This window comes from Chroicocephalus ridibundus, chromosome 2 (genome assembly GCF_963924245.1).
Source record: "Chroicocephalus ridibundus chromosome 2, bChrRid1.1, whole genome shotgun sequence".
Taxonomy (NCBI): Eukaryota; Metazoa; Chordata; class Aves; order Charadriiformes; family Laridae; genus Chroicocephalus; species Chroicocephalus ridibundus.
Window position 1 is genome coordinate 130,671,804 of NC_086285.1, and position 288,358 is coordinate 130,960,161.

At 41.7% G+C, this 288,358-nt stretch overlaps 2 protein-coding genes and 2 long non-coding RNA genes across 6 annotated transcripts in view; 3 read left to right on the top strand and 1 right to left on the bottom strand.

Annotated features, from left to right (window-relative positions):
• The first annotated feature begins 37,706 nt into the window (after positions 1–37,706).
• BHLHE22 (basic helix-loop-helix family member e22) lies at positions 37,707–38,881 on the top strand. Its single transcript, XM_063326957.1, has one exon. It carries the CDS (start codon positions 37,837–37,839, stop codon positions 38,743–38,745), a length of 909 nt encoding a protein of 302 aa, XP_063183027.1. The 5' UTR covers positions 37,707–37,836; the 3' UTR covers positions 38,746–38,881.
• A 7,952-nt stretch (positions 38,882–46,833) lies between these two features.
• Positions 46,834–176,755, bottom strand: LOC134512022 (cytochrome P450 7B1). 2 transcript variants are annotated; one of them, XM_063326959.1, is made up of 7 exons: positions 176,558–176,755; positions 68,853–68,989; positions 61,921–62,517; positions 61,269–61,475; positions 54,974–55,152; positions 50,727–51,019; positions 46,834–49,405 (listed from the first exon to the last, which is right to left on the bottom strand). In XM_063326959.1, the coding sequence occupies exons 1-6, from the start codon at positions 176,650–176,652 to the stop codon at positions 50,732–50,734; spliced, it is 1,503 nt and encodes a 500-aa protein (XP_063183029.1). In that variant the 5' UTR covers positions 176,653–176,755; the 3' UTR covers positions 46,834–49,405; positions 50,727–50,731. The 2 variants fall into 2 exon arrangements, with proteins under 2 accessions (XP_063183029.1, XP_063183028.1); XM_063326958.1 differs by having other exon boundaries at positions 46,834–51,019.
• Positions 176,756–191,817: 15,062 nt separating this feature from the next.
• LOC134510776 (uncharacterized) lies at positions 191,818–195,224 on the top strand. Its single transcript, XR_010069723.1, has 3 exons — positions 191,818–192,089; positions 193,091–193,175; positions 193,423–195,224. It is a non-coding gene; the product is annotated as an uncharacterized LOC134510776 (long non-coding RNA).
• An 82,714-nt stretch (positions 195,225–277,938) lies between these two features.
• Positions 277,939–288,358, top strand: part of LOC134510777 (uncharacterized) — a 15,620-nt gene continuing 5,200 nt past the window's right edge. Inside the window, exons 1-3 of one of the 2 annotated variants that reach the window (XR_010069725.1) lie at positions 277,939–278,096; positions 281,517–281,659; positions 283,245–283,688. This is a non-coding gene — a long non-coding RNA (uncharacterized LOC134510777). The remainder of the gene's footprint in view (positions 278,097–281,516; positions 281,660–283,244; positions 283,689–288,358) is intronic. The other variant, XR_010069724.1, reaches the window with a different exon arrangement.

Here is a 288,358-nt window from a genome sequence, read left to right on the forward strand (position 1 = left end):
AGACTTCATGCAAAGTGGAGGCGAAAGGATCCACAGCACAAAGCTGTGGATGAAAGATGTGACTTCTCAGGAAGGTCTTCTGAGGGCAAACCTGCAAGAGCAGCACTTCCCTGGGGCTCTGCAGCCGCCCACCCACTCGGCGAGCCTGTCCACCAGGCCCAGGAAGCCAGGACACCAGGCACCCCGAGCCCCAGCTGGAGGAGCACCACCATGCACCATCGTGAACCACCGAGGGATAGGGCAAGCCTGAAGAAAACAAAACAGGACCTAGGAACATGTGTCTCGGTGGCAATGTGCAAGGTCTGACAGGTCTGTAAATTAATCAGCATAATCATCATCTGGGTGAGGTCTTAACGTTAATAGGTATTTCATTGCTTATTAGAGGAGGTAAGAAATGGAGGGGAGCATTGCAGCAGGAGTGACAGCTCATTCAAGCTCCAGGAGTGACTTGCATTTGGGAACTACCATTAGTTTTTGCCTCAATTAAGAGCAAGCCAAGTCCCCAGAGTGGTCTGGTTGCTCTGAGACACTAAATCAAGACTATGTGGGTTTTTTTAAAGGGCCAACCAGCTTCATCACGGGTCAGCACAGAAACTGCTGGGTGAAATTCTGGGCTGGCCAGAGAAACTGATCCTGAAAATCCTCTGGTGCTCCTGGATGTCTCCTTTCTGACCTTGGCCTCTGGAGTTACGCTTCAGTTCTCTCCCAGTATAGAAAGAGCAGGACTTCCATCCAGCAGCTTCCAGAGGCAAGGGCTTGTCTTTTCCTTCAACTGAAGAGATGGGTCTGAACGTCACCACCAGTCACTGAATTTGAATATGGAGTGGAGACAGCTCTGAAGGGAAACAGGGGTGGGAAAAGTGTGGCTCTGTAACCTCTCAACCCCCTCCCCACTGGAGCCACAGAAGAGGACAGTGCCTTTCCCTTTGCTCCCAGAGCCCCCGGACAGGAAAAACGCCTCTCAGAAACTCTGATCTGTGCTTTCCAGGTGGTCTGCTTCATGCTGGGTGGCTTAAATTCTTTGCTATAAACAGTAAAGGAGAAGGATTTCAAACAGCGACTCAGGTATTGAGTTTATATTTCTCTTCTGCCATCAACCTGCCAAGGACCTTTGCTATTTGTAATTTTGGCTGGAGTTTCAAGTAAGATTGAGACTACAGGCAACTCTTTTCCAGAGTCCATTCCCTCCCCATGCCACCTTCTCACCAAGCCTTTAGAGAATAAATGCAGAGATTTTCAATAGAGAATGGAAAGAAAGAGGCTACAACTTTATGTGAGCATCAGGAACACCTTGAAATTTCTGCATAGCTTTAAAATGGCAGGAAAAAGGAATGCAACAAGATAATTTAGAAAATCAGCTAGCTATCCTGCAAACACCTCACAAGGCTGCCCAGTTTACATGCGCTGGAAGAGGTAATCTACAGCATATGCCAGAATTTCCTAATCTCGATCTGGCTCTACAATATTAGTCCTATTTATAGACTGCAAAATGAGAATAGACCAGAGTGATTGTTTAGTCTGATATTCTGTGTAAGAGAGACTTTAAAATTCCTCTGCATTAATTCTTGATCCAAATCCAAGATTCAATTTAGCTAGTCCATTAGTTTTCAACCTTTTACAATTTGCATACCCTTAAACTTTCCAATAGGTTTGAAGATGCTGTATGGGGATTTCAGGCTCACAGACAATCAACGTGCACTCCTTAGTTACCTTTCTTAGATCCCTTCAGAGTGATCCCTGGACCCCCAGGTGTTCACAAACATAAAAAAGCACATATACCTTTCAAAAAGCATAGAGCCTTAATTTATATAAATTAAATTACATTTTTCAATTGAGGAAGAAGGAGCCCCCCATGATGCTGAGTAATAAACTGCCCTCATGGATAAAGGCTCACCATTTCTCACCCGAATTTCTCTGGTTTCAGTTTCCAGACACTGTATGCGGCGTCTGTTTGCCAGCCAGGATGAAAATCCCTCCATTACCGTGCTCCTCTCTTGATGTGGGCTCTCAGAGAGTGATCGCATTGCCCTTTTGCCTTCCCTTTGATAAGTTAAATGGATTAAGCTTCCCCCAGCCGCACTGCAGGGTATATTTCCCCACCCATTAATCATTCCCCATTATAATGTAAACAATTCCAAAAGGTATTAAATACATTCTTTGTATTTCTCTGTTCATACTTATGTTCCTGCCTGGTTTAAAAGACAATTTTATCTAACTAAGTTATAGATCATTAAGCTGAAAAAAAGTTTGCCCGTTACTGCTGTTTTACCATCTTGCCCCATCTTGTCTCATTAGCAGGAACTGATTGAGCATGAAGGTGTTCTCTGGCTGTCAGTAGATAAAGTAGGTGCTCTTGGCTTTCATCTGTTCTGAATTCTCCTTGTCTCATTATCTTCACAAGGTCAGATTCTTTGACACCGGGACTGCTTGCTTAGCACTCCATTCTGGTAATTACTTGCCTGGCAACCTTAACCATAAGTAGATTGCATGTATATGGCAGCAATGAAAGTATCAGCATACAGGCCAACAGCCATATATCCATATAACGCAAATACCATTAGAAATGTGTTCATTCTACTGATGTAATTGTTATGCTTCCGTATTATCGTACTGCTGCAAGCGCCACGTACACATTAAAATGCACGGTTTATATTACAGCACTGAAAGTGAAGTTGCAATTCAGCTCTCTTTAAGGGCCAGTCCTGTAGCCTTTTTTCCACAAAATTCATGAGTGGCTTATTCAGAAAAGGCAAAACCGCACTTCTTTGAATCTTCTTTTACCCCACGTTTCAAAGACATACTCAATCCCTGAGATTGTAAAGTTGGTAGAAGAGTTTGGGAAATTCTGTAGGGTGACATCCATTGCTGGTGCAAAGACTATCCTCAAATCGGTGCACAGTCTTCTGCAAAATAAATGCTTCCTCTTCGATCTCTTTATTGTGAGAAAGCAAAAAAATGCAGCCTATGATGGATGCCTCATACAGCTCTCCTTTTTTCCCTTTTTACGTTCCAAATTACTTCCTGTACAACAAATCTTGTCTACACGATTCATCAAAACCAGTCAAATTGTATTTGATTCACTCACTTCGGCAAAGTTGTAACAATAATATATATGTTGTTTATGTTCCAAGAAAATCCATGAAAAGGATAAAAATGTGAATGCCTCACATTCTGGCAGAATACCTAAACAAAAATACCTTCATACCACTGCAGTTCAAACTCATTTATACCAGATTTAAACCTACTTCTTCTGCTAATGCAGTTCATCCTCTGATCACCTCATTCTTCTTAATGTGTCAGCGATATTCAGATTTACGACAAAGCTTTCAAATCACTTATTCAATGCGATTTCAAAGGTGGTGGAGTATCTAAATAAAAATCTGGGGGTAGGTATCATGTTGCACTTACTTTGTGCAATTTATTGATGGTGGTCACATCATCCACATTTCACAGATGGAAAAACTGATGCTCTGAGAAATTAGATGAGTTGGCAGTAATCGTACAGCAAGTTAGAAATAAAAAGACCTCCTGTCTCCTAGTTTCATAATCTAATCAGTCTAGTTTGCTTTATTTTGACCCCTCTAAAAGCCGCAGCCCCACACTCAGGTACAAACCCACAGACACACCTTTTTATGAGGAAGCCCTTGCTTTGCTTCTTATATGCAGTTCACAGCCCTGCCTCCAGGCTCAGAGCTTTTCCTACCACTCTCTTCCCTGCTCACCACCGGCAGTCACAGAAAATCCATCCTCAGCTCATAACTGTCTCCAATAATGGGGATCTTTCCCCAGACAGAAGTCGTGCCCTCTTTCCACTCATACAAAAGCCCGTTTAAAGGCAGCTGAGGACACACTCACAAATTAACCCACAGAAATCCAGGTTTCCTCCCTTGTGGCCCTTTAGCTGCACCAACACTGCCTAAATGAGGCTCTGCTTTATTTATGAGTATAGAGTTACCTATAGGAGCTGAGTCTCTTGGTTCTCAATACACAGGCTGTAGCTTTTTGTCATACCTCTACATTTCTGTCTGGAAATCTCTCCCAATTCACTTTAGCACAAAGAGGATCAGGATCAGCCTTAGCCCCTGAAGCCCCAGCCACATTTTGGCAGAACAACCTTCTTACGAGCTGCAAGGTGGCATTCACTGGAACACGGTCTATCTAGGGGCAACATGTGTCCTGGCATCCCCACTATCCCTTTAATGCCTTTTACTGGATGCACTAGTGCCACAGAGCACGGGGTGTATAGCTGTGACACAGAGCACTGCCTCCTGCCTTGGACTGAAAATACGTAAGTGCCCATTACATATTCACAGGGACACTAGCATATTTAAGGAAAATTTTTGCCTTCTGCCTTTTTGTGCAGCTTTTAATATCCAAATAGGGAGGTTTGAATTTCATCAGAGGAGAATTTACTACTATCATCATCATCACTTAATACTAAAAAGATTGTTATACAGGAATGTCTGGCAAACAAGCGAATTGTGGCAGGGGAAAACTGTCTGTCTTTCATTTCACCAGGAAAAATGTATTCCCTGGAGGCATTTAAAAGACAGGTAGGCACAGTGCTTAGCGATATGGTTTAGTGATGGTTTTTGTCAGTGTTAGGTTGATGGTTGGATTAGGTGATCTGAAAGGTCCCTTCCAACCTAAGCAATTCTATGATTGTATGATAGGTTTCACTGAGCGCAGTAGCCTCAATCCACTGGTTGGTTGAAGATGGCCAAAGAGCCAGAGCATTAGCACCGAGTCACTGGCATTTGCTCAGCCTCTCACAGTATATAGTTTACAGAAGCTGATAAACAAGCAATGAAAAGAAAGCCATGTATACGTCTATATTTATCTTAGCTCCAAAGGTGACCATGGTACAGCTGACAGGGTGCAACACGTTCACAGTCTCTTGGCAGATGATCCACCTTCCATTCTGCTCTTTCCCGTGGATCCTGGGAACCTGGCTTCCTTTTGTACTCCACCTCCTTTGGAGACTAACTAGTTTCAAGCCTTCCTCTTCCCTACATCCTTCAACTCAGAAGGATTTCTTAGTCCTTAACTCAGTCAGGAAGGAGTTTCAGTCTTGCTCACAGCAGATTATCAGCCACCCTCTCCTGCCTTGGAAAGCTGGTGCCCCAGGCATGTGTCATAGGGGTGTTTTTTGCCACTGGGCAAACTAAGTCAGCTAGTAACTGCTTGTCTGTGCCTTAGGCAGTCTGTTATCACAGGTTTCCCATCAGTCTAGACATCAATCAAGTCTCAGTGTGAAGTTTTTTTGTTATTCTGAACTTTATCATATTATGTACCTTGCTGACATATGACAGCCGCAAGAGGGACCAATGCATCTAGCACTTTACTGAGGTGATGTGGGGTGGTGACCCTTGAGGAGACCCAAATGCTGAGAGAAGGCACCAGGATGTAACCAGAACATATTAAAAAAGCAATGAGTGGCTTATATTACGAAGAGGAATTTGTCAGGGACAAAAAAAGAGAAATTCGGGGTGATAGCCAAAGAAGGATGCTTTAATAGCTGGTTTGGCTGAAGAGCAGCCATGGAAAAAAGCAAGGGAATATTTACAGTCAACGAAGTCAGAAAATGAAAAAAATAATATGTCAGAATCTTAGATGCTAAAACCAAGAAGAAACCATGAGCTTTCAGACTGTTTGGACTTAAAAACTATGATCTTAATTTTGAGCATAGGAAGCAATATCCCAGGAAATGGACCCCAAGCCTGCAGCTGCTGTGAGGATGACTATGGTAGACCAATTCAAGCAGGATGTTTTGCCAGGTTTCCAGGACCTCTTTCCCAAACTTAAGGGTATAGGATAGGGCCTTTAGATTGTGCTCTACAGCCTTCCAGCCTGCACCCACTGCCTTCCTTAAAACACAGGCAAGATAATGAAAATACTTAGCCAGATGAAAAAATTTCAGAGTCTCCATGATCAGTTAAAAGTATGTTTAAATGGGAATTCTGTCTTCTGAATCACTGAGGTTTCACATTTCTTTCATTACAGAATGTAAAATAGAATAATGGAATCATGGAATCATAGAATGGTTTGGGTCAGAAGGGACCTTTAAAGATCATCTAATCCAACCCCTCTGCACTCTCCTGTCAAGGTCTCTCTGGATCACAACCCTTCCCTCAGGCACATCAACTTCACCACTGAGCTCGGTGTCATCAGCAGACTTGCTGAGGGTGCACTCGATCCCACTGCCTACGTCATTAATAAAGTTATTGAACATTACGCCTGGACCGTTCAATATGGACCCCTGAAGGACACCACCTGTAATTGATCTCCATATGGACATTGAGCCATTGACTGTAACTCTTTGGATGAGGCCTTCCAGCCAATTCTTTATCCATCAAATGGTCCATCCACCAAACCGATTTATCTCAAATTCAGTGACAAGTGTGTTGTATGGGACCTTGTCAAAGGCCTTACAGAAGTCAAAATGTTCATATTTAATTTGGAGCTGTGCAATATTCCCTGCTGATAGCTAACAAGGTAACAAAATCTGCTACTTTCTGCCTCTCAGTTCTTTTAGCCCAGACCCTGCTTCAGTGCTTTTCCTGAATTACAGTCTCCACAGCAGTACTGCTCTCTGCTCACTTTGAGAAGTTCATAGTGTGTCTCCAAAAACATACACTTTACAGATTGAGAAATTACAAACAAATCCAAAGAACAAGTACAGTCTGACAACAACATGTACACGGCTTTCCCCTCATGTCTTAACCCATTTTTAGGAAAGACAACAGCCAAGCCCATGCTCTAGTCCAGCTCCTATTTCCAAGGAGACCAAAAAAAAGAAGCTAGCTCTCATGTAGATGCTCGGCCATCGGCAAGTAATGGAATGTCAACAACTGAGGTCTTTGACCACAAGAAAAAAAATGTGGTTTTCACCTGTAGGGGTTTTGAATTAGTTCATACTAAAATTATTGTCACAGCCAATGGAGTTACAGATTTGCAGAGGAAGAAATATGTGATTACGCCTCATGGTGGGGACTTTTACACCTCCTAAACTCATTTTGTTTCCCATTCCCCTTTGGGAAGTTGGGATCATTCATATTTGTAGTGCAGTGCTGAGCTTCAGTGGCTCATTGGCCATTCAAGGAGAGGAAGTCTGAGTGCTGATGAACCTCAGTGCTGTAGTCCTAAATACTGTTACAAGATTTTCTATGAGAAAAATCTCTTATGATCAAATTGAGGGCTTTTTCCCTGATCCGATATGAAAAGTGTAAATGTTGACACTGTGAGGGAAAATTGTAAAAATAATTATATTCAGAAAAAATATACGTATTTCAGTTAGATATTTTCCTTTGAGATAAAGGAGTAGTGCTCTTTCATCAGCTGAACTCTTGTCTATTTCTAGGAAAGTCAATCATCCCAACAAGTTCTTCAGCGTCCAAGTAATACCCAGCCCCAAACCACAGAGCATTAAGAACCAATGTACTTGCAGGCCTTCTTCACCACTGCATCACAGGAAGACTGGACCTGTGAAGACCATGATTTGCTTTCAGTCCAGCGACAGAAAGATCAGAATCCCTGAAGCCCTGGCTTATGTGAAAATTGTGTCCCAGAATCCTGCTGCAGAGACAAAATGTTAGCCCTCGCTAGAGGTGTAGAACCCAGGATCTCTCAGTCCTATGCTTGCTCCCTCGCCAGCTGTAGAAAGGTTAGGTGATTGGGCTGCCCTAATGCTGCAAACCCTGCAAGCCCTGGGCTTGTCAACTCCATGGTAATCTGAGCAGTAAGGCTGCCACAAAAACTCAGTTCCTGGGAAACCCAGACTTCCACGCAGTCTGAGCAAAAACCACCGACATCACCAAAAACAAATTGTTTCCGTGAAATTCTTCATGGAGGTGGGATTTGGAAATCTGCAGCCAGGTCTGCCCTGGATCTGCTACAGTCAGTGGGGTTTGTGCAACACAATATCACGTTAAGCTCAGTGCAAGTTTGTCTCAATAAAAACGAAGTCTATACAAAGAGAGAGATTGTATTAACCTTACTTAGAGTGCTTAAAACTTAGCTCCTGCAAAGAGCATCCACACTAGCCTTGTGCAGCCCCAAAGTCCCACCTAGGATGCTTTGTCAGACATAAGTGATGCATGAGTCCTCTGGTGGCACTCTGCACAAGGGTCAGTTCATCCCACATAACGTTAATAAAGTGTGGCCCTGTATCCCTAAGTTTAACCTAGAACGGCAGATCCAGCTATCTCAGCAGATTCCTTAGATGCTGCCTCTGCAGCATGTTAAGAGTTTCCCACCAGTATTAAAACCATTGACCCAGCCCGGGTTGTTTTATTTCCTCATTTACTCAGGGAGAAAGACTGATATTTTTTTTATTTTTTGTGAAGGACAATGTATGACAAGTCTTACTGGATCTTCTTCAATGTAAACAGGCAATAATTCTTAAGGTCAAACAAGTACAGATTCTCAAGAATGAATAATTAAGAGGGATATACAAAATGTCAGAACTCAAGTTTCTAGGATTTGCTAAAACACAGACAAATTGGAATCTGACAAAAACAAATTGTGTTTAATAACCCTTAAAGACGTGATCCCTGAAGCATCCTGCAGTACTCAAGTCTCCCCTTGTCCAACTTCTTTCATCTTCATTTACACCAGACAAAGACTAGTGAAAATAATGTTTGAACTTTAAGTGATAAAATCAGTTATAAAATCACTTACTTTATCACACATTAAATGTTTTTCTCCCCACTCCTGCTTTTTTTAACCTTCCTGACTATTTTAGTGACTGCAGTTTCCAGCTGCATAGAACCGCTCCCTGGCGAAGTAGCCCAGTGCCATGGGGGCGGTGCCTCGCAGGCACAAAAAGAAACACGTCTTCTGCCCTCTGCTCTCCAAGGTGATGCCAAACCTTGTGACTGTAGATGACACAACGCTGAGCACCAGCTACCAAGCCAGAGAACTGAGATAATATATGGGCTCTGGCTAATTCCATCAGGTGGATTATAGTTGACTCGGAGCAAGGGCACAGTGGGGTCACATATAGATAGAACTTATGGGGGAAACCAATATATAACTCTTGGTTTATGCCTCTGATGTCCATCTTCAAACCTGTGGTGTCAGACTGACATTGGCATCAGTCCAACTTTATCATCAGTCCATAAAAACTGAACTACTGAATTATGCCAATGCCAAATTAGTCTCCCTGAAAGTGCAGGATCAGGCCATCTATGAATAACGAAGTAAAGGGAGAACATTAAATTGTTGCTATCTATTCCACACTAGCCTTCTAGAGACTTCTTGGTCAGATTTATAGATCAACCCTTCAACTTAGAGCTCTAAAACCAGAAGATCCCATGGAATTACACAGTTGCAGGCAGTGGGCAGTCAATCTGGTTATGTCCAAAGTGAAACCGAGAAATAATGAGGCAGGACTGTTCAGAAGAGGAACTACACATGTGAAGTCAACACACCACAAGGATGTCAAGTGCTGCAAAAATTTTTTTGAGTTTTCATTTACTCCTCAATGTGTGCAATTTACCCTGGAATTGCATATAGGCCCTTCTGTTGTACACGTTACATTCAAGGAAAAGACATTTTCTCATGAACATCACTTAGCATATGCATGGGAAATATTTGCAGTACACATCAGTATTAACAAAAAGAATGAATAATTACCTCAACACAGAATCATTTGGGATATAGAAATATGCAGAACATTCAGAATATCTGAATTCTAAGATACTTCTCAGCACATGACATTGTTAGTTGATGAGCTGGTCAAATTTAGAATTTACTCTGTATTTTTATTGAAGTGGCTTAAGTGACAGAAAGGATTCAAGCAGCAACCTGGATACCAAAATCTCCTCTTGCTGTGAACAGACACAGTTGGTCAGCCAAACAGCCAGCGAGCCAGTCGATCACATATACAACCCATTTATATATATAGACAGGAGCAGCCTTAGACCTTGAACTGCAAAATTGGAGGCCCCCAGGCAGAAAGCTCAGTGAAATTGTTGGAGACTGAACAAGGCATGGAGCAGTAGCTGCAGGTACTCGCTGCCCAGTGGCCCACTTCCAGAACACCAAAAATTTCCCCAGCCAATATAATTGCCACCAAAAATGTCCCCAGCACAATGTATTTCGGTTCAAATATTAAACAAAAGTTGAGGAAAAGCATAAAGAAGATACGAGAGGTGACATTGGTGGGCAGAGTGTTAACATCTGAGAAGAATATGTTTAAGAGACACAGTACTTCTCCATCAGGCTCCATCAGGCAGCACCTATACTAACAAACGAAGCAAGTCTCAGGCCAAAGGCTCAAACCCGTGATCACTCACTGTGTCAGCACATTCCCTGGCCCAGTTTTGGTCTGCGCAGCAGCAGCCTGAGCTGCCCAGGTATGCCACACGCCAGGGCACATGCCCAGGCGGTGGGTTGGATATAGCCACCCCTTGTTGCAAGGGGGACAAGTGTTTAGGCATGTGGAAGTGAATGTATCAAGCTGCTTGGCCTCACTGCCAGAAGCCTGTCCTGGACTCTTTTTTAGTAGCGGCAAAAGCACGGCTTAGTTAAGCTTTTGCCAAAAGATGTGGGGTTTTTTTCCACATCCTTCTGTTTGCCTTTGCATGTCAAACTGGCATGAACTTCCATGCTCTGCAGCAGCCGTATGTGCAGTGACAAGTCAGCTGTACCCCTCAGAGACCTCTCCATACCTAGTCGTGAGCCCCAGCAGGATCTTCATCCTCAAGTTGCAGCAGACAGTTCTAGCAGCTTCTCATTAGCTCCTCTCAGACAGGTGAGACTTTAGACCCATATTTCTTGTTTAGCAGTTTCACATTTTTGAAACAAGAAATTCTCCTCCCTCTTACTGTTCAAGTGCTAGTTTCATACCTTCTACACTTCTCATAGAAAACAAGTAATACAGTATTTCCTCTTTTTCCGGTCATTCAAAATTATGTAGAAACTTTTGCTCCAAACTGAAAAATATTCATATTTGATAAAAATTAATAATTCTTTTACTTTGCGTCCTAGATTACATGGTTTTATTTTTTTACCTAACTCAGGTAATCTTTGTCTGTGTTATGCACTTGATTCATTATCTTGACATCCAGATAAAGGAAAGAAACATACAGGAATAACATAACAGTAAACTTTTTCCATGATTATTCTAGTCAATGCTCTTTGATGCAGTTACACTGGTCAGAGATCTTGCAAAGCTGTTAAATTTCAGATATGGATAAAACTTTTTTTCCAGGTGTCCATTCAACATAAAGAAACAATCTAAGTTTAACTTCACCGAGTGACAAAAAGTCTAAAGAAAAAAAAATAATCTCCTCACAGAATTTTGTATTTTTAATTATCTGTAAGTCTGAATATTGTTACTTCTATAAACACCCAATCCTGGTTAAATTCCTAGTCCCAACAACATCCCATTAGAAGGAATTCTACCATCTGTTACTTTTTATTATTATCGAACATTTCACCTCTCAGATCTGCAGAATAGACCCTAATTTCTAGATCCATCTTTACCTTTCTAAACTGGTTGTCACCACATTCATCATGGAAGCTGCCAATATCAAGGTTGGGAGCAAGCACATTATCACTCCAAAAGCAGTCGTGTTTTATGTGCGTTCTCCCAAGCTATATGAAGGTTTAAAGAATGCTTAGAGACACGGAATATGGGATGAGTCTGGGATTTGAGCCTCGCTCAACCTGAGCCACAGGCTAACAATCTGTTTAGGGATTAGCCAATTTCCAGTTTAGCGACTGGGCTAGTCCTAATCACCACCAGCCATGCCCAGGGGACATTAGCATTTCCAAGGCAGAGGCAGCCCTGGCCTCCTGGGAGGAAGCTCAGCACTCCTCCCTGGTAGCGCTAAGGATTAGGAAGCTCTAGGGGAAGAGCAAGAGAGAAGATTTGAATCTGAATGGGACCCTGTGGAAGCCCCAAGGACAGGTCAGCATCTGAAACCAGGGTTACTTTCCCACGTCAGGGTTCTTCCCTCTGTGCTACCTGGAGGCAGAGGTACGCACCGAACCACACGGGTTTAGGAAAGCATCCACAGTTTTAATGCTGAATAAAGAGGTGGAGAAAGATCTTTTGTATTTGACCCTGCAGACTAAACATGACTTGTGTTGTTTCTTCTCACGTCTGACTTTATAATGGTCTGCTATATATTTTTATTTCAGTTTTTGCAAGCCTTTTAACTCCACCTGATTTTCAGCATAGCTAGCAAAGCACCAAGGCCTAGCAATCCTACAAGAGTAGCAAACCTTTAAACCAAGCTAAAATCCTCTCTAAATACAGTTTATTTAGTTTAACCGATTATTATAACAGGAAACACCTCTGCTTAGTTATTTAAAGCCCTTGGAGAGCTTGAAATGCTGGATTCTTTATGGAAGAATTGTCTTCTGATGACTAGCAGCAGCCTGGAAAGCTTCCAGACAGTAGCAAGAATTAGTGAGGGGGAAACATGTTATAAGAATGGGCCGCAGATGTGAACGCTCACTCCCTCACTTTGGTGTGCTGATCAATTAAAGGTAGTTAGCAGTTTCCTGACTGGTGTTGCCTTGAACATCTGCAGACCACAAATGCAGCTGCTTCCTATCTTCTCCTTCCCTTAGAACAACCGAGCTGCTGCCGCCGCCTCGTACAAAAATCCGTCATCACAATGGGTGTAGCATTAACCACCTTCATCTGAACAGAGTTTTTTAAGAGTCGGTAACCTGCGTGTTGAAAAGGTGTTTGCCAAAAGCAGCTTTTTAATGGAATGTTTTGACAGTTGCATTTTATATCAAAGTCAGTCATTCACCGTTGATATACTAAACCAGAAGGAACAGCATCACCTGTAAAGGTGCAAGCAGACAAATGACCCAGGAGCGTTGTGCTTTTGGGAGGCCGATGAACTGTTTTTCGAGGCAGTATTGGAACTAAATCATCAGTAAGTAGAAAAGCATCTGAGTCACACAGACAGTTTTCACAGTTGCTGGAAGGCATTATATTACTGCCGCCTGTCTTTGTAGTAATGTCACTCCTATGTGTAAAGCGGGTAGTGAGAGATCTGTTCCCTGGCTCAAAGCGCGTACAGTGCAATACCATATGCTCCCATCAGAAGGAACCGTGGGTGCTCACAACCAATCAAGATCAATCTCTCAATTAGGCAGATCACAGGGTTCAAACGCAAAGGAGAAGTGGTAACTCCCAGTGATGCACTTATTCTCTTAGCCGTCTTGTTTCTGTGTTGGATTATTGCTGAAAGGCTTTTGGGGGGGGGGGGAAGTGTTTCAAGGAGGAGGTGTCACAATATGTCATTTATAAACAGTGAATTATATTGCATCATACACATTTATAATACATCCACGTGGACAGGTGCAGATACATGCGGGCTGCTTGGTCGGTGCTCTCAGATGGCTGGATACAAGCCAGCTCTAGTCTAGAAGCTGTTTAGACACAAACCGGTAATATACACAGCCTGTCACCAGGCCTTATTGACTTGAGCACAGTGCAACGCTAACACAGTTATATAGACCAGAAATGGCTCGTGTCTGTCCAGCTCAGAGGATATGGGAAGACAAACCTCACAGCTACATCTGCCCTCAGGAGGGTGCACCCATAGATTCCCCTGAACTTCCCCGACTCGTTAAGGAAGATGCCAACATCTGAGACACAGCCAGTGAGAGGGGGCATTTTCAACTCAGGCAGAATTTTAAAGAAAGTCTTTGCTGTGGGAATAAGTATCTATATGAGCCTTATCTCACTCTGAGGTTTGTGGGCATAAATACCTATATAGGTCTTATCTCCCTTTGAGGTTCGTGGGCATAAATATCTATATGGTCCTTAGCTCCCTTTGAGGTTTGCCTTGAATTTTTACAATGTCCATAGATATGCTGATAGAAAAAAAATATCAGTGTTGCATGTCTTTCAAGCATATGGCTCTCCTTAGAGCCAGCAAGGCTTTTGTATGAAAAATGAATATGAAATCAGGGCAAGATTTTAGTATACCAAAGTAAATTCCCCTCGAAGACTACATGAAACAAATAAAAAGAGGAAAGAAAAGGTGGGAAATCTGTAAGGTGATCAAGCTACCAGTGAGCTTAACTCAGGTCCACAGGCTACCGCAAAGAAAAGATACAAAACAAACGAACAAACAAACGAAAATCCTCCTTAGAGATCGCACTAGTCAGCTGGCCAGAAAAAAATGCCAAAGCAACAGTGTACTGGTGCCATCTGGCTACTTCTCCTCCCTCCGATGGCTCCCTGCCATATTCCTGACCAGGATATTGGAAGAACCAGATACAGGCCACATCCAAAAAAATCCTCACAGGTTTTATACTGGGCCCAGTGGATGCTGGAACAGGTTGCTGGGAGTCAATGTTATATAAATGTCATGCAGTGTGAACATGCCTGAAAAGGCTAATAGCTGAATACCAAATCTTACTATCTTAAAGGCACACTGGGGCTTTACAGAAGTAAAAGCAGCCTCACGTTCAAGAAAATTCAGGTTAAGAGGATGCAGCATATAGAATCACACCGGGTTTTCCTCTGTGGCTACTTTTCATTCCAAACTTCCCTTTCAAATCTGAAATGAGACTCTTGCCTTGAAGAAGACAAGATTTGGGGTCACTCTGCCAGAAACTAGTCTTTACCTAAGTTGAAGAAAGCCAGGTTGTGATTATCAGACAGTTGTATTTATTTTGCTTGATATAAATGTAATCTAGGGATTGAAAGCAAAACACTACATATTCAGAAGATAATTCACAGTTTTAGATATCAACTGAAAATCAAAATATGCACCATTTGCAGTCAGCAACATTCGTGAACCACATGTATGGGGTATGTACAGCTGGTGTAGAATTTAATTTGAATGCTATTTATGTGCTATGCATGCTGCATATAAAGCAGACTGTCAACTGTTCACTTCCAAAAAAGGAAATAAAAGATACAAAAATTAAACCTACAAACCGTAGGAACCTCATGTTTTCAAAATACAAACAATAGTCAGAATAAGGTTTGTACCTGCTTTCAATTTCGTAGGCTTTTGTCAGTTTAAGAGAACCTTTCACTCATTTGGTGTATTTCTCTAAAACACAGTGCAGTTTGTAATTGTTTATGTGTGGTTATAAAATTCACATCTCTCTGAGGCACAGGAATGACCCCCGCTTAGTGAATATATATTCTTTGGGTTTTTTTCAGCTTCTAATCTTTTAATACAAATAATTTATAACTGAAATAATTTTTGTGCTTTTAGAAAGTGTGAGATTGCTAGATTTTTGAGAGAGAAATGTTGTTTATTCATACAACATATACAGTACAGGCCTTTGCAGCGCAAGTATCCTGACACTGCCCTGATAAATAAGCAAAACACAGGACCTCTGGTTGGAGACCTGCAAACTCTACTTCATTTTTATTTGGTCTCAATTAACACCACAGAAAACTGCACCACACTATTTTACAAGCTAGCTCAGGATGACCTAGGAAGAATTCATGCAATTCACTTTGACTTTCAAAACAAGATAAAAATAAAACCCGAACCTTTCCTTCCTCCAGTCTCTTTCCCTTTTACATTCTCTACAAGTATGGATGAAATTTAGCCCTATGCAGAGCCAATACCAGAGTCATCACTACTGAAAGCAGTGATATGGGCAGTAACAAAAATATGTGGAAAGGTCTCTGTTTAATCTAAAAGATATTGGATTATCTCCTTTAGAGACCTATACAGAGCCTGATAATAATACAGAGTTATGCAATAATAAATTTTACTAGTGTCAGATGTGCTACATCTTTGCCAGTAGATAAAATAAATCATGGCCATATGACGACCCTAAGAGCAAACAGAATAGTAAAGTTTGCATCTTTGCGCCCAAACTCTTCTCCATCCAAACAGAGGTGGCCCCTCTGCGCTGCCTGTTGAGAGTCCTTGCCACTTGCCAAGTGATGCTAGATATTCTCTGCCAGAAATCGTGTGTCCCACGTAGTGACCTCAAGGTGAGAAGGATCTCTGAAGCAATCTGTTCCCTCCGTTGTCTCGTGATATTCAAGAAAGTGAGCATCCTTTCCACCACCACTGACAGCAGATATCTAATAAAGTAACAAAGGTATGGGACTAATTGAAGCTGGAATAACAAGGAGCTCAGCTGCACTTTAGTTGTCAAACAGCCCTGTCCTACTCTGAAGATAATTCTAAAACAATCCATTGTATGTCTAAAACAGCCTAGCTGGCAAAATGGGCCTTTTTTGTCCATTGTTTGCAAAAATCATTTTATGATCTGGAAAGGAAAAAAGTCTTAAGTTGATTTCAAGGAAATTGTACTTTGGCATAACCACAAATAAAAGATGCATTTGTACCCCAGAAACTGAAGTTACCTCCTTAAGCAATTATTGAATCTTGTCCTTTCTTTCCCCTCTAAGAAATGTACTTGAATTTGGTAGATCTCCATAGGAATCCACACTTATTGGGGAAGACAAATAGCAGAGTAAAAACTAGTCTTCAGGAGAGCAGACTTCAGCTTACTCAGGTATCTTTTAGGTAGGATCCTATGGGGGACAGCTCTGAAGGGTAAAGGAGCTCAGGAAAGCTGTCAGGTCTTTAAGGACAGCATCCTCTGAGCACAAGAATGGTCCATCTTAATATTCAGGGGAAAAAAAATATATCAGGATACGGGCTTGGCTAAACAGTCAACACACAGCAAAGCTCCAATGCAAAAAGGTAGTATGTGAGAGGTGGAATCTGGGACAGGCTACAAAGGAGAAATGTACAAATATTGCCTGGGCATGTAGGGATGGCGTTAGGAAAGCCAAAGTTCACCTAAAATTGACCTTTGCCAGGGAAGTCAAGGGCAAGAAGAAGAGCTCCTGCCACTGTGTTAGTAGTAGTAAAAGGCTGAACAAGGAAAAAGTGAGTCCATTTCTGAATGGGGCAGGTGATCTAGTGACAGCGGACACATAGAAGACTGAGGTATTCAGTGCCTTTTCTGTTTCAGCCCTCCCCAACAAACAAAGTCTTCCAAGCCCCTTTGGTTAAAAAGTTTGACAACTACCAGCAGTGGTTGAGTATCCAGTCTGGGATTATTTAAAACTACTTGACCCATACAAGCTCATGGGACTGACCAAGCTGCATCCAAGGTGCTGAGAGACCTGGATGATGTCCTTGCAAGCTGACTCTCTATCTTTTTTTTCTAAAGTTGTGGAGACTGGAAGAGATACATGACTTCTGGAGAAACACAAGTGTTGCGCCCATCTTCAGAAAAGGCTGAAATGGCCATCCGGGAAACTACAGATTAGTCACCTCACTTCCATCCCTAGGAAAATCGTGGAGCGAGTCATCTTGGAAGACATTTCTGGGCATGTGAAGAAGATGATGATGATTTGGAACAGTCAGCATGAATTTGTTAAAGTCCTTATGCCCAACAGACCTGATCGTCTTTTATGATTAAATGACTGGTGTGGTGATCAATGTGAGAGCAGTGGATGTCATTTACCTCTATATTAGCAAGGCTTTTGGAACTTCCTCCTGCAATATTCCTATATCCAAGTTAGGATGTTTTGGTCTGGACAGCAGACAAGTAGATGCGTGAAAAGCAGGTTAATGGTTGGACTGGTTAATAGGCTGAACTCCACCTGGAGGCCAGTTACAAGTTAAATACTGCAGGATCTGTACCAAGACCTGTCCTGTTTAACAACTTTATCAACGGCCTGGAGGAGGCAATATAATGCACTCTCATCTTGTTTGCGGATGATACTAAACTGATGCCTGTCTGCATGCCTGGGAGCAAGGCCAGCATCCAAAGGGACCTAGACAGGTTGGAGGAATAGGCCAACAAGAACTTCATGAAATTTAATAAGGACAAATGCCAAGTCCTGCACCTGGGAAGGAAGAACTCATTGCAGTGATACAGGCTGGGAATGCACTGGCTATAGAGCAGCTTTGCTGGAAAGGACACTAGGGTTTTGGTAGACAGCAAGCTGAACATGAGCCTGCGGTGTGCCCTGGCAGACAAAAAGGCCAACAGGATCCAGGACTGTATCAACAGCAGCAAGGCTAATACAGCAAGAGGAGTGATTATCCCCCTTTTCTCAGTACTCCTTAGATGGCATGTAGAGTACTGTCTCTGGTTTTGCCCCTCTTGGTACAAGGAAGATATTAATCAAATGAAACAAATTCAGGAGAAGGCCAGAAACATGATCAACAGCTGGAGCAACTGTCCTGTGAAGAGAAGCCAAGGGACATGTGATTGTTCAGCCTGGAGAAGCGGGCATTTCACAGCAGCCTTCCAGTACCTACAAGGAGCTTCTCAAGATGAGGGATCCAGGCCTTTATGTGTGTGCGACTTCAGAGCTTGAGCGGCAGTTTGGACCACAAATCTGAATGATTCTGTGATTCTATTTTACTATCAATATTGATTTAGGATCTAGCCATTATTATTTCATTTTAACATATGTATGTGTAGGGTGAAATTATTCCTGCAGGGTGGACGGGAAACTTGACAATCCTTTGAATTAGTATCTTATAATTTCTGTCCACATACCCCTGCAGAATACAACGGGTTTCCTTCTCACTTCTCCTTGATTAGAAGTATTTCCCAGCTTCTCCAGCCCTTTTTCTCAACAGCCTTCAGGCTAGGCTTCCGAAGTTCATATGCAGGTGTGTTTTTTCTGTACTGTCATTGCTCATCGGCTGATGTCTCACCAGATTGCACTGAGCAAATGGGGGATTGATTGTCCCAGCAGCCAAAGGGACCACTCTCAATCTTTTAAAGGGACGGAGAGGCATCACTGAACAAACACAAAGCATGTGTTTCTCTCTGTTGTGCGTTGTTCCTGACCTTCCTCACTCATAAAGTTTAAATCCTTGGAATTATAAACAAAGAAGTATAGTAGGAATGGTAAGGATATGTTATTATTCACACAGTACACAGGATTAGGGAGACCACATCTGGATAGCTGCACCCAGCACTGAGATCTATGTTTGGAAAAGAATGCTGATTAAGATACAGATTGAAAAAGGTTCAGAATCCATGGTCTGAAAAACCTGCTTTACAATGAGAAAGTAACACAGCTCAATTTGGTTTCTCTAAGAAGAAGATACTAGAGTTCCAAGAGCCAGGAAAAGATTTCTATTAGTAAGAAATCTGTTCTGTTGAGTAGACAAAGGCATAACAAAGAGGAGGAGATAGAATGCTATGTGCAGTTACAGGTCTATGACCTCTGGGATTACAGAGACATTGTGGGATGTTCACGTGGGCAGAGTGCTGCAAAGGAATGATACAGGCTCTTCAGATGGGACAGGCTAGGAAGACAGGGAGGGGGAGTTGCCTTTTATGTGAAAGACCAACTGGAGTGCATGGAGCTCAGCCTTGGGACAGGTCAGAGCCAGCTGTGAGTTTATGGGTCAAGATTAGCAAGCAGACCACCCTGATAGCCTTCTACAATGAGATGACTGGCTTGGTGGATGAGGGGAGAGCAGTTGATGTCATTTACCTTGACTTTAGTAAGGCTTTTGATACTGTCTCCCATAACATCATCATAGACAAACTGACAAAGTACAAGTTAGATAAGTGGATAGTGAGATGGATTGAAAACTGAGTGAACAACTGAGCCCAGAGAGTTGTGATCAGCAGCACAAAGTTCATTTGAAGTCAAATAATTAGTGGTACACCACAAGGTTCAACACCGGTGTCAATACTGTTTAGCCTCTTCATTAATGACCTGGGCATTGGGACAGAGTACACCTCAGCAAGTTCAAAACTGATACAAAACTGGGAGGACTGTCTGATACATCAGAGTGCTACCATTTAGAGAGACTTGGACAGGCTGGAGAACTGGGCAGAGAGGAACTTCTTGAAGTTCAACAAGGGGAACTGCCAAGTCTTGCACCTAGGGAGGAATAACTCCATTCACCAGTTGGTTTCTGAGGGGCAACCAACAGGAAAGCAGCTCTACAGAGAAAGACCTTGGTGTCCAGGTGGACAACAAGCTGACTGTGAGCCATTAGTGCAGCAAAAGAAGTGAATGGTATCCTGGGCTGCATTAGGAAGAAGGTTATCAGTGGTTTGAGGGAGATGATCTTTTGCCACTCCTAAGCAGTGGTGAGGCACAAGCGTGGTAATGTGTCCAGTTCTGGGTTCCCCAATATAAGAGAGAGATGGACTTACTGAAGTGCGTCCAGTGCAGGACCACAAAGATGATTAACGGACTAGAGCATCTCATGTGTGAGGAGAGGCTGAAAGAGCTAGGACTGCTCAGCCCGGACAAGAGAAGGCTCAAGGGGGATCTTATCAACGTGTATGAATATCTGATGGAAAGAAGTGAAGAAGAGGGAGCCAGACTCTTCTGGGCAGGGCAAGAGACAATGGGCATAAACTAAAACCAGGAAATTCCATCTGAACATGAAACCTCACTTTTTTATTGTGAGGCTGGTCAGACATTGGAATAGCTTGCCCAGAGAGGTTGTGGAGTCTCCATCTGTGGAGCTATTCAAAAGGCAACTGGAAATGGTCCTGGGTAACCTGCTATAACAGACCCTGCTTGAGCAGGGCATTTGTACCCAATGACCTCTAGAGGTCCCTTCCAACCTCAACCATTCTGTGGTTCTGTGAAGTTCCAATAGCTGGCAACAGACACTATATATATGCATTTAGAATTTGTGTAAAATGTTAATGGTGAGGGTAATTACACTTTGATGAAATTTTTCAGTCACTCTGATAGCTTCTCTTCAGCTGAAGCCTCTGAATCAAGTGAAAAAGTCTGTTTGAAAAAGCTACTCCAGCTCATGCAGGAATTGGACGTTATTTCTAACAAGCACAGAAAAAAAATTCTGCAGTCTGTCAGGCAAAAGTTAGATCAAAATGTACAACTTTAGTTATCAATGTCAAGATGCTTCTCTTTCCTCCTTGCACTGAACCTGCTCCAGGGTCCTCATAGACAGACCTAGAGTAAATTATTTTAATGGTGTTTTCCTGATTTTAAAATCTGTGAGTAGCTGAACACCAGTTCTCTGGTCTGTAATGCATATTTAAATATACGTTTTAGCATATTTGAAGTGCATATGCAAATTCTTGTAGATATAGCAGGTGCATTTAAATGAATGTGAATTCCCTTTCAAAATCTAGATGAGGGCTATGTAGTAAGAAATTTTGTATACAAGAAATTCAGAAGAGTTGACAAAGAAACTCACTCTTTTCTGTAATCTGTGAAATACTGGAAAAGTTCAAGACAACTAAAGTAGGGTAATAGCATGCCCACATCTTAAACAAAATTACTGAGTTGATTATAAATCTGTCAGCTTAACAAAGAAAGCAAGCTGTTTTTATTAATGGAAAAAATGGCCAATGAGCTGAACACCGTTCCAAATGCAATTCCAGGGCTACCAAAATCTTTGGCTACATGAACAGGGAATATCAAGAAGGAGAAAAGAGCCTGGTGTTCAGGATCAGCAATTCGAGAGGCCACTAAGCCACTGACCCCCTGAATGAGTGCAGTTGGAGCACTGTGTCCAGTTCTGCTGCCCACCCCTCAGGAAGGCAGCTAACAATATGAGCAGTGTTCAGAAATAAACCAGAAAGAGTCACTAAGGGGTGCTCTATCATGATAAACTTAAGGAACCAACTTCAGCAAGAGTGAAGTTGACGGCCCAGTTACGTCTGTAAAAGTGGTCTTCAGCCTAGCCAAGGAAGGTCTAACAAAGCAATGCCAAAGCTGAAACTAGCCACATTCAAATCAGGAGAAAGCTGCGTGTTTTAAATAGTGAGAACAGTATCATTGGAACAATTTCCCTAAGGTCATGGTGCATTAACATAGGAAACTGAAACATTAAGATTTTCTTTTCTATACACATGGTCTACTTTAAACAAATTAGTTCAGTGCAGTCTTCTGCATTGCACAGGAGGTCCGATTAGATTCTGGCAGTGGTTCCTTTGGGCCTTTTAATTGTAATCTGTACTTTATGACTTTCATGCCCTCCTCTAGACTGTCACATGCATGTAAATGCTGCTCATACAAATGCATATGCCTGCAACAGCTACAGGAGGATGAATTGCACACTCCCTCCATGGCACTGTAACCCACATGTTTTGTGCTGCAGCATTTGACTTTGGCCCAACGAAAGAGAGAACAGCTGTTGTTTAGATTCATTAAGAGCCACGGAGCCCATCCGCGGTCTGCTCCACGCATTGCCTGTGCAAGAGCCGATCGGTACGGTGCTACAGGAGCACAACCCAACAGTTGTTTCCAAAAGGCATGTGCCAGCACCTTCTCACAACACGCTTGCCCACACCTTCCTTTACCGGGCACACACCATCACCATCTTCATCACTTTCCTAGGGTTAACACCACAAAGACCTTCAAATACTTGTGAATGAACTATTAACTTAATTAACAGAATCAATGCTGAATTAGAGTCACATACTTGTCATTTGGACCTCTGGTCTACCCTGACACAACCTTTTCCTGAATGTGCCATATTTTGGGACTCAGTCAACTCTACCTGCTGGCTGTTGCCTGAAAATGTCTTGTGCAAAACAATTGATTTAATGCCTCTTGTCTGCTCTCCTCTTGGCAGAGCATGTGTCCATCTGGAGTTACAACCTCCTATGACCACCAGGCTACCTCTCATGACACAACCGATATCCTCACAGATATGCAGACTGTTTTTATCAAGTGGTGGCAGCTCCTAGGGCCTTCTGGTCCTGCCTTATCTCCCTCTCTTATTTTTGCAAGAATTCAGTCTCTCTGGGTTTATAACAGATATTTCGTGTTCTCTCAAGCAAAATCTAAGGTCGCGTTATCCCTGTTTCTCTGGCACCATTCTGTAATAGCAATACTAAACATAGCCAGAACTTGACTCTGTAACCCTTTTTTTTCAATAGGTAAGTTGTTATTTCAGTGATGGTTTACGACAAATAGACTGAAGAAAATGGAAACTAAAGGGTGCTCACCTAAGCCTGCACTTTACTGCAAACTGCTAAACCCGTGTCCATGTAGCTGAGACTGTGTGACTCTAAACTGTGCCTGCTGTTTCAGACAGACCAGAAAAATTACCTGAAATACCAAAATCTCCTGTTTAGTAGCAGCAAGGCTGTCTCAGGGATGTGCGAACAGGGATGACAGTGAGGTTTCTCAAACACTTCAGTGAATAATCTGTGTCAAGTTTGATCTAAAAGGATAAATCTTCCCTGCACCAGCTGTGTCATCTATGGGGATAGTTAGTCTTTACGTTCTTTTGCTTTAATTGATCTGTATGCTTTGTATAAATTATAATCCTTAACAGTGTTTGAACATTCACGATTTCTTTGCAGCCATTATAACATCCCTTTCACATTTCTCTGGGATTTTCCAGTTCTCAGATTGTTTCTTTTCTTTTTTTTTTTGATAAACCTTTTCTGTAACTGCTTAAGAACTACAATACAGGCTGAAATAAAATCCTGTGAAATTGTGAAATAAATATTGTGAATATTGTGAAACAAAATCCCGCCCGTTCTGGTCCCTTACTTCTACTGACAATAATTTTTGGAAATAATTTGTTCTGTCTAGCCTATGCTAATACCCTTCTTTTTTTCTTCCAGAGTTTCATTCCAGCAGCAGTTCTGGCAGCTGTTGTCCACCTTTCATTTGAAATTGGATGGATTTCTGTTTTCCTCACAACATAGCATAAACATGACCTAGCACTAGATTTTGTTACACTGCATTTCTATTAACTAGCAAACCTCAGTCAGGTTTGTATTCAATCTGCATCGTCACTGGTTTGGAGCTGAAAGAAAAATTTCTATGATCCTGAGGTAGAAACTGCCAGACCCTCCTTAGTAATGGCAGTAAGTGATGTATGGTCAGTCTCTGAGCATAAATGTCTTTACCATTGACTGGTAAGGTACAAAAATTTAAATCCAAGGGCTGAAAGAAATTATATTGAGTCTCTGTCCCTAAAATTTGCTGACCCTCTGTATTGTCTGGTTTGGCCAGTTCAGTAGGACAAACTTTCGTTCACCACTTGACACCCTGGGGAAATTGTGCAACCTTCACTTGTCAGCTGAAATGGTCCCAGTGACAAAGGTTCCAGCTTTTAGGCTATATCTGCACTCCTAAGTAAAGAGGGTGGGGAGCAGTCCCTAGTCCCCAAGGCAAAGTGTCACAGACTGGTGGATACCCACATCACTAAGACCAGACCCCTCTTCAGCAGACTGGTTTCACCTAGAGCCCAGAGCATTTGGCCTGTGCCTCCTCAAGGCCCCAAGATGTCACTATTAGTTTGTGTTTCTTTTGTCGGAGAGATGTGGTATAGGCAGCCCACACAGCATGTGCACCATCAGACCAAGAAAAAACAGAGCATGCTGACAGATTTGGCATCTGGAAACACAAAGCCTTCCAGGATGGTCTAAGATGACTGTGTAGCATGAAGGGAGACAAACCTGGTGCAGTCCATATTGGGCATGAACTAGCATGAACTTTGAGACTCTTAGAATCATAGAATGGTTTGGGTCAGAAGGAACCATTAAAGATTATTTAGTCCAACCCCTCTGCCATGGAAAGGGACATCATTCACTACACCAGGTTGTTCAAAGGCCCATTGAACCTTGACCTTGAGCACTTTCAATGACGGGGCACCGAAAACTTCTCTGAGCAACCTGTTCCAGCGTCTCATCACCCGCATAAGAATTTCTTCCTTATGTCCAACCTAAATCTACCCTCTTTCAGTTTAAAACTGTTAGCCCTTGTATCCTGCCAGTAAAAGCCTTGGTAAAAGGTTTCTCTCCATCTTTCTTATAAGCCCTCATTAAGTATTGAAAGGCTACAATAAGGTCTCCCCGGAGCCCTCTTTTCTCCAGGCTGAACAATCCCAACTCTCTCAGCCTTTTTTCACAGGAGAGCTGCCCCATCCCTTTGATCATTTTTGTGGCCTTCCTCTGGACCTGCTCTAACAGGTCCATGTCTTTTCTGTGCTGAAGACTCCAGAGCTGGATGCAGTACTCCAGGTGGGGTCTCATGAGAGTGGAGCAGAGGAACAGAATCACCTCCCTTGACCTGCTGGCCACGCTTCTTTTAGAACCACAGAATCACAGAATGTGTTGTGTTGGAAGGGACCTTTAAAGGCCATCTAGTCCAACCCCCCTGCAGTAAGCAGGGACATCGTTAACTAGATCAGATTGCTCAGAGCCTCTTCAAGCCTGGCCTTGAATGTCTCCATTCATGGAGGGATGGGACCTCCACCACCTCTCTGGTGTTCCAGTGTCTCACCACCCTCATTGTATAGGACTTCTTCCTCATGTCTAATCTAAACCTACCCTGCTCTAGTTTAAAACCATTGCCCCTCGTCCTATCACTACATGCCCTTGCAAACAGCCCCTCCCCAGCTTTCTTGTAGGCCCCCTTCAGGTACTGGTAAGCCACTAGAAGGTCTCCCCAGAGCCTTCTCTTCATGCTGAACAATGCCAACTCTTTCAGCCTGTCTTCCTGATCATCCTCATGGCCTTCCTCTGGACCCACTCCAACAGGTCCATGTCCTTCTTGTGCTGAGGGCTCCAGAGCCAGACACAGCACTCCAGGTGGGGTCTCACAAGAGCAAAGTAGAGGGGGAAAATCACCTCTCTGGATCTGCTGGCCACGGTTCTTCTGATGCAAGCCAGGATGTAACTGGCCTTCTGGGCTTCTGGGCTTCTTTTGAAGCAGCCCAGGATATGGTTGGCTTTCTGCAAGCACACATTGCCAGCTCATGTCCAGTTTTCCATCCACCAGTTCTCTCAAGTCCTTTTCCGCAGGGCTGCTCTCAATCATTTCATCCCCCAGCCTCTACTAATACCTAGGGTTGCCCTGACCCAGGTGCAGGACCTTGCACTTGGCCTTGTTGAACTTCCTGAGGTTCACATGGGCCCACTCCTCAAGCCTGTATCTTGCCAAACTCTATTTTAGAAGTGGCAAACTGAAATGGCGGAAAGCAGAGGTAGGGTCTGAAATGGTGGAAAGCAGAGGTAGGGTGTGTGCTATCAACTAAATGGTGTGTACAGCCCATGCTCAGGCTTACTCTCTGCCTTTTATTTTCTTTTTCCTAGAAGCATCTACCTGCTGAATCTCTGGTGAATATATCCCTTACTTATACCTCTTACTGTATTAACAACTTTCCCTTACAAAAGAAAAAAAAAAGGCACCTATTTAACTTTACAGTAACGTTAGGTCTTTTATGTGAAAGCTCTTCAGGTCCTGTGATCTATCATTTTCCAAATATCTTCAAGCGTGATGCAGTAGGTGCCCCCCAGGCTGACTGCAGCCACTAGGATGTTCCCATCTGGCCTGCCATCTTTTCTGTAGCAGACGGGGACCAGATGTTCAAGGAATTAAATTCACTGGGACAGCTGAACTCCTCCTCATGCCTTCAGAGCCCGTCACAGAGAGAAGCACGCTGCTACTGTGCCCATCAAAGCTGGGGTGAGGACAGGAGGGCTGATAGCATCGTTTCTGTCCATGCTCTGGTTTGTTTGTTAGTATACAGTCTGAGGTCTTAAACATTTCCCTTGCTTTCTGATTGAGCTTCTGGACACACAAGGAAGTTATCATGAGGCAGAGCACAAAGCACAATAACTCCTTGAGTGCCCACTTGCCCCTGGTTGAAGATCCTCATCCCACAATCCATAGGGAGCAATTTACCCAAACTCATGCTTAGCACAGGACGAGGGTCTGTAGCCACAGAATGCGAACTCTTTCCCTTCTTATTTTGCTACCTTTGCAGTCTATTTTTCTCCTCCTAAGGAGCTGCCCATTACCCCATAGGATTTTTACAGCTGCTATTGCTGCTGCCTTTCTCCTCGTCAAAATATCTTTGAGCACAATCCCCATCCCTCTTCTGCCCTGTTTGTGGTGTGGTCTGACTTAACCCCAAAGGAAGGGTCCTAGTCAGGCTCCCCTCTCCATTAACTAAAAACGAGTAACACATTTAAGTGCTTCAAAAGCAAGCACTGTCATTTATAAGGCTTGCTGCTGTCTGCCTTCCTTTCTCCTGCCACCCACTGAATGCAAACGCAGACTTTAACCTTCTGCAGCTGCCTTGGGAAGAGTTACAGCTCTGCTGGGGGTTTTAACCAGTCTTCTGTCTGACTGAAGGTCCTGGGCACGCCATAGCTGCTGTGTCCTGTGTTGTAACCATGTTGCGGGGGGGGGCGGCAGAGCTCTGCTCCTCTTGGGGCTTAGGTCCAACTGCTCCACGGACTGCACCAGGAACCACTGTGCAGGGGAGCCACGGGCTCCCACGGGCTTGTGCCAGAGCTTTTAAATACACGTTCCTTTTGAGAAAAGGCATGGATTTTGAATGGAGTGCTTTGTGTGCAGGCAGCAGGGTAAGGCAAAACAGGTAAAAGGGCCCAGAAATATTCAGAAACAAAGGATGAGGTGGGTTCTGGGTGTGTCTAATAGCCAGTTCTAAACATGCCCTAATTGGGTGAATCTCATGATGAGTAAATTCAGAAAATGCAGGGCATAGTTTCTTAGACTCCTGGCACATGTGCCCTACCCACAGTGCAGCCATTCCTCCTTGCTGAAGACCCTTGGATGAGGAGTTTGAGCGGGAGCACCAGAGGGAAAGATCCTCCCTTGGTCCATCCTAGAACAAATTTGATAACGGACAGGTCGCAAATGCAATAAAGTACACTTTTTCTGAGAGAAATGCTGCCAGAGCATTAACTGAATGGCATTGAGACCAGCAAAGCATATTAGAAAGGCTCAGGGAATGTACTATTTTAAGAGTGAAAAATAAAGTGGGTGGATCCTGATGTGGTTCCCCCAGGGCGATTTGCGCATCCCACAGTCTTACCCTGGGATTGCACCAGTACCACCAAGATCAGCCACTGGCACCAGCTGAACAAGCACCATTTCTGCCAGTTTCCTGGTGGGAGTGATTGATTAGAGCTGGTTGAGCTTGCTCTGTCCAGAGCAGGTGTGGAGCAAATTTGCCCTGACTCAGTCAATTAACTTTATCAGAGAATCAGAATCAACAGCGTGAATACGATAACAATGTGTTGCAGGCTCCATGCTCCTCACCATGCCTGGTCTCACACTGCCGGTATAGTCCTGAAGTTATTGCATAAAAAGGTTCCCAAATCTTGTAATGTGTGATCACTTGGGTCCAGACTCATCCCATGTATGAGCAGAAGGTTAGTGGGCACACTGAAGCACACTCCTCTGCACCATGGGCTTCATCTGATACGCAGGAATAACTATCACTGCTGAATGTTTTGCATTTGTCTTTGTTTTGTCTTTGGGTGGAGTTGTTTTGCTCTGGTTTTTTTACTTCAGGTGAACAATACAGAGAACTTACCCTAAGAAGTGGGGGAATTCCAAAGGTAATCATATAGTAAGGTACAAGGAAGGGAGGCCAAGTTTAGAAAAGCAAAACTTGGACCAAGAGGCTAGATGCCCAGATGCCCAAAGGTCAAATCTCATGTGTACCATGGGACACAGAACATGTGTCTCCAGGGTGACTTGGGTTTGTCAGAGCCAACGTCAGTGTTGGAGCCTCCATCTCACATCCTTCTGCCATTACACTGAGAAATTCCTGAATAATTTCCTACAGCCACAGTTAAGACAGGGAGGCAGGGAAAAATCCCATGCCCTGTTTGGGAAGTCTAAAAAATGCGTCTCAGGGAGCCTTTGGCACTTCAAGCAAGCATCCCTTCAAGTCCGATGGCTGGTCAGGACTAACATAAAGTTGACCTCAGTCGACTCACCTCTTAGAAAAACAGCATGTCATTCCTCACTAAACTCTTAATTCGGGATTATTGACAAGAAGTAGGAAAACAACCAGTACTTTAAACAGGGCTTCTTTCCTGTATTAATCTAGTCTGATGCTATACATAGGTGCGTATAGGGCCAGGGATGTGAAAAGGCTGTCTATGCCCTTTCTCTGACAGTGCCTCAGCTCACAAGTGCCCAGATGCAATCTTACGTGTTTCGTAGCTCAGACGCACCTAGCCTTGCCCCAAGCCACGCCATTTGTTTTCATGCCCATTTAAACTCAAATAAATCAAACCATTGTCCAGGTGAATGGCCAGTGCAAGAAATGGGACAGTAGTGAAGTAAATCAGTTTGAAATATGTTCAGATCTCTATGCAAACTTGCCTCTTCAAAGATGACTGTCACCTTGGTGGATTCAGCCTGCAGGTGCACGGAGCCTCTTGCCTCCAGCAGTCCTCTCCTGGAATAATCAAATAACTCTGCAAAGGAAACATCCGTAAGTCTCTGTGACAGCCTAAGACAGGACTAAGGATGCTAAAAGCTTTTGTCAGCCCTCACGCATTCTCTGGTCACTCGGTCTTACCCTCAGAAAAGAAGTTGTGTGTAAGCTTTGTGGTACCTGGACTACTCTTGGTACCTGGACTACTCTTGGTATCTGACGCTGTGTTGCAAAAATATTCTGAAAGCCAAATTCCCTCACAAAAATGAACTGTAGGGTTTTTTCCTGTGGGTAGCATTTGGCCTCTGTCCTTACCCTATGGTGGTTGTGGCTGAGGTCTGGCGGTTGGTGTGCTGACCCTGGATTTGAACGAAGGACTAACTGAGCTACCAGCACAATGCAGAGCAACACCAAGGCTGCTGTAGGAACCCCCAGGTGTTAGAGCTCAGCAGCCGGACCTCTCAGGAGCACAGCAGGGTCCCTGCCTTGCCTGCTCATGCCTCCCTGCTTTTCCTTCCCTTGCTGATGTGGCTGCAGTGAGATGGAGTCCTTTAGTTTGCACCAGCAGGCCTCTGCCCACGCAGAATCAATGGCAGGACCATTGCTGGCAGCATCATCCTCTCTGGATAGAAGAGCAGGTTCAAATCCCATTGCAATGGTTTGGCTCAAAAAATATCGTGAGTGAGTGTCACAGCGCTAATCAGAGCCAGGCACTGTTACAAGGAGCTTTCCTCTTGGTCGTGATCTCTGCTGTTATGGAAGGATCCTGTCACTTTTAAAATGAAGCGAGGCCATATGGTATATGAAGCAAGAAAGCGAGAAAGCAAGGGAAAGAAAGAGAAGGAGGTAAAAAAGGAAAAGAGAGAGGAAGGAAGGAAGGAAGGAAGGAAGGAAGGAAGGAAGGAAGGAAGGAAGGAAGGAAGGAAGGAAGGAAGGAAGGAAGGAAGGAAGGAAGGAAGGAAGGAAGGAAGGAAGGAAGGAAGGAAGGAAGGAAGGAAGGAGAGGGGATGAAGAAAAGAGAGAGAGAAAGAGAGAAAGAAAGAGAGAGAAAGAAAGAGAGAAAAAGAAATAGAAAGAAAGAGAGAGAGAAAGAGAGAAAGAAAGAGAGAAAGAGAGAAAGAAAGAAAGAAAAAGAAAGAAAGAAAGAAAGAAAGAAAGAAAGAAAGAAAGAAAGAAAGAAAGAAAGAAAGAAAGAAAGAAAGAAAGAAAGAAAGAAAGAGTCGCATACTAATGAGCTGTGTTGCTTCCCCTTTTTTGTTACACGCCATTTCCCCAGACCCAGCCTGTAGCCAAAATCACTGTATTGTAGTACAGTGAAGGCAAATAGAAATAATACCCGGGAGAAAAAAAGTGATCTAAGAAAGGGAAAAGTTCTCCTACCGTGTATTATGTGCAATTCCAGGCACTGTAACAGTGAAACACGAGCTGATATCTCTGTTTCTGTGAACACGCTATGTTTTAGAGGATGGTACTCCCAGAGCTTCTAAACTTTGTGACATAAACAGCAAACCTAATTCTGAAAAAAGCACCTACCACACCAGATTACCATAACCAGGAGCGCACACCTTTAAATCAAAAGTCAGTTGAGTTGGAAAAGGTTTAAGTTTTTTCAATAAATTACTTTTTATAATGACTATAAAAGTTATATAGTACACAGAGACTTGCTAGAGGTAGATACTTTACTGTACCTGAATTGCTGGGAATACTTCCTAAGACATAAAGCTGACAATCAGACATCTGAGTGTGTTTGAAAAACATCGTCTACCAAAAGATTAAAGTATGAACTTAGCAAAGTAATCCAGGAAGGAAATTCTTTGTTCTTTCTTGTTACTTATCATGGCAACTGAAGGGATGTAATGGGAAATGAGCTAATACTTTAATTCAAAAATAGTTGAAATATAGACAGAATCTGAGAAGAAAAATTATTTTTCACTGTTAAATATATGGATTTTGACTCTTACTGAACTGTATTTCAACACATTTTTATATTTTATGCCTATGATAAGTTATTAAACATATAAAATTGCCTTATTTATAGAGTATAACAGCATTGCTAGCGATAGTGCCTCCATTTTTCAATGTAGCAACTAACTTAGATGTGCATAGATTCTAGATGATCTTTTAATTACAAGGGGAAGAAGGGAATTGCTAGGAATAAAAGGTTTGTTATTCTACAAAGGAAGGGGGAAAAGGAGTGATTATTCTAAATTAGCAAAATTATTGGATTGCATTTTTTAAGAAAAATAAAGTACAATTAGGAAAAACATCCTCGCAGTTAGAATTGTTGAGAGAAGGTCATAAGGAAGGTTGAGGGGGAGAAAACTAAGGATGTGAAACTGAGCATATCTCTGTGATGCGCAGCGTGGGGAGGAAAGGGAATTAACTAATAAACTTATCCAAACTAATGACAATTATTTTAAAGTGTTCCGGAGAATTAGTGAGCTCTAAGAGGTCTGAAAAGGAAGGGGAGCATGTTACTGGTCTTTAAAAATGGCAGGGGAAGAGGAAGAGAAAGAGTGAACCTGTCATCTACCATCTGGTAAGCCTAACTTCAGTCTGCAGTAATATAGTGGAAAAAATATTAAAAAGTAAAATTCCTAAGCACTTAGGGGAGAACAGATCCACAACCAATAAACAGCATGGATTTATAAAGAAGGGAAGAAAGGCACACGCAAGCATTTTTTTCTTCCTATAATTGCAAAGTGGTGACTGAAGGGAATACAGTAGGTGTAATATATGTGCCTACTAACATATAGATTTGGATGTATGGGCTTCAGTAAATTAAATAGGATCTAGCAGTGTGACCAAAAAAAAAAAAATCCAATGTAATTTTTGGGCCTCTAACACAGAGGCGTCGTGTCATGTACCTGGGAAGTGATAGATGTCTCTCTCAGTATACAATACTGATGAGATAGCACCTCGACTACTGCTTTCAGATTTAAGTACTTTCAGTACCAATAAAGGTGAACTGGAGGGAGTTCAAAAAGCATGGAAGGAAAAGGAAAGGCCTATAGAAACTGTTTGGCGATGAAATATTAACTGAAAATAAACATCTACGGCCTGGCCAAACAAGGGCGAGAAGAGTATGATCAGCGCCACATTCCTTCCAGTGCAAAGTTTCCAATATAAACAAAATAGGGTCAAGCGTGAGAATGAGAGCTGGGCAGGGACTAAATACTAAATGTACATGGCCAGAGCCAAAAGATCTCAAACTTCCCCAAAATAAAACAGAGCACACTGAATAGTAATAGGACCTTCCAGTCTTTCTCCGCAAACCTCGGTGCAATGCCTCAATGGGTTTATCATTGCATATACACTCAGTGTTGTCCCTGAAACCGGGATACCATGAGGCTCTTTCAGCCATAATCTATTTCAAGTACATATATTCCCTGGTGTGTGTCTAGGAAAATCAATATATAACACCTCCTGGGAGCCTCTTGACTCCTGCCCCAAGCACAGCCCTCAGCCCACGGGCTTCATCTTCAAAAGCGGACCAGAGGAACAATTATTTCTTTGCCCATGACAAAACACACTGCAGGGTTATTTTATATTTCCATGTAATTTTTTTTATATATATATTCCCATGAAATTTTTTTTACTTTTTTTTTTTTTTTTACATTCCCGTGTCATTTTTTACGTCTCCAGCCCCACGTCGGTCCTTCCTTCCACAGCCGGCATCAACCCTATCGCCTCCGAGGCGGGCCGTGCATTTCTACCGCTGCCCAGGAGATGGTGCTGTGGATTTTGGATCGGGAGAGCAGACACCGGGACCGGGACCGGTGATGGGGCCAGGTGGCCGGTAGGTCCCCTCCGGGCTCTGCCGGGAAGCGCGGTTGCCGCGCTTCCCGGCAGAGCCCGGAGGGGACCTACCGGCCACCCGGCGGGTCTCAGCGGGGACCTTCAGGTGCCTTTGATCCCTCTGCAAGCCCTCCAGATTTTCCTTTCCATTCTCCAGCGGTCCCCTTCCGAGGTGCAGGGCCATCCTTCACCCCAAGGTCCCTCATCTCTGCTGCGCTGTCGGGTCAAGTGCATCAATGCAGTTTTTCTCTTCTTGCAAAGGACCAGGGATTGGGGTGGGGGGAGAATGCTTTTCTTCGTTTCGTAGCCCCTCGCCACACAGATTTCCCCCGAGTCCAGCTGCACACACGCAGCCGCCACGTCCCGGGAACTGAGATCATCGCCCCCTTCTCATCCCCTACACGCGGCCCCGGTGGGCTGCCGGACCCCTCTTTGCTGCTGGAAACACTTCCCAAGTTGGCAATTCATCGTCCTTCTGGGGCTGCTTTAGGAGAGACACCTCTGAGGAGGTTTGCACTTGGAGCGAATGCAATGTGCGTGTGTGTGATTTTCTTTCTTATTACTTTCTTTTCTTCACCCTAAACTTAAAAGTTTGCCTGAGAGCGACGAAAACACAGGAGCAGCTGCGGCAGAACGAAAGCGCTCTCCGACACCTGCCTTAGCGCTGGAAAAGCCGGGCAGACCCTTGCAGCTGGGGCTGCCCCCCCGCTGCATCCCCGCTCTGCTCCCTCCCGGGCCCGGCGTGCTGGAGGCAGGAGGGTCTCGGGGCTGAGCCGCTGGAAGAAGGACCGGGAAGTTGCGTGTGATGCCAAGCCCTCAGCTCGCAGCGGGGACCGTCCTGCCGCAGCGGGCACGCCGTGCCTCTGCCCAGAGCGGGCAGGGAGAGGCTGCCTTCATCTGCCTAAAGTCTGCCTCGCTAGCATTCAGCTCCTGGGCGCCTTTAGGGAGAATTTGGAAAGCATCCTTCCTCCTGGATGGCTTTTCAGCAAAGGAGAAGCCTAGCCCTGAGGAGAGGGAGAGGGTTTCTAACTTCTCTCCCAGGTGGGGAGCAGAACAAAATGACTATCGAGTAGATCTTGCAAAAGACGCCATGGAAAATCAGCAGTCTCTGTTCTGTCCGTTCTCGTCTGTGTTCTGGGACTCTCCCAGACTCCTTGCACCCCCAGCCCCAGCCTCCCGCCCCTCCCGAGACGGCCGGAGCCCGGCCGCTCACGGTGGAGGTTGGGTGATGCTCCGGGGCGGCCGGCGCAGTCCCGTCTGCAGCTCGGCTCCAGGCTGATCGTTTCCCGAAATAATGACCCAAGCGGAGTGGAGCCGGTGGCAGAGGGCTGCCGTACAATTAAACCAGGTAACGAGACGCTGGGCAGATGTGTTTTCATTGCGCTGTAAGATAAACGCAGTGTTAAATGCCTGACAACTTCCCAGAAGCAATCAGCAAAAGTTTACGAGTGCATAAACCTCAAAGACCATTCCTCGGTATTTTTATAAGCCCCGCATTTAAAGCTTCTATAAATTCTTCTGCCTGCTTCCAAACTAAAGTTCCCGTAGACTATTAAACAGCCACTTCTTCGGGAGGGGGCGGGGGGAGAGACAGATCGCGCCGGGGGAAGCGAGAGGGGCTCTCTTTTTGTGTCCTCCACTTTCCCCTCCCTACCACCTCCCGCCAAGCTAGAGTTTGGAAGAAAGTTGGCATCGCTAAAGCACGGCAAGTCACACATGGACGCATCGGCAGGATATCTGGGATACCTCCATGTCTTAAGAACAGGAGGCAGACCTGAAAGAAAGGGAAAGGAAAGGATGAGGAGAAATAAAAGAAAAAGCGAGGTGGATAAATGGACGGGTAGAAGCAGGGACAAGCAGACGAACAGATCCACAGGCAGATCAGCAGCAGGCAGGCTGGGGGGTGGTCAGGGATGAGCAGAAAAGAGAGAAATTTCAGAAGCAGAGCGCGAATCTGAGCGAACGCAGTCGAGGACAAGAGGAGGCGAACGGGACCTCCTGGAGGTCGCCGCGGCGCCCCCGACCCCCGCCCCGACGGCGCGGCCCGGCAGCACCGGCCGCCTCTCGGGACAAGCGCGGCCGCCGCAGCCTCGGGGCAACCGGCCCCGCCGCCGGCGGAACGGGAACCTACGCGGTCAAAAGTTGCAGGCAAAAAGAAGGAGGGGTAGCACTAGTGAACCCACGGATCAGCGGGAGAGATCCAGCCGGAGACGTCCGTCTTCGAAGGCATAAGCTGTGAGGGATGAAACGTTCCCCCTAACCACCAAATTATAACGACAGTATCCGTCATCCTTAAGTGACCACATGAGTTTTACAAGTTGGATATTAAACAGATTAAATAAAATTTAAAAAAAAAAAAAAAGAAAGAAAGAAAGAAAGAAAGAAAGAAAGAAAGAAAGAAAGAAAGAAAGAAAGAAAGAAAGAAAGAAAGAAAGAAAGAAAGAAAGAAAGAAAGAAAGAAAGAAAAAACCCAAGCCCCTATTGCGATTATAAAGCCCTTTGTTTATGATCCCAGGGACAATGAAGTTGCTAATTGGAAAACAATAAACGTAAAATGCCTTTGGATTAATAATGATAGAGGTTAACGGTGGCATCCCTTGGAAAGGGGGAGGGGAGCGAGGCTCTCGGCGACTGTGCGCTTGGACGGCGACCAGGGACAAGCGCAGCAGCCAAACGGGGCTGGGGGGGGCGGGGGTGAGACACCCCCCCCCCCCCCTCTTCGGAGGGCTCGGCTTGTATGTTCGCCTCTGATCCGGAGACACGAGGTGAGGAAGGTCTGTATTGTAGTCATGTCCTCGCTAGATGAAATCTCAGTCAATTACTTTGAAATCTGCAGCTTGGCTTCTTTTCATTCTTTCCAGGTGAAAATTCAAACGTTTTCTGTTGTCGCCTGGTCCTTTCTTTCCCGAAACAAGGCACCCAACTGTTCTGATATTACCATTCAAAAACAGGTTCTGTGGCAAACCTCATTTGTGAATCTATTACAGAGATTAATAGATTATTTCTCCTTTTTCAACTAATTCTCAGTGGGGAAATTTAACCATATGGTAAGGAGAGAATTAGAATTTCATCACATTAGAGCAAAATGTAATGAAAAGAGTCCAACACCTGGGGCCAACTCTGAAAGACACAATTAAAAGGTTTTTAATGAAACCGGAGAAACCAAAAAATTTCATAGCCTTCAGTAATTCTGCCACATAAGAATGATTTACTGGAAGTGTTGGGAAATATTGTTTTTACTGATGTCATAAGAATGAAAACCTGCCACTAAATACTCTGAGCGCTTACAGTGAAGCGGGAGCGAGCTGCTCGCCTCCAGCGCTAGAGGAGCAGCGGGACAAAATTCAGACCAGCCCTCGGGTTGCCACTTCAGCTTCTGGGGGAGCGCAGAAGAGCGTGTGCCCGGCTCAGAGGAGAAGCCCCGGGAGGAGAGCAGGGGGTCGACGCGCCCGGGGGAACCGGGGCCGCACTCGCCCTGACACGGGCGGCGGCGGCAGCATCCCGGGCTTTGGGAGCGGAGCGGGGTGCTCCCAGCAGGGAGGCAGGGAGGGAGCTGCAAAGGGTTGGTCAATCACAACTAAAAAAAAAAAAAAAAAAAAAAGGAAAAGAAAAAGTTTGGTGGGTTTTGCCCTTTCTCACCCCGCCCTCCCTTCTCCCCAGATCTGTTCATTTTCAAGGTAACTGATGGGGCTTTATATTTTTTATAGGGACACGGGGGATAATCACTCGAAAGCGGCAATCTGCTGCTTGAAAACGGCTGAGGGGAGGAGGAGGGGGAACCTCCCCGTAGTTTGGTCTCCATTTGCTGGGGGGGGGGGGGGAGGGAGAGGGGGCTGGGGACCATTCGCCTCCCAGGGAAGCAAGGTGGACTTTACTTTGGCGGTGGGCAGGAGTGGGCACGGTGGTACGGGTTGGTCCAGGATTTTTAATTCTTTTTTTTTTTTTTTTTTCCCAGGCGATGCTTTTCGCGAAGGCGGGTGGGGGTGGGAGGGGGCTATAAGTTAATGTAAATGCAGGGGGTGGGTGGGCTGGGGGGAGAGGGTGTCACTCCTGACTCCATGGCTAAGTTAGCAGAAGTCTGCTGGCAGCACTCGGAAGGGGAAGTGTTGAAGCGGGCTTTTCTGCAGTGCAGGGCTGTAATTTGCTGAAGGAGGCAAAGAACATCCTTCGATCTAAGTAGGGCTTTTAGTGTGCTCATTGATGAGTGAAAGTCGCCACACATGTCAAGCTAAAGGCAGTTGTTGGGTTACTAACAGGACACAACGTCTTGCAAACATATGCGTTAAGCTGTGTATACAGATGGCAGGGAGAATAATGGAGCAGGCGCCTCTTATAAAGCTCTAGCTGCTGCCTGTCTTCAGACCTGGGAAATGAAACTATTCAGACTCAGGGCCAGATAGCGCCTGGGATTGTTTGTTACCGTTTTAATCCTATTAATTAAAACGTTAACCTGATTGGGTAGAAAGCTCTGTCCCAACAGGCGAGTCTTCTTCATAATAACCTACTCTCAGAGATAATGATGTAAAAGACTCCCCCGTCTGCGGCGGCTGCTGGTTGATGGGTCCGGAAATCTCTTGAAGGTGAATCCAAGCAAGATAAACGGTGGAAGCGGCTCCGCTGGCAGCGCACAATGCCCCAGCGCGGCGCCTGCTGAGGGCGAGCCGGAGCCGGAGCCGCAGCCGGAGCCACAGCGCGAACCACCGCCACAACCGGAGCCGGAGCCGCAGCCCGAGCCGCCGCCGGAGCCCCAGCCGGAGCCGGAGCAAGGGCAGCCGCGGCGCCGGGGACGGAGCAGCCCCGGCGGGAGCCGGGAGGCGATTTCTAGCAGCGGGACGCCGGGGAGCCGCCCGCCGCGGCGCGGAGCCTTGGAGGAGCGGGCCGGGAGCTGAGGGGGGCGGAGGAGGCGGAGGCGGAGGCGAGCGGGGCGCCGATGGAGCGGGCGCTGGGGCTGCCCGCAGAAGAGGACCTCTTCCACAAGAGCCTCGCCGCCTCGGCCAAGCGCATGGAGTCCGCCTTCCGCTCGCCCCCGGGGCTCGACCTCTCGCACCCCCGCGACCGCCAGCCCTCGCCGCTCGCCTGCTACGAGGCGGCGGAGCCCGAGGCGCTGCTGCAGCCCGGCGTCGGCGGCGACCCGCTGGCCCTGCCGCCGGGCTCCGTCTGCGTCAAGTACGGCGAGAGCGCCAGCCGCAGCTCGGTGGCCGAGAGCAGCGGCGGCGAGCAGAGCCCCGACGACGACAGCGACGGCCGCTGCGAGCTGGTGCTGCGCGGCGCCGGGGGGGACCCGCGCGTCGCCTCGCCGGCGGCGGGCGGCGGCGGCGGCGGCGGCGGGGGGGGCGGGGGGCTGAAGGCGGCCGAGGGCGGCTGCTCCAACAGCCACGGGCACGGCGGCAGCAAGAAGTCGAAGGAGCAGAAGGCGCTGCGCCTCAACATCAACGCGCGGGAGCGGCGGCGGATGCACGACCTGAACGACGCGCTGGACGAGCTGCGGGCCGTCATCCCCTACGCGCACAGCCCCTCGGTGCGGAAGCTCTCCAAGATCGCCACGCTCCTCCTGGCCAAGAACTACATCCTGATGCAGGCGCAGGCCCTGGAGGAGATGCGGCGCCTGGTGGCTTATCTCAACCAGGGCCAGGCCATCTCGGCCGCCTCCCTGCCCAGCTCCGCCGCGGCGGCGGCGGCGGCGGCGGCCGCCCTGCACCCCGCCCTCGGCGCCTACGAGCAGGCGGCCGGCTACCCCTTCAGCGCCGGGCTGCCCCCCGCCACCTCCTGCCCCGAGAAATGTGCCATTTTCAACAGCGTCTCCTCCAGCCTCTGCAAACAGTGCACGGAGAAGCCTTAAGCGCCGCCGTTGCCGCCCCCCGCCGCCGCCGCGGCCCCGGGGAGCGGCGACAGCCGGCGGCCCCGGCCCGGCTCCGGCTCCGGGCCGGGGGTCGCGGGGGCGGCGGAGGGACTGACCGCTGCCCGGCCTCCGCCTCCCTCCGCCCGGCCTCGCCTCCCGCTTCTCCTCGGGTTTTGCTGGGACGGGACGGCGGCGGGAGCCAGCCCTGCCTGCGGCGCCGGGGAGGGGGCGCGGGGCCGGGGGTGCCGCGGGGAGGAAGCCTCGGCCCGGGGGGGGGGTGGGTGGTCGGGGTGCTGGGGGGGGTGACTCTTGCCGGGCGACCGCTGCGCGTCCGGACAAAGGAGAGGTGGAGAAATAGCAGGCCGGGCTGGGAGCCGGGGCTAGCAACGGGGAGGGGGACGGAGAGCGGCCCCCACCCCGGCCCCGGTCCCGGCGAGGGGAAGGGGCCGCAGCGACCCAGGCGAGGAGGTGGACGGGACAAATCAGAGCGGGCACTTGAACATAGAATTTTTTTTTTTTAATTATTATTAGCAGTATTATTATTATTATTCTGAGCCAGGAAACAAACAAACTTGAAATGTAAACTTATTATTTAAGCGACTCGCAGAAACAAAGAGACTGGACCATTGCTATGGAAGACTTTGTATTTTTTATCGTCTCTAAACTTTGATCCTGTGAAAATGCGCAAAGTTTGGTGAGAGTGATTTTAAAAAAAAAAATCGAGAGAGTTAAGAAAAAAAAAAAGAGACAAAAAATAACCGATCAAAACCCCTATTCCGTGTGGCTGAAAGTATCGCATTTTTAAAAAAAATATTTATGTGCACCTTGTTTCTTTCCACTTTGCAATGATGTATAAACAAGACATGCTATTTATTTGTTATTCTTTAAATGACCCTTCCACGCCAACAATATTTATCATGTGTTAAGGTCACGGGTCTTACGTGCAGTTACTTTAAATGCTTCTAAAATTCTGTTTATGGATTAACTTAAACTGTGTGCCAAGTGTTTAAAACGTTTATTTGCCAACAACGTATAACCAGAAATGTTGATGTATCCAAGCTGCTTAGGTTTATGAAAGGTCATCTGGATTTTAAGTTGCATCATCCCTGTATTTAAATTGAGCTTTAATAAATTGCTTCAGTCCAAAAATTACAGGAAAGGTGTATTCTTAATTGCTCAACCAACTGATTTTTGAAAGGGTATCCTTTGCATTATAACAGGTAATAGCTATTTACTTTTACAAGGCATCAGAGCAATAGCTGCTACAAGAACACTTGCCAAGCCAATGTTTTCCCAGGCGCTGTGTTTTCAAAGGTATAATTTAAATCGCTTTTAATGTGTATGTAAATTATTCTGACTGTGGACGATTATTTAAGTTGAAATACTTTAAAATACTTTAGGCTGATTTACAGAATGCGTGAAACTCTTCTCTTTTCTTTTTTTTTTTTTTTTCTGGTGGGGGTGGGTGGGAGGGTGGGGTTTTTTTTGGAAGAAAAATGAGAGATGAAAAGCAAGAAGTAGCTATTTACCCAAAGTGAGCCTTCAGTTTGAGTTTGCATGGCTGGGTGGCTGTCTCTCTGCCATTTGTAAATCAAGAATTTTTTTTTTTATTTTCAAAAACGAGTCCTGCTATTTTCCACTACTTGCAGATAATACAAATTCGGACTGTCAGGTTGGATGGCAAAATAGGAGCCATGATGGATCTGTTGGCAGGTCACGGATGTGTAAAGAGTGATATATATTAAATAGGTCAGTCAGATTATGACAGCAATGTACGATCGTTTGTATGTGTATCTATGTCGGAAAGAATCTTTATTAAAATATTTTGAACAAACGCTTGTATTATGCTGTGCTTTGTTAAGCATATATCTCCAGATTTAAGGAGGTGGATGGAGGGGGGCGGGTAGTTTCTTTTCCATTGCTTTGCCCTGAATGCTCCCCGGCACCACCACCGCCCCCCGGCACCCCCCTCCCGGCTTAGGGTGTCCAAGGGAGGGGGGCGCGAAGTTCTTCCCCGCGGTGCGTTTCCCCCGCGGCCGTGACGGGCGGACCCCGGGGGTGCGGGGCAGCCGTGGGGCAGCGCCGGACCCTGCCCGCCCCTCCCGCGGCTCCACGCACGCCCCTCGCCCCGCCACCCGTGGCGTTGCCCGGGCCCCGGGGTGAGCAGCAGGACTTCCCCCCTTGCCTCCTCCCTACCCTTCAAGTTTTGGGAGCCGCTTCTCCCCGTTGGACCCTCCGCCCTGCCCCAAACCCGAGGGCAGGGGGAGCAGGCAGCTCCCCACATCTGCCCGCCCTGCGCTGGGCCCGGGCTGGGGGTCCCCGGGTCTCCCTCGGGCGGCCCGGCCCCGGCGCCGGGTGTCCGCGGAGCCGCCTCTCCCAACGGCAGCAGCACAGGCGGGGGAAGGGGATAAATATTTTCTGCTCCACTTCCCATCAAAAAAGATTAATCAGAACCTGTAACTTTTCAGGAAACATAACTGTAAAGTGCCACGGAGCTGTGGGAAGGCTGCCCAGAGAGGGTGGGCAGATCAGCCCCCAGGCGCAAGGAGAAGCGTCTCTCAGCATTTACTAGACAAAGGCTGGGTGCGTCTAATTATGATTATTAAAACAATTTCCATGACGATGTCTAATATTATGTTAATTTGAAAACAACTGTGTATGAAAACTGTCGACTATAATACCTAAATTCATTTAATGAAACACATCGTTAAGGCAATTAAACCTCCTGGATGTGATTAAGGAACATAATTACGACACTGTTCTGCGCCATAATTGGGTGTCTTTAATCAAGGGGTAAAGTGATCAGCAACACAGCCATTAGTTTGTATTGTTCTGTCTCTGCTGTCCATCATTCTGATTAGGAATTAACCACCGCCACCAGCTTGGCGTGGTGCGTGTCTGTGTGAGTGTGTGTGTGTGTGAGTGTGTGTGTGTGTGAGTGTGTGTGTGTGTGTGTGAGAGAGAGAGAGAGAGAGTGTGTGTGTTCGTGCATATAACATCGCAGGACACATTTGCTGCAAGATTTACCGCTTAATATCTCTGGCTACCGAACGGGCTTGCCGGAGAGGTTCCCCCTGGAAGGCGCGGGCGCTGCTCAGCTCTGCCCGGGCGTGGGACAGGGGAAGCGAGAAAGGTCCCAGCAAACTCCTGGAGCGGCCGGGACCTGCGCTGGGGCGGGGGGGGGGGGGGTGAAGGCAAAGGGCCGTGGGAGGCCCACGCTCTGCCCCCCGTGGGAAGGGGCCGGGGCTGCTCGCCGCCGGCTCGGAGGAGCGAAGGCGGCCGCTGCCGTCTACGGTACATTGGGCTGTTTCTCCCTTCACCTCTTTCTCCTCCACCCTCGGAGCGACGGGAAAGCGGAATGAAATCCACTTTTCGTTCCTGGCTACCGCTGCCGCCCAACTTTGGGCTCGCTTGCTGCCTCCTTGCTTGCTTTGGGGGGGGGGTCTCTGGCGGGTGGCGGTGCTGTCACTCCCGGCCCCTCACCCCTGTCCCTCTGCACCGGGCAGCCTCGCTGGGAAGTGGCACGAAGCCGCCGGGCCGGTCCCTGGGCAGCTCTTGGCAATGCGAGCGCCGAGTGTGTCGGGGGAGGCGGGGGGAGGAGAGAGGCTCCCCCGCCCCTCTTAACGCTTGATAGATCACTTAGACAGAAATGAACATGTCCCCCTTTCCAAAAGAGCTTCTTCCCCGTTTCCAACAGCTCCAGAGAACCGGGATCTCCCCCCAGCCTCCTCCGGAGGCTTCCCCTGCCCCCGCCGCCCAGCCCGGCCCCCGGCCCCTTACCCCGGCCCTGAGCCTGGAATTGTCCCAGCATGAGTGACATTGGCTTTCCTAATGTAATGACTTATGAAAGATATAATCATGTGTTAAATTGAATCCTCCGCTTAACTGTTAATGGTGTGCTCTGGGCACATTTACGTATTAGATGCTATGGTAACTAATTACCACTAGAAGAAGGGATAATACACTTTCCAGACTTTGACAAATAATTATGAGTGTTCACATCCCTGCTAGCAGCAGTTGCAGCGGATCTGCTGGAATGAGTAAGTGAATAAATGAATGGGTAAGTGAACTTGTGTGCATGGAGGGGACTAGATAATGAATAGTGGTCAAGTGAGTTTTCTTATTAAAACCTTTAATGAAAATGTGATTTAGGGTGGAAGGGGAAAAAAAAAGTGCGACGCTGCCTCTAAACGTAATTAAATCGCCTAATGTAAACATCAGAAACATAAATAAGTTTGCTTTTAATTAAAACGCAGCAGTCAAAGTAAATTATCCACGTGCACGGAAACTTTACAGCAATTAACACTTCTCTTTTTTTTTTTTTTTTTTTTTGGTGGTGGCGGCGGCGGCGGAGGGGAGTTGTTGAGGGGGTAAAATAAATGAGCCAGGACTCCGCCAGTCTCTCCAGCATCATTTGTAACTTTGATCGCACCCGCTGCCACCAGGCCGGAGGGATCCCGAGGCTTTAATCAGGTGGCGGAACGGCTCTTTGCCGGAGCGGGACAAAACTTCTGGGAAGTGGCGCTGGGTTCGGCGCCGGTCCCGGTTCCCCCGCCGCTGTCTCCGCGGGGTCTTCGCCCTTCCCGGGGCTCCCGGAGCCCATGGGAGGTTTTAATGCTGGTTCCCTATGAAGCATTGCGCTTGGCGGAGGAAGGCGCCGCAGGGGTTAAGCCGCTCCTGCCCGCCGCCCCGCTGCCATCCCGTCCCGGGCAGGAGAGAAGGCGGGAGCCGCTCCCCGGAGCGCGAACCGTCGTGGCGGCCCCCGGCTCCCAGCCTGGCCCGGGGGCTCCGAGCAGCCGGCCACGCTGCAGAAGGGACATCTGCTAAATGAGCAAAAAAGCTGCGGCCAGCCCCGTTTCCCCGTGGTCACTCGCTCATCAGCTCGGTGTCACCCAGCCTCCCCCTCCCCCGAAGCGCTCCGGAGGGGGATTTGCTTCGGTTCGGCTGGTTTTCCAGCCTCGGGAAGGGTTAAATCCTTCCCCAAGCCCCTAGTTGCCCTTGTCCTCTCAACCTGATTCAGAGACGGTGTAATAAAATACGAAGCAAATTTATGGTCTGTTTCAAGCACTTTACGGCTGTATTTTTAAATTCATATATGCACATATAAGAACTATGATCTGTGAATAATTTGAAATGCTATAGGAAAATGATGCATTTTAGATCAAACATAACCGTTTTCTTACATAATTGTCTCGGATTAAAATAAAAAGAAAGATACATTTCGAACAGAGACAAAGCTGAAAATCTAATGACAGCCATAAACTGCTAGACAGCCATAAATTAACGTCTTCATCAAACGCTGAAGGGATCAGTGCTTATCTAAATCAACAGTTATTTCTTCCGAGAAGTTGCAGAACAGATTGCCCCTCTAATACTATTTTTAAACCCTTATAATTGAAGATTAGGGGCAAACAATCGCCTTTCCGGAGTAAACCTCCACTCCACCAGCCGAAGCCCTCCAAACTCACCCAGCACCCAGACCGGTTCCCTAGGAACCTCCTCGGGGCTCCTGTCCCCTTCTCCCGCTCCAGCATCCCTGAAAGCGCAAAGACGCTTTTAGGAAGGGGCGGCAGGAGTCTCTCCTCACTCCCACCTCCTTCCACATCCTTTTTTTGTAGGGGGTCGGGGGGGAGTGGGGAGCGCGGCGAGCTCAAGCCGGCGACGGTAGCCCGGCGGGCGGGCGGGTTCCCCCCGCACCGAAGCGGCATCCCGGAGCGGAGCCATCCCGGAGCGGCGGCATCCCTCCCCCCACCCCGCTCCGTGTTTCCATCCCTCCATCAATCCCCAGCTCAACTAATGCCCATCCACTTTTCAGGTTCACAGCTTTAGCGACGCGGCACTTCCCTCGGCGGTAGCCACCTGCGATGCCGATTTTGCGAGAGGCTGCTTGTAAAGATTTCATTTTTAGAAGGCAACGGAAAAATCCGTCGAGAAGATAGCCGATTCACTGGCTGACAAGATGGAAATCAGACAGGGAAAGACACGCTGCCTGTGGGAGGTTAGCAACTCAACTATTTGGAAGGAAGAGGTAGAGGGAAAGATGAGCTGATAGGGAAGAAGTCACTGTCAAAAGTCATCACGGGGTATTTACTGACTTTTACCCTCGCTGTAGCCAGAACCTAGACTTGTATTTAACTTTGCTGTACTCATAGCTGCTGTTTGGGGGGGGGGGGGGGGGCGGAATACAAACCAACACATCAGAGTCAAAATCGGTTTAACAAAATCTTGCAAGATGCAATCCTCCAAGGCTCTTAGCAGGAACAGCTGAAGCTTGGGCTTCTTTTGATTATTTATTTCGGTGCAAATACTTCTGAAGACAAGCACATTTCTGCTATTACAAATGATGTATTCACACCACCTCACTACCTGAGGTCCCAGGCAAGCCTGACACATAGCAAAGGCTGCGTAGTACTGCTTTATATGAGGATAAAGATCCCACTGCAGTTTAATTCTTGGGTTTCAAATGAAAATGGAACACTTTCTATATTTTTGTATATGCTTCTTTATATGCAGCAACCTTTTCTTCATACTTATTGCTATTTATAAACATAGACAATAACTTCAGGCTCACAATACTTTCACAAGTGTAGATTAAAATGGTGGTTTTGTAATGAGATCATTTTTCTAGTATGTTGTGATTATCGGGACATGACTAGCCAGGGTACACAGGCTGGTTTAGGTAATGGGCAGGAAAATACTTCACTTTCCATGGTCTGACTGTTAAAATAGCTCTATCCATATGAATTAAGCATATGTCATGCATAAATTGATGTTTCAAATAATTTTAAAATACAGCGCAATATAAGTAACATCAAGAAAGCATCTAGCGTCAGAACAAATATTAAATAAAACACAGTGTTGGAGGTCTTATTAATTCCCCCACAAAGCTATCTTTCAGATCATCATGGAAAACTCACTCAGAAATGTGCCCTTCAAGAAATCTCAAGCAATGCCACTTTTTGTTTATAAACTTCAGTAACTTCTAATATAACCTGGAGTTAAAAAAATTGCAGAGTTACAAACACATTTATCAAACCCAGAAAAATGCTGCAGGTCTTTTTTCTCTAGGACGTATCTTCAGCAACTCTCACAGACGTACCTGACAAGCATTTCTGCGTGAAGGAATGAAGAAACACCGATGTTTTTAGGGTACAACCTTCATATTAAATACCTACTTGTGGAACTCCGTAGCTACAGTGATACTTAGGAAAGCCAAGGTGTGCTTTGCTGGTGCAGTGCTGCATATTGCAACCATTGCCATTCATTTCCCCTTTTAAAATGAATGATCCGAGAGGACAGAATATTTTACACTAGGTAGTACGTCTTGTACTACACAAAGGTTTGCAAAAGGAAAAGCCTAGGAGCTGTATTTGGGAATCACCAGTGGATTGCAGATCTTTATACTAATTTTGAATAATGTCCTAAGAATGTCAGAGCACGACTTTTTTTTTTTTTCTTCTCATTTGATAAGAACTGGCTGAAGTTTGATGTGGGGTAAAACAGATTTGATCATTTCCTAAATTCAAAGGAGTTGCTCCATGCCCAAGGCTTTTTTTTTTTTCCTTCCTTACAGACATACCTGTCAAGATCAAGTAAGATAAAAACGCAGTATGCTGAATTAATAATTTAAAAATGAAAGCAATAGCTGTGACTCTGTGAGAAAAGTGTAAATGTAAGCTGCAAAAAAAAATACCATGGACAGTCATTCAATATTAAAATAGATATATTCATTTTTATTTTGTCCTTGAAATACAAAATTCACTTAAGATGTTAGATTACTAAAATAATGAAGTTTCAATTTTCTTGCTCAGAAATTCATAAAATACCTTATTTGATCTAAGAGCCTTAATGATGGATATTAACTATTAAAGTAGAACCTAACCGTTGCTCATCTATATACAAAATGTCAGTTTGCACAATTAAGAGCAATTCAAAATCTTTTGAATGTCAGAAAGTTCAATAATGACGAAATAAAAGATCATTTATAATTCTACAAGAGAAATTCACAGACGAGTAATTATTCATAAAAGTAGCAATGCCAAAACTAGTGACATGCAACTGGCTCAAAAGCATAAACTGAAGAATAACTCTTACATGGTTTTGTATTAGCGCATTAGGACATATTGGCAGAGATGTGAAAGTCTTAATTTGCAAACAGGTACACATAGACTAGCATGGTCTTTTAAGTAATGTGACAGTTTAAAAGTTTACAGTAGCTTATAGCAGTACTGAATGCCAGCATGAAAATGGAGAGCATACGATCTGTAAATTAAAATAAGAATAGTAATAAAAAAAATATCACATTTTAGCATTCACATTAGTTGATGATGAATTCACTTTTCTTCTTGGGTGCTATAAAGGGCCATACTGACTTAGCAAACCTATTTTATGTAAGAAAAAAAGATTATAATTTTTTTTTTAATAGCAGAAGATATTATCGATATAGCCACAGGCAGTGACAACTTACAGTTGGAGGCTGGTCCTGACCAGCCGAGTCGCGTCTCATACTGGTGACTGCGTGCCCCATTTCGCTAGAGGAACAGCAGACAAATCGAAGGGGCACCCGTGTGCTCCTCCTGTCTGACCCTACCCCTGCTGGGTGAGTGGACTGGAGGAGCATTGCTGGGCTTGCAGGCCAGACCCCCCCCCCCCCCCGCTGAAGTGGAGAGGAGAGACAAGGAAGCACAAGGTGCGACTGCCTCCCACCGCTCACCTCTGCAGCACCACCGGCACCTGAACGCTTGCAAACAGCGCTGCCGTTTCTGCTTAGGTGGTTTTGCCATCTTAAGGCCCCAGTGACAGACGCTAAGAGCGGGTCGCTCCTGGGTTCTGCGACAGAGGAGGTCATCAAAAACCGTATTGCTCCCTACGTCATGAAACATGCTCTCCTCGGTGCAGCATGCTGCGGCCAGCTTGGCTCCAGCTAGGACCTCCAGGGATGGTTCACGTTCATCCCGTTGTGCTGCTATGGTTTATTGACCAGGAATACTGGCACCGTGGGCCTTTCACTCCCTGCTCCTTGGAGAACCAGTCCCTCCTGGTCAGACCAGCTGCTGACTCTCAATAAGTCACCTCCTTAGCTACTGAGTAGATGGACCAGAAGGGCTTAACGTTTCCTCTGTCCTGCTCTAGCACTTGTGACTTTACAGGGGTGTGAGGCTTACCTCCCCTGCAGCTGGGGTAGGCTAAGGTAGTGATGCATTGCTTACCAGCAAAACTAATCTACCCGGAGCATGGGTTTCCAGGGACACAGTTCCAGGACAGGCTGGGCAGGCCCTGATTTACGTTTGATTATTTTGGTCCCTGAGCAAAAAGAGCAACTAACTTTAATCCCAGCAAAGTGTATCCCCCTTGAAATGTTCAAGACCAGGCTGGATGGGGCTTTGAGCAACTTGGTCTAGTGGGAGGTGTCCCTGCCCATGGCGGGGGGGTGTGGAACCCGATGATCTTTAAGGTCCCTTCCAACTCTAACCATTCTATGATTTTAAAACACTGGCCTCTTGCATGGTGCAAAGAGTGCTCTCCAACCCCGATGCAAGGCCTCCAAGTGCCATCATGGACATTTCCTGCAACTCCTGGGAAAGATTCTGGCCCTTTTTTTCTTTTTTAAATGGAAGCATGCCCTACAGATTTAATCTGCTATTTTGTAGACAATCTAGCTCTTCTTTTAATTTCAAAATAGATACTATACAAACTGATCAGCAATTAATCTGAAATTACTAATGATTTGCATGTACTTTTGGCACAGACCTATGATGTCCTACCAAATTATGCAGCAGCCTGTGATATTCTAATTCAAAATCCTAAAAATAGAATACAATTACAAAAAAAAGTCTCATGTTTAAAACAAATACCTACTGTTATTTTCGCAGTAGCTTCAGGTTTGTTTCAAAGTTGGATGCCAAAGAAAGATTTATCATAACTGTGGCATGAGACATTTTACTGCTTACATTTAAGCAATAATGGAATACAGTCAACAGTATAATGATATCAATGTTTCCTCTCTCAATAAACCAGGCTCTAATGTCCAAACTGGATTGTGAGCTATGGCTGAGTACAGAATAGCTCCTACAGAGTAACTACAGCAGTAAGTGACTTGAGTACAAGAACCTCTCCATAGAAACAAATTTTATTCTGTGGCACAAAGCAATAATCAGCTTTTGCTGTTGATTAAATGTTGAAGCAAAGTTAAAGCATTTAATCAACTGCAAAGCCCATTTAATGTAAGCGTACTCCAACACTGTAGACATTACTGATATTATATATGAAGAGAAAATGTTTATCCAATATATCTCACAAAACCACAATTTTCTCCTCGGAGGATTTGGAATGTGGCTGTGCCAATTTCTGAAAGCCTTTCTGCTGATGTTGATGCTTATTTAGGGTATGTGCTTTACACGAATAACTAAACAGGCTTCTACACAAAGAACAATAAATAATTCTAATCCTTAGTATGTACGTAAGAGTTTCCATCAAGTGCTTTAGGGATGAGCAAAATTTCTGATTTTAAAAGACTTACGCTGGCACATCCCAAAGAGAGATGTTTTTTGGGAACACAAGGCAAGGCACACAGTCATGGCTACTCTCCCATCACAATTATCATCTTGGCAAACTGAGACTGGACAGCCACGAGAATCCTCATCAGTCTCTGAAGCGATGTCTGGGAAGAGAGACAAGGTCTAAAAATCTCAGATCTCGCACACTAGGAAATTAATTTTTGAAAGAAGAGCTGGTCACCAGTGAAGCAGGTTGGGCAGTCAGTGTACAGACAACTTCCGTGGTTGCCCAGGGTTTTTGCTTGCTCAAATTTTGGCCCAAGGGAAGAGCCTATTTTCCAATTTGTAGATGGACAAGTCTTTTCCAAACAGAGGTGACACTACTCTGCCTATGCATAACTTGGGCACAGTAAAAGGCTATTAAAAAGTAGTTTTAGATACCACGCTTGCCCTTGAAGGCATGCCTTCTTCTTTTGCCTTTTTGGAGAAAGGAACAAACACAATACATGGTCAAAATAAACACACAACTGTGTTACTATGAAAACAGTAAGACAAACAGAAGGTAACTTTTGAGATGATAGAATCATTTCAAACAGGCTCATATATTTTCTCCCTGAAGAATATACTGTTCTGGCTCAAAAGCCAAAATAGATAATTTAGGCTTGATCCAGAGCCTATTAAAATCAACAGAACCTCCCTTCTGACCTTAAATGACTGCAGGGAAAAATCACAGATTTTAATTTCTTTGCATTGCACCAAAAAAAAAAAAAAAAAAAAAAAGAAGAAAAGCGAAGCATTCACCCTTGGTACATAAAACTGAAGTCAGAAATGTGTTGCCAGTAAGACATTCTTGCAAATCACCCCCCACCACCCCGCACAGCTTCCATCACACCTCCCAACTAAGGGCTGAGATACTCAAGACCATGAAGGGAACAGGGTAAATAAAAACTTAGAATAATAATCACTAAAAATTCTCTCACACACACACCCCTCCTCCCCAGAATTAAGTTCCCCCTTTCTTCCTATTATGCTTCTATGAGCAGACGCAGAGATGCCTCCAGGTGGCGGGTGTATGGGACCTCTGGATCTACCCAGGGGGAACCCCTGTCAGAGGGGGCTGCTGAGCCTGTTTCCCATATAAATGGCCTGGATCCAGCTTGATGTCATCCTCCCTGTAAATCCTACTCAACTCATAGCCAAGTGTATATGGGGACTTGTAGGGACCTCTTGTAGGGACATTGGGCTATTTACTTGGCCAAACTCTTGTCATCTCACCTCATTAGTCACAAATCAGGCAGGACAAATTGAGGTTGCCTGTCCCCACGACTGATATCTACCTCCAGCCCAAGGGCTTTTCTCCTTAGAAACAAATAGGAAGGAGGTAAAAGCAGAGAGGGAAAAGCAAATGTTTCCAAAAATACAAAGCTGAGTGATGAAACAGAGCAAACATGGAGATTAGTAGAAGGCATATAGGCAGCCGCTCACTTTCTTCAGGACCTTAGCTTGTAGCGGAAGGCAATATCAACGTCTGGCAGGAGGATACCAAGGCCCATACGACTGTTATCAAGTCTGACAGCTTTGTTTTCCGCTAGTTCTACATCAAAATGAGCCAATAGTAAGAAAAGAAACATCTTCATCTCATTCATTGCGAGGAACCTCCCCGGACACATGCTGATCCCAGAGCCAAAGGGCATTAGGAAATACTTTAGTTTTCTTCCTGCCTTGTAGAACGTGGTTTTCTTCTTGCCATTCTCTATGTATCGATCGAACTTATACTCCTGAAAATAAGAGAGAGAGGGAGCGTGATATCTAACAAGGCAGTTACACGAGTTGCTTTGTTTGCACAACGGTAACGCTTCTGAAACCCAGAAAATAAGATAAAGAGGAAGACAAGGAGCTGACAGCTTCTCCTTTTTAGTTGGTTCCCTCAAGTTTCATTAACTCACATTATCTTCCCTGCAAAGAACACTCCTTAAATCCACTTACTTAGCTTAGCCCTTTTACATCAAGCTCCTTCAACTTCCACGTCTCATCCACTGAGTGTCTGGCCTATATTGATTGTAATTAGATTTTGACCGCTTTGTAGCAGGGACAATGAACCTTAGTGGAAGGACAATTTTCTTGTAAAGCATCATACGCGCTCAGTGTGGTACATACATCATGAATAAGGATAATCTGCCAAATTCTGCAAATGCCTATGAATAAATTAATGCATTGCACTGATCTTGTTCTTGCAAGCTAGAGCAAAATCCATCCTTCTTTTGCACCCAGTGGTGCAGATTATTCGAAAACCAGACCTGATGCTTTGTAGTCAATTTTCCCTTCAGTTGGAGATGGTTGCTGCTTAATTTGCCACATCTGACCTTCAAACGGTTTGCTCCGGAAGCTGTGCGCAAAGCAGGACAACCGCCAGGGACTGACCATTATAAAGAGGGTGCTTCCAAGTTGCGCTTGTAACCTGCATTCCATAAATTGGAAATCTTTCTATTTTTCCAGTAGCAGGATCCCTGTTTAGACATAATTCGTGTTTTTGAATGAAGGAGATCTGGCATCCTCACTCAGTCAACGGCAAATTAACCACTTACAAAATCCTCCTGCATGCTTTGAATAAAAATGACAGACACTTCTTGCTTATGGTCACTCATTAGCATTTGTCCTGCTTTGCATACATCTGCTATAGCAGCAGCCATTTGGAGCTGGCTGGGAACAAGTCAGTCAGACAGAAACCAACCTCAACTGATTAAAAAAAACCCACACCACAATGAAAAATACACTGATACCGATCTACCCATTAGACTAAAGGCTCACGAAAACCACGCACTGCAGGTCTTGCTGTGGAGGAAAAACAGTAGCAGGGGAGGTGGTCTATGAGAAAGGGAATGGGTACAGGGTGCTCTGGAGGGGATGTAACTTTGGGTGCGGAAGAACGGGAGCTTGTTTCTCTAAATAGCAGAGGCCTGGATTTTCCACCAAGATAAAGGTGATTACATATGTGTTTCCACTGACAAGTCATTCTTTTCAGTCTCTTTGAACACACCAGCTGAAAGGAAGCATGCCATTTTTTTTTTCCTGGTAAGTTACTGCTTCATTTGAAGAAGCACAGTACGAAAGCCCAGAATACCGCTTTGTCCTTAAAAAAAATTCAGTTCCTGAAATGTAAATCCTGCTGGTCTAAAAAAGCACTGCTATATATGAGCTGCAACAGCCCAAAAAACCAACCCAACCCAACCCAGAGCTCTTCACTTTGTTGGAATCTTTCCACAAGGTGCACTCCTGGCGTCTGGAGCAATTAAGAACCGTGGTATTGAACACACAGACACACTGGGACAAACCTTATGCTGTCTTTGTCATCTTAAGAGCCTTCGGAGAGTTGTAATTGCTTTTAACAAAAAAAAAAAAAAATTGGTGTCTAAGGAATTGGGAAAGCACAAAACAAGTGTGAGACAGGAATGGAGCCAATGACAATGACATCAAACTCAGGCTTGTGCTGCTGAAGCCCCTCGGGTTGGATAGTGTTTCCTCAAAAGCCAGTTTGCTGGCTAAAGACTGATTTTTGATAACAAAGGAACTTTCAGGCATGCACAAGGCCTCTTTGAAAGAGATAGGATGGTTGACGGCAAGGAAAAGGTGAAGACACCGAGCAAGAACAGGTGTAGAAGTTCTGTGTGGATGGCCTGCTAAGAGTATTAGGAAAATTGAGCGATCCCCTGTGATCGATATAAGTCTCTCTCTGTCACATCTCACATTTAGCTTTGTTTGGGAAGCCACCATGTAGGGTTTCCTGCAGGCTTTCCTGGTATTTCACTCTATGGCATTTGCAGGGTTCATTTACTGAGCTCTGTAACTAGCTGAGTTAGGATTTAGGGGTTCACTTATCCACTTTATAGAAAACCGACTCATCTATTTAGGTTTTGATGAGTGGAGAAAGAGGTCAACATTATATGCTTATATACAATATGGTGCCAAAGCAGAAGATAGCTTGAACTTAAATTTATGTATCCAGGAGAAAAGCATTGCTACAAAATTATCTCGTCAAGCTGCCTGTTTTCCCAGGAAAGTTTTCCCTAAATACATGACAAGCTCAAGACTGCACCTTTCAAAAAATTCATTCTCCATCTCTATCTGATCCTCAGTAGTTATTGTTGAAAGCACACTGCATATTTTAAGAACCAAACAGAACAGTGATTTCCCCACTTTTCGAGAGGGCCCATGTGCTGAAATCAATGTACTGCAATGTGTGGATTGCTCATTCACTATCAAAAAGATAAAATATATGAACTAAAGCTGTACTGTGAAAGCTGAGCAGAGCTGATACTAAGCAGATATATTCAAGCAATGGAAATATGGTAATATATTCCGGCAATTATTGGATAAGGGAGGGGATCAGTTTCCACACTGATGCTTTTGGTCTAGAACTTAAACAAACAGATGGACTTTTGACAAATCAATAATGTTCTCCAAAATAAAGTGTTAAGAATAAAAAGAGAAAAAGCTTATTTGTTAGTTGTTACTTTTCAAGGATAGCAATATTAATCAACTATTTGCCAATATATGGATGATTTTTTAAACCCCTAATTTTCTCAGCGGGCTTTGTCTTCAGTTTTGGGTGGGGACAGCCAGCAGAGCCCTCCTGGATGTTATTTTCACGGCTCCAGTGTTCATCCCGGTGACTATACGTTACTCCTGCTAACTCCGACACGCTCCACACCTCCTCTCACTGAGGCTGGTGGAGTTCCTGCACAGCGAGATGCTGTCCCGCACCAACAAGGCACTTGAATCTCATCTTTCCTCTGTGACCTCATATCCTTAAATTCCCTAAAGGCAGAACCTCAAAGAGCAATGCCTCTAACATGGGTTTTCTAGAAACATGTAAAAAAGTCCAGATCCCTTCTTTATCTCTAATGCCAAGGATGGAAATCAGCGTGGCTAAGAGACAGCCATTTGTTTAGGAAAACTGGGATGAAGAATGGACCAGGTATGAGCTCTTTAACAGCCTCAGCGTGCACCCTCGCTCTTCCTCCGTGGCACCCTGGGCTAGGGAACAACACAGCCCAGACGAGGACTATTCAATTTGCATGCAGGTGGTGAACTTCTGAAGCTGTATTAAGGCTGAGGCAGGGTGGATTAATTTCAAGTCTTTGATATTCATTAACTCGAGCGTCAGAGAAAAATACAAGGAGATGACACAATTACCCTCCGAGCTTCGCTGCAGAGCAACAGCTTTACAGTCTCAAGTTCACAACACTCTACTAATTGATCAAGAAGGGGTGAATCCCTACGAAGGGAGGTGAAAAAGCATAAGGCTCAAGTAAGACACTGCTATTATAGGGCTTCAGAGAGTCAATGATGCTTTGGGGGCACTTAGCTAAATGGCCCACATTATTTGCTATTTAAACCACCTTCTATTATTCAGCCCTCCTTGGGTATCAAATGATCCACTGCCAAACAAAACCCACATTTAGCCTAAAGTTTATGGTAGTCAATGTGCAATTGCCAATTCCTTTGAAAGCAGTCGCAGTCAGTCTCATCACCATATTTCTCGCTTCAGGCCATGAATCCTTTGACCTATAGGGCCCTAGAAAATACATCTGAAAGTCGGAAGATTTGTTCCACAAGAAGGAACAGCAGTAAAAAAAAAAACCAAAAAAACCCACAACAAAACTCAGATGACAAAAGGCTTGTCGGCTGCAATGTGCCTGGAGTAGGAAGAGTAGCACCAGCTGAATGTTTACCTTAGGATCTTCATAGACCTCGGGGTCCATGTGCAAAATCTGCGGGTAAAGGGCTATCCAGTCTCCTTTCCTCAAACCAACTTCTTGATTCCCTTCAAGCTTGAGAACAAAATCCTCCTGGCTGATGCGAATGTTCATGGAGGACGAGCACATTCGTAAACTCTCGTTTAAGGCACTCTCTGCGATTAAACAAAAGCGGAGAGGGGGGGAAGCGTCAGAAATATGGAAGATGATTGGAAGTTATACAGGGCTACAGCTGCTGAATCTCGACAGGTTTAGTAGGGCAGGCTAAAGGGAAAAAAAGAAAAAAAGAGAAAAAAACCAACCCACAAACCAAACATAAAGCAGAGACCAGGAGGAAGCAATAAACAGCCCCGCAGGGTCGGGGCGGGGAACCACGGCACTGAACCTCCCGATGTGATTCCCACTGGTGGTGCTGAGAAATCCTGTCGGCTGTAGGCAGCATCGGTTTTGGGGTGGAAAGTCATTATTCAGGCATCACGTTGAAAAACAGGAACACTTTACGCATTTACACGTATTTCAGAGGTTACAAGCAAATACCAGTGAAGCATCCACGGAGCTATTTAGCTTGCCTTTTGAAAGCTGTTGGATGTAATGGCAGGACTATATGTTAGAAAAAATCATTTCGCTTGTTAATTCCATAGTCATTCCGAGGATTTTTAAATTTATTTATTTTGTTTTCAATGCGCTGGACTGCCAAATAATAGTGCCTGTTATGGTCAGAGTGAATGAAAGCAATTCATTATTTGCCTGGTAATTTTAAGAGAGAAAGACACTTTTAATTGGCCAAGAGAAAACAAAATACAGTCCTTTCAGGCTTAGGGAAAGCAAGATTTCTGTCTCCACCATCGCATCCTGGAAGGCTCCAGAAGCTGAATGTCCTTGCTTTCCCAGTGGCCTTCACCTTTTGCTCCTAGCACGACAGATTTTATGGCTAATTTCCGGCAATTTATCCTGGCAGTTTGAGGAGGAATTCCTTTGGGAATAATATGCATAATTTGCATAAATCATTCTGATAGCATGTATATCAGCATGTAGCTCCTGTCTAGGGCTGCATCTCTCACTTTGTAATCAAAACTGACTATTTTTCCACCAGCGTATATGGGCGCTGTTGTATGTGACTTGATTCCTTCTAATCATCAGTGTGAAAAATAGCCTAAAATAGGGTTTCATTTGCACATAATAATCCATTTGTGTCTGCATTTATGTTCTCTGATATCAAATAAGCCCTCTCTAAGTGTTCACCAAGGCCCTGTAACTGCTGCACCCACAAGGTTAGTTTATCAGAGGCAGTAGCTACCCAGTGTAGATGCCTCCGAAAAAAAATAATAACAAACGTTCTTTCACTAAAAATTAAATCTGGTGCAGCATGCATAGCAAATAAAGTGGCCCTGGATGCTTTCTTGCAGGAGGTTTTTCCTTAAGCATGCATTTGTCTAAAGAAATGAGGCTGCGGTCAGCTTTGTGTGGCCAGCGCTGTGATTCAATGTGACGTACAGTGAGTCTGTGCATATTCTTTTGGACTGCCTTCGTTACTATAATCAGGCAGAGTCAAATCGGCTTGTTGGTGACGAAGCCAGAAAAGAACCCTGGTTCCAGAAGATGGCCTCTACTGCGGATAGCCACAAGGCACCTGACACGATAGATTTCAACTGGCAGCGCTCTGGCAACAAAACTTTACGTGGTACAAAGGAAGGGTCCTGCCTCCGCTCCCAGACTGCCTTCAACCTGCGGAAAATGAGGCTGGTAACTCCACACCGGTTCACCATTTGGAAACGGTGGCGACATACGCGGTGACACCAGGAATCAACCGAGGAAGGGGGAAGGAGGGGGGAAGAAAAAAAAAAAAGAAAAATAATTATTAAAGCGGCGCCGCGAAATAGCAGGTTTATGTTTAACCGCCCAAGCGCTGCACTCACATCCTATCGGCGGACATCCTCCCAGAAAGCGCGGCAGTCCCTGCCCGCTGCCGGATCCCAAATGACAATTGGGCAGCATATCTTATGCAGAAGTTAATCACAATAATGGAGCACAAAGTGTGGCTTAGCGGTCAGATCGTAAATGACAAATCTGTTTTACCTTCCAGTACCAGTTATGTGTGGAAGGCGAGCTTGGCTCTCGCTCTGAGCGATCATGCCGATAATCATTAGATGACAAAAGTAATGAGTCACATTATGATCAACAAAGGAGAATGGAGCTTATACGGCTTTGCAGGCTCGCGTTAAAAAAAAATAAAAAAAATAGACAGTCAGCTTTCCACAAATACCGGAGCTATACATTGAGAGGAATGACAACTGCACAATAAAACTGCAGCCTCTACTTGCAGTTGTCATAGTTCAGCAGACACCAGCCATCGCCGCTGACAGACCAGCTGGGTAGCTTGGGAGGCCTTCCATTCTGCACCGTGAGGTACAGTAAATTATCCAGCACGGTAGAGCAACATCTGTTTCTGTGCTTGTGCCGAACAAACAAGGCAATTTAAAGCATACCAAGGGATAACCAAGCAGCAAATGAACATGACCCTCGTTTTTTTTTTTTTTTTCCCCCCCTTCTTACACACATGAGAAGCTAAACTTCACTGTGCGAGCGCTACATAAAGAAGGCAGGCTGTTGTTTGATAAGGTGTTGTCAGAGAGATTTTACATATTTTCTAGAGAGAGAGAGAGAGGGGGGAAAAAGAGAGATATCTCTCATAGTATTGTTATTCTTAGAATCCTCCCACTTTTCTCTTCGTTTCTCTTATACTAAAGCTAGCACTCAGCTTCCAATTCATTCTAGATTTTTTTTTTAAAAAACTGTTTCAATATACTTATAAATATTCAGTCTTTAAACCCTAATTTGCTATACTTAGTTCACATGCCTTCAAGCATTTGTCTTCCAATTTCCACTGAATAAATGCGTACTAATGAGAAATAGAGCAAGCTGCTGAGGCAAAGCTGGGTGACTTGAGCCTGGCCTGCCACCAGCTTGTGATAGGCAGGCAAATTGAGTTAAAATGAAAAGTCTTGTCAGCTGAAATACAACATGGTAGCCAAACAGCAAGCTGTCAATCATCCAGCCAAAACAAGGGACTGCAGGTAATAAAAGGTCATTGCGAATCATAAGTGCATTTGGCTTTCGTAGGCAAGTTAATTTTAATTAAACATGATCTCGATCTGTAAATGTTTTATAAAACTTATTGTGCATAATGGATTGTTAATTTTACACTAACACAGAGCAGGTAATAGGGTACTATAATTATTAGAGTCTATTGTAGGAAAATAGCTACCGAGTATGCAAATATTTGGGGGGGGCATTTACCCACAGGCATCACGGTGTGCCAACACAAACGATGAGCTGAAACAAGTACATTTGCATCTTACTAAGAACTAAATGGTACTGCCCAGCCCATTCCAGGAAGATATATTCGTTTCTCTCAATCCAACCAGTAATTTTCATGTTTAGCGTTTCTATTACGACTATGCGCTCCGCAGTAGCTGCTTTTGGGTTCCTACCCTTTTCTGTGTACGAAACATTTTTTCAAGCCGTGCTGTTTTTGCAGGAAATATCTGGGATTCAGCAATGACCTGGGGCAAGAATACTTCACCATATAAGTGAATGGACTAATATTAAACAAACGAACTGACTAAACATGCCTAGCATCAAACGTGCACTGAGTATATCTCTGCTTTACCCTTTGCATTTCCATTTTAACCATAAAAACCGACAGACCATTCTCATGTGTCGTTTACCATATTAGAGCTCCGTTGTGAGCCATAACGACTAATAACGTATGTTACTCTGCGCACACAAATACGCGCATTTGGGTTTCGGGAAAAGTCTTACGTAGACAAAACCGAGTGTGCTGCCCCAGAAATGCCATCGGAAAAAAAAAAATAATCAGGGCCAAAACTTGATAGTTTTGCTGTGGGTTGAAAGCCTTTTTTTTTTTTTCATTATTATAAAAAAAAATCACATACCTGTGCTTATAATTTAGAAACAAATCAGGCCACGTTGTTCCCTAGACCCAAAGAATCTGACCATAATAAAAACATTGCTTCCGGAGAAAGGCTTCCTAGCAATACTTGCTTGCTCTCCATAGCATGAGGAATCCAAAAAAAGGCTCTTGTTACTGTAGGCCAAAAAGAGGACGGAGAATCGGAGCGCTTAAAACAGGAGAACGAGATGACAAGGTGATGAACGTACAAGAATCCCACCTGGTCTGCCTTACTCGAGAGCAGGGACACAAATCCCGGTTTTCGGTGCTCTGGGTTGGCCCAGGGCGGGAGAGGGAAGAGGGAAAGCTCAGCCTCAGAGGCTGGGGTCAGCGAGCTGCAAGGGCAAAGGCAGTGCTGGCCCACAACCTCCCTGCGACACGGGGATTTTTGGTCTGCAAGCAATGCACATCAGGACCTTTGTCCCTCCTACACATTTATTAACAAAACATCCCTTTCCACTGAAGCATGAATTTTAATTCTCTTATGGTACAGATTTTTTTTCTATATTACTACTTTATGGGACAGTATCCAGCCCTTTATGACTTAAGTGCCAGAAGAATGGAAATCTAGCTTCTGTTCATATCACATTACGTTTAACGCGATTATAAAATTTAACAAAAGTGTTACAAGAATACTACAAAGTAGGATGTGGCACTTTCCCCTCAACACATAAATCAAATGTTACCAAAGTACTTCAGGATTTCAAGGAGCAGCAGAGGAATGACACAGTTAATGTTTTAAACTGTTCATACCATTTTGCACCAGATGGTTTTAGTGAAGTAAATGCTTTTATTTTCCTTCTTCCTACACTTCTGGGATGCTTTTGGTTTTCTCTCTTTTTTTTTTTCCTTGCCATTCCCATTGCTGCCTCCAAATAAAAAATAAATTCTCTGTTGATGTTCTTGATGCTCGGTAACTTTCCTTTTCTATTGTTTTTTGGTGGATGCTAACTCTGATATGAAGCGATTTTACTTGTGGTCCTTAAAAGTACATTAAACACTTAGAATGTCATGTTATTCTTCAGAAGTGTCCCCATCATCAGATATCTCCCCTATTTCAAAAGCATCCTCCATTGGTTAAGAGATAAACCTGCACCAAACCAGCTGTGACTCCAGATGAAACCAACTTACTAGACTCACGCTATACGAGATTAACACTAATGATCTAACAAAAAGTAACCAGATCAAACTTGATTTTATATTTGTACTATGAGAAACAATTCAAGTTTGAACCCAGATTCTTAAGACATGCCACATTGGATGGCCCCGGAGAAGGGCAGCTACTACCGAGATCCAAACCAGGCTCAGAGACCGCACTGCTCCACCACCCTGGCTTGACACAGCTTCTTTTAAGAGCGGAACATCAGTTCAGGCCATGAGCTACCAAAACATACAGCCATGAGCTCAGTTTCAACAGGGGACCGTTTTCAATATTTCAAAAGAGAAGAATATGGAACCTTTATGCTTTTGTTCACCTCTTGTCTACCCTGCTAACGCTGCCTATGGAGACTTCCAGATGCTTACAGTTTAGGCTCCTACCTGCTACACCCTCTCTCCTCCCTTGGACTAATTTTAGCATTTATCTTGCCAGTGCCTGTGCACTAGCAAACCAAGTGACACCATCAGCTGATACTCTGAAGGCCTATCCAGCTCCTGGATCAAACAACTTCTAATGGCCGCTGACAAGGATCTCCCTCTGAAACACTGATCTAGAATTGGAAGATTTGTATCTCACGTCAAGCTCCCTTATTTTGAATCAAGATACTTTGTTCAATATGGGAAACGCCATCTCCACTCTGTAAAGCTTTACCTTCTTATATTTTGTTCCGAGGCTCAACGAAGCTCGCTTTAGAACGCTTTTTGTTTTGTTACGGAGAGAGAAAGAAAGAAACTGCTTGTGAAAAAATTACATTTGCAGTTTAAATACATTATCCCACTTTAATTTCAGAAAAGGGTCTTTCTTGGCAGTACCATACAGAAGTATTTGAAATGCATTAACACTTCGGCAGATGCTCAGAATCAAACAACTTAATAGGCATCAACTTTTTTTCAAATAATTGCAAAGCTTCGATTTAGCCTTTTGCATACCTTGCATAGTTAATTACCTAGGCTTTAATGTTTACATGCAATGAGAGTATCTACAGCTATAAACTACATAATTTATAATTGATGTAAATGGGTGTTATTATGTCAATTAGGCAGCTGTGTCCTCCACCTTCTCAGTAAACAGAAATGAGTGATAAAGCGAGTTTGCCGGCAGAGCCCCTCTTTTCTTCCTAACAGATAAAAATAAATTACCCAGGTAGACCAGGTTGTCCAATTGTTCTCTGGTGAGGTGGATGTTATACGTGGGCCCTCTCTCTTGACCTGTTGACTGCAGCAAATGGTCAATCTCGTCACGCACCGCTGCAAGAGCTTCTGGGTGCCGCAGAAGATAATACATGGCCCAGAATGTAGCTGGAATCGTGTTTCCCACAGAGGCCCACAGGAAGGCAAAATGATGTGCTGGGAGAAAATAAGTGAAAAGGAAGATTAATAGCGTTTATTACACTGATTAGATTTGCAGTGTGCTAATTAAAAGATGTTAGGACACAGACCCAGCCAAGGATCAGTGAATGCTAATGAGGACCAATAGGCTTCTGAAGTCTAATTTTCTGCTTAATGAGAATAGTTTGAAATGTAATGTCGGGGGGGGTGGGGGGAATAAGGGGAGGAAATGCAGCTCAGTTATAATCTTTCTCATTATCACCATTAAGTATCTTGTTTTACCACCTCAGCACAAAAAAAAAAATCAATTATCATAGAGGGTTGTTTCAGAGTAAAACATTTTATCATTAGCCAATTAGAAAGAACATAAAAAAATTTCAAGGTCGCCATTTTGCCTTTTTATTTCAAAGGTCTATAGTAAATTATTTTATTTTAGACAAGCAATCATTCATAAGTTTCCTACCTGCTTTGTCATAATCTCCAAGCAGCTCATATTTCTCAAATATATCTTGTCTGGCTTGGACCACTTTTGACCCTCCCAGCCATTTTGTCATGTTCTGAAGTAAAAAATGATGTATAAGCTCCTTCCGAACCTTCTTGGTAGCTCCTAGCAACTCAATCGGTATGTTTGCAGCTAAATAGGGAAAGCTGGCATCAAACTTGATAAATTTGTCTCTGATTTCACTAATAACTTTGTGGCCATCTGCAGCAGGAACTCTTCCATATAGTGTTACAAAACTGGCTTCAAACATTACAGAGCAGCAGAATTTGTACATTTTTTCTGTTTCCCAATCTGTTGCTTGTGAGCATTTCCATTCAAATATATCCTGGAGATTTTTCATCATGTGGTCAGAAATGATATCCAAAGGCTTGCCTTGTAGATACTGGTAGATTCTGTGCAGGTTTTCCTTGAGATCGGGGAATTTTCCTTTCGACAAGGCTGGGTAGTCAAAAGTTTTGGAAGCCATTTTATCAGCAAATTCATGAAATTCAAGTTGCTTGCTGTTTCGGATGACATAGACATATTGAAATGGGTCCATGATAAAGGTAATATATCTACCTGAATGGAAGAAAAGAAAAAAATAGACACACGTGCACTTTTATAATCTGGTGACACTTCAGAAGTAAATAAGAAAATAAGCCTGGCAATGTCTGGAAGAAAAGCATGCAGAAAATCCCCAAAGCGAAGATCTGTGAAGAAATCTGCAAAGCTAAAAAAAATTTAAAAAAAGAAAAAAAAAAGAAAAAAGGAAGATGCAACAAGTTTTATTGAGATTCTCTTTGTCAGGATGCAGATTTCACCTGCGTACACTTTTATGGCTCTTCTAAAACCAGTGTGAAGCCATTTCCATATAGACTGAGCTACTGGTTTTGCCAACTGTAGGGCACGGCCTGCAATTGTGGCACTCTGGAATAAATCATTTACTACTCTGGTATAATTCATGAAAATACAATACGGAGTTGTAGCAGCATTTGAAAGTTGTAGATTTTTTTTACCATCGGAAAGGGAGAAACACACACATTTCCCCTGTATGGAGGAAAGTGAATGTGTGGGGCTGGGGTGGAAAACATGCCACCCAGGCAGCTTTTCTTCGAGCAGATGACACAGAGACTCAAAATCTGCTGGTTATGGCTTTAACCGCGCACTGCAAACCCCCAACTTTCAAAGTCTCTCTCACATCTGTTTTTTGCCTTAAGTTTTTCTAACTTTTTTTAAGAAGGTGCTTGGTATCCATAAAGTGACTACCTTGGGATTTGATTTTGAAGCCATAGCTTACAACGGAGCAGCCTGCCACGTTTAATGTGGGCCCCATTTTGGGGTACACACTCTCCCAGCGCTATCACGCATCGTGCCAGGGTGCGCCTACAACTTCCTACCCTTCCTGAGGTACCCAGTGAGGTGACACAGTCGTACCTTCAGCTGCTTCTACAGAGCAACAGGATGGCATCAAGCCTGACGCTTTTTCAAGTTGCCCATGCTAGAAAAATCCTGCAATTTCTCCCTAAACCTTAAGTCAACTACTAAAGAAGAACGTTTTGGTGAACTATCATGAATCAAAATGCTAACGCTCCCAAAGCTCAATTAAATCTTAACTCTTCATAGATGATTCCTATGTTAAGTCTTAATTTAAGAGTTCTTGATCCTTAACTTGGAGAGGTGCATTAGGGAAAAAGGGTATCCGTTAAAATATCCTAGCTACAGACTCAGGAAAATAGCAAAGCTTCCAGCACTTACAGTCTAATTCTGTCTCACTAAAGGGACAAATCTCCTTTGATTTTAATGGGAACACTACATGCTTAACTGAGGACCAAATTTGGCTCTGTGACAGATGTCCTGAGATAAAGTAGTCACTACCACTAAAAATGTCAAGAAGTATCCATGGTTACCATACAGTGATATTTGAATTATCATAGTTATTCCGTATTCTGACTTGTATATACACACAGAGCTCTATGGTAAATCTGGGTGCGCTCTGGACTTTCTCTGCAATTACTATATGCCATAATTTCCCTCCCAATTACATCCACCGCAATTCTCGTGAACCAGTAAGGAAACATAAGCGATAAATCAAGACAGAATTTGACCCCCTTTTTTTGTCAACAGTGTGTGAAGGTTTTTAAGGTATTCATAGAGTTTGCTTTACTGTAACGTAACAAACCACAGACGTAAATTAATTTTTAAAGAATAAAAATATCGAGAAGCCAGCCCGAAAAGGAGATCTTCAATTCCCAGTCCTTTTTTCTGATCATTTCTTCCTGCCCAGACCACAGAGGCTGGCAGGAATTTTTAGTCTCGACCTCTGCAGGATCTTTGTTAGGAGTCCTAGAATTGCTCTCTCTTGCCAGCTTTCACCCACTGTCATGCTCTTTATTGAGGCTACCATCTTTGCGATCAAAGCTTGGAAAGATTGCCCATTGGAGCAATTTTTAATAAATAGATTTGGAGTGTTATTAACCCTAAAGATGAAAGCTGGCTTCCTAACTTTGCGTTTACAGGGTAAACAATTTAAGTTAAGATTTTTAATTAATATTAATTTAAACCATCTGTCCACCATCTGCTTATTTCTGATGCAAAATATGAGTTTCTTTGTGATCTTTAATCAGACACTTAGCAAACGCACATCAGTTCTTATCATTTTTAAGTAAGAAAATGATTTTCAGCAAATGAGTTTTCAGACAAATGAACTATTTTAGCAATAATTTTAAGTCAAAACTCACTCAACGCTAGTACATACTTTGAAAAAAAAATCTCTGAGAAACAGAATATTACAGATCCTGATTTTTATTATTCTCATCAGGTTCCTGGTAGCAAAAAGTAAGTATGTACCAAAATATAATTCATTTTGTAGAATCAAGTCAGGCTTCAGACCGCATCACTGCAAGTCGACAATATATATAAACACATATACCAAAATACTTTTGTTACTGCATTTAGTAAAGGTCTACATAGTTAGAAAAGTGGAACCCCTCTATAACAAAGGCAGCTTGTTTCCGTACCTCCCCGAGAATCTAATTTTAGATCTCTTAATTAGAAATAGACTAAAATCTAGGGCTAATTAACGGCGGTTAGAAAGTTGTTGTTGTGCGAGAGGGTATGGGAGCCTTTAGCAATTACAGTCATACTCGCACACAGATGCACACCGGTTACCCCAGTCTCTTCCATACAGGAACAGATTGCTAATTACAAAACCGTGCCCCAACACCTCCTCTACCCTGAGCAGCAAACATCCGAACTGGAACAAACTTTCTCACCTCAAGCTACGATTTTATATTTTGTGAGTGTCAATATGGTCCTTAATTTTGCTTTTTAAATCCTGCCGTTGTCCCTGGTGAGGTCTCTTCCCACTTATTGTCCCTGGTGGTGTCAGAGACCAACAAATGCAAATCTTTCCTAAAGTTTTCAGTTATTATTTGGTATTTTAAAATGCAGCTTCCTCCCTCCCCTCCCATGCCCTTTCATTGCAGCTAATGCCAAAAACCACCTCTCAAAAGTAGCTTTATCTGAAACCGAACCAAAATCTTGATGCTCGTGAGTTTCCATCAGAGTACTGGTAAAGGTAAATGCCACATCAGCCAAAAGTGGAGGCATATCACACGCTCCACAAATCAGGAAGCCTTAAATATTGAAGGTATTTCTGTAGAAACCACTGGGGACCAAGCCTTTCCTTGTTAGATTGTAAAAAAATCCTTCCACGCAAAACACTAAGTAGGCATGTCCATACAGAAATGTCACACTGCAAATCTCAACAGTTTAAGTTACTGAGCTTTTTATTTAGTACCATAGAAACAAGTCAAAATAAGAGATGTATGCTTGTTTCTGTAAAAAGCTCTACGAATATTTTTTAAATATGGCTACAGAGAATTCATACTTCCCCATCCAATCCTTCAGTCTGCATTACACCCGTGCTGCAAATAGCCTGGTTATCTCCCTTTAGTTTACACAGTCTCCTAGAAATAGAAGATTGATGTGGAAAATATGAAAATTGTCAACTTTGGTAAATCTGAGCACAGAAACCAGTATTTGTATGATAGTTAAGAAATTACTCTAATAATGCATTCTGTAGCTTTTTAATGCTAATGATGAAAGACAAGCATTTCAGATGGCATCTAATGATGGATGTTATTTCGGTAATGCTTGCAGCAGACTTCAGCTGGGTAAGGAGTTAATGTAAATTACCTTTTGCCTAAGAGAGAAAAATGTGATATGTTACTGTAGGTGTATCGTGGTTTAAAAGAAAAAAATGACTTAGCAGCAGCATTCTAAAAGGCAAGTATCTTCAGTAAAAAACCCTAAGATTATTTTATTAAAAGTTGAGTTAGTCTCAGAGTGTTGTAAGGTTTGGTATCATTCCTAATAACTTGTCAAGAAAAAGAGACGAAGTTTAATCCCGAGAAACAATGACAAAACTGTTTCAAGCTCTTGAAGTCCTTACCTAGCCGTCTGCCTATGCTGCTGACCCTTTACATGCAGCGAGGTTGGCTTGGGAAGTACGATCATCTCAACATAACAGACTCTCTCTCTCTTTCCCCTCCTTATTCTTTTCTTTTCTCTTCTCTTTTTTTTTCCCCTGAAGACTATCGCATTTACGTAATCGTCCTCTTATTAGGGAGATTCTGCTGAACTGCTGACAATGATGTACAGTGGTGCTTCGCTGGCATGACGTTTGGGGAAAACGATTCTGCTGCACCACCACACAAAACCAATTAGAGAACTATTTTCTGCGACAGGTCAGGAATTTACATTGTTTCTCATAGAAAGATGTGCTTTTTAATTTCTTTATTAAGATGACATCCATGTCCCTTGCGACTTTTAGGGATGACAATCATTTGCTCATCACATGGGGGAAGTACAATCAGCGAAATCGCATTACCGGTACGGGGCAATGCCAGAAACTCCAAGCATCGTTCCGCATTTTCCAAATGAACTAGTTTGCGAACCAATAATTAGAACAATATATATTGATAGAATTTTTTGACAGGACCTTTAGACACCCACCAGGGGGGTAAAGTAATGATAGTCCATATACAGCAGGCTACGCTATGTTTGCCGAACATATACACATCATCTTTGTCAAATCAGTAAGACATATAGAAATCCCGTACGTCTTCAGATCAGGACATGATCGGCAGTACTAACTAGCTTCAGCTTCTTCCTTGACTTGTGGATGACAAACTGCTTCTCTCTAGTGAAGTCCTGACGGTCAGTATTTTCATACCGCAAAGAGAGAACTTAAAGCGGTAGCTCTGATATGACAAATTCACAAAATCAAAGATTTCCCTGCGTAAGGCTGAAATGATACCCAGAACTCCCTCCGTTTACCTCAGTCTCTATTAAGGAAAGCTTCCTCAAAATACCTGAACACAGGGAGATAAGTTGAAACAGAATTTTGTTTACCATGCAAATAGAAATTCGTGAAACTAAATTACACTCGTGGATTGCTTAAACACACAAATCTCTAAACATAGTCTCGCCTAAAAAAATAAAGAGGTGAAAGAGAAATAAATATTTGATTAAACACATTAAGGATTCCGAAGTATGACTGTATCTGGTTTTATGAATGTAGTAAGGTAGCCTCTAAATTATAATTATTAATCTGTATTCGTTAGAAGCCACAACTGTATATAAAATGTGAATGTCAATTAACAATTAAAAAAGACTGTATTTCAATAAAAGTTGGTCTTGTAATGTGTCAAACTCACTTGCAAGATGGAAAAAAAATCTGAGCATACCAATTTCCAAAGAAAAAACCCTGAGTGAATAAAAAAATCACACATTTAATAGCAGTAAAAATGCTCTTCCAAAGGAAAAAAAAGAACAGATTTGGTAAGAGGAAGAAAAATTGTATTAATTAAACATACGGCTTGCAATTTAATTAATTGACTTTTGAAGAAAAAAAATATTTTTATTGCAAATATTGCTTATATGGAAATATAAAGCTACTCCTACTGCCATGAAATTACAAAGCAAACTTTATGCTTTACACTTTACATTTTTATTTGAAACTCCCTAAAAATATAGGAACAGCTAAAAACGAGATAGGCTTAACTCTGAAGTTGATTATTTGATCAAGGATATCAGCATGTAAAGGGGCAAAAGATCCATTACATCCACCTACACTAATAAGGGTTTGCCCTTTTCTGAACAGAGGAAAATACTGAATTTTAAATTGATTTTAGTAAAAAGTACATCTGTGTGTATATACATATATGTAAATTTATATATTTAAGTCTCATTCAAGAATCCAGTTTCATTCTATGTTTTTCTTCTACAGCAAAGTGTCTCACTCAAATGTTTGTATTTGAGCTAGTGTAGTAATACAGCTATAAATACAGAAAGCAGCAAGATTATATCATACTTTATTATATTGTTATTTTCAGCATGCATGATCAGCGTAAGAGGCTGGCAACGGGAAGTTTCTGTGTTCCAGTCCTGATTGTATCACCGAGTCAATGTGTCATTCATTCCCTTGTGTTCCTGTCAACCAGTTGTAAAATGTGTGAGAACATATTCTGCACTTTTTTCTTAAGTGTTTTCTAAATTTAATCTGATATTTTTCTGTGCCGTGTCAAGATGATCTTAGTTCTCCCTTCTTTAGGGAAAAAAACACAATACACAATTAAATGTGCTGGCAAAAATCTACGTTCATACATTACATGCCTACAAATTCTGTCAATACACATATATACCTATAGCTGTATATAAATCCCCATGCTCATAATTATATCCTATGGACACTTATTATGCATACAATTCATGTGAATTTAAGTGATTTTTATTGGCCTATACTACACAAATATGTTTTTGGTTAAGGAAGATTCTAAACTAAACATTTGTATTAGTATTTAACTTCACTGATGGAAAAAAATCAAGAGAAATACTAAAATATTTCTCACCGGCAATATGTACAGTGAAAATATCTCCAAGTTTCTTTTGTTGATCCAGTAAGAATTTGAAAGCATCTTTTCTAAAAATCAAAGCCTTCCCAAGGTAAGGAATCCAGCCATTTATTAGCGGGGGCTCTCCAGTCTTCCTGTTAAAAACAAACAAACAAACAAACAAACAAACAAACAGGAATTCACTTTGGCATGAGAGCAACTCATCTTTACATCTATTTCTATATTACACTCAGACCCGCCGTCTACGTATATAATTCTTGCAATGTATAATATGTTGTACAGAAAGTTCTTCAGATATGATGGCAGGTTAAATCTAATCACCCCTCTGAGCACAGAAGGCTCCGTGTGGTGATTAGGAAAAATAAGTGGGAGAAATTGAGATGCATTTAACTACAGGTCGTCCAGTTATTACCATCAAGTTACGGACACAGAAAAATGACATTCGGTAGAAAATCTCCCAGCGAAGGGTCCTCTCATTTTCAGTATTTGGCGTGTCAGAGGAAGATGTATCGGAAGGCAATTATGACAGATTTAGGTAAATAGGACGCCGACATACCACACAAAACAACTAGCTTTACAGATAACGTTTTAAGAATTTCAGTTTACCAGCACACAGATGAGCTACCATTCTAACTAAACATCTTTAAAATATAGAATAATAACAGAGGCCAAACATTTACCATAATAAATCTTAGTCTCCGTATATTAATAGTCTTCTAAGCTAGGAACGTGTATGAACAGTTTAAGATGAAATTCTAGATACTGATGTTTGCGTTCCAGTCTAAAAAAGCAGCCACGGTGTGTTAGTTATGCTTATGGAATAGTATAAAATACCTTTTAAGAATCTAATAAGTTACATTTTTCTTTACAAGGGAAAAAAGGTTCCCACACTGTCCTATTCCTGACTGCAAGCAAATGTCTTTCCTTCGTGCTGGTCTTTAGTTGCTTGAATCTGATTTACAACAAAGAAACATAAAGCGTGCTTGCTCTGGAAAGGATTAAAACAAATATTCACGAACAACTCTGCTGCTACATCCCATCTGTGAAGGTGACTTATACTACATGCAGAACAACTCATTCTGATTAAACACAAGATATTTACTAGCTTGGATCTAATCAAAGATCAAGGGATCACAAGCTTTACTACTATCATACACAGCATGGATTTTTATGTAGCTGGATTAACCCTATCATAGTCACATTCTCCCTTGAACTGCTGTAACAGAAATGAAAAAAAAAAGGTCAACATGATATGCTGCATTTAAAATTTTTATTTTTGTAATTACAACTTTCTGAGCAGGAAATTACGAGGGATTTGATCTCGTACATTAAAAAGTTGCTATAAATTTAATTTACAGATAAACAGATGTGGCCAAACCGAGTTGCATATCTCAATCTCTTCCTGTTTCACTGACTACTAAGTCTGAATGTTAGTTTCCAGGAACATCCTTTTGTCCTCTGGGAAACTCGTAAACCTCCTGGTCCAAACCTGACAATCTCACAGCTGACACTTTTGCCCTGGCTTTTTGGTTTCCTTGGGTTTTGTGGCTTTGGGGTTTTTTTTGTTTGTTTTGTGGTGTGGGTTTGTTTTTTTTTTATTGTGGAGAAGGTAGAGTACCTCTTTTTTCAATACCTCCCATAAACCACTGCAATATCCATCCTCTAGCAGTCAAACACCACCACTATTTACCCAAGTCGTCCAGAAAACTTTGTAACGGTTAATTCTGTGTTAAGTGAATACAAGAAAAGAACTAATCTGAGATTACACGAGAGGGATCACCAGCCCTGGATGCATAACAGCCCACTCGATACCCTCAATTATCCTCTCCAAGCCCATAAAGAATCTGAATGATTTACCCAGTTTTTTCCCCCTCAGACTATTAAGTCCCGAGAGCGGCCTCCTTTCACTTCCCGGGCTGGACACAGCATCCCGTAAGTAGCATCCTGACAAATATTTAGATAGGCTTTTTTGTCATCTTCTAATTGAATGCATCTAATTTCACCCTCCACGTTCTGTCATTCGGTCAGAAGCTGTATTCTTCACAAGCTCTCTGCCGGGTAAAAAGGAGGCAGCTCAGAAATCCAGGGGAAAATTAACTTAATGCTCCAAGTCTGCAGGATCACATCAGGGAGACATTTTGCCATCGCAAAGACGTGAGGGTCATCGTTCGCTTCAGACATGTTTAGCTCAGCAGCAATAAGCTTAACACTGTTAAACACCGTGTCAAGGCTACGCGGCTTCCAGAGGAAAATATAACACCAGTTCAACTTACGACCCACAGCAGACTGATAACAGAAATGTGTCTTCATTTCTAGCTTTCCTTCCCTTTGGAAGATGGAGGTCATCTTCATGACTTATAGATGTCTGCCAACACACAGCAAAGAAAAGAGCGCCGCGTATATTTTAGTGCCTCCCAAAATACAACGCTTGGCTGCACAAACTTTTAAGCAGCGCGGTGCAGCTGACCCCGGCTTCCTTCAGGACTCTCACCCGCATCCCTGCTACCTCCAGACATTCCCACCGCCTTCAGATGCTACACTGAACCATTAAAAAAGCCCACAGAAACTTTTACTGGTTAATTAATTTGTTGACAAACTTTAATTCCGGACTCACAATTCACAGCTGTTGTAAAATTTGATAAATAGGCAAAATATTACGAACGTTGAAGTTAAGTCTTTCTCATGTTACAATATATAATTTTGTATCAAATATAAAATATAGTTAGGAAATATAAAAAAGCAATATGAAGTGTTCTGATGGCAATTTAAATCTGCAACTTTTTTAATTGAAGCATTCAGAACATCTTACCAGATTACCTTTTATTCAGTCCTAGTTTAACAGCTTAAATGCTAATTCTAGTTCTGATTCTGATTCTGATTCTGATTCTAATTCTAATTCTAATTCTAATTCTAATTCTAATCCTAATCCTAATTCTAAATTCTAATTCTAATTCATAGAATCATAAAATTCATTTAACACACCTTGTAACATTCCCAGGCCTTTTCGCTCCATGTTCCTACGTTTTTTACAGATTGGGCTGGTTTTGCTTATATACAGGAATATCTTTACTTATCTAAGAAGCCTCTCTGAAGTCAGTAAGACTCAATGGACAAATTTCTCACATATGTGAGTGAATTTTACAAATAAAGCATCAGCAACATGTCCAATGCAATCTATAAGTAGACGGATAAGTTACAAAGCGGAGGGAAAGCAACAGAGTTGTATCATCCATCATTGTTAAACAGATAATTTCAAATGGTACTATGCAAAAATCAGATGGCTACAAATACAGCCCGTAAATAGAATGAACAGATTTTGATAACTGTAATTTTTCTTTGCTTTCACAGAGAAAAGATACTGCCTTGTTAGCAAGTAATGAAGTTGAAATGTCTACTCGATCAAAGAAGGAAAGTTTTGAAGTTAGTTTACAGTTTCGTCAAGAGAGATTTTTTCAGCTCACCCAAAGCACAGAAGTCATTGGCTCAGGTGTGATTATTTAGCTACTGAGGTAAGGCGGTATTAAAAAATGTGGATGTCGTACCTGTGTCTCAGTTATGCTAAGCAGCAGTGATGCAACAAAGCAGGAGTAAAATTGTCCGCAACACAAATTATGTGAAAAGTAGATTAAAAAATGTATTTTTAAAATTCAACATCTCTAAACATTATGTTTTCAATTAGTGAAAGGGAATTATTTGGGAAACCCAAATAAGGTAATTTGTTAAGCTCTATGAACGTTAACATAATATGTTTTTAATGGTAAAAAAATAGCCTAAAGATTCACAGGCAAACAGACTTTGTCAATGTTATCTCTCATAGAAATATCGTTGCTTTATAAAAGCACACAAGACTATTCTTTTGCTGGTTACACCACTTCGGCTCCTCTGCAGTGTAGGGAATAGGATGAGTGTAAATAAGAGGAGAATCCTTCTCATTTCACTGGTTATTTGTATTCCAAAGGAGCAGATGCCTTCCAAATTATGCAAAAATCCACAGCGCATCTCATACTATAGCAGATGAACAGGTTAATTTTTCTCTTTGCACATAATAAATCATAAGTGCTTTAACACCCATAGTCGCATTTCATGAACATAAACCTTCTGTTTAATAATGTCTGTTTACAACTAGAATCAGACATACAGTAATCTCTTGCCTGGGATAAACATTAATCCAGATCTGTCTAGAAAAATTATACAATTCATTACCATAAGTAATCTCTATTGTGCCCTGTGCTTAACCTTCATCTTTTTTTTTTCCCTGTCCTATAATCTTGCAAATCCACTGGTGGTGTATGATTGGCATCTGGTGTTAACGCAGCCTTCGCTGCACACAGCACAGCTGAAACAGCCCGACACGAACACGTCACTCTGCAGGGTACCGCAGGTTCAGCTGACCACCTCTCAACAACTTTCACCACAGGGCGAAAAAAAAAACAAAACCCAAGCCAGGGAGAAAAAGGTCTAACAATACCCTTTGCCACAGAGGAGCCATTTTCACTTTCCAAACCATAGTTACCATCCACAAAAATTAAAGGTATCGGTCTGATTTTCCCATAGCATCTCTAGTCAAACCACAACATCCCATGTCCAGGCTGGAAGACACCGTGCCAGGGGACTTTAAGGAATGGAACTGGATGGGTACAGAAGTAGAACAAAAGCTATTATGAACATGTCAAAGCAGTCTGAGATTATTCACAGGCTCGATCACAATATTTAAGCAACAAGACATGACAGACAGTGTCTTTCCAGGGGCTTATGAACACTCTAACTGTGAGGAAAAGAATGAGGCCAAAGGCTTCAACCCCAAGAGAGGTAATCCCCAGAAATGTGGTGTCTGCAGTGTCTTCTTGTATTATGAGAGAGAGAACACAGGAAACTTAGGACAGGAGAAAGCCAGTAAGTCCACTTTCCTCTTTTTTTAATTTAGCAGTTCCAGTTCTTCCCCAGACCTGCTCATAGCATTAGGTGTTTTGTATCTGTGAGGACAGAAAAAAATATTCTCATCCAAATATTTGTCCACAAAGCAATTTTTTGATACTTATAAAATTATGCATGCCTTAAATAATTGGTCTAGATTACCTGCCTCAGTGACCTCCTGGAATTCTGAATTTTCCAGGTTGAATACATGCGGTATGAAAAAGTATTCCCTGCAGAACAAGGTTAGCAATATACGGTCTTCTACTTTTGAATTCTCAGCTCAAACACTTCCTACAGAGGTAAGGACCACACGCTGCTCCGATCTGATCACTATTTGGAGGCTTATGTGGAGTAAATGGATGCATCAGGCCAAGTCTTGACAAAGAGATGCAGACATGGATTGACTCAGTGAAGAAGAAACAAGAGCCCTGGGATGGAAAAAACTTCATGCTGACGCCGCCCATACTTTCATCTGGGTAAAGTGATTTCATGCTGCAGTATGGATAACCTTTTTTTTTTTTAATTAAGATAAAGATCACTCATAAAAGAAAAGGAGAAAGACTCAGGAAAAATTAGCAAATACACTTTTGAGCACACCAAGGAGAGAAGGGTATATCTGCTCTCCCAAAAAGAGCAGTAGAGCAAAGACAGACTCTAGTGGTGATGTGAGACAAACTAGGAGATATGCTGATGAAAACAAACCAATTAACCAGTGAATATAGTGATTTTTTTTTTTCCACAGAAAAATGCAAACCTTTTCTTGAAAGTTTTTCATGTCAAGAACTTCTGGGATTTTAATCAAAATACTTTTTTTTTCCTGTAAAATCATACAAGGTTTTTGTTGCTAAGATCTCTAATGTGTTGTAATCTGATCATCACAGGAGCCTCTTCATTTTTCCCCTCTTCTAGTAATTTCATTTGGGTCATCCCCAAATATAAAAAAAATACCACTACTCAACAATTCATTCAGTACTTCTGAAATCCTGCCCTCTACGAAATCTTATTCCTGTGCTATTTTTTAGGTGCCGTTACCTCAACACACTGTAGTTTCACATTGTACGTATCACCTCTTCACACTTCAAAGTTGTGTGTTGAAGGAGACATTCATAAATTCAACAACTGTTTGTATTGACTGGTTGGGACATGGCCTAAAAAGGCTGGGGTAAATACCATCACAGGAAAATTGTCTGAACAGTTTAAAAATGGCAATCCACCAAAAACGCACTTTCAGCTCAGACTTTGTCAGAGGCTGAAAATTCCCAGAATGGTCCTACACAAAATGTAAAGTTTCCTAACAGCTGGGATAGGAGTCATGGTGAAGACAAGACCTGGCCAATACGACAATAATTCAGCAACTTTCACTGCTTATGGCCCCATCCTTGAAATCCTACTTTGTTTCTGCTCTGAGTGAGGTCAATAAGAGCAGCCACGACAACTCAACATTTTCCACGATCAAGCCCAAGGTTATCTTATTAACTCTTACATTTGAGATCACTTGCCCAGACCACGGTCTGCCTTGATTCAGCTTTAATCAAAGAAAAAAGGGCTAGGAAGGGATGATAGAGGTTACTTATGCTATGCCTCCTATCCCAGATGGGGTGCTGTGCACCAGTATCTTGCCTCATATTTGTCTATGCTGTTCTTGAAGTTACTCAGTAACGGAGTCTCTACAGTCTCCCCAAGCAATCTGTCCTTATTATCAGGGAGTTTCTCCTCACATTTAACCTTTATTTTCATGTTGTACCTCATTCTGCCTCTGAAGGATAAGAGAATAAATGATTCCCTTCACTTCAGCAGGAGCCCTTAATGTATTTAAAGGTAGTTATTATGTTCTCCCTTAGTCTTCTTTAGATTAAACAACCTCAATTTATTCCAGTATTTCCTCATGACTATTCTCCAGACCTCTACATACTTATGTCACTCCCTTCTTGATTTTCTAACGTTAGCCCATGCCTTTCTGTACGGCAGTGTCCTGCACTGAGCTCAGCAGAGCAATTACCTCTTCCATCTTGAGGGCGACGCACCCAGCTTTGCCTCCTAGCACAACCCTGGCTTTCTCTGCAAAATCACCACCGTCTTGATAAAATCCCAGGCTGGGAACCATTACAGCCCTCAGCCTTACAGTCAGAACCATTACAGTCCTGTCCAGATGCTGTTGATTAGTCCTCTGTGTGTTCCAGTTCGCCATGAGGAACGCTAATCCCTCCTTTGCCGGCTTGCAGCCGCTCCTCTTTTGGTATTATCCACAAACATAAACACTTTTTTTCCTGTATTCGTCTGAGAAGGATGGGATCAGAATATGAAGTCCACCAGTATTTCCTTTTACCACTATCACAAACGTATTTATGCTGCACACTGACTTTACCTAAGAGAACCCAACAGCTCTCCCCTAACATCCATCTCTTTCATAAGCCATTTCTGCACTTTAATATACTGCCTCGCTGCAACACATGTTAAAACTGTACACAGTAAGTAGCTCATAGTAGGAAATCATATTAACCGTCTGGCCTAGAAATGACAAGTGAAGTGTGGATAGGAATGTCAGCACTCCCCACAGAAATATATTCAAACAGGCAGAAATCATTCCTTACGTAATAAAGAACAAACAAATAAATTCAGGAAATCTCAGAAACAGTGGTGGGACATTATCACATTTTAAAAACCCTGGTAACAAGGAAAGCGAGGAGAATGTCAGATGGAAAGATATTGCCACTTCTGTGTGCAGCAACTGTATTTTCTTTGAGTATGTAGCACACGATTTCAGAAGTAAAAAAACCAAAATTGTAAAAATCAAGTATTATTTCCTATAAAACTGTATGAATGCTAAATAATGCAGGATGTTCATTAGAAGAAAAAAGGTAATGAAAATAGAGCCTTCATTTCATGTAACTGAGCTGTCCAGAAGTTTGGTATCTTGGTTAAGCCGGACATCTTTTAAATTCTCTATAACCACTAGAGAGAAAAGCAATGAATGGAAGTATTGGTCTTTATTAACAATACAGATAGGTTAGAATTGATCATTCAGTTAGCAAAGAGAGGATGGCTCCCTTACATTTCCCTAATTCTGTCATATCTCTTCCCACGTTTGTTTTTTTACATCAGTTTTCCTGGACCACTCAACCACAAAGTTTTTTCTCCCCCGCATGATCCCTCTGTGTCCTTTCACCCTGGCCGCCCATCCCTCCCGGGGTGGCTCCACGGACCTGCCACCACCGCTCAGCTCCTTGGCTCACCCACTGTTAACTTCCTTCTCAACCCAAGCTCCTGCTGAGATCTGGGGAGCCTCTGCCCCCGTCTCCTGCAATACATTCTTAGTCCAGATATTGTCCACCTGCTTCCACTTCCAGTTCATCCTCAGTCAAATCCCTTCTTGAATCCTGACCACCAGTGTCACCACGGCAGAGCACATACATCCTGCATTGGCACAGAGAATTGCGTACGGCTGTTGGTGAGTCTTGTCCAGTTTCCCCGCCATCCTCCCCTGCCTGCCCATACCCATCTGTTGTCTCCTGCCTTAGACAGAGATAGGAACAGCCTTTCTACAGTTTACGTCTACACTGTTCGTTGCAAAATTATCTTAATTCGTGAGATCGACCAGTAGTGACAAAATCACTCCCTCTCTCCATTTCCCCTTCCAGGGAATATTAGCCGTTTTCAAGAAGCAAGCACAATTCAGAATGCATGTGTGTGTGTACGTGTGTTTATGCACATGTGTTTATGAACACAGGTTATGTGTCTATAAGCATACCTATTTTATATATATGCACACACATACGCATATGTGCAAACAGCGAGCAATTTCACCATAGGAAAAACTGAGTGGTGTTGCAATTGTTTTTGTAATGGTAACACAAACATTCAGTTTTATTGCAATATTTAGTTTTATTGCAGCAAAATTCTGATGTTATAGCCGTGGTGGTATAGTGAGTATCAGTCCCACCCTCTTGACCTGAGTGCATTATAAACCGTTATAGGCCAACAATAGAGAGCTGAAGAAAACTGTTCTCTCCCTCGCTCTGTCTACCACGCACAGGATTTTCAAATACCAGCAGCCCACTCCTGATTTATCGAAGTAATTAACAAGAGAAATGGGTCCACTTACTCTGTCTTAAAATTTGCATGCACATAGCTTTATGTGAATAAAAAATTTTGCATTTAATCTGTAAAAAAGATTGCAACACAGCTATGAAGTCTTGAATTAACGATTTCATGACTCCCACAGTTATGGCCATGCATTCCCCAAGTGGAAGCCCAGCAGCATGTGGCGACCTGAAAGCAATTTCCCTCCTCTCCCCCATGAGCTTCAGATGTCAGACATTTCATGAATCGCATTAACAGAATTCACAGTCAAGACATATATGTTTTGCTCAAAAATGTACTGAAAAATTCCAAAGTATAGTCTGAACAGTTGAATAAATACAAAAATATCCCAGGTACCTTACTTAGTACACTTATTTGTAAATAATACACTGGGAGAAGGTAACTAATCCTGTCACTAACGCATATATCACAGGAAAACAGCAACTGAATACTATACTCAGGTGACTGTTTCAAAAGCCTTAATGCTTCTAAGATGAACCTGGTATTAGTAAGTCTTCTTCCCTTTTAAAGAATTATACATTCTGGCTTCCCAGATCCTTGTTTTCTCTCTTTTCTTCCCAGTGCAACAAGTCTGTTGCACATGTTAAGAGAAACAGTCTTGTAACCTCTCCACTACACGCTCATTCTCTCCCGCTTCACCTCCTTCTGCCACCAGCCGAGATTAACATCTCAGTTTCTCCATCAGAACTGATTTTACTTCTCTCAGCAGAGACTATAGGTGATTTATTTCAGCAGAAAGCACGTTGCGATCTGGACTCATCCTCTTTTGCTCCTCATTAGTTGCAACAAGTCGTTGCAAGGTGTGTTTCTACGCTCTTTCCTCAAATCCCTCTTCTTCTTCCAAAACTTCCCCATTCCGTTTCCCATGTCCCTTGCGCCCTTTCCCTCCTTCTCCTCTTCCCCTGAGCTCTGCTCCGGCTCTGCCCCATCAGCAATAGCACACGTGGGGCTTTTTCAAGACGGACTTTCTCGTAGTTGGGATAAATCCTGTCCCCGCCTTAACAAGCAGCCACAATTAGGGAGCAACAAACCGGATTGATTACTTGCAAATTTATTTTCCTGGGGGTGGTAGTGATACTTTTCACATTACTGTGCATATGAGTGACATCCTTCTATAATTCATACTACATGCTATGTAACACCAACCCCATGGAGTACCTAGTCTGAAGTGAGCAGATATGCAGTCCTTTCCTGACTACATTTACATTCCTGGGTAGGACAAGCCTGAAAGCAGATCTCTCATTATGAAGGAAATTCTGAAGTATCTTGAAACATTTTTATTTTTAAAGATTTTAAAAAAAACAAACTTCAATATATTTCCCACAAAACAGCTGCTCCTCAATTTTATTTAGCAAATATCAGAATGAAGGCAGTCGCAGCCTTCTCAGCATACAGTGCCCACAGCTTTTCTGAGGATGCCAAAAGGACTGATGAGAAGGATGGTTGTGCCCTCTCCTCCTTGGGTGGATTTGCGGAGCCGCCATGCAGACACCCTGTGAGACGGGCGGTGGTGGGTCGTGCGTCTGTCCCGCTTTGAGGTAAAACAAAACCAATCTTTTTTTCCCAGTAATTTTACTTTTCAGCTAAGCCTCTTGTAACCAACTAAACTCTCTGAAATTAATGGCACATTTTTCCGACAGCATCCGCTTCCAGAGTGATAGGACCTGATTGTTTATAATTTATACCAAGGAATGGTATGCAGAGGGGCTCTGGCTTATACTTATTGCTATAACAACCAAGGCCAGCTAACTTCGTTATTTGCCCTGTTGGAGGGTTGGAAATGGAAAAGCGTAGAGGGGTCCCACCTGCAGGGAGGAGCGGACAGGACAGGTGACCCAAAACTGACCAACAGGGTATTCCACCCCATCTGCCCCACGCTCAGTATAAAAGCTGAGGGATCAAAGAGTCAGCCCTCTTTCTTCAATGGCTGGTGTCTGTTCATCTGCCTTTGACCCCCACCCGTGCATTCCTAAATGTGGATCCGGAATCCAGTTCCAATCCGTTGCTGAGTGCAGTCTGGGACTTGCCCTGTGCCTGACAGTGACATGATCGTCATCCTGGGAGCTCCATACAGTTTTGTATATATTGTGTATATTTCATTATTTTCTTTTTATTCTTTTATTAATATTTTCATTAAAGTAGTTTAGTTTCTTTTTAAACTCCTAAGTCTCTTTTCTCTCTCACCCTCCTCTCCCTGAAGGGAGATGCTCTCCCTTCTCTTAAGGGCAGAGAAGTAAAAGAAAGCATCTGTTGTTCGCTTTAGTGGTCAGCCCAGCCCAAACCGCGACAGAATCTCACAGACAATCTCTGCCCAACCTCCCCCCGGGGTGTCCTCATCTGCTTTTCCCTCTCCTGAGCCTAAAACTCTTCTGCGCCCGTAACAGATTTAACATGTATTAATGTAAGAGCTTCAGTGTATTGCCTGAAAACAATGTTATGATGCTTGGAAAATATATTCCTTTAATTGATCTGCAGCTGCCCTTCTTAAATATTTATGTAAACTCTATTGTGCCCAAGGGCATAAGGGTTCAACCTAAAAGAAGCTCCTGGTCTTGTACCTGTTTGAGTTCTCTGGAATGTACAGTACCCTTGTTAGTTTTACGCAACCTATCTAATTCCAGTTGTAGGTAAATAAAGAATACATGTTCATTCCACAGTCACAGAATGCTAAAATACTATTAATTGGAGATCATAAGATGGAACAGTAACTGAGACGTTGTAGGTTTGAACATGTTTTAAATCCCTCTGCTGTGAAAGATGGAGTAGAAAATATAAACACAATTCTCATTTCTTTAATTAAATTGAGTAAATGTCAACTTGGGGACTGTAATCAGAGACATTACAACTGCAAATGAATTCTTGTTTCATTGTTTTTTCCTAAATTGTTTCCTGCGTAAAATAATATTTGGGTTATAAAAGGATCACCTTTCTGAAGAGTCCAAGACTTGTCTGTTCTAGATTTACTTAAATATATTATCCTTTTTTTTTTTCTTTTTTTCCCAAAACAGATACCATCCAATTGCATAATTTCCTACTTCGCTTCAAGGGTACAGGATAGATTTAAACTCCCCGGTGCAAGTAACAGTAATTTCCATTTTCTGTCAGGCAAAAGGCTTGAATTTGAAAATTAGAAATTTCATTTAAGAAATGTTCAATATTTTCCATCCAGCTATTCCAACTGAGTACTACTATACCTGTTTTGAAGCCCCACATAATGAAATGCTGAATCCCAAACAGCAGATGAAGCACTGTCATTTATTTGTTTGAGATATTTTGTGATCTGATGATTTCTCCTCACATATTTTAGTCAGGCACCTTATGTATCATTGTTGCTTTATGTTTTCTATACATGGCACACAAAATTCATGGCAGTGTCAAAGCTTCGTGAAAACTTAAAAGCTTAAAACATTTCTGTTGGGGAGATAATGAGCTTTATAGGTTCTAATGAAAAGAAAGTGGATGCAGACAGAGAGAGACAAAGATACAGGACACCTCATCCACGTTACTCTGCAGAAACAGATGCAAACTTGGGACTACAGCCAGGTGGCTCACCCATTCATCAGTTCCCTTGCTAAAATGCCACTCGTCTGGTACAGAAGCCATAGGTGTGGCTGTCTTAAAGTACACTCAAGCGTGCTCTCTCATGTGGCTGGCTACTTGGCCCAACAGCTAACCCATTTGCACCTCGAATTTTGCCATAGGACTGATGCTGAATAGACAGAACAGCCCAGATTTCTTCCTAGAAGAGCCTTAATATTGCTTGCCAGAAGACCGCTGGATCTGTAGGAGGTCTGAACATCCTCTAGCTCAGGTTGCCAGTAAAGTTGATAGGAGATGCTGGGTCTTGTGAATGTCCTGGACATCAGACGCTGCTGGGATGAGCCACCTCAGATAGATAGTGTGCAATCTTATTTCCATCTGTATGCCTGAATTCCAAAACACGTACTTCCCATTGTCCCAGTATTTGAATATTTGGAATTCAGTCAGATTCTGCAGTTTTTATTTGTTCCAATTGAAAGTCTTACAAGTACAATGGACTCTCATTATACCAAAAGGTGGACATCAACAGCATCGTAAACTGATGGAGAAATGTGCAAAATCTGGAGTCACTGAAATCAATATTGGCCTGACTGTTCAGACTAATTGTGAAAAGATTTCATGTTGTGTGCTGTACTGAGAAGTCAGGTATGGGGTGCGTCCTGAATTTCATATTAAAATCTCCATGCTGTCCCGTTGTTCATAAACAATTGGTGACATTACAGGGATGACACGGAGTGCATCAAAGGCATGGCCAAGGCTGCATTGGCCATACTGAGTTTTGTTTTGAGGGTAGGCAGGATCCTGAGTAACAGGGTTTCCTAACTATACCTCTACCTTGGTTATAAACTTGAGTCTTTACAGAAGGAATTTAAGTTCTCCAGCACCAATAATTTTTCCATTTATATGCTGTATTATGTACCTTTGACTTTATTATTTTTCAATTAGAAAAAAATCGTAAGAAAATGAAAATTAGAAATGAAAGGTTATCAGTAAAAAATTTTAACATTTCAATTCCAAGCATTTGTACCATTCTGATCCAACGTAGCCTTCTGTTAATGATACATCTGTCATTTTATTGACACCCCTAAAGAGCTTTATTCTCTTTTCTAATTAAGAGACAAAGCTGATTATGTCAATCTATGAACTGACATCTGAGTGCTTTTGTTATAATGTAAGAAGCAACGAATATGACTATTGTTATGCTAAAACAAAAAACTTGGGAATTTTAGCTGGGAAACCCAAGATAGCAAAATATATAATGGTTAAATGAAAACAGATTCTTGCTATTCATGCAAAATGCACATGTGATTGTATTATATAATTAAATGAAGATACTGTGCGAAAAATTAATTCCCAGTAATAGAAAACATAAAGCAACAATGATACATAATGTGCCTGACTAAAATATGTGAGAAGAAATCATCAGATCATAAAATATCTCAAACAAATAAATGACAGACTAAGCCATCAATCCTCATGGAAAAATTAAGCTATTAAATAATCCAAAATGCTTGCATGTCAGGACATGATTTCAGCTCCATCCTGCTGTTAAATCAAAGATACCTGCTCAGTGAGCTCTCCCATGTAAGGGAATGCATCTGGAAGTATTCTCTAGTAATTGGCAGTGCAGAGAATATCCAGTTTTCATCACTTCCACCAAGCTACCATAAACTTTCCTCTGGTCTGAGAACCAGAACTAGCTGCAATGACTGCTCAGCCTGGTGAACTGATAAGTATTTCTAAGACAATACTGTGGATGGGATGAAATGCTCGCCACTGCAGGAAGGTCTTTGCGTTTGTATGGACACAGGTAAGACTCTGGTACAATCTCCCACACGCCAGCATTAATGGCTGCAATCTATCCTACCCAAAAAGGCCAGGGAGAAGACTGCAGCAGGCAAATCCGACAGAATCAGATGATTTTCAGTATCACAGAATCACAGAATCACAGAATGGTAGGGGTTGGAAGGGACCTCTGGAGATCATCTAGTCCGACCCCCCTGCCAGAGCAGGGTCACCTACAGCAGGTTACACAGGAACGCATCCAGGCGGGGTTTGAATGTCTCCAGAGTTGGAGACTCCACCACCTCTCTGGGCAGCCTGTTCCAGTGCTCTGCCACCCTCCAAGTAAAGAAGTTCCTCCTCATGTTTAGGTGGAACTTCCTATGTTCAAGTTTGTGCCCGTTTCCTCTTGTCCTGTCACTGGGCACCACTGAAAAGAGCCTGGCCCCATCCTCCTGACACCCACCCTTTGAGTATTTATAAGCATTCATAAGATCCCCGCTCAGTCTTCTTTTTTCCAGACTGAAGAGACCTAGGTCCCTCAGCCTTTCTTCATAAGAGAGATATTCTAGTCCCCTAATCATCTTTGTAGCCCTTTGCTGTACCTGCTCCAGCAGTTCCCTGTCCTTCTTGAACCGGGGAGCCCAGAACTGGACACAGTACTCCAGGTGCGGCCTCACCAGGGCAGAGTAGAGGGGGAGGATGACCTCCCTTGACCGGCTTGCCACACTCTTCTTGATGAACCCCAGGATGCCATTGGCATTCTTGGCCACAAGGGCACATTGCTGGCTCATGGTCATCCTGTTGTCCACCAGGACTCCCAGGTCTTTTTCCACTGAGCTGCTTTCCAGCAGGTCAGCCCCTAACCTGTATTGATGCATTTTGAGATGTTAACAGTTTTCAGACTCAAAGATAACATGAAACAGTTTCCTTCTTAGTTGTGATTAAAGACAACAGACAGAAGTTATATGTCTCTTCTGGCAGCACTAGATCTTCAGGACCACTGCCGGTGCTGATGGTCCTGGCAGAAAAGCATTGAATCCTTTCCAAGGAACTCCACTGATCCCATGTAAGAGGTTCCAGATGATGGTACTGTGTGTCCTCAGGACAGAGCTTAAAGTATTGCAGACTGACACAGCTCTCCTGGCATCAACTGAGCTCTGTTCACAAACAGAGAAGGACTAGTGGGAGATGTGATGGTCGGAGGCCGTCTTGGGTTTAGTGATCATGAAATGGTCAAGTTTTCAATTCGTAGCGATGTAAGGAGGGGGGGTAGCAAAACCTCCACCTTGGATTTCCGGAGGGCGGACTTTGGCTTGTTCAGGACACTGGTTGAGAGGGTCCCTTGGGAGATAGTCCTGAAGGGCAAAGGGGTCCAGGAAGGCCGGACGCTCATCAAGAAGGAAATCTTAAAGGCCTAGGAGCAGGCTGTCCCCAAGTGTCGCAAGTCTAAAGGGCGGGGAAAATGGCCAGCCTGGATAAACAAGGAAGTTTTGATGGGACTTAGGAATAAAAGGAGGGTTTACCACCTTTGGAAGAAGGGACAGGCAACTCAGGAGGAGTACAGAGATCTCGTTAGGTTATACAGAGAGAAAATTAGGAAAGCAAAAGCCCAGCTGGAGCTCAACTTGGCCACTAACATTACAGACAACAAAAAAAGCTTTTATAAATACATCAACAAAAAGAGAGCCAGGGAGAATCTCCATCCCTTACTGGATATGGGGGGGAAAGTTGCAACCAGGTACGAGGAGAAGGCTGAGATACTTAATGCCTTCTTTGGCTCCGTCTTCAATAGTCAGAGCAGCTATCCCCAGGGTGTTCAGCCTCCTGAGCTGGAAGATAAGGATGGAGAGCGGAACAACCCACCCATAATCCAGGAGGAAATAGTGAATGATCTGCTTCTGCACCTAGACGCACATAAGTCTATGGGGCCGGATGGGATTCACCCAAGAGTACTCAGGGAGCTGGCAGGAGGGCTCACCAAGCCTCTCTCCATCATAGGGGAGGTGCCAGATGACTGGAGGGTGGCTAATGTGACGCCCATCTACAAGAAGGGTTGGAAGGAGGATCCGGGGAACTAGAGGCCTGTCAGCCTGACTTCAATACCAGGAAAGATCATGGAGAGGATCATCTTGAGTGAGCTCTCACAGCAAGTGCAGGGCAGCCAAGGGATCAGGGCCAGCCAGCATGGGTTTAGGAAAGGGAGGTGCTGCTTAACCACCCTGATCTCTGTCTATGACCACGTGACCCGCCTTCTGGATGCAGGGAAGGCTGTGGACATTGTATATCTGGACTTTGGTAAGACCTTTGACACCGTCCCCCACAGCATTCTCCTGGAGAAGCTGGCGAATCATGGCATAGACAAGTGTACTCTTCACTGGGTTAAAAACTGGCTGGATGGCCGTGCCCAGAGAGTTGTGATTAATGGGGTGAAATCTTCTTGGTGGCCGGTCACCAGTGGTGTCCCTCAAGGCTAAGTTTTGGGGCCAGTTTTGTTTAATATCTTTATCAATGATCTGGATGAGAGGACTGAGTGCACCCTCAGTAAGTCTGCAGAAGACACCAGACTAGGTGGGGGTGTTGATCTGCTTGAGGGTAGGAAGGCTCTACAGAGGGACCTGGACAGGCTGGATCGATGGGCCAAGGCCAATTGTATGAGGTTTAATGAGGCCAAGTGCCAGGTCCTGCATTTCGGTCACAACAACCCCAAGCAACGCTACAGGCTTGGGGCAGAGTGGCTGGAAAGCTGCCCAGCAGAAAAGGACCTGGGGGTGCTGGTGGACGGCCAGCTTAACATGAGCCAGCAGTGTGCCCAGGTGGCCAAGGCGGCCAACAGCATTCTGGCTTGTACCAGGAATAGCGTGGCCAGCAGGAGTAGGGAAGTGATGTTGCCTCTGTACTCGGCACTGGTGAGGCCTCACCTCGAGTACTGTGTTCAGTTCTGGGCCCCTCTGTACAAGAGGGACATTGAAGTGCTGGAGCGTGTCCAGAGGAGAGCTACCAGGCTGGTGAGGGGTCTGGAGACCAAGTCGTATGAGGAGAGGCTGAGGGAGCTGGGCATGTTTAGCTTGGAGAAGACGTGGCTGAGGGGAGACCTCATTGCCCTCAACAACTACCTGAAAGGAGGTTGGGGAGAGGTGGGGGTTGGCCTCTTCTTCCAGGTGAATAATGACAGGACCAGAGGAAATGGTCTGAAGTTGTGGCAGGGGAGGTTTAGATTAGATATTAGGAAGAATTACTTTACTGAAAGAGTGGTCAGGCACTGGAACAGCCTGGCCAGGGAGGTGGTTGAGTCACCATCCCTAGAGGTATTTAAGAAACATCTAGATGTGGCACTTCAGGGCATGCTCTAGTGACAGAGATTGTAGGGGTTTTTTCTGTGTGTGTATGGTTGGACTCGATGATCTCAAAGGTCCTTTCCAACCATGAAGATTCTATGATTCTATGAAATGAATTACACCCTGAAGATCTAGTCCTCAGGTGCGGACTGTGTCAACCAGCGTTGACATACATCCAACCAACACATATATCTTTCTTTTTGCCTTTGAAAACTTCTGTTCTAAATTATCAGAAACAGCCAAGACACTGTAAGCTACAGTATCAATGGCATTAAATTTAATTAAGGATTATAGCATCTGTGCTCACTCATATACACACCACACACGATTACAAACTACCATTCTTCTACTATTTGCTGGTCAAGAGATTGTACCCTTTTACCTCAGATAACTAGAGACAGTGAGTGGCTGAGTGGCTGTGACCTTCTATCTCTGCCTTCATGGAGGGTTAGTCAGCGGGGAAGGTACCTCCTTACACTTTTCTTAAAATACATCTGGAAGTATAAGCTATATCCTTAGCACTGGACGTGCAGGTTATGCATATGTCTCTGGATGACTGTGGGGATATGCAAGACAGGAAATGTCTACTACTTGTAAGATCAATGGTCTTGCTCAGTACTTCAAAAAATCACTCTACCGCTGTTGCACCCCCATGGAATACCTAGTTGACTGAAAATGAAATTTGTTAACTGCTTTCAAGGAATTATTAAAAGGGATAATCGTTTTCCTCTACTACAGGATCTCCTCTAACAGCCCGCTCGATTACTTGCCATTACTAATCAGTTCAATAGCATTCTAATTCTGATGGCTACCTGATGGGCTCTTCACTACTTAATAGGAGAAAGGGAAGGTTTTGGAATGTGTGCCCTTTGGCTTGGAAAGCATGATGATCCTCTTCTAAGCCACAAACATTTTGCTCACACTGAAGTAGCAAGATTGCGACATTTGCAGAAGAGTTTGGAAACACATCACACACTTAACTGCAGCTTCTGTCACATATAGGGTCACCTTAGAGGTGACTGACAATAGCATCAAACCATCCAAATCCAAAATGTAAATATCTGGAGTTAGGATTACTGAACAAAAAATTATTGCTGATATTTGTTATTTATATTCTTTAGAAATTTCCTCTTAAAAAAAAAAAAGGAAGGAAAAAATCGAATCACTGTCTCACGTTTTTCTCCCAATCTGGAGAGAAGGGAGATTTTCCCTTTATAAGGGCGGGAAAATAAAAACCAAATTAAAATCACTAGCTAGACTAGTGGTATAAATGCCCATGGCAGCATCAATTTCAGTTTTTCTATTGCTAGGACAAATAATACTGGCTAAGGAATAGTATCCAATTAGCATCGGTACACTAACAAAACCGACTGCGGTGATCACAGAATACGAACGCCCGCCAACGTGTAGGACCTACACACCAGTCACCATCACGATGAGATTCCCAGGGAAAGGGGACTCTGTGTCATGCGAAGAACTCTCTAAAAACACCTTTGAAAATCAGATTATTAAAAACAAACCCTACCACTGCTCCTGGCCGTGGCAGAGCCACAGAATCTCTCTTGCCCACACTGGGATCAGTTCCCACCAGAGTCAGCTGCTGGACCTCTGCCAGCCACAGCAGAAGCCAGGGTCTTCCAGCAGAACAGACATCACGACCATTTCTATGCTTTCTCTTCTCTTCTTCTCCCCCGATTCCCTCTCGTCCCCCTCCCCACAGCTCCTCTGGCCGGGCTAGAGGACATGGCCAAAGGAAGAGAAGTACAGCCAAGACTTTGCTATGCCCCAGCAACCCCTCTCTGCTGTTACAGGGTCACTGGCAGCCAGAATGATTTAGAGCATTCTTCAGGCTATTTTAACTTACAGTGAGGGACTTGACTGACTCATTGCTGCTCCAGGACTGTGGGAACATAAAGCTACCTTAAAGCCATTCTCAGACATCCCTGCTTCTGAGCTGTGCTATTTTATCCTTGCCTGTGACTGGAAAAAAAAAAAACAACCTGAGAGCATGGGTTGTTTACAAGTCTTGCAGCCGCAGCAATGGGGTGGTTTCCTTTGCCTTTCTTCTGCCTTCATTTTTTGACTTTACACATAGCTCTGGTAGCGTTCATAGCTCCCACGTTCCATCAGAAATGGTGATTCGTGGAAGTCTCCCCTCTATTGACCGGGCTTCAAAAGCTGAGGCTCCCGTCGGCTGCGAGGCTGGAGACGGCACGCTGCGCCGGAACTCGCTGTCTGCAAACGGGACAAGCAACGTTCTCCGGGTTCACATGCGTGCCGTGCCCACCAGGAATAATTTTGTAATTTAGCATCTTCGTTTTTAAAACATCAAATGCTAGTGACAGGCTAAACGGAAGAGAGATCAACTGCTTCGTTTCATTGCTTATCAGCTTTGCTTATATTTTTTACTCCGGAAGGACTTCGGTTTAAATTTCTGCATCAATAATCTATTTTGTTAGTGCACAGAAAACATCAAACTACATTTATTCTATTTATTTCTGCTGCATTCATGCACTTAATGTATACCTTCTATTTTCTCTTCCTTTTTAGATTTGCCATTTTAATTTAATGCTCTTGATTGCATATTTTTCACACTTAACCTCTTTGTCCTTTTCTTCTGTAATACCTTTATTAAATTCAATCTTTTTATAAAAAAGTACTTCCATTTTTTAATATTATTGCTGCTTCTCTATCACTATCTAGATTTTACATTTCATTAAGCAGACAGTTTTAATTTTACTTTCCTCTGACTGTTCCTTTCATTAGACTGTTTCTTGTCTTGACCCTTTCATTTTATTTTTCTCTTCTGTAATTTGCTTATACCCTGCCTAACCGACGTGTGTCTCTTTTCCAGTGTGCTTTTATTCCCTGTTACTCTCCCTGTGACTTCTCTTTGTTGCTGAGTGCTGACAGAGTTCCTCCCCATCCCCTGTGAGTGACAGTGACAGCATTTGAGTGGTAGCTGGCAGATCCAGGGACAAGAAGTATCTGTCTGAAAAGATTTTATTTGGTTTTATTTTTATTTTGACTGTAAAATCAGACCTCTCGAATCCTAGAGCACCAGGGGGCATTGTTTCATTTAGAAAATAAAAATTGTCATGATAGCTATTAACTTCCCAACAAGTCCACTGCAATACCAATCAGAGCCAAAGGAAAAAAAAAAATCAAAATGGAGCTATTATGTCAAATGCAGCAACGAAAAGTCGGTTACGGGTCAAACGTTTTAATGCTTAAAGATGGGTATTATTCTGGAGACCTGCTCCACGGTGAATCAGAAGTGTTGTACCCCTGACCTCCATCCCTGTACACCTCAATGTTCAACTACAGCATCGGGGGGGAGGCAAGAGATCAGAAGTTACAATGACAGCTCCTGAGCAGAAACCTGAATTTAATCAACAGTGGAAAATACTGACTGAAGTATCTAGAAGGAACAGACAGTGACAGCCAAGGGAAATTACACATAAACATAAAAAACCAGCCTGAACTGCCATTAAAATGAATGGAAATGTAAAGCAGCAGGAGAAAGTGGAATATCCCCCAGGATCGGGCCCAGTGGTTACATTTTAGTGAAATAATTAATAGGCTGCATTTCATAACCAAGTGCAGGGTAATAACAAACATAAGTGCAGCTTCACAGCCGGCTAAACTCACAATAGCAACAGGCAACTCTATTACCACTAGTGAAACAATCCTGTTTGCCAGAGAAAAAGAGAAAAACAAGGCAGCAAAACCGTCTACAATTATGAGGGAAATCATCTATGTAACAACTTAACTAATGCCCAGAAGCCGAATGACTCACAGCATTAAGAAAATTAGAAAGGGTGCTCAGTAGTATTCTATAATTCAGGACACGTTCATTAGAATATCATGGTCTTAACATGCCAGCAACAAATTTAAGCACTGTGCAATACATGGCTCCGAACCTTGCACAACACAAGCAAATGCTTAATTCAAACGGCACTGCAGAATTTAGCATGCAGCTATTTACAGATTATGGATCTAAATGTCCAAAGGTGGATTTTTGTTGTTGGTGGTGGTGGTTTTGGTTTTTTGTTTGGTTCGGGTTTATTTTCATGTGATTTGATGTTTGGGTAGCTTGAAGAGTTCTTGCTCTAAGTGTGTTTATAAGGAAAAAGAAACAAAATGTACCTACCTCTATACGGCCTACTATAGGTGATGACCAAGTGATGGGCAGCACTGTGTGAACCATGCACTCTGCTCACCATGACGAGTCTGGCTACGGCTCTGCGAGCTCAAGCCATCATGACTTAAGCCCAGGGCAAGGCCACATACAGACCATAAAAAGAAAGTAAGAGCAAGCTTGATGTCACTCACCCAATGCATAAGTCTCAGATGGTTTCCAAATAAGGGTAAAAAATTACTCTTTTTTTGTTTGTTTGTTTGGGCCCCAATTTAACAAGAAGAATCACAGGTTCTGGTCTAGTGGCAGGTGTCCCTGCCCATGGCAGGGGGGTTGGAACAAAATGATCTTTAAGGTCCCTTCCAACCCAAACCATTCTATGATTCTATGATTCTCTTGACAAATACCTGCTGAAACCCACAGTAGCTCCTGGAAGTCCAGATTTCCCCTAGACAGAGGCAGAGCTCAGAAGATACTGTGTGTGCCACAACAAGAAGTCAGTTGGAAGGCAGCAGAAATCAGATATCAAGTTCAAAACTCATACCGCAAATTTCTTAGGTAGTAACTATTTCACAGATCTCCACCCCTTCATGTTGTCTTCAGGTTCTGAGCCTCTGCTTCTCTGCATCCCAACAACAGGGTACCGCCGGGCACATCATACTCTTCCTCTGAATGGCACATTGATTCTCCATAGGAAAGAGAATCACACAGCAGACACTTCATGGTTTGCTCTAAAGACTACTCAAGATTAGAGAAATATATGTCTGTGTATACATACATACAAATAAATCAACAACCATCATGTCAAACATGAAAACTTCCTTTTACCCCTCCGTATTTCATGCAAACTTTTTCCTACTACTGGAAAAAAGATATACTAAGTTTCTTCATATTTACTGAAAAAGCTCATATTGACCTCTCTCCTTTATAAAGAATAAATAACAAAGCATCCATTCACATTATAAATAATAACATACACAATATTACTACACACCTCTACAGAGCTAATTCAATTCCTGCCATTTTCCTTACTATCAGTGCTGTATTTTACCTACTTGTGCGTTATCATTTCACTGTTACAACTGATACGACTTTAAATGCTCATTTTCTTGTTACATTATAAGCAACCTGTTGAAGTCTAATTGAATACCAGATAAGTAATTTAATCTTGAGCTTCTACTGCCATCTGTAATATTAGCAAAATACTGTAGGTAAATTATAACCACACACCCAATTGGTTAAGAGCTTACAGTTCTTCAAGAAAATGTTCAGCACAACAGCTTGCGGTAACTCTGTGTATTATTTTCTGTACCTATTATCAACAATATCTTTTGTTTATTTTCCTGGAAACTGGCATTTAAAAAATTAAGTGTTTATGTTTATTGTTTCCTTCATTAAGGTTTGTTTTGGAAATAATGTGGCTAAGTTTGAAACACAATGCTTAAAATTAACAAAAATCCCCGTTCAATGAATGCCTACTTGTGGAGTTAATGTATTTAAAACACAGGTTAAAGCTGGAAAGGAGGTAGACACAACCTCATTAACCCATCGTCTAGATACAAATCCACCTGTGAAATCTGGGAGCATTGTTACAACGGAAAGCCTACGAATACATTTAAGGCAAGTCTTAAAATCTCTAGCTGAAGCATTCCTTTAGGATATATAGAGACAGACCTAAGAATATCTACTGATGAATACAGCTTCGCAACTGCAAAAACTGCTCTGAAATCTCAACCTAAGCCACTCCGTAGGGCTGCAGCTATGTTACAGCTGTCATTTCCTAGACTGCAATGACAAAGAGAATATTATTGTTCATTTAAATTTAATGTGTGGCTAATACTGTCCCTAGGCACCAACTTTCTACCAAGGAAGTTAGGTTATTGTAATATCCACATAATTAATTGCATTATCAATTTTCTTACTTTTTAAACATTTGCTTTTGGTTAGAGAAGATTGTTGCATTGCTTCTAAAAATGTCTTTACAATTAATTATCTTTCATTGCAGCAAGCAACTAGGAAATGGATATTAATCACATAAGGCTTTCTCAAATTGATGGGATTATCTTGTTTTTAATTACAGGTGGCATAAACGGTTATGAGCCTCGTTATTTGTGCAAGAAATGTGGCAAAATACTTATAGCCTCTGTAATATGCCATTTTGTACAGCATTCAGTCCACTTACTTGTTTACATAAAATATTCCAGTCTGCCTTGGAAAGGCTCTTCAGCCTTCAGTATCATCTATGGGAAGTTTCATCACAGAAAACAAACATCAGCGATGAGTTCAACTCTGCCTTGCGGCCAGTGAGTCAGGGATGTCTTCCCACGGGCTTTAAACCAGTTGTGCTCCCAGACAACACACAGCAATGCCAGCGTCTCCTTTTAAAGACATCACTGACACGTTAAAGGGCCACGTTCTTAATTAGAAGCCCTTCTTGACTCAAAAATGGAGCCGACAGTCCCACTAAAACGCCAGTTTTCTAACCACCAGCATGTGGTGGGTGCTGCATTGGTAGGATGCTGGTCCTCCCTGCTCAGCTCAACGTTGCAGCTGAGCAGAGGCACGCTGGGTGGTGGCACTGGCTCCATCCACGATGTGGCCACAACACCCGGTGGCTGGCTAGTGGGTCCCATCTCTACTGTGTGAGAGCCCAACAGACACCTTCCAAAACAGCCACCTGGGCAGAGCTGCCTGAGCTAAGTTCCTGGAGAGGGAAGAAGGAAAGGGAAGGAGAACAGAAAACAGGATCAAGAACGAAACAATGCAGAACATCAAGCTGAAAAAGAAAGGAACAGATCTGGGAGTCACCCAAAGATCTAGGAAGGCAGAAAACAAGAGAAATAAAAATGCCAAACTCCAAGGAACAAGAAGGCAGCATCTTTATCAACTAGGTCCAGATCTCACAGGTTTTAAAGGGCTGTCCTTTAACTAGAGCCTCGCAGGGTGTCTGTGGAAACTGTACTGTAGAAACTAAAATTTTGAAATGTTACCCAAACGATTAGTGAAATACATGGATGGAAAGTCTAAAATTACAAAAATACTGCTCATAGGCCAGAAAACCCCTGAGTAACAGTTTCACAGAAACTGCAAGAGGCAAAAGGCATTCTCCTGCCATGCGCTCCCTGGCACACACCCGCTTCTGGCCCTGGAGTTGACATGAAATCCAGCTAGGGAAGCTGTTAGTCTCATCTTGACCAATCCTACTTTTAAACATAAAATGATAAGCATAAAATGTTAATAAATTAGGTTTCTGACTTGGGGAGGGGAGGAAGGAAGCCAGGAACAGACACAAGAGAATACAGTGTCTTCATTCAGATATACCCCTAGACCAAAAGCTTGCTCGTTCTGCATTAACACATCGTAAAAATCTACTTGCAAAAGAAAAAATACTAGATAAAAACACACAAGCCGATATATGCTTTTTTGCAGCTAGTGAAGCAAAGGTCTCATCTCACAGCTGTAGAGCTGAAAACGGTACTGCTTCATGGGCGTGCTCACTGCACTGCTCACAATGTTATTTTTCATATAAAATCATTCCTATCTAGCTTTTTATTTCATCAGTTGAAGTTTTGACTGATGTTTTAACCGTATTTGAGGTGTACGCAAAGAATAAGATTTACCTGATTCTTTTCTTTCTTTCAGGTCTTTGGATTCCTGGAAAGTTTCTGTGGAAATATTTACTTGTTCACCTTAAAATTAAGCAACTTGTGGGTTATATAGAGAAAGACTATTAGTTCTAGCTACTCTTCAGTGCAATTAGCACTGACATGCAGCATGCTGCTCAAACCTGTACCACCTGTGACAAAAAAATCTCCACAACACACCTCAGAGTGTACAACAGGTTTTTTGATGTCCAAACCTGCTTTGTTTTTCTCGGAAAGCGCCTATGTCTTTCTGATGCTAGGACTAGTAATAGGACGAAACCTTCTGATTCTTGCAGGTGACACCAACTGCAGCTGTTCCACAAAAACATTAAGGGGCAAAATTCCCACCCAAACGTCTGCTTTCTTACGTTGTCTCCTTCAGCTGAGATATTTCCTGAGTCAAATACTGTCTGTAAATGAATGGAGAGGACTATGACTTGTCACTAATTCAGCCCTTCAACAATGAGATTTTATTAGAGTAGACAAAGAGAATAGATAAAAGATTGCTACAAAGGAAAGGAGAGCTAAAGGAGGAAAGACAAGAAGACGGGGAGTAAGCAATGTACAGTTAAAAGCAGTAAGGCACGGGAAAAGGAGTACGGATCATACTTCCAAGAGGACTTGAAAGATTATGCAGAAAGAGAAACTGCAAAGAAACATCACGACACCAAGTAAAAGACAGAACAGAGAAGATGTGGAAACGTGCAATCAACCCATTTCACAATATTGTTCTAATAAAAAGCAAGATTCTGGGAAGAACTACCTTGAAGTAATCTATCCTAAACAGTTTGTACACTATTAAATGTGCTAGCTGGAATTTAAATTCAAAGCCTACATCTCTTTCGCAGTTACTATGGAAGCGCCTACCCTCTGTATATTTCAGATCTACAGTCTTCGACTTGGCCTTTTTTGCATATTAGATTATAACAAAATGTTGCCACTTCTTCCTGAAAATATCTCTGAAGATTGACCTTTGTCCTCTTCCATACAACTAGAAATCCCATCAAGTGTCCATGTCATTTTGCTCCTCAAAGCTACCGGACATGGTTCAGGAAGGATTAAGTTCTACCTTCTTCATTCTGAGAACCTCAGAGGTGGGGTGTTTTGGTGGGGAAGGATGTCGCATCTGCCCTTTGGCTTTCTTTTCCTCCCTGTGTTGGGTACAAACTTATTTTCTCTACTACTAAGACTCTTCATGGCTTAGCTCTATTCAGAGTTTTCAGCTAAAGCTCCAATCTGCCAACAGTGCCACCCCTCGCTGCTCTGGTGTCCATTTCTTGTTACAGCTGCTGGGAAGAGACTGCTCCACGCACCCAACGCCCAGGATGATGGCACGTGAGAGAGCAGTGGGGATGTGGAGCCCTCACTTGGGCCGTTTCATATATGCATTATCATATCATTTTATAAAGCTAGACAGAGCCCAACTGAGATGTGTCTGCTCCTGGTTTTCACACATGGTTATTTTCTCACACTCGGTTGCTGATGGTCAAAAGTTTTAGCTGTCTATTGGCTGCCTACGTGAAATGGGCTCATGGCTCATTTCTATCTAACGGATATATATCAATAAAACCACCATTACAGAACTGAGGTGACTGTTCATGGCAGATGTACAGGACTAAGGCCTTTATGTGTATATTAGATTAAGTTCTCATGCAGAGTCCTCTCTCTGCTGAAGATGAAGAAGCCTGAATGACTGACATCACGCTGTACCAATTCCATGGAGTAACAAAAGATTCTAAGGCTGCCTGCAGCATTTGCCACAAACTCTGAAAGTGCACAAACAATAATTAATTCCACATATACATAATTTTCTGCATTGATATTACAGATTGTGTCTGTCCCTGGGTTATACATCTTCAAACAAAATGTCTTTGCTGAGGATAGGACCGTAAGACTCCTAAGACAACATGTCACCTGAGATCTTTTCCATCATGGTACAAACTAGACTTCAGTAATGTTCATAAATATGATCATTCTAATACTGTCAAAGACTACCAAATGTGTTTTTTTAAAGCAAAAGGCCAGGGTAAAGAGAACTTATTTATTCTTGTCTAGAATAAAGCAAGAAATTACACATTGTTTTGAAATGGTAGATCTAAAAGTTAACCGAAAATTATTAAAAGGAAACAGGGAAGCAATGATATTTCCATTTTTTCCCATGATTATTTATAAGAGAAATATCTAAACCCATATATAAACCTTTATGAAATAGGTAACTCTTTGTAGGAGTACATAGGACAGACATACTAGAGAGAGTTAGATAACATGTTACTCAAAATAGACCAGAGCTAAATATGCCGGCTCTGCTCACTTTCCAAACTTTTTTTTTTTTAAATGCTGACCAAGCTCAGCTGGGCAAGACCTGCTTAGTGTAGTAATTTTTACATTCCCACTGAACATATCAGCTCTGACAATATTTTTTTTTTTAATCTCAACAGCAGAGAGTACTACATAATTCCCTCTAACTCAGCCAAGGAAAAAAAATAAACTTGAGAAACTAAAAGTGCAGATACAATATTATATGAAATTGCACCAAATTTTACAATGGTCTGATGTTCCTGATATTTTTATCTTAACACATCAAGGGTGATAGAAGCTTCTTTTTGCTGTCAAAGTGATCAAAGAGAGGTTGAGAAAGAATCTATAAACAGATGCTGCCCAGTGACAAACCTTAAAGAACAAGACTGTGGGGCCAGATGTTTGAGTGACCTTCGGACTACAGAACATGTTGGCATGGTGTTGATTTAGATAGCTGTTGGCAGGGGCTTTCGATCCAGCAGCTGAAAAAAAAACCTAAATTATGGAAATATTTTTTTCTCATCTTTCCCCTAACTACAAAAACTGAAACTACTGGTCAGTGGGGCTGATGGCTGTCAAAGAAGTTGAATTCACCACACAACCCTGCCAGTAGGTATCACATCAAAAAGGAGTTAGCTGAATGAACAAGAACATCTTCAGGCTGTGCCATTTTGCATCCCCCTCAACTTTCAACAGCTGTTTCTTGAGTGAATACAGATGCAAAATAATTATATGAAATGTTTTACATTTTCAATATACTACATAATGTAAATATGGAATCTATGAGTGCTTATGGGTGATATAGCATAAACCACCCTCAGGAAAGGATTTGGGAAGTGGAATAGGGAACAGTATGACTAGTCAATCATGGTGACTTTCCCAAATTATGTTCTTTATGCACCCTATTTGTAGAATTAAAATGGCATTACAAAAAACTCCAAACAAAGCAGGGATAAGTGATCACATACATATTGTTTATGTCAAATACTAGAAGACCCTGGAAATTATTATTATATGAAACACGAGATGTGTTGCACTTTTCCAGACCTCAGTCTCAGCAAGTGCTTTCATTTTTTAATCAGCTCGGAGAAATTAGTTGTACATTAGGAAATACAAAAAGAAAACAGAAAGTTCTCAGTCCAAAATTCCAGCAGATACTTGAGTCTGAGCCACTGCATGCTACTAGAACAAATGGAGAAAGCAGAAAAAGTCTTGCTTTGTAACATTAAATGTGATTGAAGACCGTACAGTTCTTCTTACGCTTTTAGACGTTTTGTCACTTTACCTGGAGAAATATACACTGCTTATTCTGAATTGCTGCTGATGTCCAGCACTTGTCAAAACCGCTATCTGTCAAGCACTTCACAAAGTGTTGCAAAATGACAGATCAGGATGTCTGAATAGATGGAGCCCCAGGAAAAACAGAACAGATAGAAAATTCATGACTCTAAACTACATCAAAGCGACTTCTGTCAACATCATGTCAAAAGAAGGAAAAAAAGAACTGTTCATTTTAGAGGGTTTTTTTCATTATATAAACACTTTTTTCACGTATGAGCTAAGTGTAAGGAAAAATTAACTTGGTGTACAGTATGATCATTCGAATGTGCCAAAAATACTCTTTAAATAATCCAGGAATAAGGAAAGTTCTAACAGTAGATACTGTCTGGCAGTTAAAACCAATGACATCCAAAAGAAATGCATGAAGAATCTATCAGCTTAAAATAGGACAAACCATCTGGCTCCAAAGAAATAAAAGTACTCTGCTGTGCGTGTTTGTTGGGTTCGCAGAATCCTACAACTGGATTAATTTTGTATTTCCTCTCCAATCAGTTTTGATCATCTCTACTTAGTCTGTCGATTGCACAACCCTAATGCAACGTTATATTTCAGGCAGCAGATTTAGTAATATCGAGGCATTACTTTAATTTAAAAAAAGAAAAAAGAAGCACCACCAGCATCACTGGACCTTCTATTACAGATAAATCTTTTATATAGTTCCTCAAAGCAGACAGACAATAAGTGGGTTACGACACATGACTATATACATTCGAATTATACATAATCAAATTTCAAGAAAGAATAACATACTTGGAATGCTACAGCTAGTGCAGATCTAGAAACGCTTTCTGTCTCACATACCTTTTGCCATAGGCAGTTGCCATCAGTACTAAATTCAAAGTAGTTTTATCAACACTGTATAGATCTCTAGAAATAAATAGTCAAAATGCCCACGTACAATGATTTAGGTGGCTTTTAGAGCATTGGGAAATACGAAGCACACACACAAACAAACTTGGAGAAGGGAAAGCGGCTCTTCATGCATAGTCAAGTAAGCATTAGCAAAATACGGCATTTACATCAAGTTTGGAACTCTAGATTTTCCGCATTTACTGTCTCTGGTGTCATCTTTGCTTGCTGGTATGTGGTTCGTGGAACTGAATAGAATGGGTTGGGTTGGAAGGGAGCTTTCAAAGACCATCTGGTCCAACCCCCCACCCCAGGCAGGGACATCCATCAGTGGACTCTTCCACCCACTTTTTCAAAGGGCCACTAAAGCTGCTGCCGCTGCCGCCGCTGCCGGCTCTGGCAGTAGCGACCGCTGATCCAGAAACCAGCACTTGCTCAATGTCGCAAACACGCTCTAATTTTCCTCAGAGAAGTGCCCATTAACCGTTGGCCAGCAAAGTTTTGCTAGCTTCAGAACATTTGCAAGATATAAATGAGCATGAAAAGGAATAGGTTTGGAGATGTGCTTTAGGATGTCCTGTTGAATGTGTAAACACAGCTGGGAATTGCCGTCTATTAATACTGGAGTACGGTGGAAGGCACGTCTGCTTCTTATTGTACGCAGAACTCAATATATCTTGCTTCCTACTTACAAAAAGATGTTTATTACCTGTAACTGTACAGAGGTGTGTGCTTCACAGCAGCAGTGATTGGTAATAAGCCTCCTTTTCTCATTTACATTGATAGCAAGCATTAGTGAAGATATATGCATTTCATTTCATGGTTCAGAAAGAACAAAGTATATGTATATGTGATAGCAGTGGGTGGTTAATGAAATGGTCTGACAAACATAAGCTAATACATAATCATACCAGAATGTGGACTGGAACACCTGTTCCTGCTTCACAGGCTTACAATTCTTAAAGAAAAGTTACTATTCGCAAGAACTGAAATCACTACTATTTAGACATCAATATGCTCCGAGGAAATTTTAGTCATTTTTTGCAAACACTAAAGGGGGGGGATTTTAATGATACCAAATCTCTTTTGCTTGTGTCCTAAGAGTAATGAAAACTTCACACATGCATGAAGCTCCAGTAATTATTTTAAACTGCCTTCTGTTGTCCCCCTGAGGAACACGGTGGTATTTGTTTGATGCAGTTTAATTAGTGTCAGGGTAATTAATGCTATGCTATCTACATGAGATCAAAACCCTTTCTTTGTAACACTCTGGTAACTAAGAACTTAGAAAAGGAAGTGGTTTGAAAATGTGGAAGCTTGGCAGGCTAGATTCAGAAACGAACCGAATCGCTCAAATCTGCATTTACGCACCCGAAATATTAAACACATCCAGCCAAGTCAGCACCTTCAAGTGTGAGATTGGGATCGTAATGCATTAGAACGGCGCCGTAAGACAGGAGACCCACTGCCTCCCATGTAAGTGAAATGCTTTTTCTATGGATGTAATCAAATTAAGTGAAACATTCATGGACACCATGCACCTTGTAAGGAGTTTAAATCCTTTAATAATGAAATTATATACTTTTGCACAACCGGATCACCATAGTTATTTATAAGCAGCATGTGGTGCTACCATGTGCTGATATATTTTTCTAAATAAAAGCATCATTTGAGTTTAATGAATGAATGTGATTCTGCTTTAATGCCTGAATAAAATTTGCATTTAATTGAATGTTCAGTCTCCACTTCAAAATACTGCTCTCTACTAAGAGGAACCAAGGAGATACCGGAGTGCAGAACTTGGGAACACACACAGAAATTCCAGACACACACACTGCACACACTACATAAATCCTTTGTAACTGTTTCTTTGGTAATAAGGAACTGCGGTATAAATCTCACAACACACAAACTCGGGCTGATTACAGGCTTAAGGAAATAGCTACAGTTATCTTGACTGGATAAATTATTATATCCTAGAGGTTATTCTGTTTTTTCTAACAAAGCTTCCGCAGCAAACAGAAAAGGAAGAAAGAAAGAAAGAAGGAAAGAAGGAAAGAAGGAAAGAAGGAAAGAAGGAAAGAAGGAAAGAAAGAGAGAGAAAAAGAGAAAAATAGGGGAAAAAGAGAAAAAGAGAAAGAGAGAAAGAAAGAAAGAGAGAAAGAGAGAAAGAGAAAAAGAAAAAGCTTGTGATTTTTTCCTTTGTAACCAAAGAAATTACGGGCTTGCTATAATGCCTTTGACACTATTACTTTGAAGAACAGAAAAATTTGAATTTTAGAGCCACACACATAGCCTGGAAAACATATTTTATGCAATAATACAGAGTTTCTGTGAGGCTTCTTGCAGAGAAGGAAACCCTGATTTGAAGGCAAACAAAGTGGCTTAGTCTATCGTGTGCATGTCCTGAGGCTGCAAACAATAAGAGCCCTGTTCAGAAATGGCAAATATTCTGCCAAAAAGCACAAGCAGTAGCCCTACAGCAGTCCGCAGATTGCGCTGGTATCCATTGCCATTAAATTCATGTTTATCTTTATCACAAGAGATTTCACTGGCTTACGCTGGTGGCACTGCAGGGTCTGAGGGTCTCTGCAAAACGCTGCTTTTGAGGTCACCCATGACCGAACACCCCGCGCATCAGCTGACCAGCAAAATATGCTCCTTCCTCTCTCCAGTTCTGCTTCCTGCAACTCGGTTGTTTATCAATGGAAGTGATAAATACAAACGACTTTGATAAGGCGGGCGACGTAGTAAAGCAACCTGCCGAAAGCCTGCCGTAAGAACCGCCCGCAAAGTTCAACAACTGTGAAAGAACTATTAAAAAGGACACACAAACAAGTGACCTTGACTGACAAGCGCACTTCATCCCAGCAATAAACAGCAGCGGGGCTGATAAGTGTTCATTGGCGCAGAGAGTAATTACCTATCTGTCAGCGTTGCTGGTGTGTGCGAAATAGTATAAATGAAACATACATAATGTACAGCAATAATATCGGGCATGCAGAACCTAATGCATTATCATCATTCTCAGGGCTCAGGTTTATGTGGCTGCCACCACTGAGTAAATGCCTTCTAGCCATGATAATTTCATTCTAATCTCTGTTCCATATTATAATTTTCATAGCTAAAAGATACTGAGGAGCAATACGTTTCAATCAAGGGCTAAATAGAACACAACCTGTAACTGGGTATTTTATACACCTATATATATTTTTTTCTTTCAAAAAAAAATTTAGTCAATTTATGAATAGACTGAAATAAGCTGTAAATTTATGGATGACAAACTCTGTCTGTAGCAATGTCACAATGTCTGGAGACAGGCTTTACATATCTTGTACAAGGGATGCCAGCTTTGTCTATCATATCTCACAAAAGAATTCAACCCTCTGGAAGAATAAAGGTTTCTCTGCCCCCTCCTAGCACGTTGCCAAACAAGGTTAACTTTTAAATGAACAAAAGAAGGGTCCTACTGTGTTAGAAATAATTTAAAAAAGCTTTTAGACAATGTATGTTGTTATTTTAAATGCTGTTTAAAATTCCATTTTATTACATAACCTTCACAGCTAGACCACCACTGCGGTGAACAAATCTGCCTGCTTCCTCATTAATATATATTTTAAAATACAGTTTTTGTATATTCTGAATTTATGTTGGAACTCCTTACAAAGAGGAAGGACAGTGATTTAAAGGCGTGCTCAGCCTCCCCTTCCCATCACGCCAGGAGAAGGGAAAGAGAATAGTGCTCGCTGCTTTATCAAAACCCATTTGACCAGATTTTACTATGGGATGGAAAGGCACAGCAAAGCCTGGGCTAGAGCCCGCCTGGTACCTGCAGCGCACCCGACAAACTGTTGTGCTGCCGGCCTCCCTCCAGCAAGCCGAGGGGATGCACAGCCCTGATGCATTTGTGCTCAAGGAGCCTCAAAATGGGGCTTTGGCCGAGCGGGCATCCACCACCTGACAGCACCCCGGGGGGAAAAATGGAAACGCTTTGGGACAAGGGTGACTTCCCAGACTGAGCGGAGTGCTGGGAGAAATGGTGCCCCTGGGAACGCTTTGGGGCGAGGGTGACTCCCTGGAGGAAAGGGGAGAGCTGGGAGCCCCTTTGTGCTGGCCGGAGGGGAGGGAGGGAGGGAGGCGGGTGGCCAGACCAAGCCAAGGGCAGCCTCTTCTGCCCCCTGGCCCCACCACGGCCCCCGTCCCAGCCGGCTCCCACCCCACCTCCAGAAGGATTTCCACACACCTACGCTCGCCTCGGCCAGGACTCATTACACCAACACCCTTCCTCATTAGATAAGCGACGCACGTCTGGGGAGATATGTGAAAGCTCAGTGATTACGATGAGCAGGGGTGGGAGGTTTATGCAAACCTTCATTTCAATTTCCATCAGCAGCCCGTCTCATCATTTGCTTTTTTGACCTTCCATCTGGGAGAAACTCAACTGTCTTCCAAGGCTCACCTGACCCAGCCCTGGTTTGCCCAAATCTCCCCGGCGGTATCTGTAGCGGCAGGCAGAGCCTCCCCCGGCCACCTTGGGAAAGCAGACCGTGTTCGCCGACAGATTTCAGGAGCAACCCCTCTGACAAGCCCAGATGAAGCTTCAAGTGGTACAGAAACCTGAAAGGCGGCATGTTTTGCCTGGCTGGGAGTTTCACTAGAGAAATTTCACATGGCTCTAAATATAACTCAACAGCAATATTTATTTTATTTAAATGTCTCAGAACATTGCATTTGACAGAAGACAACAGACTGGAAAATTGCTTATACAAAATGCAAGAGGTAGTTGCAGTATTTTCTGGCACGTGGCGTTGCTCTTCCCTTCACTGACACCCGTATGGCTGCAGCCGCCTCTCGCCCCCGTCCCGGCACCCTCCCGCTCTCTGCTTTCTGACACAAGTCCTTAAGTGATTGCATTTCAAATAACTACCCAGGACCCAGGGGATCAGCAGCATTTTGGCTGCTGAAAGTTGTATTTTTACCATATGCCAACGGCTGAAAGTCAGGAGGGTGAAACTTTCTACTGAAGTCAGAGTTGGGTCCAAGGATGGACGTATCAAAAATATATCACGAACTTGGCCCATAAACGTCATGCTGGTGATCTGCCTTATAAATTTAACAAAATGTTTCCAGTATAGAAATATCGTGAGGTTAAAAACAGAACAAAAATGCTCAAGGCAGGCTTCTGTATCTACCTCACAGGATTAAAAGTGTGGGCCAAAACCTATAAAGCCGCTACTCCCACATTTACAGCCAGGATGAGTTTTAGAGGAATAAGAGTTCAGAAACAAAGGGCTTTTTCTGCCTGTTTTCAACAAAATGAAACAACCTCTCGGAGAGGGGGAGAGAATAATAACGGGAGACTTATTTCTCTGAGAAATGAAGTGAAAATGAAAATGTTTTTTAGCCCAGCTCAGCGTGCTGGAGTGAGAAAACAAGACAAACCTGGAGCTATTCCGTCCCACTTGCATCAGTTTGCTAAGCCCAACCGGCATCCTAACTGGAATACAAAACCCTGCTTTGCGATGCTCGCTGACATCCAGACGGTATACAAAATTTAGTGGCTTGCTCCCGAGTACCGCTTGCAGGTGCAATAAAAAGGAAATACAGCGTGCTTAAAGGCAGCAAGAGGCAGGGGCCCCAGGAGCCACCACCCCAGCAGAACCCTCCTCTTTGTTGCCTGTGCATCAGCCTCATGAAAAGCCAAATCATTCAGAAAGGAAAAACTACCGGGACTCAATACACCCCATCCCAGGCTGCTGGGGACTGTCCCCCCAGCTGTCCTCCACTCCTCCTTCGTTTCTTTTTCGATGCCGCTAGATAGGGCACTGTTCAAACGTGACATGCATTCCCCTGTAATAGCCAGTGCTTAAAGGATAAAAGGCTTATTACGCTTTCAGCTAAAGTTGTTAATCCCCTAAGAAGCTGAAACAGTATGTGCTACAGTCTCGGAGGCCCGAGGTTGGAGGAACGATCATCACCTATGTAGGGAGTTGCTGCTACAATGGCAAGCAGCACGGTTCCTTTTGGCTTTCCGAGAATACAAAGGAAACAAACAAACTCAAGGAATGCCAGTTTCAGATCTCAAATTAAAGGTATATTGCTTCATCAAGCATAAAGTTAGAAAGTACCAGAATTACAGAATCATAGAATGGTTCGGGTTAGAAAGGACCTTAAAGATCACCTAGTTCCAATCCCCTGCCATGGGCAGGGACACCTCCCACTAGACCAGGCTGCTCAAAGCCCCATCCAGCCTGGCCTTGAACACTTCCAGGGATGGGGCAGCCACACCTTCCCTGGGCAACCTGTTCCAGTGCCTCACCACCCTCACAGTAAAGAATTTCTTCCTGATATCTAATCTAAATCTCCCTTCTTTCAGTTTAAAACCATTACCCCTCATTCTATCGCTCCACTCCCTGATAAGGAGTCCCTCCCCATCTCTCCTGTAGGCTCCCTTTAGGTACTGGATTAAAGCCACCCCACATTACTGTATCCCATTCACTTCCTTTTTATACATTACGATCCAATCATCAGCTGCATCAGGCTTGTGTATGCTCTCTTCCGCGGCCTCAGTGTATCATAAGGATACTTTTCAGGGAGCAAATTAAGACTAGACAGTAAACGAGGCTGTTTTCAGCAAGGCTCCTGCCTCTAAATGGCTCTCAGGGTCGGAGATTTTCCAGCAAGAGAGAGGGAAATGAAATCATGTCGGGGAACTGGCGAGAAGCATTGCTGTGGTCAAGGGAAATGAACAGCACACCAAAACCAGTCCTGTGCCCTACGGTCTCCCAGATTTCCTGTCTCACGCGTGACAAGGCCTTTAAATCAACATTTCGACAGATGTCTTTAGCATATATTTCATTCATTGGATGGAAAATTAGTGCTACCTGGAGCCTGAACTTAAGCAGGCTTGAAGCACTTAGAGCTGGCATAGGTATAATGGGGTTTGGAGCCGTAGGATGTCTGGCAGTAAAACACCATGGCTTGGAGAAGAGGCAGAGGGCTAGGAGTTAGTTAGGAGGTATTACACTATCATCTTTGCTCCATCAGGGTTCACCACATAGAAATGAGTTGCCTGAAACTATCTCCGCTTCCCCATTTGTAAAACAGGACTAATAACAATTTTGTATCTCCCAAAGGAATAGTAAGGATTAATTAAGTTCACATTTAATGGTCTCCAAAATACTGTACTGAAAAGTATGCCCCCCCCTCCCCCAGCTAGCTTTGGGTTGGTTTCAGTTGCTAATGTGGTGAGGCATGTTTCTTAAGCCACCCTCACCCCCTCTATCACAAACCGATCCATTACCTGAAGAATAAGAAATCAGGTGGCAACCATGTGGCAATAAAAAGCTCATTATTGCTTACTGCATTGTGTCTTGAATTGAAGAGAGCCAGGAGAGCCTTGGGAGGTTCAAAATGTCCTTGCTAGCCCTGCCAAGCCTTGCACGTCCTCAACGTGCGTGATGTGAGAGGGGAGGCACCATGTGTGAGCTCATGGTGCATTTTAGAGATGACAATTTGAAAGCCCAGATAGGTAAAGCTGTAAAGGTACTCTGCCTTGTATCCTTCTTGGAAAGGGATGTCAGGAGTTAGGTTATTTTGTTTCTGTACATTTAAGATAGAAATTCAAACTGGTTGGTGTTTTTTTTCTGGTAAAAATAAATATTCTTAACTGCGTCATCCTCCCCCCACTCCAACATGTGAAAAAACAAGAAAATGCAATGGAGAAGTCTGCTATCCATGGACGTTCCTCTGCCCAAATTCAGGCTCTCACAAGTACACGGCCCAAGCAGAAAAAATGGACTCTTTGTTAAAGTAATGCAGTACATTAGTAGCTTGCCCCAAGCTTAATGATGCCAGAAGGATTCTACTGTTCTATTTAATTATTAATAAATTCTCCAACTGTTTGTATTGCAGAAACGAATAAAAGCCCAATTAAAATTTGGAATCTCTTGTAGTAGGTGCCTTCATACCTGCCTCTAATGTCCTTTTGTGTGACTGTCAAAAACTGAATTTCCCCCAGTATAAATTTTCCTGTTGGAAACCACTGGCATCCTCCTTCCTAAACAGCCTTGTCAGAGAGTGGACTAAGGCAAATTACATTGAAGCCAAGAATATGCCTATTCTGGCTATACACTTATTTAAAGTCAAGGACATTTTAAAGAGCAGCTCCGAGCTACTGTAGAGATGCCAGCCTATGATATTTTGTGAAGTGTGTCTATGAGGTAAATAAAAATAATGATAAAAAACCAACACGTAAATAATCTTAATTCAGAGACATTACCCATTGCACAATAACCCTGAAAACTGCTGTATACCCGAGCTGTTACTTTGAAAATAAAATAAAATACACTACAATTAAAATGCTCTAATACGTATTTATCCATCCCCAGAGATTAATTACTTCAGAAATTACAAATTGGTACTTTTTTACTGGGTGCTTCGTACTGACACATGAATAGTCCCTTCTCCTGAAGCTAACTGAATTACTCCAATAGGAAGAGTGAAACATTTGGGCTTTTATTAACAAATATCTATGCCTCTCTAATTGTCTAAAATGTCCTTTTCTTGTCCATAAAAGCTTTCTTATGCAGCTTCCAGAACTGTAAGAATTCCTGACTGACTAGTGAGATGTTATTTTTCTTCTAGGATGGAACGATTAATAAAATATTGCCTCAGCAATGAGAGATGATAATACATTTCTAAAATGAAATAAATACATAAAATAATATTTATTTCACGCAGTTAGAGATACCTACTGAAAGTTGTATCTCATCTTGTCTAGGATATAGGTGTTCTGTCACCTATACCATGTACCAGATCGTAATCGCAACAATGAAAAATACCAGAGCTTTTCTCCCAATTTTTATGTAACATTATTCAGATCTCTCTAAGTTTCTGATAGAAGAAGACCGTATGCCACAACCAAACATATACGCAAAATCTCTGAGTTATGGAGCGTGAGAGAAACATAAACATGGAGCTGTTTCACTTTTATGAATTTATGACTTGGTATCATTTGAATGTATGTTTTATGGTCGGATTTTTGAAAAAGGCCTCACGTGATCTCTCATTTCACATCCACAGCTTAACAGTGTTAAATTCAAATCTGCACCCATAGCATGTGGGGAGGTAGGGTTATCTTATCAATATAGCTGGCTGTGCTTCCCGAGCATATGTTGTACTGAGCATCCAAATGACATTAGCTAAATCCAAGTCTAGCTATGATGTAAAAAGGGAAGATTAAGGGTTTAAGGTTTTTAAAAACAGACAATTCCCTTCCTTAGTATTTTTATTATAAATAAAGACTATGTGTACACACATACATACATGAGCTCTTCTTATATAAATAAGAGAATAAAGAGTTTCCATATTCCTGTAAGAATGCCTGTACTAAACCAGTTGCTTTAACTTCAATAGCTGTGTTTTGAAATATTTTAATTCAATTAAGACAAAGCTATTCTTATAAAAAAATCTAATTAATGTTGAAAATATATCAGTTTTGTAAATTTACAAAGCAATAATGCCACACTCTGAAATGGAATATAAGTCTTTCCAACCAAAGAGAGGCACAAACAAGAAATCATGGCCATGCCCTAGTAAGGATATAGTTTAAATCACTCAGTTTTTATCAGCCTGCAGCTTGGCATGAGTTTGAACCCAGTGGCTGGAGGTGAAAGATCTCTGTACTAATTTACTGCACCACTGAAATGCCTCCTAATACCTTCTGTGACTCCAAATTAGTTTAAATCTGTCTTTGTAATTTTTTTTTCACTTGCATCCTAACATACTCAACAACAACTTTTACAAACATTGAAGATTTCTGTTCTTTCTCTCCTTCTCTGTAAGCAAAATGAACCTGAACGGATGTCAGCACCAGCTGTGTTCCCGGGATAACAACAGATTTCATCCTCTGTACCTGAACCTAGTGTGGCACAGCAGTTCACATCCACAGTCACGCAGGTTACCTGGAGCACCTTGCCTTCAAGTCTTTATATATAGTTTACATTTACTCCCTGTTTTCAAAACCTTTGAGAGGCTTGCACAGCATTCATAGAAGACAGCCTCCTCTCCTTTAAATGTCAACCAATCCTGACAGCTCTGCCCCTCAGGAACTCTGAATCCTGAAGGATGAATCTTGTGCTCTCAGAACAGGGCTCTGCCAGTACCCGGCTTCCTACAAAACAAGCCCAGCATACAACCTGCGAGCATTCACACTACGGGGAAAAAATAAAAAGTGGAGTATACTCCTTTAGGGAGTACTACCAGGGTAATTATTCCTCAAGATGCAAACCATCTTATGTTTTTTCTTTGCTTTAAAAGAGTACATAGATATGTCTATAAATATATATGCTTATATAATATATATGTATCAATATACGTGTTTATATTTATATGGAGTTTTAACACCATAGCCTTGGTCAACTGTATGGAAATGTGGAGGAGTACTTTGATTTGTGTTTCTTCCTGAGCTCTATGACGATTTCTGATGACAACCTACCTTGTGCTCAGTTCCCAGAAGTCATTTTACCACTTGAAAAAGTTCCTAACTTTGTAATTAGAAGCAGCAGAAGAAACATCCTGCAGCGTGTCATGGATGGGACACGCATTTCATCTGGTACACCTTTTTCCCTAAATCTCTATCTGTGATCTGGTTTGATATCACATTTTATTTCGTTGTTCTGTGGGAAGACAACTGAATTCAGTTGGGGATATCATGGCCATGCTAAAGTCAAAAGAAACGCCTTCAAAAAGCATGCAACCTCTTGGCTTCCAGGCCATCTTGAGGACAAGTGGCCCTGGAAACAGCATACGAGATGTTATTGCAGCAAGACAAGAGTCACCTGAGATGACAGTATTCTGGCTCTTCAGTTTAATCCAGCACAGCCACTCCACTGAGCAAGCAAACCCTCACTGGGCTGGAGAAGGGCAATTTCAGTCCAGAGGGTTGTTGCCAAAGAGCTGGACCTGGAGAGAAGCTGGGACTCCTAGACACTGCTTGGGACTAACCCCCCTCTGCAAGAAGGAAAGAGATTTCTTATTCACTGTTAGTGGGTGAATTTCTTATTCACCCAGTTAGTTAGCAGAAATGAAAAGAGTAGCACTTGTGAGTTAAGGCAGGATGGGCTGGGTCAGCAGTGATGCTCTGCTGATTTACAGATGATGTAAATCATCTGTAATTACTGACGTCAAAGGAGCTCTGCTAACTTCCAGCAACAGAGGCCCTGTCCTATTTATCTAAAAGCTTTCTGCATCTGAATTTCATGCGTGCTTATTTCAATTGCACAGCCACGTGAGCGTGTAAATGGCTCTAAGGCAATCTCTTCACATATATATTGTGCATGCCTTACGCAAAACGCACACAGCAGCACAGAGGTGACAGACACATTAAAACTCCTCCTCTTATTAAGTCTCCCCAAAAAGTATTAGGGTCATTAGTGATTTCAAAAAGCATAGCACATTCATCAGATTTAGGAAATATAAATGCTTTGCAGATAATATGCAGCTTCTCTTTTTTCTTACCGTGCCTTAAAAATCCTCCCCCTCCCCAGATTTTCATCACTTGCAGCACAAAATTATGATGACGTAGTGAAGACCATCATCGTCATCCTGATTTAGGTAAAAAACACGTTTATCATATCCAACAGCACATTGCTGAGGTCCTTCTGATAAAGAAAGAAATTAGGCCTCCGCATAGGGAGTACAGTGCTTGTCTAATCTTTTTTCCTCTGTTGCTGTGTCAAGAGGCAGATCTTTCCAACATACAGATCCTCATTGGACTCAAAGCTATTGCAGGAAGCTTTAAAATGAGATATATGGGCCATTCTGCTCAGCTCCTCTGAAGTCTTTAGGGCCTTGTGTGCCTGCCAGATTACAATTTGCCCCTGGCAAAGAGGCCACTATTTTTTGAGTCAAAACTAAAATCTGTGTATAAGAAACTAAGAACTCATTTTCTAGGTAACTATTCTGGTGATGCCTATCTTGTCAAACAAAGTCTGGTGGATCAATTAAAAGTAAAATTAGGAAAAAAACCCCAACCGTCAATTAATGAATTTGGGATTTCTCTTTGCTATCCGTATGAGATTGTTTAAAGAGAAGTCAACTTTAAATTCAGTCAATTAAGAACATGATTTAAAAGCAGCTTCAGGGGCCAGACCTGCCCCCAAGCCAATTTACCAATTTTGTGGCTTTGCAATCAGATTTGTGTATTTTTGTTAAAAAAATCCCAACCTTCCTTCTGTATCAAAGGCACAAACAAACAAATGGCAAATCTGACTAACGCTCCACTGGCTTCAACAGGCTTTGGATTCATTCTCACCATTTCCTTCAGGGAAACAGCATAACAGTTTACACACAAAGCACTATAAAACATAAGCAAATGGAGAAAAAATATTTTCCTTTTTTCCAAGGCAGTAAACTGCCTTGGAATAATAACAGAAATGCAGCTTAAATTGCTGGTGTCCTTTATTTTTGTGTTCAGTAGTTCTGAATGTTTATGGAAGGTTTTAGCTGGGGATCCTCTTCCTTTATAATCTCAGAATGAATTGGTTTGACTTCTGACATTTACAGGAATTTAAAAGTTACTTCTTGCAAGTAAAACTATAAAAAAGACAAGCCATAAACAATGCTATTAGAGGTAATCACTAGAACAAACTAGTTGTACTTTATTATTTTTGGAACTATGTCTGCAACCTAAATCATAGATCAAAAACCCATTGCAGTAGGCCCTGCACAAAGCCAAAGCAAATGAAGAAGGCATTTTCTTCCTCAAAGATCTTACTTTAGACAATAGGCAACAGCTGTTTAAAGACAGAAGGAAATGGCATAGGAAAAACATTCCGCTAACATCAACTAGCAGTAATCTTGGCACATAAGCAGATAGACCATTTTTTGTGTCCTCACAAGGAAATGGAAGCTCTGGAAGTCATTTCTCAAGGGCAATATCCTCACTGTCCTCAAGGATGAACTGCTATTCTGGGTTGATAAGGAACGGTGTGTAGATACTTGGATACTAGGAAAGATTAGTTGAATCAGTGAGAAGAGAGACCATGAGACGGGTCTCTCATGGTGCAAGAGAGACCATGAGACTGGCAAGAATGAGACTAAGCACGTTACATTTGATGGATTCATCCCTGGTGGTCATATGCTGAGGTGCAATAATTGAGACATAACAGATCAGGTGTTATTAAAGATGTTATGCAAACCAATCTGTAAGATTTGGCATAGTCTGGGTAGGAAGATGTGAGTAGATAACACTGACGTCTGCATCACATACCTGATTCACTGGAAGACTGGTGGCAGGGGCTACAGCAACGGAGAAAAGGGCAACAAGAACAGTGGGGTTGGAAGGAAGGTTGGAAGAATGTAAATCTGTTTCTTATAACAAGGGCAGAAATGAGAAAACGAGACATGCCAATTAAAATCAAGCATGTGCATATTTATGCCTTTAAATAAACCAGTTAAATTCTATTACTGGTGTTAGGAGCTACATTTGCCTACATAACCTAGGTGATTAACTGCTGCAAGTTTTTGGAAAAGATCAACTCCTTACTATCAAAAAGAGACTGGTTGTTCATCATAAGACCAATAATAAATGTTGAAGCACTAAGTACTTCTTCCATGGCATGTAACCTTGCAGTGAACTTAGAAAACCAAGCCCAACCCTTCCTCATCAAGGATAGCAACTATCGGTCAGAAACTGATCAATACTCTCCAGAAGCCAGTGTAATCTGGGAAATAATGAAAGTGCTATTTGAAATGTTCATTTACACACAGGCTGGACCTGCAAAGGTGAGTGATTTGAGGTCAGGAATTAGCCATTAGTTTCCTTAAGAGCTGAGGACAAATTCTTATAAACGTAGATATAAAACAAAGAAAAGTTTCTTTCATCCTCTCAGAGAGCTGCTCAAGCTGTAAGTGAACACCAACTAACACCTGAGTTGTTCCATTCTCCAGCCAAAGGAGATGTCCAAGTTAAAAAAATTAAAAAAGGTGAAACAGATACTACATCGCTGAAGGGTCAAAAATCTGTAGCCAGACAGGCTGAGCATATGCATGTCTTGACTTCATTAATTTCATGGAAAAACTGTACAAGCCAGTCCATCCTGAGAAGTGAGCCTCAGGGTTACAAATTAACCCCTTCACTGGCTGTTCCGCTACTCACCATTCCTTCCTTGTCTTGAGTAAGTTGACTTAGCTTTACAGGTTATGAGCACCTGCCGGATACCTTGCTTGTTTCTTGCTCTTAGTAGATTTAATTTTTTTTCCCAAACTTTTTTCAACAAACATTAAACAGCTTTGTACACATTCTACATAAAACCAACAAATTTTTGCAAGACACTTCCTCCTGTACATAATGCCACATCCATGTTTTGTGTCTGAGGGATCAGACAAGGGACAGTTTCTCTTCCAAGACAATGGCATTTATCTTAACTGAGACTAGCGTAACTGGGCCCAGTTTCTGAACCACCCCTATGATGCCCTTTCTTTCCCAGCTATAAAACCATGTCAGAGAATAGAAGAGACAATATACATCCAAGTGGATGCAACGACTGTACTCTGACTTATTTTAGGGCAGAATATATCAGATAAAGGGAAATTGATTATGATTACAGTAGAAGAAACAACCTACATATTTATACTAACAGCGTCCATTTTAATTCTGCTTTCAGTTCCTCCCAATTATCACTTTCCTTCAGAAATATCCTGATCTTGAGTTCTGTATGAACATATTTTTTGAGGAAAGCTTGAGCATCAACAGCTCAACAGCTCAGCCATTCATGAGAAGCGAAGTAAAGTCTTGCCATAATGAAAAAAAGTCATTGCATCCTTGCTTTAAATAGCTCCCTAGTCAAGATGGCCACAGTTGGAGAGCCAGCATTTGGCAAGAAAATTTCTCTCAGTGGGAAGATATTTTGACTTCTTTGAAGGGAAACTTGCTTTGATCTGGTACCTTCTTTTCAGTACATACTGAAAGTTCACGATACAAGGTCTGCTGGAAAGAAATCTTGTCACTGCCTTGTTTGGTTTTGTACCAAGTCCCAGTAACTAAGGAGCTATTGGGTACATGAGCCGACTTGAAAAATGTGGGGAAGTCTGTGTTGTGAAATGGCAGGAAGACCAAAGCTTGGAGAAAGAGATCCTACAGCTCTCAGAAGCTCTTCAGAAGTACTCCTGTCGCCTTCCATGATCTGAAGGAAGTTCAATTACATGGAGTGCTTGCATTTTAAGTATTATCTTACCTACTACCAAATTGATTTATTTCAACATCTCAGGAAATATCTGCCCAATAATGAGCAAAGACCTACCAGTCCCTCCTCCTCTATTTTTACATGTGTATTTTTGCTGCTATTGAAACAAACAAAAAAATATAATAATTGTGTAATCAATTTCAGTTGAATCAGATCTTCTACACTAAATTTTGGAAACTAACTCCCTTTTAAAACCGAAGTTGTAGCACCTTAGATGCAGAGGCTCCAAGAGAAAATCTGAAACATATCTGCTTACAATAGTGTCACTATCATATTTTGAACACCTTGGAGATTGTGAAGCTTCAGACTTCTCTCTGCTTTTGGGCTTTGACCTTCTGCATAATGGTTATGTCCCTACTTAGACTTACTTACCCCACTTACACTTCTACTTAAATCTCCACTGCCCAGATCTCTACCAATGCACCTGCAAATCTGCTGTAAGAAGAAAACCACTGCAGAGCAAGCAAAACGGTGCTGCACGGTGTCGGGGCATGAGTCACAGAACTGGACGGGTGTCAAGAGACAAGACAAAACTGCCTGCCTCATGTCGATCACTTTACCTGTCAGTCTCTGAAATGAGCCACTGCTTAGATGAAATCAAGGCTTAAAAGACTTTAACACCCTTGTTTATTTCTGGAAGACAAACACAGTGTAACTCCTTCTGAGATTGCTTTATTATTCCTCATGAAAGCACTTTTACTTTCCAGACAGAAAACTTAAGAGACAGGTTGTGCTGCCTATAAATCACGATTTCATAGAGGAACTAAGCTCTTCCTTTAAGGGAAGCGTTTCCCCTAAAAAGAAAAACATGGGAGAGGTGGGAATTGCCCTGAACTTTGAGGAATAACTCCATTTCATCACTGGACCACCGGATGTGTTTGCCTATTCTAATCTCATACCCTTTTTCTATCTTTATTCTCCGTATAGCACATCCTGCCTTCTCCTCCTCTGGACATGTTAGACTGCTAAATAATTGCTTTGACACAAAAATTCATCAAACTATTCTCTCTGGGAAAATATTTTTCTATTTTCCCCCAGTACATTAATAGAACTAGCGATAAATTACACCTTAACAAGCATTCCAAATAAAAGATGTACTTGCAAATCTTTTAATAGCATAAAAACATTTGGATCCAATGGGGTATAAATCAGCAAGATTTTTCTGATCTGGATCTCGGTACAGAAACCAAGCTGCCGTGCCCAGGAGCACTTTCCTTACAATTAACTTAATGCTGGAATGGTGCTGCCACACTCAACCAGCATGACGAATGTACAGTAATGATATTTAAATCTTATAATGGATTAGTATTTGTTTCTGCAATAGCTTGCAATGAAATCCAGACCACAGTAGAAATGGTTATTTTTTAAAAACACAGATTACAGCTGGGTGGGAAGGGACAGAGCAGAATGTACTGCTTCCCTTTCAGCAGTATACTAAAACCAGTAGCAGGCAGGCACTTGGACCTAAGCTCCATCTTAACAGGCTATCCATCAAGCCAATATCAACAGTTTGAATGGAATACACAAATGTGGAGTTCAGGACGTAAACACACATTGATCTCATAAACAGGCACTACACAAATTCAAACATGATCATACAAATCAGAAATTACTGCCATAAAAGGCAATTTAAAATATACACCGTAGACTTTCAGTTACATAGTTAACGAGATGCTCAGAAACGAAGCTGATAAATGCAGCCAAAGCGCAAGACCCACAACCACTGGATGAAATTCAGATTTTGCTGACAGCAAAAGCAAGCGCCCATCCAGTTAGGAATGTAACCTACACCTTTACATTGAAGAACTCAAAAATGTACTTTTGCTGCCCAAGTCAATGATAATAAACTGTGGGTCTTTGCACGGAGGAGCTGATGCACTAAGTGCATTGGGCGCACCTATTACTTGTCCTCTGTGGAGATAAACCGAGGGACAGGAGGAGACTGGGGTGGGTGAGGAGGACCTGGAGCAGCTCCAGCATTACTCAGTAGGGTTCCCCGTTTCTCTTGCATATGCACGCACGAACAGGGACAATAACCAGCTTCCTCTGGTGGGAAAACAAGGCCCATCGAGAACATTTACATCACAGGTTCAGACAAAGCCTGCAGACACAGTCTGCCACGGGAAAGGTTTACTGGCCATACCCCAGCCTGTCATTGTAAGTGACTGTATAGATACTGCATAGCGATAAATTCACTAAAAGACAATCAGAGGCGCTGTTAGGATGCGTAATTTCAGAGACACATTATCACGGCTGTAAAATGCTTTCTGAGCATAAAGCTCAGAATTGGTCTGCGCCTTAAGGCACTTCTGCTCTGCTTGAGCCCTACCTACCTAAGACACCAAAATGTACTTTGTGACAGCCCAGATCAGTTAATATCTCTGTGCTGGTCACTCCCTGATTTTAAGGCTGGTGGCACCACATTTTCAGTTCTTTTTAATGAAGAGTCAGGACTGTGATGAACTGAGAAACTGTTGACATTAGCTTTTATAAATATTATGTTTTCCAGTCCGGGTTTGCTCCGATGCCTGCTTATCTGTGTGACTGTACTCAGCATCAAAGGAACTAAAAAAGCAAATATGTAAAGGAAAGGTTAAAAAAGTAACGACAACTACAAGTATAAAACTTCTGAGGAGGATGGACAGAATCCCGACATCTTCAAAGGCTTGGGAAGTGAAAGGGATTTTTCTAGGCATGCTGGAAAAATCAGAGGGTATGTTAGTGAAATAGTCAACAGTTTGGAAAAACTGAAAGCCAGAAAGCAGGAATATGCTGTGGGCTGAACAGGCTTCTCCTTCCAACTCAAATATGAGGATTAAACTGGACCCATCTGAATTACACCAGAGAGATCACATTTAGGTAAAGAAACTTATGTATTTATATATACATCATTTTTTTGCCATTGTGAACCTGTGGTCCAGTGTGCTTGGTAGTTTGGGAAATGTCTTTTGTTCTGAAACAATAGTTTTGAGTAACTTCAATCAGCTGCTTCCAAAGGAAATGTCTGGAGAGTCCCACTGCACTGGGTTTGCCGATACTGTCAGGAGTCTGTAAGAAGAGAAAAGTAATATAGGTCCTAATTTCAGAAACGGCACTGCAGCTAGCAATTGTCCCTAATAATTAATATCTACAGCATGCCCTCACAGATGAGGAGGCTAAAATATTAACACAGACTTGAAAAAAAAAAAGGCATTCTATTTTACATTTGTAGATTAAAGTACAATATACATCATTAATACTGGAAGCTACCTTGATGGGCAGTTTAGAAGTCTCTGAAGAATATAACCTGTTAAGACTACACAACAGACTAACCTATTAAAAGACTGCCATTTGCTAAAATAATTCCTTAAGTGTACACTAACTCCAGACTGCACCAAAAGAAAGTTACACACTTAAAAGAATGGAGTTTTCCATGACTCCTGCCTAACAAAATTTTGATTGAAATCAAAGTGGCAGCACTGAGAACACAGGGTTGACATAACAAATGCCATAGCCAATTTGAACAATTATGAGCCCAAATCTGCCATGATTTACATATACATGTGATTCCAGCTGGTGAGCTCAAATTATGTATGCACAACCAACAGAGAGTACTTTTTTATATAACTCCAAATTTCACCACAAAAAATACAATGGAAATTCAAGTCAATAGCATTTAAGCAAGACAAAAGATGCTTTAAGGAATATGCTGAAAATCACCTTGTTCCATGTATTTGCCCTAAACGCTGCAGGAGTTTGATAATGATGAGTGGTTTTGCATATAAACTTGCACTGTAAATACAAAAACAATGCAGAAGGATGCACTAAGAATGTCAAATGCAGCAACAAGTCAACATTTTTTTGTATCTCAGCTGTTGTATTGCTGTTTGTGCTGCTCTCCTCTGTGGATACGCAGCTCAAACTGATGACAGCGATGTTTCCCAAACGGCAGCACAACTTGTGCAAGACACTCTGGTGTCCAAAATAGAACAAAATCATTCTTGAATATCACTGATTCAGCCTGGAATCTGAAACAATCAAAGATGAAGATGATCGCACTGTGCTTCTCCTTCCAAGTGGGAGACGGAGGAAGTTATGTTCAGCCTGGAGAAGAGATGGCTCCAGGGAGACCTTATAGCAGCCTTCCAGTACCTAAAGGGGGCCTACAGGAAAGATGGGGAGGGACTCTTCATCAGGGAGTGGAGCGACAGAACGAGGGGTAATGGTTTTAAACTGAAAGAGGGGAGATTTAGATTAGATATTAGGAAGAAATTCTTTACTGTGAGGGTGGTGAGACACTGAAACAGGTTGCCCAGGGAAGCTGTGGCTGCCCCATCCCTGGAAGTGTTCAAGGCCAGGCTGGATGGGGCTCTGAGCAGCCTGGTCTAGTGGGAGGTGTCCCTCCCCATGGCAGGGGGGTTGGAACTAGACGATCTTTAAGGTCGCTTCCAACCCAAACCATTCTATGATTCTATGTTTACACACTTGCTTGGGCCATCTTTGCCCATATGAAGTCTGACAGTCCAACAACAGAAGCAAGGCCGCTTCTGGTGAGTCTGCCTGTATCACCATAGCTGTCTACAGCCACAGAGATACCAACTACACCTGTAATGGCCACCACGACCACCACATGATCAGTGGATAATTTTAGCAGCTCGGCACATAAAATGAGATGACACCGCCCTCCAAATGCCAGGAGTTTTCAAAGTGTAATCCCCAAATCTTGGAGAACCAATGAGTTGGATCTCAGATGTCTGCAAGGGCTAACTGAGAAAAGCAAGTCTCTTGCAACCAGGAGAGGTCTGCATCTCCACAGGAAAAAGAAAAGAAGTGACCACACTGAAAATATCTAACCTGCTCCATTTCACAGGCCCTGTGGGGTGAAGGCGCTAAGATAAAGTGGTATCTTGGAATTTACATGACAATAAGGTAGGGAAGTTTGTTGCTTTGCTTCACACATTGTTTCTTTCACACATTCCTCTTTCTGGGAAGAGTTGATAATGCTGTCTGTGGTTCATCTACAAGTGCCTTCCACTAACTTAACTGAGATCACAACCCTTTCAAAATGAAATTTCTAAGCTCATGAAAAAGACAGATCTAAACAATATTCATATAATTTGTGGTTTAACACTTGGATATTACTTTAAGACTCTACAAGTAATTATATTTTTCCTTAATTATTCCATTTTTCCTATATATGCTTCTTCAATACTATTACAATACTGTTTTGTAAAAAGACCTGTTCCTAATTAAAAAACCTTGTGAAAGAGTTTTCTTTTACTAATAAGAACGTATGGTTAGAAGCTATCTTTTCATTAATATTGTAAATGCCAACTTCAGTATTTCACCTAAAATGGATCACTTCATTTCTATGTTTCCTTAAGAAAAAGTATAAATCAGCCACAAGAGCATAACACACGCCTATCTGCAAAACCAAAGGATCTGATCCTTTCTCAGATGAGTGTGCAAGTCTAGCAAGATAAACCAGGTGCAACACAGTATCCTTCCATTTATGTTACATCCTTCTTTTAGTACTTTTATTGAACGCTGAGTGTTTTAGCAGCGAATATTTGCAATACAACCAGTCTGCATTTGCTGATCAGCTTTTTCTCAAGAAATGGACAAAACAAGTCATGGCCAAAAAATGACCATCCATCTCGTAGGGAAAAGCTGGAGCAGAAGATAGCATGTAAAATAAAATGCGACCCTGACTTGCTATGCTACAGCACACCACTTGCTCTTTTGCTAGGATACCTAGAAACATATATTGAGAACAAATGGTGCATTTGACCTTACTGACAGTAGCACCGGAGGGAATCCTGTGTTGTTTCAGAGCTGGTAAACCTGTGTATATCATCACTGGAGAGCAATTTGTCCTTATTTTTCTTAAAAACAGCCACCCCAAACCTCACCCAAACCCCTACAACATTAAAAAAAACCAAGCAACTCTATTTTTTTCATAGCACTGGTATTTTAAAACACTATGTGTTAGTACATATACGTTGACACTTTCTGGAAAGGAAATAAGGACTTGCTTGACACCGTGAGGGTAAATTAAGTTTATGCATGTGTAAATACAAACCACAAAATACTATGTTTATGGTGTGATATGATAAATGAAATCAACCTTTCATGATTCATGATGAATAAATTTACTGAACTACATTTTTTTACCTTATGGGCACACGCATTAACCCATGAAAAGAAAATGATTCCTCGGCACTATACTTCTTTGAAGAGAAAACTCAAAAGGACCTGCTCCATAACCAAATAATGTCTAAAGAGGTGCACACTGGGGCAAGGGTGGGAAGGTTAAACAGCAACGAGGGGCAGATAGAGACAAGACTGAAAGATTTTCACCCCTTCGAGTCAACAAGGGAGTGTTCCAGCTGACATATGCAGCCTCTGCTTGCCCTTTGTCATGTCTGTGTTTCACCTCAAAAACTGTCAGTGACTTGTCAGAATCAATCAGAAAAGCTAATGCAATTCTGCAATGATGTACAAGTTTGGACAGCATGACATCGAATTTCTGGTAGTGTGTGTCAAGTACCATATGAAAACAGATGTCCTCATTACTCCACTGCTTTGGTACAAAACAGTACATCCTACCTTTTTGACCTGTATCTGGCAATTGGGGGATTATAATAAAGGACAGCAAGTGATACAGCCTCTAGCCTGTGCTTTTACCAGATAAATAGAATTCTAACACTCCTTATCTTCCAGCAAAAGAAGTTTGTTCTATCAAGTACGGTTTTCCTACTGGGTTCTGCTTTATGTTCCAAAGACTTAGAAGTCGGTGTGCCGGTGCTCCGCGGACCTGAGGCAACCCACCATCTTGCTTCATGCAACAGGGGTTTCCAGAGCTCGAGTCAGTAACGGCTACAGCTTGACCAGAAAAAAGCAAAGCCCGTTACTGAGCAGTTGTGCAGCTCCTGGATGGAGCCCGAGCTCTGAGCACGCCGAGGGTCCTGCGGTGCAGCCTCAGCAGGGGGTTACATACATCCCAGTCCTTTCCTACAGCCAAAGTGCTTGCTCCTAACGCATTCCATAGTCCTCAGGTGCCACAGCTGCAGGTGATGCATGGAAAAGGACCCACGGCTGCAAATTTATCCAGAATATAGCCAGTATTTTAATGGAACATTTTGTTTCTTTATCTTAAATGATGAAGAGCACTCTTCCAACAACCTTCCCTTTCATTAAAACAGGACATACAAAACCAAACTAGTTTTCTCTAGCTTCAGTTCTCCTCTTTGATACTGTCATCAAAGCTCTACTGATGCTATGTAAGAGAAGAGAGAATGCTTTTTAAGAAGGTATTAAGTCACGCTGCCAGAAGACTCTAATTGCCCAGGACTCTTTTGCCCAACGTGTAACTGCTGAAACTGGTGAAATCCCCAGATGAACCAGTCTATCCAAGGCAAAGCTCAGATAACCAGCCTTCAGGGTATTCTTGCCAGAACAACAGGAAGATTCTGTAATTCCATTAGTAGAGGAATTAAGGGAACCCTATAACCCGAGGTGTATTAGCAACTAAAAGAAGCTTTATACAAAACCGATTTAAATGTAAAAAGAATAAATTCCTACCACATGTAATTAGAGGGAGAAGTCTAATTTTATCTTATGAGGAAAATGCAAGCATGCCTCCCTGTGCCAGGTAATACGCAGGAACAGGCTCATAATTAGATGCCTCAGGAAGGAGCACCGCTCTTCCTGCTCAGAAAGAGCTCTGGAATCTGAACCTTCCCAGAGAATTCCCTGCGTGCTAACAGGGAACGGCAAAGTGAATCTCTGAATTACTTTGTTTGCTGGTTGTGCCTCTCTCTCACTGTGCACTTTGGGGTGTACAGCCTGCTGCTATGTAGGATGTCTGTACAGCCACAAGCCCTCTCTGGGAAAGAGCTGGCAGTGAAGCTTTGGAGCAAGGATGGGCATGGGTGAGGGAACGAATCTCATCTGCAAGAGCTTACATTACGTATTCCCCAGCAAGGAGATTTGTTTGCACAAAGCCACTCAGCATAACATAATACAATAATATCCAGAGTTCTGTATCACTATTCCTGTTCAAATCTCTAAGCAGGTTACAAAAGAGACGCAGGAACCAGTAAGAATATCTGGTTCATGGAAATCTATGATCTCTGCTTTAATAACAGGTCTTGCTATCACCAGTTCCTAGAACACAGTATTCTTCTACAGCAATGGACAGATAAATGTAGTAAGAATGGAATCTCCATCAGTTAGAGTAAGATGGAATCAAGCCTTTGGATCCTTTCGGGTAGCGGCTTACCAGCTTTACCAGCTGTCCACATGCCAACAGAGTCATACACACCAAACTTTATTCCATTACCATCCCTAACACACTTTGAGTTAAAGCATGGTTTGCCAAGAGTATGGTAACATCAGCATGTTTAGGACATGAAAGACAGGAGATCTTTATGGCTATGAAGTTGGCATATTGCACTGTGGGAGTAGCTACTGTATTGCATATACTATAAAGGCCTTCCATACCTCATTCAAATTCACTCCTTAAACACGTACTGGTGCACAGTTTAGAAGCACCACAGCTACAGTCCAGGATTCTTTGGTATACACTAAATGCATCCATTTGACCTTCCACACCTTGTACATTATTTCCTCTTTCTGGGCCACCTCTTCTCAGAAGGCAAACTTGTTTTAGAAGATGTACAAAACGCAGGTCTTTGAATGAAAAAGAAAGTGTCTTCATCCCCATCAAATGCACAAACGAAGAATGATGAACAGTATTCAGTGCAGTGCCAGTTAATAAAGCAACTGTATCAAATATTAAGGCTCGCAACAACAAGATTTGCCCACCTTCCCCATGTACTGTATATGAAATGATGTTGCTTCGATTACCACTGCAGATTAAAAGCTCATCACAGGAGAGGAGTTTTTTCGGCAGCCAATCTAAGAATGACTCCTACTCCACATGCAAGCTGCACCTTACCCTCTTCTCTTTCCTGAAACACATGATGACAACATGGAGTATTAGAAGAACCCTATCAACATGCCTACTGGAACGAAATACTGCACAGAACACAAAAACATGCCCTGAGGAAGAGAATGATAGGGTCGTTTAGGTTGTGAGGGACCTTTTGAGGTCATACAGTCCAACCCACCTGCTCAAGCAGGGTCATTTACAGCAGGTTGTCCAGGACCGCGTGTCGATAGATGGGAGACTCCATAACCTGTCTGAGCTACCTGTTCCAGTGTTTGACCACTCTCACAGTAAAAAATGTTTTCTTGTGTTCAGATGTAAAGAATATGAGAGAACAAACCACTAGTGACAAATATTAGCCATGCCACTTCACCTGCCACTGAAAGAAGTTCTGATATTGAGACACTGAGGAAGAGTAAGAACCTGAGAAGAACAGAAGGGCCAGATCTTAAGTGATCTTCATGCAAACAGACAACAGACATTCCCACAGAAACCCCTCCTGTTTCCCTGCAACCTTACCCTCTCCCTCCTGCCATCTACCTCGAGGGTACCCACACCTACACTCCCTGCATTTTCCCAGCAGGCGGGGGTTCTTCATCCCCTCTCTCTTCCCCTTTCATCCCAAGAATTGGGAAACTCCTGGATATATAATGCATCCCTCAGGCCAAATATCTTCCACTGTATCTGCACGACACCTCCAAAGTAAGGCAGGCACTAGCTGCCACACTCTAAGTATTGCTGCTCAGAGAAAACTGGTTATAACACAAATATTTAACAGATTTTCTCCTTAAATTCAAAGTGAATGGCATTTCTTCAGTAAATATGCAGAATATTTTAATTGAATTTGTATTTGCTCTTCTGTTCACTGAGATCTCTTTGGACCAAGCGACAGACAAATCAGCCTGGCTCTAGGACTGCTCTGTCTGCAAAATAAATCTCATTTCTCATTGAAAAAACTCAAAACCCTAGGTTAATATTCTGATTTCTTACTATACTGAATATGAATCTTTTTATGGTCCTTTTGCACTTGTGACTCTCAGCGCTATCACAAAAATATTTTACTAATTTCCTCAAACATTAGCACAGGCTTGCAGTTGTTAAAATTGTTCTTTCTGACATTTGCTTTGTAAAAACATGATCAAGGACAGCACAATTTAACTTCTGCAAACATCAAATTTTTATGATAAATCAACAGGGCAGCATATACACGTGTTATGAAGTTAATGGTCTGTCAAGATATTAACAATGTTGATTCCTGAAGAGAAGTCTAGAATTTAAAAGACAAAACTGGGTTTATCGGATAGGACAGATTGCTGCTTGTCTGACTGACTTAGTCTGTGTGACAGAGCTACGAGCTGCCTTTGGGTTCACAAGTCCTTCAAAACCGAAGATTCATGGTAATAGAAAGCTTTTCAGCATAAAGCACCCAACAATCAGAGTTAAAGTTTTATTTATTGGCTCTGACCATCTACTTCTGTTATCAACCATAAGGGCCCATACACTTCATCAACTCCCAACAATAGCCGCAAGCTTGGACAATCTGTCTTGTGTCTTCATTGGGTAAAACTTCAATGGAGCAGCATCGATTAAAGAACAGCCCACGCATAAAATGGAAACTCATTAAAATAAACTTTTTCAAAGAGGGAAGAAACTTCAGTTCCAATTGAATTGAACTGTTTTTATTTCGGAGATGAAAGCTCCATTACCCAGCTATACATTCATGTGCTCTTGGCTTAAGTGCTTTTTATTTGACTTAAACTTTTGGTTTCTTCCCATGTCTTTTTGGAGGCTTGAGAAACATAATAGGAATTCAGAGCTTATTGAGCTTGATTGGAACACAGTATCTGTGAACCTCATCATAATACCTCCTGGACCTTTATGTTTATCGTCTGACTGTGGCCTCTTTTGTGTGTTTTCCTGGCCTTTCCTACAAGAACAATTGTCTCTTTTCACACGTATTTGCGGCGACGTTTTTAATGCTTTAAACATTTTTAAATGAGCGGCCACAAAACAATGAAGAAATAAAAATAACACAGGTGTAGTCGTTTACATTATAGACGGAAGACTGCATAAGCTGCTGATGTCAAGATAGCTTTTCTAAAGTGTTTATATGAAAACTGACTTGCAGCTTACTGCCTGAAAACCTCACCTTGAACTTATTATGAGGGCAATAATAATATGAAAAAATACAGATGGTAACCTGTGCTATCTGGAAACTTCAGTTTAAACACAGCAAGCTTAATACATGGTAGATTACTCATTTATAGCAAAACTAAGTAATAATATCCCAAATGCTTTGATTTTAGATGACTGAACACTAAATGAAATGAACTATACTCTCAGTTACTTACATATACTGAATGTCAAGAGAAATTTGTTTAACGCTGTGAAGCTGTACAGAAATATTCACTGACTGTGCTGCCAAACACCCTGCACTGCAGAAAATGAGCCCACAAATGCTTTACAAAATTTCATCACATTATGTGCTTTTGTCTTCATATATACTTTTACAAAACATAAAGTAATCCAAGTCTATTAAAAATACATGCAAATATTTCTTAAAGCTTTCTCCTTATATAATAGCACACAACCTGCATAAAAATTAACATACAGAAGACAAAGGTATGTTTGTGCTTCAAATTCACCACCAATACTTTTTTTGCCTAAATTCTGGGGTGAAAAAAATCAAATCACCTTTGATTTCAGCGAGACACAGAATATTTTTTTTCACCTACATTCTGGTTTGGGGTTAAAAGAAATCAAATCACCTTTGATTTCAGCTAGACACAGATGCACACAACAGAACTCGGTTCCTCAAGTTTACATATGGCCACACAAAGGCTGAGAAAACACAAAGGCCTATTAACAATCATCTCCCTAGAACGCAAAAAATGTACTTCATGAAGCACGTTATTTAAAAACAAACAATGTGTGGGAATCAGACAGATTTAAGACCTGCATTATTCTAAAATTTTGCATAAAGACTCAGTGTTGATTATAAATTAGTTTTTCTTATCAATGTGTTCATTCTCACACATTTAATTCCTGAGGCTGATAGACATTAGTCTAACACTTAGAGAAGACAAGGAGAGTCTGAATGCTCAAGAGAAAGCCATGCAAATCTGGGAGTCTGGGACTCCCAAATCTGATCATGATCTTACAATTTCTATATTGCATTTGCCCTTAGGATACTGAATGACGGTACAGTTCACAGTTCTAGTGAGGCAAGTTTTCATCTTGGTACTACAGACAACATCGGCGAAGAATATACCTAGGCTGCCCCCCAAGTTTCTATGCTGACCACTGTGCTGCCACAGCTTCCCTGCCCTTCATTCCTCTCATTCTAGCTAGATTAAAAACGGCACAGTTATGGCAGCCCGCTCTTCATTTGCTGTGGAGAGGTGACGAACACTTAAGATATGCTTAAGCACACCAGAAAGTCCATTTTTTTCCTCCTCTGCCTCAGTTTCACCAGCTGTAAATCCAGCCTGCGCCATGGGGATACTGCACTAACCCCTTAGTGCTTGTACATAATGTAGTCAAAGCACTATATAAAGATCAGTTTTCAAAAACATTTCTTTTAAGGGATTTGATAGCTTTTTTCCACTCTAAGAGCATTCTTAAACCCTGAAAATGTCTCAGTGTTAGCAAAACTTATTTCCTGTATTCCTTATTTAAAATCACAACCTAAAACATCATTTGAGCTAACAACCTCACATTGCTCAGGGCACCAGAATCTGCAGACAGGGTTTTTCTGCACAGAAAGTCACCCTAGAGTAAAGAGGGAGTTTGGGTACACAACAAATGTGGGATCAAGTACAGTGATACGTTAGATTGCTCTGCTACTTAACATTTTTTCATGCAAAATTCAAAAGGCAATTTAGAACAAAAAAGTTGCACACCAACTATAGAAACTCGCAATTGGCATCCAAATCAATGATAAAATAGGTAAATTAAATATATGTGGAAAACACAGAATTATTACAAGCCTGATTAATATTTTCACGGTATTTCTTGATGGACTTCACAGTTCAAACACACTTACGTCCAAAGTTGAAGATAGAAACCAAAGCAAAAGTCTATAAAACTGAGCTACGCTTCTACATTGCTGTTCCTAGCGTTTATGTTCAGCATAACTCACAGGGATTGCTACTCCCCATCAGACATTCTCAAGCCAACCGGAGAGCCTTTAAGAATAAAGCAGAATGAGAATAAAGCAGGATGCAGAATTCTTGCTTACACTGTCTTCACAGGCCATTTCAGTATTTTACAGGTGGTTGCAATCTGCTTTTATTTTACCAAGATAATATTAGATACGGTCATATTCAGGTTCAAATGTCCCTTTTATAGCCCCAAATGGAATGCTGAAGTTTAAAAAAATAAAATATGAATACATCAAATTATTATAGTTTAACTTGAGACTGTTCTTTTTTTCCCGTTCTCACAAAATACAAACTCGCACTACACATGCACACAAAAAATTTAGGAAAACTTTGCTTATACTTCTATTGTAACTGCTGGCACAGAGCTCTATCCCAATTAGACCTTAAAGAAATGTACTGTCCTATTATCTTAGTGTGTTTTTGGAAATGGCAATCAAAGAAATATTCTAACATGAACAAGTGTTTCTAAGTGCTAATTATTCATGGTATCACTTGCTGATTGGTGCCTGCGGCCATGAAAATTTATTTCTAGCTGTATTTACAGTAAAACCAAAAGTGCTTAGTGGCAAGTAGCTTAATCAAATTTAAGAACAGCAGACAGATAACATAGGAGATTTTTTTTTTTTTTGTTGCTTTAATCCTCTCATTTGGTTTTGAAACATAAGGCCCTGTTCACTTCATTTAAGTTTCACAATGACTGGAAGCCTGATCAATCTGTCTTGTGTCTTCTTAGGGTGAAACTGCAATTGAGTGGAAGCAACAGATGAACAAAGCCCACATTCAAATCTGTAGCTCATTAAAATAACGTTAAAATAGGGTAAAATCGCAATTGTAAGTGAATTGTAGTTGGCTTCTTTCAGCTACATACATTTGATTAATAAACCATACATTCATTAGCCATGAACCGCTGGTCTTTAAAGTAAATTTAAATGAATGACCCTGCTTTTTTGATCTTCAGACAGTTTTGAAAACATTTATGAAATAAAGCTTAAAAAATAGGTCAAGGGCTGCTTCCTACAAGCCAAAGAGCTAATGGGATACGATCCATCAAATCCCATAATCAATTCACATTCTGATACAGAAACTTAGAAAGCTTCAAGTTTACAAGAGACATATTGTAAAACAGCTTTTACAGAGGGGAAAAAAAAAAAAAAGAAGTATTGTTAATTTGCTTTAAACTCACAAGCAGTCCAACATTTCCAAGACCATATTTTAAAAAAATACTGTAAGAAGGCAACCTTAATTAAGGTGACGGCAACTCAAACAACAATGAGAGAGCAGAGGGCTGGAAGAAACACCTCCAAGTCATGAAATTGAGTAGCCTGCAGGTATTCATCCCAGATCATCCTGCTCAGAAACCTAAACAAGGATGTTTCCACCTTGAAATACGAGTAGAAGTTAATCTAGCACAGGAATTTTTACATGGACTTTCCCTCAAAATCATCGCTGGTATTAACCAGGGATGCTGAGGTCGGAGGTTGCTGCTGGTAGGCAGGAGGTTGGAGCCTCTCTGCCACCAGCAGCAGAGCCTCAGGCCCTGCGATGACCCCTCACGGAGAGACGCAGGGTAGTACAGGTGCCAGTGCTTTGTATTTGGACAATTCACACACCCCCACCACCCCTTTCATCTTCGATTCTTAATCTTGAAAAACACTCAGCACTGTTGTAATTAAGTGGGCAACTGCAACAGGCTTGGAAATAGAGTGGAGCAAAGTCCATTCAGGCTGAAGCTGACCCTCTATGAGCAGAGCCACACGTCTGCAAATTATTCCTTCTTGGGCAGCCCTTCTGCAGATCCAAGTGAGCGCAAGCACACAGTCCCTACTAGCTGGGCAGAACTTTGGGGCAGGGACCTCTGCACCGCTGGGACGCTCTCGAGGTGGAATGGGACAGTTAGGCTTCTCTCTTTTTGGCCACCTTGCTTTATTTCCCAGAGGAGCTCTGCTTTCTGCTTTACAGAGAGAAGATAACTAAATGAAGAACAGAGTTTTGTCCCATGAACAGAAACCATTGTTGGAAGACAAAAGGAATTACCAGGAGTTACTCCTACAGAATATTCGTTTATTTTAGGGACACTTCAGTATTCCTGGGAATTAATCATTGGTTTCCCCCCCTTCCTTCGCACTGAAATAATCCCAACTGTCTGTCATTGTTCTTTTATAAATTCACCACGAAGACACAGACTGGTGGCCATGGTGACAGTTGGAATAAACCATTGCTAATCCCATTCCTTTCAGAAAATCACCAGGCCATGTTTTTAAAGAAAATGAGCAAGAAAATAATTCCTAACCCAAATTCAACACTCAACCCAACACCTGAGTCAGCCAGCCACCTGAGGGGTATCACTGCCCACTCCTTGCAGGCTGTTGATTATACTTCTTTTACATTTTAGGGGCTCTCTTTGAAGCTGTAACATGAAATAATTTAAGTCAAGATAAATTTCTGTTAAATAAGGATCCTAATCATCCTGCATATCCTATACAGCTGAGGGAAAGTATCATTCCTAGGGCCAATTCAGGTGCTTAAGTGCTGAATTCCTCTGTAGAGGTATCTGTTTTACCACTCTTCAAGGGACAACTACAGTCTTCACTTAAACAGCTCAAGTGCATAAACTTAGGATGGGTGAACGTATTTTACACTTAATTTACCAGAATTTCACACTTTACTTAAACATGGGTATGCACCATGATGGCTTTACGTTGGTAGAGAGTGGCATGCCAACAGTTTCCAGCCTGCATCCCATGAGAAGACAGCAAGTACCCTGCTTTTGGCTGCATGCATGGGATTTGGCTGCAGATTAAATCTAGGCACCTGAATGTAGGTATCTAAAAATGTTCTATCTATATTCCACCCCTGCCCCCAACAGCTACCAGGACAGTCAGTGGAGCTTGAACTGATTTATTTCACCTGAAGTAAACAAGCAGGGCTCAATTCAGCTGCCTCAAGACAGGGGTCGGTCTAATACTGTGAGATGCTCCATAGTATGTACTCCACATTCACACAGAGCTGGCCAGTCTGACACTGCCACCGAGGGAGAATTACATCCTTCTGGACCCACAGCTGGAGGCCACACAGGACAGACATCTCTGTTTAGGAGAATGAATGGTGTCCTTTATGTCTTCATTACAGCATCAGTATAAATTATTTCCACAAAACCATTAGCAGCATCTCAGGAGAGGTGACCAGGGAGAGGAAAAAAAAAAAACATACTGAAACTACTCTGAATGCCCATTTGCACTTCCTAGAGGCTCAAAGGGTTCAACGCACCGAGGTACAAATACTACCACGCTCAAATAAGGGGGTCTGTGCATGCAGCCCAGCAAGCCCCAAGTAGGGTCATGCTGAAAACTGGACATCACATACAGCCTATCTGGAGCAGAAGAGCACTCCCACTTCCTCACATGGCGGCACTGAATTTGTCTTTTAATAAAATATACACTTTGACTCGCTTTCTGACAGCATCTAAACAATGTCAACACCTATTTTAGCAAAAGTTACTGCCACTGCGGCAACCGCTTTTAACTCTCCCTTAATATATGCCACAATAAGGTAAATTATCCAGTCTAATCAAAAAGTGTATCTCAGTTCAGCTGGTCACAGAGAGTCTTAAGTTAAACTCTTTTAACCTCTTTCCTATAGTGGCAATATAAATAAACCAGATTAAGCCTTAGTGAAATTTCTCATAGAATTAAGAAAAAGCCTTTTCAAAAGAAGCTGAAAAAAACTGTTGTGTTTTTTTTAAATTATGCCAAATACTTATTTTACTATAAACACCATCCATTGGTTACCACTGTACTTGAACAATCACTGTGCTATGTTACTACACAGCATTTTCCATCAATATTTTATATAATATTTCTTATGAGTTCAGTGCGGGAGAGAAACTGTCCTTAAAACAGAAAGAAGTGGAGGTAAATAACCATCAGTTAAAAACAAAAGGATGGCAGCAGAAGGTTTTTCACTTACAATGTTTAAGATTCTAGAACTAAATTGATATTTATAACCTTTCATATTTATTTCATGCATAAACTCTGTTAATTTAGCCTCATTACTCTCATTAAACTTTGATTCACTCATTGCTGGAATGACAGAGTTAATGTGTCGTTTAAGAAGAAAGCTTTTACTTCAAGTTGAAGGCTGAGTACACATTCCTCATTTGATACTGATTACTACTATGCATGCATATCGAGGACTGGAAGTGGGGTACTTGTCTGCAGTGAGTATTGAATATCAAATTTGTTCAATAAATCTATCCACAAAAGTTTCTATGTCTTTAGAAATGCCACATCACTCTCTTTCCCAAATACAAAATTCACATAGGAACTGAAAGTGACAGGACAAGAGGTAACGGGCACAAACTTGAACGTAGGAAGTTCCATCTCAACATGAGGAGGAACTTCTTTACTTTGAGGGTGGCAGAGCACTGGCACAGGCTGCCCAGGGAGGTGGTGGAGTCTCTGTCTCTGGAGACATTCAAAACCCGCCTGGACGCGTTCCTGTGTAACCTGCTGTAGGTGACCCTGCTCTGGCAGGGGGGTTGGACCAGATGATCTCCAGAGGTCCCTTCCAACCCCTACCATTCTGTGATTCTGTGAAAGGTCAGTGATTCCTCCTAATAAAACATGAGAAAGCTACCTGAGAGCCACCCTCACTTGAGGAAAACACAAATAACTTCCATTTTTGCTGGCGACCAGCTCTGTTTTAAGGGTTGACCCTACTCAGATACACGAGAGCTATGGCAGTGCAGCCACACAGCAGCTGCTTTCACCAGTTTGGAATTAAACCGTGGACAGCTGGAGATATAAAATAAAGGTTGCAATATCAAATCAAACTTAAAGCAAATATTAGTAGGGGGAAGGCATTTTCTGAGATGACTGGGATACGTGACTTGGTAAGTATCTAAAGCAGAATTGGATGAGCATGCTGAGACAAGGATTGCTATGGGATCTCTAATAACCATAAACAGTCTCCTTTTTCAAAACTCATTTGCAAGAAAGTAGGATAATTTTTCTGTCAGTGTGAATGGGTTGGTATCTGTTGGCATATACTTGGAAAGCTGGAAAGACACCTTTCAAGACTAACAAGTTTCTGATTAAAAACCATTCAGAAACAGAAATACCGCATGCTAAATTGCTGCATAAAACTCCTTCTTGTGATGTACAACATCCATAAAGTGCCACTGAACTTCGTTTCCAAACACCGAAAAAAGATTAAAACTCAAGAAGAGTCTGTGTTGAAAAGATCACTGTGCTAATTTTTCTTGAAATAAATACACTCTTAAAAAAAATCAGGAGTTTCATGGGACAATTTTGCCCATTTCTATCTAATGGCAACACTAGAAAAGCAGTCTTAGGGTACTACGCACCTTTAGAGATACGGAAGGTTTGAAACAATTTTTGAGAGGAGACAGCTAGATACTAAACGTTTCTTTTCTAGGAGAACCACGACTTCAGGTTAAAAACTAAAACAGCAAACCCAGTAATTCATAATCTATCTGGAACTCAGCAGAGCATCTCCAGTTGTTACAACCAGTTCAAATGAAGAATTGGGACCGTCTGCAGAAGCCAGTGGCTTACACAGAAAAAAGGATATTCATATGGGAAGGAGGTTACTATTAAAGTATTTTAGGGACTAGCTTCAAGACTAGTTGGGTTTAATACTTTCACCAACAAAATAATAAATATAAGGATATAGAATATCCTTGATATATATATAATATATTTAATATTAAATAGTAAATATTACGTATTTAATATAAAATATTAAATGTAATGGTAATGAGAACATGAAGCCGGGACTCACTGGCAACAAAAACATGGACCAGAAATCACAAAGAAGAAATGTGGGACACCAGTATTGAAAGATCTGTTAACCTCAGCTGAGAGGTCGTGGGCTTCAGGACAGAGACAAGAATTTCTGCTGGGTGCTGGGCTTCCACAACTGTAAACACAGAGGAGGCCAAGGACCACGAGCTGTTCATTTCTTCTAGTAATGAGATGCAGAAACACCACAGTACCGTCGATCCACATATTGTCAACAGAAACATTTGTATCACCTCCAAAAAATCTCAGACGAAACCTCATCTGGAATCTCAAAGAAAATTCAGTGGTCAATTAAAAAAAAATTTTAAAAAAAGAAGATTAATTTATATTGTACAGGAGAAAGACCAGTTCTTTGGACAGGGAGATGTACTTATTTAGCATAGTAAAATTAAGGCTTCCTAAAAATACACTGGGAAGAAGTGGAAGGTGACAACAGCGGATTTATTCAAGCTACTACCAAACAGTGGGCACAAAAGTCTGAGTGCAAATTACCTATAAACTCAGCTCAAAGGCTGAGATGAGAAGTCTGATGCTTTTTTTTTTTGGCTTTTCCCCTCTTTCTTTCTCTGTTCTCTCATACAGAAGAATGATGCTTGGGACCACAAATCACAAAACTTGTTTGTGTTCTTATAAAGATTAAATTCCTATTCAAGCACTTAACTTCACAAGTCAAATCCTTTACAGAAAGACATAAGACAATAAACGCAATCTTACCAATTTTCTGAAACACAGTAAAATGACTGCCCACAGGAAGACTGGAAATCAAATCTCTGTAAGAGAAGTCCTTCCACGTCACAAATCAGGCTTGATAAATTAGATGCCTTGTCACACAAGTCTCAAATCCATGTGCCAAACTGGGGGTAGCAGCCAGACCTGCCTTCCCACCATGGTGAAAACCCGTCTCTGCCTGAAGTCCACAGGTGACATAAGGATTCTTAGCAACCTGACAGCTAAGAATGTAACCCACCTTCAAAAAAGAAGCATATGGCTTCCAGCACCCAATTCTGACAACATTTTGTCCTTATTCCAATTTTGTGCCAAATTCTCTAACTCTACTACGTTTTCGCCTAACATATTATTCACCTTGTGAAAGGATGTTGTTCATCAGCATCGTTGTCAAAATGCTTCTTTGGGAAGAAAATTTTCACCAGGAAAAGGAGACTGCTTAAAAAAGTCTTTTTTAGGGGATTATAACAACACGTGTTAAAACAAAAAAAAAGATGAAAGAAAAAAGGTGGATTCAGATGTATGCATGTTTATACTGAGAAGTTTAAAATCCTAAAGGAAACAAAGCAAAACAGGCTTTATTTCTATGTCGTCCCCCCCCCCAAACAAACATTATTTAAATTAGACTATCAATTCCCTGTCTCCATTAGGATTTAAAGATCTGCATCATCCTTCACTCTAAAAAAGACGCTCCCGTTTTTTTCCTAATAAAAACCAGCTAAATGATGTTAATACGTAGACACACAGTACTAATAGTTCCACATTACGGTTTGCACTTTTCTCTTTCACAACTCATGTCTGGATCGGGAAATGCAGGGCAGGTATGAGGACACTGCATTGACCAAACTAGAGTCTAATTCAGCCTGAGACCATAAGGAAATGATTCCCTCCAGATAACTGCAGCATAAACCCACCACCCTACACCTGGAGCCAAGTGCATCTCCAGAATTTTTCTGATGAGGACTTATCATGGGAACAGGTAAAAGTGTTACACAATAGCGATGTATTATTTCTCCAAGGCACTGATTTCTGTCTATCTACATGTTTATACTGCTCTTCGTCAGAAGGACTATAACCAAACACTGATATTCTGTAGCTCCCGTTTGTGTACCTCCATTTGAAGTAAAGCAGATCCAAGAACCGGGCTTGGTAAAATCTCGAGATTTAATTAAATTACAATTTCATGCTGCCAATATTTGTCAAAACTGAGTAACATTGGAAGTAGGCACTGGAATCAATGGCTGAAGGCATATAAAAAAGGGGCATTTAAATAAAAGCCTACTTCCAGAAAGCTGTGTGAGAGCAAACAAAAGATAAAAAGAAGAAGTAAGGTGCTAATGCTTGAGTGGCTGGGGCTCTTTCAGGATGGGGAGGTGTCTTATTAGTATTTTGTGCAGTGCACTGCTCACAGATGAAAGCATCCTGGAGCAGATGACTTTGGTCTCCACCACAAGAGATGAGACAAACACGACCCCGAGTTCAACGTGAAGGGTAGAAGTTTGAGCAGACTTTCAGAGACATCACAGAGAAGTACCCGAGAGTGAACAAAGATTTCCAGGATACCACGTGTCTTGGCTCCTCATCCTGCCTGAACTTCGCTGGTGGTGGAGCATCTCCCTCTGTCTCTCTCCTGCTCAGAGGTTTGGTCTTCTGGCAACCAGCGAGTAGGTGTCTGATACATTTTTTCCAAACTCTACGGCAAGGATTGCACTTTGTTAATACTGCCAGACATACATGATAGCTGTCAAGCTGGTGAGTTATTTTAACACTTGGAGAACTGGCTCTGAAACAGTCAGGTAGCAAACTGCTAATGAAAAAGATAAGCAAAGGAGTCAAATCAAACATGCTACACTGTCTGTTTTAATGTTGCGTGGTATGTCTGGAAAGAAAAACAAGCCTTTCTACTGGCCAAATTTGTTTTTATAAAACCCAAGTGCCTTCCTGTAATTCGTTAACTGACCTGACTCACACCTCCCCCCTGGGGCTCACTCTCACCCACTGGGAGAAAATTGCAGGTACGGTGTTTCATAAGTACCTGGGGGGTCATTCCTTCTACCCACCTCCAGTTTTTCTCAGTGGCTTTTTCATGCCAACTGCCCAGAGTTTTTCATGTAAATGGACCTAACATGCACTCAGAAGGGTAGAAGTTTCTGAAGGATATTATTCTTTATCATTTAGTACAAAAAATGCTTAGAATTGTTGTACACACTCTATGTGCTTGAAAATGAACCATTTGATGCAGAATTTGGTCCTCACTCAGGGAAGTGGTCATTACTTGAAGCTAGTGTGATTTATTGCTCATCTGCTTTACCATAGCCTTTTTGTCCCAAAAACTGCATGATCCAAGTGAAAACTTCATTTTAAAAAAATCTATAAAAGCAGCCCAAATCAGAGAGCAACTAGTGCCGGAGCACCAGCTTATTTAAGGAAATCAAGTAGCTTTTTTTTTTTTCATATTAAAGTCTTATTAGTTAATTCTGGACATTTATACATCAGATGGAGCATTCTGAAGACTAAAGTAATCCAGACAAGAAGGAAGCCCAAGAAGGAAGCATTCATATATACTGCTAAGAAAATTACTCCCAAACAAGTTAATAATGGCACAAGGGCAAAAGGGCAATATCACCATTTTTACTATGTTTTTCACTTTTTACATAGAGGCTGACACGGGTTTACTAATAGTTTTAAGTTAGGCTGGGGTGTCCCTGCATAAAATTAGGCAAGCAGCCTGGAAAGAGAATACATTTGAAAAGCTACTCCAAAGCTGTGAAAGGAAACGTGTTGCAGCTGGTGCAGGTGACCATCTTTTCATCCAGGCTGCCATCCTCTTCTCGTTTGCTTCCCTCCTGCATGCACATATACATCATTGTTAATTTTAAAAAGACCTATCCTTGAATGTATTCCCTCTGCAGATTCTTTACTACTTATCATTTCCATCCGTGAATCACGAAGAGACTGGAAAAAGGATTCTTACACAAAGAGATAGATATTAAGCTTTACGTGCCTCTGATGATTTTGAAAGACAGTAGTCCCCCAACCACAGTTGTTGACAATTACAATACATTTGCTAAAGCATAATTACGACTTGATTGTAATTTAGATTTTGTAATAACAAAAATAAACAAAAAAGATGTATCTATGTATTGTAATTGGCTGATCATACAAATACTTATTAAATATAAACACATATGCTTTTGTAGATTTGTTAGAAAGATTCGTTAATTGCTTAATGAAAGATGTCTTTCAGATACTAATTCCTTCATTTAGTTCGACAGATTAAATTTTATATGAGGAGATATTAGCATGCATGCAATGAAGTGACAAGGACAACTAAAAAGCTTAAAATGTTAATGGATGAAGTGCAGCTTTCTCAGTTACTCTAAACTAAAAGCTATAATCTTCATTACATGCACTAAAGATCATCTTTTCCCCTGCTTTCTGCAGAGATAAGACAGCTATATTTAACACAGAAACGAACACCACAATATGTTTCGATTCAGCTGCTATATTTTCATCATCATAAATAAATTATGAAAACTTTAAACAGTGCATGAATGACTCCGCATAGAAAACAACAACAAAAATGCAATTAATTTTTATAGAAGAGAAAATTGATAGTTGACATCCAAGCAATCCAATCGCTCCTATATTTCCTTGCAGTAGCTTTAGGTAATTATCTTCTTGATAAACTCTCTTTGCAACGTGCTTGCAGGAAAAAAAAAACAACGGAACAATTGTCTTTAATTGCCACGGCACGACAGGGTTAATGTCAACCATTGCTGTAAAAAGCAAATTACTAGCAATACCAACAGTCCAGAGCCTTCCTTTTTGCTGTAGACTGGAGTTCAATCTGGCATCATCTTTTCTCTTTCCCCAGTAGGGTGCAGGGAGCCCTCTAGCTTCCATGTGGGTTTCCTACTGTGGTACATATTGGCCAGCATACAGCTGCTCTAAACAACTATTTGCATCTACAATGCGGTCATCCCACCACCTTCTTTTCAGATCAATATGATTGGGACAAACAATAGTTTGATTTTGATTGCTCTATAGTACGCTTGGGTAGAGCCTCTGAATGCAAGCGAATCGCTCAGAAACAATGGGCTGGTTCATCATCCAAAGCGTCCCTTTTCAAACAGCTGCCTCTGCCACACTCACCCTGACAAACGTCCAGAAAAACAGATGGTTTCAGCATTCATGGGCAGTTTAGTGAAAGCCCTAGAGTCAACTATTCAAGACATTTTATCATCTAGCTGATAATGGAGCATCGCTTGGAGATAAAAATTAAAAATACATTTAAAAACTCTATTAATTCGCACCCACGTGCAGGTCCCCTCACACGCACACAAAACAACTTCCCCGTGCCCTGTAAAACCGCAAAGTGCAAGCGCTAAAGGAAGCTCCACTCTTAATCCCTTCTGTGGGAGAGCTGCATTGCTATGAAAAATGACAATCGGCGAGTAATCTCACAGACCCCATGTATACTGCAATACCCACAAACAAAAGCAATGAATTAGTAATTGAAAGGGAAGTTGAACTTTGAGCTGCCTGGGGTTTGGTGGGATTAAACCAGGTCCTGCTTTTTTTTTTTTTTTTCCTTTTTTTTAATTGGTATGTGTGTACCTAAGAGAGATGGTTTTTGCTGGTTTTTTTTCAGGCGAACATGAATGCTTTCGAGGCATCTTATTGAGAAAGGCACAGGATGAATCGCGATACAGATTCTGCTCATACCTATGGACAATTGCTTCATTTCCACCCAAGTCACAGCTATCAGCAGCCTCCAAGGCAGAGAAACTGCAGCACTATAAAGCCAAGAGTCTCCGTGCCACACCTTGGTCTGGAAGGATGTGAAGGACAGGCTGAAGTGCAGCCATGGCCGTGGCTCCTCAGCTCCACCGGCCACAAAGCCTGACCTAGGGATGATGAATGGACAGTATTATCCCTGTGGGATGTCTGGGCACTATTGTCCTTCACAGGACGCAAAACTACTTCCACTTGCTCCACAAATCCCTACAACTTTGGGGAAGCTTAAACTCCCTCAAACAACATTATAAAGTCTAACTCTTCTTGAAGCAGGATAGGAGGATTTGGCTTCTAGGAAAAAAAAGGAGTTATATTTATTATTCCTCACTTAACAGCTTACAAAGACTCATTATCTACTGATCTGTTAATATTTTGTCGGTGACCATATGAACTTTCCACAGCAAAGATAAATGCCATATGTGGCACTGCATTAGTCCACTGAGCTGAGCCGCTCCACAGTTAATCTGGACATGCTTTCTCTAACTCTACCTTTCAGCAGAGCACACGGGACTGAATCCTGCAAATGCTGGGAACTTTTTGGTTGGTATACGTAAGCATGTGTCATACAGCTCTAAAGAAAAACACATAAACAGAAAGCAAGGGCTAGCAATCATTTTTGCCAATACCGCAATGTCTAAATGATTACAATTCAGCAGATCTATCTTGGAATTGAAAAATAAACGTAAAAAAGAAAGGAAGAAAAATCTGACCATATACTATAAATCTGGACTTATTTCCTTCTTAAAAATTTTTACTTTCTAAAAACACTGTTCTAACTCTATTGCACTTCCATTCAGGAAAAAATATTCTGGATCCAATCAGAAATCTCCAGTGAAGAAAACTTTACCGAAGGAAACCTCTGAGCGTTGAAGGATGGTACCAACTTGTCAAAATGATAATACTTAAAAATCCACGTGGCCACACACAAAAACAATCATCATGTATAAAGTAGTTTTTCTCCACACCACTAACGATGTCAGTTTTGAACACTGGCTTCTCTATTTCCCCAATCCACTCATCTTCCTTACTGTAACTTGCACAGAGAGACCCTCTGAAGCCACTCCAAGTATCTGCTTCCTCTTTCAGATCTTCTCCGATGCCTCTGCTGTGACATCTCTAAAGATGCCTCTGCTATGACACCAACTAATCGTGACTGATATGAGTACGTTATTCATATAGCCAATATTACAGTTAGGACTACAAAAATATAGGACTCTCAGAGACCTCAGGAGACCGTCTAGACCCTCCTGCTGCATACAAGGGATAAGGGGAATAAGTATTCTAGGCAAACATATCTCCTTCAACCTTTCCTTTTAAATCATGCTTTTAAAATTCTTCATTTCCTCATGATTTCTGTTGGAAACTCTCCAATTTATCTACATCTTTCTTTATATGCAGTCCCCAAAACTGGATTCAATACTCCAGCTGAGGCCTCACCAGCACCATATGGTGCAAAATAATTACTTCCCATGTCTTACACATGACACTCCTGTTAAAGAATCCTGAAAAAAGAGGTGCTTTATTTGCAATAGCATGTCCTTTGTGAGTTATATTTCACTTGTGAGCTCCTAAAACCCCAGACACTTTTCTGCCTTCCCCTTACTTCCGCCTTTTGTCTTTGTGCATTTACTGTATCTTTTCCAAGGGCAGTATTTTTTGCACTTCTTTACCGAATTTCACCTGGTAGATTTTTATATAGATCCTTCTGAACCGATTCATTCCTCCAAAGTGTTGCAAACCTCCCCCACCCCAACCCCTTGTCCCTGTAAAAAATAAAGGTGTATTTTCTCATTAGCATTCTGAATGATGGATTAGAGGGCAGAACTCTCTGTGGAAGAGCCCGGCAAGTGATGCTGCATGAGGCTGCCTCTGCTGCAGCTGGAAAGAGCACCACCAGTAACTTCTCTTTGAGAACACTTTTTTCAACTGCTTTGCAGCCACTTATGGCGATTTCATCTAGGCCATATTTTTCAAGCTTGCTTATAAGAATGTCATGTCGGACAGTGTCAAAAGCCTCACTTAAGTCAAGATACATCACATCTCCTACTTCTCTGTTATCCACTAGGCCAGTTACCCTGTCAAAGAAGGAAATGAGATTGGTTTGACGAAATTTGTTCTTGACAAATTCATGCTGGCTGTTTTTTATAACCTGACTATTGTCTAGGTGCTTATGAATTTTTCTAACATCTCTCTGGGGTATCACACCAGGGCCAAACTGGACGTGGCAACTGGAAAAAGGAGTACCCAGAGAATTAATGACAAGTCCTAAGCCTGACTTTCTTCAGCCCTGCCAGGCTGCTTCTGTTTACATTAAACTTAGCTTATGCTTTCAGATCAAACCAACAAAACCTGGCCACCTTCTATGGTAGGACCATCTTGCAGTTAACCACTGTAGCTGCACGACATTGCTACAGTGCAAGAAGCATTTAGAAACACTCGAGCTAATTCCTGTGCCAGAAGCTGTAGGGCTAAAATCCTACTCCCACTTTCTCCAATGAGGCCAGGACCTTGGTCCTGCATCTTGGGATGAATTACCTCAGACGTTCAGAGCTGCTCAGATGTTCAGAGCTGGCTTTACATCTCCCAATGACACGTTATTGCAGTATGCAGACACATAGTTTTCTAGCACATTTAAAATGTTAGCCACTCATTTACATTAATGGAAGTGTTCACATTGCTTGGAACAGCCTTTGAACCAGGCTTCAGGACACAAAATTTATCATCTTTGTTTGTTTCCATAGTCTCTTTTTCAGAAAGGTCCTTATCTTGTTTAAGACTTCGGGTTGTACTGCAACAACAATAATACATGTGATGGGAAAGTCATAAATCTCACCTCAGTTTACAGAATGAGAAGAAGCTGGGAAATCATGAGATTTTTAGCCAGAACAAAAAAAAAAAAAAAAAAAAAAAAAAAAGAGAAAAAAACCCCAGCAATCTGGGAGCATTCTGTTGCCAAAAAGAAAAAAAAAGAAAGCCCTTTCCTTCTCTGTTTTGTTTCCAGTTTAGTGTTTCCCTGGTCAGCCTTCATGGTTCTTTTTATTTTGTTAATGTTCAAGTGAGCTCTTTCTCAGGCACAAGTTTTTATGCAAGAGACAAACAAGAGATTCTTTTCTTCGTCCTTTCTATCACTTCTTCACAGTCTTCCCCTTACTTCTTTTCCTTTTTACCCCTCTCAGTCTCCAGCACATTCATCCTCCCCTACAGACTATACTCTCATCCCCTGTCATGCATTTTTTTCTGTCCTACTGCAAAGGAACTATTTCTTAGTTCCCTTCCAAGTCTTCTTAACCATACAAGCTTTTACACAGGTATTGAAATAAGTGCTGAACGTCATCTTGCAGTTACATGTGGTGTACCTCAATTCAGCTTCCCATACTGTTGCTCCCATTGATGTCTCCTACAACACATGTCAACCTTTGCATCAGGGTGGTTACAGAGCACCAAAGAGAAACAGCACAAGAAAGGCCATGGAAATAGCCATTTCAGCATCTTTGAAGACAAGCGACTGTAGATGGAGAAGACTGAGCACAAGAATCCACAGCACAGAATGCGGCTTCACCAGAAGGAAACAGTCCTGAAGGACCGCTCACACTTGATTGTGGACACGGCTGTTCCTCACCTTTATTTAGATGAGTGGTTTTGCAGCTGCTGGAGACCTTAAGTGGTCCACATACCATTTCTAAGGAGGCTATGGTGGATGTCTAACATATGCTACACGGCAGCCTACACGCACCAGGGTCCTAACACTTAAACAGATAAGCTAAAACAGCAGTTGGGATTTTTGTAAGGTGGTACTGAAGACACTCAGTAAGACCTGGTTCCAGTATTCCTCGATGAAAACCTTTGACCTACCATCGAGCAGGCCAACCCAGCTCATCTCTGTTTCCCCTATGGCCATCTGTTTGTCTTGCTTTCAAGAAGCACCTTCTTGAAGGAGAAATTATTTCCAGCTTTTACCATGCGTAGCACTAATGTAATAATTAACAGGTCTGTATTTATAAGTGGCTCCGATAACATAATTAGATTCGCTAATCTCTGTTTACTTTATGAAAATAGAATTTGTGTAAAAAATTCATATAAGAATTTCTGCTCAAAAGTATCATTTTGTTTAAAGTCTGTTTCATTGTTACTCTGCATAAAGGGATTTTCCCCTGCTTTGTGACAGCCTTGCAGTTCAACACAGGAGATAGAAGTCCTTCAAAATGAAAATATAACAGCAGAATTACAGAAACTGGCAAGATAACATAGAAATAGAAACATTTCATGAAACCACTAGCTCTTTTTTTATGAAATGACTAGGTTTCAAGTTGATGTTGTCAGTGCAAGTAATCTTGAAATTTACACTACAATAGTTTCACAATCTCAAGTCAAAGGTAGAGACTTTAAAGGAAAAAGTCCGTTTTGAAAGCCTATGCATTAAAACTTTGAAAGTTGTTTGTTGGCTTTATGATGGTTATTGCATTATCGACAGAAATACCATTTTTTTTTATTAAGACCCATATGGCTACAAATATTTTGCTGCACTGTCATCATTATAACAGAACAATATGCAATAAAGTTTTAGATTTTCTATCCAGTCTAGGTGCTGTGAAATCCATTCACCTAAAAGCATTAAGCAGTAAGTTCAGTTTTTATACTTAGCATTTCACAGGAAACATAACACTAGATCATTCAGGGGTTAAGCACAAGATTAGAATAAAGTATATCCTGTAAATTTTGTGTATGATATAGGCTGCATATGGACAGTTCTTCCATCTGCCTAGATGACTACAACAAAGATACAAGTAGATAAAATTGCAGTTAATTTAGTAACGTGTACCCACATGATAGCAAGTCCAATTTTGATTGAAATCATTTGAAGGTTCTAACATTTGCATCTCTTCAATCAGCTTTCATTTCTTACAGAGATTCATCATCTCGGTATCGAGGTGGATTGCATGAAAATATGGACCTCCATTAATTTCTAGAACAAAAAATTGAAACTAATCCCGGAGACCATCTGGAAGGCATGAGTAGCATAAAAATTCAGCTCCTTGCCCATAAGGCCACAGCACTTCTTTAAAAGGAAGAAAAGGAATTGGACAAACTTGGTTCCATTTTTGGTTACGAGTGCAATTCATGGACTTCTGTACCTCAGTCACACACGTCTAAGCCATGGTTGTAATGAAAGCAACATAGCACCCAAACTGAGAAATCCAAAGCCCATGAAGTTGGAGCTGATGGCCAACATCTTTCAGACCATTCGCTTTTTCTAGCTGGAATAGTTCTGAAACGTAATGAAGACTTCCGCTTGACAGATGCAAAGAAGTGAATACGAACTGCATATTTTGGGGAAATTCTTCAAACCATTTTTGATCCTAATTAAAGGTGTCTATGTGACCATCAACCTTGCCAGAAAAAAATGGAACTGTCAAGCCATAGAAAGAAATGGTAGATGACATGACCCTTGTTACTGCTACTTACCTGTGTAGCTCCACTGTAGCAAGTTTGATCATACACATAAATAAGAGTTCATATATGCATATGCACACTTACACAGGTTAAGAAATATTTCTAGTCTTCTACAGCATCAACATGTATGTATTTATTGTTCATTTTCTTTGGGAATAATTGTAATTACAAGACTTTAAAAGTTGTATACCATAACAATATTAGAGATGTGTTTGTATTAATGTGTTTCCCGAAAAGACTCTCTCTACATTTTGTTTCAGGGCTTAGATGTATTTGGGGAAGAATAGGCTCATTCAGAATAAATGCTTCTTTAAATCCGCTTTAATTTTTTTCTGTTGAGTTAATCAGATATGACACTGATTTTATCCTGTATTCAGAACCTGTTAGGTATTCTGTCCAGCTGAAATACAAACACTGTTTCAATTACAGAGGAAGGCAGGTAGAAATTAAAAGCGGCATTGCTCCTTTAGGTTTAAAGTCGCTTGGCTAGTCAGATCTTCAAGAAGAATCTCTGTTACCGAGCTGAAGATTTAAACAATCGTGACTTTCAAGGGTGTGTTTCCACACCATTAGTGATATAGTAGTTCACATCAGAAAGAACTACTGCGTTTTACAGAATTCAGCAGAGAAATGATTCTTCTGTAGTACTCGGTAGCGGCAGTATTTCAGGTTTTTTATGCCATGGTTTTTACAATCTAAACACAGAAATTAAATGCCTGTAGTCATAACTCATATCCTCCAATTGCTTTAAAATGGACATTTAGCTCCTCAAAGGGGTTGACAATGTCTTTTTAAATTATAACTGCTGATTTATATCACTGTAATATGACAAAGTAGACTTACACTCCTCGAATCTGAAGATAGAACAAATATTCTTTGCACACAGTAGTGGGCAAAGGTTCTTCAGAAATAAAATATGCCTGCCCTCTACTGACCATCTAAGAAACTCTTTTTTTTTTTTTTTTGTAAACAATATTTGCACCAGTAAAATTTTTAATCAAATTTTAAATTTAATTTCTTTTTTCTTTTGAACTGTCTCGTAACGTCATGTCTCCAAATTAGATTTCCAGTCTTCATGTACTTGTTGCATCCTTCCAGAAAGCTCGAAGCCTGTTGGCTTGCACAACATGTTATATGTATCCAAATATCCAAATCTTTTTTTTGTTTTTTTTGGTTTTTTTCCACTGGTCTCCTGAGAAAACCAGGGAGAGAGAATGAAGTAGCCCAGAGTTTAAAAATCTGACTGTCTGCCCAGAACTGTTAATGTAAAAGACTCCTTTTTTTGCAGCAGCTGTTACAAATCAAGAAGCAATTGTACTTTGGACATTCATACAGAATGAGTTTTATCCTCAGGAGAGCTTAGAAAAATAGAAAAGTGTTTGCAAAATTCACTGAATACCAAATTTCCTGGATATTTTTAACCCAGTTTGAAACGCTGTGCAAATGTGCTATCAGAATGATGAGTTTTTAAGAGCAACAAGAAAAACAAAGTCCTGGATAGATGTATGTGTCCAGTTCTGGCAGACACACACAAGGACACATCTGGATTAGCCGTCTCCTTTTGAGTTGCAATTTGTCTAATCTGTTTTAGGCTTAAAATGAGGTGAACCATGCATCAGAAGTGCCACCTTCCTCCAAATGTACATGCAGTCAGATGAACCTCCAGGAAGGTACTCTGCGTTAATATTAACTGTAACCACACCACACGGAGGAACAAAAGAAACAAAGGAAATGTTCCTCTCCTAGCAAATCCAAGGACACAAGCTGCTTCAAAGCACAAGAAGGAAGAGTTCAGTCCAGTGAGGATTTTACCCTTGGACTCTGGGATGAATGGCATTCTAGATATTAGAATCATAGAATGGGTTGGTTTGGAAGGGACCTTTAAAAGTTGTCTAGTCCAACCCCCCTGCAGTAAGCAGGGACATCTTTAACTAGATCAGATTGCTCAGAGCATCATCAAGCCTGGCCTTGAATGTCTTCAGGGATGGGGCCTCCACCACCTCTCTGGGCAACCTGTTCCAGTGTCTCACCACCCTCATTGTAAAGAACTTCTTCCTCATGTCTAAACCTACCCTGCTCTAGTTTAAAACCATTGCCCCTTGTCCTATCGCTACATGCCCTTGCAAACAGCCCCTCCACAGCTTTCTTGTAGGTCCCCTTCAGGTACTGGGAGGCCACTATAAGGTCTCCCTGGAGCCTTCTCTTCTCCAGGCTGAACAACCCCAACTCTCTCAGCCTGTCTTCATAGGAGAGGTCCCCAGCCCGGTACCTAGGACCACAAGCCAGTGCTAACTGCTGATGTTTTCAAAAGCTTTCAGAACTTGCCTGTGCACAGTCAATATGAACAAGTCAGGCTATGAACTCCAAACAGACCAATTTTTCCTGACCAGTTCTGCATGTGGGCAGTCAAGGATAAGACGGCATCCAGAGTGAAAGTTAACCACCTGATCAAACAGGACCTCAGTGATGGGGTCTCCAGCCCTGACACTGATTTTAGCAGGGATTTCAGTAAGAACTCACCCAGACCAACTCATAAGTGCTACTAAAAGCCAAAATGTAACATATAATTAATCCATTGCTCTTGCCATTGAAAACCCATAGTTATTCACTAGGTCTAGTCCTGTATTAATGCAGGACTCATATACTGTTTTACTTTCTATGTTAATACTATGAGTTTCTATATTCACCAGCAAGTGGACCGATTCCACTCCATGTTTTCATCAGGCTTTGGAAGTGAGTCGGTATCTTCAGAAACTGTAGAATGGATATAGGCACAAAACTCTGAACAGGTGTATGAATAGCACTGGGGTGGATTAGTGGAGAATTTGAACAAAAAATTCAATTGAGGAAATAATTTTCTTTTCCTATGTATATACCAAATTGTGCTATGTAAATAACCTGAGAAGAAGAAAAGCAACATAAGTTGCATGTTTTAACAGGCCATTTGGATAGCTTGCCCTTTTCTGAACCTCTCCCTCTCTCTATGGTGAACAAAGATACAAAGAATATGTAGAGATATATATTTTCCCCCAATAAGAATAATAAATAGCTACATCTTTATGGAGATGTACAATAACCGTGCGTCTGCTACTGCTGCTAGACAGATGCCTAATGCTTGTCTGCCACTGAGAACCAAAAATGGTTTGCAAACAGCTAAGGATGAATAAAAAGAAAAATCTCTGGACTGGTGTATTTTTAAAATGGAATCACCTGCTCATAAGTGAAGTTTGAAGAGCAAAAGCTTTTATAATCAAGTCTACACCTATCTGGGCATTTGATTACTCTCCCATCACTGCAATTTATAGAGCCCTGTTTTGAAAAATTTCTCTACTGGCAAGCTGAGGCTCCGCTCTGGAAGTCCACATGGCACAGACAGCAACACCAGCATCATATGGTCACTAGAAATCAGTCCCTGTAGAAATGAAGATGGAAAGGAGAAGATACACCAACCATACTTACATCAGCTATTTAAAGATGAAATTTCAGTATAAAAACCCATGATGACAATAGTGACATAGTGGAATTATTAAATACGAACAATATGGATTATATTTATATTGATTACGTCTGGTTCTTATGATGACAACAATAGTTCATGACTGAACATAAGTTTATAATAATAAAAAAAGTTATGTTGACCATATACTGGCAATTAATAAAGCACACATGATCCTTCTCACACAAGCCCAAAAGGATTATTTATCCATGTGGAGACAACAGGCAAGAATTAATCCTTACAGTATTTACAGCAAAATTTCCCCTGGGAATTTTTCATCACTCTTTCCTTAAGAATATCCACAGGCAAAAAAGGTTAGCATTTTCTCTTACGCTAAAATTAATCACGACCTTTTGGAAAACCTAACTACAACAACACTGAAAAACTGAGTCCAGAGACATTTTCGCTATCTATTTCTTCCCTATCAACTTTGCTATAGATACCATAACAGAGACAGATGCACAGTATCAAGAAAAGCAGTTCTGAGCGCTGCCGCTGCCAGACTATTGAGCCTCACAATGTACATAAAAAAGTGTTACCCCTGAGGCAAATAAACATAGCAAACACAGTCCTCCAAGAAATACTACACAGTATTGGAAGTTATATGCTATATTTAAAACTTGTCTCTCATTTTAATAAGGAAATATTGGTACTGCAAGAGGAAATTACTCTTCTTGCTAATTTAAAACAGGCTGTTACTTTTTGCAGTAAGACTGTTAAGTGCCCTTTTGAGGTTCCCCTAATCCACAGAGCCTTGGAGAGGCAGGACCTGTCTTTGGAGACAGAAGCTGAGCAGAGCAGAAAGATGCAGGTGTCTTGATGACACGGGAGAAGTTTGCATTCCTTCGTCCAGGAGATGATGTCCTCTTTCACCTCAGCACTGAGACAAGAGTCCCTGGGGTCTTGCACAGTGAGGAAACGTGGGGTTTTGCAAGTGGAGGTCCTAGGGAAGAGTCAGGTATTGCCACCAGACACCACCTCCTAACCAGACAGACGACTAAAGAAGGAATGCTAACCTGTGCTATGCAATTTATTGTTGAACACTTCCCAGGTAAAAAAAAATAAAATAATAAAGTTGCCACTTTAAAAACATCTTTAGCACTTTCTTTTTTCCTGCATGCCAGGACACAAGACTAATTTTTGTAATCCCCTGTCTTTAAAAAAGAAAATTCTATCATGGTAGCTTTCACTTAATGTTATACGTTTTAGTTCTGATCTTCAGTTTCTTCCTTTTCCTTCTTCACTTCAGCTTTCTGAAACCATCTGCTTTCTGTTAAGATGAATTCTTAAAATCCTGTGAGCTGCTCATACGGAGCGAGTAAAAGTTGGGTTTTCTAAAAGAGGCAGAGATTTGCAATGTAAACAACCTATATGCAGCTTACATCTTCATTCAGGTTTATAGCAAGTGGGTGGATACATTGCATAACTACACTTCAGAAGGGGTAATTAGGTGCCGAAATATGCATTTGCTTGTGTAGGGAACGAACTGCACTAAGCCATACAATCATGCATATTTTTGTGCTCATAACTGTGCTTCTTTACCTTCCGAAAACGTGATCTCTTATGAGAAAGAATATTCAAGGTTGTAAAAACCTACAAATCCCTTTCACCACTGCCTAGAACTTCTAAGCTTTGCAGTTACTAGACTAAGAGTTACTAACTCTAGTTACTCTTCACCACTTAAGAGAGTGCAAAGCCCCAGTGAAAACATTTACAGTGTGGCTAGCTAAGGTTGGTAAGGTTTATGAACCGCTCCATAAATATTAAAAAAATGATAATAACACAGCAAAACTGTGTCTGGTTTGCTCTCTTTAAGTACGTTACACAGCAAACGAGCAAGCTGCAGCCCAGAAGCAGCCTCGCTGAGGCTACGCGAGAGCAGCGTGAGCTGTTAACGCACCTGCTGAGATGCTCTACAGGCAGGTTAGTGCCACAGAGCTGCGCCAAGCATCACACGGCCTCGTTAGCTCCTTCTTGTTTAGACAGTGTTTCTGTTCCCACTGTGTTGTTTCTTCTCAATTGCAAATTAATTGAGATGGTCTGCAGGTTACGATATTAAGACGGCAAATTAATAAGTGTTCAGTTGCGGTGGCCAGTGCCCATTACCCAATCCAATGCATGGGAAGATGCCCTTGCCACAGGATCAGACACAGTCCCCCTGGCATCTAACTCTGGCAGCACAGCACAGCCCCATGCCACACCAGACCCCATTAACTCTCTTTAACAGCAGCTTTAAAGCCTGTTTCTGTGCCTCAGTCCCCTCATCAGCAGGGTATGGACAATAATGCTTTCTACCCCCAAATTACTGTAATGGCAAGATCCTCAGAAAGAAGGTGAAAGATGAAGGTATAACATTACTATGTACTGCTTTATTCTTTTGGGAAGTAGATGAAGTATAGGTCATTTCAGCCTTTAATCACATCCATGTCTTTTGCTCTGGCATATTGGCCTAGTTCAGCCTACAGTTAGTGAAGATGAATAATTTTGGGTACCAGAACCCCACTAAGAAATCATGTTTAGGCCTTTTGCTTTGAAGTACAGACAGCTACTTCTGTCTTCCTGAATGGAGTGGATCATATTTGCAAAAAGATTTCATCCCTGCCCACTTAGCATTGTGACGCAGTGCTACGCAGAAGCTTCAGGCAAAGGGCAAGTTCATATCTGTACTTGAACCACAGGGTCAGATAGGACCTGTAGGTCTGATCTTGGTTTGGGGAAGAAGAGATACAAGAAGGATGGCTGCATTTTCAAAATTTGAATTAGTAGATTATTATACTATCAAATACATATGTGGAAAGATGTGTCCTGTTCCACCGATGATGAGCACAAGCAGCTCTGATTCTGGGAAGAGCCCAGCCACGAGCGGCAGCGTGAGGGGACAACGCAGGCATGGTAAATGCAGCTCTCCGGAAGAGAACCCCAGATCCGAAAAGGTGGTATCATCTAAGGGGTTCTTGGCCTTGACCCAATTTGTTTCGGCATTACACATGCAAAACCCAAATGAACATACAGTGCCCGAGTCATTAAAATGCCTGTGGTGTGATGTACCTCTGGAGACTCTCAAGAGGTTAAGGGTTCAGTCAGAAGGCAAAGTGCTCCTCACCAAACTAATCGGTCACCATAAAAATACTAAATTAGATATGTAGTTGAGTTTCAAAGAAAAAATTGGGGGCTAGGGGGGAAGGATTGTTCATAAATCTGCCCTCTGATGAGGATACTCTGCCACAAAATCATTTGTAAGTATATTAACCTGTAAAACCAAATTGCTGATGGGTTCGTGGGTTGAAAAAGATCATTATGGAGGGCCATTAAATAAGAAAGAGAATACTCAAAACAAGGAAAGGGTGGAAAGCGTAAACTGAAGTTAGAACTGTATTTTTTCATTACATTAATATACTAGCATTCATGCTAGCATACAGATACTAATTTATGACAGTATTTACACTTTGTTCACTGTTTTATAAATTTTACTCTGCACCCATTTTTCCCTCTTCACATTGTTCAGGAAAAGACTTTTTTTTTTTTCTCACATATACATTTTTTCATGGTTTTAGTTATAAATACATATCCTATCTTTTGGGGAAATTAATGGCTGACTGAAGAATTAGTGGGACTGTAACATCAGAGGTCTGAGCACGAGCAATGTGCAAAACATTAACCACGCTTCTGAATGGTACTTTTCATTCAGCCCCGGTTCATCCATTCATTCTATAAATGAGATTATAACAATCAGACCAGACGCTATCTTTTAAACCATGTTTTGTATAACTGAGGTCTCTATCCTGGGATATTCAAGAATTCCTGTAAGGCAATTTTGGAATGGTGAATACAGATAAACAGTGAATACAGAACAAGAACGCTGCAATACGCACTTGAGTTTTAAGGTGAGTCCAAAAATCCCTGACCCAGGAACACCAGACCTGACATTAAGGAGACTCTTGGGTAAAATACGAACACTGTAAGGAAATACATGAAGGAAAACAAGCAGGAAGAAAGAGTCCGGTGACACGAAGATGATCCTCTTGAATAAATTAGCACGATTTTTAGGTCGCAACTCAAAGTCAAGGCTTTTCTCCTTAATATTCCTCCCATGACAAAGACACAAACGAACAGAGAGCTGGCAGGCAGCTAAAGACACCGGCTGTTCAGGCATTTCTAGCATGTAAGTTTGTTATTTACAGTGTATATTGCTAACACCATTGCAAAGGCCACTCTTCCTGTAGCATTGTCCCTCCAGCTTATAATGTCTCTCTTCTATTTGCTTTGTAGCATCTTTGTGATATTTTTCGAAGAAACACCCACAGTTTGCCCGGAGCCGGCCACTTGACCACGAGTCACCCTGCCAATAGAAAACACTTCATTTTCTGTTTTTTCGGTGTTTGGTGCAAGCAGATAGAAACAAGAAATGAGCTCGAAACGAAGCAAGAAGAACTCAGCATTACTGAAGTTCCACTCTGGTGGAAACCATAACACTTAATATTGTCTTTTTTTCTTTTTTCCTTTTTTCTGGGCATACGCGGTCTTTTTCCAAGCATGTACAGACACCTGTCTGCACTAAACGTGAACATCCTCTGACCAAGCACTGTATTCTGACTTCTCTGTGAGTGGAGAAGAGAGATGGAGAGATGCCACTCCTCGTGGCACGGTTCCAACACCAGAGCAGCTATCAGCGATATATATTGAAAGGAAGAAGGTGAATCATTTCTTGCTATGAAAAGAGCTGCTACTTTGCCATGAATTCCTTTGTTAAAACAAAATTCTTTAGTTTCAACCTTTTTTAACAAGCAAAACGTTCTAAGCTGGTATTTTAGAATTTGCATAAAAGGAGACCTCTTGGACACACTTCATCATTTCAAAATATACACTTTACACCTAGGAAAATGTATCAAAGCCACAAATGCTTTGGTCAAGAAGTTTCACCCCTCTTGAATTGACTGATGATATCATATGTTCTAGGAATATTTTTATCATCTGGCATGTTGCTCGGCACCATATGGCACAGCACACTGACAAGAGAGAAAGGACTAGTTTTAAATATTATATATATATATAGGTAGATAAAAATAAATGTTACACTTCTATAGAAGTATAAAGACACTATTGCACATTTCTGTAATTCTTATTACAGTAGGGGCTCATTGTGGAAGGTATGTTTTTTTGTCCTCACGCTAAAATACAGAAGTAAGAACTACATAAGTAAAGTGTAGAATAGTTTCAAAAAAAGAAATGCAACCCCTCAAAGAGATCTTGAACTGAATGCAACACTTATTTTCTCACTTAGTAATCCTTCTTTTTCCAAGACTTGTAATTATTGTAATAATGACATATTAACCCTTTCTCTTAGAATTAATTTCCTGCAATTAATTCAGATAGACGTATTTTGTAGTCACTTATAATTTTTATATAGAGCAATAGCTCCAGTTCTGTCAGTACTGGAAGGAATGCAGTCTGCTGATTTTTCCTAGAAAACTTTTTAAAGGGAAGCTCATGTCATTTGGCATTAATATACATATATATTATTTCTTCATTTTTCATCATTATTTGAGGTAAAACGACATTATGAATTGTATGAAATACTGCACTGAATGTTTATTTAGGTAGAGATCACAATTTTCTCTATTTGCCAAAGCTAATGTGAACTTTTAATGTGAACTTTTGGATTTTTTTAGGTGAGGTCACTAACTAGGTAAGATGGAACATTTAGCCCAGAAAAGTGTTCGCCATTTTATTGAAAATCCTCTTTTCTTTTCCTCTGTGAAATCTTCTTCATAGTTCTTGATTCAGCCTCAAATACAGCAAGATCTCATCTTATCTTCTGACACAATGGGTCACACTGGGGTATGAAAATGGGTCTAGAGATAGAGAAAGTTTAAACATATTCTATACTAATACAAAAGCAACCAAACCTCCATGACCTCCTTTTAGTAATTTCCTACAGCGTCTTTTCCATTCATAATTCACCATTTTAGGAACAGGATACTAAATCGAATACAAATCTTCTCAAGCCTTTATGGACATCTGCCTGTCCATTCCCTGTGCCTTCCCCACATGCGCATTTGTCTGTGGTAGGGTTTTTCCAACATACTTTTGGACAACCCAAGCCTATAGAAAGCCAGACCCCAACGACTGAAGTGTTCATCTTCCTTCCACCCCCAGATTCCCCACCCTTCTCCCCGGCCCATGCACTAAAGTCCACCCCACCTCCATGAGATATGTGTGCATATGGTACAGTATTTTTCATCTTTGCTACTGTTCAAATCTTTATTAACTTGTCCATGCCCACAAAGAACTACTGCTAGACCAATCCCATAAACTGCACCGCACTCTCCTCCTGCCTCCCCAACCTTCCACCCAGTCTCGCTGTTCTCAGTAGGAAAAGCTTTTCCCATTTCCAGATCTTGAGAACAGTCTTTCACTCTCTTCCTCAACAAATCTCCACATCACTTAAGATCTTAAATGCCTTATAATTCTTCCTATTATAGTATATCTGGCATTAGCATAGTACAGTATGAAGACAGCAGAGAAAAAAACAAGCCTGTTAGTGATCTGTTTTGAGTATTTTTTACAATGTCACCTACTCCTTAGAGTTGAAAGTTCAAAAGAGCTTGAAATAAATGGTTAAATGACATATATTAACCCAGTATCAATAGTAAAGCAGCCTCATTTGCAATAACTACAGCTACCCTTATTCCAGCCATTTAATCATAGAATCGTTAAGAGTTGGAAGGAACCTTAAAGATCACCTAGTTCCAACCCCCCTGCCATGGGCAGGGACACCTCCCACTAGACCAGGTTGCTCAAAGCCACATCTAACCTGGCCCTGAACACTTCCAGGGATGGGGCATCCACAACTTCTCTGGGCAACCTGTTCCAGTGTCTCAGATCAATTTAAGATCAATGAGGCTGCAGGGCATTGCAAAGCACAGGAACTGAAGGGCTCACAACTAGCTCTGGCAATCAGCAGGGCAGATGCTAACGTGTCTGAGAGCTCCTGAAGTCTGTCTCTGTGCTTGCTTCATGCCCAGCTGGGTTCCCAACCCTCAGGTCTTTGTGCTGGACCCTGCATCAGAGGCATGGAGGGTTGGAGGCTCATGGCTGTGTATGGTTTGCCATAAAAAATGGCAAAAATTTATAGCCGAAAAAATTTACAGTGCTGCACAGTTTCCTTGTAGTTTCATAGCTACAGCTCTGTGCTCAAACGGTTTGAGGATGAAGTGGTGATAAGAAAGAAACTGTGCATGATTATTAAAGGTCTTCTCACACCTTAGGGACACGCTCATCCTCATGCACCTATCCAGTACGTGAAATAAAATTATTTTGCTGTGAGGGCCTTCTCTTTGGGCTCCAGGCAGACAGTCGGAAAATATCATTAGAGTTTCCACCCCTTATCAGCACTAGAGATAGCTTGTTCAAGACAGAGTAACTATGCAAACATACATAGATGAAATAAATCTTTGGGCTGGAAGCTGCTATTGCAGTAATCAGTAATCATGTCCTGGACTATGTCCAATGTGGACAGTTCCAAAGTCAACAGCTTTAAAGAACACAGTTTCCAAATGCTACAGGAAAGACCAGTAATTGTAACTTGGGAGGGCAAAATTAGAAAGAGAAAATGTGAATGAGATTTAGAATTTTTCAAGAGAACTTAGATTTCTATTAGCCAAAATGCCAAAAGGTTGGAAAACTATACAACTTGGGTCGGTAAAAAACTGAAAACAATGTTTAGTAATAAAATCTAAGGACAGAAAGGAATATCCTATGGATATAATGGAAAACACGTAGGCTTACCTTAAAGATTTTATTTTCCACTCTTTACTTGTAATGGGTATTCTCTTTTGTATTTAATAATCACAGAATCACAGAATGGTTCGGGTCAGAAGGGACCTTAAAGATTATCTTGTTCCAACCACCCTGCAAAAAACAGGGACATCCTCAACTAGACCAGGTTGCTCAAAGCCTCATCCAGCCTGGCCTTGAACACTTCCAGGGATGGGGCATCCACAACTTCCCTGGGCAACCTGTTCCAGTGCCTCACCACCCTCACAGTAAAGAATTTCTTCCTGATATCCAACCTAAATCTACCCTTTTTCAGTTTGAGGCCGTTAGCCCTCATCCTATCATTACACTCCCTGATAAAGAGTCCCTCCCCATCCTTCCTGTAGGCCCCCTTCAGGTACTGGAAGGCCACTATAAGGTCTCCCCAGAGTCTTCTCTTCTCCAGGCTGAACAACCTCAACTCTCTCAGCCTGTCCTCACAGCAGAGGTGCTCCAGCCCTCTCATCATCTCTGTGGCCCTCCACTGGACCCACTCCAACAGGCCCATGTCCTTCTTGTCCAGAGCTGGACTCAGTACTCCAGGTGGTGTCTCACCAGAACAGAGTAGAGGGGCAGAACCACCTCCCTCGACCTGCTGGGCACCCTGCTTTTGATACAGCCCAGGATACGGTTGGGTTTCTGGGCTGCAAGTGCGTATTGCCTGCTCATCCTCTGTAACAACCTCTCCCCTGAGTCAACCAGTTTGTTACAAATGCGTAAGGGCAATTGGAGGCCTCACAGGGCAAAATTCAAAATATGGTAACGTGGTTGGTAGGACTAACGATGCGAGATGAGAGAACAAGCGTATTAGAAAGTGGAAATTATGCAAAGAAGGAAAACTGAACTCTGTAACAAAGCATATTGGCTTAGAAATATGGGCAAGGATATTAGCCTGGGGAGTGGGGGTGGGGCTTGAATTCCATCTGTTGGACATAAATAGGGTTTTAGCCCCAAAAAACTCTTATGAAGACACCACCTCTAAAGAGGGAAGGGAATCAACCACCACACAGGTAAATGAAGAAGCTTGTGAAAACTCAGTTAAGTTTTAAGTGAAAAAATGGAGCCTTAGCAGGCTTTCATCTCAGAGGAGAAACACATAGCAACCACCAGTGACAAGGAAACGACAAACCCTGGTTATAAACGTGGTATTTTAAACACAAGGATGAGGAACAAAAGGGGCTGGTCTGGAAGACATGTGCTCTCCAAAGACAAGCTTGCATGGCACCGCCAAGTGAAACGCTAAAGCCTGCTTCAAAAGCAAAGGGTCGGAGTAGATGCTCTCACAGGCTCTTGGATCTATAATCAAAGAGATGATAAAATCAAACAGATCATGCTCAGAACAGGCCTAAGCATAATGAGGCAGCACAGAAGCATCTTCTCAACAGTAACTTGGAAACAATAGCCCTCTACTACCATTAATTCTCAAATTACTTTGCACCAAGTCCCCCTCCCTGCCACGGAGCCCACCATTTGTTCTGTTCTCCCTCACTGTGACTAATAAATCCCATTATTTTTCAAATATTTGCTCCTGGTCACTTTTCCACCCAGCTCCAGGAACCTCCGAGTCCCTGCATTCGGTTAAGTAAGGAGGAGAGGCGGTTTCACAGGCAGTTACGATGCTGAAGTCACTGCATGGGTTTTAGCCACCATCCAGGGTTTGCATTAAAGGACACCAAGCATTTCAATATACAGCTTAGTAACACAATATCAAACATGACTCCCAAACCAAAGTCTCAAGTGTGCATTTACAGAGCAGTAGAAAAGAAGCCAAGTTACCCACAAGACCATTTTAACTTCGGTATTTGAGGAAGGATTTGGTACACAGCAAGTGTATCTCAGGAGGCTTGAAAATCTGGGCTCTAGGGATTATAATTTCTGTGAGGGCCTCACTAAAATAAAAAATTAAGACTTCTCTACGGACTGCTTTTTCTTAAACACTTTCTGTAAAAATTAACATCCAGAAGTAATATCCAGAATAAAACCTCACCTCCACTTCTGTAATATTTATAAAGCTACCAATATAATTTTACTATGAAAGGACAATTATATATTTGATTTTTCAACCTTGGGAAGACCTCAGTCTAGACAGAGTTTATTAAACTAGTTAGTGCGTGAGAAGCCTTTTCTCTAATTTTTATAACTTAACCTTAGCACAGTTAAGTAATGATGGTGTGCAAACAGCCAGGTCTTCTATCAGTTAGTTTCTAAAGTGGTGGAGGAATGCTAATGAACTGCAGAGTTATACGGAAAAATAAAGTGAGATTCCTTAATTCAGTAGTATGGGTGCTCAAATTTCAGTTTTGTCTCAGACCAGAAACTTTTGTGCATCCGATATAGCCAAATGTCAGTAATATCCAGGTTGAACGGGAAGAACTGAGACTACCAGAGCACCCAACCTCTCAGAGGTGGAGCTCCAATCAACTCCCCACAGCGACCAGTGATGCAGACGGTCAGGATTTCAATTACAGTGGAAAGATTTCTCCTGTTAAGATTGTTGGCAAAACCTCATTTTGACAGATATCAGGAACACCACCAGGCTCCAGGAATTTTATTTATAAAAACCATGTTAAAAATTACGTGAAAACCAGAATCAAAATTTTCAGTGGATCTAAGCAGTTGTTCAAGGGAGTGGAAAATCTAGCTGTTCACTGAAATGAAGGACAGATGCATGGTAGCTAAAACTCTGTGAAATACTCTGCAAATCTATGGATATATATTAGCAACAGAATAAAACACTCCCCTCCAACTTCTGACAAAACTGAAAACATGGAAACAAAGATGTTACTTAAACAACCCTGTTCTGGAAGAATGCTAATTAACTTTTATAGGTTACATTTTCTTGATATACCGAAATCAAAATGACACAGCCATTTGTTTTCCCTGGCAAAGTCATGCACATCACTGATTATTCAGGTTTTGAAAACTGTGTATAATACATACTACCACCTACACAACAGCACAACGCTGACATTTCAGCACAGAACATGTTGAAGCAGAATTTCTGTACTGGAAAAAAGAACAACTAACAAAGACATTTCCTAGAAGGTATCCATCGAAGAGAAGAGAATAATGTATAAAACATGGGCCTTTTCTTGAGAGCCTGAGGTTACAGATGCCTTTTACACCACATCATGTTCCCAACATAACAAATCTGGCAGAAGCACCAGGTTGAAAAATGGAAAGCAATTTCATTTTGATTTTGTGGAGCAAAAAAGACTTATCAACTTCTTGCAGTAATTTTTGTGAGGCAGAGTACATTTAGGGGAATTACAAATAAGTTGCCCAAACGTCTCTGTTTGTTCCATATTCTTTCTTACATTAAAAACGTATTAATTATTGCAGTCACCACTTTTAATACGCCAAGATAAAATGACTGTATTCTTAATACTACATCAACCATCTTCTGTTACTCCTGCTTATGAGAGAGCCTTTACTTTTCATCTGTGAGAAAATCCAAATGATCCTACCTAAATGTACATGAGTTCCACCCAGATAACTTTCTAATTACTCAGAAAAAATGGACAGAGCCTCTTTATATAATAGGATGCTCCCTGCTGAGCCAGATTTACTGGGCATCATCCGAATCCCAGTTCTAAATGGGTGACTTAAGTGAAGTCAGCAATGTCCACCAGTCCAAAAATGGTGCAAAGGACATAAAAACCAGTCTGGGTCCTCACCAGACTCCTGGCAATAGCACAAGGGTGAGGGACAAGCTACGCTTTCTAGGGAGAGGTGTATGCCAAGTGCTCTCACACACAAAGCAGAGAAACATGGTAGATGATCCAGATGAGGAATCCCAAGTCCAGACTAACTTCTCACTGAACTCTTGACTAATCAGTCCGTAAAAAGAGGTTAAAGTTTCTGACACTACATGACTGTGCAACAATAAACTGAATTTTTCCATGAACTTTAGCGGTGAACATCCAGCATTTTTGTTTTGAGTGAGGTATTGTCAAAATAATAGTCAAAATAATTTGAGCCCCAATGTGGCTCCACCACTGCAGGCACAGAGTGAAGATGACATACTGGTACCAACCAGCAGCACAGTCAACCACAGATGACATGATTTAGAGATGCTGGTACAGCACACACGCAGCAGGCTTCCAGCACTACCGGAGCTGCAGCAGCACAGTCACACCGGAGAGTCAAACCACAAATGTAAACAAAGCCAAAGACTGGTAACAGTTTGGTTCCCCTAACACTTTTTTTTTTGTTTTTTTAAAAAAAAAAAAAAAGGAAAACAAAAAAACACAAGCTCAGAAGATCGTATGTGAAGTCATAAAACACGTTAATTCCAACACATTAACAAGAAACAAACTCACTTTAAAGGAGCTGGGCTTTGCTTCCAGTTTCATCCAAAGATCTCCAAGTGCCTGAATTGATGACAAATGGTACTTGACACTAAAGAAAATGGCAACCAATATAAAACGGTTTTAAGGAAAGAAAGAGATCTTTTTCTTTTAAAAGTTATTGATAGTCATAAAGCTGTAGGCTGACAAGACCTATGTATTGGTATTATTTAAACGATATGTATCATGAAGCATTTATCAATTTAGCTAAGTTTAATTTTTGTCAACAAAGAGTACAACTAAATGAATGTGAAGTGTACATCAAAGCAAGAACCTGAAATAGTACCTTCAGGAGTTAAACCAGAGTTAAAGGAAAATTACTTATTTATAAGCATCCATAATGTATCAGTTGTGGTTAATTAGTATGCTAAGATTGCAGGAATGTTTGAGTCTGGTAGCAATCAAAGGATGGTGGGGATTTTCAGTCTACCACTCTCTTCTTATGACCTCTCTTTGTTTCCCAAAGTTTTACCATCTATCATACCCCAATTAAACTACCTACCCTACACCTTTGCCATCATAGACCTGGGAGTTACCTTCCCATTTGCTTACAGCCCTCATTAATACAGGAAAAACTGCCTAGCTAAAAGAGAAACGATTTTAAAGTTGAAGTAGAAGCTGCCAATTCAGGATTGAACATCAGGATTAGGAGAAGTGATACTCCGGATGGTAAGGAAAAAACAGAGAGGAGGATGTACACTCTTCATTATCGCAATGGCATAAGTATGATAGCTGCTGAGGCAAATGTCCTATCTTTTGAAAAAAATGAATTCAGCTCAGTGTGGCTCTGTCTGAGGGGTTGGGCAAGGACCACTTCCCAGGTACTGGGTCCTGTCACACACTCTTGAGCGTACGCTGGTATTTCCCCCAGCCTCCCTTCCTTCTCCCCCCACAGCTGGTTTCTGTGGGAAGGAACACATGCACATTTCACAACAGAAAAAGCCCATTATTTTTACTACCCACAACGCATTTTTTTTTGTACTAGAAGGAACTATCTTGTACTGAAGTGACCAGAAGAAATTCTTAAAAATTCAGCGATAAGGAACTGCAGGCAGCTCTATGCAGGCCAAGGCTACCAGAGGAGCTTCTCACGAGACAACTCACTCACAAACTCGGGATAGATTTTGTTGAATAAGTACTATCTCAGTTTCCAGACACCCAAAACAAACAAAAAATACTATAATGTCACAAAATCTTTGTGGATCAAAAGCCACTTTGCCACTTTTAGTGACTATGTGATTAGTTTTGCCATCACTATTACAGAAAATTCACATCCTATGTGGTCCACAGCTGGAGGACAGAAGTCCTTGACTGTGTTCTGCACTGTAGAGTGGGGTTGATGGTTGGACTCGATGATCCCAAGCGTCTTTTCCAACCTAAATGATTCTATGATTCTATGTTCTTATTGCTTACAAATAAAAAAAGGCTCTAGCCTTCTCAACTACTGAAACCGAGTACTTTTGCTTTGTATAAATCAATAGAGTTACCTCCCCACCTTTTTTACAGACAGACACTAAGCTTAAGATTGCTTTTAAAAGGTTAGTACCCCAGTGGGAAACACCGGATCGGACTCGTCAGCAGATGTGGTTAAGCACAAGCGTGGCAGTTTATGGAAAGAAAAATAAAGGGTGAGTTTAGCAGAGGACAGTGAGCGTGCCAACTCTGGTTAGCCACATGCAGCTGCTAGAATTACAGATCCAGAAAGAAGTTTGAGAGATAAGTTACTGCTTCACGGTACCTAGGAACATGAAAATAATGTTTGCTTCATGATCAGGACCACGTGGCCGTTATACTTTTAGGCAATCCATACAATTCAAATATATGTAACATTGCATATGAAAGGAAACCTAGAATCAGCCCCAGCCTTTTAAGCTGTCAACAGACATGTGTAAACGGATGGAAGTGAAAGTACTATTTTTAAATAACCTCTGTTACCAACAAGAAATGGTCTCATCCTCTATGAACTTGTAGGCGATTAAAATTGCATTACAGATACTGAATTGTAAATTCTTCAAGAACTGATGAATACAGGCATTTTAACTGTATCAAAACCGAACCTTCAAATTCTATATAAAGCATAAAATTAGTACCACATTTTTTCTCCCCAGGAATTAGTAGCACTAAGCTGAGGAAATACTACTGTATATTCTGTATCATACCATCAAACCAGAAATGCACATTTACCTCAGAAAGAAAGTGCTGATCTGTCAAAAAACTTGAGCTTCTGCTCAGCTTAGAAGCACAAGTCCCACTAAAATCAGAGGCTGTGCGAAGGCTTAAAAGGAAGCCATTTCTTCAGCAATTCACTGAATCACAACATAAGGGAACTCTTACGAGCCCCAACTAAACTTGCAGGCTGGGAGAGTTGGGGTTGTTCAGCCTGGAGAAGGGAAGGCTCTGGGAAGACCTTACTGTGGCCCTTCAGTACTTAAAGGGGACCTACAGGAAAGATGGGGACAAACTTTTTAGCAGGGCCTGTTGCAATAGGACAAGGGGTAATGGTTTTAAACTAAAAAAGGGTAGATTCAGACGATATAAGGAAGAAATTTTTTATAATGAGGGTGATGAAACTCTGTCATAGGTTGCCCAGAGTGGCGGTAGATGCCCCATCCCTGGAAACATTCAAGGTCAGGTTGGATGGGGCTCTGGGCAACCTGCTCTAGTTGAAGATGTCCCTGCTCATTGCAGAGGGGTTGGACTAGATGACCTTTAAAGGTTCCTTCCAACCCAAACTATTCTGTGATTCTATGATCCTTTACATGGTGATGTAAGTCACCGTGTAAAGATGGTGGGATGGTGAAGGCGAGGGCCAGCAGAAGCAAAGAACTCGTGCATGGTCAGGCTGCATGTCTTTAGCAGCAAGATTTCCACTCCTTCCCGTGTGGCCTGGTCTGCCCTACTTGTCAGTAAATGCCATGTGAGCAAACACGCCTCGAACAGACGCACTAAGCTGTTTCCTCAACCAGAAAGAGCTATCACGGCAATCCCCCCTGCCCCCCAAGTACTACTGCCAGAGGGCTTCTGCAGGCACAACTACGTTGGTGAGAAGAGGGACGAATCACAACCCCATCTAATGTGGCCAGGTTGGCAAAACTTTGTCAGTGTTTAAAATATCACTGAGAAATTCAGTGACTGTGACTCTCCCAAAAGGATACTTAACTACTGCTTATTTTCATCCTGCAGAGTAAAAATGCAAACCATTCGCTGTAACAAAATCCAAAGCCGTTTCTTGGTAGCAGCAGGACCACAGAGCAGAGCTCTATTCCCTTTTCAAAACCCCAGCGCATCAGGATTTGCTGTGATTTTGAACAGATTTTCTTATGCAAAAGTATTTCAGTTGTTACTGATGTGTTATGAATCACAAAAATGCTAAATCTACAGCACAACTTACAGAAGAGATTATTTCATGTGGCTATCTGATAAAGCTGCAGCCACCACAGCAGCTCTATGGTGTGAGCAAATATCTAAGGTAAAATGCTGGGCTTGCTGATACTAATGGAAAACCTCAACTGTCTAAAGTAAGGCCAAAAAGCCATGTTGAATACTGTCTGCAATAATACGAAGCTTGATAAGGGTCTGTTATTGCTCATTAACTGTTTTAACATGAGATTAGAAGAATTAGAGGCCTAAAGGTTAGAAAACGCCAGCTGTAGTAGATATTTTATCAGGAGGAAGATAAGAACAGTAAAAAACAAAAGGGACTTGAAATAAAGATAGAAAATGCTAGGCTGAGGACAAAGAAACTGCCAGAAAAATCAAGGAAGACTTAAATGCACTAATTTTTTACTCTGTCTAAAACTGTTGAAAATCAGTTTGATCAGCCAGTCAAGAAGATTACGCTGGTGTCAGGGCAATGACAGAATTATATAAATGAAGAGAATAGTGACGGCTCTAATCCCTTCTCTGGGTGAAGGAAGGAGTCCTGCAGAAGGCAGGTGTTGCAGGAAAGGCAAGAAGCTTTCAAGCTACTCTTGACCAAGTTGAAGATAAGAAGAGACTACAGCGTAGCTCAAGGGCAAATTTTCAAGCTAGACAAAAAAAAAAATCCTAGTGTATCTTGATTTAACATAAGCCTACTGAAACTCATAAACATTAATAATTACAAATTCAATGGTTCAGTAAACTCCATTAGGATTCAATGTAAATTTTCTTCAAAAGCCAGAGCACAGGTCTACCTGGGACTCGTGGAGACTGTCCACTCCCAAGTACACTTGACAGCTGCCATCTCATTTTTGGGCCTTGAGTTCATTCAGTCGTATCTTCTTATGCTGAAAATAATGATAAGATCCTGGGGAAAGGTGAGCACATAGGCTGATGATCAGTATATTGAGCAAGACTTGGGGAAGAAGATGGATACAAACGGGTAACTGGGGGAGCACAAGCCTTTGGGAAGGACAAAGTACTGAAGTCCCTGCCCCTTCAGTTTGCAGGAGCAGCAGGCTCCCAGCATGAGCTGAGCTGTAAAGAAGTGATGATATGAGGATGAAGTGGGATGGGGAGAGATCAGTCACAACCACAGGACAGAGCAGGAGGCAGGATGAAGTTTCTCTTCCTGCTGCATGTTGACCATCCTAATTTGCTCTTTCATTCTCCCTACTGCTGACAGGAGATGCACTCCATCACAACCTGCTTTCGGGTTTCATCCCATCAATTGAGAAATAAATGCCACACAAGGAGAACAGAGGGGAAATAAAGGGTAACTAGAGGCACTGGACGTTAAGGAGTCACTCACATCTGCTGACAGCTATGTTGAGGATCCAGGCGGAATTGCCAGGTGACTTACCAACAAAAGTGCTTCATTTTTTTATTGTCATTTTGTCTACAGAAAATCCCCTTACAGGTTCCAGTGTGTTAAAAGCAATTAGCAAAACCCACTCAAATGAAACAAAGAAGGGTCTCATTAGGCTAGCTTACCCCCTGAGCTGAGCAATGGGAATTCTTGAGGACAGTTCCTATACAGCGCAGTGAATTTTGTGAACAGTAAAAAAGCAAATTGAGAAATCAGAAAAAAAAAAAAGAAAGCACTCTAATACCTAGCGGGAAAAAGGGACAATACAAAATATAAACCTTGCTGAAAGAGTAAAAAGGGGTAAATACCTTCATCCTTTACTCCTTGGCTCCTGCCACTGAAAACAGCTATGGGGGACGGCGATGTCCTGCATGCGTGGGAATCCTAGGGCAGCCTTCGCTTTGGAAGTTACCATCATCATAGCACACATGGGGATTTCCATCTTCCTGGTATCTCTAACTTTGCAGTCTTTCACTGAAAACTGAGCCCAGTGTGAAGTCTTCAATTCAATGACTGAGGGATCAAAACCGTACCTCTATTGGACATTCCTAATACCACTAGTTACCTACAAAGTTACAACTATAAACACGCTGGGTTGTTTTTTTTTCACATGGTCTGATGACAGAAAACATCTGACATTCCAAATCAGCACATTATATTTGTGCTGAAAATAATTACAAGAAAAATCTTCCTGGGCTTTCATTTTGAGGAAATGAACCTTATCGCTACAGTTTAAGTTGCTTTATCCCTCACATTTCTATTGTATAGAGTACACTTGAGTCTCTGGAACTGTTGAAACACAATTTGGAGGCATGAGATCACACATATGCTTGGCTCCTAAACACTAGTCTCAGAGGTATTATTAATAATAAGATACACTGAAATAGTACGAATAGTGCAAAACAAAACAAACAAGATTTTTTTTAATGTCTAAGCAAAACAAATGAAGCATTGGTTCATCTGGTCCCATCTGAATTATCTCTGATTTTTATAGCCTTGGTTAAAAAAATTGGCTGCTCTTCTCCTTTTTTCCAAAACAAGCGAGCAAGCATGCAGTGCAGAGACTCCAGACTCCATCTATACTGCCTACAGCAGCAGGCAGTATAGATACATTGGTCTACCCAAATGTTCTTGGGGTGGACAGAAAGCACAGACAGCAAGTTGCTTCAAGTCCATACTAACTTGCCATCAAGGCACAATTAAAGATGAGTCTGATGAGCTTGCCTGCACCTTTAAGCAGATATTTATTTGCAACAGCAGTATTCCGTACTTTGAACAGGAGGTAGCCTTGTTTTTTAGTTTTGTATGCCATCTTAGGCTATCTTTCGTCACTTTTAATTAAATCTTTTCAATGTTTAAAAGGACACACGAATCAACTGACGAGACTGAATTCATACCCCTTTCTTAAAGCGAAGACAGAATGGTAAAAACAACCTACAGGATAAGCACTGGACTACTCATCACTCAAAGGAAAAAGTAAAGCAAAGGCAGGACATCTTTCCATGCACAATTTCAAGCACAATTGTGTTCAAGCACAGTTTAAGGTAGCTGACGCAGGAGATGCTGCAATGGTCTAGACTATGCAGGAGATAAGACTGGATGGGTCACAACCACTGTGCTTTATTGGACATCTGTTCCTGAGGGCAAAACACAAAGAAGGTATGTCCTACTTCCACAAATGATAATGTGAAGCCAGGCAGCCTGAACTTTCTTTTGAGCCCATCAAATCTCAGCACTCTCTATTTTCGCTTCTTATCACGGCAGAGCCAATAGTAGCAGCATGCACAGTTTTATTTTGAAGTCTTCATAACAACAGGTTTTGGAGGCTCTAAATTTATTATAGCTGATGTGGTTCTATCTGAGGAAGGCCACAGGTTATGAAAAAAATACCTTCTCTCGTAATGTGGTAATTTCAAGTAGGATCTAGCAGCATTTTCACTATATAGGATGCAAGAAACTAAACAGCTTACAGAAAAAAAATATTCTGCCTCATTCACATATGCAAGATTTCTTTGAAGCTTAATTATCATTTTTGTATCTTAAAGCAGCAGTGCCAGAAATTCAGCTGTCTGTCCAACCACAAACCAGGCATTGCGCAAGCAGCTGTTTCCCAAGCCACTGAACACTGACAAACATGGGGAAATTCTCCTGTCCTGCGGTGAACAATTCTGTGTTGCTCCTTAGAAGCGACAGATAATTTAACCTGGCTTTAAAGGATATTACGTGCAAGCAGCTAGGACACAAACTTCAAATTTCTCTCATTTGGTCCTCAGAAGGAGCCCAGGCTCTGAACCCGGCTTGTTGCACTTCAGGACCTGGACATGAATCTCCATCAGCCGCATATGCTTTGCTGGCAGCTGTTACTGAAAAGCCCAAACATCTTTTGTGTACTGTCATGCACTGTAAGCTTAATTTCATCATCAGATACACACATCTAGGTCCTACTGCTGTTGAAACAGAACCTTTCAGGCATGTATTTAGGGTTAAAAAGAGCGCGATGTACAAGCCTGCCCTCCCAATACTTCAATTTTTCCTCTCTGTTTTGCCCAAATATCAATTCTGCAGGTTCATCGTGTTTTCCAATTGGTTCTTGGATGACTCCTGAACTGAGAGACATTTTCAGTTGTCATACAGCTACACAGCTGCTCCTTTTCCAACAGGAATCGTGCACGGGCATTGCAGTGCGGGCTCTGGCAACATGCCTCGCCCTCAGCTGTAGGGCTTGGAAATTTGCTATTTAAGCAAAACAGTTATTGTGCTGAAAACTAATCTAGACATCTAAAAATCTTTAAAAAACATCGAAAAAATCCCATCCAACAAAATAGCAGAAGTTTTCAAAAGGAATAAGGAAGAAACACATGGTCCACTGGAAACATTTTATAAATACTAGCACCTACTGAAACAACAGCAAACCTTCCAGAGAGGCTTTTTCTTTCTTAATGAAGTATAAATCTGAGATGAGTAAATATCACAGATCAATTCCTGAACAACTGAAGGAAAAAATTATACCTTGTCATCAATCGACTGTTTGAGCTATTTTCAGAGAAGCTTCCCAAATGTGACTCCCAAAGCTTCTCATGCTGAAAAACCAGCTGGAGAGAATTAGCACGGCTATGATCTATCACACACCAGAAGCTCTGAAGAGGAGCTATTGTAACCTAAAAAACCATGCCAGCACTGAAGAGGAAAACATGGAGCAGTACTTCCCAGCTAGGGAAGTGATGACCAAACGCTATGGCAGCATCCGTTGAGTGGACCAGCAGTGGAAGTCACTCAAATTCTCTCCAAAGAGACATCAGCAACTGTTCTTCCTTCTGTAAGCATCTTGCATTTGTTAACTAGATTAAATGAGAGTATCTGAAAATACTCTGATTTTCCTTGGGGCCCTGCTAGAAAGCTGGAGACCATCCCCCTGAAGCCCTCAGAGACTACAGTATTACACAATAACAAAGGGGCAAATCCACCCTTCTGCTGGCATGCATATAAAGGGAAAGAAAGAGTACAAAAAGACTGAGATACTGACTTCTCAGGAACTTCATCTTCGTCACCAATTCTCCGTCAATTTTGCCTACTGTGCTTTAACAGCAGTAGTTTTTTCTCTTGTTAAGGAACGTACAGGTTCCTTTGGGGTTTGTTTTTGGGTTTTTTTTTTAAAGTAATTACTGCCAGAGCTAATAATTGCGAAACTTCTGCATTCTCACACAGTATTGAAACCATCATTTGTTTTCTAAATGCTACATCACTGAAAAAGTAATGAAAATGAGGTAATTTTCTATGACCATTTTTTCAATATATCACTCAAAAACTTCACATCTTATTCAATCTTTTTAGGCGAGGCAAGTGACATAAAAATTTGTAATGACCACTCAGGAAAAATCTGGGGACGGGCCTTCGGAGGAGGAAGGAATTGGGGTGAGGAAAGAGCAAGCCAGTAAGTGGTTTGCTGATTTGTTCTGGGGAGCCACAAGAAATCAGAAAGGGAACCACACTTAGCAGCACTGCGCTCTGTCTTAGCCATCAGCAGCAGATTGACTTAGACAAACGAGAACTCCATGGGTGCAGAGCGAGGCTGTCAGCAAGCAACAGGAGTACCTTCTGACAAACAGGCACAGGCTCTCTGACAGGTCCCTGGGATGCCATGGACCAGGAAGGAGATGCTTCTCCAGCTTCCCGCTACAGACGTGAGCCTGGAACGTACAGTGTTGTAATCTGGGTTTTCACTGCAGCGTCAGAAAGGGAGAGCTGTGTGATGGAGAGGACACTCCTCTGACATCCCATTTTAGCTTCATTTTGCTCATCTGTTCTTTCTTCATGTGCCTCCACAGAGCCTGGGCTGGACACCCTGTCAGGACACGGTGCAATACTCTCCCAAATCAACAGGGACGCATCCATTGCATTCAGCTAGACCCTCCTACTGTCAGGCCTGCAGTATGAAGGAGAACATTATTTTTTTTTAAGAACATTAGAATATTGCTTAGGAAACTACAAGATTAAATCACGAGAAGCACAACCATAGCATTTTTCTGCCGATTTGAATTACGAATAGAAAGTACGAGCAGTTAAGAGGAAACAAGATATGTTCTATACAAGAGCCAAGATTTTTTTTCCTGACATGTGCCAAACAAGGAGAAGAAACAGAAGAATCTGGCACCATTAAAAACAGTTTGTGGAGAAAGGAACTGAATATCTACAGCCAAGCTCCATGTGGTTTGTAAAGAGGAAACTTTTGTTTTATGGGACTCTCAGTCAGCCAAAATTCTCCCAGACGGCGTGCAAATGGATATTAGCCTAAAAACCTACACGCATCTTGTAGAAGGATCAGTAAATGGTGGGGAAAGAAAAGGAACACTACTGAAGTTTTAAATCAGAATTCAAAATCTGCCTCACGGTTGAAAAAGTTAGTTTACCAGACAGCTATAATGTCATCTATGGTAAGTGTGTTGGAAAGGAAAGGCAGCAAGTTAAAGCACAAAACTAGAAGTCAGGAAAACGAGTTCCAATCCTGCCTCCACTACCAAGTAGCTCTATAAAACTTGTATAAAAGAGGAAAAGACTGCCAACTTCAATGTGAGATTTTCCTTAACTTCATATAGTGTATTAACATTGCACTTATGCTGTTTCTTTTAGCTTCTGTATTTCCCCCACTGCCTGGCATTACTATGCACTAAGTTAAATAAGTGACTAGATGGAGTACTGAGAACAGTTATGTTACCATACCAAAACAAGCTCTGCCCAACTTCTTAATCAAAATACTTGACTGAAAAAATCCCAAATGATTTTACATGGGACTGTAATTCTCATAACTGAGCAAAACACTGAAGTGGCTGACATGATCCAACACCTTAGCCAAATATCACGGTAAAATGTGGCATTTCTGGCTTAAAACAGTAACTAGAACTTGTACTTCAGCATACAGGAGAAAGGGAACAGGCAGGCAACGCTTCCTCAGAGCATGTTGAGTGGTTATGCCATGGAAGAATTTTTTTCATCTTCTCTGACACCTATCAGAGTGCCCTGAGAAGCATTCAGCTGCATTATCCATAAATTAAGAGGAGACCACAGTGACCTCCAGTTTACAGCGGGAGAACTGGGGTGGAGTCCGCAGGCAAGACTGCAAGCTCAGGAAGCATCCAAGTCCCTGCATCCCACTAAAGTTACTCCCCACTGGGGGAGTCGGAGGCACAGGTACTTCTGTGGGTCGGGACTCCAGTCTGTCCTGCGGTGGCCTGAAAATATAGCTCTCTAGTTATGTCACCAACGATTAAAACACATCAGGTGGCAAACTTCGCCATCATGCTTAAAGGAGGGGTAGTTAATATCTCCTGTAAGAGGATACCAGATTAAGATTTGCACCTTTGTGTCTTCCTTCACACCAGCCTTTACATGTAATATTTCAGCTAAGATTTGTCAACTAGCGTGCTTTCCTCCTCTAAATATAGCAGTAAGGATGAATCTCATTTTTGAAACAGTCTGTATTTGCTTGGATTTTCCTTATTCATACCTGTAGGACTATCAACTTGGAGGAGGAGGTGAAGGGTTAATCATTCAGTACTTTCTATAAGCCATGTGCATTCATGTACTCTAGATGGATGCTCCATGCTTCATGTTGCACTGGAATAATAAAAAGAGCTGAAAGCAATTCCCTTTAATTCTCGCCCTTTAATTTTATTTCCTCCAAATAATAATGAACAGAAGAAAGCAAACCCAAGCACTTCAAGGGGAAAAAAAAAAAGGCATTTTTCACAAAACACTAGAAGGAAAAAACATTTTAAAGTAAAAACATTGTATTTTAGTGAGAAATTTGAAGCTAGCAGTTCTTATTGCCACTAAAAATGTCTCCACCCCATACACACATACATTTACCAGGATGGCGTCTACTGATGGGTTCTGGATGCTAATCAAGACCAGAACAGGTACAAACTAAAGCTGAACAACCCCCGACAAAGTAGGTCAAGAAAACTGGGAGGGAAGGGAAACTGTTGCTAGGTGGCAGTGTACCTTAAGCAAAGAATACTGTAAATCATAGATTATTGGGAAAGTTCGTTATCTTCTAAAAGAGTTGCCATCTTCAGTGTCATCTTCAAAGCCTTGGTAGGAAGCAGAACCCAAGATGCACATGATACTCAGACTACGTATCAAAAGGATGAGAAGCAGTGTTGAAAAAAAATGAGAAAAAGAAAAACCTGTCTTGAGACACTCTATCATGCAAAACCCACAACTTAATGGCTCTCCAGGTCTATTAGTGCCATAAGAGAACCCAAAAGCCAGTGAACTGAGGCTTGTACATTTTGAGAAGCCTATGGTTTGGCTTACTTTGTTTTATTCGACCTTTGCTAAGCTCTTACCAGAAGAAGCAAGCAGAGAAATAAGCTTCTACCACATCTTGGCACAACAGTGAATAGTTGACAGAAAACCCAAGTGTGGCAGTGAGAAAGGTTTCTAAGGCCACTTAAGAAACAGAACTGTTAGTTTTCTGCCTTAAACAGTTTCAGTCTTCAGTCCTAATCTTTTCAGAGTGGAGTAGGAGCGGACAATGACATCTAACAAAAGGAGGTCACGAAAATGCATGTACTCCCTAGGACTCCAACCAAGAGGATGGAGAAAAAGGTCTCTGTACAAGGCCAAGGTAAGAAAGGATAGGGTAGATTTTTCTGGTATCCTTCTATCTGTCCTTCCTGATGTTCCCTCCAACAGAAAACTACCTTAACATATTGCCTAAATTAGCAGAAGTGGTAAAAAAGACAGGCTGATGACATCTTGTGAACTACAATTCGCTTGGTAAGAGAGCTGTTAGCAAGCTCACAGCTTGTCACAGAGAAGGATAAGATGTTCTTGAAGGCAAAGACAAAATCTATATACTTTTCAACATTATCTATCTGGGTTCAAGAGAGCAATTTTTTGGAAAAGTATCTTAGATGAATGCGATTGTATAGATTGGAGGTATTTTAGAGGATAGAATAAAAGACAAAAATGAAAGACACTTTGCTCCAACTCAGCTTTAAATCTGTAACTATGGCCGTAAAGGCCATAGCAAAATTATTTCTGAGAAATTTGTCAAGTAATTCTTCTTATGCTGACTTTAATCTACAATTATACTGTTTAAATTTTTTTTTATACCATGTTCTGACACATTAGAAACTGGTCAGAAATAATACATTGAGTGTATGTGCCCCATCTAACCCAGCCTGGGAATTCCTATACTGCTGTACAGTAAAACCCACTCAGGTTACACGTGCCACATATTGTATCATTCCTCACAGGCAATCTTCACTGTGAAGCCCATTCACAGTAACTACAATACCAACCTTACCAACCTATAGAGTTGCAGAGGGAATAATTTTTGAAAACCACTTCATCGGTGTAGCTCACAAAGGACGTGTGTTAAACATTCCAAGCAGACATAAACCTCTCCTGAGTATTTCCAGGCTGCGTCTGTATCTTCTTTATCTGACAAACCTTGGGATGCAAACCTTGTGATGCAAACCTCAGGACTGCAGGATCCAATAGATAAATACGGATGCAACAATCTTTGGCTTCTCTCCACTGTCCCCTTCCCCAAAGCTGGTGGTTTTAATTTGTGGTCAGCCTGAGCCTCTTCCTCTTCCTGGTAATTTGTAGCGTCTGCCCCACAAGGAGGGAGGCAGAGAGCGTCCCAGCCTTGTCCCCAAACTGTCGGTTACAATTTGTGATCATTTTCAGTCATGGATACGCAATAAACACTAGCAGCCAAAAACAAGCATCCATTTGAGTAAGAGAAAGTGGAATAGTCCCACACCTATAGGAGGCACCAGGAGCCAACCCCCGTTGATGTCGAGGGCCCTTCCTTGACTTGGGCAGCATTCCTGCTGGAAGATGAGCAGGAGTTGGCTTCACCTGCCGTCTCACCTCCTGCTCCATGAGACCGTGCACAGCTCGCGGAAACACAGTTTGAAAACAAAAAAAAACCATAAAGCTGGGGTTGACTTAGTCATTTTATGAAGACAAAAGAGAGTAATCTCTACAATCTCCAGGCTAGGAAGTGATCATGTTTTGCCACAGCAGAAATACTTTCATGTGGCGGCACAAAGGAAGCTTTCTCTGGAGAAAACACATTCCCCAGCAAACAGCCTAGATAGGCTTTTCTTCATTAACCAGCAAGAGGGAGATGCTTCTGCAAGATGCAGAAGGCAATGAGCCTCACTTGACATTGAAGTTTAACTCAAAATAAAATTTTCTGTGATTAAGGAAACTTTTGTTCTACTTCTGTTTCTTCACCATCTGTGATATGAAACCTGGCAAAGACTCCAATTAGTTTCCTTTGTGTTATTACTGCCACCAGCACTCAAATGATAAACATTTATACAAAAGGAAATTCCTCTTCCTTTCCTTGCCGTCTCCAAAGAGTAGATGTAAATACTTTAATAAGAAAACCTGCACTGAAGTCACCCTGAAACCTGCTAACACCAGATTACACCAACCACGCTACAGAAAAAGGTAACAGCAGATTAAGTCAATACAACACCTTTCCTGACAAAATCTTTTCTCCGGTGATGAGTACCCAGCCTGAGAGGAAACGAAGCAGAAGCACCTCACACCAAGTACGGTGAAATCCTGCAACAACTGTTTGAGGAACATCAGGGACGGATTGGGGGAATTTTCTTCTCTGGGACATGCAAACCCTCGTTACAGTCCTGGATGTGTAATTCTCAGAGCCACGTAGGTGGTTGTGCTTCGCCTCAGCAGGACAGAGGCGTCATCCAGCAAAACAAACTTACTGAACTCTGAGGAGCAAGTTAGCACTTAGTGGTGTATATTTATGTACTTAAACTCTTCATTTATATATACACACATTTGACTACTGTTGCTATCCTGGATGGAACCCACACATAGTTGTGGTTAAGATGTTAAATTTGATTATTCTGGTAAAGTTTGTTTTGGTACCTTAAACACAAAAATCGCCTGATACAGAGTTTGCAAACTGGTACAAGCATCCACCAACATTAAGGCAACATATTCATTTCTATAAAAACATGTGCATAGGTGAAGTAGCAACATTTTTTCTAGCGTAGGCAAGCTGTACAAAACCAGAATTGTTCGTGTTTCTGTCCAAATGGGTACGATCCATGACCAGGAGTACAACCTTGACTTTGGCATTTATTCATGCAGTAATTTGCCAAAAGACCCTATGTCAACAGGTTTCCAAATGGTTTTTGTGGATTCCTGGAGGAGGGTAGCCCCGCCTGCTGCTGGGTTTGTTAGATTCAAACAGAAGAAAGGGAAAGAAGAAATCTGACACGTGGAGGACGCATGGGGATGGATAAACAGATAAGGGTCAGATAAGGGAGGGGAGCTCACAAACTTGCACCAAATCTGAGAAGCGTGAATGAAGCCTTATCCCCATTTTTTAATCCACTGCACCCTTAGCATGGCTTTTCTTCGTGCAGATCAGAAATGGCTGCTGAAGGCAGACAGGCTGCTTCCAGGCATCTCTCAAAACCACGCACCATTTTTTTTTTCTTCCTTTATGCTAAAAAACCCAAATAATAATTGCACACCTTACTGGAGCGGGATAACACTTCTACACCAGCAACTTCTACCAAGGACTGCACTATACAGAGGTCAATGGGATTTTCCACTTTTTATTTCCATTTGCTTGCATGCTGGTGCTTTGTACGCTTTGGGAAGTAGCACAGGATTTAAAGAATTGGTTTATTAACTGAAGAGCAGTTTGGTTTTTTTCAGCCACGACAACATGCCTTCTTGCTGAGGCCTCCTGTATGATATCATTCTGTTGTGGCACAAATGTCCATATAGACTCTAAAGAGCTGACTTTAAAAGGTCTACAGGCACGAGGGTTATGAAAATAACTCAGAATGGGTTCTTTGATCCTTTTTGCCTGCTACTCACATCTGGCTGAAAACTTTACAGCAAGAGTTTTGCCTGTTTCAGTATTCAAAAATTCATCCCATTGCAATTCTGCTAGAATTTCTACTAATCACAGTCACAATTTTACAATATGGCTCAGCCAGTACAACAGCTTCTAGCCCTAAAATGACACACAATCCCATTTGGCCTGACCACGTCCTCACTGCTCCTCTCTTGTTTTCTGTGCTGACCTCCTTTAGGGACCTAAAGTTGCAGGAAATTAAACCTACCAAAAAAAGTAAATAGTTTTTTGCTGGTTTAACTCCCAGAACCAGTTCACAGGGTGTCAGATAAGCAACAGGGAGGAGGAGTGACCAGTCCAGTAGCAGCTGTCCATTCCGTAAGATCAGCTGAAACATGAAGCCACATCCTAAACTACTCTGTCAAGTAGTTGGTTTTATGGGATGACCCCACTCAAACACTGGGATGGATGTCTTCCACTTAAGGGAGACGGATTGGGCTCTCTATCTCAAATCATACTAATAATGGTTCCAAAACAAACAACATGGAAATGATCCATCTCTGTTTACAGTCAGTGACCAGATGCCTTCTGGGATCAAAAACAAGAATTTTTACTGTTTTTCCTCTGTTATTTGATTCACTCTATGTATGGTCCCAAAGTTAGGGTTATTGGTCTAAGAACCAGGGGACTGACTTTCTGACTCTTTTCCAAAGGCTAGTACTGCAATTTCTTTTTTGCATTTGTATGCCTACACCTTCCAAAAATAACTTTTAATGATTAGGAAAAGTAACTGTTTATGATTTAGAATTAAATTTACTATTTTCTATGCATTTCATTATGCAATTACAAAAAAAAAAAATAAGCAAGCACATCAGTGAATACTGCTCTCTCCCCTTCTTCACTCCTCCTCCACCAAGCCTTCACACGCATTTATCCATCAGCTGCGGAACAGACACTGAAGAGCATCAAGTAGCGGCAACACAAGCAAAAAATACCCGGGAAAAGGTTAGCATATAAAGAAATGGATATTGCTCAGAAACAGAAAGCGTAGTTCCAGAGCGCGTTTCTTTCCCCCCGCAAAAACTGCAACTTTGTGTCCCAACTTATGCGTGAACCTTCTGTGAAGCTTTAAATCCTGGAGTTGAAAGAAACTAAAGGCAACACCGTGCGAGAACAAAAGTCACCGAAATGCCCATGACCCGAGCTGTAAGACTCTGCCAACACCCCTGTCAGGCACCCGCCACCCAGAGAAGGGGCGGCGGAGGGCCCGTGTCGCAACCCAGCCTTTGTCCACCTTCCCTCGGCAGCGCACCCCGCGCTCCCCGGGAAGGCTGCCAAGTGCCGCACAGGGTCCCTTCCTTACGTACAAGCAACGCTCCGGTTTTGAAGCAAACCTAAAGGGTCACTTCTTCCCACACGCCGAACAGCCAGGGGCCAGGCCAGCTGCTCCGCGCACCCCTTCTTTCGGAGCACGGACTCCCGCACACCCACGGAAAGCGAGACCAGCATCCCCGGCTGCCCACCCCGGGTGCGGGCCACCACCCGCAGCCCCGCCGACCCGCGGCCGCCCGGGGGGCCCCCCCGCCCGGCCCCAACCGCCGCGGGGGGTCGCGGGCCGCCATCCCCCAGGGCCCCACCGCCCCCCGGCCCGGCGGGCGCTGATAGGGCTTCCCGGCGCGGAGGGGCGGGCGGAGGGAAGAGCGGCCCAATGCGCGGCTCCCGCCTCGTCAGCCCCGCTCCCCCGGTGCCGCCGTGAAGGAATGCGGCGGCCGCCCCCCGCCCCGCCGCCCCCGGTACCTTTTCCTCCTGCAGAGCAGACAAACGGCCCAGAGGAGCAGGGCGGCGGCGGCCGCCCCGCCGTAGGTGCCGAGCTGCAGCGCCTCGGGGCCCATGCCGGCAGAGCCCGCCTCGGCGGCCGCTGGTGCCTCCGCCGCCGCTGGGGGGGAAAGTTTCGCCCGTCCTCCCGCTCCCCGCAGGAGAGTCGCCCGCCCGGCCGGCCAGCCCTCCCCGCCCACCCCGAGCCCAAGGGGGCTGGGTTTGGCTGCTCGGAGCCGGACTTGGCGAGCGGGGCCCGGTGCGACCCGGCCGGCTCCTCCCCGGGGAGCTCTCGGTGAGGGGAGGGTCGCGCCCGCCCGCCCCCGCGGCCTCCCGGCGGCGGAGGGGAAGCCCCGGAAAGGCTGCCACGCGGCGGGAAGGTCCCGGGACGGGGAGCGGGGTCCCGGGGTCATCCCCCAGCGCCAGAAAGCGGCCCCCGGCCGCCCATCGCTTTCAGCCCTCCGGGAGGGGGGCTCGGTGTCCCCCGCGGACCTGGCCTCGGGTGGCGGAGGGGCGGTGGCCTGTCCCCAGTGTGAACGGTGCTAGGCTTGGGCAGGCTCTGGCAGCCTTTTGACTTCCGCTTGGTTTTGGTACGAACACCCGGTGTGTGTCCCCCGCTTAAAAAGCAAGACAACACCCCTTCCATCCCCCCAGCTTCATAAAACTTCAGCTGAGGTAGGATAAATGAGATAGGAATAGCGAAGGTTGGCCCTTGACATTGTGCCAGGCGAGGAGAAGCCAGGTCCAGTACTCCAACTGTGTTGTCCCAGCCCCTCTGGGTTGTTACAAAGAAAGGCAAGACAGGAGGAGGTGAGAAACCAAAAGCAGAGGCCATGGAGAGATGCCCGGCTTGAGGAAGCCGGTTGGGGTGGAGTGGGCAGAAGTCCAAGGGGTTTGATACCGGGTGGCAGGGCAGGGGGCTAACAACATACCAGGGCAGCAGCAGCATTACCTTATCGCTCCGCTGCCGTTTGGTACAAGGTACACCCAGAAACATTGCTGCTGTGATGTAAGATACCGTTCAAGGCAAATTCATGCTGAAGGATGGAGCAAGGTGCTTCAGTTTCTGGAATCGTGGTTTGATTGAACACTGACAGACAGAAGTTCACATACCTTAACTCACTGCCGGCTGCATGCAGTATTATGAATTGTGTGTTTCACAATATTTGGTTGTTTATATATTCCTTTCATCTTGGAAACAAGTTGTACAACGCTCAGTTTTCTGAATTGTCCTGTTTTAAGTTTTCTCTGAACTGTAGAGAATTAGCAGATAGAAACGCCGGTTGGCTAAAAACCTTCCTGGCTTTAGCAGATCTCATCATTTTTAGAGGCCTGACTCACATCTGAGGGTTTGAGGTCGGCAGCGTTGTGTTGTCTTCTTCCTCAAACATTCCTGTTGATTTCAGTGAAATACCCACAAATGCCATTGTATTAATCAGAGGAAATCTCATTAGCATGTCTCACATTAAAGTGTCTCAGAATCTGGTCACTACTGCTTAAAACAATCAGCTGTCCCTCTTGAGATCAAAAGATCAGACACCCTTATTGTGCAATACGATGCACAGGAGGGAAAGCGTAAGAGAAACTGTTTTACTCATAGCTCTGTAGGGCTTTTCGCAGGGAACTGTATTTGAAATCCCCATCTTGGGAATCCCAAGGGGTTTCTTAGCTACTGGTCCTGTTAATTCTTGGAAAAGGAGTAATTTAGGACCAAAAAGCACTGTAAGACATTACACCGGGTAAAATATTACTCATTTTACAAGTGGCCTCTGCTGTGAAAATGTTAGTGTTTCACTTCAGGATAGTGAGAAATAACTGTTCACATACAATTAAATTGCTACAGCAGCTAGAGTAAGTCTTCACCCAGATTCAAAGCATCAAAACATCAAGAAGATCACTGTGGTTCTGGCAGAGGGTGTGAAGAGGGTTACGACAACATTTTTAAGTTTGTGTTTTTCCTATTTGCTTAAAGTTACTGTCTCGGATCAATTGCAGACGAAAAAAAACACACCACACCACACACCAAAAAGCACCACATCACGAGCAAGACTGTGTTATTTTAAAATACAGGGAACACAACCTGAAAGGTTCTCAGTACCCCGAGTGCTGCGTACTCTTCTGTGTCAACCCTTTAAAAAGCCCAAGAAGATGGATTCATTTCTCCTCAACTATTGAAGGAATTTCAAAGACTTAGAAGCCCGAACCTGTTGAAGTTTGGCGTTTTACACATAGTATGAAATACCTCGATGCCAATCCAGCTGGATGGTATTTGCACATAACATACACAGTTAAAATTATAATAGATGCGTCTGCACATATTGGCATCTCAGCTAACTGGGGAAGGAAGGTGAGGCTGAACAGTCCCCTTTAATGTAGCTATATCAGAAAAGAGGGAATTTATTTCATTTTTGAGAGGTCCAAGCCTAATCTCCTAATGATATGGTCCCATGGATAAAAATTACTCTCTTAAGAATTGGAGGGATTTTCAGTTTCAAGCTGTCAGGAGATCTTTACAGAGTTCTCGCTACAGTATGGTCATAAAAGAGGAGAGAAGAATGCAACTGATGTTTGGAAAAGGCTAACATTACTCTCCAGCTGGACATAACTGTGTCCCGTTGTTATCCTTACTGGCGGGGTGTAATTGCTGTTTTTCCACGACAGTAGTATTGGCTCCTTGGCAAATTTCTTCAAGTGCAGTTCGTATGCTTGGAAAGCTGCTAGAAACAACTGCAGGCTGGATAGCGGTGGAGGCATTTGCAGATATATATATATACTGGGTCGGGGGGAAGGGACGGAGGATTCATAAGATAAGCTAGGAGGGCCTTTCAGTTGGAAGACACCAAAGATTTCAGAGAGGTTCCTAATACCGCAGTAGTAAGCCTAGATAGATAGATAGATAGATGCTCAGCTACATTTCTCCTGTTTAAATTGTGAACATTCTGTACATATGCTACAGTTCAAAATGCATACTGTGTGTATGTTTCATACTGCCAATGTTGTAAGATGATATAGATCATATTTTTTTGTCTTATGAAAATGCAGAAGACTCAAAATAAACTTCGAACAGTATATACTGCAATCTGTACTGTATGTTACACATCACCGTGTGATTTTGCTATATGCAGCACATGGACAAATGCCTGTTCTACTGGGTAGCTTTCATGTGCACAAGGATTTAAACTCACAGGCTTAGACAAGAGCAGATTCTCCATCACTGAAACACCAGTGAGATACGTGTTATAAGCGACGGCAGGAACAAGGCTTATTTTTCCACTCACCCAGCGCTACTTGTTCTAAGGCTATTTTCAACAGCTCATAGCTTTATTCTGCTGTAACCATTGCAGTTGCAATACTGCAAGTCCATTCTTGCCTGCAGTTTAAATGCGCACGAAGTATTTAAACCAAAACAATCTATGTATTTCTGTGAACAATGCTAAGGAAAAATACCCATGGAAACATTTTTAGTGATTTTGAGAAACAGCAGTGGCATCAGACTTTGAAGCGGGGTCAACAAATTAACCTCTGTGTCAAAGATAATCTGTTCAAATTTATTTAGGTTATAAGCCCCACAAGAAGAGAGGTTTTGTATACTCTTGTGACCCGCTGGACCTTTGGAGCTTAGTTCCATGAAGATGCCACTGGAACTGGGTCTGCTTCCAGCTCTTAGCTCAGCAGCTGTTTTCTCTGAAAGTGAAGCTCTGAGCTAATAGAGATCAGGCTGAATTCAGGGCAACGAAACTAAAAGCCTTTTTGTTCACTGCTCTCCGTTTCCCTTCCTGCTGGAATACAGGCAAAGGGAAGTGCAGTGATTTAAGTGTAGGACGAAAAGGCTACAGACCTCTCAAATCTCACTCGCTAGATTAATACATACTAGACTAAAACATTTGATTCTCACTTTGCGTTCTCTGCTTCGAAAACAGATCAATCTGCGTTTAATGCTTTTGTAACAACGCGCTGCAGCGTCTCTCCCGTGACCCCCTGTGTCAATCACAGCCAATCAGCCTGAGCTCTAAACAAGACCCCACTCTGAGAGGGGCGAGAAATCCCACTTATCTGCCCCTGCACTTCAAATTTCGTAGTCCCACTTGCCACAGTCATCTGGACTGACATGCGAAACACATACCTGTTATGTGCACTCACACATGGTCTCACATCATGTCAGGGAAAAAAAGAAGTTGAGGGGTCTATGGGGGCTTGGGTGGTGGGGTTGGCTGGTAGAGATGGGGAACTGAATAGGCAAAGAGAACATGAATGGGAGCCAGAGATGGAAATAGAAAAGAGGATTAGGAACAGATGAGTGGAAATGGGATGAATGAACAAGATGAAATCTGGCAACCAAAGGAAAGGAGAGAGGAAGAGGAGAGTAAGAATAGGAAAGATTTTGAGGAGGAGTGTGGCACAACTGACATCGCCTCAGTGTAGAGATTAAGATGTAGAATTGTGATATGACTCAAAGGTGAAATCCACAGAGAGAGGTAGAACTGGAAATGAGTGGGAATGACAGCATGGGAGAGGAGAAACCAAGAGGTCTGAGGTCAGAACCACTGAGATGACTCCTACAGTTGGATCTCCCTGGGAAAGAAGAAAGGAATGTGGGTCAAAAATTGACACTGGGAAAGCATAAAAGTGATGGGCAAGAGGATGAAGAGAAGGGATCAACAGAAGAGGCTACATCTTCCTGGTTGCAATTTTACTTTGACTAGGATGGTACAACTGCAAACAGCCTCAAAAAGACATGGTCACGTTTCTCCTTACTGCCATTTGTGCCACAAGTTATGCAATCCTGTAATTTCTCTTCTGTTCTATCTAACAATCATGTGGTCACAGTGAGAACTGGTTACTTCCTAATCTGTCAGAAAACTCACTCACCGAAGGAGAAGAAGGAACAACACACCATTGCAGAAGAGCCATTGATTCAATTCATCCTGAAGCCATACTGTCATTAAGCTTGAGCAAGGAAATGGGCTGGCAGTCTAAGATGGACTATGGGAAAATGAGACATCTTATTCTGGGAGTTAAATGAAAGGGAGCTGTGCCACAGCGTGAAGGTTTTTGGCCCTGGTAATGCTCAGAGAAATGCTAGTATGATGCTGTGTGGGAGAATTTTCACTCTGAATTTTTAATGAGAAAATTTTGATATATACACATATCTATAAGGAAGTAATTTAGGAATGAGCTTTACAGATAAATCTAGATTATGTAGACAAAGAGGGTGGAGAGGTCCTGCTTCTTTCCTTGTAGCTGGAAACTTGATGAGGCAAGGAGGGGACTGCAAGAGCAGCGGCTGTCCTGGCTAAATTAACTAAAGACTCTGCTTGAGAGTTATATTCCTTATTTCTGTGGTAAGTCGTAAACCATCATACTGCTCCTAGGCTAATTATCTGATAGTCCCTCATTTTCTAGAGGCTTAGCTTGAGAGCTTGGGTCTGATTTGCCAAAGTGCTGAGCCCATCAAGAGATATATATCTATAGATACCTAGATGTAGAAAACAGTGGTGTATTCAGGACTTGCCCTTTCAACACGTAAAGCACTCTCATCATGAGAAAAACCCAGCATTTAGCTTCCCTATTGATGAGTATCCATGAAAACATTAATGCTGGTGTACTGCAGACAAAATTTACAATATAGTAAGGTACTCAGCTGTATGCCCTGAGTAACATCACAAAATTTTGAAGCGTGCTGTATTCTCTGCACAGCAATATATAGACAGAATTTGGCAAAGTTCTGATGAAAAATAAATGGAACTACATCATGCTTACCTTCATTAAAGGCCTACAATTCTGGGATTTCCTAACTTTCTAATAGCTGACTTTGTAGTCTGCAAAATGTACTTTTTACTTTTCATTGCTATAATTCATTTTTATTTGCCTGAGGAACAGTGCAGTCTTTGCTAGCAACAAATATTTAGGGCAACTAAAGAGTGTTTGTACTACTATAAAAACAAACATCATATATTAAGTCATTAACTGGGAGGTGTACGTATATAAACAACATCTGGACAGTTTTCATTCTCTGGAGTATTGAACATTGCTATAGCACGAATTGGAAGAGAGTCGAGGAAGAGAGGGAGGAGAGAAAAGGAGAACAGAGGAGAGGATGAGAAGGGAACATAAAAAATTCAGCTTTCACAGTCATGTCCATTATAAGGATGAATCAGCAATAGGGTAAAATGTCCTGATTTGCAAACAGAAGCAGTTCAAGATAAAGTCTTAAAAGTACACAGTTACCCAAGTGAAAAGAATGAATGATTGAAGATTGCAGATGAAAAATCCTAAAACTGTTAGCAAGTGTATTATTGCTGGACTGTAATGTAAGAATATCATATGAGCCAAATAGTTGTACAATAGAAGCAATAGAAAGGGAGACAGTAAAATCCAAACAGGTTTGTCATCAAGGATGATAACACTACTGGCTTCAATGCAACTGGGAGTCCACCCACAGACATTTCTGAAACCACACATAGGGAAATGCAGGAAATAAATGATTACAAACCAAAGAAAATCATTGGCTGGGGTATCGTCCTAAAACAATTAAGCATTTATGTCAGGAATGCTAACTGTTGCAAAACAGGACAAATACATGGAGCAGATACATTTAAAAAATAGAAAATGTTTAAAAAGGAGACTAGACCTCCTAAACTGAAATGAAATCAGTAATACACTCAACAACTTGTGAGCTCTCTTGGCAAGAGCAGACAAGGTGGAGCAGTGCTGAACAGAGCAAAGTGCAGAAGAAAATGTTTAAAGAGCAATGCTAAGAGTTACTGCGTACATGGAAGTTAATTAGCCATAAACCAAAGGGTAATTATCAACAAAAATAACATTTTATGTCAAAAAGTGGAGATACACATGAGTTCTGAATGCACGCTTCTGTGTTTGCATTGGCATTGAAGAGAAACGCAGTTAGCAAATAAGGTTTCAAGGAGAAAAAGCTCATATAGACCTGAAATGAGACTTGAATAACATGACTCAATCACATGATTTCTTGATGTCTTAGACTAGAGCTGACAGTGATTCCCAACATGCTAACTATACTTGCACAACAAGCTTTTCTTTCTTATTAGCCCCTTCTGGATCAGAGTTTATCAATAAATTAGTGCTACGGATCTTCTAAACCATGCCTTTAAATGTGATAAATTTGTGTTCTTTGGGTTTTGTTAACTTACTGCATCGCTTGTTCATCCGATATTGCTTCGTATAAGTGGTCTTGCGGCTCAGTCATGTCATGACAAAGATATTATTTAAAGGAGTTGGATTTATATTTTATTGTACTTAATAACTTGAATTAAGCCTAACTGCAAAAAACAAAAAGCAAACATCGCAGCACAGTAAATTCAAACAGTGTGTGGAGAGTCCAAAAATTGGCTTTGCATCCAGTTCCTCGGAGTTAATGTGTCATCAGTTAAGTCAAAGGTACTCGAGATTGCTCAGCACTTTTTATGATTGACTTTTAAAAAAAAAAATTAGATGTGCTTCAGGATGACGTACGCGGCTGCTTTCTTTTCCGTTAGTCTCCGAATTGATTACCTTTACTGGTTCTTCTCCTTGGGAATCTCTTTATCTCAAGCCAATACAGAAGTGATTTGAATCTCAAAGTGTAGGGCTTTGACAGCCCTGCACCAGCAGATTAAAATCTGGAGCTGTTCTCTTCCACCTGTCCGTGACCCTCTCTGACCGATGCTCCCACTCTTGAGATGAAGACATTTGATTTGCCCATGAATCACCTCCTGATCCATCAGTTTTCAACTGCCTATATTAAAGTAAACAAAATCTGAACTAGCCTTTTGCCATTTAGTGAGTGATACTCAGCTTATTCACAGGGGCATGTATGTTCTTGCCCCAGGGATGTCATGGCAAGCCCGGGGCAGACACTAATGGCCCATCATTATATCAGTCATCTGATTTTAATCTTGTGCTTCAAATCTGTAAAAGCCTGAAGTTGGCCTGTAAAGCTATTTGGGTTGCTAAATATGTGGCTGCTGTGTATGGGGCACACCTATGGGAGGTGTTTGGATTAAAGGAATTGGGCGGTGGGTGGGGTAGAGTCTGTACTTTGGACTCCATCCTAAACAGATATTTTGCTCCATTAAATCTGCTGTGGGTGGATAGAGAGACTAAGCTCAGGCAGGTCTAAAATCAGACCACAGAAGTTATCTTATTTTTCCCTAAAGTAAAGAGTGGAGCAGGCACAAATCCTTTAAAAGGGGAAGTGGGAAGTACATAAGCAGCCAGCATATGCCCACAGTTACCTTCCAGGTTTGTCACAGGCTAAATGGAAACTGAGGCCATGTGCACTTTATTATGCTATTAGAAGGCACTGGAGTTCCCCTTTACACATGTAGTCAGGTTGGCCTCTAAAGGTGGTCAATGTATGAGAAGGGAGATGATACTTTCCTGGGTGTCATCTCCATAGGCAGAACTGGTGCCACTAAGATACAGGAATAGAATAGAAGAGTAGATGCAGCCCTATGAATTCAAGCACGAGCTTTCAAATTAGGAGACTACGTGTTGCAATTCATAAGCAGAAATACTGAGTCAGCTCTGAGAGGTAAAATGGGATTTGTTCCTTAGTATATACACACGTGCAAGTGAGATGGTAAAAACGGGGTTTTGGTTTAGAAACTCATAAACCAGAAAGGAAGTATCTAAAAAAGGAAAATAATTGTTTACCTTGAAAAATATTCATCTTCTTTGATTTTTTTCCTTCTAGGAGGAAAAATGGTGGTGGGTTGGATCAGACATTTCCTTGATGCAAGCCCATTCCTCTACAGAGAGCAAAGGGCTGATTTCCAGATCAGACTAAAATGGGGTGTTTCCTTTGTTTGCATTTCCAAGCCTTCCTCTAGCCATTACTTTTTTCTTCTGCCAGGTCCACTGCTTCCTGCTTTTGCTCTCTGCTTGATGTTTCCAGCTGTTTCTCTTTTGCACACCACGGGTGGCTTCTGCTTCCAGAAACACACAGGTATTTGCACCTAACAGTATCCTCCTGCCCAGTCTCCCCACTTTCAGTTTCTGGATGATCTACGTTTTGGGCTGTGGCTTCATTTCATTCCCTGTACTCCAGATAGAAGTATCACTGCTCCTACGTTTGTAGGAGAACCTGTGAAGGTCACTAACCAGTTGCATCAGCTTCAAAGATGTGTCATCCCAACATCCATTATGCTCTTGTATTATATTCACAAGCACTAAATGGTGATACATGTGTTCGACAGGACTCTGTAAATTTCAAACTTGTATATATTCAGAATATAAATTATCATATTTCCTTCCTTATTTTGGAAAAGGTCCCATTTAAATGAAAAACAAGTCTTTTCTACAGCTTTTTGTGATAACTTATAGAATTCTCCATCGCCTCAGACACAATTTTATATTACATGGCATCGGCTGGTTGAAAACATAACGACAGCATGATAATTTTCTGTTGAATTCTGTATGCATTTCTGTTACACCTAATTACATTTCTGTGATACTATATTGGAAGTATCCCTAGAATTCCATGCATTTTTTCTATGCAAATTACACTTAACCTTTAAAGAAGTAAAATAAAAACCTAATTAGTGGTACCAAATTCCCAATAAATTCTCGAGCTTCTCCTCTCAAAATTAAAGTTTAATTCTATTTTCATTTAAATTTCTAACACAGTGCTTGGACTTTAGAAGAGAATAAAAATTAGTTTGCTTAAAGAATCTGTTTGTATCAGGTTACTTGCTTAAGTATCCCTATCAATCATTTCATTCTATAAAATGTTAGGTTATGTTTTTCATTATATATATGTTTTAGAAAAAAATCAGTCTTCATCCAGTACATCACTTAATCACATGCTTAGCTTTAAAAGCCTGAATGGTCTCATTGAACTCAAATTGAGAGACTACTTAAGTTCAATGACATAGTGAGGAGCATCTGCTGGAAATTTTGCGCTTGTAACAGATACTATTTGAGCTCTGAAAACAGCACCAAGGTCTTGAGCCTATAAGTCTTTCACATTTAGAACTCCTACCAAAGTCAGGGGAAATCTTCATGAAGCAGAAAAGCATAATAGTGTAATTATTCATCTGCTGGAAGATGGCATATTATTCTATCACCTATTAAAATAAAATTGATACCTTTACAAGTTTCTATCTCAACAACTTTGAAAGCAGTAAAATATGTGCAGGAATTGTTAAGTATATTTTTCTTTTCTGAATCTTAAAATTTTGTCCTTAAAAGTTTACAGAAAGTCAAATATTAGGGCAATATTTTCTTCACTACGATGTTCCCTGTCTTCCCACAGAGTGTTTTTGTAAGCGAAAACTCAGGGAATGATATTAGCGACAAACGGATAAATAAAATTCAAATTTCTCAATTCACTTTCATTTTAAAAAGAATTTTAACTGACAGTAAACCAAAGCATTTTGCACTGCGATTTATTGGCAATGCAACATGTTGAGTTTCAATTGAGCTGTTTGTTTTCTGGAACGGTCTGGGGGAAAGACACTCTGAAAGTACACCCAGAAGATGTGAATAACTCTGGTACCTCTCACTCACTCGCTGTTTAACAATCAGTGTTAGTTATTGCAGATATGAAAATCAAGAATTGTGTTTAAAGTGTTGGCAAAAGTAACTGTTCCCTTTCTTGATTAGTATCCCTGCTCTAGATGACAGCAAATGGAGTGAGGCAACAATCAGGTCAGTCATGATCTGCTATGAATGAGTGTGTCTCTCACCTCCAATACAGCTACGCCAGGTTACATCAACTGGGGATATCACCCAGAGCTCTGAAAAGCAGGTGTCATCATACTGGTCATAACAAGTGGCCTACTCTTTTTTTCTAGACAGTAGTTGGCATCAAAAGCAGTAGTAGTGTAAGCTACGAGATCCTTGCAGAAGTTGGTTAGAGAATTTCTGTAAAGGACAAGTCTCCTAATTCCAAGGGAAGTTTTGCTTCTGCTTGGAACAATGAGAAGGTGCAGTCCTTCCCAAACACCTAATTTTACTGTAAGATTTATTTTTGTGACAAGGACATAGTTGTTATTATTAGTTATTATGAAGATAATCAAGGAACTGAAGCACCTCTCTTATGAGGAAATGCTGAGAGACCTGGGTCTGTTTAGCCTGGAGAAGACTGAGAGGGGATTTCATCAATGCTTATCAATATCTAAAGGGCGGGTGTCAAGAGGATGGGGTCAGACTCTCTTCGGTGGTGCCCAGCAACAGGACAAGAGGCAACAGGCACAGAATGGAACACAGGAAATTCCGTCTCAACATAAGGAAAAACTTCTTTACTTTGAAGGTGCCAGAGCACTGGAACAGGCTGCCCAGAGACGTGGTGGAGTTTCCTTCTCTGGAGATATTCAAAACCCGCCTGGATGTGTTCCTGTCCAACCTGCTTTGGCAGGGGTATGGACTTACCTCCAAAGGTCCCTTCCAACCCCTACCATTCTGTGGTTCTGTGATTCTGTGATTATTATTATCCTATTATTATCCACCCCCATACACACTTACAGATCTTTCTCATGTGTAACACATGATTATTTTTAGAAATGTCTGATCCTGCTAAACACTTGTCCCTTAGCTTTCATCTTGAAACGTTTGTCCTCATATTTAGCTTTGAGCGTGTGAGTTCAACGTGCACCCATATTCTGGCTCCAACATTTTGGCACAGAGCTGCTCCAGCCTGGGGGCTGGGTGCCCCAGCTCCACCTTAAATCTTTGGGTCTGATCCATTGGACATGTTCTAAGCATTGTGCTTTTGAAAGGTGCCAGATCAGTGGCCCTCAAGGATGAAGTCTTCTGTATATTCACAAAAAGGCAACAACATGGGCAATAGCAATGCAAGATTTATCACACATCTTAGCAAACGATGCTGTGCAGAAGTAACCATGTCAGCCCTGAGAAGGTGCTTCAACCATTAGGTCATTCAGCTTGATCCAAGGAGTCAAGAGCTTCAATTCTTCAGCTTAGACTGAGCAGTCTACTAATTTATTTGATGTTATACCTCCATAAACAGCTGCCTAGCCCAGATAGATAGTGCTTATTTTGACTAAAAGGTAAGAGACATTCAACAAAATGTGGCACTAAATTCCAGAATACCCAAAACAATCAAAACGAGTCAAGTGTCTTTCCAGAGCCCATCCTCTGCTCTATCCCTCCCTTGCTGAAAAGCTCTCACTGCTGCAACTTGGCAGTCGGCAGGTTATTGCACTGAGAGAGAATTTCAAATTCAAAGACCATCCAGATCCTAAAATGTCAACAAAACACCTGCTCTTCCAGTGTCAGGAGGCCACTGATGAACCACAAATGCCATTTTTAATTATGTACAGATTACTATATATGGGAAGTTTAAATCACCAATGTTAAATTTTTGGTGTAAGCTTATAAAACAGTGAGTGCTTAGTCTGCCAAAGCACGCAGGAAACCTGCCTTTTAAAACAAGTTACTGATAATAGCCAGCAGCAACAGACCCAGTGGTTCCTTCCTCTCCTCCCTGTGACATCCCCAACACCTCTGCGGTCTCCATCAGTCTCTTTGATGTGTGGCTTTTTGAAAAGTAGGAACTAAGTACTCAAATGCAGGTAATTGATTTCCTCTGATGATTCCTTCTGATATGGCTCGCAAGTTGGCAACGCTTGTGACCATAGGATTATTAATAAAGTGCTGCATTCAGAAGACTTAGACTTTAATGCCAATGGGCAGACAGAACCTGTGTCCCCTTAGATTCCACCTGACTTTTGTTGATCAAGTTTATCGTATATTTAAATGGTTCTTACAGACTTTGCTGGCTCTCTGCATTACATTGTTTTATTGAAAGCAAACAGTAAACTCAAACTGTGGCTTGGGAGGCTTAGGTTGGTTATAAGGAAACAATTTGTCGCCAGAAAGGTACTGCAGCAATTGAAGAGGTTACCCAGAGAAAAGGTTTAGCCCACCCTTGGAGATTTTCCGCAGCTGGCTGGAAAAAGTCACACCTGACTTGATCTCGAGTTGATGATAGTCCTGTTTCAAGTGAGAGGCTGCACTCGAAAACATCCATAAATTCATTCCAAGCACCTTGACATATTTACCCTTTTGGTGCATTCTTAGGATTACTGACATTAACATCCTGCTTTGAAAAAGAAAAGCAATTGTTAAAACTGGATATTTAAACTGAACAAAAGGTTTTTTCAATAGTGACTAACAGAAAAGGAGAATTAATATAGATTTTAATGCTGATATACTAAAATGAAAATCTACATGGCCTCAGAGAACTACAATGGGAATGTCTCCCTCCTCACCAGCCCACAGAGGTTGGCACATATGGTAACCCGCTCTGCATTGCTCGGAAACTTTATCACAACATTTGCAAAAAGTGATTTGTGTTTTGGGACGGTAATTCATTTTTTAGGAACTTTCTTGTTATTGACTGCTAGAGATGGGCTGAAGCCAGTTGTGTCTGAAATGAAACCAAAAGCCTCATGAGCAGATGGCCTAGCATGTTCAGCAAAACTGCTATCTGGAAATGTGATGTATTCTTCTCTAATGAAGAACCTCGAGGACTATCCTCTCTGTTTATCATCAACCTCTGAATGTGTACCATTCCTTTATTCTCACAGGCACTGCTGCAAATGAGAAATAACAAGTAGGAGTAGCACTAGGTTTTGAAAGTCACACCATCTTGTATTTTCGTTTCATATTAATAACATTACATTTATGGGGGGGGTCCCCAAAATCCATCAGCACAAATACTTCTAAGGGTTGACTTGTCCATATGTATGTGAACTGGAATAGATCTGTATCTGTAAATTGAAACCACACTAGATGTATAGAGGAACATTTTAATATCACTTCCAGTTTCCTTATCTTAGGCTACCTCGTGTGATTTTCCTCCCAGTTTATTCACTGCATTCTCACTTTAGGGGTGGGGAGGAAGAAAGGGAGGCACAGTACCTGCACACTTTCAACCAGTTTCAGGGTTACAGCCATCTTCTCCATCCACTGCTTTCCTCTGGTTAATGTCACGTTTGCCTGGCTTCCACTGCCAGACGCTCGGCTTGCCTCCTGTCACGTCATTACCAGCCATTTCAACATAGCCTATTATGTTCAAGATTAGGGCACTTAGATGTGTTTTAATGTGCAAATATGAATACATAGGTGTCTACGTATAAGGCAGGTAGTTAAACTCCCATCACGATCAATGGAAACGCTTACCTTCAAATAGACAGGCATTACCACCATTAGCTCTGGGCTTCACGCGGGGAAGCATTCCAGTGAGCATCAAGGGGAGCTGGACACCTGAAACAGATGTGAACACCTACAAAAGAAGCCTAAGTTTAAGGTGCCTTAATACGGAGCTGAATCCCACCGTGGCTGATTGCCAGCAGTACTCTCTCACAAAAATTCCCACTCAGTTTTTTCCTCTCTCTATTTCTGTTGATTGTTTTTCTTCCCCCCTTGCTCCTACATTAGCAGGAAATAAGTGTCTTGTTTAGTGCCTTTGTTTTGTGGTCTCATCCCATCATTTGCTCTGGAACAATATATTCAAAATCTGCTCTTTAACGACAACCCTTGTTCATACCTGGTTTAACTGCTGCTCTGATAGCCTGGCTTCCTCCTCCTGACATTAAGTTTGATACTAATCATTTATCCTCTCACCTCAATTTCATATTTAACATACAAACGTGTTTCCTTGCTTGTTTGTTTTTCTAAGGGAGGGTGTTTCATCATTAAATTTGGGTTCTGTTAAAGAGGAGGGAATTTGTCGTGACTGGTTAGTGTTTCAGCTACCCATTTCTAAACAAACACTGCCTGCAGTCCTGTTAACATACCTCACCCTCAGGCATGCTCATTTTTAAAAGCCTTTAAAATCAATGGGAGCTGTGGAAGCTGAAACCATCTCCTCATTTCTGTGCAAGTTTCTCTCCATGGTGGTTTGTGACTGTGTCTGTGTGAACAGCACAGCAACAATAAAGCAACAAATTACGACGACAACACCGAAGAACCCTCAGGTTCCCCAGAATGTATCTCTCTGAGCAAATATGAGAAGACTAGCTCACATACAACAAAACTGTGGGCTATATTCTGAGCTTCGTTGCACTGGTTTAAACTTGGAGTGGTTTCATTTACTTTACTCCAGCCTGAGATCAGGATCTGCCTGTATAATCAATAGAGTAGGCATATTGACCTAAACCTTCTGGAAATAAATAAATACTGTCAGGAACAGTCCTCTTGCAGGGAAACAGACAAAAACACCTGACTTCAAACAGACTTTTAAAAAACACATCTCTTATGAAATCTCTTGGGAGCAGGAGTTCTTTCAGGCTCCCAGGGCATAGCAAGCAAAGCAAGGTAAGTTATCTTGACACCAAGTCCTCGAGCAGCAGATCTTTTGGGGAATGAACAAAGTGCTCTGTAGAGCCAGCCTGGCTTATCATCAGAGTCATCTGTATCCTTGAAAAGTACAGCTGGGGTTCGGGAAGCTGCAGAGAACACTTCTGTTACACTGACGTGCTTCTCCAAGCAGCGGAATCATCAGCGGAATCATCATGACTTCAGTTTGAGGGTAAGTATTTTTAGTGTTCTTTCCTCCTGAGGGGGGTTTCTATCACAACCCATTGATTTGCATGGAGCTTAGTGTGAGATATAGGTTTGGGTTTTTTTAATTTTTCTTAAAGAGGAGGGAAATATACTTGAAAAAATTCCATGCTTTTCAAGAATTTTCTTTAATACAGTAGCCCTGTGTGAATTATTTCTAGAAATCTTGAACTTTCAAGTGGGAATCTTTATCGTATTAAATAGTTACTATGTTTTGCAAATAAATATACACATACGTATGTTTACAAATCTAGAAAATATTGCTTTCTGGTTTGGGCATCTCAAATTTGTTGACACTTTGGGAGTCATATGACTTAATGAGAACAATACCCAGCTGACCAGTCTGCCAGGAGAAATAAGTCTGTATTGTGAAAAAAGAACAAAGATTTTTATTTTTTTTTCCTGGAGTTCTGATTCCTCATTAAATAATAAGTTACTTCTGACAGATGTGCTGTAGTTGTATTCATTTTTAATCTTGGCCATATGGAGGCATAGTGGAATGATGTTTCAGATATTCTACCAATCCAGGATTACTAAAGATGAGGGAAACAAATGTCAAATCCACAAAAACATACAGAAATAGATTTTTCTTTTAAGTTTTCCCCCCCAGAGACAGTCAAAAGAAGAATTTACTCAATGTATCAGCTAAAATTCTCAGAAGCCCTGACAAGCCTGGGCTAAGTAACTGGATGCAGGAAAACCTTTTGAAATTACTCTTGAAAGTGAGTTAGTAGGATTTTGAGGGATGGGTGTTCTTTGTTCAAATGAGAATACTATTATGTACTTCCCGCTGTAATCAAGTAGCCTACAAGTAGCCTATTAGAGCAATTTTGCACCAAAGTTCCCTGAATTTGTTATTGGTGTTTTTTATTTATTTTTTTTTAAATTGTATTTGTATAAGCTAAACTAACAATGTATGGACTGGAGAGTGGATGGTTTATGCTTTTCATTCATATGTGCCCGCAACAGAGGAGTTGCCCTGTTTTCCAGAAGAGGAATGTGAATTGCTGAGGAGAAGAGACATAGGTAATTGTGCCCCAGTCAGTATTTTCAGGTTGGTATTTCTGACAGAAGCAATTTTAAATCTAACATTTCATCTGTTTATTTACTACATGCAGGATCCTGGTTTTCTCAGTTGGTTGTTAAACAAAACAGCTGTCTACTACACATCTGTTTTCAAAAAATATTAGCAGATTGTGCAATGAAAGATTAGGGAAGCTTATTTTAATTTGAAATGAGATAATGGGACTATCTTAAACCCAGGATCTGACCCTGAATCTTTGTTTTGTTCTGGAAAACAGTGCTGAGCAAGTAACCATCGGTATCTTCCTATTGTCCTGCCTGTCAAACTGGACCCCATGGCAGCAGCCTTTGGTCACATCTATTTGAAACTTGGGGAAAGCAGTGATCAGAAGACAAGTCAATGGAAGACTTCTCCCAATTCAGAAAATTATAGCAAATACATTGATTAGCTATTTATGATTTTTTCAAATCGTGGTTGAGAGGCCTAAACATGGGATTTGAAGACCGGTGACAGAAGGAACATTGCTGTGCACAATCTAAGCCACTACACCTCTTTCACTATTGAACTGAAGTAAGAGAATTAACCGTTCCTTTGCCATGGACTAAACATGTGTTTACAAATGGTTATTGCCCTTCAGCTGATGTGAGATACATAGCAAAGCTGCAAGAATTTGACAGGATGTTTGAGTTCTGGTTTGAAACTGGCTTCTACCTATGTAACTTCTCACTGTGTTCTTCAGTTTCTCATACACTTCTTCATGGGTGGAAAATAATTTCTTCATTTGTGAAGGATGTTGTGCTAAAAAAATAATTGCAAGGTGCTTTGAAGATGTACTTCTCTGTGCCATAAGTTAATGACCCAACACCCATTTGAACAGAGGCCTATCTGGGTACATTCTTTTAGGTGGTTGAGTTGTGACACCTTGAAAAAGTCCCAGTCATTAGACAGCTCTCAGCAGCTGTTCTCTGAAAATCAGAGCCACTGAAGACGGTCGCAACACTGCTTGTGTTCAGATGGGTGTCAAAGCGGATCTGAGAGAGCTTACTTAAAGCAATGAGAAGCCGTCACTTTCAGGAAAAAAAAAAGAAGAAAAAAGACAAAAAAAAACCCCATATCAACATGCTAAATAGCCAGAGATCAGGAGAGACCTAATCTTCTCCTGTAGGTAACCTCTCTCCTTCTGTGAGGTCCTTACCTAATATCTGGTCTTCTTGCAACATGCAAGGAAATGTATAATCAAACTGGAATGGCTCTTGCTGTGACAGTTTCCTGTCTCCGGCTGTGTAGAATTTCTGTATGATAACAATTATTTCTAAGTATGAAATTCACTCCTTTTTGTCACGGAAAATTCCCACAACTTCTCATTTCTCAAGGGGAATTCCAGGCACGCCAAGTGAAAATTGTTTAAAGGAACATCTGTTTTCTCTCATAAATTATATGACAACATCTTAATAGAAACACAACCCGCCTGTATATACTTCTGTGCTTTCACCCATTAATTACAGAGAACATTAAGGTTCCATTTTACTGTGCTTTAAACATCTGGTGCCAAAAGAAGCAGCAAGGAGAAGGGAAGCGTGATTATGTTATTAGACTCCACAGCCTCAAAATACTGATCAGCGTTCATTATTGTCTGTTGCTTGACGTGAAGCCAGTCTTTAATGTGCAACTCACTGACTATACATATATATATCTTATCAAATATATATTTAAAAGAAATATGTAGTCATAGATACTGTTTTATCCTGTTGTGCAGTATTTTTTAATAATCTCAATTTACCATAGTTAACAAAAACATCATGTGGTCTAAATTCAGCCAACTTTTATAATGAACTTGGTAACATATCCAAACTTAAATCTGATGTCCCTGAAATACCTACAAGACTTAGAATCCAATACTACAGCACGAAGAGCGTTGCAGTCAAGCTTTTCATTCAGTCCTGTGGTCTTCATGTGCTAAATAACCAGCAGAGGCAGAGCAATCAGCCGCAGCACCATGGGAGCGATCCCTCCTTCACATTTGCAGTGACTACAGCCAAGGCACGGTGTTGAACGCCCTGTGATGGTAAGACTCAATGATTTGACTTGACTTCCCGGCCAAAGCTGGCCACAGTGATACCAGCCAGGTCTGCGTCCAGGAGAGAAAAGCAAATGATGGGTAACATCCACAGGTTTCTAAGGGAAAGCTTCCACTTTATTTGAAACTAAAGCAGCTCCAAGTTCCAGCATCTGTTTTTATGCCTTAAATTACCCCAAGCAGTTTCTTCATTTTCCAAAATTGCACTTCCTTAAAATGCTTCCTATTACACTATCACATTTTACTGTGCATTAAACATCTGGTATCAACAGCTTAAACAACAAAAAAGCATGATTATGCTGTCAGACTTAATAATTCAGAAATATTAACCAGCTCTTATACTATCAGGAGTTTTTCATGTGAAATTGGCCCTTGATGTGTATTTTGCACTTATGAGACTTTGCACATACCGGCATAAGATAACAGTGTTCAATCTTTCATGTAACTAACAGAGTTAATTTGCCTAAATGAAATCACTTTATCAGCAATACTCTTGCCCTGCAAAAACCAAGGGATTATCATAGTTTGTTAAAACATACCAAACTGCGATCTGGAAAATGGGGGCGGGAGGGACTTCTTCTGTGCAATAATAGATTAGGAAAGCTATTTAGCCTTAAGCAAACTCGAGAGCTATGGAGGCTGAACCATGTGGAAGGAGACCATAAAGCTCCTTGCCTGTTCAGTAACCAAATGACTGCTGCTTAGTTAGCTGTAAGCTTCAGTTTGAGACCTTTTGCTCCCATATTTAATTAAAACATCATTGTCATCTTCTGTGAGTACTGAGCTGTAATACTGCAGGCCTATTCAAGATCTGTTTCTTAATTGGTCTTAAATAGGTTAATTGCAATTCAAAGAACAAGTCATTACCAGTGGGATGCAAGTGTATGATGCAATGGGACAGAGCATGAGCTATTGGCTGGAATGCCTGATGAACAGCATCGTTATTATTTTAAGGTTATGGATGAAAATATTTTTATTACATAGATTTCTGGAGTTTCTTTCACGAGACACGTCCTCCCTCTTACCTTTGCTCTGTGTTTGAACAGCTGTTACAAACTTCACATCCACTGCTTGTGTGCCCCTGTGCTAACAAAAGGGCTGGGAACCTGTGGTGAATGGGACAACACCAATAATGAAGTTTTTTTCGATACTGTTTTCTTCTCCTTAGTAATTAGTTACAGTCTCGAGACAACAAGCCTGATCTAATTCTGACTACCTGTGAAGTCTCATTGCGTACAGAATACAGCTTTTGAACCCGTGTTGGGTCCCAGGGCGTCTGTGGGAGAGCGGTATGAACATGTACCCAGGATTAAATGGCACTGTCATTACATTTCGAACACTTTCATAATCAAAACATTTCAAAACGATACTGCAAGCATTTTCTAACTTGTCTAGCATCACTCAATTGAATAACTCTCTACAGCTTTGTTTCGCAGTTATACCAACAGATGCTACTGATACATTAACGCTTCTGTGTGGTGGGCTCTGGATGGACAGCCTTTTCAGGTAATCTCCTTGAAATAGTGTTGTATATGGAAAATGTATAGTTGTATAATCCTCTGAAAGTCAAAGTAATTTAGGCATTCAGCTAGGTAGATACAGATTTTGCATGAATGTTTTAAGGAAAGTTGCATTTTTAATCCTTTTACTGGCTTCTAGTCCTGCCAGGCACATAGTAACATCCCCTGGAAATTGAAGAGAGGATAATGTAAACCTCTTCAGCAGGTGGTGAGACTGCTGTCTTCCTCAAATAACCTGAAGCACCAGGGTCTGTCGTGTTCCTTGCCATAAGGAAAGCAAGTAGCTGACCAACTTGTCTGGCACTTGCCTCCATCTTTGCTCACCTCTGCTTCAACCTACAGGTCCTGGTGCAATTGGACCACCTGCACACTCCATGGCCATAGTCCTGGGAAGCACAACAATATTTCTTCTTTACATCTCAGGGTTTTACGCTGCTGCCAGGAGTCCTGGCACTATAGGAAGGCATTTGCAATAGCAAAGTGCACAGAGGGATTCAGGGAATCTCCAGTATGTTTAAGGCCAAAACTCTGTTGGGGTATGGCTTTCTCAGATAAGAATTTGAGATGGAGAGAGAGAAAGGTGTTCAAATTGTGCATGTAATTTCTGGGGCTGAAAGGCTTTCTCGTGGCTTTTGCAACATTTCCTAAAGCTGTTTTCCTCTGGACTGTTGTTCCTTAGCCAGATGCCCTGAACAGAGAACACTGTGTCCCCAGCTTCGCTCTTAGCTTTATGATCACTGTAGTCTCCAAAGAGCTTAGCTGTCAGCAGGATTCATAGATGCAAATTTGATGCAACTGGGGTTTAAACCATGAATTATTTTCAAAATTAGGACAAAGGTCTTGGTTGGCATTGAAAAATGATATCGAGGCAGTAGAGGACTTGAGTGCCAATCCATATTTAAGAAGTCCCTATCTCTGGGTATCCTGGCTGGTACTTTGCTGGTTGGTACTAGCTCTAGACAATAGAGTTTGCTGTCAAAATCAGCTAAATCTGCATTCTTACCCTTTTCTTGCATTTGGCGTAATAATTACCTAAAGAGCTTGTTTTCAAGGAGGTACAAAAAAGCACATTTAACATGCCTGAGCAAACACCCCAAGCATGCAGGCAGTGGCAATGGAACGGTGGATGGCAAAAAGAGGGTTATTTTTAGGACTTTGCAAAACCAAAATCTGAAGACTCAAAGCATGTCACATAGGTCACTGAACAGCTGTTAGACCATGAGGACTCTCAGTCTGCATTCAGATCTGTGAGCTAGAGGTAAAAAACCAGATTTTTTCAAGTACTGTGTATTCTCCTTCAACCATTTTTGTTAATGAAATTTTACAATGCAGAAAAAGCGACAGCACACTCTGGGTGGGATCCATTCAACCACATAAATATATCTACAGAGGTGACTATATATGAGTTACTTGCCTTGATCCCTGTGTTAGCAGCGGAGAGACATACTCTTCCAAGGTGTGATTCACAAAGCAGGTATCTAAACCAGGTCGAATACATCCTTCTCTGTTGACCTCCGAAGAAGCCTAGGGAGACAATCTCAGACATAGCCATCAGTCACCACAGATGTCCAAATTTTTGAGATCACACACCCCTTATAACTATGAGCAAGAACCAAATTTTTTATACATTAATATTCAGGGAAATTGGAGCCAGGAAAACAAGCGGTAAAAAAACCCAAATGGAAAGTTTTCACCAGCTAAATAGGGTCCTTACAGGGCCATTCAGCTGGCGTGCAAGTGTACAATACCAGGATGGAAAGGAAGACTCAGTCTCAAACTATGCAGAGAAGGCGTAGACAAATAAACTATCATTAGCCTTGAGCTTTTCTGCAGTGAGAGGATCAACGGCCTCCGAAATTGCAATCAAAACAGGTGATAGAATTTCTGCTGAGCACTACCTACAGTGGTTTAAGGACATGCACAGGTCATGATTTGCAGGTAGAGGTAATATCTGTCGTCAGAGCAGCTGAAATCATTGAGAAAGCTACAAGCTTTTAGGCACGCAAACTTTTTCTCAGCTCTTAAAAAATCTGCTTTTTCAACCAGAGATGGATAACTTCTGAGCTAAATACAAATGGAGAACACTTGCCTGGTTGCACACTACCCACTAATATAAGGCCACATATTAATGCACATTTACTGGTACCCTATTCTCCGAATAACCTTTCTTGTATCAGTTGGTTATTTGTGGAATTTGGTCCTTATTAGTCAAGTCTGTGCGGCTATTAGTCTCTTGTTGATAAATAACACTATTGGATCATATATGAAACTTTAGTCACATGGCAAGAACAAAAGCTTCACAGGTGAGGTTAGGAACAAACACAGAAAAATACTATAGTAAGTCGGCTGTCAGGGCAAATTGAAGAGTCAAGTAACTTGGAAGGTGTGTGAAGGTCTTTTCTATATTTTTCCCACATTTCTGTTCATATTTCATCAATTTCCACTATCCTCCACTGACAGAGATGATTGAAACCTACATTACAGCTTGATAAATACCTCTTCTTAAAAAGATCCCAAGACTGATGTAACATGACAGAAAGCAAATCCTTACACTTGAAATCTAAACACCCTTCTTGTCCAATTCTTCCAACTACCATAAGTTAACAAAAGAAGGATGAATCTGGGCTTTTAAATCTATTTTCTATTAAGCATGGGATTTCACTCTATCTAGACTCACAAATTATTTCCCCTTGATAATACTTGAAATATAGTAAATATTTGAAAAAACCACAAACTACTCAAAAAACCAAAGCTCTGCCTGCAGAAATCCAATGGTACCTGGCCTCATTACCAATCCTGGCAGATGTGGACTGTCTGTATTATCAGAAGGTAAATACAAGGCATTTTTATATTTTCATTTTCCATTCATCCTAATTATTGCAGATGGTGGTATCATTTAAAAGGAAGTTGCATATTACAGTACCTTCTTATTCTGTCTTGTATTACTTACAGCTGTAATTTTGTATTTTTACAAGACAATTACTTTCCTGTTTCTCTACAGATTCCCTGCATTTCTGAATTATTGTATATATAATTATAGTTGTTAACTTGGAAACAAACCTATGCACCAAGACATAAGTTGTCCTGAAGGACTGGAAAAGAATCAGGGGAGAAGGCTCAACAGAATAGGAAAGGCAATTAGGAATAAAAGACCTTCTTCAGGTTGCAGGAAACGCTCTTGTGGTCAAGTGTCCAATGAAGGAAAATAAATGGAAACATAAATTCTAGCACTCTAAATGTAAACACTAATAAAGAAAGCAAAAGCAAATATTGAGAAATAATTTGATAAAAGCATAAAACTGATAACGTTTTTCATAGCAGAGGAAAAAATTATGTGAAACAGTTTTTAAAGGCTAAGAAATGACTCAAGCATGAAAAAGGTAGTCAAGGATCATAAAGCCACAGCAGAAAAGCTGGATGAATTTTCTGTGTTGATAGTTGCTCTAGAGGAGGACACATAGGTTCCTGTACAGGAACTTTTCTATATGGGGAACAAGTTGTAGGAAGAATTGATCAAGTGTCAGAAGGAGGGGAGGACATCATGAGAACCTTGCAAGGGATGTGGGCTGGAACTTCTGCTGTCCAAATTATAACTAATCTGGAAAGAGGGGTGGCAAAGTTGCAGATGATTCAAAACCATTCATGGCAGTAAATACGAACAAAGACTTACAAAAGGATCTCGCAGTACTGGATGACTAAGAATAATATAGCAAATTCAATATTCATAAGTGCCAAATAATGCACATAGGGAAAAACAATCATAATCTATATATGTATAGTGATGCTCTCTAAACTAGCTATTACCACTCAGCAAAGAGATCTTGACTCATTGTGGGTATGAAAATGCCAGCTCAAAACTCAGAGGCAATAAAAAAACCCAAATAGATTGTTAGAAATTATTGGGAAAGAAAGCAAAAACAAAACAGAAAGATCATTATGCCTTTGTGGATTCCTGATGTGTCCCATCAGTAATGTATGCGGTTTGGGTCCCCTCTGCGCCAGGAAGGTTACAGCAGAAGAGGAGTGTGAAAAAGGCTACCAGAACAGAGGAAGGCTTCCTTCCTGAACAGGGATTAAGGAGACTCATCTCCCCTCCATTTGGAAACTGAAAGATTGAGAGTAAGTCTGTAAAATCACAAACAGCATGGAGATGGAGAACTGGCAACAACTAGTAATTGTTTCTCTAACACAAACATTAAGAGGAACCCAATTACCTCATCAAACAGCAAAACAATAGGCATTATTTTTTCACATGGTAATTAAATTGTAGAGCTTGTATCCAAAGGATACCATAGAATGCGTACATGGGTGTAAAAATAGGGCTGTTTAAATGGGAAGATGTGGCTGGCATGTCCAGCTCATAAAGTCTGTAAGGCTGCACAAAATGGGAGTGTATTTGGGGGAGGGGTTTGCTACACATGCTGTAGCATTGTCCTGTTTATTATTAAAGATCAGACACCGGATGCAACAGAACTGTGGCCTGATCCAGTATGAGCAGTTGTGTGGTGAGCCACATCTCAGAAGCTTTCCAGGCTTTCACCATCACTAGTTAATATCACTTTGTGCCTGTCTGATAGATACTAATGTCTAGCGCTAACAGGGAGTTTCTCTGTTTAAGAAACAACTTTAAGAAACAACACTGCCTTTATGTGCCAAATTGCATCACTTGGTGAGAATAAATAAGAGGATTTATGATGAGAAAGAGATTCAGTGTGAGTGTTACTGGCCCCATTTGTGGGGTTGGAGGGAGGTTAGGCAATCTCAGAAATTTCAGAAAGCAGACTTTTCTTTTGGTCTGCATCCACGTTCTGCGAGGCGGTAAGTCCTGCTATAAGTTGCATGTCTTACCTATCTCTCGTAATAGACACAAACATCTCTCTTTTTGGTCTCTCTTAATGATGGGCATTCTTCATTGCAGACAAACATTTTGCTCATTTCTGGTTGTAGCGACCTTATAAATCTTACCTCATGCTCAGTGCAGTAAAACTGCTTGCAGCAGGAATGGGGAAGCAATGGTTGCAGAAAACATTATGCTTCAAGAAATTAAACTAACGTAGTACCAAAGCCTTCTGTAGCAATAATTTTGCTGTGTCCCAATATTTGGGGTCTTTGTGCCGTGTTATTTCCCACATCTGGGCCTTGGCAGGTGGAGAGGTGCATTTAACTTCCTTCAGCTCCGTGCCATTATGCTGTATTTGTTTTCACTGTTTGCACAGATGTAACTGTAAAAACTTTACTCTAATGAGAGCTGCGAGAGCTTGGGAAAACCCACCTGGAAAACCAGCTTGTTTTTTAATACATTTTTGTTCAGAAAAGCTCACCAAACTTGTAGGCTTAGGGAGAGCTTAAATAAAGTCAGTGGAGAATTTTAAATGGGGGAGAGGGGAAAGGGGCATGAAACAGAAGCACAAAATCATATTAAAAAGACTTGATGAGAAACGGTTAATGGGGAGTCAGAAGTGGATGGTGCCAGTCATCATTGATTTGGTAGATGAAATGTATAAAGCATGGAGAATATGACAGTGGAACCACCAAAAGTTTGAACAAGAATTTGTCTGAGCCCTCTGCCCTGGAAGGGACACCCTCCTGCTACCCTCCTCTCCACCTGCTGTGGGGCTCCGTGCCAAAGTACGCTGGACTCTGAGAAATGGCAGTCTGGGACTAAGTGTTCAGTGAGATTCACAGATTCAATATTGACATTTCTGTCTGCGTCTGACAAATGAAGAGCGGCTCTTTTCAGCTAACAGCTGTGAGACATCGCGGCTTTCCAGCAGCATAGACGCTCCGGGCCAAAGATGGGCTTTCAAAGTACCCGTGCAATTCTTCTTACGTGGAGCAAGACTGCACAGATGTGTGGTAGAAATGAAGGGGCTGAAAAGGGGCACCGAGGGGTTCTTTATTCCTGGCAATGATTCACTAGGAGGAAAGAGCAACGTTTCAAAGTCCAGAGTCTAATCTTTCCTATCAATCAGATCAATGGGAGCAGGATCAACTCTGAATACTGTACGTACAGAGTTACTGTTGTAAGTTTAGCACGCTTGGTCAGAAATATTGCAAAAAATTCTGTGATAAGGTCATGGATTGTAACAGTAAATATTCCTGGCACCCTAGCCATCTCAACATTATTTTCATTCCCATGAATCCTTGCGTTTCCCAAGTGGAGTAAGAGCCAAAACTTCAAAACTGAGCTGGATGCCAAACAATAATAAATAGAAGGGAAGATTTCCCAGCAACTTATACATTTCTGAAGACTGAAAAATAGAAACACTAACACTTCCCACCTTCTTTGGAAAATAAGGTGTATTCTAAGATGAAAGCTAGAAAGTGATAGCGTACCTTTCATTTTTGTAAACATTACTTTATTTTTAAACAAAGTCCTTGTTTTAGTTTGTGGAGGGTGTGACTATTAAGGCAATTGCTGGTGACAAAAATGGGAGACACAAAACTTCAGTAATTTTAGCCCTAGAGGGAAGAATAAACTAAACTGTTACTATTTGTAATACAGAATTAGCCGAACACAAGCATGATACACACTTACAGAAAGGCATCAATGTCCCAAAGAACTTAATGTTGATGAAGATAGAAAAAAAAATATTCAAAATATAGGGAAAGAGGGATTTTTCCATCATAAGTAGACAGAACTGGTAATTTCAAGGATTCATTGGGTTTTTAAAAAGCATGGAGTATTCCATATTGCCCTTTGCGCAGATCATTCTTAACTGGATGATTTCTTAAAGGTTTGAAAACAGAAAACAGGTTTGAAAACTCAAATTTCCACCCAAGATTTGAGTAAATGTTGTTGCAGGAGTAGCTCAGTTACATACCTGACTACGGTGAGCAAAATAAAATTAATAATAATAACAATAATTAAAAAAAAAACCAAAACCAATCAAAAAACAACAAAAAACAACAAAGAAGGCATAGTTAGAAGTCAAGTTCTAATGCAGTATAAATGGATGTAACTCCTCCGATTTCAGTTTTGCTAAACTAGTTTGGACCTGGCTATGTGGGAAGATTTCCTATCTATCAAGTATCTAACCTGCATTTTAAAAACAGGCAATCTTATTTCTCTTCCATCCATATTTATCTAAAACTTCAATATGTGTTTTCTGCAAAAGGGTACATAAACTAAACCATAAGGTCATATCATCCTGTTCAGAAATTTGCCACCTCTGATGTTCTGATCTGCCCTGGAATCCTTGTCCCTGTCAGTGTCCCTTCTGGGGACAACCCCCCTCAATTCTTAGTATAATTTATGACTTGGCCTACTTAGAATCTTGTTTTGTCTTTTGTAGATTTATGGAACATCTCCCAAAAGCACGGCTTTGTAAAGCTCTGGAAAGGTCTGTAATATGGAACTGAGAGGATCTGTTAGTGGAGGTGGATACTTTTCTGGCCATACCTTGCTCCGTATGAGGATGTGAACTCCATATCAACATGTGCACACTGCATCATTTTCATCGAAAAGAAAAACACGAGCGGCCAGGAAAGAGGCATGGTGATTTAGTCCCTGTACCAGTTGAAGAGAGGAAGAGGAGCCTGAGGCATACCCATACTGCAACTCAGAAGGTAAAGAAAGAGACAGCCTAAGCCAGATACAACTTGTAGTATGTACATGTGATGCTCACAGAAGAGTTACAGTGGACCGAGTGAATTTATTACGGCTCTCCTGGAAGTTGGCAGAACAGACTCTATTTGGTGATATGAACCTGTTACTTACCTGGTTGTGTAATGGCAGGGAAATAGATATATAAGCAATTACGTATGCAAATTGACTCATCCTGTTCTTCAATTTTACAAACTAAGGATGGGATTTGGAGCAAACCGCTCCATAGTATCACAATGTGCTTTTTACATAATTTCAATGAAGAATAATTCCACTGTAGTCAGTTTAATTACAGACAAGTGAAATTTGTGTGTGTTAACAGAATCTAACTCGTTCACTTCACTGGCATAATCCACATTTTCAGTGATATGATTTGGTAGAATCAAGTATAATGTGAATCTTGTAGCTATTCTGGAGTACACACCAAATTTAATTCATGAGCTACTGAAAGCATCTTTCTGGGAATTAAGGAATGTATTTTGCAGCAAAACATTTATGATAAAAATGAATCATCGGCAAACAAATCCGCTTTACTACATCGCTAAGTGCAATATAATAGCATGCAACGTTACCAGCAGCAGCCATCCTCCTCCTATCAGGAAGGGCATAAAATTGTTTGGTATTCTTCTTAGAGAATGATTCACCTATCAGAGGCATTTCCTTTAATCTAATTTATCTGTTGCTGTCAAAGATACGTATTTTTAAAACTTTATTTCCGGAGCGGCATTAAGTGATTAAAACCAAACGAGAGGGAAGAAGACAGTTGGTAGAACAACATAAATCATAATCGAAAACATCCTGGTAGTATAACACCGCCAGACATTTTGAATGGTTTGTGAGGCTCTGAAGAGTTCCACGGTAGTATGGCTTTTTAACATCCTGCTCAGTAGTTAAAGGGTATTCAACCTGATCTGCCTTTGTTGATAGCTGATATTATTTGACATTTTAACAAGGTTCTGTATTTGCAGAAGCATCTTATGGCACCGCTTTCAACATCAGAGTCTATCACAAAAAACATTTTAACTGTTTTGCAAACAAACTTTCTTCCAGTTAATAATTAAACAGAGGAACAGCTTGTGGTATATGCTTGGAACTAATTTTACTATATATAGTTGGAAATGACAAGAGCACATGAAGATGTGACTGAAGCCTGGTAGCATTTAAATACTCAGTACTTCCTCTGTTACCTTGACTAGTGTAAAGTTGGTTCCCAAGGTAAAAACTAAGTGGTCTGCTGGCATATGGTATAACCTCCATTTGAGCGCTAAAAGCTGGATACTGTTTTTGTGAAACAGATGTTGTTGAGTGCAGCAATGCACAACTGACTCTATCTAACAGCTGGGAATCCTTCGTGACCCATATAGCTAGAAATAAACATGGTCCTATGCTTGGCAAAAGTGTAAGGAAGCAAATTTTCATTTGTTAAGGGCTTATCAAAATGAAGAATAAATGTTTTTAGCCATAAACTGATTTTATTCACAAGAGTAATCTTTCCAGCAGCTTATGCGATGGCCTCATAATATTACAGGCACCCTTTGCCAGATGAAGGCTGCAGTTGCACTGACATATAGTGCAGATGGAAAATAAACATCTGCCTCAATCAAGAGAGAAGACCAAAGACAAGGTTGACGAATATTATCTGGCATGACTATCTTTGCAGGAAAGCATATAAATGCTACAGGACCAAAACCACTGGCATCGTCTGGTGTTGTCCTTATGTGGTTACTGACCATGAAGAGAGATGATTAGTATGCACTCTCCAAGGAGGAGTAGTGCAGATGCTCAGGATGATATGATTCCAGCTCACTAGTATGCCTTTTGCTATAGCCATACTATGCTAGCAACACAGCAGTTTGAAATATTTTTTTTCTCAGTGTTTCAATGACATTTTGTATCCTCAAATGTACTTCTTTTGGGGGGATTGAAGGGAAGGGGATGTTTAGCGGCAATTATGTTGTTAAACATGATTAAAAAAATGGATATAGTGGCAATTTTCAGCACTTTTTTCCTTAAACCACTTTGGGAAAAAATATTTCTGTCCTGCTTTGAACACAGTTGGTTTGTAGAGGAGGAGTTAAATGTGAAGATCATTCAATTGACAGCAATCTATTCAATTGGTTCCCATTTTAACTTTGAGGGAGAGAGCAGCATACATTTAAAGCAACTCTACGTACCTGCACGCATGCACATACCTACTTCAAGTTGGTATGGAGTTCCTCCGATTCTCCCACAAAGGATTACATGATGCAGGTCGGATGCAGCTTCACAGGCTGTTTTTCTAGGAGGATTTCCTTGTCAGATTAAAAGAGAAATCTTACCAGTTTCTGGTGATTTCAATGGTGTTTGATTTCATACTTAATTTTTAACTATATAAGTCCAAACTGCCCTTCTTTTCCCTGGAAAAGAGTTAGTTAGGAGGGGCATATTAAGTCTTGTTCAGTCTTAATTAATGTTTTTGACCTGGTAAGAATTATACGCATGATGTGTATTAGCTAAATTAATGGGAAATTTATTACAGATAGAAAACAAGTTTAGCATGAGGATGCAGCTAAAAATTTGAAAGTTGGAGATCTCAGCTCTAACCAAATCCTGGAGAACTACAGGCAATGTGCCCAGCAGAGAAAGGAAAAAAAAAAAAGGGGGTGGGGGATCTGGAATGTAAAATATAATATTACAGGCACCCTTTTCCCGATTAAGGCTGAAGTTGTATTGACAACCTTTTAGCTACATGCAAGTTCAAAAATCACAGCTCACAGTAGCCTGTCAGACACAATTTTGGGGGTACGTACACACAAATCCCATCAATGTGGCCATTCCTATTTGTCCCTGAAATTGCATTAGGATTCAGGCTCGAGTTTCTTATGTGCCTCAGGAGCCAGCTGAGGCTGTTGAAGCTGCTGGTACTAAATATCCACAGAACAAACACAAGGAATTAGAATGGACATCAAATACCATCTGAGGCTGAGGCAAGAGCATTGTTGTCTTTTACCTAGACAAATATTTCTATTAGAAGGACCTTGTTCAGGAATATCCTGTACTACCTGCTCTGCTTGCACCCGACTGGTATGAGGGAAGTCCTCAAAGGGATTCAGAATTTGAGTATAATCAGTGCTACAAGTTCTGGACAGACTTTTAGACTCAGCTTTTCTGTTTCTCAGTGGTAGCACGAGGCTCATGGTATTAGACGGTGTTTCCTTTAAGCTCCTGATCTTGGAGTGCAGAAGAATCTCAGTTTTCTTTAAGAAATAATAATTTACTTTGCAGGAATTAACTACCCAGCAGGCAAGGTGTGTTCCCTGAAGCATTTGTAATTTTCGGGGTTTTTTTACCAGTAGTTCTCAAAAGTCAACCACTGTGATAAAAAAAAATAAATGTGTAGAATAGGCTAAAACTGGCAAAGCCTCAGTTTGAGTTTGGGATATTAAAGAGGATCTGGACCTTTTTCCCAGTTTTAATGTATTTTTTTTTAAACAAGGGTTATTTCAACTGGTTGCCTCCCACCTCTCGCCTGCTATTCAAAGAGCAGTATGTTTCCTTTAGGCAGTTTTCTTCCCTTATGTGCTGTTTTTATTTCGTAGTCTAGCCCTTAGACTTGTCTTTCCAACTGTATCCCCGGCAGACATACTCTCTAATGCTCTAGTCTTAAAAAATTAATTTGAAGTAATAGACTAAAACAAGCTTGTTAAGGATGGTGCTAGCCAAGCCAATCACTAAAAGCTCTAGTTTACAAAAACATATACGTGTCTATATGCGTATATGGCACGGGGACAACAGGAAAGTGACATTCTCTGGACATGCTTGGAGGTTCACAGGCTGTGGCAGAGTTCAAAATGGACAACAATATCTTACCAGTACCCTGAATATCACCCAAAATGCCTGCCACACAAACTGTTGGTTTTGATGACAACCATTTATAACAATAAAAGTGAGTTCTCAGTATATGTACGCAAGACAAAGAAAATTAAAAGACGGGGGTGATGCTCTTCTCCCAGTGACATCATCAGTGAGGGCAGAACAGCTCCAGTGAGTTCTCTAGATATGAATAAGGAATGACCTTCTGGATCATGATCCAAAATCGCCCTAGACTTGTTCAAGCAGTAAGAATCATAGAATGATGTTTAAACTACTTATGCCACATTGCCATTTGGCACTTTCTTGCTGCAGTTAAAGCACTCACCACAATACTTGTTTCTTAGTTTTTTCCAGACTACTTGGATCTGTGTTGGATTTCTATGGTTTTAGCATTTCAGTCCCAAACTAGTTTTTCTTTCTGATACATAGACTGAGAATTGACAGACTGAAATGGCCCAGCCAATCTCTCGTATCCATCAGTACCACTTAGCAAGTACTGTCAAGATGTGATCTTTCCTACTTACCCAGAAAAAACTTTAATCATTTTGGATGTTTGAGTGTGGACTGCAGGATTCAATCCTTTATACAGTTAATGCAGAAGGAGGAGAAGACTTACAATGTTTTCATGTTTTTTCAGTTATGTGTTATTTTTTGTTCTTTTTTTAAAGTAGCTTTATCACAGCTTGAAAAACAAGAGGAAATTTCATTATAAATCTGCCTTGTCCTGATGTTTTCTGAATCATCTTATTCTTTCAAAATTTCAAAATTTTTCATCTGTTTCAGTCTTCTACTTTCCATAGGCTTTCTATTTGACACTAAATAGCAGCACTGAAAAACCGTGGTGAGATGCTGATAGAAGTGAGATGACAGATTTTTGTCATCCCTAGCATGTTAGTCATTTGTTTGGCCTAGTATTTCCGCATAGGATACCAGTCTGTATAGTGATAGTGGGTTTCTCACATGATATACCATCAGCCAGAAATCTATATGGTTCATGCCCTCACCAGCAATATCTGTATTTTCTATCGAAAACCAGGCATTTGAAATTATCTGTAGATAGTCCACAATATTAATGACCTTGTTCTTCGTGAGTCTGAAAGTAAATTATGAATATATTTGAAACCGTTCTGCACATTTACAGTTCTTACATTCTTTTTTACATTTTTAATATTTTCAAGCAACCTGAAGGCTGGTTTCATTTTGCTCTACACTACTGTAACTTATTCTTTAATTTTAGACTAAAATGGTCACCTAGGCCCCAATATACTCAGTGGAAAGGTAAGTGCTTCCAAAGGACAATAAACTACACCTTCCTAAACATTGATTTTCAGATCAGAGGAAGTGCTGTGTTCAAACTCAACTGGCTTAGACTGGAAAATTAATGTTTAGGCAGCTTGCATTAACACGGACAGATAAGTTTCCAGCTCGACACAGCATCGCACAAGACAACACATGTGGAAGACACTTTCCTGGTTCCTTATACCCTCCTTCATTGGTAACATGGAAGGTATTGAGTTCTTATTTGTCTTGACGTTTAAACATGGAAAGGATGAAGGATGTTTTCTTTGTTAGGTGTTTCATATGTATATAAGTACATATAAACATGCACAGAAGTACATATAAACATGCACAGTATGTGTAAAATGAAAAAAACCCCACCCCTGGGTAGTTGACCCTTTGATCTTCCTAAGACTACATTTTTACTTGAGATCACTTAATCCCATCACAAGGGACTAAGTGGTCTCCAGTAAAAAATTTAGCACAAAGTTGCGCCTAGGAAAAAACACTGAATTATTGCAGTCACAAAATGGAGTATTCCCAACTCAGTCTATGCCTCAGTTATGCTAAGCGCAGCACTCCCAAAGGAGCAAAGGAAAGTGGACACAGTCACTGACCTTAAGCCGGCATACCAAGGCCATTTTTGCAAACTTCAGCTCATTTCTGTGCACAAAATGAAGAGGCTGTTCCCTTCATGCGAGGAAAGGCACAGACAATCCACCATACGACTGATACTAGCTAAGCTTTTCCATACTGCTTGTTCAAGCAGCAGGTAAAACACTGGCTACGCTCATGGTTTGTCCTGAGATATGGGGAGTGTTGCTGCCTCTGTTTCACAGATGATGAACCTGAGGACCAAGGTGTGACAAGCTGCTTGAAATAACGTGATGAGTTAGTGACAAAGCCAGGTTTAGGAGGCCCGTTCTTCAGTGCCTCAGCCCTGAGGACCATGGCTTTCCTGGTTCCTACAAAGCCACGGTTCGTTAATGATGTTATTTTTGCCAAATAATGTTTGGAAGCTAAAATATCTCCAAATTACTACTATCATAGGATACATATGAAAGCCTAAACGCAGGGGAGCCAGTTCTACAGGCTATTTTGATTTCATTGAAATAAACACATTAATAAAAGAATTTCAGGGCTATATCAGCAAATCCTGTCATAGGAAGAAAAGGAAAAAGCCCAGTAGTAACACATGGAAACATAATCTTTTATTTTTTAGAAGAATGGTAATATTTCTCCACAAGTAACACCTGATTAAGCAAACTTATTGAATGAGGTCCATTATGTCTGCTTGAAAAAGCTATAAGTTGAGACATTTTAAGATAATCAGATTGTAAAAGTGCACTAAATCCTCACCATTAAGCTACCTCACCTTCATTGAATCCGGAATTCTCATTACAACTAATCATATTTCCATGCAAAGTAAAAATAATTCAGGTACTTGAAACTGGGGTATATTCTGCTCTCAATATCCACGTACATCTCCTACTAGTAGTAATGGCAGTTAGAAAGTGGGAATTATACATATATATCAAGGAATTTGAAGAGTGACAGGTACAGACATTATTTTGGTAAGTGGAAAAAACAGGAAAGAAGCCTATATATTCCAAACACCAGTTTATCTTCACAGTAGATTTTAGACAGAGCATTTATTTATCTGCAAATGGCAGCACAGCTTCACTGAGGATGGAAGTATTGCGTCCAGCTCTGGAGCCCTCAGCACAAGAAGGACATGGACCTGTTGGGGCAGGTCCAGAGGAGGACCACGAAGATGATCAAAGGGCTGGGGCACCTCTCCTATGAAGACAGGCTGAGAGAGTTTGGGTTGTTCAGCCTGGAGAAGAGAAGGCTCCGGGGAGACCTTATAGAAGCCTTCCAGTACCTGAAGGGGGCCTACTAGAAGGCTGGGGAGGGGCCGTTTGCAAGGGCATGTAGCGATAGGATGAGGGGCAATGGTTTTAACCTAGAGCAGGGTAGGTTTAGATTAGACATGAGGAAGAAGTTCTTTACAGTGAGGGTGGTGAGACAATGGAACAGGTTGCCCAGAGGGGTGGTGGAGGCCCCATCCCTGAAGACATTCAAGGCCAGGCTGGATGAGGCTCTGAGCAATCTGATCTAGTTGAAGATGTCCCTGCTTACTGCAGGGGGGTTGGACTAGATGACCTTTAAAGGTCCTTTCCAACCCAACATATTATATGATTCTATGAATTCATTTCATTTAACCTACGCTACCAAAAGTTAAATGCCTAACTCTAAACTAGGTATCTAGAAATGCCTCTTTCTCTTCACCGTCTGCGAAGCTGAGACAGTGATTTCAGGAGGGGCTGAGTATGTCTCTTTTCAGAACGGCTTAAAATTTGAAATAAAAATTAGGTGAGGTATCTGCTAACCTACATATCCTTTAAAAAAAAGGTAACAGATTTTATGTGGGTGCATCTTCATGTGAAGCAATGGAAGTAAGAATGGGGGCAGTCTCCAATTTCCAAATTAAAAACAAGAATTTGGGGGGGGGGGGTGTCCCATTTCTGAAGACTGATACAGGTGAGAAAGGTATATTACTTGGCAAAGTAAAGAGATGAGATTTGTAGCAGTTATACATGTGTTTGCAGCCATGAAACCTCTTTCACAAGGTCTGCCCTCACCTAGAATTGGTCAAACAATTACTTGAAAATAGGATTAATAGTTAACTTCCTTTTTGTGAAACAAATCATTTCAGTCACCTTAGCTGATATCTGAAGAAAGTCAGGTACAACATTCCCAGCTGCTTATAGCTCTTGATTTCTTTATTTGTCTTGTGAGTGGTCAGTGAAACTTTTCCTAAAGGAGGGATTCTTGAGGCTAACCCCCAGATTTGCTGAACTTCAAAGACATGATCTCAGTTTAAAAATAAATTCACTTTCTACTTCATCTAAGATATTTCTGATATTTTTCTTCTGTTTTCCACACTAAAGTCAGAAGCTTGGTCCTTACACAGGATACATAATTTATCTGCTGAATGAATCTCATAATCTGCTTAAGGCTTCCCAATGTTTTTATGTTTATTTTGAGTATTGAATTCCTCAGTTATATTTTAGTGCAGGATTTAGTTGAGCAATTAATTTCAGCTGTCTCTGAAGATTTGGTATCCACGTGATGCACACTGGTCACTCGTGCTTATTATTTATTGGAAACTTAAACTTTGCAAAAGGGGATTTAGCCCTCTCAGAAAGGATAACACAATAAAAACCACCTTGGTCCTACAGTGTGCTTTCCGGGGTGGAACTCAGAAATGAAGTTGTGAAGAAGACCGATTCTTTCTGCGGTGTCCTTTTATAGTTCACCCTGCTGTAAATAGAGCTGCACTGGGTAGCCTTGCAACTTTCACAGTGGAGGCGACACATTTATTTTTTTGGCTAAAAAGAAACATTTTTACCACTGAAATGGAGCCTTCCTGTCCTGCAGCATGGCTGAAAAGAAAGCCAAGCTGGTTAAAACCAAAACAACACAATGAAACGAAACAGCGTGCAGCTGCCTCCTCAGGAATATCCCTGCAAGGCAGACAAATGGATACATTTATTTTCCCAGATTTATTTGCTAATGTAAAGATCCCAGTGCAAGCATTAGCACTTCAAATCATTATATAGTTCTGGGGCAATCTTGGGAGGAGTTGAATTTCATTAAAACAAATTAGTAATTTGAGATTGCAGTAACTGTAGATATAATCTTGTTCCCATATATTTCATGATGAAAAGAAACCATTCCTCAGACAAATGCTCCATAGCTAAGCATCACCTTGCTACATGAGTAAACTGAGCAAAATACACAAAAAATATCTTGGCTTCCTCTTAAGTTTGCACCTCTATTGAGCAAAAAAACCAGGTAGCACTTTTGTATTTTCAAATGCCTTTGAAGTACTAGATGAAATAATTGCATGCTGGTTAGCAAGAGAAATCACCATATTTATTACTTTAAAAAGAGGAAACAGGACATTTTTCCTTGCTATTAAAGGTCTTGCTTGCAAAGATCTGTAGGCCCCTAAGGGGCCTACAGGAGAGATAGGGAGGGACTCTTTATCAGGGAGTGGAGCGATAGGACAAGGGGTAATGTTTTTTAACTGAAAGAGGGGAGATTTAGATTAGATATTGGGAAGAAATTCTTTACTGTGAGGGTGGTGAGGCACTGGAACAGGTTGCCCAGAGAAGCTGTGGATGCCCCATCCCTGGAAGTGTCCAAGACCAGGCTGGATGGGGCTTTGAGCAGCCTGGTCTAGTGGGAGGTGTCCCTGCCCGTGGCTGGGGGGTTGGAACTAGATGGTCTTTAAGGTCACTTCCAACCCGAACCATTCTATGATTCTATGATTCTATGTCCAGCTGGCACCAAGCGATCGTACCCTTAGTGCGAGGCGTTGCATCCCTGCTGGAGCCAGAGGAAGGGACAGCGCTGCTCAGCAGAGCACCACCAAGGGCACAGCACCCTTCCCACCTCCCCAGAGCCGTACTGGGCTGCCTGTTGCACCCCTTCAGTCCTTACTCCATGCGGTATTGGCTCTTGCAATGACCCCAGCCTGCATGAATCCAGGAAGGTGCAATCGCCGTAAGGCATTGTGTGTTACAGGCTGGTGACTGGGACAACTGCACAAAGCCACCTCATGCTGCCGGCAGGAGGGATGGGGCTTCAGGGGGAAGGTGGGATCAGGCTTTCTCTCCATAAGCACTGAGGTTCACTGAATGTCCATGCCACAGCCTGGGCTTGTGTCCATATGCTCTGGGCTTAAGCACAGACTCATGATAGCATAGCTGTAACCAGTGAAACCCAAGTCCCTCCAGAAAGCATGTTAGAGAGGCTCGGAAATCTGCATATAAAACCACAGCAGATATTTAGTCGTACCTTTTAAATGTACCATCCTTAAGCGATGGGATGCTGATGGGCAGGATGGTTTTGTCACTGCTGTGTGAGTGGGAAGGGCAGTTGAACCCTCCAGTGAAATGTGGACAGCCCATATTGCCTGAGCACTTCGGCCAATGTCTCTAATTAGGTTCTGGTTCTTTAGTTTGGACAGCCTGTATGGGCAAATAAATCCCATCCTGGTAACTGTGCATTGTATGCTCTATGTAGGTTAGACATTGCCTAAGCTGTACCGGTTTTTTCATGGTGCTGCGTGGCCTGTGACACCGCAGTCTCTGAGGTGTTGCAAGGTACGAGCTAAACCTCTGCCTTCTGTCTTCTGTGCAAAGTTTTCCAAGCCACCTCCAAACAGAGACAGCACCGTGCCTTCCACCTAGACTATAAAATAGGAATCAGGTTCTCATTCACATTTTTATAACCATAATACACAGAGAAAATCAGCAACAGAAAAGCTGTGTCCACGTACTGAGAGACAGCCTGGAAAAGTAAAGTTGGGTTTCCTTGCATGGAGAAATCTCCGTATCTAAAAAAGTCCCCTTTAAAACTAACCTCAAGTTTGTTTTGCAAGAACTGGTCTGCACAGCATTTTAGCTCCAATTAGAAAACTACCCTATGAATACTGCAGTCAGTCACCAATGACAGGAACAAGAATTTTTTGGGGTTTTGGTAGTTTGCGGAAGGCATTGTGAACAAACAGCAGGAGCATACGCCTAGCCCCAGCTGCTGACTAATCTGCATGACAATGAGGATTTAAGCATTCAGGTAGACAGTTTTCTCTGACACGGGAACAAGCAATTCATTCATAAAATACATAGTTCGGAAAAAATACAGCTTCTTTTATGGCCTTTTTTTCACAAATTACGCTGTTCATGTTGTGTATCTGTGAAATTGTACAGGGATTTAATAACTTCTGTCAATATGGATAAACCCTTTGACTTACACCAGGATTGTCAAACCTCAGTCCTTGTTCAGGTGTGTTTTGGCAAATCTACCACACAATTTTTGTCTTTCATTTCAAAACCTTGCAGAATGCCTTACTCCACCTAGACTAATAATGTGTAAACAATGTTTAAGTAGAAGGGCAAAAAAGCAAGCCAGTGACTGAACACCAGGCTCCAGCAGAAGGGTGAGGGAGCGCAGAAGCTTAGCCAGCTGTTCCCATGAAATCCAGGAGGAAGGCAGAATGCCACTTGACAATTTTTAATTCTTCTGGAAGAAACAGTTGGAGATCATATGCTCTCTAGCAGTTAGAATACCAAAATAAGTACTCCTTTTGCCAGCAGCAGTAGGAAAACGCTTTCTTGTCCCTTCTGTACTTTATACCATGTTTCCTAAAATCACATGCTGATATCACAGTCGTGTTCAACCTGTGAGGTTTGAACAGTACATTGAGCTAAAATTTGATAGTTCTGCCATACCATGGGACACAGTCTACTTTTATCATTTAAAAAGAAAGAAGAAAAAGAAGGTAATCTCATTTTATACATCTGATATACTTTGGAGAAAAGAGTGCCTCAGAAGTGCTTTTATGAGTCCTGAGAGTTAGTCACGTCTAGAAAGGACGGAGAAGCCAAATGTGGTGTTTTCATAGGTAAAAGGGAAGTAATCCAGCTCAGGCTCTTGGAAATTCCCAAGTATTCCCCCAGCAAATGACTGAGCTGGAGAACCACAGACATCCTCAGTATATGCCACCAGACTGGAAAGCTGGAAACTTCATCACAGCTTCCTTTCTTATATATTAGTCACATAAGACAAATCACACCACAGTGGGGATGTGATACTTCTCAGTTGCCCTTAATAACCTCTCACCTGTGACTAGGACAGAAAAACTAGCTCTGGAGAAGTCCTTCCCAGCTTGTTTTCAGAGGGTGTGGAGGCAAGGGAGCTGAGGATGGAGACAGAAACGCTGCCTTGATTCCCTGGAGCCGCGTGGAAAATCCAGATACTTTTTCACCACTGACTCCTGGGTCTGTGTTACTACCGTAAACAGTGGTTTGCTGTATGAATACTTCCTGAAATTCCTCTGTGTTTTCAGACATACCTCATTCTGTTTTGGTGGGGACAGTAATTGCAGCCTACCTAAAGGAAGAACAAGTGAAATAATACACTCTCTGACTATGGAAACTCAAAAATAAGAACATTTTTTGGCAACATTAATCAAAGAGTTCTTTGACATGTCTTTCTGTTCATTCAGAGGCTGACTTCATCCTCTGACTCATGCCTTGATTGCTGCTGGTAATTAAAGAAACCCATTTAGCACGCTATGTATTAACTAAGGCAGAGACCGAGTGTAAGCATACAGAGTGCTGCTTAGGTGGGCAAGCTGACCTGGTGTAGAAGACCATGTGGGAGTACGGCAAGTCTTGTAGCACAAAGAGGACTTGCCCAGTCTAAAAACTGGCCACAGAAAATGTAGACATTTTCAAAGTCAGCATACAGCAGAAAATCAGCAGGGTGGAGGGGGAGTTCTGGAAGGTCTACCAAGCTGTCTGCTAACCAGCATCATTTCCCACCACCCCCAGTGCAGCCTGGCAAGGAAGAGTATTTTCTTTCAAAGGATGCCTGTCATCAGTAATGTTTAAGCTTCCAACCATTTGCGGCTTCTTGACATTCCTCTTGAGATGCTATTTCAGGGTTAACAACAAAGAACAACTCCTAACTTAAAACATCTGTAGAAATGGACACAGTCTGCAAACACTGCGTACTGCAGTTGGCCAATTTGTACTACAAAACTTAAATACAAGTCATGGGAAGCCACTTGTTTTAGTGCTTTGATCCACATTGTGCATTGTCCTGGTTCACTGTCCAATGGATGCTATTAGTATTAAGAAAAATCCTTCAGCAAACACGGTCTATTTGCTATTTCAACATTTAACTGAAAAGACAGATCAAAAGTGAGCACTTCTTGTTTTGCATTCCACACACTTTTTTTTTAGCGTAGCCAAACTAAAGAATTAAAGAAACAGATCTCCTTTAATGCATCTCTCATGTGTTCCCACCCCTGTCCCCCACCTTTTTTCTCATTTTTATGCTATAATCCTAGGCCAACTAGCTCAAATGGCCACATTATTTCCTTGAATAAGTCTCTCTTTATTAAGGTTTTTTCCAGAAGCTTTTGACAGAATGAAAAAAAAAGCAATATGAGGAATGTCACTGCAACAATGTAAATTGTATGCCTGCATTTTTTATTAATAAGGCAAGGCTCTCCAAGGGACTAAGTTACATTCTTTTATGAGATTAAATTATTAGACCTGGAACTGAGAAGGGCCTTGTCCTATTGTTGAAGAGGCTGCTGGGGAGCATGGAACTGCAGGGAGCATTGGCGAGTCATGGTGATATCTTATTTCTCCGCAGAGAACTAATATCCCAGCTGCTCCAAATGCACCTGAATGGGTACTAGAGAGATGAGGAAGCTAACTTGTGGCAGATGGGACCAGACCAAATGGTCAGTGAAATGAACACATTCAACTAATGCACTAACCATCTCTAAACTGTTCTCCATCAATAATTTAAGGCCTTATGTCATAGTTTGTTAAAAATTATCTTTGATTAGTTATGTTATTAATACAATATGCATATTACAATAGTGTCACATTTTCTATCCATCAAAGTCAGAATAAGTCAATATGAGTGCATCAATAATTTATATTGGGTGTACTAGTCAATTTTCTGCATGCAATAACATTGACTGCTGGCAATTACTGAATGCAACTGGTGCTTTTACCTCTATATTCACATTTTAAATTAGGTCATATTTCTTTTCCAAAATACATGCAGCACTGGATTATTCGAGTTTTGCTGTTGATTTTGAAAAGCGGAATTGTTTTTTTACATAAGGCTCCAAGCGGAACGACGCATATAGTTTCTGTGATATTTCAGAAATAAAAACAGAGTATATATGACTTACTGCGTGTTGCTTCTTAAGATCTAGCAATGTGCAAACCCCTCACTTACTTAGTTTTTCTCTTACGAGTGTGAATTGAAAGCATTATCCTTAATTTAAACGCATTTGCAGTATCACAGAACAGAATCTGATTTGCAACCTTTATGCATTTGGTTTCACGTAAAATAGTACCCCACTGAAAACCTTATTTGCGTGACAGGCTCGGGGCAAAAGAAAATATTAGTTACAACTTGTGTAGGGCTTCTAAATATCCATATTTTAAATTCTTTTAAGGATGCCATCAGACTTGCATCAGTAAGGAAGTATCTTCCAGAACTCTATGGAAATCTGCCTTTAAGCAATTAGGCCCCTCACCTGGAAAGGTCAAGTCACCTGTAGCCTGCATTGCTACGTGCAGAGCAAAGCTATTTATTCTGCTCCAGCTAGAGCTGGGCAAACTACTGTCCATGTCAATGCCAAGAGAATCTAAGACTTGCTTGTTTAAAACAAAAAGTCTTTACCTTTGATCCAACAATTTATGGGAACTCTTTTCTGAAGGCAAGTTGTGTACGTTGATAACCTCAAGTGTTTTGTCTTCATGACGCTTTTTCCTTAGTTTTGGATTCTTCTGTAACGCTTCTCCCTTCTTCTATTCAGTCAGACTTTGATTTTTGGAAACTTGGAGCACGTTTTACGGATTGTGATGAGAAGATAATCACATGGTTCCACATATTATAGAATAATTGCACACTTTGGTAAAATAAAAATCTGTCAGAACAAAATTTTTTCCCTGTTTTTCCTTTTACAGAAAAAGACAAGGGACAGGCTTTAGGGGCAAGAGACATGCGGTCCAGCAAAACATGGAATGGGCTGGTGAAAATCGGCAGATTTTCTTGGTGGCCTTACTTACAGAGGATTGAGAATTACCTCTTGCTAGGCAATAAAAGAGTCTTCAGAAGCAAGTCCACCGGGCATACACAGATACCAACAATACTAGTATTAACTGATCTGCTAGTTTTATTTTTTAAATAGAAATATAGATTCAGATATTGTTTTTCTTTCAGCTAAGAAAACCACGTACAGATGAAGAAAAAAATGAATGAATCAATACTATTCTCTTAAATGAAATAAAATAAATTTACAGAAGAACTCTGGAAGGTTAGGTACTGAAACCACTTTCTGGTCAATAGAGGAATATAATTATAATAATATAAATATAATAGAGGAAATAATTTAATCTGTTTATTGAATGAAGAAGAATTTTAAAATGTAACAAACAAATGCTTTGCCGGTTTCAGCCTATACTCCAGTGATAAGGGATCTACATGTCACTGCAGTAGCTCTGAGCTGCCTCAGTATCCACCCTGGTAACAGCTGCCTTCTGCTGCTGGAGCAGTAGACATGCTCGAAGTGGGGTTAAGGTGCTTGGCCCCCATTGCTTCCCACCTGCTCCCTGAACAGTTTGTTTTCATATCATCAGCCCTGTGCTTGGTGCTCTCGTTGTGCTCTTTTCACTCTGAATGGTCTTCATCCTCACAGCCACAAAACATGACAGAGTTCAAGATACCAGCTGACACTTGTATGCCATGGAGCTTCGAGAACTCAACTTAAGGAGCTTGTTCGTGCTCTGTCTTTTACTGCTGGGATATGCAGCTTCCCAGAAGTCATCTCCTTTGTCTTTCTCGTGTCAGGTGTGACCTGAATTTCATACAAGCCTCAGTAACCTGGTTTACATGCTAGAATTCCCTATCTTAGGAGGATTACATCAATAGCATATACTATCACCATCATGTTCATCAGGAGCAACATGTATTTCCCTATAAAGGTAGACAGGTGTTGTGCAGTTGAGATGTGCAACGCAACACCTCTCTGAGAGCCAGAGCCCTTTAGTCCCATGCTGATTGCTCTGACTGCTTGTTTTTGCTTATAACCGAATCATCCTGTAAGCCAGTTGGAGGCCTTGTGGCACGAACACCAAGAAAGGAAAATGAACTGTTACTATCCATATCAGACCAGCAGCATACAACATACCAAACTTCCATTTTTTCAGATTTACATATTGCTTAAAAATCTTTAAGTAGTTTTCAAAAGCCTTACAACAGTCAATTTTCATTTCTGTGGATTATGAAAGCAAAAGTGCAAGCAAACAGAAATCACCTCTAGAGCAAATGCTGAAATTCTTCGGATTTTTAAAACTCTTAGTTATAACAAAGCTATCATTTAGGAAGGAAAAAGTGAAAACTGAATCCAAAAACGGGTTCCAGATCTAACTTCTAGCAGTGTGCCCGGGTGGCCGAGAAGGCCAACAGCATTCTGGCTTGTATCAGGAATAGCGTGGCCAGCAGGAGCAGGGAAGTGATGTTGCCTCTATACTCGGCACTGGTGAGGCCTCACCTCGAGTACTGTGTTCAGTTCTGGGCCCCTCTGTACAAGAGGGACACTGAAGTGCTGGAGCGTGTCCAGAGGAGAGCTACCAGGCTGGTGAGGGGTCTGGAGACCAGGTCATATGGGGAGAGGCTGAGGGAGCTGGGCATGTTTAGCTTGGAGAAGAGGAGGCTGAGGGGAGACCTCATTGCCCTCTACAACTACCTGAAAGGAGGTTGGGGAGAGGTGGGTGTTGGCCTCTTCTCCCAGGTGAATAATGACAGGACCAGAGGAAATGGTCTGAAGTTGTGGCAGGGGAGGTTTAGATTAGATATTAGGAAGAATTACTTTACTGAAAGAGTGGTCAGGCACTGGAGCAGCCTGCCCAGGGAGGTGGTTGAGTCACCATCCCTAGAGATATTTAAGTAGCGGATACATTTGGCTCTTCAGGGCATGCTCTAGTGACAGGGATTGTAGGGGTTTTGGGGTTTTTTTCTGTGTGTGTATGGTTGGACTCAATGATCTCAAAGGTCCTTTCCAACCATGAAGATTCTATGATTCTGTGATTCTATAATAAAGAAATTGAGATGAACAGTCTGTTCTAGTCATCATCATGAAAAGCCACTTAATTTAAAGAGAAGTATCCACTCAGGTGTAAGCTTTGGCTAAAAAGCAGAGTGTTCCTGTTCTTCTGGTAGTCTCTAGGGATCACCAGACAGCCTGAAATCAGTCTTTCCAAAGCACAGTGTAAGTATTTTGAACACAGTGCAATAGTCACCTTGATCACAAACTCAGGATGTGGTTGCACCTGCTCTGAAGCCCACTCTGAAACTTGCAGCATCAGAAAGAAGGAAAGACGTACGAAGAAGGTAAACAACCTAGACCAGACGTCTGCACCTCTCCAATGTCCCTATGAGACAGCTTCGTTGTTTGAAGTACATGGCAGTTGTACTAATAATCGCAAAATTAACCTAAATTAATTTATGATTATGGAATCAGGAGTTCTCACAGCAAAGAAAAATGAGGTCTTCAGTGGGAAACAGCCATTTCTATTCTTCCTGTTTGCTTATCTGAAGAGCGTACAATGCCAGTTCTGGATCTCAGTCAGCAGCTATTGAACACTGTCATTTCATCAGGACTGTACATTTCAGTGGACTGGGCACAGTTGGACAATCACAGAGATAGCTGTAATGGAAATGCGTTCTTAAAATAACCCCTTTGCCTACAGATAGTGTAAAAGATTGTAGGGAGTATCTGAATATTTTAAAATATTTGGTTAACTGATCTCAATTCATAAGCCTTCTCGTCTTCCCTTCCACAACGATGTTTCCACTAAACATCTGCTGATATGAACCACACTATAAAGAGGAATATCAACAGAAGGGAATTTTAATAAACACTGTTCTTTGTTCCTTGTATTTTAATGACTGATATAATTAGAATGAAGGTTAAGGGAATATTTGTTTTCCTTCCCCTCAGGGCTACTTTGAAACAGTTTGACTTGCAAACAGCATTTCAAACTCTTGCAGCTATAATGCTTATTCTGATGTTGTTCAAGGGGAAAAAAAAAAAAAGAAATGTTTAAGCAGCGCGAGCACCACCCAAACTCTATTTGCCAGGTAATTCTAGCAAAGGACTACATGGAAATTAACAGTTCCAAACTCTATCACTACATTATCTGCCAACTGGTCTGGCTTTGTAAACCCCCTTCCAGAAACCAGGCAATCCTGCATATGATGCTTGGTAGCTCAGGTTTTTCAGGAATATCCTGGGGTCTAGTTACAGACTAGCTGTGTGTCAATATTAATATTCACTCACATTGGTAACTAAATATGTTAGTTCAGCCAACAGCTTAAACTAGACTTCATCTTCCACTAATTCAGACAAACTGACATTAGAAAGAGTGAAGATGTTTTTTTCTAAACTTCACCAGGAACGGGTGAGAGACTGTGTTGCACAATCCTTCATATCAGCCATCCTCGTGATAGAATCAACTGCTAATACAAGCTTGATCCAGGTGAAGTGTGGATTCACGATTGTCTGCCAAATTAGTCAGAATACAGATTTCATTCTGTCCATATATTTTTATGTAGCTCTGTGTCAGCTGAGGGACGCTGAGTGATGCCTGATTTAGCAAGCAATTACAGCTGCATGCATAGACAGTACTTGATCTGGCATAAAACCTGCTGTATAAAACGACAACTCTTCAAAAAATTTTTAGAGTTTGAATTGGTTGAATGAGTTCATACGAGGCCAACACTTCTAAAGTTGCAGAGGACCCAGAATTTGGGTTCAGTCAAGAACCAAATCCTTAGACAGTCCAAAATTTGTAAAGCACTATCAATCCATACCAAATGTGGCACCAGATCCAGCATCATACCTAACTTTTGGGTACCTGACTTGCAGACTCAGAAATCCATTTTTTTCTCTTTTCTGCCTGAAATCATCTCCATGGGGATATGGAGAGCTTCACACTTTGCTAAGTGTTTCAGAGGTAGAGCAGTCCAGAGAGAGCTATCATTTGGCCCTACCAAATATTGATACTAAAGTATATCCAGAAAACTCACATATACTCCCTGTACGTATGCAGATTAATTACAGTACCTAAGTCCAAACCCTTTAGAAGGGGTAGATGAATCTTGCATGCCAGACAGAGTTATTGTGGACAGGGAAGAGCAGACTTTATTTCTGGAGTGGATGGTGCAAGCAACGTCTTGGTAGTAGATATACAGTTTGCTGGTAAGACCATCAGGGAGGAAAACATCCCCGTAAACTGACAGATAATTTTGAGAACCAGATCCACTACAAAGCAACTTGAATCAGCTGTCCAAGTTGCCCATAAAATAAATACTCTTCCAAGGCTTTACAATTAGCACAGGCCAAAGAACACAGCCAGGCAGATGTACAGGAGCACAGCCTGTAGCACTGGGAAGAAGTCGACCTATTATAGCCATTATAAAAGAGGTGACAGACTCCCACATCCAGTGGGAGAAAAGGCAAGGATTTGGTAACACAAGTTGATGAAGTTCATTGTAGAAGCCTGGAGATGTTGAGGTGGCATTGCTGAGTTATAAACAGACTAGACAGGACTGCAGGTGATGCCACAAAAAACACGTTGCCAGCAGTCAATGCCGTAGAGCATGTTGTCAGCAGTCTTCTTCACATACTAGGAATTCTGAGTGATTTGGTAATTGAATATGGACTCCTTCATGTCCATGCTGGAGGATCAAGCCCAGTGCCCTGTCCTGCTGGTTGGCTGGCCCGTAGGACAAACTGCATACGTAGTGTGACTACAGATAGTGGTAGACCATTTACTTCACCACATCATCTTGATTCACTTTGTCAGGGTTGCACTGTCTAGACCCGCTTCTATGAAATTACACCCATGGGCTGAAAAGACCTTATCTTTTTTCTGTTACGATATTTAATCTGCAGAAATAAGAACCATAATTTGTTAGTTTGGTCCTGTCTTTTGGTCATCAGGATATTCAGCCAATACCATACTTTACCTGTAACAGTAATGACACAAACAAAACCACATACTGACAATCATTTTTCCAAAGCAATAATTCTGGATTTTGGTGGCTCATATTACTAGAATATTACATAAGATAAGCAGGAAAACATCTCCAACTTTTGCATGCAACAATCTGATACACATCTCTAAGGCAGATTTTAGCTATACATCAGGGAACAAACAGATATAGAGCCGACCCATTTTTTTTCTACTGAGGCAGTATGCAATGTATCCATGCCAAGCGTGAATTGCTTTTGCTGCTATTTGATACAAAAAATGTTGTTTTTAAAAAATGTTGGTATGAACACTCCTAATCCAAAATCATGTACTTTAAGTATAATAAACTTTGTATTTGCGGTTTGGGGGGAGGAGCAACATTTATTACTGAGAAATTTAAAACATGTGCTCTGAGAGCTGGCTGAAATCAGAACCATCACCAGGAACAGTACAAATCTGATGGGGTTTCCTGTTTGTTTTTAATGGGAGTACTTCAATTTCCCACCTCACTGCCCACTTCTATTCCATTTTCTTTTCATATTTAAGCAACCTATGGCTATTGCTTTATGATTTTATTCAGGTATAATTTATTAGCATCAAAAACACAATTAGAAGTTGCTTCTTGATACCAAGACCGAAGAAAGCAGAATTGATCCCAAAACAACACTAAGGAACTGGCAACTTCTGTGGACCTTTCCCAGCAGCCAAACCTGCGGGAGCACGGGCAGGCTGAGAGCCGAGCCTGGGGCCACCTCACACCCCACCTCTGCTCACAGCCCCTGGGTGAAGCTGCCCTGGTATGCAACACACAGCAGGGCTCGCTTGCGTAAACTGGATCCGCCAAAATAAATAAATGATTAGTGGCAATGCCAGGAGGAGCTCCAAAGAAACAGCATCCTGACGCTCAGCTGCCAGCTGCACAAGGCTGGAGCCTCGGTGGCGAGAGGTCTTTCCCTCCTAGCAGATGGTTGTTGCCTGGGTCAAACCCTGTCATGGTGCCTGTGCTGCAAAGTCCCTTCGAATTTACAGTAAATGAACAAAACCAGACATAAGCATAAGAGAATTAAACAACAGTTTAGCTCCCTGGGTTCAGATAGCACTTGCCCTCCTGGCAGCAGATTTCACTGTCTTTCTTCTCTGGGAGCAAAGGCTGCGTTTTACAGGATCCTTTCTTTTCCGACCTGTCTGAACCCTTTGCAGAGAAAACCCTTCAGAACCATGAAGATTTCTCCAGCTTCGCCCCCATCCTGCAGGTGATCATGCTTCCCTTGGTCCTACAAAAATCTGGCTAAAGTGCTATAGCAGGAACAAACCAAAACATTAATCATTCCTAACTTTTAGGGATTACATTACATCAGTGAATCCCCACTGAAATACTTATGGTAGGGGTAATTTGTAATTAAATGTTACTAAAAGCACGTGAAGACTGGAAATATCTTCCAGCAAGATCCAATCAGTGATAACAACCGATTATTGCTATCCCCAATGCTTATGCAGTCTCTCGGACTTATTAATATATAATGCTGCCATTCAGATTTAGATTAATATCTCTACACTTTCATTTCGTGGGACACTTTAAATTGCATGAATGACAGATGCCATTACAGTTAAAAGAGCTCAAAGCATGGCTGAGGTAAGGCCAATTGCCAGCTGGGGTCTTTAAAAAGGAATTGCAGCAATTTATCCAACATGTGAATTTTGTTACACACAAATACAACTTCACCCCATGCTGATGATAGTTTGGCCTTACTTAATAATAATTATAAACTTTTTCATCGCATAGCTGTAATAAGAAAACATCATTTTGCAAGAACATTGTGATCAACCTGGCTTATCTTCTGAAGGGTGTTTGGTAAACACAGCCTCCTACTTTAGATATTTTTTTCTCCTCCTACAGAGTGGCCAGAAAGGGAAATTCCAAAATTTACACAAGAAAAATAATCACTGCATTGCCATTGTCTAGCTCTGTGAGCTTAGAAAAATGTGGTCACATTTTAAATATTCTTTTGTTTGGATTATTTTTACGTGAAAGGCAGTGGTTGGAATGTTAATCTCACTTTGGTTATTGCTGGGGACAATCTGTTAGCCAGGATCTCACTGGTCCAAACTTGCATCACTCTCCTGAGACTGATTCAGCTTTCCTGGTTCACGTGGCTGGAAATCTGGGGTTTTTCCTCAATTATACTGTCCCGATTCTCCAAAGTGATCTGCAGGGCTGCTCCCTCTGGGGAGCCCCACATTTCCCTGCCTCTGTCTCCAGCGGTGGCACGCAGCTGGTTGGGTGGGCAGTCAGTCCCTGGGGTTTTCCCCAGCCCCCCAGGTTCAGCTTGGCTTGGAAACACTGCTGGGGTGGTGTCCAGCTCAAAGGTTTTCCTTGCACTTTGCTGTAACGCAGCTCAGTTTCTGCTATTATTTATGCTGTAGCATCTTCCCTCATATACCTCAGGCTACTGGCATGAAGAAGCATCACTTAAAAAGTAATTTAGCAAATAAGTATAGTTTCCCTAGGGTGCAAATAAGAGGAAAAGTTGTAGTAAATAGCTAATGTAAGCAAAAGGTGCCTTGGGGGAACCCTAAGAATCACTTCTTTGAAACCAGCAATAACTTCTGGTGCTATTGGTCCTGAGGCAGCAGCAGTCAACATTGTTTAAAAAAGCTCCCTTATGGTGTACTCATTAATTAACTGCACTGTTTGTTGATTCTAGATTGATTCAGTTTGTTCTCAGGAGAGAGTTTTTGGAAATTCAGTAATGCCTTGATGCAGAATTTCATCTTCAGGCCCTAAATTCCCAGGATGCTGCTTCACTGGGACATATAGAAGACGAAGTAAAAAGGAGAATTTGTTAGACAAAAATGATAATCAAAATATTTTAAATTCAGATGTAATTTTTGAAGATTTTCCCCACAGAGCTAAAAAATTACCTGCAGCAAAGTTTGACTGACAGGCAGGCTTTATCAAACAGAGAACAAGACAAATGGCATGCAAAACAGAGAGGAAAGTATTTGCTCCTAATTACTCGAGAAAGCATTTTAATTAAGTTGTTTGCCAATTAATGCCTCATTTTTAACATTCCATAAATATTTAAACATGTTTCATAAACTTTTCTTCATAGGGAAACACTTGTGAATGTTGTTGAAGAGATTCTTTGGGATCTCTTAGTGCAATACGCTTTAGAATTGAAGTTTCACTTGCTCTTCTTGTGAATCAATAAGCAAAGAAATATGTCTTTTCATGTCAGAAATAGCATATCAATATGTTTATATAAAATCTATATTAATAAGATCTTTGAAATATCTTAAAGGGAGAACTCGCCTGTTGTACGAATGAGAAACTGGGAAATTATGTTGGACTCGAACTAGAAAGAGACTAGCGAAATTCAAAAGCAGATAAATGCAGATACCTCCGCTTTTTCATACCCCTTCAGTCTGATCACTTGGAGCTGTTTATAACCAGACCTGCTCCTAAAAAGTATTTCGGTTCAGGAAAAGTTAATTAAGAAAAAATAAGAAGCGAGCGGCAAGACGGGAAACTGGAATAATCTCAGGAGTGCTGAGGCTTGATTCAGGCTGCCTCTTAACCCACCGGCAGCTACAGCCTTCCTGCATGGGGACTTGCTCAACCTCCAAGCTTAAACCCTCTCTCCGCCCGTCTCGTTAGAGCAGGAACCTGCTCCCACACTCGCGTGCACCGTGAGTGGAAACGAAAGTACCCAGACTCAAACCACTGCTCTCTCCATCTCGGCAAGGCTCTGGTTTTCTGCATGCAGAAAACAAATGCCTCTTTCTCCTCATATTTTAAAGGCTTCCTGTTTTTACGGAGCAGCTGACTCTTTATTTAAAACACAGGCACTTTATCTGTTTATCTATTCATTCATTTGCTCTCCCTAGAACTTTCCTTACTTGTCCAAAGTTTATGTGCTCAAACGACCACAGCTTCCCTTATCTGAGAGCTTTACTTTAGATTTTGTAACCCAGATCCTGTCCCGCCCCTCTTTTGCTGTTATTAGTCATTTATGCCTGGAAACAGGCTCTGCCTGACGATGCAGGAGACAGATGGCCTGGGCCTAAAACACCGGTGGTCTGGATGGAAGAGGGCACAGGTAGTGGGGTTTCTGCACAGATGGGCGGGGGGTCAGGACGAGACGTGGGGAAGGAGGATGATGGAGCTGGAGAGCCCACCGCTGGGTGAAGCAGTGTGGCCTTGGCGCATCTCAAAGGCTTTCCCAGCCCTCCGGCACTCTCTAGGTCACTTCTCGCAGAGCCTGGGTCCCCTCTGGGCCTCTGACATCCAGAACTGCTCCTCACCCTCTTTCCTCAACGCATAAAATGTCAGCAAACTCCAACCCTGGGGCAGGAGGGGGCCAGGTCTGGAGGGAGGCACTCTGGTTTCACTTTCTCTAGGGTGAAAACAGGAATCTGCAGCTCCCCAGCCATCACTGTCTAATGGACATCACAGACTGCCAGCTGTTTCTTCAAGAGTACTTCTCTTAAAAAGTTTTGTTCCTAAAGGCTTGACAGTTTATAGCTATAATCAAATTACAGCACAGTGGAGCTGACCCGTTCCACTGCACTCAGGTTTTTCAAAGTCCATGCCTCTGTACCATGGAATGGAAGCCTGGAAATGATGTCTCCTTGGATGTCTCGGCCAAATTTATAACTAGCCCTCTCTTTCTTGCCCATTTCTCCCTGTCTCGCCCAGTACTTCACTCAGACCTGGGGCAAATTATACCTGCCATGAAGCAGCCCTCGTCTGTCTGTGGAGATAGCTGGCTTACAAGGTCAGAATGAACATGTGTTTGCGAAACAGAGTAATAAGTTGTTAATTAGGTTAGAGGGTAACTTTTGCAACCAGTACTCTCAAAGTCATAAGGGAGTCAAGCAAAAAAACTCTAGCTAAAATTGTTTATTCAGAAAATGCCTTTAAAAACAAACAAGAAATACTGCCTGTTCAAACTGTTCCTTTTATGAGAAAGCAAGACCTCAAAGGAAATGTTCCCTAGAAGGGGAGTCTCTTTGTAACTTAGTCACCAACTAAAATCTAGGAAGCCCATTAAATTAAATACTTTTTCTGCTTTCTGTACTGGTATTTAGAAACAAGATAAAGAAAGAGGTGACAAGCCCCCAAGAAAGAAAGGGGGAAAAAAGGAAAACAAAGTAGTAAGAAGCTAAAAAGCGGCGAGGAGCACTGTTAACAGGTAAATAGGATAAAGGACAAAAAGCGTTTGAATGAAGGTTAGCACAAGGGAGTCCTGAGGCTGGCTTAGGCTCCTGGGTCCTGCCATCCTGTGAATATTAAACAACAACGTATCCTTTTTTCTGTCTTGCAATACACAGTTCCTCTGCGAGATTTTGCCTGTGGAGATGCCAAGACAGGGCTCCCGATAACTAGAGGCCAGAGAAAGTACACATCAAAATAAGCAGCACTCCCTTTTTTCCCCCACCATTTGTAGTGGAGTATTACCCCCCCACCCCGCTAGGATTCAGCAGCTTCTACCCAGACTGCCTTCAGAAAGGGGCACAGATGGTCTCCACAAAGGTCCTTCAGCCATGCCGAATAGGACACCTCTTTCCAGAGCAGCAAGACCTCCCTGACCAGGGAACATTTCACCTCTGCTCTTTAAAGCACTGAGATAAAGAGCTGCAAGACTTCACCTATGCTTACTAACAACATCTCACTGCTGAACTTAGCTAGAAAATTATGTACACATGTAGCTATTCACAAAGAAAATATACCATCTGGCTAAATGGCAGGAGCTCACAATACTCGATAACCTCAGTGTTTCACAGGGGATGTGATTCCTGCAACTCCCAAGTCTGTGGGAGGACCTTGGTGGGGATGGGGAGGCTGTCCACCACGGTGTTAACATTGTGCCTCTGGGAGAAGCGGCTGCGCTTGATCTCAAAAGCATGCCTTCGCTTTGAGGACAAACAGAACTAGCAGAAAAAGTAGAAATACGTAGTAACACAACATTCACAATTTTTCTTTTCCCAGTGTCACGTGCAGCAGCCTACCGCTGCCAGCAGCACCAGCGTACTGCAGAAAGGGGACTGGAGCCTGTGCCTGGTGTGTTCGGGGCAATCAAGAGTTTCTTCCATTTGCCGGTTTGAAATTTCAGCTACAAGCAATGAACAGTCTCAAGTGAAAGGCAAGCACGGGGAAACCCGTATCTGCGTATCAAGCACAGATTTACCACTAGGCAGACAAGCAGGTTTTAATGTCAGGCAATGCCTGCCTGAAGTCTTTCCTTCTCCTGCAAGAGCTGTATGAAAGAGACAAGTCCTTTGCTTAAGGACTTGTTTTCTGAGTCTGGATTTTTTTGATGGCAATAGGCCAAGACTTCAAGTTTTGGAGGACTGATTTTGCGTGGTCCTTTGAGCAGAATGAAGAAAAGTCATACGCAACATAGCCAGTTTGCAAGGCTTTGATAAGATATGGAGGAAGAATGTTTCCTTTCTGTCACACACTGGGCTCATGGATGTTGTTTTTTTAAACTTTATCACTTGCTGAAATTCAACAAAGTTCAAAGGATTTAAGGGAAGGAAATCGCACTGTGTCCTTGTTAGCAAAGATCACCCAATAATCAGTTTGATGGCTAAAGGACAGGTTGGGAGCAAACCAGGAGTCTTTGGCCCCTCTTACAGATTTGTTACCTTTGTCTGCATTAAGGAAGACAACTATGAGAATCTGGAGTAGCTCCAAACATTTGCCAGCTGGTTTTGAACGTTCTCAGCTGTGTGTGCTCTTGGATAATCTTAGACTTATTTTGTGCTGTTTGTTGCTGCCAGATAGTGTTACTGTTTAACGACAGTGTTAGAGGAGGCAAAAGTAGGTCCAGCTTCTGAGCTAGAAATAAGCCTGCACAGCTCTGGCTGAAAGTTAATGCAGTCTGAAAAGAGAAAAAAATAATCCTCCAGTGTATTTATTTGGCTGCTTCTAATACTTGTGGGAAAACAAACAATTTTCAAACCTTTAGTTTTGGTTTTCCTCCCTTCCGTTATTCAGGCCAGTACTTTTCTCTGATGTGAAAATAATCAAAGTACAGACTGAAAACCCTTGCAGAATGGCTGACACATCAGTCTGATCACCAGGAGAGAACTTCTCTCAGTTACTCCCCTTAACTTTGCAACAAGTTTTGGTGAGTTTCCATCCAGGCTCATAGAATTTTTCTGATCTACTCCTAGATCCAAATGGAAACTTCATAGACAGTCAAATACTTCTGCTTTCTGAACATCTACACAGCGGTTCAATGACCCACTGTTATTCTCTCTTAAAAACAAGATGCTCCATCTTCACCACTAAACTCACAGTCGTCTTCTTCCCAGCACATGGTCTAATTAAAGACCTGATGGAAAGCCAAGCTCTGTGAAAACTGTGCATCAGAATTTGTTTAGAAAAGACAATGTTTCTATTCAGTGAACTCATTCAAAGCAGCTGAAACTCTTAGTTAAAAGTACTATGGGTCTGTTCAATAATATATACTTTGATTTTTTTATCTACTTTTGTCTAAAAAAATCTCCCTCTTGGGTTTGGTTTTTTTTTTATTTATTTCTCCTTCAAATTCTTCTCATGCTTTCAGCTATCGGTTTCCTTTGCCTTACAGAAATGTTCCATTCTCTTATTTTAAGTATGGAAAGTAATCAATAATATGGAAACTATTCACCTGTTCACATCTCTCCAGTCAGTCTGATCTGTGGGACATTTATGCCACCAAAATCTGTAGTCATCTGCAAATAATTAGCTCACATTTCTAGAAATGTCTAATAAATCTGCTACTTTTTTGCTCTCAGAGTCCAGAATTAAAAGCTTGGTGAGAACGCCATTCTTGCAGACTCAGTCCTTCTAAATCTAGAGCTTGTGGACATTTCTCAACAGCTGGATTCTATCAGAAAATAAAATTGTGTCACAAGCAAAAGTTCTTCCCACAAAAGAACCATTTTGTCCCAAATCTCAGCTGGTTTTGGATTGTTGGAATTCTTAATTTTGTTCCTTGGAAACAAACAAACAAACAAAATACATACCCACTTCAAAAGCCTTTTTGATTACAAAGTTGTGATAAATAAAGTCCAAAAAAAAAAGTTCCAACATGTGGTTCCCCAAAATATTCACAGAGGTAGCTTTTGAATCTGCAGATACTATTCCCACTGCATCGAGATCCGTGGATTTATTGGGTTTGGACTGACCTTGCTGTTTGTTGGAGTGGTATAGGTAGGCCGTCAGAGTTAGTCTGGGCTCAGCAATCCTCTGCCTAGCCTGTGGCACATGGGCAGTTTCCTGGAGAGACCTGCCTCTGTCTGGGTGAGATTCAGGGGTTTTATGTTCTCTAGATCATCATCCCAGAGCCTATTTCTTTCCACAGAAAGGTTATTTGTGTGCAGAGGCTGGGCAAACTACACAATGTTCTTCCAAGCACCTCCCCTGTTTGAAGGACCAGGACCCTGGTGTGGGCATACACCCACATAAGCAGGGTTTCTATGGGCTGGAATAACTCTCATGGCCTTGTGATCAAGAGAGTTTTGAGAAGGTCTAGAAGCTCCCTTACAACTGGCATTTCACTCTTACCTCTAGGACGCTTCCCGTGCAACAGCCAAGTACCATCATGAAGGCGCACAGCGTTTTGCAAGAGATTCTCTCAGAAGGACTTGTAAGAAATTGTAATTGCATGCTGTCCTCATCTACCTGACGCAGGCTTAAGAAATGAAGAGCAGCCTTGTTCAACTAGAGCAGGAAAATGGTTGAGTACTGTGCTGTTTCAGACTGCATAGACACCATGAAAGCTCCTACGTGCGTCTGGTGCTCCAGAGATGTGCAGCTGGTGCAGGGGGTCGGACGAGCGGCAAACAGCTGCTCTCTGAGGTACGTTCCCCTCGGGACTGAGCATATCTCTAGTCAGAAATATGTCAGGGAGTCAGTGCTAGCTGAACCAGAAGTCCCACCCAGCTGAAACAGCCTGCAGGGACTGCCTGGCAGCGCTGCCAGGGAATTCACACCATGGAGGGACGGAGAAGACAGTGAGCAGAGCGTGATGCCTCTGAGTGAGCGCGATGCCTCTGAGTGAGCGCAGCCTTGTGCTTCAGACCCTCAGAGCATAGCCCACGTAGACACAGGGAGTAGGCAGGGGCCAGCCCCCATCTCTTCATTGCCCTGCTGCCGGTCCCTGGCAGAAGGGAGCTTGATGCCCAGCAGCTCAGACAATTCTACACAACCCTCTCCTTTGAAATGGTGCTTTCACCTGCTAAGACAAAAAAAAAATAAAATAAGTGCATCCACAGGGAGACTTGGAATCCATACCAAAAACTGTGACCCACCAAGAGGCCTGGGGGGAATTTAGGGACCCATCAAATGGCGGAAATATAACGAACCTGAGCCCCCAACATGACAGCTTCTGCTCTGCCCCAGAAGCGGGAGAGAAGTGCCACCTTCTTCAGGTCCTGTCATTTGTGCCACCTGTGCCCTTCTTGGCTGCTTGAAAAGAGACCAAGTCCCTCCTTTCATGAGAGATTCCCATAACCTGATATTCGATATTATTCCCATGAATGGTATTCCTTATTTGCCTGAGTTCACAATGTTGTGCCATGCCCCTGCTGACTTCTGGCAACTCCTTACTTTAAGCAGTGTCCCTTTTAAGCCCCACTCCAAGACATTCAACTCATCCCGCTTACATCCCTTGGAGTTCAGTGACTTCCCAGTCTAAAGGCCTCTGTCTTTTTCAGCTGCAATACTAGACGTGGCTTGGAGGCCAAAAATATAAACTTGACATAAACTGGCAATTTATCCTTCACCTGAAATGGGGATTTCTTTTTTTCTCCTGAAGCAAACTGGAACTCCCATGGAACAAATGCACCCTTCAGCAATTTTAGTTTCCCTTTTAGATGTGGTTAGGTTAGTGTGGCAAAAGGACCTTTCTAAAGGTGTCATGGCTTGGCAGTAAAAAGAGTCCTTATGAGCGGGAAAAAGAAAATCCCTGCCTAGCTTTGCTGTAGCACTTAGTTTTCAATCACTAACTCCTAGAATTACAATAAGGCTCCCACATCCTGGCTCTCATTAGAAGCAGCCTACAGTGGTCCCACACAGAGCATGAATTTACTTCCCACTCCTTTCTTGCTGGACTCTAGTAGAAATTACTTTTTAGGGTTGTCCATTTTGCAGAGATATAAAAGACTAAGAAGAGGCAGTGCGTATTCTCCTCAGCGTGTCTCTCAGGTCCTCTTGTTTTTAAATTGCTTTACCTGCATCCATTGATATATAGGCAAACATACGTCAAGATAAATCTTTCCCCTTGTTCTCCACTGACACATTACAAAGATAACAGCTGCCAGTGGATTTTGATTAACCTTTTTAGAAGATCTTGTACTAACCTATCCCCAACCCAAATCTCTCACTGCTGAGTGTAATTTTTTCCACATCCAGAGCAAAAATACCTGTGTTCTGGTGAAATCTGTCTTACAAAAATTAAGAATTAAAAATTTTCAAGTTGGTTTTGGTAACTAGGCATAAAAAAACCCCAAACATGTTGAAGCATCTACAAGTGCAATGAGATCCCCCATCTGCATCACTGTCCATTAAAACTTGTCCCCTGAGTCTCTTAGGTTCATCTAGAAAGAAAATAGTTTATCCCATGTCTGAGTATACTCGATTGCTGTCTGGTTTTTGCTAGTGAATACAGCTTTCAGATAGAAATGATATGTAAGCTTAGTTGCAAAGACAGGCACACAAATCCATTTTTATATATGTCATCCACTTCTGCAGGGATAAAGATCAAAATCCTTAATATCCTTCTCTAGCCCTCTTTAAACAGAGATTTACACACAGATTTATTTCAATTCCACTTGATAATGACTTGTAAGAGTCTTGATGTCTTTGGAAAAATCAGTGTTGGCAGTTCTCCATTGACCCCCATAGTCAAGAGCACCACATCAGCTTGAAAATGGCTTATTTGTGTGGCTGAAAAGAGAATCTAATCTACTTACATATTAGGTCAATTATTTAAATTAAATATTATCGTAAGTCTTCCTTTTAAGTGTGTTTGGCATGATTTAGGTTTGCTATTCTCACAAAATATCAGCTAAATATTTATCGTGTTGTTGTTATTTCTATTTAACTTAACCTGCTATGAGTACCAGGGGTTAATGCATGTAGCTCTTGCGTTAGGGAAAACCAGTATGCGGCTTGTATTTCAGCTACAGTAAGTGGTACTGTATTCTGTTCATGAAATAGCAAAAACTTTTGTGCAGCATAAGTTATTTAGAGGAGAAAAAAAATCAATACGGTGTAGAAAATGACAAGAGTAAACATGGAAATTAACTCCTGGCACATCTTTTGTTCTGGGCTGTAATACTCATATTAAGATTGCCCCTTTTTAATAGCTTTCGAAAGAATTTCTTGCATAATGGCATTTTAGTCATCATGTTAATGTCAACAAACAAGGCAGATTAATGCTTATAATCCTGAGCTGTCTCACACTCTGCTTATTAGAACTGTAGGCAGATCTTCATTAGGATGAATGACATCTGAATCTATGAGCTCGTCACAACAGAGGCACCTTCTTGCTGTGGTGTCACCCTGCAGATGACAATGTCGGCCATTATGAATGACACTCCACAATTCGTTACTTCCTGCCTCAAATTGCAGTTAATCTTTCATCCAAACTGTACACATGTGCAGCTTTAAGTGGGCTATCACAGCAAGTACCCAGTAATGCTGCAAGCACATGGAGAATGACAGAAGGTAAATTGCTTGTCAGGAGGTCTGTATTTCAATTCACAGCATATTCCAAACACGTTGTGGTGAAAGCTCTCCACAACAGCTGCTTTCATTGCTAACTATTTTTGATGTAAATGTCAATAAAGCTCCAGGCCCTTTCATATTTTTGGCCAAGACTGTCCATCTTTCCCTATGCAGGCTGGCAGGTTGAGCTCCATTTATCTACTCTTAGGAACATGTCCTATAATAATGATTGTCTCTGGAGACCGTTTAGAGTGATTGAAAGCAGTGATTGGGACAATAGGCTGCTGAATTTCATTGCTGGATTGGGTTGACAGGTGACTGCATTTATATCCTCTAATCTGGAAGAGACGGATATAAAAACACAGTTATATCTAATCAACAGACAGGCATCGACCGATTGCAAATCTATACCTTCAGCTTACCCTTCTCATCGGAACGACTTAACCACGAATTATTACAGGACCCTCGTATTTCTCCAGTGGTGAGAGGGTTTTCAGAAGCAGAGAAGACGCAGCAGATATGTGTTGCCTCACTAGAAATGAGACGTGAGGCAAGAACCAGTCACAGGCCATATAGCTGTACCGATAGAAACGCCAGCTGCTGCTTTTAGTAGCTGCAGTTAAGATCTTCATTTTGCTTAATGAAAATCCCTGGGTGTTACAGAAAGAAGGAACCTCATTTTTAATCAGAGAGGCCACAAATGTTATACATTGACAATGAATTTTAATGTACTGATTGTAACAATGTACTTTTTTGTTTTCCCAGCTAGTCCGGCATGCTTTGCCTTGCATTTCCATGAAAGTTCTGTAAACTCACTGAGCTTACTGTAGACTTTTTTTTTTTTCCTTTATGAAGTTGGTAATTAACACACCGCTGGGTTTTCCAAAGGAGATGGGAAGATGATCAGGTAGAATTCTGAAAACAGTATGGCAAATGGTCTAAAATATTCACTCCGCACCAGCATCTGGCTCCTTGGCAGACCCCAAAGACAGTTGTGCTGGCACCTCTGAAATTCCCTGTGAGTCCGTGTAGTTGCCCATGGTTACACGGCAGCTGGGCTCTGGCTCCCTCGTTTTCCCTGCTACCACGTCCTCCCCACCTCCATTCACCTTTGCTTCTGTAAATCATACGTACTTCTCCCCAGTAGCGATGCCCGTGTTGCATCCAATTCCCCCTCTTATTTGCAGATTAGCGGGTAGAGGGTAAGTGAACGTTTACCCTTGCCCATCTCCTTTTGTCTAAATCCATATTGGTGTAGTTTTGTTCACGTTTTCCATCGATTTTTGTTTACTCAAATCTCAGTGTCTACAATGCTGAGCAGCTTTCTGTAGCTCTAGGAAATGCTGACACAAGTTGTGAGAACAATATGATTAAAAGCCGCTAACTACCCAGCCCCTAGCTGTCAGAGTTAAATCTCTGACTAAGCCTAATTCAAAAAACTCCACACCCTACTACCTGAGTTCTAGCCTTCAATTAAAAAAACCCACAACTGAATGTTTTTTGACTTCAATAAGCCTTGAATATCAGCAATTTTATTTTGGAATTTTGAAGGGAAAAGATCTAGTGTGTGACAAATATTCATAGGAAATTTTATTTCTCCAAAGAAATAAAATTAGCTCTTTTGAATAAGATTCACATCAGATACTTAATGCAAATTTTCTTCAGAAAGAGAAAAGGAAGCAGTTCTTTCCAATTCTTGAATAACAATTTTGTATATACACTTACTTAAGTAAGTGTGGCTGATTGATAGGTCACCAAAGAAATCCATTCTGGTTTAAGACCCGAAACTCAGTTTGAAATATTGAAAATTTGGTTAAAACTATAAATGCTGGGCACCCCATACCAGATCCCCAGTGCCATCTTCCCACTTTGTGTAGACTTGCACAAATTGGGGATAGAAATACTTGAAGTCTCTCGGGCCACATGCGGAAACTGGAATGCCAAAGACCGTTACTGTTTTTCCTTGTAATAAGGTAGTTTTTAATAAAGGAAAAAAGCACTTGAAGTTTTGATAAAAGTGTGCAAAGAGACTTACAAAGTTCTTTAAATATATTGATTAAACTGACAGACTATAAAGAAAAAAATGAAATAAAAGCTCAAAGAAATAGAGTGTTCAAGAAGAGAGGATACATGAAACAAATAACCCATGCTTTGCTTATATACAAAAGTTCAATTTCTAAGCCTTGGGAAGACTTGTAGCAGTTTGGTTGGGAGAATCTAGCAAGAGTAGCCCATTTTCCTCAACTGGTAACATAGCTGTCACTCAAGCTGTATGTCTTTCCTCATCCTTACCCCAAAGAAAATTGTGTGTGAATCCAAACCTTAAACTAGGTTTCTTTTTTCTTTTCTTTTAAAAATGTGCCATTTCTCCCTAAAAAAAAAAAACAAACAAAAAAACAAACCCTGAATGAAAACATTGATTGCATTGTCAAGAAATGCACTGAAAGCCAGCAAATCCATAATATTTGAAGCTAGAAAGTTTTCTGCATGCAAGAACATCTACTAAGACATAAAAATAGAAGGTCACTACATCACTACAGAGCCAAAAGCACTATAGTGACAATACAGAATCCTGTTCTAATTTATGTATTATTAAAAAAAAGATAGATTACTTTTATTCACAGAAGTACTGAAATACCTTAGCTTCCCATCAGCAGGGACAGGATTGCCATGACAGGACACTCACAAAGAAGGAAAAGCAGGGAAATTATTACTGGATTATTTAAACGGGGAATGTAAAATCATGTTGGTCATTCATAGAAGCACAATTGTTTCCTCAAGTAATAGTTTTTAGAAAAACATTGTCCAGCTACTTGCACTAATTGTTCTTGGGTTGTTTTTGTGGGCAAGCTACCAAGGAAATCTGTCTCTGGTCAGCCAAGGCAATTTTCTATTAATTTGGAAGCATCTTAAAAGTGAAGAAGCTGTTTACTGGCTTGTTTTTTGTTTTATGTAACTTCCCAGAACACAAGTTATTGTCAGTTGTCTTTTGTAAGCAGCTTTCACCTCAATTCTCTCTGCTTACCCAGTGAGATATATAAAAGATTTGACATATGTTCTCATGTTCATTGAACAACTTGTTAAGATTTGATAAGTTTGGTTTTTTTTTTAAAATGTAAGATGTTCTGCTCTGCAAAGTGACACTGGAAAAGGAAGATAAAGGTGTATGTTTGGATCTTTATGAAGGTACTGTTTTGTGCAAGTCCAAAATCTTACTGACTGAATGAGTTGAGAATTGTATACGGTCCCTCGAAACGAACATCCACATCCTGGATTTCACTCTGACTCACGCATGAGCAAGTACTTTGACTTTCATGGGTTTGCCACAACATCAAACAAGGGGTGAATTCAGATAGTAGAAGTGAAGTGGTGCCAGAGCCTTCTTCAGGCCCTTTGCTCAAAGATACAGTTCATTGACCCAGAAGGAATCGTGCAGAAAATATGAACACAAAGACCTTTTTTCCACTAGCACTGTCATTTCCAGGATGCTTTCCTCTTGCCTTTGTCAGACTCTGGAGGTCCTTGCTGGAAGGTCTAGCTCTAAAGAGGCCTGAGATATGCAGACGTAAAGTTGATATTAAAGCCTGCTGTGTAAAGGTTCTAAATTGGAGAGGTCTGTGTTGTCTAGACACCTCCCTCCTCATTCAGAATTATCCTCATTTTATACACTTTCTGCTCTGAGGGTGCCCAGAACTGCCTCACCAGGTGGTGCCCTCTGAAGCCCAGTTGGGCAGAGCAGAGCAGAAGCCCTTGTAGGGTCAGGTCCAGTAGCTGTGTTCAGAGCAGTTTAGCCATGCCAACCCAACAGGGCATGGCAGAATCGCCAAACAGAAAAGCCAGCAGCCTTGAACACGTTCTATGCGATGGGCAACCTGAGTTCCCCAAACTGATGGGAACCAAACAGCCCTTGACAATGGTGTAACAACCAAGCTGCAGGAAAGGCTGGTAAGACAGGTTTATTGCAAAGGTCATTTTAAGTGTGAAGTACAAGAAGAAGCTCTAGAGACTGAAGTGGGACGCAGTCTGGCCATCTTGTCTCCTGAGAACAGGCTGTACCACTGATGGATGTGTTCCCAGAACCTCAGCCATATCCTACATATCTTTTGGGTTTGATGTGCATGTCTGCAGTAGACACAATCAGGTTTTCTGAATGTCCAATGTGACCCAGGCAGAGCTGTTACCCCAGCCAGGCTGCTAAACATCTGGAATTTCTAGGCAGATTTTAAAGATCCTTAAACTCTATCTGGACCAAATTTTTTGGCAGGAAAAAGGAATGTACCAAGGGAAAAGTTCAATATATGGTAGCCTTTCATACAGTTCCAGTTAAGAACAGCGTGACTTTCTGCACGGAGCCTTAGATCACAGAGGCTGCAGATAAACTGCGTGTTGAGTGCAAACAAAGTATAACTGGAGAGAAGATAAAAGTGCAAAGTATAACTGGAGAGAAGATAAATGTGTTACACAGTTTGGCACTAAGATCCTACTTATGACTCCTTGTTTCCAAAATCATGGTTTCTTCCTTAACTGCATGATGTTATCTAGGTTAATTTTTCCTTCTTCATCCTTGGTCTGGCTTAGACAAACCGTCTCTTGAACAAACTCTACATAGAATCCATTCAGTAAAGATTTACATTAAAATCACTATCACAAAATAAGTGTCTACCAGGACCAAAGGACATCCTTGGTCTTTCATGGAGGTGTCAGTGGGGTGGAATATGTCAGGTAATGCGTGTGTGCACCCCTCTCCTCTGGTAAAAAGAACATGGTATCCATTGAAGACTTTGAAATATCGATGTTAATAAAAGTCTAGTGAACTATCCTCCTCATCAGAAGAGCTAAGATCTGATATTTGTGTTAACAGAGATTCTCCTTGAATAGCTGCAGGTCTTACGTTTTTTCAGAATGTCATTCAATTTTAATTTACTTTAATATATCCCATGTAGCTTTTGGTACCTCACTGAGTTAAAGTAGGGTCAGTGAAAGGAGAGAGAGAAGCAGCTCAGGGATGCGAATCTTAATGCACCAACACAAAACCCAATCAACCTAAGTTGTAGGGCACCTAGACTGCTAACTTGGTCACTCCAGTTATGTGTCTAAAGTTAAATAGGATGAATTGCTCTCAATGAGGCTAAAGTCAGTGTAGATATAAACCCACTTCACCGCTCCCTGGCATACTGGGGTGTCATGCACTGGGCTGATGTGAAACGTTATCAGCTCTGAAGTGCGGGTGGGTTATAGATACGCCATACTCTGTGAAGCACTGAGTGAAACAGTAGCCTGATGCATCATGCCCGATCTACCCTTTTCTACCGAAAATATTTTTCTGAGGAAGGCCAACAGTCCCGGCCTTTCCAGGTTTGGAACCCATTTGAATGAGAACAATTCAACATAAAAATATTGGTTTTAAATTACTTCTGTTTAATTTCATTCTTCAATAGAGTCCACAATGACAAAAAACAGTAAGAGATTCATTGTGTTAAGATGAATGCCGGCTTCTTAAAATACTAAGTAATCCAAAGAATGCTCTAGAAGACTGACTCGAATGTCTGGTAATAATGTGTGTCACTTCAGCAATGCTATATCTGTACCATGGTATAGGAAAAGCATGGGGGTTTTGTTGAGCATATTTAGCTTGCAAATTTAGATGAATAATTAATCTAAGCTTCTCTTAAAGAGAGGTGCAAGGCATAACCTGAAAAATGTCACAAGCAGTAAAGCAAATCTTTGATATATGAGAATATGAAAAAGTCTGTTAGTCAAAGTGTGTAATAAGGTCCTTTTATTTACAGTAAAGTGACTTTTTATTGTCTGTAATTTTCCCCTTTAATTGTTCACAATGGAGGAGTTAATGTTCGAGAGAGGAGTTCCATTTAGCTCACATCCAAAAGTCAGAAGGAGAGTTTGTCTCCAGAAAAGTGTATCGCTATCCTGCAGTTCCTGCAATTCAGCATAGTGTCAGAAACGTGTCTCCTGAAATCTCGAATCAGCTTACTGAAAACACATCTACCACGGTCTTACAACAAATCATTGAGGAAGCAAATTTATGCGATAGTGATTGACTGTTACACAATTAAATGTGATGGCATGAGGTATCAGAGTAACATGGAAAATTTTTCCGTTGCTATATGTTATGTAAGGAATGATTCATCCCTGAAAATATCTCAGAGAAGAGGTGCAACTCAATCATCTTCATGCCAACTGCACCTCTGACATGATTATTGCTCCTTTGAAAGCAGCTGAGTTCTTTTCTAGTGGCATCATTAATTTGTGCTATTATAAGGCCAGTATGAAATTTATGAAGACGAGTTGGCATATAAATACACGTCCAGAAGGAATGTGAAAAGGAAATACGTTGAAGTATGCATGATTTCAGGCATCTATTTCATTGAGTAGGGCATGTCTTGAAAAGAACATTTATGAAAATGTTCCAAATGGTGACTGCTGGGGCAATGGTGGGGTTTTTTTTGTTTTTTAAATGTTTTATTGGTTGCTGTCATTGGCATGATGGTAAAGAAGAAAATGAAGAAATGTGAAAGGAGAAGCACAAAACTGACAGCCCATCTTTTCTAACCTTGATAAATATATTTACTCTTCTAATATCCTGTAATATATTGTTACAATGGGAATTTCAATTGGTTCGTCCTTTCACACACTTGGAAAAGGTGAATTTGAATAGCCTTTGTTGGAACAGAACCATGCAAGCAACCAATATGCAGTCTGTTTTCATGACCAGGCAGAGATTTGACCTTGTAAAGTCTGTAACTGGACTACCATTTTTGACACCAGCATAGATCTCTGCCGGAAATGTGCTGGAAAACCCAAACAACTGTTTCACTAGTTTGTTTGATTGCAGCAACCTTATGAGGTTTTCCTACTCTGCTGGTTAGTCACTTTATCCAGTCAGAGACTAGAAATAGAAGAAACATCATCAGATAGAAAGCTTTAAGTTGCTAATGCTGACAAAGTTTTACAAATGTGTCAGAGAAACCCACTCACAAAAAATCTATGAGAGAGAGAAAAGTCACCTACTGTGAACCATCAGGAAAAAAATGCAAAATCCAGAGAAATTCCAGTCAGCTTCTGAAGTTCATAATGTTGTGTCGGGGTCTCAGGCAGACCCTCTGTATGAGGCTGATTTGTAGACTAATAAAACAAAGCTGTACTGCATGAATACCACAATAATTGACATTATCTATCACATTTTCAAGAGTTGTACTGAACTCATTAGAATCAGTGATAGAAACAGGGGAGAATGGGCATAAATAATGTTTCAGGCACACTCTTTGTTTTTAAGGACATAAGACAGAGTAAAAAAAAATTTCAGACACCTTTTGCATCTTGCCGGGGCAGTACTGAATCTTTCGCATCTTGAGAACTCTGGGCATCACCAATTTTAGACTAAGAAAAATTTTAGACCAAGAAAGCTTCTTGCACAGGTCAGAAAGACCAGGCAACAGATGCCACACAGATAACTTGGAATATGTTCCCCACAACGCGGTGAAAAAGCTTAAGAGTCATGAAGGAGAAGTGGCGAGGAGGTAGCTAACTCCTTGCTCTGTGTATGGGCGTGGATGAGTCAAACGAACACACAGCAGGAAGCTGGCTCTTAATTTTTTGGGTGTACAGCCTTGCATTTATTCGCAATTCCTCCTCGCTTTTGTGCAGGCACCAACTCCGTGTTGTTTCGCTGGCCACTGGCGGGATGGCAGGTTGGGATGGGGAGCCTGGGGGGGAGACTTGAGGAGGGGAGCGTAAGAGCCCTTGGGCCAGGCCAGTGGCTCCGGGTTGTCAGAAGTGAGCAGCCGGCGCTGCAGACAATTGCGAGCAGGGGGAAGAGCACACGCTTCTCTCGTGGCTCCCTTTGATGCCTGGATCAGATCCTCTCTTGGACCAGCAAACTCTAACACCTCTTCTGAAATCAGCTCCAACTGGTGATGAGCTACATCTGGCCTGTGAAATGAAAATAGCAAAACCTTTGATTGAGTCCAAGTTAAGTGGATCTTCATCATCTGCTCAGTCAACTTTTGCCAAGATGAATGATACTATGACAGTATTCTAATAATTTCTGAGGTGGATTCCCTCCTTTTTTCATCCATCTGAAAAGAACAAACTGCAAACACTTGGAAAATTTACTGCTCTGTGAGGGAGGAATTTTGCTCTTCATTTCAAATACATCCGTGGCATTTCACTGAGTGAAATGGAGCGCTACGTGTGAGCCTGATTCAACATAAAAAATACAGACCTCGCTGTTAAAAGGGGGATCTGATTTTTTTTATTATGTCACAATGCCTGCTTTTACATCATTTATATTTCAGTGTTTTTCCTATAAGCAGTTGTTGTATTTGACAGGACTTGGATATTTTCCTTTCAAAGAGCTTTATCTGTGGATAAACTAGCCTGACTCACAGAAAGAATGGATTCCCTTTGCTACCTCTCCCGCAAGGCAAATAAAAACATATCTTTACTAATCTGTTCACAGCTGAGGTTATCAAACAAACAGAAATTTGGCAGGTAGAGGGCAGCTGTACAATGACTGTGCTGTTCTGTAAGTGTTCTGTCCATGGCAGGTATAGAGCACGGCTGGGACTCTTCTTCCCTCCTGGCCTTTCAGTTTCAGTGTAGGTCCCAGTATTTTTTCCGAATGAGGTACTCAGATATTCATGTAGTGACAGGAAAACTGTGCCATCTCCTAGATATGAGAGGGTGAAACCCCCTAAAACCTCCTAAACTTGTCTCTCCCTCTGGGGTCAGGCTTCAAGTGGACTTTTCATCTTCCCTGGGTCTGCAGAGCGTGCAGAGAGTATTTGCTTCACAACACAGGGTTCACTAAATTAGAGCAAGGCTAAAGCCGTAAGAGGCCAAGCAAACAGCCTGGCTGGAACCATGGGAAGACCTCAGCTCCACACTTTACTGAAAATGAAGAGTTTTAACGTCCTGCAAATCAGCAGCAGAGCTGGCGTTTCTCCCTCTCCCTCGCAGTCTGATGTCTGCCCTGATTAAGCACTAGCAGCTCTTTCCTGACATAGGAGAGCAGAATAATGCTGTACACTGTCACAGATTTCAGTAACGGGATGTTTCTTTTCCCTGCATCAAATGAAATCATGTTGAGCTTTGTTTTCCTTCAGCTGATATGTAAGAGGTCAGAGGAGATGGCTGATTTTCTAAAATACCAGTTTTGGCACTATCTTTCCTCCTTATCCAGCCTCTCACCAGATTTAACTCCTCTATTTTCCTCTCTCTTTTTCCTTCTGTCTTCCCTTTTCTTTCCACTTTCTCTTTGTGTTCACTCTTTCTTCACCTCTTACCTGATTACCTTCACCTTCTCCAGACCCTCCTGCTGGCCCTGTCTCTCTGAAGGCATTTCCGAGGTGCTGCTGGTTGTCACTCTCCTGTGGTGACTATGGCCGTGGTTTTTTTTTTTCACTTCCTCCTGCCCCAAAAGGCAGACTCGATCCAGTTTTCAGGGTTGCGCTATTCCCTTTTGAAGATGCCTTGCTGCAGCCACGTGTCAGCGTCTTTCCTGGACCATCGTGCTTTTTTGGTGCCACGAACCAAGATACCACCTCACCAGATGGTGTACAGTTATTTAGTGTTAGATTTGGTCCAAACTGCTTTTAGGATTTTGGGGCCAAGTTGGTGGGTTTGAAGATGTGGATAAATGCTTTGAAGAAAGGAATGCTAGTTTTGAACAAATCAGGCTTTTGTCAAGCTATAACCTGCTATAATGCAGTCTCCAGCAACGGCCACAGAAAATACTCTCTCCTTTTCCTGAGTCTGGTCTTCAAGAAGTCTGAAACAATGGTATAGATAGATGGTTAAATAGATAGTTATGCATTACATTTTGTTATGGAAAGGGAAAATACAGAGTATTTTATCACTGGGATTATTCAGAGCCAGATTTGAGAGGGAAAGACTAGTGATTAGTCTGAGTTTAATCTCTAGTGGGAGATAGTTCACATTACCAAATGATTTGATGTTTCAGCACAAATGACAAACTGTGTTCAGAGAGGTCCAAGACTCTGCCAGCATGGCTGGAGACTAAATCACCTTTCCTCTTTATAGTAGATTGAGTTGTCCTTCCAAATCGGGGTTAAGGTCATTGGCAGGGCAGTCTGAGAATGAGAGCATCTGTCTGAAATGTACCTGGACTGTGGATGTACTCAGAAATTCAATTTCTGATGCTGCCAGTCCCTTGACCTTCAGAAGCACACATGCTTACCAAAACGTATGAAAAGGGAAAAAAAATTAAAAAAAAAAAAAGGCAAAAAAAGAAGCCTGGATATTTTTATCTGACTTCAGCTTCATTCTCCTCCGAATGGACCAGCAAGAGCTGCTGGATAGCATAAATTACAGAGCCAAAAATAGTCTTGTGCCATGGAGAAAAAATAAATGCATTTTATCTTAATTCTAGCATAGATGCTCTGTTTCCTTTCTTCATACGCACACACCACTCTGCCTGCAAATTATTTGACTTCCCCTCACGCTCCGTTGATGGCAGCTAGACATTTTCTAAAGTCCTTGAGCAATCATGCCTTGGAGTAGATACACTGAAATTGCCACACCAAAAAGACAAGTGCAGGAGTCCTAAATACACGTTTGAGTTTTTTTTCCCCCTGCAAGTTGACATTGGGAGGGATGCTTTGCATATGCTGATGAAGTACGGGCTTCCAACTGCCTGGGGAGCCGGTGGCCCTCACAGCCGAACGGCTCTGGCCGGTCCCGGGGGGCCGGGGGGCTCCGGAGGGCCACGCTCGTGGGGGCTACCTGCTTCGGCTCCGCGCAGCAACAGTGAGAGCCATATGTGGAGCTGCAGGAAAACAGATGCTGTTTTTCCATTTGTGAAATCAAGTTGTTGGAAAGTAGTCAGCTTTCCGATGGATGTACGAGAGAGAGCTCATCCGATCAACCTGCAGAGACAGTGTGAGCTTTTTTTCTTTTTAAGAAATATTTGACAACATTTCCATATTATTGGTGGCTGGAATGGTATAAGAAATAATGGTATGGAGATAATCAGCAGGTAAATGGCTTTAATAATAGGTAATTTTTTGTTGGCTGGAAGTGGAGTCTGGGCTTTTCATAAACAAAGAGGGTGTGCAACCTGGTTTTTGACTGCCAGATCTGCTTCCAGGCATACATCTCTAGATGTACAGTAGGTTTACTGTAATGTCTTGATTTATTATATAACAGACATACATACCCAGTTAGATTTCTACATATCCTCAAAACAATTAATATTATTCCCCTAGAATAAAATGAAGACACTGTCCTTTTGTCAATGAGCATCAAACATGTTTAACCCCAATTAATAGCTTTGGGTTGCTTGTTACCAACTGAAAATAAGTGTGCTATAATAGCAAAATGCCTAATGTCTTTAAAAAAATCAGTTTATAATCTAGAGTAATTCTCCAAATCACTATGACAAAGTGAAACATAACTGTATAATTTTTGGTCCTTAAAATATACAATTTATTTTATCAGAAGTGCAAAGATTTAAAGTATTGTCTGGCTCCAGTGGCTCCAGGCTGATAAAAGGCATCTTTTCTATTACTCTGCTTAACAGGAGAGTTTATGATACTAGAAACAAATAAAGAAGACTTACTGGAAAATAGCAAAATAGGATTGTGCTGTTTAAGAGTATGTGCCAAGATCTCTAGGATATTTCGTCAGCGTGTTAGGATGCTTCACGCGTTTCTGCAGCATATCTATTTTCCACTATTTCAGAGCTATGGGAGTCCATCCTAACTTCAGCATCAAATCTACTTCTTTCCAGCAATGTACCTCTTCTGTTGATCGTATAAAGAATTTAGGATATTAGTTGCTCTGAATTACATCTCAGATGTCTAAAATAGATGGGGTAGAAAGTATGTAATTAGAAGACAGACTCTAGCCTGAATTTGTTGTATGCTTCATTCCACAAATAGAGGACACCCCCCCAAAAAAAAATATTAAAAAAATCTGAAGATCTGTTTAACTTTGTTTAACTCAGTGTTTATTCATTCTTTTCCAACTGATAGCAACACTATTGCAGTTAGTGCACATGAATAGCCCAACTTCAGACCTCAAAGATCTTTTACAAACTTCTGCTTATTTTTTTTCTTTATCTGGAATTCCTACTTCTCTGAAAGCTGAGACAGAGATACAAAAAATTCCATAACAAAATTTGTTCCCCCAAATTTCATAACCCTATTTACGTAGCTAAAGGATGAACTGTATAAAGAAGCAATATAAAGTCAGGAGAGTGGGGATTTGAAAAGCAATGGCAGCTCTGCATAAGATCTCCAGTCAGCTGCATTTACTTCTGGAAGAAGAATAGCTTTTCTACAGCTGTTTAACCCACCTTGAAAATTGTGTACTGAAGTTCCACGTATGCATAAGTCCCTGCTTATTTGTTCAATTACAGTTCATAAAAGCATCCAGACTTCAGTTATGTATTCAAACTCATGGAACTGCTAAGTCAACGGTGGTTCCCCCATCAGGTTTTTCCATATATATAATTCATGCTGAGTGAAATACAAAAACCTCAGCCAAGGTGTCTGCAAATCTGGTCATCGGTTTGGCTACACAGAGGTCAGGTGAAACATGAACCAGTCACTGGCAGCATAAGATGCATTTTTCCCTTGGCAGTATGTTCAGCACTCGCTAAAAGGACAACCCATCTGTCACAGCGTAGCGCAGTGGTGGATCCACTCATGTAAGTCCCTTTCTGTACACCCAACCATTGGATTACATTGAGTCAGTTTTACTTAACCCAATACCCAGCTCCACGTGTGACTGTCTGAACAGGCAAAACCATCTGGGGTACAATGTGTGTCATACCTGAGACTGTGAGAAATGCACTGCCCCACTCTTGCCCATGTCACTTTAAAAAGTGGATGATGGGTAAGGTTCACGGGCCTTGGAAACCTTTTTCTATAGAAGATTAGTAATTTTTTTCTCAAAATACACCCTTGGAGTCCAAGTCTTTCTTCTTTTTCAGCGGTTGCATCTTTTGTAGCCGATTACAAGTCACTTGTAAACGAAATTGTGTCCATCCCAAAAATATGTGAGAAGGATTTAAACTACCCCATGAATGAGTCGCCACCCTTGTGTCGGCCTGGGCTATGCAGGGAGGTAGAACTGCAAACGTCTCCCTCTGAGCGCAGCTCTGTGAGAAGTCCATGCCAAGTTACTCCCGATGATTAATTCTGAATTACAGAAATATTCTTGACCTTGACTGCAACTTAGATTTTGTTTCTTATTGTTGCGTGTGCATGGGGTTGTTTGGGGTTTTTTTCGTTGTTTTTCTGTTTTAACTTTACATCATGTTGGTTTGGTATCTTTTTCTTGTCTAATAAGGAATAAAGGAAAAACAGTTTGAATCTCATGTCCTGTTGTGGGGACCAAGTTAATTAAAATCCTGATGTATATATACAGCTGATACTCCTCACCCTAATGAAGAACATTAATTCTAGAACATGTGTGGCTGTAGTCACATTGCTACAAATTACTGGACTCTTTCCTTTATCTGTTTCCAAGAAAGTCTCCCCCGGTTAGTTAGGAAAAAAGAAAAATATGACGCCTTAGTTCTAAGCAGCATAAATTACATGCATCAATCAGAGGAAGCTTAAATTAAAATACACATTTGGCAAACAAATATGAATATGTTGATCTCATCTGTGAATCAAAATGATTTAATGCCAGTACTGACCCCCCACTGATCAACATGAAGGTCACTGCAAACTGCCTGATTCTCATTGAGAAATGTTGTCGTGCCTGTTAAAGATGCAGTTTTATACATTCCCTAATGCTCAATCTAATCGGTAATTCCAATGTAGCAGAATTGATTTATTTGAGAAAGAAAATACAGAATTCATTTTTTTTTATTTATGTAATCCAAAACAGATAGCTAAATTAAAATGTTAAAAAAATACATGTGGTTTATGGGTCTGGGCTGAAGGTTTTCCAATGTGTTTATGATGTTTTCCAATCTAGAGGAATACTATTTGTTAAATAGAACGCTACACCTTTCAGATACCAAGTGATCATAAATCAGTCTTCCCTTATCATCCTCTTCATGCTTTCTGGCTATAGGAATAACTAGTTGTTTAACTCAATTATGAGGCGAAATGTTGCTATGAATGGATAATCCAAGGCCAGTTGGGTTGTCATTGCTCTCAAAGGTCTCAAGTAAACAGATGAGTAGGACAATGGTCTTACGAAACTTGAACCAGTCTTTGCCTTTTATAATGTCTTTGCCTGCAGTCAAAATATCTTGAAGCAGGGCTGGAGAAAGTCAGCGTGGCCCCAAGGTAGATGGCAGTGGGGAAGGAGAAGGGTCATGCCATGGTGTGATGGTACAGGCTCAGCAGCTCTTGTCGCTGGATTTCAGTGCAGTCCCCGACGGGAGCAGAAGCAGCAGGGAACAACATCAGCTTTAACCCATGGGGACAAAGTCCCCAGTGAGACACAGGGGAAGAGGTTGGTCCAGGTAATATTTCTTCCTGCATTGGACTCAGTGGATATAATCCAGGAGGTTTACATATATTCACGCATGCTTGGAAATGGGGTTTTCTCATAGGTGTGAATGGTTTTGCATTGTCGTATGTGAAGAATTGCACTTACTAAGTAAACATTTCACACCTCTGTAACTAGGGACTACAGCAGCGGTGAAAGCCAACTCCTCAGTTCTGCTAAAAACCAGAGTCCTTTGTGGTTACAGTGTGAAATTGTGACTTTCAATAAGCAAGACTAAATATTTTTCTTTCTTAGATAATCCTGGCACTCTCTACTTACTTATTTCCATCTGAGCATTTTTGCTATTTTTTTCTCTCTTCTTCTCCATGTGGAGCTGACACATTCTCCATGGCTATTCAATAATCAGGTCTTACCTTCTAAAGTTCCCAATAGCCCACCTGCAGTGTGAAAATCTTTTAAAGTGTACTCCAATTTGAATTGTCTACTGGGAAAAATCAGGAAGAGACAGCTTAAAAATGCATTTTGACAGGAACAGATCAGATGTTCACAAAGGTGAAAAATCCTTTTGAAATTATTGTACACCTTGAACAAAGCATAATTTGTGAATCTTTGGATTTTGGATGAGAAGAAATGAGAATTCATTCATCTTTTTGCTTAATAAAATAAAACCATCAAAAGCTCATGCTAATTTATCATTCCAGTGCAAGCCACGTATGAGCTATTGGCATCTTGGAGTTTATTTCGGTCTCGCTGGCCTTACTGAAATTCTCAAATAAAATGTTGCAGAACAATGCTTTTACTGAGGGATGATACTTACTTTTCTGCTCTCCCTAACACATGAACACACACTACATAATGTAATAAACCACAAAATTATGAGAACTGCAGTTTATCACACGTCTTCGATTACCTTCTCTACCTTCTATTTATGTAGTTTCCTTCCTTGGTCCAGCAGACAAAAATTCCTGAGCAGCCCCAGGTAGGTTCCATTATCAGTTTTGAGTGCTTGGACACAAATATTTTGCGTCTCTCTATAAAGAGACAATTTTGTCATTCATCAGCCCTGTACACCTCTACATAGAAGTTAAGCTGGATAGCCTCCATTCAAGTGAGGAATCTCTCAATTCTAGGGCTTAAAAACACTAACGTTTGGTTTTAAAGTTGGAGAGCAGATAATGTGAGAGAGCATCCCTGATATGATAATGCTGGAGCAGAAACTCATGGTCCTTCTGCCATCTGTGGTGGATTTTGGTGCAGTCACACACAACTAGACAGTCCTCAAGATCTGACCACTAGTGGATGAGTTTCAAACTGCCTTCTCTTTGCTATCATTCATAGATTCAGCCAAGACTGAATAATTCCTCACAAAATAAACACTATCACTCGCAACATTGACGGATATTTATTTATTAGTAAAGAGGAACATTCCTCTTTCAATATATGCAGATTAGCTCCTAACTGATGAACAATTTCCCAGCTACGCAGCTAGAACTGGTTGATCAGAAATAGATATATGTGTCTGAGCAAGTTGACCTTCATCTATTGATCAAGGATAGTTGGCAAGATCTTAAGTAATAGCGTTCTTGGCTTCGCACATCACTTTAATGTTGATAGTGTGGAATTGTTTCCGAGTCCAATACATATCTGCTGGTGAAATACGGGAACATATGAGTCTAGTCAGTCACACCCAAAATATTGTGGAAACTAGAAGCAACATATGCACTTCCTTGAATTTCTCCCACTGGTATGGAGCATTTGGAAATGCAGCGACTCTTTGGATAGGCGCTTGCTCAGTATCTAGCTAACGTGTGGCATCCCCTGTTACAATCTGGAAATTGCTTAAACCGTTGGGGAAAATCAGCTGGTTCGGTGACAACACAAAACAAAGTGACTCTCCCAGTTGAAGTTTCATTCCCAAGCCGTTTAAAATGTCTCTGTTAAAGCTACAAAGGCAAAATGAACTCACCTTCCCAGATGCATTAAAAAGAAGGAACTAGGGCCACCCTTCTCTTGGGGTGCTAACAAGGGTCAGTTATCTTCTGTCACCTTCACACTGTGTGGTGGAAGAAGAATTGCTCACTATAGAATCAACTTCTTACCCCTTCCTCTCTTTTAGCAGAAGTAGACCACCCTCCTTCTTTACAATATATGGAAAATATTTTTTATTTGTCCCAGTCTCTCACTGAATACAAATCAGGGTAAATAGCTCTGCAATGACTTTACAGCTAAGAACTATTATCTATGTGTTTTTGTCAGTCTAAACAGCTATAGTCTATAGAGCACAATGTCCTGTTCTGCAGTGCTAAAACTTAAGAAAATAACGCCCAAGGCTTAGTAAGCATCCGCTAATCACATAAATTTGTTAGTATGAATCTACCTATGCTAGTGTAACCTTATAAAAAATGTTTGATAGTAGCTTTTGGCACTGTGAAATCTAAAACTGCAGTACATTTCAAATTTTGTGGGATAAATTTGAAACATCAGTGATGCTTTGTGTTTATTTTTTCTTTATTTATACCCTTTTCTTCCTTTCTGTCTGTTTTGCAGTGTTTTCTCATCTTTCTCTGTGTAACCCTCACCATTTTAATTATCTGTCTGTTTTATAAAATCATGTCTAATTAGAAGATTTTAAATTCCTCATTACAGCATATTCTCATGCAGAACTTGAAATGGGAGTGATTATGAACTGTTCTAATAAGCACCAGATTTGCACTCTTTAAAAGATTGGAATTGTTGTTTATATCTGTATGCACATTAGTTTACCTCAAGATGTGTTAGATTACATTAATTATCTTTGCATCTGCAACAGAGAACATTAATGGTGGATGCAAACCTCATTCCTTTGAATTTTTTTGAAGTGTTGTGGGTTTTTTTTTTCTTCTTGACAATGTGTGTTTGCTGTTCAGGGAAATTTAAGAGCGATGGGCAGAGCTTGCTGCTGGAACCTGCAAGACTACTGTTTTTCATTTTGCTGCAGACTAATAATAAATGTGATGTCTCGTCTCAAGGAGCTTTGAGACACCAGATTGTCATCCCATGCAACTTACCTGGACAGTCTGGAAATGCTGAGTGCAGAGCAGAAAGGATAAATCCTCTAAGGATTATTTGATACCTTGAGGCAGGAAGGTTGACTTACATACGCTAGTCAAAATAACGGTAGATACTCTTTATGTACTTGCAAACACATAAATATTTATGGACCTCCAGCACTGATAGTGCTGTATACAAAAATTAGGTACTGTATGCAGATACTTGCCTGTAAATGATCTAATCTCCTCCATTTGTAGGTAAAATTTTAGGCCTCACAAGTTTACTGCCATACCAATCATCTGTAGGGATCTGTGGAAGAAGAGTCAAGATGATCTAGATTCTCCTAGAGGCATGAAACTTCCTTGTAAGGGCATGTGGGTCTCTTCTACTTATGTTTAGCTCCATTCATAGTCACCATGTTCATAAACGTTTTGCAAAAGACTAATAACCATGTAACCAAGTGCCGTCATATTTGTATCAGGACTAAAAGCCATTTCATAGGCCTGATGTAAGCATTTTGGGAGAAATCAGGTGAGAAAAGCTTCTCATGAGCAGTTTTGGTTTACAACAGTGGTTCGAATAATTTCTGGGCCCCCAAACCAGAGGAGAGAGTTGTGTTTCACTGGTGTCCCCACTCCTGACCGGTAGGCAGATGGCTGGCAGGTACAGAAAGGGAAAGCTCTGCTACACAGGAGGAAAGTCCCTGCTAACCACCACCTAAGTGCCAGTCAGGCCTTGGTAGCATGGGTGGTTCAGCAGGTACTTAGGGAGGTAAGTCTGTTGTTTGGTACTCTGAAGGGCTGGGGAATCACTTCTCATGGAAGGCTTACATTTAGGCTATAAAACAATATAGAGCTTGTCTACATGGAACCTGGGAACAAGTTGCTTAATTTGACTGTAAACTATACCTGTACCTCTGGAAGAAGTCCCTGAAAAATTCTGATTTTTCAACCACCGGCACTTATATTTCACGTCAGTCCCGATCTGCCTCAGAAGCAGGCGCGTTTATTGCAGCAGTGTCCCCATGTGGACTTCTACCAAAACAAATGTGACCAACTGAATTTTGGCTCCGGTTTTGATGCAGGCAAATCCTTACTAAGCAAAACACAAATAAATGGATTTAATAGTTTCAAACCAATGTGACATAAGTAGGAACTGAGAGAAAATAACTGTCAGCCAGTATCTGGAATTAGCCTTCTGGAGCCTCTGCTCAGTCCCTGCCTGCTCAGTTCAGGCTGTAAAAATCCCCGTGGCGAGGGGACATGACCCTGCTGTCATCAGAGGCAGCACATCCCCACAGATGCAGACCGGGCATCCCAGCTGACCTGCGGATATGGTGTTCAGAGACCTCTACGGCTGGCCAAGTGTAGCGAGGAATGAGAAGACAATATTCAGTGGACAAACTTCAACTCCTTCATACTTGCCCTAGGTTTGCAAACAGGCTGAGAGAGGCATGCCAAGAAATTTGCTTTCTGGCTCATAAGAATAATTACATCTTTTCAGGACGTTCTAGCCTATGGCCAGAAACAAAGATATGGGGCCAAGCTATCAAATTCTTTTTATTTTCTATTGCTCGGGCTTTTCCATGGTAAAATCTTTACATTTCAAATCGTACCAGTACAGATCACCTCACTGAAATCAATGGGATAAGTTACAAAGTAACTTACTTCTCAAAGGATCCGAGAGTATAGCAGTATAAACCCCAATTAGCACTGAAGAATTTATTTAATTCATTTTACCTTATTTGCCCCTTTGTGAAGCGTGTGCGTTCAGACCATAATTCCACGGCATTTATTTGTTATTCAGAGAAATTTGATGAATAATTCTGTAATAATTTGTCTCACCTTATTGTGAACATTTAGGATTTGAAACATGAACCATGATTGCTCTCCTAAATCAAATGGTGTGTTACTATTCCTTCGGTAAATGACAGTCTTAGAATCAAGTGAATGACTTGGGGGGATGGGGGGAGAAAAAATATAATTAAATTGGAATATTCTCCAGAATTTGCATAAAATTAACTCTTATTGTAAGCGCTGCTGCCATGACAAAAGCAAGCTCATTTATGAGAAGTAAACATAAATGGCAGGCATATTGTTAAAACATATTTGTTCAGCAATAGTACGTGCAACCTGGAATTATATTCTTTATTTATTAGATGTGCTATAGCCTGTAATTTGATGGCGAACAAAAAGGGAAAAAGACAAGTAACAGGTCTGAAGAGGTGTTAAAAAGGCATTTCTTGCAAGGAAATTTTCTGTACAGTGAAAATCAATTTAGGTTTTCCCCTCAGGCTCTGGAAAAACAGACATTACAACTTTGCACTCAGGAATTTCAGTGTTTTAAGTGAATGCAGACATAAACATGCAGTGTAAAGGCAGTGACCTCAGAGGCTCGTGTTTGTAGGCTGATCCTTACCTCCCATTTGTTCGTTAAATTTCCAAACATTGCATGTTTCTGTAGCAAGCCCTCCACTATTTTCTGGATGACTAAAAACCACAACTTGGCTTGGCTCTTTGAGTTTGGCCTGTGAACGGTGGCGATGTGGAGATGACACTTGAGGGTGCAGGTGACACTCGGCAGCCCCAGCGGTAGTGGGGTTTCTGCAGGGTGGGCACCAGGCTGTGTCCCCCCCGACCCCGACCCTGCCTGCCCTGGGGAGGGAATAAACTTGCCATGAAATACCGCAACTCTTCATCCTTGAACATTTACTCTGAGAGACACCACTCTGCTGTTGCTTCGGTGCAGATCCAAAACCCTGCAAGAAGTTCCTTGGAAAAAAAAAAACCTGACAAGGGAAAGCTGGAGGGTTGTCACAGGAAATTAAATGGTACAGGAAGAGAAAATTAAATGGAAGATTTACAAGTGTGTTATCTGTGGACTCTGGCAGATGTGGTCCCACAGCATTTGTGTCTCTCTTGTGAGTCTATGTGACTTCACCATGCTGGGGTGTGAGGACCCTGTAGGTCATCCGTCCTCACAGCAGGCTCGTGAGCCGGGGAAGCTCGTGAGCTGGGATCTCAAAAACACCGAGATCTTGAACCCGCATACTGTAGCTGGCTATAAAGTAAATATTTTCACAAATTCAGATGCTAGAGTCTTCTAAAAGTGCAGTTTTCCCTGGCATTAAAAGATAAATTTGTCCTGTGTCTCTCAAACCAGGACAGAGAGCAATGGTTTAATTATGGCTGAAGAGGTTCATCTGAGGTAGAGTTCAAGCATCGTAGCAGTGAGTAGGGCATAAGTACTCAGCATAGATGCAATAGTGTGACAATAAAAACCCAGTGCCTGGCACAAACCTAAAATATAGACTGCTTCAATGCATTTCTTGTAGCAAACATATCGATATATTCAGGTAACTGGTGGAGTGACAGAGTAAACAGTGCTTAAGAAATGAGGCATCAGCTTAGACCCCACTCCTTTTCTATAAAAATCCTGCCCTGTTACAGGATTTGCCTACCAAATTCAAAAATACCATCCTGGAATCCAATCCCAATCCCAATTGCCTAAATTTTGCCTACCCAATTCTCACTTAAAAAAAAGTTCAGGAAAGAAAGTACTACAACTGCTCACCCTTATCTCTTTTGGCAGGGTCCAGCGAAAGCATCAGTGTCACGGTGCTCTATTTGGGCTGGTTCTCAGTGGTGCTCCTTACAGAGCCTGAACAGCAATCGTTCCCTTTTTTCAGACACTGGTTATTAATGTGAACGCAATAGTTGCTTTTGCAGTGCCAAGGTATGAAGGGGTTTGTCACTTGTGGGAATCAAAGTCACAGCATTGCATCTTCTTTTTCCGCTTGCAAGAACAAAAGGAAAATAATCGGACCACAAACTTTGCTTATAACTGGCACCAGAATTTCAAAGTTAGAAGCCTAAATTTAGGGTCTTAAGTATATTTGGGGGTGTTTAGAGGAGATCCTGGGTGTCAGCGCTTCCCATTGAAGCCCACGGAAGCCAAGGGGTGACCAGAGCTCTGCAAAAATCTGCTGCAGACTGGATGTGGCACAGGACTGTTCGCACACAAAGCTTCATATGCTTTCAGAGCGCATTAAGGCAAACAGCCTTCTCACAGTTTAGATGTGATTTACGGTCAAAATGATGTGAGCCACAGAAAAGGTATGACCAGGTAGCAGCTCCCTGCAGCAAGCCAGCGACTCTGGGACTGCTGAGGACACAGAGACTGAAGAAACATCTCTGACAGCCTTTAAAATGTGTTACATGATGGTGCTTGTGACCCTGCCTTTGCCCCAGGCTACGCTATAGCTGCTAGAATTTCAAATCTCTTTCAGTGAGGGCTGAGTGGTATCTGGGCAAAGAAAAGAAATAAATAGGTTTGGACATTCTGCATTTTCCATTTAGGGAAAAGTTAGCTTTCTTCAACTTTTGTTCCCCTTGGTTTATTTTTCCTTTCTAATACTTGAAAGCTTTGTTTTTCTCATTTAAAAAGTCAAGTGATTTCTGGTATCTCAGGTTACAGAATCCCAATGACTTCAAATGGCTTCATCTGTGAAGGGTGGAGACCATCAGTTCTTCGTTAAGGTCTGGTAACAATGAGACATTTCAAGTTTTCACTTGAAAAAATGGGGGCATCCACATTTTCTGTGCATACTTTACAAGACACTGACTTTGAAGTTGAAGGTCAAAGTTTTTTTGTTAAAAGCCAGAAAAGTTATAGCACAACCACCATGATAGCAACACATAGTATAGATATTCTATATGATATGCTGATTTAATCTGGTTCGTTTTGTCCACACCTTTGGTTTTTGTAACATTACACGTTCTTGGTTGGATGTGTGGAGAGGGGGTGGGAGGCTGGAGGGGGTGTTTTTTTCCCTTTAACAATAATATCCTACTTCCATAAAAGATATGAAGCAGAAGACTGAACAGAAAATCTAGCTATTTTATTGCCCCAAGGCATTATTCATTTTCCTGACACATTATGTTTTTAATTAAAATTGCACATGAGTTAATTAAAATGTTCATTCAGCCTTTTTTTTTTCCTTTTTTTTTTTTTTTGCATGGGTGCCTTGTTACTCTCCTAGCATTTTAGTAGAAGGCCATTACATTTCAACAAACTGCTGGCTTTATCAGCTCAGACTTCTACTGACAGACTGTCATGTTCTCTACACCTTTTTATCTCAGATGTTCTAATTTTTTTAAATACGTCCTCTAGTGTGGGGGTGGGTTGGTCGGGTTTTTTTTAGAAAATATTATTATTATTCTGCTACCAGCACCTTCCACTAGTTGTTTGAGCTCATGTTTATTAAGGAGACATTGTCAGGAATGGGCAGGAAGCTTTCACAAACAGGAGTCACCGAAGTGTTATCCCACAAGAACCGGAGAACGTTGTCAAGGTTCACTCTTGGGAAACTGCTCAGATTAATCTGCAATGCAAGTACACAGAAACTTGGGAAGCAATGCTAAAGAAAAGGAGCATTCAAAGAAAGTAAATAACAGAATCCGGCAGACACCTTGATTCTACTGAAATATGGGGAATCCTTCAGGTTTATAGCTTACGGGTACTGAATATTTGATCACTAGTCTGGAAAAGAAAAATACTACAAGATAGATAGGCACCGACTTTTGTCTGCTGTCTTGTCCAGTCTAAATTTTATTTTAAAAAGGTATGCAAGGATTTAAACACTTTGAGAGTGTTTCTTTTTAGCTGAAGCAATATTGTTGGTCATATCTTAGGATGTGCAAGAGAGATTTCTTAGGCTGTGGACTCATAAAAGCTGCTTTACTCAGTTTTCAGGGAACGTATTTCTACTCTTAAAATTCCCAAGGCATGGGTGGAAGTTTGTCCTGCCATTATTTTCCCCAAGAACCATGACAGCCAGTTTTGGGAAAGGAGCCATCGTAGGAAGTGTTCTCTGTCCTCTCCATGCAGTTACAGGCACCAGCCAGTTCCTAAAAGGACTTCAGATCTGTGGGTCACCTCTGAGTTCCCCAGAGCTTTTAAACATATGTGGTGTACTTGCCTTGTTGAAGGGTTATCCTCATTGAGTGTTACAGGTTAGAAAACATAAAAGGCCCATAGACTGTAGCTGGGGTAAAAGACAGAAAGCAGGTAAAGCAAATGTTTTTGGAATAGGTGTACAGCAAGCTGTTGCGCGTTTGCTGAAGCCTTCGAAGCCCACAGAAAAGGTATTGATGTTTGTAACCAACATCTTGCATCTCTGCTGCTGCACCAGCACATGCCTGGACAAAACAGAGCTTTTGGAGCAAAGATTGACTTTGCGTGCGAGTGCCACGCGTGCCTTCTAACAGCAGCACCCAAGCCAAGCTTGAAAATCAGACCTCAAAACAACAGCTCCAGTAACTCAAATAGAGAAGGAGGAATGGGCCGAGGGGTTCAAATTTGGAGCTCAGCTAACATGCGTCAGTGCCATTTGCTTTTTTCACACAGCATGAGTTAAGGACAGACTGTCAGCCATAACTTCGAGCTTCCTGGATGCTGTCAGCTCATTTCACAACCTTCATATTATTGAAGTGGAGCTTTTTACATTTTATTCTTTGACTCCTTGTTGTATCTTCATAAGAATAATGTGATTTTGGGAGAAGTGTTGAAAGGTTTGAATGTGGTAACTAAACATTTACAAAAGATCTTTAGCCTGAAATATGTAAATATATTTCTGTCAGTGGTTCAGATAGCAGTGTTTAATTTTGCAGGAAGATTGCAAAGGTTTCTTTTTTATTTTTATACTGAATTTATGCTCCGATGAAAAGCACTTCACGTCAGAAAGTGGAAGAAATTATTTATTTTTAAAACTCTTTTAATACGGCATTTTTAGATATCTTGAAAAGGGTGTGAAAGATAAGGTTACCAGTCAGGAATAATGTTTTACAACATCATTACCCTGATAACACCCAAAGCAGCTCTATTTGCATGGTATCATTTGGTATATAATATATCTATATTTTGAATCAATTAATATCATAGAATCATAGAATTGCTGAGGTTGGAAGGGACCTTTAAGATCATCGAGTCCAACCTTTAACCTACCCTGACAAAAGCCACTTCTAAACCATGTCCCTCAGTGCCCCATCTACCCTTTTTTTAAACACCTCCAGGGATGGTGAATCCACCACCTCCCTGGGCAGCCTATTCCAATGTTTAATAACCCTTTCAGTGAAAAAATGTTTCCTAATATCCAATCTAAACCTCCCCTGACGTAACTTGAACCCGTTTCCTCTCATCCTATCGCTTGTCACCAGGGAGAAGAGGTCAGCCCCCGTCTCTCTACAACCACCCTCAGTTGTAGAGGGTGATGAGGTCTCCCCTCAGCCTCCTCTTCTCCAAGCTAAACAACCCCAGCTCCCTCAGTCGTTCTTCATAAGGTTTGTCCTCTAGACCCCTCACCAGCTTTGTAGCCCTTCTCTGGACACACTCCAACACCTCAATGTCCCTCTTACGCTAATATTCCCATGTGATATGTATTTAGGCATCAAGAACAACGTCACTGAAACACAGCTAAGAGACCCTATTGCTTTCCAAAAGATCAGGATTTGGCTCCTTAAATTTAAAATGTATTTTGATATTTCATTTATCATAAGACTATACTTAGTTGACAGGTTATTAAAAATTCAGTCCTTTATTATTATATATTGTCTACTTATTGAGCAGAAAAACCCCAAAATATTTCTTGTCAAGTGAAATATCACATTAGTGAAAATTTCACATTAGTGGAAAATTTCTTGCAGAACACAAAAATAGAAGAAGGGAAGAATATACCTTATGCCTATTGTATATCCACACATAAGCACAACGAAAATGGCCAGTGGTTGGTGCATTTATCACCATTTCTAGACACAGGCATGAGAAACCTTGAGTACTGCATGCAATTTTGGGCCCCACAATTTAAGAAGGATGTGAAGGTCCTTGAATGCCTCCAGAGAAGCGCAATAAAGCTGGTGAAAGGGCTGGAAGGAATGTCCTGTGAGAAGCAGCTAATGACTTTGGTCTTGTCTAGTTTGGAGAGAAGGAGGCTGAAGGGCAACCTCATGGCTCTCTACGGCTTCCTGAGGAAGGGAAGCGGACAGGGAGGTGTTGAGCTCTTCTCCCTGGGATCCAGTGATAGGACACGTAGGAATGGTTGAAAACTGCACCAGGGTAGGTTTAGACTGGACATCAGGAAGCATTTCTTTACCAAGAGGTTGGTCGAACACTGGAACGGGCTTCCTTGAGAGGTGGTCAATGTCCCAAGCCTGTCGGTGCTTAAGAGGCATTTGGTTAATGCCCTTAACAACATGCTTTAACTTTTGGTCAGCACTGAATTGGTCAGGCAGTTGCACTAGATGATTGTTGTAGGTCCCTTGCAACTGAAATACTCCTATTCTATTCTATTCTATTCTATTCTATTCTATTCTATTCTATTCTATTCTATTCTATTCTATTCTATTCTATTCTATTCTATTCTAAATTAATTAATGCAGAGGCTGCCCACCCAAACTGGTTTCTGAGCAAGGGGTTTCTGTAGTTCTGGCCCAGCCTTTCAAGTAATGGCATTGTTGATTTGCAAACTTCATTTTCTTCTTAATTTTTAAACATCTTTCTGCACTTAAAATGAGTCAGACACTGTTTGTGGAACTAAACCAAAACCAGCAAATCCTGGCCCTGGTGAAGTCAATGGCAAAACTCCCATGGTCTGCGACTGAGCCAGGATTTCACCCAGAGTGAATAAATGAATATGTGCTATTGTGGAACACGTACGGGCAGTTGGCTTGCACAGACATTTCCAGCTGTCATTCTACACCCTCTCCTCTACCTCTATATTGTATTTCTCTTCTTTCACAGCCCCCCTGTCTTGCAGGTCTCTTTTCTGATCTGTCACCAGTGCTCTACCCTGGTCTTTTCTTCTGCTTCTTTTGCTTCTTAATGATTTCTGCTAAAGCCTTTTAATGCTTCTCTCACAATGCCAATGCGATTCATTGGCTTTCCATCTACAGTTCATTTTCTCAGTTGTTGAGTCTCCTTTCATGTTATTGACTTCCTTCTTAGTGTTTACATTTTCCACTACTCTCTGAATTGTGCAGTAGTTTCTTGACTTTCCTGTTTCTATTCCTCATTTTTACAGCAGTCTTCTGGTCCTAGTGAGTCCCTAGCCCTTCACAGACCAAGTGCCCGTCTCTGCCACAGGCTCCTGGATGAAATGTTTAAAAATTTGAGTCAGCAAAACTGAAGCATTTTGTAAAGCTGCATTACTTTTACCAAATTGTTCACTTAGGAAAATTAAAAGGCCTTAAAGATATTGTGGAACAAACTGAAGCCTTTTCCTTCAGCATTTTTAAACACAAATTTGAATCTGTGGGTTTGTAATAATTAGTTCCTCTTCGTTTACAATTTTCTTTAAAATCAGTGAGAACCATTTTAAAAACAAAGGTTTCATTCCATAATTTTTTAATAGTTTATTGTGCTACCAACATTTCAGAAACACTGGTTTTGAAATGGCCTGAAACATTTTTCCAACATTTTAAAAGGACTTTTTCTCATTTTTACACGCTGTAATCTGGGTGCCTTGAACTTCCCCCATGGCAAAAAATCTTTTGTGCTTTCACGTAGGAGAATTCAATGTCTAATCATAAAAGGGTTTGAGAGTCTATATTAAGAATACAATCTAACTAGTTAGCTGCTGTTTGAGATCCTGCACGCTACGAATTTCATACAGTAGAAATTAAAATCTGGTATCATTTTGTGACCCGTATCACCTTCTTTCTCACAGATTCCAACTGTGTGAAGTTATTTCCATAAAGAAATGTGGGGATATTGTAGGAAGCAAACTGGATTTACCAACAGTTCAAAGCCGTGGTGAATATTACATTTAAAGCCAACTCCTCTTATTATAGATATTTTTAACACTTCCTGAAAATTCCCTTCAAAAAAGTAACAGTAATTTTCATCAGCTCTGGGAAAAGAGTCATCAAGTATCTCCAGGTGTAATGTATTTTTAGTAGAACCACCCAAACTGTTAGCCGCAGTTGTGAACTCTGCTGAGGAGGTCTCTCGGCGCTGCGGTGGCAAGCTATCTGCCCACCGGCAGTTTGAGCGCTCCAGCTAGAGGTGCAAGACCTTAAAAAAAAATAATATCTAAAGCCATGCCATAAACAGGGAGCATTTTAAAAAATCATTTTCCCTAGCTTGGAAAGCAATGGAATGACAGAAAGAGAAAGGAGCAGGCTGAGGAGCCCAGCTCTGCACAGGGTCATCGATCCTCCCCTGTTCTACCTCTCATTTGCTCACGTAGGTGATTACCTCCTTCTGGCCCTGCAGAAGCCCCTTGGCTTTTCTCTGCTCACGCTCTGCCTCCCTCACTCCCTTTATGCTTTCCTTAAAGGAGCTTTCATCTTTTTTATCCTGTGTTGAGGAACCTAGCAATTCCCAGGAAGTTGATTTCCAATAATCGCTTAATTTCCTGCATGAGGCGGCACAGGACGCCCCAAGACTCCCATCATCTCGCATGACCACTTTTAGCACGCTCAGACTTGTAAAGTCCTGCTGCTTTCTGCCCTTGTAGGCACAAAGGTTAACGGAGATTAGGCAACTTTTTTTTAATTGTCAAACTCCAGCCATTTAATCCCTGAGCCCGGGAAAGGAGGATTTCTAGGAAGAAGGACATTAACAACCCTCTCACGTTTCCCCCCGTTAAGGGGCAGAGCTAAGATGAGAAGTCCAGACTGGCTCCAAAAGCTCAGCTCTGTCAGAACAGATTCCTTTTAGAGACAGTTTCTTCCCTTAGAAATACCACAGAACAAACGAGTAAGCAAACAAAAACCCAGCCACCTTGGGCACGTCTCCTGCGCGCTCACGGATCATCCTGCCTGGACACAGTAGTTCTGACGGCCCCTGGCCAGGCCACAGCAACACCATCCAGACCTGCTGGAAATGCAGCAGGTGGTAACCTCTGCAAGGGAGATAAAGACTTGGAAATGGCCATGATTTCTATCCTATGGAGATAAAGCAGAGTCACTGCTAGGAAGGTATTTAGGTTTGTTTTTTTCTGTATTTGTCCACTCAGCTTGAATAAAGCCATTTAGGGGGCTTTTTGTTTGCTTTGGTTTGTTTGTTTGCTTTTTTCACTTTATTGCTTTCATTCTTCTACCTCATGCAAGAATAAAACCTGGCTGCAGAGGAAAATATGGAGCTGAAAGCCTTTTTTTCTATGCACAGAGTGAGGGATGCACTGCACAGCCTTGCAGCTATCTCCATCTATGTGAAGATACCTCAGGACCAAAGGACAACTGTCACCCCTCAAAATCTCAAGCCAGCATTACAGACTAGGCTTACTTCTGCACTCAGAGTGTTTGGAGTTTCATTGTATATATTTTTAGTTTATCACTGCTCAATAAATTTAGGTGGTCTCAGACCATCTGAGTACCCAGCCCCCTGAGCTAGAAGGCAGGGATGGGGAGCAGAATGAAGCCCCTGTAATCCAAAGGGAAATGGTGAGGGACCTGCTTCAGCACCTGGAGGTGCACAAATCTATGGGGCCGGATGGGACCCACCCAAGGGTATTGAAAGAGCTGGCGGAAGTTCTCGCCAGGCCACTTTGCATCATTTATGAGCAGTCCTGGACAACCGGGGAGGTCCCAGCTGACTGGAGGTTAGCAAATGTGACACCCATCCACAAGAAGGGCCGGAAGGAGGATCCAGGGAACTACAGGCCAGTCAGTCTGACCTCGGTGCCTGGGAAGATCATGGAACAGATCCTCCTCAGTGCCATTACACGGCACATGCAGGAGAACAGGGTGATCAGGCCCAGTCAGCATGGGTTTGTGAAGGGCAGGTCATGCCTATCAAACCTAATATCCTTCTAGGATAAGGTGACCCACTTAGTGGATGAGGGAAAAGCTGTGGATGTTATCTACTTGTATTTTTGCAAAGCCTTTGACACCGTTTCCCACAGCATTCTCCTGGAGAAACTGGCTGCTCATGGCCTGGACAGGTGTACTCTTCGCTGGGTAAAAAACTGGCTGGGTTTTTACCACCACAGAGAGTGGTGGTAAATGGAGTTAAATCCAGTTGGTGTCCAGTCACAAGTGGTGTCCCCCAGGGCTCGGTGCTGGGGCCGGTTCTCTTTAATATCTTTATCAATGATCTGGATGAAGGGATCGAATGCACCCTCAGTAAGTTCGCAGATGACACTAAACTGGGCGGGCGTGTTGATCTGCTTGAGGGTAGGTTGGCTCTGCAGAGGGATCTGGACAGGCTGGACCAATGGGCTGAGACCAATGGCATGAGGTTCAACAAGGCCAAATGCTGGGTCCTGCACTTGGGTCACAACAACCCCATGCAGCGCTACAGGCTTGGGGCAGAGTGGCTCGAAAGCAGCCTGGCAGAAAAGGACCTGGGGGTGTTGGTTGACAGCCGGCTGAACATGAGCCAGCAGTGTGCCCAGGTGGCCAAGAAGGCCAACAGCATCCTAGCCTGTATCAGGAATAGTGTGGTGAGCCGGACTAGGGAAGTGATCATCCCCCTGTACTCGGCACTGGTGAGGCCCCACCTCGAGTACTGCGTTCAGTTTTGGGGCCCTCGCTACAAGAGGGACATTGAGGTGTTGGAGCGTGTCCAGAGAAGGGCTACAAAGCTGGTGAGGGGTCTAGAGGACAAACCTTAAGAACGACTGAGGGAGCTGGGCATGTTTAGCCTGGAGAAGAGGAGGCTGAGGGGAGACCTCATCACCCTCTACAACTACCTGAAAGGAGGTTGTAGAGAGACGGGGGCTGACCTCTTCTCCCTGGTGACAAGTGATAGGACGAGAGGAAACGGGTTCAAGTTACGTCAGGGGAGGTTTAGATTGGATATTAGGAAACATTTTTTCACTGAAAGGGTTATTAAACATTGGAATAGGCTGCCCAGGGAGGTGGTGGATTCACCATCCCTGGAGGTGTTTAAAAAAAGGGTAGATGGGGCACTGAGGGACATGGTTTAGAAGTGGCTTTTGTCAGGGTAGGTTAAAGGTTGGACTCGATGATCTTAAAGATCCCTTCCAACCTCAGCAATTCTATGATTCTATGATTCTATGACAAATAGAGAAAGGCAAGAGAAATATCTGTTTTGTTGTCCCAGTTTTCATCTATCTACATTGTCAAGGCCTTTGCTGCATTTCTTACTCCTGTGTATTCCCCCATTCTCATCACTGGGGGTGGATAACAGGTTTACTTACTGACTCGCCAGTTGTATTTGTACAACAGCTCTAAGTCAATGACATCATTTATTAGGGAGATAAATGAGAGCAATTAAGCATCACGGCCATAACCGGCGAAACTTTCTGCAATGAGAGCGTTATTAAAATGACAGAGTGCTTGTCTGTGCCTGCCCAAGGTGTGCGATTCAGCCTCTCTCCTTTGGCTGGCGGGGTGACCCCCGGCGGCACACCTCACACGTGCATTGTTTCCACAGGGAAACAATATATAACCTCTCATGTAAAATGGGCAATACGAATTGATTGATGGCCATTTCATCTTTAAGAGCCATCTTCTGCTATGTTATTTAGAGTTAAACAGGACAGCTGATAAACATTACACTTAAGTTCATGTTTGTTAATCTATTCACTTGAATAACCTCCTCCAACGCTGATAAATGGCACCTTCACAAAGAATAGCAGTTACTTTTTCACATAATATACTGGTGTTTAAGACTTTTTATAGTATATCAAATGCACAGCCTCTCTCTGTCATTCAAAACCTGAATGACATTTTATTAAAACTGGGTTCCTTTTTTTTTTTTTTTTTTGCCTGTCTGGCTTATGTCTTCAATAGTTTTTAAAACTGGATTTGAGGGAAGGAGGGAAATTGCCATGAGGAGAGGAAACTCCATTCTGCTAAACCAAAAGCCATGGTTTCAAACTAGGGCTTGTTTCCATGAAGAAATTAAGGTCTCTGATTTTGGCAGAAAAGGAGCAGTAAAAGTGCAGAAAGAAACAAACAGCTGGAAAAATAAGACCATTGCAGGAAAAGGAAAGAAATAAGACTAGAAAGAGATAAAGATGGTCAAATATAGAATCATAGAATCATAGAATCGGGTTGGAAGGGACCTTAAAGATCATCTAGCTCCAACCCTCCTGCCATGGGCAGGGACATCTCCCACTAGATCAGGTTGCTCAGAGACCCATCCAGCCCGGCCTTAAAAACTTCCAGGGAAGGGGCTGACACCACCTCTCTGGGCAACTGGTTCCAGTGTCTCACCACCCTCATGGTGAAGAACTTCTTCCTAACGTCCAGTCTGAATCGTCCCATCTCTAGTTTTAATCCATTCCCTCTAGTCCTACAATTACCCGACATCCTAAGAAGTCCCTCACCAGCTTTCTTGTACGCCCCCTTAAGATACTGGTAGGCCACTATAAAGTCTCCTCAGAGCCTTCTTTTCCCCAGACTGAACAACCCCAACTCTCTCAGTCTGTCCTCATAGGAGAGGTGCTCCAGCTCTCTGATCATCCTCGTGGCCCTTCTCTGGACACTTTCCAGCACGTCCATATCTTTCTTGTAGTAGGGACTCCAGAATTGGACGCAGTACTCCAGGTGGGGTCTCACGAGAGTGGAGTAGAGGGGGAGAATCACCTCCCTCGACCTGCTGGCCACGCTTCTCCTGATGCAGCCCAGGATACGGTTGGCTTTCTGGGCTGCTAGTGCACACTGACGGCTCATGTTGAGCCTCTTGTCCACCAGCATCCCCAAGTCCTTTTCTTCAGGGCTGCTCTCAAGCCAGTCACTGCCCAGCCTATACTGGTGCTTGGGATTGCCCCGACCCAGATGGGGGACCTTGCACTTGGTCTTGTTGAACGTCATGAGGTTGGCATGGGCCCACCTCTCCAGCCTGTCAAGGTCCCTCTGGATGGCATCCCTTCCTTCCAGCGTGTCAGCCACCCCACACAGCTTGGTGTCATCGGCAAACTTGCTGAGGGTGCACTCTATGCCACTGTCCATGTCGCTGACGAAGATGTTAAACAAGACCGGTCCCAGTACTGATCCTTGAGGGACTCCACTTGTCACTGGCCTCCACTTGGACATGGACCCACTGACAGCCACTCTTTGGGTGTGGCCATCAAGCCAGTTCTTTATCCACTGAATTGTCAGTCTGTCAAACCCATTTTTTATCAGCTTGGAGACCAGGATGTTATGCAGGACAGCGTCAAAGGCTTTGCTCTAGTCCAGGTAAATGACGTCAGTTGCTCTCCCCTTGTCTATTGATGTTGTGACCTTCTCATAGAAGGCCACCAGGTTTGTCAGGCACGATTTGCCCTTTGGTGCAGCCGTGTTGATTGTACCCAGTCACCTCTTTGTTATTCTTCTGCCTCAGCAGTGCCTCCAGGAGGATCTGCTCCATAGTCTTACCAGGCACGGAGGTGAGACTGACTGGCCTGTAGTTCCCAGGTTCATCCTTCTTTCCCTTTTTGAAAATGGGGATTATGTTTCCCCTTTTCCAGTCAGTGGGGACCTCACCAGACTACCATGACTTTTGGAATATAATAGAGAGCAGTTTAGCAACCTCATCCACCAGTTCCTTCAGTACCCGTGGGTGTATACCATCGGGTCCCATGGACTTGTTCACTTTCAGGTTCATCAGATGGTCGTGAACCTGATCTTCACTTCTGATGGGCAGTTCTGTCAAACCCCTGCCATTGTCTTCTGTGACTCCGGGAGTGTGGCTGGAGCCCTTGCCAGTGAAGACTGAGTAAAAGAAGTCGTTGACAACCTCGACCTTCTCCATATCACTTGTCACCAGCTCCCCCGTTTCCTTTCTGAGGGGGCCGACACCCTCCCTAGTCTTGTTCTTACCATTAATTACCATTAATATAGTCTGAAGAACAAAAACAAGCAGAGAGAGAGAAAAAAGCCCAAAACAATGACAATGCAATGAGAAAATGTGAACTAGACAGGATGCTCCAGGCTTCCCCGAGCAGCACCAGGAGACAGGACTGAGCTGTAGGACAAGAGCATTTCCAATCTGGGATGTTCCTGCCTGCTCCTACCTTCCTGCAGTAGGGATGTGACCTGCATCCCTCCCACCAGGTCACCCCACTGTCTCTCATGGGAGATGCTGACAGCATGGGAGCCCCGTAAGGCTTCTTGGGGGTCCCAAAGTGGCCACGGACATGCTATATATCCATGGAGCACACACAAAATGCATATAGATGAAGCAGCTGTTATGGCAAATCCTTGCCCTTTTGAAGCATCATAAAGTAAATGTATTGCACAGGTTGCGATGCGGCTGGCAAGAAAATGGAGATGACATCCCTCTCCTCTTGGATCCAAATGTTTCATTTTGTAGAGCACATGATTTACCTGTGGTTTGTGCTGCAGGTGCTTCCCAGAGCAGGGTGCCCAGAAGCGTGTTTCCAACACGGCTCCATCGCCAGGAACATGAGGGAGGGAGAAACGGGAGCCAGGACCAGCGGGTTAGTGCAAGCCGAGGCCAGCTGCACCCTGGCCCCCATGGGCTGCCTAGGAGAGGAGACCTCCAGCAAAACGTCACTTCTGAGGATCCTCGTCCAGGAGCGTGGGGAGGGTGGTCTCAAAACCAGAGAAGAAAAAGGGGCAATTTGAGGCTGTATTTGAAAATTAGATTTTACAGATATGTTAAGCAGAATTTAGAGCAGCCCTCTTCTTCCTCTGAAAAGTTGCTCTTTTTTCTAGATGTCACAAAACCCTGAATGTGTTTATCACCATCCTTTCCATCCCTACCAAGCCTGCTGCAACAGCAAGCCTGTGGAAGGAAGGAGTGAAGAAAGATGGAAATGAATTACTACTTTAGTCTTTAAGGTGGTCTTTAAGGGTTGGTCCCACAGAGTTGAAAGGTGTCAAGGGTTGAGGAGAAACACACACGGGGACTCTAGGGAGAGATGGCATGTTCAGACTGCCAGAAATGGAGCAGAAAGCAACAGAAAAGGGGAAAATGAGGTATGTGAAGTAAACATATTTTTACATGCTCAAAGATACGTCTAAGCGATGAGAAGGATGATGCTAAAACAGACGCAAAGATAAGCAACATCAGAAGAGATAAAAAGATAACCACACCAGGTCAGAGCAATAGTCCATCTAATTGGCTTCTGACGTGACACAGCAAGGTTTAAAAACCCATATTAAGTCATCTGCTTGCACTGGAAATAATGTCCTAGCCTGGATGAGCAGGCAGACAGGGCGTTTCATTCTTTGAGATAGGAGTACTCATACTGTTAGGAAATAATTTATTCTAATTTAATGTGACTGAATGCTTTCAAGATCCACGGAAAGGTTTTATACATTTCCTGAATCCTGCTGATTTTTGGCTCAGTAATATCTGTGAAAGGAGTCGCACCAGTTAATAACGAGTTACATAAAGACAACATTTAATTTTGATCACTGTTAAACCCTCTGCAATCCAGGTTCGTTTATTGATCTCATTTTATGCTTTTAAGCAAAAGTACAGAATGAAATCTTTTTAAAAAAATGGGCTAACATGTATTTGTGGGGAAAATGTTGCTCCTCTAACCTTCACTTTTTGGTCACCAACCCAATAGTCGTCTTTCTCTTCAAGGAGCCAGAACCTCTTTGCTGTCTGTGGTCAACAATTTTCTTTGCTGTTGACTTCAGCCAAATAAAGCGAACTCAACCCTTAATATTTCATGACAGGAGGAAACCAAGGTGATGGTGGTGGTTGTTGTTATTTCTTCAAGGATGCTTGCCATGTTTACCACATAATGCTGTAAAAATTCATAACCCCATAATATGTATCCCGACTGTTTCCTGTATTTTTCAATGAAAGGAAATATCCATGGTCTGCATTTCCCCAAGTATCTCTGTCTTCTAAATCAGGCAGTCTCTGGCATGCAATGAAATCAGGGTACCTGAGCAGATTAATAAAGGAAAGATCTTCCTTCTAGGGAGAAGTAGAGCACATACATTCGTTTTAAGCTTGTAAGAAAGTTCTCACCTGGTTACTTCTATGATACCCTTTAACCTTGGATGGTGCCTTACACATCTCACTCAACATGTGTTATAAATGAGTTGCTAGTCCCCAAAGACTAAGGAAATTTCTGACACTCACCTGTGAAAGGGTTGAATATAGAGATAGAGAGATAGACAGACAGACAGACAGACAGACAGATGCTGAAAGGTAGGTCCTGCACATCGGATAACTAAGTGCCCAGCTTTAAAATGGGACAGCGTATCGTGGTTTTTTTATATAGAGATCCTTCATCTGAAGTTTTTCTTCTTATTGCTATGAAGGAAAAGAAGTTTGAATTATTCTTCTTCAGAAACAGGTTGATAATATGGGCCCAGGATAGGATGGATTTTCTCACCACGAATTATAGCAGAGGTTGTTTGATACAGAGTTTATTCCATAACAAAATTTGGTATGTTAGGACCAAACCATCACTTTATCACAGACGCTTCTCAGCAGTTAGAATCTATCCTGCACAGTTAATAAATTTTAATTAAAAGATTTTAAATAAAACTTATATTTTCTCAATAACAATGAAAAGAGGTGGATATCACATTTTGTGTTTCACCTCCATGTCACCTTTGTGCATCTTGATGTAATGCAGCAGAATGCCTGCTACTATTTAATTAAACAGGAATCTGGATTAACTCCAGCTGTGGGCCATGTAATCAGGGCTTGTGAGCATGTTCAAAAAGGGGTGTTTTCGCTGGCTCATATTTCATTGCTGCACGGAAATCTGCTCTCACTCAAACCTGTCCACATGCTGCAGTAAATGATTTTCCCTCCCTTCTGAATCATACACTTAAGCATCCCCTGCTACACTTCGTTGAAATGAAACAAAAAGGCACAAACAGCTTGACTTGTCCTTTTACACTAAGTATTGTTTAATGATGAGGGGCTTTGCTAGTTCATGTATAAATCTACTATTTAGTCAAGTTTATACTATAACTACTGTAAGGTCTATTATATTGTTTTATGCATATTTACGTCCTTCCCTCCAGATGACTACAATTTGATTATTTGGCCTCCATTACTTAAGACCAGCTCATTGCTCAGAAGTGGTTTTACCTTTCCTTAGAAAGGCATATCACCATCATGAACCACAGGTATGCTTTCAGTTCTTTTTGCTACCATTAAAAATAATAAATTACACCTGTAATAAACACGATAAGAAAGTCTGACTGTAGTTGCAAATTTATTTTTTTCCCCCTTATAAAGGAAAAGGATCACTGACCCATATATACATTTTGGAGAGAGTCTAGCCCACCCATAAACGTCAGTGGGTTCTCAAGTCTGAATATGAGTGTACAACAGTGCAAATGTGTCTGTAAATTCACAAACTGACCCATTCATAAGAATTTGTGGTCAGATTTGATTTTCAATGGTCTGAGTATGCACTTTGCCCCTTTTGATGTCAGCATTGATCCATACTGGTCCTTTTGACACGGTATGTCTCGGCCAACAGAAAATACAATTGTCAAATAGATGTTGCTCATTGTTCATTTCCAGAGACTGGACATCTTTTTGCAGTAATTTGATATGGCAAGTTTTCTCAAGCTATCAGCAGAGATTCAGACTAAGGATGATAATGAAAACTAAATCTGCATTCATCATGCATGAAAGATTCTGAAACTTTGAATTTTTTAAATTCTGTACTTGTGTGGAGGTTACAGGTGGGTAAACTCAAAAACATTTGGCCTTAGCACAATATTAGGTTTGCTGGCCAAACATCACCTGCCAAAACAAACTAGAAATAAATAACTCTCCATTCTCAGCAGAACAGAGCCATTTTTCCCTCCCTTTTTTATTTCTATTTTGCTCTTTCTTCCAATCTATCACTGTGAAAAGACTGTTGAATGAAATTCTGGAAAATACACCCAAATATTTTAAGCTTTCTGATAAATACCCTCAAGGGCATTGTAAATGGAAATTTTGCTCACTACAGATTGGCAATCTGAGCTATACAGAGGTATATAGTTGCATGTGACAGGATGTTGCTTTATATCCCAGTCTCCCATAATCTGTCTCTGGGGGAACTGAAATCTTAGATCTCACTTTCTTTTATTTCTTAGTTTCTTAAAAAAATGAACAAGCAAAATTGCTCTCATTTTCTTTTTTATCTACAGGACATTATCTAATTAATTTCGTTCCCGTGTTCTTCACTGCTCGTCCACGTACCTTCATGCCGGTCCTTACAGAGGACCTAGTCATTATAGTACTATCTCTATAATGTTTCTGGTCAAGACAGTGGGTAAGAAAGTTTTAACTTCAGTCCTAGAATATACCCTGATGAAATTCTAATTGAATGGCCAGTACAGAGAAAATTAGAAAATCACAGCAGTTTAAAGCTTAACCTTCAAGGAAGCTTGAGCAGATATGAGCAATGTTATTTCTGAAAGACAGTGTGAGTGCAGTTGCAGACGCTAATGTGAAGAAAGGCGTGTCCATTACAGCATCTTTCCACACTGTTAAGTGGAACAAGTCATAGCGTAAGTGTGTGTTTAAGTGCTTGAGGATCAGAGATATACGCTTATTCTTGAAGAAAATGATGGTGACGAAGGCAGTTTAAATGGAATTGTATGGTCAGAAGTACTCTCTGTACTTTTTATTTCTGTCTGCAATCCAGGTCATGGTCGGGCTGTACCCACGTCATTTCACTGTTATCAACTCTTACCCAGCCATAACCTGCCAGACAAGTTTGTATGATGTCTGATTTTTTGAAGCAAATTCAGATGTATGATTACATTTCTATCCAGTTTCTCAGTCTTGATGGAGAGCCATTTGCCTCAGATTTTACATCACATCCACCATTCTTATATTTAACTGCATATATATTAATTGTGGCAACTACATACATGCTTACATTTCACTTCTTTGGAGATCAGGACATCTAAAGCCAACTTGAGGTGAAAATCTGCCCATCCACAATTTTACGTATTGTCCTTTTATCCTTCTTCTGAGCGAATGAACGTTGGGACAACAGTCTGCTCTGTGCATATATATTTCAGCATTGACTTTCAGCTTTAACAGCAATCCAGATTTTTGTCTCCACCTCTGTCTTTAATACTGCTGTGGTTTTCAACCACAAAGGCAGCGCAAGTCAGCCAGGCAATCCCATGACAAACTCCACTAAGGACTTCACAGTTAACAAAACAATGAATGAAACATCATTCTGGCACACAGAACAGCTTTCTGCTGTCTTCTGCCGCCTTTGCTTTTTTTTTTTCCCCCGAGTGGAAAAGCAACTTCAAAAACAAGGTGCTGTCATTTTAGCAAAGGAGAATTAGGACTGTGAAAGGATGAAGTGTCCTTGCACAGAAAGACTGCAGCTAAAATTGTATCAATATTCCTGTTATAAACTGATAAACACAGAGCTCAGTGAGGTCAAGTTGTACATGCTTGAGCTGACATGCCAATCTGCCAGCAGTCATATGGTTCTCATATGGCGACACGCCACAGATGCCAGGAAAATGTGAGAAGTTTCTGGCTCATTTCATTTCACTCTCCTGAATGCCATGTTTGCCTGCACACACGCACACACACACACACACACAGAAAGTAGATTTTCTATTTTAAATAGAGCTGTTATAGCCTGTGTATTCCCATTTTCTTAAAGGATTTGCAATAACTCACCCAAACTGATTCCTGAGACTTCATAGCAAGACTTGTCTTGGAAATGAGAGCAGCTTTTTTTTTTGCTTTTTTTTTTTTTGCTTTTTTTTTTTTTTGTTACAAGCCTTCAAAACACTCCCCTAGCCATTTTTAAATGACATCAAAAGACAGAATTAGAAAAAGAGACAGACAAGATAACAACACATCATATGTAGATGCATTTTGCACTCTTATAATATACATTCAGGGAATGGGTTCTTAAAAGTTTCAGTTGTCTCAAGATGAGACTTCTTCCAACCTCTAACAACATTAAAACAGCTCTTTTATTAATGCTTGAACAGTGGCAAGTATTTATTTTTTTGGTGCTGTTCCTTCAATGTGCATTTTTGTATCAACAATATAATGTCTCTGTCGCATGGACTGACATGATAGTACATTAACAATTGTCTGTATTCGTATTTGGTAAACAGACCACAATTCTTCATTGAGTATAATGCACAATTTACAAATTGTTGAAATATGTATTTCCACATTAGACCATCTTTCAAGCTTTTACAGTCTTTTGTGTCAGGTTGGATTGTCTTCAAGATGAATAGTTTTCCTTTTCTTTCTTTTAAACTGCTACTAAAGGGAAAAGGCTAAGGCAAATGCAACTGCAATCACGCGACATTTTTAATGAAATTACTTCTACGAATGAGAGTGTACACTTCACCCTTGCCTCACCAAGTCCAGCTACTGTGATTTTAAATAAACTTACTTCATATTGTTAATGCAAAAACATAAATTGGTTTCAGGCTTAACATATGAAAAACAAAAAATGCACAATATGTCTATGTATGTGTGCGTGTGTGCGCATACAACTATGCAAGTAGGGATGATTTCTCCATGCAGGTCCCTTTTTGAAATTAATTCGCCTTTGACATCTCACTTGCCTTTTTTCAAAAATCCATCTCATCAAGAACCTTAAAAATGCCAAATTTCTGGGCAGCTCCAAATACTTTACATTAGTCTAAAGGGAAATTATTTCTTCTTTTCCGGTGTTAATATTCACCTCTCTGGGACCACACTTACCAAAGGTTCAAGATAAGAACACTGAGTTAGGAGCAAACAGTGACTTTCTTGTGTGTAAAAAAATAGGATTTGGGAGTCTTAGCCCCTGAATTTATAAGACTGGGAACAAGAAATAGCAGAGAGAATTCTCTGTGCTCTGAAGATGTCAAGACATGAGCATTTCAATAATCACCATTTAATTTTTTTTTATTTTCATTTACACATCTCTTGTAAATTGGGGGAGGAAGGTCACCTCTCACCTCAGGCACTAAGGCAATAGCCTACAGCTGAGGAAAGCCAGCTTTGACTTCTTGCTTGGCCTAAAGTTTCCTGCATGATCCTGTTCCTTAAGCTATAATGAAAATAGTGTCCCCTGCCTCTTTCCCCAAATCTGTTAAGGTTTCACACTTGACCTCTAAATGTGGGGAACCAGGAGTGCTTCTGGTCTTGTGGCTTCAAATGCATGTCCTGTCTGCATCCTGACGCTGGAGAAACGCCTGTATTGGTAACCCCAGTTGTTCTATCCAGCACCTTAAGTTTCACGGAAAAGTGAGCGCAGATGCCAACGGGAGTACAGGCTTTGGTGTGTCTCACCTCTTGTCAACAGGGAGACCATGATCTCAGGGCAGGCCATGTCAAGTACCAGAGGTTGGGATCCTCACGTTGTCTTTTGTCTGAGCATCCCTGTGAAGGTATGCCAGGAGCTGAGACATCAAAGAAACCATGATATTAAGAGTTCTAAGAGTCCTGACGTGACCTCTAGTAAATATCTGACACACAAATACTAGTTGAAATACTCGAAAAAAAGTCATTCCCAATAGAATACTGAACTATTCCTGAAATATTTTGTCTTGCAAGTGTCATTGAAAAACAGTATTATGTGAAACGGAATCCTCAGTATGTGTTTGGAGTTTCCTGTTCATCTTTGTCCTGAGGTCAATAACTGTGAAAAATATTACAGACACAAACTCAGATCTACAGTCCTTTTTAAGAAAACTTTTTTTTTTTTTTTCCTAGCAATGCCCATTTTTTCCTAATGTACCTACTCAGGGGACCCTCATTATTGCAATAAGAATAATAAAAAAGCTGGGGAGCAGAACTTCAGTTTGTTGCTTTCTAAAACACATGCATTTGTACAAATGTTTTGGAACAAACATGTATGTTTGTGCTTGCACAGCAATTAACAGATCGTAAATACCATCCCAAGTACTATGTCCACTTAGACTTGTTGTATATATAACCACTACTTGGTTTTTGGTACATAAGATGTGGGTCCCGTTTAGATTTCACTTTCCTTTTATTGTTAGCCATCCGGTAAAGATAAAGGACCTCTTAAATGGAATCAGTCTGATTTAACTCAATGCGCTTTCTCATGAGATTGTACTACTGCGGTCAAAACAGCAGCGTACTCAAACATTGATTTCAGAGTTGCATACACTGTATATTGTATACGTGCTATCAATACTATGAACTCCTCGCAGCGATCAGGACAATTTATCCGTCCCCAAACAAATTAAAGCCTTAGAACACAGTTCACATGACAACAAACATTATACATGCAGTTCTATCTTAATACTTGTATCATAATTTTTTTTAACTTAATTTGTCAAGTTCATAACTATCACTTGAAACTTGCTGACAAGGAACCTGATAACACATCATATCAAATTCCATTTTACAACTGTTTCCTTGGAAACACAGGCATAAAAATGGGCCATGCACAATGGAATGAAATCAAACAAATTAAAATAAATCTTAAAGAATTCCCACTAATCAAAACCCCTTTGCTTTGTTAAAATTCATGCAAAAACAGGGATAATGAGTCTTACAATAAGAGCATCGTTAGCCCCACAGTGCTGTAGTCCCTATTTGTTTTGGCCCTGATCCATCAAAGCACTTTAGCACATATGTAACTTTAAATGCATGAGATACCCCAGTCAAGAGAATGAGTCATGTGCTTAAGGTTATTCATGTACTTAAGAACTGCACAAGAGGTGGCTTTGTCTCCAGAGGCTCACTTATTAGAGAGAGGATATATATACACACACACTCCAGGCTATACATACCTCTGTGGAAGCCATGCTCGGGAATGATAACAACGTATAAAACACTCAAGTCTTCATATAGCTTAAGTTATGACTTCTGATTATTTAAAATCGGGAGAAGATAACTGGATAAAGGTAGGAAGACATTAATTTTGAGCAATCTGTTTATATAGGGGTATAAATTTTATTTAACGTAAAAATTGCATGCCAGTTCAAAGAAGAAAAATGACTTTTTTTTGTTGACCTTTGGGATTTTCTTCCATAGGTTTGAAGTGACTTTATAGTAAGATTATAGATCATCTGATAAGAGAACTGTGCCGAGATTTACAGCTACCTTGCTAAAATTTTCCTGCCCATTAAGGGGTTTTTTTTTAATTATCAAGCAAACCAACAGTTTTCCTCCCTTTTATTGTAATCGTTATGATAAAGATGGATATATAGATTCTTGTGCTTGCATTCCAGATCCAGTGTGTCAGTTTTATATGGCACGACTATCAAAATGCTGGCAAATCTATTCTTTCTCCCAGTAAAACAGTTACCTTGTACCAGATGATAGCATGTTAATTCTACCACTCCTTGGATAAAAAAGCAATTTGATCGGTGTCTTTTCAGAATACCATTCTTTTTTTTCCCTCTACATTTAGGTAAAAATGTCATGGATAAAGAAGGAATTTCCCTTGGGGAGTTTATTCCGTTTTGTACATCACACGATCACTTCTGTCTTTCTCTAACACATCTGGTACCAACAATGCACTACTAACTGATAACAAAACCTAGTTATTACGTAGTTATGTTCAAAGACTTCAGTTGTCAAGGTACTTTTCAAAAGAATTATATATTACTGTCTCATTTCTACAGACAGAAACACGGATGTACAAAGAAACTCCTCATCAGAATTGGTTATTCCCTAGAGATCTTAGATTTGCACCAAGGTATTTTAATTTCACAGATTTTTCCAGGATGTTATAGAATTCAGGTTGTAATGGATGTTTTATTTGACCTAGGCACAGTAAATAACATATAAAACTTAAGCTTGTAAAGTAAAAGATATCTAATGTAAAGCTGAAAATGGGTATCAAATGCTGTTGAAAATCAAGCCCCTTTAGTGTAAGCGCTTAACTTTCAGAATACGTCTTGAGACAGGGAGAGAAAATTCATAAAATATTTGAATGTTCACTTCTTCTACCTTTTGTCTTTCCCCACCTCGAAAATTAATTTTAAAAGTACTCAACTCATGCAACTTTTTCCCAGAATTTTTGCCTCATTAGCAGAAAATGTGGAATACTTTAGTACCAACTTTATACTCAGGGATTTAAGAAGCAGATATTGTATGGTTAATATTTATTTGGTAGCATATATCTGACATTCCAGAGTTCAACACCAGTTCTAGCAGAGATATTTCACATATCTCTGTACAAAAACAAACCTTCATTAATGTAAAATCATTGTTATAATTTTTTCTTCTATCTTACCCATTCTTTGCATTGGTAAGTTGACCCTTAAACTTTTGGGGCAAAAGCTATCTCCCACCAAACATTAGTGAAATGTCTGCTGGCCCTCACAACATTTTATTAACACAAGTTAATACATAAGAATTGCAACTAATCACTTCAAAACTCCAGAATATCTCTTTTTTTTTTTTGCCTGTTGTTATGTTTACTTTCACTACAACAGCAGCCAGCCCCAGGAAATCCAATTTCCAGAGCCTTAGGATAAATGATTGAAGGTGTAAAACATCCCCAATTCTCTGGAAATTGAGTTATTTACAACCTAGTCCCTTGTTCATGTGAGGAGCGATACTCACTAATAAATTATATGTTCCCAAATGTTTTTTACTGCTGTTTTCTTCCCATAGTTTCTGGCAAAAATTTGTACATATAAATGAATTTCTGTGTGATTTTTGTTAAAAGAAGACTTAAACCAAATGTATATATCCTGAAGGAAACCACAAAATACAATTGCTTGTTGTCACTATTGGCATAAATTCAAAGAAATGGCCAAAAAGGGATGCACAGGGAAGTGCTCTTCTCCATTGCCCTTGCTGTTAAGTGTCACTTGAACACAGTTACAATGTTTGCTAACTAAAGGTTTAGACCAGGATTTGAAACTCTTTTTTAATAGAAGTCAACAGGAATTCTTGCCAACTGTAGGGAGAATCCTGAGAGCCCCCAGTTTTATTATTTCATAGGACGCCTTCTATCCTTTAATTTTACATAAACTTCCATGGTGGTTCTTGGAGATCATCTATGAGCCGAGAGGATATAATGTTACTCTCACTTTAGAAAAATACCTTAGTATTTCTTAATGCCTTGGTAACTAGTAGGTGGAAACAGCAGGCAAACTGGGGACTCAACCCACGGATTTAATTTTAGCAGTTGCTAAAATATGGGTACATGCTTCAAAGAGGAATGTGCCTCTTCACAACTGCATGTGGCTATCACTGTATTATAGCAAAAGTTACTAGTGCTCAGAGACAACTTTGTGTTGAGAGATGTACCAAAATCATTAGGTATATGCTGGAAAATTTGTGGTCCAGTATCTGTGCAAAATTAACCCTAGCTAAATATACAATTTAATACAGACCTACCATCTCCTACCAAGGACTAGAGGGTTTTTTTCTGGCATATTGGCTCTGTATCACTTTGTAGCTATTGTCAAACTTTATCCCACATAGTTGTGCCAAAGAAACCAAATGAACAGTGTCAGGAGGCTCAAAATTATGTTAGTAACTACATGCTGTGGACGGTAGGTCTCTGTAAACCTCATAAGGCCTTTTTGCCCTGGAAGTCCAACAGTCAAGGTTCTTAGGGCTCCTGTTGCAGATTTCAGTCTTTTTTGGAGACTTAGTTTTATTGAGATTTCTGTTGGCCCTCTTTCCTCACCTTCTTTCTTCCTGTCCAGCTGAACCCATCAAATTCAGATAACACGAGCATGTAACATTCCCCATCGGTGTGTGAGCTGCCTGTGGTGGGGCAGCTGCCTTTCACCTCCTGGTCTCAAAACAAGTCGGTTTTCCAAGTTCTCTGCAAATTCTGCAGAGTAACGATGTGGCTGCTCAAAATTCACAGAAGGATCTCCAGTGTAGGAGAAACCAACGTAGACCATCAGAGAAGAACTTCCTGTGTTTAATCCTGTCTTGTACAAGACCCCAGACTTCTTGATGTGACATGAAAAACAACCACAGTCACTGCCTGCGTAGCATCATCAGGAATCTCACCATGTAAAATGTAGCTTGTATCAAATCAAAGAACCAAAATTACCACCACTCTCCTTTTTTTTTTTTTTTTTGGTAATGACCCACCTGTTTTGTTACCTAATCTCTTTCTCCCTTTTTTCTGTCTCATTGTTTTTAAGCATTTATCTTGTCACACCTTTAAGAGAGCGCCGCACGGTAGCTGACTGAGCAAGTCAAAAGTCCCTAAATTACCAAAGAAATGAAGTATTAAAATTAAATCTCCCTAAAGGTTGCTGATTTCTAATTTTATGTACAAAGAGGAGGGGTGGAGGGGAAGGTTTTGCTTTTCCCTTAATTCTGCCATATTGTCTGATTCACAGCCGGAGACAAACTGAAATGGCCATCTGGTTGATGTGCATACAAAAGGAGTGGTTTGCCAGACAAAGAAACTACCTTTTTTCATACAAAGCAACGCATCTCCTCTTCTCAGACTTCCATTTTTCTGGCTGTGGTGGAGCTGCAGGTAGGTATGAGCAGACCTTACCTACCACCCAGATGTAGCAGCTGCTGTGAAAATTGTAATGCAAGTACCCAACGGTTTGAGGGCTCTGTGGTACATTCATAACATGAAATATACCACAGTCATACTGAATATTTTCAGGTCCTGGTTTCTGATTTTAGATAGACCATTCTGAGTTCACTAATTTGCTCCTGCCACAGGAGAAATTACAGGATTTTATGTTCAAATAACAATTCAGGAACAATTAGAAATCAGGCTGAGACCACTGTGTAAATGGACCTTTCCAAATCAGATTATAGGTTTTGTAGCTATTTGATACCATCCATAAATATTCCCGTCTACCTATTGTGATACTAATTCTGTGTCCACATGCAAAAAAGAAAAAATTGAATGCAAAACATCCCCTTTTTGCCCATATCAACTTTTGCAATCTTAATCCACACATCCAAATACTTCCAAATGGCCAGTCCATACTAGATTGATTTCCTCTACGTTCCAGTTCATACTGCTGATCCCAGCATATCCACCATTCAGACTACGTAAAATGTCCCAGAAATTTAAAATGTTTAAAAAGAAAAATTCGCAGTGGAACATCATGATAGCCATTCCCTCTTTCTGGTGACAGCTGATCAGAGTACTGTGAGAAATTCACGTTAGTTCACACGGACAAGATATCTGCTGTGTTTATGAATGATTTTTTTCCCGTCTATGAGGTACTTTCAGTAGATGAAAGACATATGTATGAAGCACTGGCATTGATGTTTGAAATCAAACCTTTATTTCAATTTTATCACCTTCTCTTCTCCATTGAAACCTCCTGCTCTTGGTACTGGACTCTGCTGACCTCCTCTTAAGGGGGTATTTCATTGCCTTTGCCGCAGTGATAACCATGGAAGTAGAACATCCCATTTCCCCATAAAGCTGTCCAGGGAACTGGAATGGAAATTGCCCTGAACTGAGACTCCACTCCTGAGAGTGGGTTGCTCTGTGCTGATATTCCCCTTCTCTTCATTTCCTTCCATTTTAAATGATTTCTAAAAAAGATTGAAGCAATATGTTTTTCTAACTAGAACGAGGGTCAAAGAAATAAAGCAAGCAAGCAAACAAAAGGAGGGTAAGGAGTGATCCTGGTTTTCTAGGCATAGCTGGGAAGTTCATTTCCCTGGTATGTGGCAGGCATGGCAATATTATTAAACGTTCCCCAGGCAACGTTGCTAGGCTCCAAATTCTGTATTTTTCTTCCAGAAAACAAAACATTTTCCTCTTTCAATCAGCTATCCCCTCCATCAATATGTAACAAAATACCCACAGTAAATGATATAAAAGCTGTTTAATTTCAGAGAGTGACTGACATTGTATTTATGCTGTCATGGTATAAGGTCATATTAAAACAAGGGACAATCAACTTAAATGTTGATCACATAATATGGGACTGTAATTGCAGCAAAAATACTCTAATAAGATTTTACAGGTCCAATACATTATTTTGAAATAAATGTGCACAAAGGATGTCTTGAAAGATGTTACTGAATTGTAAGTGTCAGTCATGCAAGAAGCAGAGATTTAAAAGCAGTCTTTGTATTCACAGGTCCATGACACGGAGTCCCTATTTGGAATATGATAAAAGAACATTCAAGGACAAAAGCATTTCTTGCCCTAAATTTCCCTTCACTTCATTCAATTATCTACAAACCTATCCTTTTTTCCTTCTGATAATATATGACATCAAATTTCTATGCATTAAGTGAAACTTCCCTCCGTTGGGCAAAGACCTCCAGATTTCTCAGCCACGCAGTAGCAAATTTCGGTCAGGCTTGCCTTTTTTTCCCTTGATCTAATGCAGATACTTATTGAAATTTGCCGTGCATTATGTGACACGCATTATGTCACCTACTAAACGAGAAGTAAAACCATTCATTATACTCAAAACAGTCTGGGAAGGTGATTTCACCTTCATCTTCCCTCACAGGAACCCCACAGGAACTCCTCCAACAGAAGACAGAGACCTTGCAGGGACCCTCTGAAGATCAAGGTAGGGGGAAATAGAGTCTGTACCGAGGGCTCTCCACTGCGTCGCTGTAGGCTGAGGCTTGTCAACCAAATTACCTGGCTTGGACTTTTCTTTCTTTACCAAAGGAGTAAAGCAGACTTCCCTGCTACTCCCTTTGTGACCAGTGTGGGAAACAAACAGCAAATAAAATAGGAGTGGGGAGATAGATAGTCCAAAGATAGAAAACTACCACGGTTTAGCTACAACTTAGAGAGAAAGCCAATTCATTGTTGCTCGTGGCAAATGCATTAATTTTTCAAAATACTTTTGTTTCAAAATCGTAGCGTCCCAATGCCTTAGTGTCTCACCACACAGGTTGGTTGCGATAATAAAGATGTCAGATATTCAGATGTTTTGACAAGGTCCACACAAGAACCTCAAGCTTATAATATTATTGAATGTACATGAATATTTTACACTGTTACATTAGGTCCATTTTGGAAACTGCACCATAGGAAATGTCCATGCAGTATTCAGGTGTTTCCCTGAGGATGAACTGGCCACCAACAGCACAGTCAACTGTGAAAAGGTTAAAAGGTTCCACTCTGGGAGAAATGGCTCATATACCTGGTCTGCTGGGCTCCCTGGAACAACACTACTGTAAAAAGCAGTGCAAGACCTTGTAATCCCGAATCAAACTTTTTGATAGAGAGGACAGAAACCCGGAGGAGTTTAGCTCAAAAACTCCCTCCTCGTTCTCCTTGCCGTGCGTCTTTGTTTGTCAGATCAAGGATTTGCCACTGACTTTTTATCTAACTCTCAGAGCGCAGGACTAGCAAAATACCATTCTGCCCGGTGAAAATGATGGTCTTATGCTGGGCCATTTCTGTCCCAGTGTCTTGGTGTCTGTGTACTGGTGAGAGGCAGCATAGCTCTTCTCCCATGCATGCAAAAAGTCACATTGGGAGAGAGGAACAGGTGTAGCTAGTAGAAAGGCAACCTATTTATTTATTTTGCAGACATAAAACGTACAACCCAGGATGGTCAGCTATATGTGCAAAATCGGTCAGATGGAACAGGAATGTTATCCATACTCCACACCCAACCGAAAAATAAAATAAAATTAAAAAAAAATTGCCTTTGACAACGCTCTGTTGTACAGTGAATTGTGTGCCAAGGACTTATTCAAACCCAGTGAAGTTGATGAAAAGACTCACTGCCATTAACAGACTTTGAACCAGGCCAAAGGACTTTCTAGAATATTTCACGAGTAACGAAGCTAAAAATGAGTAGCTGGAAAGGCTAAGGGCGACAGGGATGTTTCAAAATGTGGTGGTAGAAAACCAAACATGCAAGCAAGCAAACTGAGAAAGACAGTGACCATCTGCCACACGGAGCGGGGACGCAGCCGTCGATCCACTTCTTGTACTGAAGCAGACCCATGGTGGGCCCGGGGAAGATCTCGGGGCAGGATCCCGCGGGCAGGAGGAAGGCTGCCCTGCTCTTCCTCTGTCACCTCGCAGCATGTCCTTCTTGCTTCAGCCTGGCGATAGGGCTTTCAGGCTGGAAGCCCTCATGTGCAAATTTGAAAACAGTGACAGGCGCATTCCTTTTGCTTCCCTTAATAAAAGGAGTTGATCAAGCCAAGGACATAGTAAAAAATAAGTATAAAAAGTAGAAAGAATTAGAAAGAAAAAAAAAAAGGATATATTTCTTCACCGCCGCATTCAGGGAAGCTCACCTAGTCCTTAAGTGCTCGTGCAAGTTGCACAAATAACAGAAAACGCCTGGCAGATACCTCCCTGCCTGTGCGAGGGTGGGAATTCGGCGTCTGGGGCTGCTGGTGGTGTGGGCAGAGGCGGAGGGGCCGGATGGGCTGGGAGCAGACAAGTGCTGCAGGAGGGTCAGGCGGATCCCGTAAGGTGCGGAGCCACCTGCTCGGGGGTGTTGGGAACCTTGCAGGATCGGGCCCTTAATGCCGATACGTGATAAGCAACCGTGGCAAAAAGGCTGTACTAAGATATTTGGCCAAAAATGGGGAAACAAAAATCACTCTAATTAGTGGTAGCTGTGGCATTTTTAGCGTAAATGGGAAAACCCAGCATTTAATACATAGCGCAAGGTTCATTTGCAGCCATATAATCTCTGACAGCTAATGCCTGATAAACCCTGCCTAAATTGGAATTTTATTATATCTATTTTATTATATATCTATATTTATTCCGACCAAAGTTGGACAAACTTGTCCAAAAGACTAGGGGTCCATTTTATGTGCTTGGGTGTCCAAGCACCTGCCAGCTGTTTGTCCCTTGAATTGAGGACATCATGTTTTCAATTTCCTTCAATAAAGCTATGAATCTGGCAATTTGCTGGCCTGCTTCAGCTAAACAGAAAGGACAATTTGAGAAAGATCATAGTTCAGGCTCAGTCAGACGGAAACGATTGAAAACAGAGAGCTGGCCGCTATGTTTCCCCAATGCAGCTTGCTGTCGCAGTTTGACTGACAAACTGACTTTTTTGAGGTGCTCATGCCCATTTCAGTCAGAGTTTATTGAAGGTGATTTTGATCTTCTCCATGAGGCCACAGCAGCGGCCATGCCATCTGTCACCTTGATTGCATCGTGGATTCTCTGGAGAGAGTGCGATGGCTCCTGATCATTTACAGATTGTGCTGCTTTCGCCTCCATAAGGACCACATGCACAGAGCCAGATGGTGAACATACACGCTTATTATAAGTCTTTATCTCTGTGCAGGAAGGAGAGGCACCATTAGATCTCCCTCAGGAGCTCTGCTCCTCTCTACCATCATGCTGCTCTTCGGCAAATACAGTCTTCTTCAGCTGTCATCAACCTACCTCTGAAAATTAAAAAAATAAACAATAATTCCATCAGCGCAGGCACGAGACGTACAGACACTGCCACAAAGCAGCCCCCCCGCTCCCCGGCACACACATACACTCAGGCTCCCGCGACTGTCAGCGTTAGGTGGAAAACAAGTTTGTCCGCGAAAAAAAAGACAGTTAGTGTGCAATTAGGAGAGACTTCTTTATGAAAATAAAGCGATGCCATTCCGGTTGTTCTTGGCACATTTTTTAATTCAGCACGTTCTTTCTTCAAAGCAAAGCCTGAGCGCGCGGTGGCTGTTTTTCCGAAAGGCAGCTTTGTGTTTGTGCCTGTGTTTCTCCTGCCGGAAAGCAGTGATGGGATGCTGGTTGCCACGGGTTGCGTGGCTGAAATCCGGCTGCCAGGGCCGGTTGGAAGGGGAGCCGGCCACGGGGAGCCGCGCTGGGGCCGGGGCCGGCTGGGAGAGGGAGCGGGGCAGCCGCCGGAGAGACGACGGCAAACGCCTGAGCGTAGGGGTGGACCGCTGCAAATAGGTTTGTTGAATCCTCTCGGCAAAGGGCAATCCTCCAGTCACTCTTTTGCCGAGGGAGAGGGAAGCATCGGCAGCCTGCGCATAGCGAGGCTCACCTCCACTCATTTAATCCACGTACCGCGGGCATGACCCTGGGCACAGGCTGCCCGATTGCACAGTTTGAGCGTTCCTCGCCAAGATTTCGGTTTTCTTTTTGCAGTTTCTGCATAACAAACACTTAATTGCTGTTAACACGGTTTTTCCTCGTTAGCCGCTATGTTCCCACTAAACGGCAGTTCCTCCTTTAAAGAGCTGTAATTATTAAATCTTAAAATCTTAGCAGAAGAAGCATCGCAGACACACATTTCTGAGCTTTGCCAAGCACAGAGCATCCTTCAGAGTGAAAACCTGGCCTACTTCCAACTACAGTGTCTTTCCCGCAGCACATGGAGATTAATTTGTTTGTTTCTTTCTTAAAAGTTCTTCTTTTCTGAAGACTGGATGTCAGGGAGATATGATTCAGACACGAGACCGACACCTTCCAAAATGCTAAGGAAACTTGTTAGGGTCACAATCCCAGAAATGAAAAAAAAAAAACAGGAAAATGAAAAAAATGCATTAAGAAAGAAGAGAATGTTCTGGGGTTTTGTTAAGAAGAGGCTGATAGATTAAGATAGCATTAGTTACGTTGATTTTTCCTTGCTCTTTTTCTTACATGTAAAAACAGGCCTCATATCAATGTCATCTATGATTTCTCTTTATTAATTGTTGGTAGAAATACTACAGTTGTTAAGTAACGTCTACTACAGGAAAACCTCAGTTTCAATATGCTGAGATTCCACCCCACTTTGCCCTTTATTCAAATCGCGTGTAAGAGAAACTCACGTTTTCTTAAAAAATACTATATTTCTCCGCAGGTAACACCAGGTTTAAATTCTAGCTTTGGCAGCTCTCACAGATGACAGCAAATCTTTTTTTTTTCTACTTTGGAATAACTTACTGCATCAAATAGCATCTTCCAATTTTGTCATAAAGCTTTTAATATTTTACAGGATCCTTCCCCACATTTTATGTTTCAGATCCTGGATGCTGTGGCATCAAAAGAAAAAGAAAGGAATTTCTCCCCACAAATTAAAAACTAGTTTTCAAATATGAAATTAAATAGGGAAAACCACACACGTATGTTTAATATATACCAATATCACGAGCTTATAGCAGGACATTATGTTAGTCACCTTACAGTTTTGCATAGGCTACTAGCTGATGTTGGTCTTACATTTTGTGAATTTGTAATTCCAATAGAAAAATATAAGGTCTCTAAGTGGTATTACAAGAGCAGTACATAGAAAAATGCTTG

What these genes read in the sequence shown, in the direction of transcription:
- LOC134512022 (XM_063326959.1), bottom strand. Translation starts at nt 176,652, where the DNA reads ATGGGCCCCGAGGCGCTGCAGCTCGGCACCTACGGCGGGGCGGCCGCC. An exon ending in GGACAACCTGGTCTACCTGG is followed by an intron (nt 55,153 to 61,268) that starts GTAATTTATTTT and finishes GTTTAATCGCAG; the next exon opens with AGAGTGCCTTAAACGAGAGT. An exon ending in AGGTCTATGAAGATCCTAAG is followed by an intron (nt 51,020 to 54,973) that starts GTAAACATTCAG and finishes TCTTATTTTCAG; the next exon opens with GAGTATAAGTTCGATCGATA.
- BHLHE22 (XM_063326957.1), top strand. Translation starts at nt 37,837, where the DNA reads ATGGAGCGGGCGCTGGGGCTGCCCGCAGAAGAGGACCTCTTCCACAAG.